General features: G+C 39.9%; 7 protein-coding genes and 1 non-coding gene across 11 annotated transcripts; 4 read left to right on the top strand and 4 right to left on the bottom strand.

Annotated features, from left to right (window-relative positions):
- The first annotated feature begins 12,381 nt into the window (after window positions 1–12,381).
- Window positions 12,382–31,110, top strand: MILR1 (mast cell immunoglobulin like receptor 1). Its single transcript, XM_063292941.1, has 6 exons — window positions 12,382–12,418; window positions 15,769–16,080; window positions 24,414–24,527; window positions 25,620–25,664; window positions 30,015–30,086; window positions 31,051–31,110. Exons 1-6 carry the CDS (start codon window positions 12,382–12,384, stop codon window positions 31,101–31,103), a joined length of 633 nt encoding a protein of 210 aa, XP_063149011.1. The 3' UTR covers window positions 31,104–31,110.
- A 2,300-nt stretch (window positions 31,111–33,410) lies between these two features.
- Window positions 33,411–39,429, bottom strand: POLG2 (DNA polymerase gamma 2, accessory subunit). The gene is made up of 8 exons (XM_063293499.1): window positions 38,646–39,429; window positions 37,532–37,640; window positions 37,323–37,428; window positions 36,596–36,766; window positions 36,309–36,449; window positions 35,697–35,777; window positions 34,132–34,232; window positions 33,411–33,607 (listed from the first exon to the last, which is right to left on the bottom strand). Exons 1-8 carry the CDS (start codon window positions 39,418–39,420, stop codon window positions 33,442–33,444), a joined length of 1,650 nt encoding a protein of 549 aa, XP_063149569.1. The 5' UTR covers window positions 39,421–39,429; the 3' UTR covers window positions 33,411–33,441.
- Window positions 39,430–44,569: 5,140 nt separating this feature from the next.
- DDX5 (DEAD-box helicase 5) lies at window positions 44,570–51,022 on the bottom strand. 2 transcript variants are annotated; one of them, XM_063293498.1, is made up of 13 exons: window positions 50,885–51,022; window positions 49,537–49,702; window positions 49,310–49,406; window positions 49,090–49,223; window positions 48,931–48,996; window positions 48,399–48,540; window positions 48,127–48,287; window positions 47,820–47,992; window positions 47,464–47,574; window positions 47,026–47,087; window positions 46,873–46,932; window positions 45,500–45,724; window positions 44,570–45,236 (listed from the first exon to the last, which is right to left on the bottom strand). In XM_063293498.1, exons 1-13 carry the CDS (start codon window positions 50,890–50,892, stop codon window positions 44,863–44,865), a joined length of 1,779 nt encoding a protein of 592 aa, XP_063149568.1. In that variant the 5' UTR covers window positions 50,893–51,022; the 3' UTR covers window positions 44,570–44,862. The 2 variants fall into 2 exon arrangements, with proteins under 2 accessions (XP_063149568.1, XP_063149567.1); XM_063293497.1 differs by having other exon boundaries at window positions 50,861–51,002.
- CEP95 (centrosomal protein 95) lies at window positions 50,906–88,343 on the top strand. Its single transcript, XM_063292940.1, has 22 exons — window positions 50,906–51,031; window positions 57,427–57,631; window positions 58,339–58,446; window positions 59,523–59,636; window positions 62,922–63,030; window positions 64,164–64,276; window positions 65,750–65,869; window positions 67,044–67,258; window positions 68,130–68,202; window positions 69,937–70,019; window positions 71,233–71,351; window positions 72,357–72,480; window positions 75,802–75,916; window positions 76,493–76,674; window positions 78,656–78,748; window positions 80,030–80,180; window positions 82,362–82,522; window positions 83,129–83,203; window positions 83,818–83,970; window positions 85,013–85,159; window positions 85,235–85,306; window positions 85,580–88,343. The coding sequence occupies exons 1-22, from the start codon at window positions 50,906–50,908 to the stop codon at window positions 85,757–85,759; spliced, it is 2,838 nt and encodes a 945-aa protein (XP_063149010.1). The 3' UTR covers window positions 85,760–88,343.
- Window positions 88,344–91,338: 2,995 nt separating this feature from the next.
- Window positions 91,339–161,861, bottom strand: SMURF2 (SMAD specific E3 ubiquitin protein ligase 2). Its single transcript, XM_063293496.1, has 19 exons — window positions 161,364–161,861; window positions 128,676–128,714; window positions 126,865–126,973; window positions 122,327–122,460; window positions 119,554–119,619; window positions 116,829–116,913; window positions 116,521–116,604; window positions 114,411–114,613; window positions 111,855–111,939; window positions 110,161–110,319; window positions 104,596–104,803; window positions 103,890–103,993; window positions 100,861–100,975; window positions 98,168–98,346; window positions 97,331–97,468; window positions 96,946–97,066; window positions 95,673–95,874; window positions 94,806–94,881; window positions 91,339–92,461 (listed from the first exon to the last, which is right to left on the bottom strand). Exons 1-19 carry the CDS (start codon window positions 161,413–161,415, stop codon window positions 92,362–92,364), a joined length of 2,259 nt encoding a protein of 752 aa, XP_063149566.1. The 5' UTR covers window positions 161,416–161,861; the 3' UTR covers window positions 91,339–92,361.
- A 28,888-nt stretch (window positions 161,862–190,749) lies between these two features.
- Window positions 190,750–198,033, bottom strand: KPNA2 (karyopherin subunit alpha 2). The gene is made up of 11 exons (XM_063293495.1): window positions 197,960–198,033; window positions 196,911–197,015; window positions 196,694–196,834; window positions 196,212–196,300; window positions 195,210–195,478; window positions 194,408–194,502; window positions 194,065–194,328; window positions 192,930–193,163; window positions 191,789–191,971; window positions 191,476–191,625; window positions 190,750–191,231 (listed from the first exon to the last, which is right to left on the bottom strand). The coding sequence occupies exons 2-11, from the start codon at window positions 196,983–196,985 to the stop codon at window positions 191,145–191,147; spliced, it is 1,587 nt and encodes a 528-aa protein (XP_063149565.1). The 5' UTR covers window positions 196,986–197,015; window positions 197,960–198,033; the 3' UTR covers window positions 190,750–191,144.
- A 620-nt stretch (window positions 198,034–198,653) lies between these two features.
- Window positions 198,654–198,726, top strand: TRNAR-CCG (transfer RNA arginine (anticodon CCG)). Its single transcript has one exon. It is a non-coding gene; the product is annotated as a tRNA-Arg (tRNA).
- Window positions 198,727–214,389: 15,663 nt separating this feature from the next.
- On the top strand, window positions 214,390–232,003 carry C2H17orf58 (chromosome 2 C17orf58 homolog). Of its 3 annotated transcripts, none has more exons than XM_063296546.1 (6): window positions 214,390–214,615; window positions 222,188–222,328; window positions 224,071–224,688; window positions 228,506–228,586; window positions 229,139–229,330; window positions 231,428–232,003. In XM_063296546.1, the coding sequence occupies exons 1-6, from the start codon at window positions 214,579–214,581 to the stop codon at window positions 231,616–231,618; spliced, it is 1,260 nt and encodes a 419-aa protein (XP_063152616.1). In that variant the 5' UTR covers window positions 214,390–214,578; the 3' UTR covers window positions 231,619–232,003. The 3 variants fall into 3 exon arrangements, with proteins under 3 accessions (XP_063152616.1, XP_063152615.1, XP_063152617.1); XM_063296545.1 differs by lacking the exon at window positions 214,390–214,615 and adding an exon at window positions 220,202–220,317; XM_063296547.1 differs by lacking the exon at window positions 214,390–214,615 and having other exon boundaries at window positions 222,239–222,333.
- The last annotated feature ends 30 nt before the right edge of the window (window positions 232,004–232,033 follow it).

Raw genomic sequence — 232,033 nt, 5'->3', positions numbered from 1 at the left:
CCATGGCTGCTAAACAGTGGAGCAATGGCTTCTTCTCCGCTTTCAGTGGGAACTGAGATGCAGGAAGGATGATGCCTTGAAGGTGGGCAGCCGTCCTCCCATAACAACAGCTCAGGTTTTGTTTTATATTTTGCAAAACAGCAAGACAAATGCAAAGGTGTATTTGTTACTCCAGGAGCTGCTACAATTCAGGAACAGGCACTGATTGAATTATGATTTGTGCAACTTACTGGTTGGTGGGAGGAAGCATCAAGTGGTTTACTATTCTGAGGTTATCAGGAATGAAGACAATCATACCCACTTCCAAAGGTTTTGGAGAGGTTTGGGGAGTAGTCATGGTGCTGATTTACAGTATGTGCCAGTTGTAGGAACACCAAAGACCCCCACTGCTTTCAGGCTTGCATGCAATCCTCATGTGGAAGTGCTCCATGACAACCTTATTTCTGTCTGTTGCCTTGGCTGCCTGACTAAGGTTGGCTGTGTAGAACAGGAGTTCTTGGTGTTAATGCCTGTTTCATTCTGTCACTGCCCTCTAAAATAATTCCCCTTTGCAGAACAAAACCAGGCTTTGCCTTGTGCTGGCACAGATTTCGATCTCTCTAGGAGGAAATGAAAACCGGTATCTCCAATTTCCCACTGAGTTTCTAGCCAAGGTCACAGGGTTGTCCCTTGTGAGCCTGCTACAGCAGTGCACTTATCAAACTGGCTTTCAGCCAGAATGCTTGTTCCCCTCACACCAGTCCCAACACAAACATGTTGACTGCAGATTTCCCAGCATTGTGTGGCTGAAAATCTTGGTCTCACAGCAAAACTAAATTCCTTCTCCTTGGAAGCCTATGTACCACTACGGAGATCTCCCTGCAGGCTTTCTTCCAGACTGAAGTAGCAGAACTTCTTTCTTTTCCACCCCTGGCTTTGACTTCCCCCCAAAAAACGAAGCTGCAAAAACGCAGATCCTAGCTACATGTTGAGCTGCTCCAGGCTAACTGTTGTCTGAGTACAGCCTTAAATCTTTTTACTGTATTATACAGTAGACATCAATTGTTGGCCTCCCTGACTGCTGGGCCATACATATATAATTTATGGAATTAGCTATTACAAGCTGGCTCTTAGGTTAGATGGCTTTCAAAAATGATTCTATGCACCACTGTTATGGATAGCCTAGCATTTTCTTCTAAGTGTTAAGTGTCAACAGGAACTGAATCAAAACTGGGCTACAACAAGAGAGACACCAGCATTTCCAAGAAAATTATGAGATTGCAGAAGCACACACACCCTTAAGAAGGCACCCCATCTGAGAAACTGTCAGGTGAGCCTGAACCTCCTCAGCAGCCACAAAGTGCGTGTAGCAGTCTGTTCTCACTTCCTCAAATCTCCAATGTCAGGATATGGTATGGTAGTTAGGATAGCCGTGGCTCATGTACTTTGCATGTAGAAGGTTCCTGCATTGATATCTCACATCTTGAGAAGGACTAGGAAAGTTTCCTATCCGGAATCCTGGAGAGCTGCAGTCAGTCAGTGTGGATGCTACTGAGTTAGCTGGGCTGATGAGCCTCCTTATACCACCGGTCAGCATAAGAGGGCCTTTTATGTTCATGTACCATGATAGCCATAGCTAGAGCACCAGTACGGTTAAGGCTGTCTTATTCATATGGGCTGGACAGTGTCACAGGGATATCACAGAAATAAGATGTTTATGCCATGGTTACATGCAAGTTGGGAAAGGCAGACCAAAGTCTTCTTGCAAATAACCTGGTGTATTTCCTCCCTCAGCACTTTTCCAAGTAGTGAAAAGCCACTTTTTCCTTTGAAATGCACAATGTTGCTGGCATTGTTATAAAATCTGGAATCTCCACCCATAGTTCTACATTCCCCTTCCCTCCTCTGCTCTTGTGCTGAACTTCGAGATACCATTTCCATTTGGAAACAGGGCAATACAGCATCTGCAGAGAAGTTTTATGCTCTGTGAGACAGTTAAATGGGTAGATGTGTGGTTTGTGGGTATCTGCAAGTAGAGACGCGACAGCAAGTTATTGTTATTTTTGTGAAGGTGGGGACAAAGGAACGTTTGTTAATTTACAAAAGAAGAGCCTTCAAACAGGCACACTAAGCTACTGGTTAGCATAGAAGTAACTAGGGCAATCACCATAGACACGATTTTATTGTAAACTGCCCAGAGTCCCCCATGAGGCGGAGAGGGGCAGTGAATAAATTTATAAATAAATGAAATAAATGAAAATGAAATGATTATAGCACAAGGAATATAACACAGATTTTTAAAAAGCTGAAGATAACCTGGAAGTATTCCAGATCCATTTAAGTCAGTGTGGTATAGCATCAGAGTAGGAGAGGGGAAACCTCTGGATGACACTGAGACAGGCCCTCTCTCTCAGCCCAATCTACCTCATAGGGTTGTTGTGAGGAAGATAGGAAGGAGTGTTATGAAAGCCGCTTTGAGCTCCTGAATGAAATCTAACAATCTAAGCAACAACAACAACAACAACAACGTGCATTGCAATTTCTTGGGAAACAGATGGTTGTACAATCTAGAGTGCTCTAATCCAGGACATCTGACAAGCATCAGATTGGGGAAGGCTGGAATAGTACATAGGCGTAGCAGTGGGGCATCCATCCATCTGCCAGTGAACCAACCAACAGGTCTGTTCCAGCAGGAAAGACCCAGGACAATTCAGTCCACAGTGTTTATTGGCTGGATCAGTAGTCACTGGCGTGCATTCCCCCTCATCCCTTACACCTCATTTTAATGTGGAATTCTTCAAAGAAAGAATCATGGGGTTTAGAGTCACAAGCCAACTTTAAATTCATTACATTCAGATAATTAGTTTTAAATACCAGAGAGGAATGGTTTACATTTGTTTGGCAGGACAGATCATGCACACGTGACAGTTTTTTCTAAACAGGCTGACTAAAAACAGGTTGCAATTTTAGGCTTTAAATCTAAAAAAAGTCTTGAGATTTAGCACAAAATTTTGATATTTCTGTGTTCATCTTTGTTTTAGCTTTTGAAGAAAGCCATTTTTGTGGATGGCTCTCTCGCCTTTCGTTTTGGGTAGGTTCATGGACAGGTAACATAACTTTGCGTTTGGTCAGCCTGCCCAAAGCAATGCCTTACCGTTGCCAATCCCATGACGTATGAAGTGTGTGTGTGTGTGTGCATGCGTGCATGCACATGCATCTTAGTGAGGGAAAAAACATCAGATAATTCTTGCATTTCAGGCTCATCAAATGGGCCTGAGTCAGAGCCAATTTCATGATGTGAGGAAACACTCAAAAGCTTGCCAGCTGTTCCTTAAGAAAAACAATTAACAGGAAAGGAACAAAAGTAGTGAGTAACAATGGATGCCCCTAATTTCAGAATCCTGGAAGTCTAGACTTCAGTGCTGTGACTGTGTAGTTATCATCATTCTCTTTAACAGTGAGTTTGCAAGGTAGAGGGCTTAGTATGGACGTAAAAGAGACCCACCAAAAACGAAGGCCATTTCCCCACTACTGAGCAAATGCTAACCATCCATCTTTGAGCTGGTACAAAATAATACCAGTGGAAAACTGCCCATCCCAGTTCAGCCCCTGCTGTACCTTTCTGAGTCACAGCTGATGTGCGAGTGTGCCAGTCATTATGGGCATGCAAGGTGGATGGATTTTAGGAGACCAGCCAGCAGCAAAACATCCACCATTAGGGCACCATGGCAGGAACTTGAAGGGTCTCGCTTCAGGACTCTGCCAGAATGCTCTAGGTTACTTGGGTCTGGTCCCCTTCCTCCCCCGCTTTTCCAAGATAAAACGAAGTGTGAAATCAAGAAATATATGGGAAGACAACAGAGCAAAAGAGCCAGTTCAGGAGAAATGAAACCAGACAGCTGTAAGCCAGCTACCCTCTTCCTTCAGAGAAAGGCTAGAACAGTGTTTCTCAACCTTGGCTACTTTAAGATGTGTGGATTTCAACTCCCAGAATCCCCCCAGCCAGTTGGCTGGGGAATTCTGGGTATGGAAGTCCACACATCTTAAAGTAGTCGAGGCTGAGAAATTCTGGGCTAGAAGAACTATTGAAACTGATAGATAAGGGGCAGTAAGGGGCAGTAAGTGATAAAAGGCCACATCCCTCCTTATTATTAGGATATTAAAGTGAAGAAAAACTGCTGCGGCTTAAGGTGGCCCCAACTCTGCTCACCTTTCAGAAAGCCTTGAAGACCTAGCTATTTTCACAGGCACAGAGGCCAGGAAAATAATCAAGCCCACACTATTGGGAATAATGTGTTTGGGAGCCACTCTGTGTTGGTCAGCTTCGAATGGTGTTCTATTATTATTATTATTTGTTTGTTTGTTTTTTAATAGACATTGTGCTTCCTGTTAGCCACCAGGAGTTGCATTGGTGAGATGGGCAGCCATATGAATTGAAATAAATAAATACAGGTAGTCTTCACTTACCAACCACAATGGGAGCTGGCAACTCTGTCGCTAAGCGCCATGGTTGCTAAGCGAAAAATCACGTGACTGCCAGACTCACAACATCACTTCCGCTTCCGTTCTTTAGCAAACCACCACGGTCATTAAGTAAGACATCAAATGACCACAACTTGCAGTTTTACTGCCTGCTTCTCCATTGACTCTACTTGTTGGAAGCCAGCTGTGAAGCACACAAATGGCAATCATGTGACTGCAGGATGCAGCAACCATCATAAATGCAAGGATTCATCGCAAAGCTGGATTTTTTAAACCATCATAACTTTGAGCAGTCTCTAAACAAGGCAGTTGGTAAGTGAGGACTACCTGTAAGGTAAAAGTACATTTCAGAACACTGTGAAAACGAAATAGTGAAAAACATGGCTCTTCTTCCCCAAAACAAAGGTGCTTTGCACTTTTCTTCTCAAAATCTTGGGAAGAACTGGATCCAAAATTAGGGAGAGGGTAAGGTGCCTGGAATGGAAGGAACTCAGGAAGCTTTGGCTGGAGGTGATGGGGACTGAGAATGAGTCCCTTCCCTGTAACACCGTAGGAAAGGCCTCAACCATAGATTAGTTTAACCTAATCTTTCCTCTCCAGCTGCACTTGGACTACAATTCTCAGAATTGGAGAGGTTACAGTTAGGGAAGTGAAAGTGGCTAAGAAAATAAATCCCTTTCCCCCTTTCTTTACTCTGAACCAGTGTTATTCAACTTGGGAACTTTAAGATGTGTGGACTTCAACTCCCAGAATTCCCCAGCCATGCTGGCTGGGGAATTCTGGGAGTTGAAGTCCACACATCTTAAAGTTCCCAGGGTTGAAAAACAGTGCTCTGAACTCTCCCAGAAATCCTGAACAGGACACCAAGGCTTCTCTTCCAAACTGAACAGTCCTCTGAGCAAGAGCACATTGCTTAAGCATTGCCAAATATGCATGCCCTCTAACTTCCCTGAGAATTATGAAAAGTAGCTTTCAGGGAAAGTATCTCAAATATGCAACCAGGTTATAATAGCATGTTTCTTAGCATTTTCTTATGGATCTGTATTTTATTTTCTAATTAAACCAGTGAGCTTCAATAGTTATAGTGATGTTTCTGTATTTTTACTGTATATTACTGTTCATGACAAGAAATCCTAAGGAACCAATCTTTGCTCTCATTTATCATTCTTCTCCTCCTGCCTTGCTGGAGCAGAGTATCTATAACATCTGCGTGATGAACTTTGTGAGCAGGTGGCCATGCTCAAAAACAGAAGCAAGGACCATCCTTCTGGATGGCCAAGATACAGTACAATTGTGCACTGCATAATGGCGCCATCTAGTGGAATCACCACAACATGAAAAATTGATCTTGTTTGAGTCAGGCCTTCTACTGCTTTTATGTATGAAAACTTCAGAAAAGTTTTGCTTTTGATCTTATAGGGAAGATTGTACCTCTGATGAAAATGAAATGAGTGCAGCTCCACTGGGACTGAACTGCTTGGATAATGACTTTAAAAGTATCTTTTGTGTGAAAGATAAAAATCCATTTGCTCTCCCGCTAATTTAATTTATAATCAACCACCAATATGTAACAGTAGTAGTAGTAGTAGTTTATTAATTGATTGGTCTTACAACCACATCAAATAAAATAAAATAAAGGTAAAATACAGGATCTAATTTCAGGGTAAAAAGGTAAAATAAAATACAATATATATATATATGTGGTAAATACAAAGAATCAGCATTCCGATAAATGCATCACCTTTTACGTGATACCCCGATCTGTTTGGTATAACGAGTTCTTAGCTGAACTGCCTTGTCTATATAAACCTCCTCCCGCGTAAGCTGACTTACTAATGTTATTTCACAGCATGGGTTTTCCACCCCAAATTTACTCTCAACTACCTCCCAGACAAAGGAAATTTTTAAACAGAGTCCTAGATATCAGTGCCCAAACAGACATGGAGTTATTGGCAAAAAATATATCTTTAAACCGGCTGGCTATTGGGACCAGACCAAGAATGACGCCGAGTCAATATATTCTGCACTCTGGTTCTTTATCGTTCTCACCGTATGAACAGAATCTTGCCAGACTAAAGCTATCCTAACTAACCTATGGGGAAATAACCCAGGAGAGTCTAGGGCAGGGCTGCCCTGACTCTCTTTGACCCCTTGCCAAGGCTGTCTAGACTGCGAGGCCTCTTATCAGCTTGGAATACGTTCCCTCCTTCCTGGGAATCAGCGGCAGAGCCAAACTCCACCACACTGGCTAAGAACAAAACCATTTTCCAATTCGAAAAATACCTGTCAATGAGTTTGACACAATTGTTAAGAAGGGCCTATTCTAAGGCAAAATTTAAGCTGTTGGATTCCGTGGCCAAATCCATGGGAGCTTCCATCACCTGCCATATCATGAGAGGATGTGTATATGCGGTGCCCCAGCATCGAAGATATTGCTCATGTTTTGTTTGACTGTCAACTTTACGGCCCTTTTAGGCTTACTGTAGATACTTAACATCTGTACTTGAAAGAACAGCCCACTGGGGCCTGAATCGCAGATTGTCCTATTTCCTCCTGGGCTCTAATGTATACATATGTAATGATAGAAAATACCTTTTTCACAGACTCACATCCTCATGATGTGGCTCAACTATTAAATCCAATACCAGTTTTTTGTTATTCTAAATTTTTCAGTGAAATATGTAACTTCATGGTAAAATAGTAACTTCAGAAGACTTTATTTATTTATTTATTTATTCATTCATTCATTCATTCAATTTCTATAGCCGCCCATCTCATCAAGTGACTCTGGGCAGCTTACAACAATAAAAAACTATAAAACAATTAAACAATTACAATTAAAACAGTTACAGTACAAAATAAATATACATGGCTGCCAAGTAAGCAATATAAGGTAATTAATATAACCAAGAAACGGGACCATTACCACACTCAAGGCCCCAGGCCCGGGCATATAACCAGGTCTTCACGGCCTTACGAAAGGCCAACAGCTGACAGTAGGAAATGCTGCAGAAAAAGGACATTGGCATGTTATGTGTCAGCAATGTCAAAGGGAAAGGTTCGTGTGAATAGATGTACATTATATTACATAACTGAACTGAAAAAAAATTGTCATTCATTGTGATGGGTTTTATGCTTGACATCTTTAAAACATTTATCTGGTCAAATTTTCTTGAGTTATTTCATTTATGATACAAATTTCCAGCCCTTTCCCATAATTTCCCCTCTCATTTTAATCTTCTTTTATAAATGGACTGTTTATAAAATTGTTAATTTAAGTCCCACAGTGCTGCAATGTTTGTTCTATTTGCATGTTTGTTTGCATCAGTATTGCATTGCTATGATTTGCTTGCTTAATAAACACACAAAACGACATCTACCCATTCATTCCATTTCTTCTTATTCTGTATACACAGATCTGATCTTGCCATATTTTTGCTGAATTGCTTTTAGGTTTACAAGCTGCTAGTTTTAGAATTAATTCTGATCTGGTTTACAGTAACCACTTCTGCAAAAGTTTGAAAGACTGCAGTTAGTTATGGAGCGAAGCACTGTCCTCCTGAGCTCCTGACCAAAAATCTAGCCAAAACATGACAGTCATCATAACTGGGAGGTTAGCAGAAATATTAATGGCAGAAAAAAAGATGCTGGCAGGGCGTGTTTGTGCCGTGGCTAGGTGCAAGTGGGGACTTGGCCTCAGAATGAGGCATATGGGAGGAAGAGAGTACTGCTCACCTGTGGAAGCTGCTTCTCCGGGGGGGTTTCTGAAGCACACCTGGCCTTGCTTCTTGGCCAGGGCCCTAGCCTGGCATCCACTGAGTGCTTGTGAGGCTTCAGGCCTACCTGGTTCTTTTAATCTAACAAGATAGCTAGCATGCTATGAAGCTAAGTGTCAGCCTAAAGTATTATCTTCATTTTAAAAAACATCTCTGGGTCTCATAGAGATCCCAGACATATCCTTAGGAAATAAAAATGATAGGTAGTGGCACCCAATAGTTTTTTGTTGAGAAGTGTGCCTCCTTGCCCCACGAAAGGATAAGCTGAGATGATAGAGGGCATCATAGGCCACAGGAGTTGTTAGGAAGCAGCCTTACCAGTTCAGAGAGTCATTCTCTGAGCATGCCCATGCACATTCTCAAAATTTCATACTTGTCCCCCATCCCAATATTTGAAATTTCTCACCCTAAATTGAACTGTGGCTTGTTTGTTTTTATCGTAGTGTATTGTGTGAATTCTGCCACTATGACTTATCTGAAAAATGGTGTATGGAGGGGATGGGTAGAAACCTGAGTTATTGTCTTCTGTTGCTGAAAATTTGGCAGCACATTTATTTGTCCCATTAGAATAAATTATTGATTGATTGCATTTTTCCACCACCCATCTCAATAATTTACAAGTGAATTTAAAACAGTAAAAAATAAATATCAATTAAAAATACATTATAAAATATACATATACAAATATATTAAAAACTCTAAAATATAAATATGAAATCTAAAACCCAAGATGGCTTTTAAATAACTGTACTTTCACCCCTTCCAGTTGCATGAAAATTCACTATTGTCTCAAATCTTCTGCATTTCAAGACTTTGTCTCTAACTGTGGATTAATGAATTCTTAAGAGCTTTAGCTTTTTTTAATTTTGTAACCTTTTCCAGACTGATAAGCTTAAATGACTTTTTGTGGAGGGTTTCCAAAATTTATTTTCAGCAAGGCATGAAGTGCCTTTAGAATTTGTGTGATAAGAACTTCACTGTGATGAGGGGAGTCAAAGATGGTGAGATTTCTAAGGGGAAGGCTGGCCCAAATCAGCCTTGATTATTTAATGAAGTACCCTTCTATTTGGGTCTTTTGGCTGAAATAAACATTGCATACGTACATATTGCTGGAGAAAATTCCTCGGAAACTCCCAGCACCTTTCTTAGTCACCTGAATGACGGTTTGGGACCATTCCCTTACTCAGTCAGGACATGGTTGAGCATCTCCAAAATATCTTTATTCAGAGTCTGCAGAGTCTGGGTCAAGCATACAAGAATATGTTAGGTGATGTTCTTTGGGCAAGACCCTGAGCACACACACTCAAGCAAGCGTTTATAGTCAGTTTAAACCTAAAGAAATACAAATGTTACATTTCCATTGGCTACTACCTGAACTATTCCATGTTTGGTCATCTTCTAACTAATCTTGAAGTTCCCTGCTTATAGTTTATCTTGCACATGTGTAAAAAAATATCTGTAATGCCATGGCAATATACATGTTGGAAGTTTTGGCAAATCCAGCATGCCTCATTAACAAGTAAATTAAGTTGCCCAAAAATGCAACTCTGAGGAAGCTGTTTGTTGCCACTCCCACTTTCTCTTTCTCTCCTTTCCCCCTTCTCCAACCAGGGAGAGGCAGCATGGATGCTGCTCTCTTCATCAGGGCCATGTGCTTGGGCCTTGATCAGGGATTCTGCCCCTTTCTTTTACACACCTCTTGGCAGCTGTAGGGCTGAGAATTTAGGGCAAACTATGTAATTAGAAAGAAAAGAAGAACAAAGGAACTTCATCTTTTCCACCAAGATGGATGTTACAGAACAACAAAGAATAAAGTCAGCAAGCTTCTTTTTACTTCTTAATCTAATATGTCTAAGCGTGTGATTCTTTATGCTTGGGAGGGCTGAGTGTGTAAGAGCCATAACTTGCATGTTCTCCGGCATGCTCACTGAAGCTATCTAAGATAATTTTCTTTTTCTGTGCCAGCTTCTAAGCTGTGTTAAGCTCTGCTCCATTTCAGTGGTTCTAGCAGGCCACTGAATTGGCTTCAATACAGTGGGTAACTGTAGAAATTTCCAGGTATCTACAGCTTTCACACTGATATAACCTATGGTTTTTTAAGACTGAGGACTTATTCTGAAAGACGGGGACTTCTACTTCTTGGTGGTTGTTCGTCTTTTATACTTTGGAAAAGTTGTTTTAACCACATCCTTGTACATTCTATCAGGGTTAAACACAGTAACACCATTGCAGCTAGCTTGCTCTTTTATTCCATACATCCCTTACAATACATAAGGAAGAACTCACACAACTGGCCCTTGTTCTCCCTTTAATTATCTTGACTAAACTAGGTAGGATGATTACTTTTTCATCCTGGGACATTATATATTGGATGACTTTCTTTGTAAAATAAATGAAACAAACTCCAATCCTTGGTGTTATTTGTTCATTCAGACTCCCTTTATGGATATTAGAACATAATATGTCTCAGTGTGCCCAGGTAGCACCTCTGCTTCGTGAGCCGCACTGGTTGCTGGTTAGCTTCTGGGTGCAAGTCAAGGTGCTCATCGTCATCTATAAAGCCCTACATGGCATAGGCCTGGTTACTTGAGGGACTGCCTGTCTCCCATGACATCTGCCTGGCCAGTTTGATCTTGCAGGATTGGTGCACTCCGGGTTCCTTTGATTAAACAATGTCATCTGTCGGGACCCCGGAAGTGTGCTTCTTAGGAAGCTGTGCCTGTCCTCTGGAATGAGGTTCCCCCCAAGATCTGGATGGCCCCCACTCTGCTGTTATTTAGAAGAGCCGTGAAGACCTGGCTCTTCACTCAGGCCATTGGCGAGGGAGAGTGAGCCCCTTGCTTCATTTCATCTGGTCTGTTGTATTTGCCACCTTTTATCTTTGTTGATTTTATTGTAATTTATTTGTTTGTTGTGAGCCACCCAGAGTCGTTGGGAGTCTGACAGCATACAAGTTCAATTAATAACAATGACGATGACAACAACAATAATAATACAGGTAGACTTTGTTTACCAACTGCCTCATTCGGCGACTGTTCAAAGATATGATGGTGCTGAAAAAATAACTTTGTGACCAAGGCATGTATTTACGACCTGACCTTCACAGCATCTCTCTCTCTCTCAGTCACATGTTAGCATTACAGTCAGGTATTATGCATTATCCTGTGCTTGACCTGTTCCCCCCTCCTTGCAGAGTGGAGAAATTGCCTAAACAAGCAATCTCTTTAGGCAATTTCTCCTGTGCCTGACCTGTTTTTTTCCTTCCCTGTTAAATAATAATAGGATTAATTTATTTTGTTAGTTTTATATCTGTGATTATGATTATAGAGCCAGTTTGTTGCAGTGGTTAAGGTGCTGGCTTAGAATCCAGGAGACTGAGAGTTCTAGTCCCGCCTTAGGCATGAAAGCCGGCTGGGTGACTTTGGGCCGGTCCCTCTCTCTCAGCCCAACTCCCCTTACAGAGTTGTTGTCATGGGGAAAATAGGAGGCAGGAGCATTGGGTGTGGACGCTGCCTTAAAGGTGGGATTAAAATTAAATAAACATGATTACTACAGTTGGACCTTTGGTTTGGGTGCCCATCTTCCCTGTTATACTTACGGAATCTGTTTCTTCCACTTTCCTTCTCTGTTCTTTTTCTTGCAGACAGATGTGTCACTTTCACTTTTCAGCTTGCCTTTTTTTTTCTCCAGGCATCCAAACAATTTTAGGAGATATAATGAAGTTTCCTGGGGACTTTCTCAATGTTGTATTTGCAATGATGACACGAATCCAGCCTGAGCTTCCTTTTCTGAGAACAGCTTAGATCAAGCAGAAACAGGAACCAGTATGGAGAAGAATCATTACACTTTTTTTTAAGCAAATGTTTGTAACTTTTCATTCTACTGAATTTCCATCCAGTTATTGCACAAGCTTCCTCTTCAGACGATGCTTCACTGGCATAATCACAGCTTTGCACAAAACAGGAAACAACTTCTCCATTCTTATTTGAAGATGACCAAAAGCCTAAGATATCTGTATCTCCTGTTAACATTCTGTAAGAATTCCTTTGTTTTTAACAATACTTCTCTTCGAAAGGTTTCAATTTGTTTAATGTCATTCAATATTAATTATTTTTTAATTTCAGTTCATTCAGGGGTGCGAAATATGAAGGGTGATGGTGATGATAATAGAACTAAAAGTGGTAAGTTACTCCTTGAAATTATAGAATTACATTTAATATGGGTTATATTAATATTTTCTACTATTAATCTAATATTATTTTTTCATTAAGGCCATCACTTCATAATCTTGGTTGTGATGTACGCTAAGCATTTGTGCTGAGGATGCAGAACCATCTGTTCAAACATAATTTAAAATATATATCAAATCTTAAAGAAAATTTTAACTTATAAAAAAGTTTTAATTGCATGTTACTTACTTTGGAAATTCAGTTGTCTGTTATGATGGCAGAATGGTGGAGGATTTTCTGTGTCTCCCTTGCTCAGACTGCAGAAAAGAATATACATTTATTACTACATTTTAATTCCTCGTATCTGGAATTTATACTCTGAATCACTCCTACAAACTAATTTCACTTCTCTTACTTGGAGTGAAGACTGATATCTCTCCTTCCTTGCTCCAAATCCACCCAATCTTGCTTTATTGAAATTAATAACATTCACTGCCTATGGATGGTCATGCTGTTAGATGTCATTCAAAGTTGAGAAAATTCACAAAGGGCAAGAATATAAATGACTATATGGAGATTCAACCTGCTACTGAATACTAGTTGCCAAGAGAGGAGAACAACGAAAGTCAGCAATTGCCATTCCAACCAATTTTTCACCCTGGGTTATGACCTTGCATTATTTATTTCCAGTATTACATTTGTTAGTTACCTAACAGCAATAACTCTCAACAAGCCATGGTTAACAAACTATGGCTTAGCAAAAGATGTGTGAACCCACCTAGTGTGTCAAGATTATAATATCTGTATTTATGTATTATGATAATAGCAAAACTTTATTACGGTCATTGATCAGAATACATATGATGTTCAGTTACTCCCTTTTGGTATCCAGTATACAATAAATAGTATGATGACATGTAGTGAAAATTGATACAAGGCTCTCTTGAGACGGCTCCCTGTAAGTGACAACTGAAGTCTAAACAGAACTCAAGACACCTACAGGGTAGAAACATTGCTCACTACAGAATAAATGCTCAGTACAGAATAAATGATGGGGTGATGATGGATTTTAAGAAGAATGTCAAAAATATACAACTCAATGTCTTTCCAGAAGGCAGAACTTATGACTCTAATGGCAGGTGCTTGAATGGAAATTATGCCAACACAGATCAGCATGCAGGCTGCTTGAAAAATGAGACTGGGGGCAGTGATGGGGAAGAGAGCTTTGGGTCACTGTTCAGACTTCAGAAATCTCAGATTTCCACCTCAGACCTCCAACAGTTTTAAGAGGCTGTTCACCTTTGGCAGGCTTTATTGCCTACCTGCTCTGTAGAAAATTCCTTTTGTCTTCCTTCACTTTTTACTCCTCTGTGGTATTAACATATGCATCCAGTGTCAAAGAAAGAAAGAAAGAAAGAAAGAAAGAAAGAAAGAAAGAAAGAAAGAAAGAAAGAAAGAAAGAAAGAAAGAAGGAATCACACAAACCTTCTATTGCCTCTGATGGAGAAAGCTTCTCAAAGCTAAACTGGTGTTAAAGAACAGCCAAAAGCTGAATGTTTTTCTGACCAAAAAAAGGAACTACCCACAGAAAGAAGTGGAATTTATTATTCTAGTTGCTGTTGCTCATGATTTACCGTCTTTGAGTGCAATGGAATTTATGCAGATAAAAACAGCACTGGATTAAGAGAAAGCAAGCTCCTAGAGCAGGGTTTCTCAACCAGGGTTCCGTGGAGCCCTCGAGTTCTATGAGAGGTCACTAGGGGTTCCCTGGGAGATCATGATTTATTTTAAAAAATATTTCAAATTTGGGCAACTTCACATTAAAGAGGTTTCATTCTTTATTTTTAGTTTAAGAACACTGTTAATGCATATATACAGGCCTACATATGAAACAAATATAATTTTGTAACACCCAGCCTATATTTGAGCCTGAATGTGCAGGGGTTCCCCGAGGCCAGAAAAATATTTCAAGGGTTCCTCCAGGGTCAGAAGGTTGAGAAAGGCTGTCCTAGAGACAAAGTAGTTTGATTCTCTAGATCAGAAAATGTCAGAGTTAAGTGTTAAGTGATTTTTTCACAGAAAGAATGAATTACCTATCTTGAAAATTCTAATCATAAGCATCAATAGATGTTGAAACATTGTTGAAAGCAAATAAAGATGCCCAAAATGAAATTATCTGTTTACAGGGTCTGTTTCAGAGAAACAATATAAAAATTCCTTACAACAATGAGCAACATCCATCTTCAGTAGTCTTTATGGAAAAAATGTTATGTGAGACTTTTTTTATAGCAGTTGGAATACAGCTGGAAACTGAAGCTGCTTATCATATGGATTTTCCTTTCCATTCAGTACAGAAATCCAGCTGTACTTTTAAGATTTCCAATACAGATCCATATTCTGCATTTATTCGGGGAAGTAGAATATTTGGAATGGAACACAGAAAGATCTGCCTCCAGAAATAGTTCAGAAATAAAAGCTATTCAACAAAGTTGATTTGGCAGTAAAACAAAAAGTACTTAAACATTTTTCCCAATGACTTTTATTATTGTTGTTTATCCCTGGACTATGGATTTGTTTCTATATGGATTGTGTATGTGTTTGTTTCCTTATCCAGAAGCTGCAGAAAAGTTCATTGGCCTAAGTTCAGCTAATGTATAGTAGTAGCAGTAAGACGAATGAAGCAATTTTTTGTACTGTTAACCAAAAGGCTTATTAGAGGATTTCTATGGGAGGAGAATAGCAAAGCCGAGCTTCTAGCTCACTACATCCTATCAGATGGAGACTCAGGCAGCAGGTGGGTTCGGAAGACAAAGGTAGAAATGAAGCAGTCTGAGATTAGCAATCTTGGACAAACAGCAGACACACTAAGATATAAACATGGCAGAGAGGAAATTTGTATCTCTCAATTTATATCCTGCATCTCTTTGTGGCCAGGACCTTATCAGAAGGTGCTGAAAAGTCAGTGCTACTGAAGTCACACTTTCTAATGCATACTGAAAGGAATTGTTTGATAATTAGTGTTCAATTTTTATTACAGAATTGTTCCAGAATAGAACAGGACAGAATAGAATCTTTATTGATTCAGTCATCTAACTATATCAAAAGTATAAAACCAATACAAGTATACAAGTAAATACAAAGAAAACAGTAGAACAAATTCACAACAAATCGTCACCCCTACAGTTAACTTCAGTCTGATCTAGACAGTCTGTCCTCTTCGAAATGGCCTTTGATATAAAGAGTTCGGTCTTATTAGTGATATGCAGGTTTGTTCCCTGCAAAAAGTAAGAGAGTTTCTCCTCACACTTCTAACACATATTGAAAGGAACTGCCTGACAATCAATGTTCAATTTTTATTACAGAATTGCCCCAAAATGTTACTTCTTGCTCAACGTTTGTGAAGAAACTCAAAATCTACAGTCCCACACCAGAAACCACCATTGGAGGAAACGTGTCATTGGAGTGCTCCTGGGAGACAAACTGCCTGCAAATCAAATACACCTTATTTTTAAACAAAATGAGAGCATTATATCCTGCAACACAGAACAGGAGGGAAGAAAAAATTATATTTAACTTCACAATCGATTCTAGCAGTGAACTGGGTGAATATAAGTGCAAAGCTGAGAGGGGAACTGAGGCAAGATATAGCTCAGGTTTCAACTTTACATTAAGAGGTATGCATATTTTCCAATAAAAAGACCTTATTAAGATCACAGGAGGATTTTTAGGGATTGCTTTTTTTGGTGTTTGTTTTAGACCAGTGGACAGCCTTTCGTGCTCTTGATATTTATTCCCAAAGAAAGGGGGCAATTTGTAACCCTTCATAATTCTGTATCATTACTATCTCTGTAAGTATAGCTATATCAGGGCTCTAGACTGTATTTGCTCCATGACCATTCAAAGATAAAGAGCAGGAAAATGTCCTGGGAATGAGATACAACATTACAGGGGAGTATCTCCTAGCAAAGTGAAGAGAATCTCGAGCAGATGAAAGGATGTCCAGTGAAGAAGGATGTTGAAGCTGTAATTCAGCAACGTCTGGATCATTTCAGATTCTCCATTCCTAGCCTCGCAAGAAATCAGATTTTACATATCTTTGAAAGGAGAATAGTGTTTTTTATTTTTAATACATATTTTTATTATTAAAATAGTAGAATATGAAAGCAAGAAAAAGAATAAGGGACAAAAGAATATATAAGTATATCATATAAGAATATAAGGAACTATTGAACATAGATTTAAAAAAAAGTGAGAAAACTTTCTAGTAACAAATCCTCCCTGTCCCATTCATTCGTGCCCTCAACTGCTAACCAGTTTAAAAGTTTATGCTTTACATTGAACATTAATGATTGTTGTTGGTTTCTGTGTTAGTCCTAGAAACCATACTGCAAATGGGGAGGACAGTGTTTTGTCTGTTGCTCAGAGCAGACTAGACAAAGGAAATATCCATTTTTACTTTTTTTTCTGACTTTACTGAGTGAAAATAACAACACACAATAAAGAACTGAGTGGAGAATAGTAACCAAACCAATCAGATTTCCCAGTCCTTAGCTCATCAAAAATCAATACTGGAGTCAGTCTCTGCCTGTATTTGTCTTTTCTTTCAATGACTCTTACAAACAGCAGTAAGGAACATATTAGTGGGGTCTTCACATTTCTATATTAGAAAAAATAATTCTACACTGCACAGTGTTTTGTTTTCTGGCCGTAAATCCCAAGCTCCTCCTTCCCGTTAAGCATGCTTTAAATTTGATTTTTAAAAAAATCCAATGAAAGATTCATTTTATAATGTTCTACCATTTATTTTATTTTCTAGATTCACACTGCATCATTACAAGTCATTGGTATATTTATTTTTTATCTGACTCTAATCCCAATAAAATAATTTGATTTATTTATGGGGTTAAACAAATTCTTTATAATTTTAGCGGGTCATAGTATCACAATGTTTGAAAACTTCTGTACTAAGCCATCGTGTGTTTTGTTTACCTTCACCTTAATTGTCATGCGCTGCCTACCTCTGAATAACGTTCAGACACTGGGTTGCAAAGCAGGCTCTGGTTTATTTCAGGATAGGTACAACGTTGTTAGAAAAAGCTGAGAGTGACAGGAGCGCGCCGGTGCGGGGTTTAAATACCCCGCGCCGGTCAGCGCCCCCTCGCTCTCGGTCACGTCACCCCCCTTTGTCCCATGCGTTGCCCTGCCATTGGTTGAGGGTTTCTAGGATCGCCCATCCTCAGGTTTTCATTCTTCTGCTGATTGCTTTCAGCTGGGCGATCCCCGTGGTATTGCTGCTGATGGCTTGGGTGGCTCCGTGATCCGTTTATCTATTGTTTGTTAGCCGTTAGTCGTTGTGGGTTGATGGCTACTTAACTTGTACCCCTTCACCTATTTCCTTGTCATTGTCATGAGTGCCATTGCGCTGATTACTTTAGCTCAACGGCACTCATGACATACTGCCCCCTTTCCGAATAGTGTTCTCCCCCGGGTTTCTGGGTTTCCCCCATGGAGCTGTCAAAACGCCATTTTTTTTTTTTTTTTTTTTTTTTTTTTTTTTTTTTCAAAGTTCCCGCCGGAGTAGTTGTCGCCCCTCCCTTTGCTCCTCCCTCTACCACGTGCCTTCCCAGGGTGTGTCCATGGTGCGCATGCTCGGGTTCTGACCTGGCGTGCGCATGCTCCAACCACACCCTGTTTGTTTGGCTCAGTTCGGCGAGGCGAGAGGCGTGGCTGGTCGGGTGCTGCTCAGCTCCAGGTAGGGCCCTTTTTTGCTTATTTGGAGTGCGTCGCCTTTGTTGTGTCTCCTGGGCGTTGCCCCCAGGTTGCCCTGTTGACTTGCTTGCCACTCCCCCGCGGCCAGGGGGCGGGGGAAGGGTGCTGGCGATCGTTTGTCACCACCCCGTGGGCCCGGGGCGGGGGGAGTGAGTCCCGGGGGGGGGAAGGTCCACCCAAGTCGCGGGCTTGGGGGGGGCCCCTTCCCTTGGGGCACGGGAGGCGGGGGGAGGCCTGCGGGGGGGGGGGTTGGTTTTGCTGACCTTGATTGCGGTTTGTCGGGGTATGCCCGGTGGAATGCTCTGGTCAGGTCAGGCGCTTTAACGTTGTGCGCCGCCACCCATTCCGGGTGGGGGAAGTGTTTCCACCTGACCAGATAGTGTAGGGTTCCTCGTTGCTTGCGTGAGTCGAGGATGTCCCTTATCTCGAAGTGGTGTTGCCCGTCGATCATAAGCGGTGCGGGCTGAGGCGTGCTTGGGTGCCATCGGGAGGTGGTTGCCGGTTTTAGGAGGCTGGTGTGGAACACCGGGTGGAGCCTCCGGAGGTTGTGTGGCAGGTCCAGGCGTATTGCTACCGGGTTCACTATTTGCGTGACTCGGAACGGCCCGATGTACTTAGGCCCCAGTTTTTTCGAGGGTTGGGTTGACTTTAGGAACTTGGTGGAGAGATAGGCCATGTCCCCCGCCTGGAACGTCGGTTGTTGGCGCCGGTGCTTGTCGGCCTGCTCTTTGTAAGCAGCCTGTGCCTCCTTCAGCGCCGCCGTGATTACTGGCCATGCTTCCGCGATCTTCCGTCCCCAGTCGCTGGCGTCCACCTGGGGTTCCGGGGGTTGAGGTAGCTCCGGTATGGGGACGAAGTCGCGCCCCGAGACTACTTCGAACGGGGTTTTTCCCGTGCTCGTGTGGACGGCGTTGTTGTATGCGACTTCGGCGAACGGGAGCAGTTCAGCCCAGTCGTCCTGGTGGTAGTTCGTATAGGATCGTATAAATTGCTCTAAGGTGGCATTAAGAACCTCAGTGGCTCCGTCCGTCTGCGGATGCCAAGCCGTAGACAGGGCCTGTTGGGTCCCCGTCAGCTTCAAGAAGGCCCGCCAGAATTTGGAGGTGAACTGTGTGCCCCTGTCGGTCACCACACGTGCGGGACATCCGTGTAGCCTGTACACGTGGATGAGGAAGAGTTTGGCTAGTTGTTGTGAGGATGGGACTGACGTGCAGGGGATGAAGTGGGCCTGCTTTGAGAAGTAGTCCTTCACCACCCAAATGGCCGTTTTCTTCTGGCTGGGTGGGAGGTCCACTATAAAATCCATAGAGATTTCCTCCCATGGGCGGGAGGGTTCTGCCACCCGTTGCAATAGCCCCGCGGGTTTGCCTGGTGCCCGTTTGGCCCGAGCGCACGTTGGGCAGGACGCCACGTAGGTTTTTACGTCTCGCCTGAGCGCGGGCCACCAGAATTGCCGCCGTGTTAGGTGTAGGGTCTTGAGGAACCCAAAGTGTCCCGCTTGCTTGGCGTCGTGTGACCTATGCAAGATCGCCTGGCGTTGCGAGTCCGGGACGTAGATTCTGCCTTCCCCCCATGCTAGGTCTTGCGCCATCGTTACCTTGTCGGGGTTTGCCAGGAACCAGGGGTCGGTTTTGAGGGCGGCGGCGAGGTCCGTGCGCATTCCCCCTGGTAGTTGCGGTTGCCTTCTTTCCGTCGCCGGTTGTCCCGCCGTCGGCTGCGCCGTAGCGTCGAGCTGCCTCCGTGCGCCGCTTCGGGTGGTCACGGCCATCCCCAGTTGCGAGGCGGATAGGACCGTCCCAATGGTGTCTGGGGCGGGCTCTTCGTCTTGGGGCAGCCGGGAGAGGGCGTCGGCCAGGAAGTTCTTCTTGCCCGGCATGAACTTCAACTGGAAATCAAAGCGGCTGAAGAATTGTGCCCATCGGACCTGTTTTGGGCTAAGGCGTCTAGGCGTTCGTAGGGCCTCGAGGTTCCGGTGGTCCGTCCAGACCTCGAATGGTTGGGTGGCTCCCTCGAGTAGGTGACGCCATGTTTCTAGTGCCGATTTCACCGCAAAGGCTTCTTTCTCCCAGACGTGCCATCGCCTCTCTGTCTCGGAGAACTTCCTTGACAGGTAGGCGCATGGTTTCAGGAGCCCCGTGGAGTCTTTTTGTAGGAGGATGGCTCCCAGGGAGAAGTCTGAGGCGTCGGCTTGGACCACGAACGGCCGTTCTGGGTCCGGGTGCGCGAGGATTGGCTCCGTCGTGAACAGCGCTTTCAGCTTGTCGAATGCGGTCTGGCACGCGGGAGTCCAATTCAGCACTGTGCCTGGGTTCTTGGCGCGTCTGGTGTCCCCCACCCCTTTGGTTTTGAGGAGGTCCGTTAAGGGTAGGGCTATCTCAGCGAACCCCCGGGCGAAGGACCTGTAGAAATTCGCGAATCCCAGGAAGCTCTGTAGTTGCCGTCTGTTGCGGGGCCGCTCCCAGTTTAGTACCGCTTCGACTTTTGCGGGGTCCATCTCGATGCCGTCCCCGGAGATTCGATACCCCAAATAGTCTAGGCGGTCTTTGTGAAACTCGCACTTTGTGGGCTTTGCATAGAGCTGCGCCCTTCTGAGCTTGTCGAGGACTTGCCTGACTAAGGTTACGTGTTCCTCGTATGTTTTTGTGTAAATAAGGACGTCGTCGATGTAGACCAGGACCCCTTTAAACAGATGTTCATGCAGTACCTCATTGATGAGCTGCATGAACACCCCAGGGGCCCCCGCGAGTCCGAAGGGCAGTACCTTGTACTGGAAAGCGCCTAGGGGGCAGTTGAACGCCGTCTTCCATTCGTCCCCCTCCCTGATTCGGATGCGATAGTACGCCTCGCGCAGGTCCAATTTGGAAAAGACTTTGCCCGTGGACAGGTGGGCGAGCATGTCCTTCACCAGGGGTAAGGGGTATTTGTTGGACAGGGAAGCCGCGTTTAGGCCCCGGTAGTCGGTACAGAGCCGTAGGGTCCCGTCTTTCTTCTCCCGGAATAGGACGGGGGCTCCGACCGGTGAGCATGCTGGCTCTATAAATCCCCTGTCTAGGTTTTTATCGATGAACTCCCGGAGGGTTGCCATCTCCTTCGGGGTCATCGAATAGATCTTTGGTCTAGGTAGGGGGACGTCGGGCAGTAGGTCGATTCGGCAATCCGTCTTGCGGTGGGGGGGTAGTTGGTCTGCCTCTGCTTCTCCGAAGACCTCGGAGAAGTCGGCGTATTGTTCCGGTAGGTCTGCAGTGGTAGCGGCGTTGTCTTGTGTGGTCGCCTCCGCTCGTCCTACCGTGGGGTTGCTTTTGCCAGCTGGTACTGGTGCTCGATACTCGCCGTCGCCGAATGTGAAGGTGCGGGTCGCCCAGTTGATCCGCGGGTTGTTTTTCGCGAGCCATGGCATCCCCAGGACTGCAATGGGCCGTCCGATGGGCGTGACTACGAACGATGTGCGCTCGGTGTGAGTGCCCATTTGCAGGGTGACCGGCTCGGTTTGTAGCGTGGCTGGTTTCCCCCCCGCTGTGGAGCCGTCCAGCTGGTGGAATGCCAGCGGCGTGGGGAGGGGGAAGCAGCGGAGTTCGAGTTTGGCGACTAGGTCGGGGTGGATAAGGTTTTTTGAGCACCCCGAGTCCACTAGTGCCGCGGCCGTGGTGGCTCCGTTGCCGGCAGAGAGTTGAATTGCTGCCAATATTACGGAGCTTTTGTCGTTTCGTTGAGGTGGTTCGCGTTGCTGTCCCGCCGCCTGCCTCGCCACGCGTTTCAGGGCAAGCGGGGAGCATTTCCCGCCGGCTGGTCGGGGTCGGTATTGTCCTCTTCTCCCCAGTAAGCGTCCCAGCCCTCTTCCGGTGTCGCTGTGGCCACGGTCATTCGGCGGTGAGGGGGCGGCCCCGGGTTGGGTGGTTTGGGGCTAATTTTCGGGGCGGGCTTGGGCGCGCTGGTCGGCGGTCGGTTGGCGAAGCAGTCCGCCGTCTTGTGCCCTAATTTGCCACACCTCCCGCAGGGCTCCCGGTCGAACTTCTTTTTAGGGTATATGGGGCCGGCCATCCCCCCGTGTGGTGCGGGTACCTTTTTCCCGACGTAGTTTGTGTCTTCCGTGGTTGTCATAAGGAAGGTGCGGTGCGCGTGTTCGGCTTTCCCCGCGAGGTGGATCCACCCGTGTAACGTTTCTGGGTCGTCGCGGTAGAGGGCCCATTGGAGAACGTCGCGGTTGAGCCCCTTTTTGAAGATTTCCAGCAGGGTGGTCTCAGACCAGTCGCAGACCTTTCCCGCGAGGGCTTTGAACTCCAGGGCGTAGTCAGGGACCGTGCGTGCGCCCTGTTTAAGTCTCTGGAGTGCGCTTTTCGCCCGTACTTTGGCTAGGGGGTCTTCGAAATAGTTTTTCATCTCGTTGATGAACGCAGGGAAGGTGGCGAGGGCGGGGGAGCTGGACTCGTACAGTTGGACGTACCAGTCCGCCGCCCTGTCTTGGAGTTTGATTGCCACGGCGCCGATCTTGTCGGCCTCGGAGTCATAGGAGTGTCCGTGCCTCCCCATGAACTCCCTAGCGTTGGTGACGAAAAACGAGAGTTTTGAGGGGGTCCCATCGAAGAAGATGGGGAAGTCCTTTGGGGCCCGGGCGTTTTGCGCGGCCCCGCCTCTCGCTTCCCGGGATGCGGTGTCGGCCGCCTGTGCCGTCTGCTGGCTTTCCGCTGGCTCGTGTGGGTTCGGTGCTTCGCTCGGGGTGTGGGCTTGTGCGGGGACGTCATTGGGTGGCGCGGGGGGCATAAGCGCCTGGAGCATGGTCCGGAGTTCCGTCAGCTGAGCCCGCATGGCCGCGAGTTCAGCTCGTGCCTCCTCGTCCACAGCCCGCACCGCCGCTGGGGCCGGTTCCGTTGGCGCGTCCTCGGGGGGGGGGGGTTCATCGTCCCTCCGCCGCGGGTCCGCTTCCTCCTCCGTCTGATGGGTGTCTCCGTCGTCCTCCTCCGTGTCGAGCACCGTGGGGCTGTCGCTCCACGCCCGTTGCTGGGGTGCGATGTGGGGCGCGGGGTCCTCCGCTGGTTTCGGAAGTCGTGCTGCTCCCTCCCGCGGTCGGGTTGCCTCCGTCGCCATCTCCCCTTGGGGTTGGAGCTGAGGCTCGGGTCGGGTGGGGCGGGCGTCCATGGCTCCGGGAGTCCGCGGTGCCTCTGGCCTCGGTCGGTCCTCCTCTGTCTCTTGCCGCGCGGCTCGCCCTCCTTGCCCGCGCCGTTCCGGCCTCATCTTGCTGGTCTTCTCGCCGTCTACTCCTCCCGCGGCTCGTTGTCGTCCGGTGGGGCTCGGCGAGGCTGAGTTTATGACTCTCAGCTTTATGTCATGCGCTGCCTACCTCTGAATAACGTTCAGACACTGGGTTGCAAAGCAGGCTCTGGTTTATTTCAGGATAGGTACAACGTTGTTAGAAAAAGCTGAGAGTGACAGGAGCGCGCCGGTGCGGGGTTTAAATACCCCGCGCCGGTCAGCGCCCCCTCGCTCTCGGTCACGTCACCCCCCTTTGTCCCATGCGTTGCCCTGCCATTGGTTGAGGGTTTCTAGGATCGCCCATCCTCAGGTTTTCATTCTTCTGCTGATTGCTTTCAGCTGGGCGATCCCCGTGGTATTGCTGCTGATGGCTTGGGTGGCTCCGTGATCCGTTTATCTATTGTTTGTTAGCCGTTAGTCGTTGTGGGTTGATGGCTACTTAACTTGTACCCCTTCACCTATTTCCTTGTCATTGTCATGAGTGCCATTGCGCTGATTACTTTAGCTCAACGGCACTCATGACATTAATGGAGTCCAAACTGAGATGGTATGGTTCTAAATCTTGATTTATGGTGTACTATTAAAACAGGTCAAGACTTTGTATGATATGTCTGCCCAGCCACTGATTTTGATCCTTTTATGAATACAGCAGAGTTTTGCTTAGGTTCAGGAATTTGCTGTCTCTTAGTTGACTAGATGGCTGGAATTTTGCTGGATATTCTGTCCCTCTTTCTCTGCATCCTGTATCTTTCCAAATCTTGCTCCTGAGAGTTGAGGATCCACTTGGGAGTAACAAGGAGGGGAAAGTCTTCAGACAGAGGAGAAAATTGATGGAAATTCCTGCTATCCATGGACTAAAAAGTAGTAATTAGTGGAATGTCAATTTTAGAATCCAAGGCATTGCTGTTTAATTTATTTAAAATACCATCATACTGGATGAAAGATATCCAGGCTTACCTATCATTAATATGAATATTTCTTCTCCTTCCAGCAGGAGAAAGGAATAATCCAGTTGCTTTCATTGTGCTTCCTTTGGTTCTCCTACTGCTACTGATTGCAGTAGCTGTGGCAATTCCACTGTTGATCCTTCCTTGGTGTAAGGCAAGTGAGTATTGGCTGGGCTTGGTTTATGACTACAGTCCTTTTGTCAGAACTGTATGGTATCCTACAAATTCTAGAGAATAGAACATAATATTTGCAATTTGCTCCTCACAAGGTAACAGCTTTGATTTCCTTTACTTTTCAGTTAAATTAAAATTAAATGTAGTGCACATAATTATAATATGCTCATGCAACATTGAAGTTTTGTGAGCTGCACTGGCTTCCAGTGGGTTTCCAGATGCAATTCAGGATGTTGATTATCATCTATAAGCCCTATGTAGCACACGGTCAGGTTATTTGCAGGACCTTCTGAATCTGATCATTTCTGCTCACTCCCACCAGATCTAACAGGGTGGGTGTGCCCTGGGTCCCTTTCGTGAAGGAGTATCATTTAATGGGACCCAGGAGACGTCTTCTTGCTCTATAGAGCAGCACCCCCTACGATCCCCAACCCTGGCCACCCTCTGTAAGGCTTTAAAAATCTGGCTTTTCCCACAAGCATTGGGGCTAGGATGTTAGATGAACATGGTTAGATGGTTGGTCTATTTGTTGTTTGTCAGCTAATTGGTTTGCAAGACGAAATGGATTCTTTGGGCCTCAGGTACACTGGTTTTCATTGTTGTAGAATAACAGAATCTTGAAAGCCTGCTCAAACCTTTCTTCCCCTCTGTTTACTGTGGGTGGATGACTGTTCCATAGGGCAGGTACTGCTACAGAAAAGGCACACTCCCTAGGTCCAACCAGATTACCTTGATTTAAAGAAGGGACTTGGAGCATGCCAGCCTAGAATAGCATTTGGGATGGGACAATATAGCTGGAGATAGGTGGTCCCACAAATAATCCAATTTTGTGCCACATAGGGCTTTATGGGTGATAACCAGCATCTTAAATGGTATTGTACATGGTATGCCCATCATTACCTGCGCTTCTGCATTCTGGATCAATTGCAACTTCTGGATGATCTTCAAGGGCAGTCCCAAGCAGGCCACATTGCAGTAATCCAACATGGAGGAGGTAGTTTTTCCACAAAGGAGAAACCATTGTTTACTTGAACCCATTGTTTCTACCACTGGAATTCTTTTCTTTTTTTTTTCAGGGAAACTGAAGTCAGCCAATATTTCCACTGTATATGATGATATTGGTAACTGTCAACATTTTACCATTGCTATAAAATATAATACTGACATTGTTACAAGCTAACAATAGTAGGAAATATTTTTGAGCTTTTGAAATAGCAGGTAAATTAGTGATCTTTTCAGCTTTGAAACGAATGGAATAGGAGGCTTATCTGGTGCTTTCTGGCAGCTTTCTGCTAAACTACAGTATAGCACTGCAAATATTTTTGAAAAAGTCACCGGCCTATTATTGAAACCTTCTGAGGAAAGTCATGAAACCCACCATGATGGGCCTTTTCTTGATTCTTGCCACCATTACATTTTTCTATATTATTTTGTGGATTAAATTTTGCTTCGTGTAAACAAAGCCAAACAAAAACCAAAAACCAACTGTAGTGTCAAGCAAGAAAGCTAGAGTCTCAAAAAATCTCATAGTCATGTCTTTTATAGGGAAAAACAAACAATCTTAGAAGCTGGATATGTGTGTCCTTTAGCCCCCCTTTTACCTTTGATCTTTCTAGTTCTCTCCTGACTTAAGGGGGAGCTGACTGCCTGTTGAGGAGATATGAGCATCCATTCTTCCACAGTGTTTTGCAAACGCCCCTCCTTGTTCCTGAGCTCAGAGAATTCCTTTGTACCTAGCTTAATTTGCTTGGCAAAATTGTGAGAATGGCAGAGAATTAGGTGTCCAGGAATGGGGTAAGTGACTAAATGTGTGTCATGACACAAGTATGAAAGGGAGAGGCTTGTGCCATGATGTCACAATGTATGTTTTATCATTTTGGCATCACTGTGGGTAGGTATGGATGCCTATGATAAGCATATTAAAATTTTGCATAGAACAGCAGCACACCAGTTGGTAACCTGGGCAACTTCTCAATACTCCCAGCAATGGCCATGCTGGCTGAGATGTTATATGAGGAGAGGTTGGGATCCACACATGCAGAAGTTGCCCAGCTGGTGAAACTCTGCTAGCTGATTTGAGTTGGCTGAGGGCAGAAGGCAAGAGGGGAAGAGCTGCAAGGAGAGAATTGATCCATAGTTCGGCTCTAAAATTACATGACATAAAGATGGGAAAGGACAGACGTGCACTCACACGCCGAGAGCGCTGTTATCTACCCATGCTGAAGACTCAGGCTGAGTAAATGAGGAAAGAATGCTATACCATTATAAAAAAGGTTCTTGTCTTTATTTATTTACAGTCAAAACCTAAAATCATTATCAAGCAGAAATAAACATAAAGGAATGCTAACTATTGTTAAGATAGATTAATAAAACCTCTAAGAATTCCTACCAGTTTGAGTGTAACAGTTCTGGCCTTAAAGCCGTCTTCCTTACAGCAACTGCCACTGAGCAGCCTTCCTGGTTATTTTAGGAGGGTGGTCTGCTAGCAGAAAGCCTTCTTTTTCCTCACCAGCTGACCTAATTAGCGGGGTCATTTTTAGACCAGTGTGCCACAGTTGATACAGAGGACAGTGCAGCGACCATGAGGAACTGACTCAGTTGAGCCCTTCCACACATCCTTGTAGAGGGATGTTGGCACCTGCCCCACAGAGCCATCAGTGACCTTAAGCTTAGCTACCAAAAACACTCTTCTATGCAGGTCAGACTGAGTATCAGAGAACTAGCTGGCTAGGATAAATCCCCTTCTGCATATACCACCCTGATAGCAGGGGAGACTAGTCTTCAGTCTTTCTGGATGTTCAACTGAAGTATCGGTTTAACCCCAGAGACACTTTCTCGTATGTTTGTTGAAGCAAGAACTGAGCTGGGAGGCTACAGTAACTTAACTTTGGGCCTATGCTTTTCTTCCAGGAGAAAACCAACTTGACAATGAAAATTATGTGGGTAAGAGAACCTTCCTCGTAGTTTATTCAACAAATTCTCCAGCATGCCCCTACAGAGAAAAGACCAGCTTCCAAGTACAAAAGTGCACACTTGTCACAGAGCAGGGGATGCAGAGCATAGATCTTACAAATGTGGTCTAAGCCCTTCTAGGGCCACAGAGCAGGGAGCCACAAGGTATAAGGCTCAACCAATCCTTCTGATCAGGGCAGGCAATCTTGCAGGGGGATCTTGTTAAACCTGCCCTCCAAAACTGTCAGTGGCTTTAAGTCTAGCCAGCAGGTCTGCAAACCCAGACAGAATATCAGAGAAATAGTGGCTCTTATAAATTTAGTCAAAATGTCCTCTTCCGCATGCAGAGCAGCGTGCCGTAAAGCAAAAGGCATAATACCTTGGCCGTGAAAAGCTTTCCTGGTTCAGGGACAAAAATATTGCCTCTGCAGTTAGCAAATCAAACGATCACACTGGGCATTTTTGGTCTTGAACAATGACACCTTTTGTTTGATTCTTCCATACTAAGGAAGATGACTCCCAAATATTTAAACTCCCTCACTTGTTCCATAGTGCTATTATTTCTCTTACAATTATACTTACAATTATTATGTATCTTGGTAAGCACCATTACCTTAGTTTTGGCGTTAATTAACAGCCAGTTTTTCTGCAACAGCTTGCAAACTCTGCCTTAGGGTTGGGGTACCTATACTTAGTAAGCGGAATAGAAGGGTAAGGATACCACTAGTTTTGAAACAATAGAAGCAGGAAAAACCAAGGATCACCGGCCAGGCTGTTCTGTTTTAGATTTCCAACTGCCCTCTAACCCTAACCAGCTGAGAACTAAAAAAACTGGAGAAAATTAAAGAAATACCACCACATGGGGCTCTGAGTTGGTGAGAGAGAGACAAGAGGCAGGAATATCTCTTCTCTGGTTTTTCTTTCTTGGCCTGAAGAAGGTTATGGATTCATAGATCTTGCAAAACTAGAAGGTGGTTTGTTTCTGGCTCAGTGTGATATACAAACCCAGCCATTGTCATTGTAAAAACATTTTTATAGTTTAGCATTATCTGTGCACCAAGCTACTATGGCTTGTTCAACAAATCTTGACTAAAACAAACTATAACTTAGCATGTTATCTGAACCCGGACAGTAATAATCTTGTTCTAGATTAGAAGTGTCAAAAACAAAGTCTGCGTTCACACAACTTGTAAAGTAACCTTTTGCTTAACCTTGTTTATAAATAAAATATAATCGGTTGAGTTCATACAATGCACTCTCCTGAAAGCATTGTAACCTTGCAAATTGTATGAACCAGCCATACTAACTAAACTGTAGCAAAACATAATACAAAAGCATTATAAACAATATAAAGCATGCCTTTCCAGCAAAATCCATCACTGACTGAATCAACAATATAGAAGAGCATGATCAGAGCGCTTATACAAGCCTACATTTAGCAGGCCAATCAACATAGTTATTTGCATTTTTAAATGCACTCCAATGCCTACACAAAGGGCATATGAAAATGGACAAAGTGCAATGATAAACACCAAAAACACAATAAGCCAACCAACCAATGTTAATCTTTTTCCTTTTTCAAAAACTCCAAAAGAGCCAGAATTCAAGCAACCAACCAAAGCAAAGCAAGCCATCTACTATATAGAGAAAATGTTTGGGAGGAAAAGCATCCTTATGTTGACGGCTTGCTAAAGTTACCTGTAAGTCTCATTGATGCGGAGACTCAGGATGCCTTTATAAATGCAGTGAGTCTTTCTCTTTAAAAGTACTCAGAAAGCTCCACAATCAAGCTGACTGAAGAACCTGCATAGGGTACAGACACACATCCTTTATTGGACAGCCAATCAAATCAACCCTGTATTAATACTTCTTGAATTTACATTACAACTGGTTTTTATTTTGCACACACATGAAGAAAAAAACAGACAGTAGTTTACCTCCTAGGCCAGGGTTTTTAAACATTATGATGTGTGGTCTTCAACTCCCAGAAGTCCCTAGCCAATATGGATACACTGCACCGTTCTACACAGTTGGGCAGTGGCATGATGAGTGGGGAAACTGTCAGCTCTAGAACAGCTCCATCACAGCACCACAGTGCCTTAAATGCCTTTTACTTTGCTCCAAATTTCCATCTCCAGGTCACTCCCACCTGGTCTAAGCCCGAAACAGCAAGGGCATAACAGGTCCTTCCTGCTGTACAGCCCAGAGAGGAACATTCAAGATAACACTCCAATTGCAAGAGGCAAAACCACTTCCAGTCCTATCATCAAAACAAGAGAGAAAACGATTCCATTTAAAACAGCTATTTTACTTCATGTGGGAACGTCAGATCAGCCTGCATTGTTTCATACTCAGACCAAAACTCATGTTGCAAGTACGAATGATTCTGAACTTGAATCATTTCAAGTTTGAACCATGTTGTATATCCTAATTCATTTGTTTGAAACCCTTTTGAAGAAATGTCACTTGATTCAACGTCCTCATTATTATACCTGACTTCTTCCTTGCATATTATTCAGTTTATGGAGTAACTGAAGAAAACGAATATTGCAACGTGAAAATTAAAAGCAAGACAGAAGATTACAGAAACGGTAATTTTATATTGTGTGGATCAAAAGCATTCCAGTTATGTGTGAGCATCCACGTGCATGCCTATATCCGCCTATGGATGACCAAGCAGGTACATTTGGGCTGGTGAAACTGGCCAGTAATTGCAGTAGCATTAGCTAGTGCTACATACCTAAAGAGGAGCCCCTCTGGTGGGAGGAGATGGGCGGTGACAAGCTTGATGAATAAAATACACATACATACACACATACACACATACAATTGTTCCCTTAAAAAGACAATGAAAAAATCCACATCTGAACAAGAACTCTTTGCTGTTAGTTAGTAGATGATCTACTGCTAGCTTTCATGTAGTAAGGGTATCTATGAGATAAGTCACTTGGCTGTGAAGCAATGTAATTAAAATGCAGAGCATATAGTAAAATAAGAATTAACTGCAGTTCCCTAGAAGGGGGTGGAAAACGTGCCGTTTTCTGACGGCAACTCTTGGCAGCCCTAGCTAGAATAGCCAATAGTGAAAAATGCAGTGAGTTGTGAGTCAGCATTTTCTGAAAAACTGCAGATTCCTCACTGTTGCCCTACAACTATTGTTAGCTGAAAGTGAAGTCTATTTCTGAAATTTTGTGGGGCCATTCTATTTATTCAGAAGTGAGTTCCAATGATTTCAACAAGAATTCCAAATATGGTGCCAGATCCAGTTCAGAACAGCTGCATGTACCCTGCTAGAACAGGAGAGATAGGCCTGAATCACCAGCATGCCCAAGTGCACGTTGCACAATTTTCACAGTGGGATGAGCATTCAGATGCATCTCACAATCAGCTTTCTGACTGGAGACTAAGATATATAGCAGCAATTTGTCACAATCTTCTACTAGCAGGCATAGATTTAGGTTCTATTATTGTCTAGTCTTAAGGGTTATTCTTAGAATGTCTGCTCAGTGTGGTAGCATTTTAAAAATTTACCTATGACGTTTGTTTCTATTCTAGTGATCATCAGTGAGGATAATACAGTGAACTATGCAGAAGTCATCTGTAGATAAGAGTGATTTTTTATGACAAGGATGAATTTTTAAATTATTCTTTAGTTCTGCATTATTCTTGTCACTCTTCATTTGTACAACAGAGCAGGCAATCTAACTTCTGAATGTGTGTCTGAACATCACTGCGCTCCCTGGAATTTCATCTATTTCCACCATGCCAAAAAAATTTGGCGGTAAAGAGTTTTGAACCATTTTAGTTCACTCACTATAACCCTTGTGAGTTATAGTGTTAAGAGAAAGAAACTGACAAATGACAAATATGTGTAAGATATATATAATTCAGAACTACTTTTGAATGGTCAAGGCACTAAGACTGCCATGATGGAAATGGAGGCAAGGAATACCCCTCCTTGCCTCTAAGTATCTACAGGTCAGACACCTCTCTCACTTAGACTGGTGCAGGCTTCCTCCCTAGGCTCTGGCTGGTAGACTGCCTTATCCTCTGTCATCTCCTGCAACAGAGAAATCATCTGTGAAGGCCAGACACAAGCCAACAGTGCCTCCTCCTCTTCACCTTTCACGAGTTTTCTTCTGGAACTCACCCAGCAGCTCTCTTCAGCAATTTTCTTCTGAAATGCCCTGTAACAAGCCCTCAGCATGATAACTCTGTCCTGACCAATTCATTTACTGCCCAGCACTACACTTTACTAAAACAAATCTTCAACAGCCACCGCTGTCTAGATCCATCTCACATGTTGGCCATCATACCTTCTCCATCCAAGTTCTTCCCAGAACTTTCAAGACTCCATCTTCCTTTGCCAGCTCATCAGCTCCCTTTGCTCTCCTCTTTCAGAACATTTTCCTTTGAGGAAACTAAGCTATCTGTCCTACTCGCAACTTTTACTGATCTGCTCACTAAATAAAGTGTTGGTTGGTTGTCTGCATGGACATGCAAACCTTCTGTAGGAAACCAGGGCTGAACACACTCTCAAGAGTTGAACTCTACAATAACTGGAGGATACAGGTTGCTCATACCTGGTAAAGTGTAAGCAAAGGTAACTGGATTCTGAGGAATTCTTTCAGATGTTATCTCTTATAAATTAGGAATTTTCTTGCAATCATGTTCTGAGTGCCTCTATAATTCATTATGTAAACATATACTTCATACTTATGAAGCAGGGTTCCCGCTCCTTTCTCCAAGCTAGATGGACTCTTCTAATTGCTCACTTAAACTGAATTCCTAGAAAGTACTTCACTGCTGACAATATTTAATTTTTTAAAGAAGCCAATGCCCCTTATTTTATGATTTTATAGAAGTTTGATTTGATGGCAGTTCTGCTGAGATAAAACAACCAAGAACTGATGGAGTCTTTTCTGTTCAGTTCTTCAGGAGTTTAGCATTATTTATTGTCCCTTGCTAATCTGGCTCCAAGCTGATGTTCTGTTTTAGTAAAGTCATAGAAGACCCACATAACAGACACCAAGGCATGTAACATCAACTTCTTACATTAGCATGCCTTCAAACTTTCAGAAATGCTATTTATGTATATTGTTGTTGAAAATGGGCAAAAAGAACAATTTGATTTAAGTATAGGTTTAGGATGGTCCTTCTTCAGCTGATAGTTGTCTTATTAACATATTCATGACAATTTCTATTTTAATCTGAGTTACAGAAAAAAACAAGTAATACTAAGCTATCTGTCCTACTCACAGCTTTTGCTTATCTGCTCACTAAATAAAGTGGTTGGTTGGTTGGTTGTCTGCATGGGCATGCAAACCTTCAATAGGAAGCCAGGGCTCTAAAATATCAGTGTTTTTTTAAAAAAACAAGATTTTAAGCTTGGAAACGGAACATTAACATATTATTTTTGTTTACATTAGACACGATTCTGTAATATTGTAAACTAATAGTTGTAGCTAGCTCTATACATGCAAGGTTTTGTCTGCATTACCTTCCCATCTCATACGGATGTACAGTCGTGGGAAAAAGAAAGTACACCCTCTTTGAGTTCTATGGTTTTACCTATCAGGACGTCATAAAAATCATCTGGTCCTCAGCAGGTCTTAAAATTAGGTAAAGACAACCTCAGATGAACAACAACACATGACAAATTACACTGTGTCATTATTTTACAAAAATAAAGCCAAAATGGAGAAGCCGTAAAGCCATTTACCTAATTTTAAGACCTGCTGAGGACCAGATTTTTTTTATTATGTCCTGATAGGTAAAACCATAGAACTCAAAGAGGGTGTACTTTCTTTTTCCCACGACTGTACATGTAATCTCCAGCAAACACAACAGCGTATCAGAGAAGACACATTCTGACTTACATCGTATGACCTAAGGAAGAATCATCATTCAGAAAGGAAGATACCAAAATGCCTTTATTTTAAAAATTCAACTATTTTTAGCTGCAGACATATACTTGATTAAGAAGTCCGTTAATCTAGATATATGCATCATTTCTTTCAAAGTCGTATCTCTGCTTCGCAGCTGCACCAGCCCATTCTCTAGTGTGGCATCGCTGATCAGGGCCGTGAAGAGCACACCCATTTCATCGTACCTGCCAACAGGAATAAGAGCACAGAGTTTCTGCTCTAGTGTATACAGCAGCAGCAGCAGCATGAGGCATGTATACTAGGAAAGCAAATTTTAGGAATCAATTAGAGCACAGATATGATCCATTTAAATCTTCTAAATTACTTTAACAAACATTGCTTACTTTTCAAATGGAGTCCTGAACTTTCAGAAGACAAATAAAACAGTAGATGGAGTTACATTTCACTCCAAGCCATAAAGCACTTTGTTTAACTCTGGCTTAGGTGAGAACTTGTCCAAGTGTGATTTATTCAAAAAACCACAATTAAATTGCTTATTTATTCTATGAACTCAGTAAACTCTATGTTAAGGAATATGATTAAACTCAATTTATAGATAAATGTAGTCATTTTTTTTTTTGTATCTTAAGGTTAATTGGTTCAAAAAGACTTTGAGCAAATGTAACAACTTGTCAATATTGTTAAATTTTTCAACAGCGTTTAGCTCTCAACATTAAATTCTTCATTATAATCTTTTTCCCCTCCTTACTTTGTATAAAGCTGCTCCAAAGAGGATTGCATGGTTTCAAGATAGCCAGGCCAAACGGAAATCCCGTTTTCTAACAACTCCTTGAACAATCCTTGGCACACCTTTGAAAAAAAATTATCCATCACTTTCTTGAATCATTAAATACACTATAGTACAAAAGTTTATATTTGGTACTAAGGAGATTTAAATATCTAAGATACTTTCTGGGCGAAAGAGAAAAGGAAAAATACTCTTATACTAACATTGGTGCATTTCTTCCAATACACTTTATTTTTAATTTTCTACATTTTTTGCAAAACTCAGGATCTAAACTATTTTTGTATAACTACTTTGATTAATTAGCAATCCACATTCACTCCTAGGAATAAGTTTGGTGCTCTCAGCTCCCATCCAATCTAATAGGGTCATACAGGGTAGTCTTTCATTAGCCTTTGTCCGGCGATTCAGGAGTTCTCATACAGCATCTGTATAATATGATGCATTTCTAATGTTGAATATAGGTCTACCTACACTAATAGATAAACAGAATTATAGGGAGCAGTCCTATATTTGAGTCCTGCTAGCCAAGAGGCCAAAAAATATGAAAAAAGGCCCCCAAAATATAAGAGGGGCAAAAAGGCTTTATAGCAGCAGTCTGCTTCTGGGAGATTAAAAAATGGATCAAAGCTATAGGCTGTCTGTTAAATCAGAATCAAAATTGGAAGGGACCTCAGAGATTATGTAGTCCATTGCCCTGCTCAATGCTCATCACGTAGATCCTCAGAATTATTCAGTTGTTGCAAATGGGTGTTAGATAAAGGTAGCTAATTGCAAATAACAACTGATGAGAGACAAATTGACAGTGCTTACTCACTTAGATTTAGTTCTTAATATAAAATACATTCAATTTATTTTAGATACTTATCTTCCATTTTAGATGCCCCAAGTTTAAGTTCTATGTGGTCAAATGCAGCATTGCCAATCTGTATGAGGTACAGACGCTTGACAGAACAATCTTTATAATCCCAGTGAATCTTGGGTGACATAAAAACAGAATGGAGGCTCTCTGTCCAGTTTTCCTACAGCTGTCATCTTTGGATGGGAGAAAGGGATTGAAAACCCTCTTCTTTTACCAGCATAATAATCTGTAACAACCCCTTGTCCTGCTAGAGTGAAAGCTTTTCCAGTGCAGATCTGACTGCACAAGAGACTTGCATAGGTATCAACTTCAGTGCCAGGCGTGTTACAGGTTGGTGGATCAGAGATTTTTCTCCTCTGCACAGCAGCACCCTCGATCCAACGATAGGTACAGGGAAGCCATAGATATATGAAGTTGTTTTCTCTAATTTATGTAGAATTAAATCTGCCCTATTGTCACACCATAGTTACTGGAAACACTCCAGCACTGAATGTAAATTCTGGCTAATTTTTTTTCCCTAGGAGAAGGGCTTCTATCTTTTATAGAAGCTTGGCCAAAAAATTAGATTAAAAAAAAAAAAAAAAAAAGACAAATTTCAAGAAAATCAGCTACTTTTGTTCAAACAGAGGCCTAAAAATATTTTTTAAATCTTGCTGTGATAGCTCACCTGCCTCAAATCTATTGCTGGGCCCCTTCCAACATCCAAAGCTACTTTGATGGGTGCCAAACATGGGTGAAGCTTAAGGACCTGAAATAAAACATTTTTTAAAAATAATGTAAAAATAACAATTGCAAATATTCACAGAGCAAGATAGTTCTTAAAGCCAGCTTTTTTTTCCTCAGTGGAGCTCTACACAAAATGCTCCTGCTGGAAAAATGAAGGTGACATTTGCCGATTTCTTGCTTCCTCTGAAGTCCCCAATGCTGTTTCTTCCATGCCTTCAACCTTCAGGGTTATGTTGTGGGAGTCGGGGGGGGGGGGGCACATAGACGGAGAAAGTAGAGAATGGTCAAAAATCATACTTCTTCCCCATCAGCACATCAGAACCTTCCTATGGAAAGTTTCTAAATCTAATCCACAGAGAACAAGCAAACTACATTTATATTTTCAAATCTACAGCCATGGAATCTTTAATTCTCCAAATAAAAAGTCTCAAACAGTAGATAGTACACCATCAAAAATTAAACACATTTTCTAAACACAATGCAATGGAAAAATCTTACACTCAACTTCCATCTGCTTTAATTTAATTTAATTTAATTTAAGGATATGAATCACCTTTCTCTGCAGAGCTTTCTTTTTTGTCAAACCATTTTCAGTCACTTGCATGCTATCACAGAGATATGCTAATACTCCACTGTCCAAATTGCCACTCACAGAGAGGATGTGAGGAACAACATGCTTTCGCCCATCTCGACCCTAAAGAAGAAACATCAAAATGTGCATTCAGTAAATGTACCTACATTCAGCATTATCACCTATATCGCTTTGACTATGTCAAAGGGATGGTAAAAAAAAGTGATAGTACTAACATAACAGCAGCACCAGAGTTTAATAAAACTTACATGCAATCTTGATACTCTTCCTGGATACATTTGTAATAGTTCATTGTCTCCCAGAAGTCGCAGAGTTTCTATTGTTTCCTTCCCCCAGGGAAAATTATAGTACAGATTGTTTCCTCTTCGTCCTTCTTCATTGTGGCTGCCACTGCTGAAGTTGGAGGGGCTTATTGCAAACTATTAATATAAAGATACATAGATTTACAGAGTAAGTGTATGCCAAGTACTCCCAAATCCTATCAATACTTATCTTAATTCTCAGCACAGCTAAAAACTGTTCTTTTCACTTTGGAAAGCAAGTACATATTCATTAAGAAAAATCTAGTTAGAAAACAACATATCCCTGCACCTCAGAGCCATACTAGATGGACACTAACTGGATTTATTTGCTGATACCAGAAAAAAATTATCCTAATAGCAACAGATTGTAAAAACTTACCCTAACATCCCCAGTGTTTTTAAAAATCATTTGAAGTTTCTGTCTAAATTCCAAATTAGCTTGGGACTATTACATATAGAGATTGAATCTTACGGTTTGCAGTTGCTGGTTTTCTGTACTACTCAAATGAAAAGTAATTTTGTCACCATTAGATTAACATTTAAGGCAATGAGCTGCATGTATTGAATATAAGAATATCCATTTTATTTTCACCCTCACAGCAGGTTTTTCAGAGGAACCATTCAATATTTTGATAACTTTAAGGTGGAATATAGGTAAGACCTCACTAAATACCTTTCTCCACCACTGGAGCCGATGACGTAACCAATAGTCAAGCCATTGTCCAGCCGTTCTGGCAGAGCTGTACCAAACAAGTGAGGCCATTGTCCTTTCACCTGTTCTTTAAAGAATACCAAGAAGAGGCCAACAAATAAGCAAATTGTTTTTCTTCCAGAAAAGGGGATAGACCTACAAAAAGAATTTAGGAAGCTGGATTACTGTACCTCAGGGGATTTTTGTCATTTGGATGAAAACATACTCCTATTTGAGCAAGTCCAAAAGGCAGTCTCTTGTTTACCAATTCCAGACATTCAACATAATGCTCCAAAGCACCTATTGACATAAATCAATAAACATCAACAGTTATTGCATTACAATGTTGCAGGTTAATTTCATTTATCCAGGACAGAAGCAGCCTGTGGATGAACATAAAGGTAGTCCTTGCTTAACAGCCATTCATTTAGTGATGGTTCAGACTTAAGACGGTGCTGAAAAAACTAACTTGAGACTGGTCCTCACGCTTGCGACCAGACCTCACATCCCCACAGACATGTGATCACGATTTGGGCATTTGGCAACAGGTTCGCATTTATGACCATCACAGTGTCACATGGTCACATGACTGCCATTTTTTACCTTCCCAACAAGCAAAATCAGTGGGGAACCATATGATTTACTTAACAACCACGTGGTTCACTTAACACCTGTGGAGATTCACTTAATGGCTGCCACAAAAAAGGTCTTAAAATCAGGTCAGATTCGCTTAGCAACCAAAATTCTGGTCTCAATTATGGTTGTTAAGTGAGGACTATCTGTATGCAATTATGCTATTAACTACATAGTTTACCTTCTCATAAAATTTTATGATTCTAATGCTTGTTTTTACCATATATAAATGACCTAATCTTGGACATAACTACAACACCTAATATATCTGCATTTTCAGTTAATAACTACTGTACCCATCTTTACATCTTCAAATATAAGTTTAAACCAAATACAGCAATGCAACAGCCATACAGTCATAAAAATGTAAGGGGAGTCCTGGATTAGGCAATGGCTATAAATGTCTGCTCCTAACCACAAAATGACAAAATGTGCATAGTGACATTATAATGCAAGCTTGACCTTTTCACGTGGACAAGTGGCAGAATTTGCACTGTGAAGCATTTTTGTCACTTATTATCATCACCCCTTTGAGGTAGTCCAGACAAGAAGCACCAACCGCAAGCACTACCACTACCTTTATTGTACAGTTACAGTAACAGAACGTTACAAGTCTGAAAGCACCTCTCCCCTTTCACACCTTTTCCCACGACCAGAAGTTTAACATCCTACCGTGAAGAAGGCTTTCCCGAAGCATCCCAGACTGCGCTAACGTTTTCTGCAAGACAGCTGCCGGCTGCTCTCCGTCCGACTCGGCCTCCTCGAGGGCACGGGGATGCACCACGCGCAGGGCCTCCCCCAGCGGCCCTTCGCCAGCACCAGACACGAGGCAAGCCGGGGCCTCCACGCCCAGCACTTGCTCCCTAAACACCACCACGGACTCCCACCACTGCGCAGCCAGGTTCTTCTTCAGCGCCACCCCCAGAGGCCCAAAGGCCGGGTGGTCCCCTCGCAGGTAAGAGGCCCAGCTCTGCTTCCCGGGTTCTCCCCCTCCTCGGAGGAAATGCCTCCTCTGACAAGCGTCCAAGGCGGCCTCACCGCACATCTCGCCCACATGGTCGGGGCTGCTGCTGCTGCTGCCGCCGCCGCCGCGAGAACTTAGGCAGGAGCGCGACTGGGCCACCAAGGGAACGGCGGAGACCCGGAAAAGCTGTGACGGCGCTCCGAGGCTCCCCCCGAGCAGCTTCAGGTTGTCGGGCTGTCCCCACGGGGCTCCTGGCCGCCTCTCTCTCCACCTCTTTCGAGAGGGCTTGTGGAGAAAACTGAGGCGCCTACTACATACGGAGCAACCGGAGCCGCGCCCTCCACTGCAAGCTGCGGAAACACCAGAGTTTGCAAGACACAGGCAGCGCCACCAGGAACACCGCCCGAGCCACATGTATGAAACGTCCCGGGAAACTGATTGAAACGCGCATGTGCCGCTTCGCCAGACACTCGCGGAGGACATAGGAGAGCGCCGGCGCGTCCGCTGTTCGTCACACGTTTAGCAACATGGACGAGTAACGCAGGGTCTTTCGGGTGCTGCTGAACTACAACTGCCGGCATCCTTCACTGTTAGCCATGTCTCCTGGGGCTGCTGGAGGTTGAGATTGTTTTAGAGACTGAGCCAAATTGTATTCCGCTTTCGGCAGGGTTTTATCTTCGCTCTCGAGCCGGGAGTAAGACCCGCCTGTACAAATTAGTGAGAGATTTGAGTGATATTGGTCACGGCGTCATCCGGTTAATTCAAGAAACTTAAAGGAAGCTAACAGATCCTGATCTGTTTTGCATGAGAAGAAGCCTTGTGGCAGAGGGCCAAAACGAGGGGTATTTTATATGGGCGATTTCATGTTAGATTGTCCTACAGACTTTTATCTACAATCAGAACGGCATTAATTTCAGCAGCGTATGCAGCAGGGCTGTCCTTAACACAGGCTCTTTCCCATTAGCGACGACCAGATGTATTGCAATAGAATTCTCTGAATTCTCAGCCGGCCTGCCTTTGGGGAGTTAAGAGTCCAAGACATACGGAAGATACCGGGTTAGGGAAGGCTGACCTAAACGGTTCTCATTCTCCCTTTGTTTCACAACCACCGGTAATTAAACCTGCAGGAGAGAGCACTGCAGGGACTTTGTAGGGCTCTTTCTCTCCTTAGCCTAACGCGCAGTATACGTGAAACAGGAAACTGCATTGCAGCATTGTTAAACTACTCTCATCCCTCAAGCTGAACCCCGACCCCCAATTTTAACCTTGGATTGTACTGTAGGGCTAAGTACGTCCCTCTCTCCTAGCAGCCTCTTCCAATTTGCAGCAGGGAACAAAGTAACAGCCAGTTAGAACAGAATGGACGGGAAATGCAACACCCAAGGAAATTTATTGACCGTAAGTTTGGCAATACGTTCCCGACTCCATCATAATGACACTGAAATAAAAACCATAATGGGGACTGGTCGCAAGTGCTGCTACTTCTTTTCATGGGTCCCTATATAAAAACATGTATGTCACATCTGCAACTGATCCATTAATCCTTAAGATACCTTAGAACCTGATTATCTTTACTACAATTTGCAGCACTTGAAATCCATCACGAATCAAAGGCTATCATTTTCAGAGAAATCATGGACCACAGCCTAGATACACTAAAACGGAGCACTTTCTACCACTGCAGATTTAAAGTCGAAGCCAGAAATTGGAATTTGCATACAGCTCTGATTTTCTGTGATAAGCCCTGAAAGAATAGGTCGAGTAACACATTCCCTCTCTGTCCGTTTGCAGGCGTCTCTGTCATGCGCTGCTTTCTTTCGTTTAATTAAATGTTGGGTTTCATCAAAAGTATCTTCTTGGGTAAACCGGTGAAATCTGATTTAAGCTTGTTTAGGATCTTGCTTGGCTATATTCTCTGTACTCATGATTATAATGGTAAGGTGATTTACAGTGCAAAACCTATTGTATGTGCCCGGCATATATACAATATATGTAGTGTAGCTTTAGGCTGTAGTTCTATCCCTTCACCTTAGCAAGCTTGTTGAATTTAACACGCCTGATTTCTCAATAACCCTAATATTTCATTAGTAGCCAAACTGCAGTGATGGTCAAATTGCATCAGTTGCAATTATTTTAGGAACAGAGATAAACAATTTGAGTAAGATTTAAAACACAGAATTTAAAGCCTTATTAAGAAAGGTTGGGAGCCACTTTGGTGTAGAGGGTAAGGTTTTTGGGGGGAGTTTCCATTCAATTGTGTCCAGTTCTTGGAGACTGCCTGGACAAGTCCCTGCAGTTTCCTTGCTAAGTTTTTTTCAGAAGTGGTTTGCCATAGCCTCCTTCCTTGGGCTGAGAGTGACTAGCCCAAGGTCATCCAGCTGGCTTTGTGCCTAAGGCAGAACTAGAACTCATGGTCTCCCGGTCTCTAGGCTAGTGCCTTAACTGCTACACCAAACTGGCGCTCTCAGTGATTCAGGTACCAGGCTAGAAACTGGAAGACATTTCAAAGGATGGACATGGTAAGTTTTTTGCAGTCTTGAAAAGAAAGGCAGTTGCAGCCTGCAATTAAATGAGTAAGATAAAATCCAGGTTATATAGCCAAATATTATATAGCCAACCAAATGGCAATACTGTCTGTTTCTGAAGAGCAAAGATTTGGGAAATGTTATCTAGTATTCTATCTTAAGCTTCAAGATAGCAATAAAATACCTTCAGTTAAATCCAAGAGAAAAGACAGCCTACTTCAGCAGAGGGGAAAATCTACATTAGCAAGATCAGATTTCCATACCCTTGTATCCTGTGTCAAAATGCAATTACAATTCTTATATCCAAGTAGGACCAGCAGGTCTATGACGACACAGCTACAGGCTGCATAAGGAAGTTGCAAGAAGGCAATGGCAATTCCTGAACTGCCACCAAAAAAACACAGGTCCATGTAATCACCAAGAATCAAGTTTGACTTCAAAAACAGACCTTTGAAAGATTCCAAGAGCAGTGGGAAAAGAACAAATTTTCCCCTTGATTTCAGAGGCAGAAGGGAGATGAGGACATGGTAATGTCAAATTTGGATTTGACAATGTGAATGCTAATTATAAAGGCAGCTTTAGTGAGATGGCAGAGGCAGAATCCGTATTTAGGTGGATCAAGACTAGTTGGAGGGCAGTGAAAACAGCTGCAGTTAATAGCCTGACTCACTTTAGAGGCAAATGAAAATAATTCAAATATCCAGTTTTTAAGTACAGGTAGTCCTCACTGACTGACTACAACTGGGTCTGGCAACTGTCGCTAAGCAGCACAGTTATTAAGCATCATGTCACACAGACATCACACCAACTTGTGACATCAGTTATGGCTGCAGCTGTTAAGCGAATCACGGTGGGTCATTAAGCAATGTCACATGACTGCGACTTCTTGCTGGCTTTTCCATTGACTTTGTCAAAAGCCGGCTGAGGGTCGCAAATGGCGATCACATGACCATGGGATGCTGTGATGGTAACAACTTTGAGGATTGGTCATCTCATTTTTCAGTGCCATCATAAATTCAGGTGCTGAATGAGCGGTCAGTAAGCTACGACTACCTGTATGCAGTAATCATGGTGTAGCGAACAGCAGTCAGCCAGCTGAAAAAGCTGCATGGGTAGTACTGTACAGCAGTTAATAGTAATCGGGCTGGGTGTTCATTAACCTTTGTATAACTTTTGATTTATGCATAATTGCCTTTTGGGTTACTGTATTGCAAATACAAAATTTAGCAAAAATCAGTGTACAACATGTCAGAATGTTCTTTTGCTACTTACATTTGAAATGAGGGCTAGTTTGGTCTAGTGGTTAAGGCGCCAGGCTACAAACCGGGAGACTGAGTTCTAGTCCCGCCTTAGGCATGAAAACCAGCTGGGTGACCTTGGGCCAGTCACTCTCAGACCAACCCACCTCACAGGGTTGTTGTGGGGAAAATAGGAGGAAGGAGTATTAGGTATGTTCACCGCCTTGAGTTAAAGGTGGGATTAAAAATAAAAGCCCTCCAAAATCAGATGTGTACATTTGATATTTTTCATTAAGCCTCAAGTACTGCATGCATGTTTGAAGGTTATGGGTTTTAACAATGAAGATACATTATGAGCATTGAAGGCCGATTTTAAATAACTAGATTCTTGTCCCCATGCCAGTATTAAGAATGCATCTCCTTGGTAAAGATCTGCAAACTTACTGTGCGAGTTATTATTTTGGTTTGACAGTCACTGACTCAACAAGCCAGTGGAAATTTCCATCATGCAACATGTTAAATCATGTAACAAGCTAGTTCCATTAGATGGAACTTAAAAAGCAGTATTCAACCCACTGAGCTTTTAAGAGAGAGAGCAGGGAATCAGCCACATTTAAGTCCAGGAAATCAAAATAATCCTATTATGGGCAAGCTGAAGCATATCACCAGCAAAACTCAAAGGAGTATTTACCTTTACCTGAAGCACAAGATTATTTCCCAGAAATCTAATGGTCAGCACTTTCTGAAATGAGGCTAAGAAGCCATTTTAAGCAAACAAAACCCACTATAAATTACTCAGATTCATAATTCTGTTGTATAAAAATATTTGCACTTCTAGATACTCAACCAATAGGGCAAGGTAATGTATTCATACACATATTTTCACATATGGAAAATTTTAGATCAGATCAACTTGGTGAGCCCATAGTCTAACTCCACAGTATATACAATAAATATGTTGTATACAGGTAGCATGAATGTAACATCCTTAAATAATTTGAATTGATTTAGGAATGCTGCTTGACATATTTGGTATTTAAGCCTAGTTAAGAGTCACTTTGGTTTAGCAGTCAAGGCTAGAGACTAGCAGTTCTAGTCCCACCGTAGGTACAAAGCCAGCTGGGTGACCTTGGGCCAGTCACTCTCTCAGCCCTAGGAAGCAGGCAAGGGCAAACCACTTCCAAAATTTTGCCAAAACTGCAGGGCCTTGCATAGGCAGCCGCCAGGAGTCAAGGCTGACTTGAAGGCACAAAATATATAGAGCATGTGTATTAAGAGTGTTTGGAGCATTTGCCAGCATCATTATGGTTGTATTCAGAACTTATCCAATTCCCCAAACTTTAGTTTTAGGCACTGAAATATCTGAAGCATAATCTGCTCATATCAGGAACCTAGAATGTTTACATTTTAAGAAGAGAGCTGCGTTAAGTCTATGGTGGTAAAAATCAGAAGTCTGGTAGCACCTTTTCTATTAACAACTTTTATTAAAAGGCATAAGCTTTCATGAGAACATTTAGTATCCCTTTGCATTCTTCCCCAAAGCTCAGGAACCCAGTTAAAACTCTTCAAAGGCATCTTCTTTGAAGGGTCTACCAGCCTATTTCCCCCTGCAGGGGAAGTTTTCGTGTGTAGTGGTGCCGGGAGAAAGAAGCGACACATATTTTCCAATGACATAATGAACCAGCTCCTCTAACCCCCATCTGAGGATTGCCAAGTCAGTCTCAGAAGGCTTGAAAGAGATACAGGTAGTCATGTTCTTTCCTTGGTTTCCAAAGGTTTCACAACTACTGGATCAAACATGTGCCTTTCTTTAGCACTGACATGACTAGCTTTTGGTTAGATTAATACATCACTCAAATACCAAGGATATTCTGTTTTGAAATACCTTTATTGGAAGGCCATGCAATGCCTCCAGTGGCTGTTATTTCAAATCACTGTACATTTACTTTGTGAAAACACAGTCTGCATTTTCTAGTACAAAAAACTAAAAATCGTTCAAGGAATGTAGAGAATATTCAACTTAAATAGCGGAAAAAGTGCACCATTGTTACTGCTGCACCGCAGACCTTTCTGCATGTTCCGTAAGATATTAAATAACTATCCTTTCTCAACACACAATATAAAGAGCAATTATGAAAAACAAGACATTTAAATAGACTAAGTTATTGAGTATAATTTGCTGGCATTGGATAACCTATCATTGGCGTACCACCAGTGGCAGGGTATGCATACTGTTGTTGGTTCATTGCACCGTGCATGTTTGCCATGTTATTTCCATACTGCTGATCATAGCCATTCTGATAAGCTGGAGTGCCAGCCCTAAATCCACCTTGCATGCCAGCCGCTGCAAAGTTGTTGCCGAATGTAGTTCCGTTACCAAAACTTTGAGCACCAAAGCCACCATTCTGAGCTTTTGCTCCAAAGTCTCTCTTGCCCACTGCACCATAGGTTCTTTCAAAGTTTTCCCTCTCTCTAAAACCAAATCCACCTCTTTTACCCGCAGAGTATCTGTCACGTCGGTCCCCTCTGGAACGACCTGTAAGATGAAAAAAGCAGATTAACAGGCTCTTCCGATACTCCTTCCCCCAAATGTGCTCTTCTTGGAGGCTTCCAACATTCCCCATGCAACATGGATACAAATGTGTTCAGATTCAACACATCTTTACCTCATTCACATTAAAAGCACTAAACGTGTACCTTTGCCAAGCATCATTACCAAAAAGTTCTATTTGAGGCACTGAAATATTTAAGCCCAAAAGCTATTAAGAATCAGTGGGTTAGATAACAGCCATGATTTACCTGAGCCTCTGTCTTCAACCAACTGGAGCAATTTGGGGTTGATTGCTTGATTAGCTTCACGAAGTACAGAGATGAGGTCGCTTACTTGTTTTATATTATTAGGTGTAAAAAATGTGTAGGCTGTGCCTGTTTTGGTGCTGCGGGCAGTTCGTCCAATTCGGTGGATATAGTCCTCAGAGGAGTTTGGGTAGTCATAATTGATGACAAATTTCACATCTTCCACATCTGTAAAGTGTTGCAGTGCAGCAAAAGCAATGTACAAAATTTTGCACACCACAACAGCCAGATGAAAAAGCAAGTTAGACAGTAACAGATCTTAAGATGGTAACTGCTGAAAATAATGTTAATTATTCCAAAAAAGAAAAATTGAGCATCGATGCACTTTCCCCTCTGAACTTCTTTGTAATTTATCCCATGATCTAAATCCTTACCAGAGTGCCCCTACAAGTCAAGTGACATCTGAATGCTTCTTGCAGTAGGACCAATAAGTTCACAGTAGCCTCTTCATGTGCTCCCAAGGGCCTCACTTTAAACATGAGGTCTTGCCACGCACCAGAAGCTCAAAAAGAGGGCCACACTGCTCATCTTGCCAAGACCTTTTAACCGCAGCTGCAAGAAAAACATACCTGTCCCCGAAAGGTCATCAAGTTGTTTTCATGCACTGTGTCTCGTCTAGGCAAGAGCTTCCAAGAAGCCAGCGTTCACTTGAGTGTCTCTCTCTGGCAGGTCTCGACATGACGGTTAGGGTATAGGTGACGGAGGAACTCCAGGTTTGAAAAGCCACTGCTTTCCCACCCCAACTTGTAAATGAGAGGTGGACTTTCAAATTTCATGTGCCAGTACTCACCAATTTGTTCAAGGCTCAGTACATTTTAAAGCTGCTCTCTCCATTTCAAAGGTTGGGGAAAAAATACCAGACCACTGAAGTTTGATTATTCTTCGACATTTCAGCAAACTCACTGAAATCCAAAGACTCACGGACCACAGCAAACAATATGCACACAGACTAAACAGCAGTGCACCATGGCAAGTCATGCAAAGCATGGAACAGGAGAAATAACCGGGCAAAAGTGAACCGTGAATGAAGCTACCGTTTGAGAGAACAGTTTATGGGATCGTAGTTTTAGTCTTTGCCTTTTGAAGATTACTGGCACACAATGCTCAACTTTCACCTCTCTACTGGACTGGAAGCGTCCAGACGATCACTTCCACTAGTCCTCCATCCCCCTCGAGTCCTCCGATAGTCATGCCTAGGCCTTGCCACAAAGACTGCACCTTTATGTGAAAAAACTTAGAAAAATGCAGAGGTTAAAGAAAGCAATTAACTTTCTTTAAAAAAATTGTGTATCACCCAAGATTAGAGTTGTACTAACCTAGACCTCTGGAGGCAACATCTGTAGCAATCAGAATAGGAGCCTTCCCATGTTTGAATTCTGCAAGAAATAGCCAATTAGTTTGTTTCACTCTTGGTATTTCACAGAATTATCAGTAACATCATTAAATAATTTAATACCCATTTTACTCACCATTTAAAACCCAGTCTCTCTCCTGCTGACTTTTGTCACCATGGATACCCATTGCTGGCCACCTGCAATTATATTTAACATCATATACCAAATACTTTCTCAAACCAGTAGCTCATTGATACTGATGGGCAGAAATCAACCCTGCACCAAAAATTATTTCATTTTCCACAAGAGCCAACTACCATAGTTGTCTTAGTAGAATCATTTTTGAAAGAGAGTATGGCAATATTGTTTTGTGCAAGAGACAGTATCCAATTAGGTCTCCTTTGCCAGTACCCAATTTCCAGCAATAAGGCTAGAGAAGAGCTACAGGCCTGTACCATAATGCATCTGAACTAAGAGGGTACTGCAGAAGCTAACTATCAGAGACGCAAAGGTGGAAGAGGTTACTTCAGGCATAACACCTACACCTTCAAATTATCTTACAGATATGCTTACCCATCTCTCCTCATTTTCCTTGTAAGATCATCACATCTTCTTTTGGTCTCCACAAACACAATTGTCTTGTTTTCTTTTTCACTCATAATTTCTTCCATCAACCGAATAAGCCTACCACAATAAAAGTGGATTTTATTGGCAAACTTGATTTCAAGTACACCATGTTTTAGAAAAAGTTTATTATAGGTATGTCTGTGCCACCGCTATGAAGAACGGGGAACCCAGGGCCCTCCAGCTACCTCTGGACCAGCCCCAGCAAGCAAGTCCAGCCCAAGCTGTAGTGCAGCAAAATCTGGAGTCGCAGTTCCCAATTTCTGATCTGTGTCTTCAATGAAAAGTCGGCCAAGTTTACTTACTTGTCATCCTTCTCTACATCATGACATACATCCACTATCTGCAGAATATTGTGGTTTGCACTCAGTTCCAATGCCCCAATATTGATGTGTACATATTCTTTCAAGAAGTCTTCTGCAAGCTGCCTAACTTCCTTAGGCCATGTCGCACTCCACATCAGCGTCTGCCTATCAGGCTAGAAATAAATTAACACTTCTTAACAATGTATTAACTACCTGGATCACCACCTACAGAACCTGGAACAAGCACAGTCCAAGGCTGAACATCCTATGATTCAACACATTACTAAGCATGAGTATTTGTACTTACTCTAATCTGTTCTACAATTTTTCGGATCTGAGGTTCAAACCCCATGTCAAGCATTCTGTCAGCTTCATCAAGAACAAGGTAAGTGCATCTCCGTAGGTTGGTTTTCCCAGCTTCTAAAAAATCTATGAGTCTACCAGGTGTTGCAATGCAGATTTCCACACCTGAAAATAGTAATAAATGTGGTAGGTACAATTTAATTTCATAATCTGTACAGTGTAAAATCAGCATGCTGAGACATAGTTAGGAGAAATCTGCTAAACAATTTTTAATACCTCTTTCTAGATCACGTATTTGTGGTCCCTTTGGAGCACCTCCATAAATACAAGTAGACTTCAAACGGCAAGCTCTACCATATTCTGCAGCCACCTGCTGCACTTGCTGAGCCAATTCTCGAGTTGGTGCCAGCACCAGACACTATGAACAGAAATGCAAATACAAAATTACTGAACTTCAGGGTTGTCACTTAAGTTACATTAAATACTACAAGCCCTGGATCTAGACTTAGTTGTACTGAAAATAAACCCATTGCAATCAATAGGATTTTAGTTACAATCAACCTAATTTGCATTGATTTCACCAACTCCAGACTGGAGAAATGCCTTGAAATTGGAAACACTGATATAACGCGAGTTGACTATTTTCTTAAAATTTAATGCTAAAGTTTATACTCATCCTACTTTCCCACTAGTAAGTGTCAGTCAAATTTCAACTTAATTCTATCAAGAATACTATTGTATTGCAGGGAGAATCAAGACTAGCTTCATCCTCCTTCCCAAAGTAAGGTTCACAGAGCTAAATACTTACAATAGGCCCATCTCCTCGCTCTAGGAATGGTTGATGATTTATATGTACTATGGCAGGCAACAAATACTATTAAGAAAAGATAAACAAGTGTTACTTATCCAAGTACATGTTATTTATTAATTTAAGAGATGTCAAGGGCTCTCTGCAGTAGTTACTTACAGACAATGTTTTCCCTGATCCAGTTTGTGCTACACCGACCATATCCAGTCCACTCAAAGCAACAGGCCAGCCTTGTGCCTGAATAGCAGTTGGTTCTGTAAAATTCTGTCTCTGGATTACTTCCATAACATTTGCTAGAAGACAAAGCAGCTGTCTAGTTAACAGCCCAAAACCCATTTTAAAACTATGTTAGGATACATTACCAGTAATATTTTCTTACCAGGAAAGTTAGCTTCATAAAAATTCATAACTGGTTTGGGACAGTTATGGCCTTTAACAGTGATTTCTTTGCTTGCTCTATATTGTTCAATCTCTTGCTGCAAAGATAGCAAAAGGTCATCATTTTAGTTCATAACATTCACAAGAATCAATACTGCTTCTAGACTACAATCTTACTATCAGAGCTTAAAATACAAGATAAGCAAGCAAGCAAAATAGTTTCCATACCATAGCACGCCGGGCAACATCAGGATGCTCCTGATAGAAATTTTTTTCAAATTTGGGAAGCTCATCTAGATTCCATTTCTTCTTGGTAAGCTTTTCTCCAGGATTTCCAAATTTCTTCCCCCCTAAAGATCCCCCTCTACTTCCTCCAAAACGAGGGCCACCAAATCTGCAAAGGCAAATTAAAGAAGTAACTAAAAGCTTGAACCAAACTGTTTTACAAAATGAAACTTACTGTTATGGCACTGATGTGTTATTGTAAACCTCAAAATTAATCCACAGTAGGCCCTAAAGAACAACGGGAGAAGCTAGGAAAATAAATTCAAACTGTATGTCCAAACAAACGTCTTAATTGTTTGGCGCTCCCTCTGTGTCAGACTCTGAAGTAGGCGGGAATAATTATGAAACGTACTCGATTTCAGCAAGAAGCCTGCTTTTCAAGCAACAGGATTGTTACTTTAACAGATTCATAAAGGCTTCTTGTACGCGTGGGAGATTTGTGCGCAAGCGCCTGCGAATACCGAAAGGTTTCTAAAGCCCATCCAGTACGTAGGAAAGCCTCGCTTCCCCTCCGCGCAGTACATCAGTCGCTGTTCCTAGCTAAGCTTTTGTCTGCGGCTCAAAACAGACGCGATGGCGAGGGACTAAGGGGGCGGCCGGTGATGTGTCTTCCCACACAAAGGGAATTCGGTCGAGTGGCTCCAGGGGGTTCCCCTTTGTCTTTTTCGTCTACGCCACATTTTCCCGTCGGCGCGTCCATTTTAACGCCGGGGCGGGGATAGAGGGAAGCAGGCAGAGAGGAAGAACAAAGACGACGACAGCAGCCGCCGTCATTTTGATTTTCCTCTCAGCCACCGCATGGCGGGGCCAACCATTAACCACCAATTAAATTTTAAGACAAAAGGAAGCCGCTTTCGGCGAAAAAGCAGCGGAGACGGTGCTTTTATTCACACCTTTCCACCCCCGCTATTCCGGCCCCTTCTCATCCCTTTTTCCCGCCAACGCAGCCCAACCGCCCCCTAACCCTACCGCCTCTCCCTCGCCCCCTCCCCATTTCCCAGCCCTCCGACCGTTCGTAGCCTTCGCATCCGACGGCAGCTACCAAGAATTTCACGAAGCGCTCGGTCGTTATCCGAGAGAAGCCTCAGGCGCCGCTGCCCCCTCCCGCCGCGCGCGCTCGCCGGCGGCGCCGGGGAAAACGGCGCGTTAAACCTCCGCCGCCATTTTAACGCCCCAGCTTCCCGCCCGGCACAAGAAATGGCTGAGCCTCGGGGGCGGCCGAGCCCCGATGACGGCAAGCCAACTAAACCGAGCCCCCACGGCTCACCCGCGGTCCCTCTCACTGGAATACCCAGGCATGTTGACAACGGCGATGAAAACGGCCTCAACAGCAGGGATCGAGAAGACCGAAAACGAAGACAAGCCGATGACGAGGGCGACTGAATGGGGAGTGGCCGAACAGCCGGATGCCGGTTATATACCCGGCACCGCCACGAATGTCGGGAAGCCGGCTCCTGACGTCACTGAAGGTCCCGCCCACCTCTCCTGTGGTCTGCGTTCTTGTTCGAACAGCTTAAGGCTCTCTCCGCTTTTCCTTGTAGGCGGGGCTCAGACGCGAATGGCGCGTGCGCTGTAGCCTATGAGATCAGCAGGCGCCCTTCTCTGTGTAAACGGAAGGGACTAGCCTATGGTGTCGTCACTCCAACTGTGTAATTTCGGACCCGATTATTATAAGGCTTTGCCCTTCCCCCACTTGCTTGGTTCTCCTCTTCACGCAATTCAGAACTTGAGTTGCCCACGCTTGCGCAAACCGTAGTGTGTTTCGTTTAACTCGAGGGATTTGGCTGTTTTCTCTGGAGCCGAAAATAGTACAAGCAAAAGCTCTGTCTGCCATCCTCTTGTACGAAGCAAGTCTCCGGCATCCCGGGTTTTTTACCTTGATGTTCAGTTCTGCTTTCATTGCTTATCTAATGGACCTAGCGTTCTTATGCAACTGGATGACCTTGTTCTCCCTTCCATTTTAAATGGACTCACATGGCTGCTTCAGTCATCAGTTTTGCACCAATCTATGACCTTGTTGAAGTCTCCATATGCCCACCCTGCTTTATTGTGCAATCATTTCCGTGCCAGTAACATAGTATTACAGCATTTATAATGCATGCTTATGTATGAAACAGACTTCAGGAAGCACAGCCATATCGTTACAAACAAGAAAAACATTCATGTCTAACCTCCGCTATTTTGGTTGGAAAAAAGTGTGCCTGGTTTTCATTCCACCACAAACATATCCATTTGCAAAACATAAAACTACAACAAAGCCATCAATTGACATGTGCAGACAGAGCCCCATGTGTTTTAGAGAGCTTTGTAAAGAGAGGTATCTGGTTGTATAATAAATGTAGCTGCTACCTTTAATGTTGTGGAATATTCAGATTGGCTGGGGAGTTGCTTACTTCCAGATGGGCTGCTGTGCCTTTATCAAGAGAGCCAGTATGGTGGACTAGTTCGGGGGTGAATTAGGAATCAAAAGACACAAATTCCATTCTATTCCCAACTATGGAAGCTCACTGGACTTTCAGTCACTGTCCCAGCCCAGCCTGCTATACAAGGTTGCTGTTATGGAGAAAAATAGGTGGAGGGAGCAATATTTATGTGCCTGAATGAAAAGCAGAATATAGAAATATCATAAATAATAAAAGATGACAGGTAGAATGTCAAGAGATTGCTTTTCCTTTTGTTGGATTTCAGCTTGGAAAGCTAGGGTATACTGAATATGTGACTGCCATGACAATTTATTAAAGACATAAGAGCTTTCTGCCTCATACTAAAATTAGCACAGCAGCCCTTCAGAATGCCCAGTCAAACAGGCTAAAATGTATATTTAATACAAAGGAATTTAACTACATTTCTGTAATGCTGCATGGTTACAGAGTCAGAACATTAATAATGTGCTGCATATTCTGCTTAATCTATTCTAGGGCATTAACATCAGCAATAAAGTAATAGTACAAGAATAGTAATACATGGACATAAGAAAAAAAGCTTACACTTTCTCACATGTATTGTTTAGCAAAACTTAACACAGCTAAGAAAGAAAAATATTTACAACGCTAGCAATTAATATTTTTATTGATCATTGGGCCTAACATAAAACAAGCAGAAATAGCATTCCTAAATCTGGAATAGCACAGTAACCCCAAGTAAACCTAATCTAAAGAATGAGAAAATAGCATATAGCTCCCCTTAAGCAATGGAGTACAGCCCCATCACAGTGACAGAACATCAATTTGCAGAAGACATTACTGCAGAGTTTCAGAGAGCTCTAGTGCTAAACACCACCACACCAATGTAATTGAAACAATCATAGTGTAAGACCATACAACTACTGTTCTGCTCCCATGCTACAATACACAAGGAAAAAGACAATCAGAAATAAGGTAATGGCAACATAAGACTGCCAACTTTATGCAGGAAAAACAGGGATTGAAAACAACAGTCGATCTGAACAAACTGAACAATAGCAAATATTAATAAGCCACAAAATTTAAAAAAAAACCACAGCAATTAGCAGTGCCCACAGGACTTTCATGCTTTTGTCAAAGATTCCAATGGGACATTCAGCAACTACAAGAAGCAAAATATATATGCATGACTTGCTTTTGAGGAAGGAGAAATAAACAGCCTACCATTTATTTAAGGTGCTATTTTTGACCTTTAAAGATCCTAGACTTATGGCCTGATAATCTATAGGACTGCCTCTGTGGACCAGCCCAGATATTTAGATCAGGAAAGGCTCTTCTGAAGAGCCAGTAGCTTAACTATCAGGTGCCTGGGAAAGGATCTTCTCCTGTATGGCTCCCAGGTTATAGACAGTGCACCCTAAGCAGGTGGACTGGTACTCATTATCCAAATATATAGGAAGTGGGTAAAACACATTGCTTTTGCCAAATGTTATTTTAATCACTGATTTCACTTGGTTTTGATTTTAGTTTTAATTGTATTAATTTTTTTATTTTACTGTATACTTCCTATTTTTTGTTGTTGTAAGCCATCTGGAATGTTGGAATAAATGAAAAGTTGGGGTATAAATTCAATAATAAATAAAAATAAAATATGTGTTGGTGTTTGAAGCCTGTTATTTTCTTCTTATATTCAGTAAAATAGTCTTATTTTGCCATCTATAGTGATGCTCTATGGAAAACTTTGCCAGATGAAATGCCATCCCATCATATCCAGGATGGCTGTCAAGACATGTGGATGATTTGGGGATGGCCCAAAGGTGTTTTGTGGGTGTAACGCCCAGCTACTTATTCGTATCTACTTTCCATTAGGGTAATTTTCTTGTGCTGTAGTTACTGCTGCTGTACCTATTAAAAGAGTCTTGGGTGGACAAGATACAATCTTACCACATCAAAGTCACCTTTCTCAATTTATGAGTGTATGGTTTGGTGTATCTCACAGTAGTTTTGGAATGTTCAGACACTATTATTCATTTCTACTGACTCTATTTTCATTAATATGAACATGTACCATAGTGGAACATACAGTAAGCTTTGAGCCAAACAAATTTCAGTAATGCTACATCCTGGACAGTTTCAGGCACTTGAAAGTTGATGATTCAGGATGACCCAAATATGGGATGCAACACTTCAGATTTTTGTTTAATTTTTTGCATGGTGCTAGTATGCACTACATCTTCTTGTACAAAGTCAACTATTTTTATTATAATGAACTATTGTTTATCTAAGATTTTGCAAAATATTCCACATACAAACCATTTCACACATGGAACGGCAGGTTTTGGATGGTCCATGCCTGAAAGGAAATATGTTTTTAGTGTGTTGCCTGCAGATGGAACAAAACAGGTTCCGGGTTTGAACACAGCTGTTCCATCCAGAAGCTGATGGGTGTTGTAAGAATGAGGAATAAAACAAGGAAATCGGTAACAGGAGTAGGGCACGAAACAGGGAAAGGAGGACGCTAGGAAGACCAGGAGAGGGCAGACTGATGGGATATGCTGCGCGGAAACCCTGCTCTTTTTTGCTCCTGAGACGGGCACGCAGGCCATTGCCTGGCTAGCAAAGGCTTAAGAGAGGGAGGAAAAGCATCAAGAAGATGGGAGCGCGGGTGGGACGTTAGCAGCAACCAAGCGAAGGGAGTACAAGGCAAGCGCTGGGAAGATGAGGGCAGGTGCCTGCAGCAGCTAGGGAGGGAGGAGGGCTGCGCCTACACCGTCTTTTTCCAATTCATTCCATAAAATCACTCCGCGATTCCTCCAGAATTTGTTTCATTCCAAGCAGGAATTTTTTGCAGCCGACCCGAAAGAGTTCGGCATTATTTCCGGAATTCAAAACAAAACCTATTTGCATTTCACGCACACGCGAACACACCGATTTTCTTTGGTGGGCAGAGTGATTGCAGCGATAAATGGTATATAGGTTGGATCTATTTTTATGTGTAGGTCAAATATTACATACGCTTTACAACTCTCCTGCTCGAGCTATCATTTGCAGATTTCGCGCGAATAAGAAACTGGGAATAAATTACCCCCTTCAGCCTCCTGCTCCAAATGAATGTCATGGCGCTGCGACTTCTCCACAGGAAAGACCGTTTCTCCCTCTCCAGGAATACATTGAAAGCTCAAAGCCCACCTCCGACATTCTCCACCTCAGATCCAGGCTCGCGGATTTCTGACCACCTATTTATTGGATTGGTGCCTTTTCCATGCCTCCCTTCCTTGTTTCAACGTCCAACAGGGGAGGGGCATGGAGGTTAATCGGCGGAAAGGGGCACTTTCGCGACGGAATTGATCTGAAGACCTTAAGCTCAGAAAGGCCGGGAGGAGTGTCTGCCTTCGTCAGGGGCTTTGCATTTTGCCCCTGGCTGCCAATCTGTCTGAAATTCCTGCAGGAGAAGCTAGACACAACTCAGCAATATCGAGGTTCCCACAACTCTCTGCCTGACCCTGGGCAAGCATCTCAGTCTATTGCAACTCACAAGATTGTTATGAAGGGAGGGGAAAAAGCCAGGTGTGCCAACGCTCACAACAAATAACCTAACACAACCGGAGCAGCAGCAGCACCTTCCCGCTCAGGGCTTTATGTTGCGCGCGCGGCGCTCTGTTTCCCTTCTGGGAACTTGGTTTTAAAAAAAGGCCTCCGCTAATAATTCCCCCTCCGTTGCCATAGAAACCGAGCTTGGAGGAAAATAAACAATAGCATAACTGAACAGCTGCACCACAGCCGGAACTAGGCGAAGGGCGGTCATTAAGGCTAAGAGGAAGTTCCGCCTTTTCCGCTTCTGGCTGACCAATCGCCACGCAGAAGCCCGGGGAGCGGTCCAGAGTTTAAATCACCGGAGGCTTTGTCGTTCTACGTTTCGGCTGGCGGACGCGGTCTTTGTTGGGGGAGTGCGGAATGGCTACCGCTGCGGAAAAAGGTGGATGGGATTGGGGAAGGCTCCCCAACTGGGAGTGGGGTGCAGTCTCCCCAGTATGAGAGATCTTACTTCTCATGCGTTACTGTTGTCACCCTCCTTGCACAATGGACGGTGCTTTTCAGCGAAAACAGCCTTTCTAACTCAGTTCCTGAAGAGGTTGTACGAGAGTCGCGTTAGTCTGTTATAGCCCCAGATCAGAAGAACTTACACGTGTCATAAGATCCGCATACGTGTGGATGAGCATCAAGATTTGAGCAAGTTATTTTCTTAATAGTATGGTTTAAGAACACACTTATGCTATAAACACAACTGTTTTAGTAGCCAATCTCTTTTCTCAGGGAATAATGGGGAAAGGATAGTAGGGCTCTTTAGCATACTATAAGTTAGCTTAAAAGGTAGCAACTTTAAAAACAGGAAGAGAGGAAGCAAAGCCCAAGTAGGTTGTGACGACACTGATTGTGTTGTTGGCTGGAGTGAAGAGTAGTAATTACATAAATAAGTCTCATGTTGCATAAAGCAGGAGGAATTCTTAATATTGTAAAATGGATTTCCCTATTTAAAAAAATAAACTTTGGTGAGTTGTATGTGTAATCTACTGCTTATCCAGAATTGATATTGATTGTGCTTGCCTGGCCTGCTTACCCATTAACCCAATTAATATTCTAGCTATACAATGGTTATATTTGCATGATATGCTGAATAATCATCTGAGCTGGGTTAACACTGACATGCTACAATGTAGTTGGCTAGAGGTAGTTCAGTGAATTTTAGACCATTGTGAGAAAAAGCAGCTGGAGGGCCACATGTTCCCTATTCCTGCTCTATGACATAGTTGCTGGGATTACTGCTGTACTTGAAGCCTTTTGAATATTGTGAAGTGCTATAGAATGCTAATTATGTCACATAGTAGTCCTATACCCAGATCTGAGTTCCACTAAGTAAAGTTGAGAAAATATGAGAAAAACAGTGGGTTTTTAAAAAATTTCCTGATGTGTTTTAGGTAAAGCAGAGGCTGCAGTCCCTACTGTTCCAGGGTGAACAACTATTAGCTGGTGGCATGTGTACATTTTTTTTTAGAAAGAGGGAGTTATAATGGATTGGGCAGAGTTTGGTCATATGTGGGTAGGATTTTATGTTTTTGAGGGTGAAGAAAAGCACTGGCTGTTCATTCAGTTTTAAAACGCTATTAAACTCTTTGCCTAGTTCTCAGGTTACTTGGGTTTAGCTAATAATCTCCAGGTTGTAAACAAAAAAGTCTGTAATTTGAGGAGGAAGGAATTCAGTTTTACTAAACTAAATACTATGATTGCCATTTCATATTTTGGGAATTATAGTGTGATTTACTAGATTTTGGTAGCCACATTTGGATTCAAGGTTGCTTATGAACTGTAGCAGAGCTCTATTTTTAATCCTAATAAAAATGTTAATTTTTTTTTATTGGGATGCTTGGTAAAGAGTTCTGAATACAAATGCATCCCCTGCTTTTTTCTAAAACCATATTATTTCATATTCTCTTGTAATTTTAAAACAGATTGGGTCAGTGTTGCCAATGATCTTCTGACAAAATGTAACATACATCTGCATGTTAATAACCTCTCTGACTGTGGAGCTGAAGTTTTTGTTCATCTTTACGAGTCGATATTAGGAGAAAAAGTCCCAGGTAAGAATACATGTATCTTACACTATCCTTACAGTAGGATAATGGTTTCATATTTCACATATGAAACAGTTTGGGCATAACTCTATAGCTAAGAGTATTTAATTTTTAAGCTTAACTTTCCTCACTGCTACTGCATTTAAAGGAAAAGTGTTTTGAGCTTGGGAACCAGAAGTGCAAAAACCATTAAATAGAGAATGAATCTCAGTTTAGGCTTTAATATTTATCTTGTCTGCCTGTTCTGGTTGCTTCCTCAAATGCTTTCTCCCTTTCCCTCCACCTCTTATATCTGGAATTTTCAGAGTCACTCTCAGGGCATCAGTGTATCTGAGCTGATTAATTATAAATCTCAGTAATCTATACTATGGAAGTAGAGCCTCACTGAAGGTAGTGAAGCTTAATTCTGAGTCTATGTGTATAGCGTGGATAAGCTATCTTGTGTCATATATATATATATATATATATATGTATGTATGCATGTCTTGTTAAAAATTTTCTAATAGTGGCTTGAAAATACCATGTTGGGGTATTTTTTTACATTCCATGCAATAATTTATTGTTCAACTCAAAATTATATACATTTCTACAACCCCACTTATATGAAAAGATTCTAACTTGCTCTCAAATTATTTAAGATACAGTTCAGTTATTTGGCTTTAAAATATATTGTCATGTGCAGCAGTAGTGTGAAAAAAGTTAATTATTTACAGATTTCATAGCTGTTCCTACTTGCCAAGAAGACAATGTTCATAATGTGCAAGCAGTGATAGATTCTTTGGCATTGGACTACTTGCAGATCAGCTTATCACATATAACTGGTGAGTATCTAAAACTAAAAAAAAATGTTTGAAAAATGTACCATACTTTTGTGATACAAGATGGTTAAAAGTAGTATATTTACTTTTATATATACTGTAGTCAAAATGAATGAAAATACAATTATACTGGAGACTAGGTTTATAATTGGCAAAGAATCAGTTCCTCATCTAACCTGTCACTTGTCCTGGTGGGATTTAAACTCTGTAAGATACACTTCCATAGTGCTAGGATCTTAGTCACTGAATATATATTGCAGGCAGCTGGAAAGGGTCACCAGCTGTGCCTTTTCCTGGTTGACTTGCATCTGTGCAAGCAATCCTCCTAACAGGGAAGTCTCAGGTTTAACAAACTGGCTTTTCTTGAGACTATTTTTAGCTAAATAGCAAAAATCAGGCCCCCATCAAAACTGTGAAATGCAAATCAGAAGCAATTATTCCTTTCTTGGCAAAGCACATGGATGTAGAAGGAAGAATAAAGGAAGGATATGTTATAAGCCTTTAGAACTCATAATAGTGCTAAAGGTATCATGGGCTAGATGGTGTCTCAGATGTTATAACATTTTTCATCTAGCTGATTCAACAAACCACAGAAGTAATTTTCTCTGCTTCTAGTTGTTTTTAACACTCAACATAGCCTTTCCTAACTTGGTGCCTCAGCTGTGTTGGTACTACAATTTTCTACATTGGGTGGCTGGGTTTTTTGGATGTTTTTGTCCCAATGAATTTGGACAGCAGATTTGAGGCAGCTATTTTAAAAACTATAATCCAGAGGTGTAATTATGGGAATTATATGGTGAGTTTTCCTTTCAGCATTGCCTTCCTTGGGGAATGTCCAGGTTCAGAAAGCTGTCTGGAGTGAAAGGAAGAAACTGATTTTGCCTGATTTCCTGTTGCTGAAATAAGTTTTTCTTCATTAGAATGAACATCCCAACAGAATAAAATCTATTACATAGTGCAGTTACTATTTTTAAGTGGACAGGTTCATATATCAGGAGTGCTCTTTTAAGCAGAACTTTTTTGCTCTTATCCCAACCTTTTACTTCTTTTCTAAGACAATGCTGTGTGTTTTTGTTAAGGTGAGAATATTGTAAAAGGAGATAAGGAGTCTATTAGAAATCTCTTGGAAATATTTGATGGCTTACTTGAATATCTTACAGAAGAAATCAGCGAAACTGCTTCTCAAAATTATGGTGAGAGAAATGGCTAACTAAATCACATATCTTTTGAGAGATAATGTCCTATTTTATTTGTTAGTATTTGTGCTTCTACTTCAAGGGATGGGGATGCAATTAAAAATATTTTTAAAAATTAAACAAAACAATCACTATTGAATGATAAATACTTCCTGTATTATTGGTTGATTGCTAGCCTTATATCAAAAATAATTACCTTTTATTGTCTGGATGTTGCACTGTGCTATAGTAATACTGGCAAGCACTGAAATTATGGTTTTTACACTGTAACTATAGATCCCAGGTATGAAACATGCAAATTTAAAAATGTGTCATGAAAATATCCAGAATTGTCTTTGCTGAAAAGGCAACGTATTACATTAGATAAATTAGGAGTGTGGTGGGTTTCCTTTTCAGCAAAAGCAATTTGGGATATTTGCATAACACATACATTCTAATGTGAAGTTATGTCTGTTCTATGGGCTACATAAACATATGGAGTGCCCTCATTAGGTGGGTTCATATGTTATGCAAAGCCCTCATGTGGCTTGTTTGTTTTGAGTAAAATACAAGATGTGAATCCAGCTGATTTTGATTTATGACCAGGCCAAGCAACCTTTTAAAGCTTTAGAAGACACTTAAAAATGGAATATTTATTTATTTATCAAATTTGTTACCGCCCATCCTCCGACCGGAGGGACTCTGGACGGTTTACAACACAGAATAAATATACAATAAAAAAACTCAAATAAATACACAGTAAAATTCCAATAAAATCCCATTAAAAACCAAAACAATTTCTTAACTACCCCTTTCAGAATATTGGCTTCTGAAAGCTGCAGAGGGTACAGAAGTAACCCAGTAACTTCTTGGAAGATGACGAGGCTGATATATTGGGCTCTTATTTCTTTAGGATTTTTTTTTTTTTAGAGTGGAGACAGTTTTCACAGGAAAAAATATCAGTTTTCTGTGCTTTGCTACCAAATTTCAGCAAGGCAATCTAGGATGGCTGTGGTTTAAGATTTTGCTCAACACATGAATGCAGCAAGTGTGACATACCAACAAACTGGTTGAAATAAACCTTTTATTGTGCAATATATTAATCCAGTTATAGACTGAAGAGCCATTCTTATGGATAGATTGTGAATTATAATATCCTCTTCTTGGACATTTTGTGGTTAAATATCTTTCCATGGAAGTAAAAAAAAAAAAAATCTAATTAGAATCCAAAGGGAGAAAGGTGGTGTACCTTGGTTAAGGACTGAACAGAGTCCCTCTCTATGAGTATTTCCTGGAAAGCAGGCACCTGTCTGTGTCCTTGCAGCTTCCTTTTTGGGTTTGCTAAACATACCTTCACAATTCTGATAAGCGCAAGACAAGCCTGAGCACAATTCGCAGCCAAGGTAGGGTTGGTAGGTGATGTTGCTCGGTGAGGATTATTCATATTCTTTCGACCGCTTGCCCTTTGGTTTGAATTATTGGAAAGGGACTGCTGATGAAAGAACTCTCTCCTATTTGTAACAAAACTAGAATGTGATGCAATATTTCCTACTCTGCTGTAGCTGTGTGTGGATTTGTCTACTAGTAAGATAATAGAAACAAATATTTAAAGAAATACAGGTAGTCATCACTTAACGATCACAATTGGGACCAGAATTTTGGTTGCTAAGTGGAGTGGTCATTAAGTGAATCTGACCTGATTTTACTATCTTTTTGTGGCAGTTGTTAAGTGAATCACTGCAGGTGTTAAGCGAACTATGTGGTCATTAAGCAAATCGCGTTCCCCATTGATTTTGCTTGCCAGGAGCCAGCCAGGAAGGTCAAAAATGGTGATCATGTAACCACAGGATGCTGTGACAGCCATAAATGCAAACTGGTTGCCAAGCACCCAGATCGTGATCACATGACCGTGGGGACACTGCGACAGTCGTAAGCCAGTTTTTTTCAGCACTGTCATAAGTCTGAACCATCGCTAAACAAATAGTTAAGTGAGGACTATCTATATACTATTTGGATGTAATCATTTTTAAATGGCAAATGGTTCACATTTTCAAAACTGTTAAAGCCACACTGCAGTAGTTCAGAACCAAACCATAATAAAGGAAGTGAAAAAGGTTTGACCAGAGCTACTGGATACATGCCAAAGTTAATGTTTCTTATAGTGTTTCTTAATTATCTGCAGGGTGGGGCTGTGGTAAACCTTTCTGAGGTGATACTATCGCACCAAGCTACAAAACAAGCCTCATTCTGCAGAAAAGGGAAAATCAGTAGGTCTCTTTGGAAGAAGTGCTCTGTAAGATCTGTAGGATTTGGAGTACTGAAGGCAGGAGTGGGCAACTTTTTTGTTGGGGGCTAATTTTTCCCATTTTTTTTTTCAATATCCAAGGACTAGAGGAAACATAGCTGTGATGTCACTAATGGGGGCAAATCTGAATTTTGCTCCCCCTTTTTTTGAGGAATAGAGAGGTTTTAAGGCAAAATACGTGCATTATAGCCTTGGTTTTAAAAAAAGCCACAAATCCTGTCACTGATGGTTATTTTGTTGAAGCTGAACCTTGGGAAGGCATTTCTAGGGACTGCAGAAATGGGCTGAAAGGCACATGTGATTTGCATCATCCATTTTTTAAAGCTCTGTGTGCAGTAACTAGTAATTGTGTTACATATAGAGGTTAGCAAATAGCCAATCTGCTGTTTAAAATGACATTTTCAATGATGTGTTCCATCTCAGCATTTCAGAAGCCAACTGTGATGTAATCTGAATATTTAGAGAAGCGTTCCATGTATGTGGAATTTCAGACCACTGGTCATCCTATCTCAGTATTACCTATGCTAATTCACAGTGGTAGTCTAGACAATCTTCCATTTTCATTACTACTGGAAGCTTAAAATAGCAACCTGATTCTCTCCCTTGCTGAGTTTTTGAGGTGGCAGAAGTAGTCTTCACTGGAGGGAAATAGCTATGCTCAAGATTGCAACAGGTAGTTGACCTTTGGTGAAAAAAAAGTCATTCCAGGAAAGTTGAGCCTATTAGATGCAGAGCTTATTTGATTTGCAGCAAGGATCCTGAATTAAATTTCATAGCAGTGTCTTCTTATGTAAAAAGAAGAGACAGATTATAGATGCCATTCTTCCTGCGCAATCTGAATTACTAATACTTTGTTCTTTTATTTCATTGGCCAACAGATTCTAAAATGTGCCAGGACAGATGTATGCCTAGGAGGAAAGAGTGCTAATATAATTTTCATCTTTTTGGTAGACAGTTTTTTCATGTTCATCACTATTAATAGTGTTGCTTATGAACAGGTGATCTTAAGCAGATGGCAGAAGAGGAATTCGTGTGCACTTATTCCAAGAAGCAAGATGATGGCTGTGACATCCCAGTTCCCTCCCTGGAGCAACCATCAGCTGTGGGGTAAGGCAGGTCCATAGTTGCCGGCTACTTTAGTAGGTTACAAGGGGCTTAGTAGGAGTAGGATGTCATCTTGTTAAACAGAATCCATAAGGAATAATACAACTGCTGCGGCTGCTTTCAGACATTTCACCTTTGGCACGTACAGCTGGCTGCACCTTTGAAATACTTGCCTGATCTATTTTGTGTGTGGATACAGGGTGCCGTAACTGTGCCTTGCACATTCTGTGTATGAATTAGCATTAATTAAATATGTATCCTTTCTCTTCCAAGTCATTAGAAACTACTACTGAAGCAATATATGCTACCTTCTTATCATTGCAACTGCAATCAAATTTACTACACATATTTGGCTGACAAATTAGAAGATTCACGGTGGCTTATCTAATATAGGTAGTCCTCAGTTAGCAACAGTAATTGGGACCAGAATTTCTGTCGGTAAGTGATGCGGTTGTAAAGCATGATGTCATGTGACCACATCGCTTAGTGACAGTACTTCCTGTAGTCCCTGTTGCAATCGCTAACTGAATCCCACCAGTCTTCAGGCGAGGACCCACCCTGATCCAAGGCATTCCCGGCTTGGTCCCACCAGACCCAAGCCTTGGTAAGGTAAGGGACTGCCTCCTCTACCTCTTCTTGCACTCCCCCTACCCATCTATCTCCCCCAATCTCTGCCCTTTTGGCCACCTGTTTACCCACTGCCCCTGCTGCCCAGCCCTGCCTGCCACCGCACTGCATGCCAGTACTGTACCAGCTGGGGCCTTCTCTCATGCCCTGCCTGGGGCCACCACTCATTCTCTGCCCAGGGCCTTCTTTCACAAAACAAGCCTGGCATGTGAAAGAAGGCTCCAGCTGTGCTGGCATGAAAGAAGGACCCGGCTAGAAGGTTGAAGTTACACTTTATCTCAGTTTGTGTCTTTCTGTCTTGGTTCTACTTTTAATTTTTGCTATGTTCTAAGTCTTATTGATGTGCTTTGTTCTATCCAGCTTTGGGATTAAATATATTAAATTGGGAGCATAATGTTAACAACCCCCCAAATTTTGAGCCACTGAAGATGCTGATGCTTTTTATGTATTGCCCCACCTTGTGGCCAAATCAAAAGACACATCACTGTGCTTTATTATGTTCTGTTTAGATCTCAGTCATCAGAGATACTTGATCCATCTTGGGAGGCTGATGGTTCAGAATCTACAAGTGAGCTAATTAAGCTTGGGGACACAGCTTATTTGTTTTCTCTAAGAAATGAAGGTGAGCAGACTCGGCCCAAAAAAAAAAAGGAACAGCCAAATGTGACTGATGAAATGGTTATTGCACGGGGAACACTTTGAAAGTCGCAAGTGTGGGCTCTTTTCACCCCACCCCCAAACCAGATGCTTCATTAAACAATTGCTTTCACACAGAGTATAGATCAGTTCATGTGTGCAATCTATGCAGTTTTCACCCCAGACTGGGGGAATTCATCATCCTCCATGCACTGCAGAATAAGAGTTCTTTTGAGAATATAATAGTGGGACTGGTTTTCTTTTAATAGTGTAGGGATATTATACTGATATGTTATGTTATGTTATGTTACGTTATGTTACGTTACGTTACGTTACGTTACGTTATAATATAATATACAGTTCCAGGTTTTGCATAGATTTTCCCCTCTACTGGGGCTATTTCTGGGAAAGAAGGTGCAGATTTAAATTATTTCCCAATGTGCCCTTTACTTCCTGTCCAAAATACATTCATTTCCTTCCAGTGGGATACGACAGTTGTGGAAAGCCTTTGTTAATGCCTAGAAAGAAGGCACTTCATTGTATCCTCTGCCTCTAGATCTACTTCATGAGGTTCATAAAGTTCAATTGAAGTGAATATTTGTAGCTCGGGATTGAACTGTGGAGTCCTTGGTGCATTCTGAGCCTTGTTGTTTTCTTGCAGAAATTTCATTGCCAGACTAGACAATTGTATGTTGTAAATAACTCCAACTAAAATGCTTCAACACATATTAAGTAACCCAAAAGACACAACAGCCCAAGAAGAAAAGTCAGGAGTTATTTACAACATACAGTGCAAAGAGTGTAACAGCTACTGTGTGGGACAGACAGGCAGAAGACTAGCAGAATGCATCCACAAACACCAACTAGCAGTCAGAAGACACGATGAGAACTCCTTAATCTCACAACACATGGACAGACTCAACCATAGTTTCAACTGGGAAACTGTGAGCATCCTAAACGAAGCCAAATCCAAAAATGCCAGAGAACTCCTGGAGGCCTGGCACTCAGACAAAACAGCCATCAACAGACACATAGAGGTAAACAATATTTACATACCATGCAGAAGAGACAATAGAAAAGCCAAAAGACCAGAACACTCCCTTGCCAGCAATCAACACCCAGATATGCAAAAATCAACACTAGGATTAACACCAGATGAACCATCAAACAGCGCAATACACCCTAATCAAGGAACTATTAACTCAGGCAATCAACCAAGCAGCAAACAACAACCCAGTCAAAGAACTCCCAATGAGAGAACAACACCCCCACCAACACAAGCAGGGCAAGCCACAGTATATAAACTGAGAGCAAGGCCCACTCCCTGTTCGCACTGAAGATGTTGCCTGGTCTGGCAATGAAACATCTGCAAGAAAACAACAAGGCTCAACACCAAGGACTCCACAGTTCATAAAATTATACTGTTCAATATTCATCCTCTGCTAATGAATTTTTTCAGTATTACCAGCAAAAAAAGAAGTACCAAAAAAGGCTGCGGGATCTGAAGAACATGCAGCTTTTAGAGAATCATCTCGTATATTCTTCAGTGGAAAAAATACTGTTGTTACAGAAATGCAAGGTGAGCATCTTTCTAAGATAATGATGTTGATGTTCAAAGGTCTCATTCTGGGGATGATTGTATTTTGGTGGGGAATATAGCAGTTACCTGAGAAGGGCTTCCATAGTCTTAATCAGGTGGATTTGAACTGTGGAGATCTAGTAGATAAGAATACAAAATTTGACAGCCCTAACCATCTCCCACCATTGTCTCTGTCACCCGGACTTTTCCCAAGCTGCTTCTTCCAAACCTAGTTTGATCCTTCCTGGGCTGCTCATGAAACTACACACGAAAACTTCCCCTGCAGAGGGAAGAAGTTGGTTGATTTTGTCCCAAAAAAACAAAACCGGCTGTGTTTTTTCATCACCAGACAGTATTGAAAGAATCTTAGTGCTGAAGTTCTGTGCATTGATGAAAAATGTTGTAGTTTTTTTTTTTTTATGACCAAAACCACCAATAAAATAACACTTTAAAGCAGCCTTTCTCAACCTTTTGGCCCTGGAGAAAGCCTTGAAATATTTTTCAGGCTTTGGGGAACCCCTGCACATTCTGGCTCAAATCCAGGCCAGAAGTTACAAAATCATTATACTCATTTAATGGGAAGGCCTGTACATGTGCACTAGCAGTGTTCTTAAAATAAAGAATGAAACTTGCCTCTTTAATGTGAAGTTGCCCAAATTTGAAATAATTTTTTAAAATAAATTGTGATCTCCCAGGGAACCCCTAGTGACCTCTCATGGAACCCGAGGGCTCCACGGAACCCTGGTTGAGAAACCCTGCTTTAAAGTAATAGATTTAAAACCAAGTTGAAAATGAAACTAAACATTTAAAAGATGTCTCTGTCCACTTTTGAAGAGCGTGACATACCATATGATGCCCTGTGCAACTTCAACCATCCAAAACAGTGTACCCTTGCAGAAGGGGGAAGCGTGGCTTAATGCTCGTGCGACATATCTCTATATTTCGTTAGCTACAATGAAAATCTCTACAATGAAAATCTGTTATCATTCTCTAAATGATATGAGAAGAAAATAACCCAGCCAGCATACCTTGATTATTTATATGAAAATTCCGTCAGTAACAGTGGTTTTTAACATTTTCACAGGAAACTCCCCCAGTAATGTACTTTAGGTATATTAATTCTAGACTTTTGAATCACTGTATAAAATGAGTGTCTGCATTGTTCGCCTTTAAGCTACAGAGAAATCTGCTCAATTACCTCAAGAGCAATTGAGTTCCAGTGCTAAGAAGCTCGGGGAACCAATCCGGCCAGCAATTGCTTTGCAGCCACCCTACCAGTCTTCCATCACTAGAGCCTCGTATGTAGCTGAAAAAAACAATGAAAGTGGAGGCAGGGATTCCCCGCCACCTTTATCACCACTTAAACCTCAGGAACCTCCACCTACTGTTGTAAGTGTGATATTTTCCTTGTTTTTGTTTAATTGTCATCATTTTTATGGGACTGTAGAATTTCATGAGCCAGAAAATCTGGACTGGGAATCTGATATTCATGGCTTGGACACACAAAATAGTATGAGGAGAAAGTCAAGTACTTCAGCCTTCCCCAATTCAGTGCCCTCCAGAGTTACTGGAATTCAGTTCCAATAAACACTAGCTAGCAATGAGCGTGCTAGGGATTCTACTAACTAGGAGTGATGAGACCTGAACTTCAACATGTTTGGAGATCATAAGATTGAGAAAGTCTTCCATACCTTATTGGACAAAAGGAGTGGGAGTATACTCTATATTGCTGAAACATATAAACTTGACATGATACAAGGAGGGAAAAGAAGCGATAGGGAAGGGGAATAAGTGAACATCATATGAGAAATTAGTGCAGTTTCTCCATTAATGGAATGCATGTTTCCGTCGATTGCCATTGATTTTAGCTTTTGAGATGAGAAATGGCAAAATCAATAATTATATGTGTTCTTTTATTTATAGGTTATTTTGTGATTTAAATTTTAAAGTAAGTATAGGTTAATGCCTCCTGCCAACCTAGCAGTTCGAAAACATGCAAATGTGAGTAGATTAATAGGCACCGCTTCGGCAGGCAGGTAACGGCGTTCTGTTTAGTCATGCCACGGAAGTGTCTACGGACAAACGCTGGCTCTTTGGCTTTGAAACTGAGATGAGCACCGCCCCCTAGAGTCGGACACGACTGGACTTCATGTCAAGGGAAACCTTTACCTTTACCTTTATAGGTTAATGCATCTTTCAGGTTACTTGTTTTGATTATTTTAATATGAGTCTTTTCACTTGTTTTGCATTTCTTTTATAGCCTGCAGAACCTCCAGAGCATGAATCTCCTATTTTTTCAGATGGCATCAATTCTTTTCCAGAAGCTACTTCTTGTAAGAATCACGCCATAAGATGTTGTGCTCTAACCTCTTACCAAAATCAGGATTCTCTGCTGCTCTGAACTGCTGTTGATTTGGAGCATGGGAATAGGCTTGTAAGAAGCCAGTGCCTGTGGACTTGAATTTTTAAGCAAGTTCTATTTTGTATGTCAAATGGACAGTTCTAAATGAGGAATGGAGAGGTTCTGGCCTTCCAATTGTTGCTGGATTCTTCCTTCTTTTACCCTTGCCGACTGGCCATACTGATTGTGGCAAGAGCCATTAGCATGCAACAGGTCTCCACTCTGGGGTCAAGGGGACATCTGTGCTTATGTTTTCACGCCTTCTCCAAGGTTAACTGAATTACCGATTTTATAGAGGTGTGGCATGTATAGATCTTAACTTCCTTCACAAAACATTACCATCTCAAAATCTTGAGAAAAAAGGCATGACCATAATGTCCCTGTGGCTAAATCTTTTTGAATGTGTTACTTGAATAAGTCATAATGGCTGAATTCACAGATAATGACAGGCTGTAATTAGTGAGTGCTTACTCAATTAGTGATGCTTACTCAAAAAACCCCAGATACATAATATGATATGTCAGCCGGGACATAGACTAAGGACAAACTATGCCACAATGGCTTGTGCAACAATAAACTAGAAAGACTTCTTGTTGGCAGAAACATGCAGTTTCTTTTAGCTCCACTCATTTTTCTGCTAACGTAACATCTTTTTTTGAAAACATCTTACATTAGCAATATTTATAGTTGGAGAAACTACTTTAGAAATGTGGTTAGCTATTGTGTGATAAACAGAGAAAACAAAGATCTTCTCTTGGACATCTCAGATTTATAAGTAAAACTTTTATTATCAATCATCTTGATCAGTGAAAGCCTATAAAAGGTTTCAAGTCTTTAGTCATAATATAAACCTTGGAATTTCTTCTGTTTTAAAAGAGAACACATAAATCCTTAATAGAATAAATAAATTGAGATAACTTTATAATGGTGAAGTCCTTACCTTCAACTTTATCTTATTGTCCCTTGCCATGGGAAAGGTATTTACCATAGTTCTCTGAAAGGAAGACAACTCCTAACTAAGACGGTCCCAAAAAAGAAAAAGGAGAAAGCAATAAATAAATAAACAGACAAAAATCCTGTGCAATGCGTAGCTTCCCTACCTAAGCACCCCAGGGTTACCAACTCCAGTTGAAAACAATACAGGAGACGTCCTCTTTATCCAATACATTTATAAATGTGTCACATTTGTGTATGTGTTTATATATGGGGTATATGCATGTATATAGATCTGTATATATAGATAGCTATACCTGCCAGAACCCACATTCTACACAAGAGCAGGGAACATGATAAAAAAATGAAGTAATAACTGAATTAAGGGAAGGGGTAGCTGCACTGGGAAGGAAAGAGAAAGGGGAGGGACAAATAGAGGTAATTGGGCGGTGAAGGAAAGAAAAGGAGTATGTACACCCAGAAACAGTCTCTGCCAAGCTGCAGGCTAATCTTCAGGTTACTGTTCAAAGGTATCCAGGCTTTTCGGCACTGGTGTCTTCAGCCATTTGCACTTTTATCAAATCTAGCTCTTTGTCTTCTCAGTGGAAGCCTTGGGTTTTCTGGGGCATCACTTTTTTATGTAATCTAATAAGTGAATGTTTAGTATTTACTGAACTAAAGATATATTTCTGTACATAATTTATATAATTAATTTCTTCGGGCTTCTGCTCAGATTTTCCAACTGGACAGTCAGCAACGGGAGGTGGTATAACTGATGAAACAGTGCCTCAAGATGGCTCACATGATGCAGGAAAGGTAATTGATAATGCATTGTTTCCTTGGCTATAGATGTATGTATCTGTTTATGTGTTCAAGATAATCATCAATGTATACAAGCTTTCCACTCTAACCAAAACAGACTTCATGTCTTAAGAACCTCAGTCCAAACTTCTAATGGGAAGCTTGAGAAAGAATGCAGGATGAGACAGAAGAATGCAAAGATATGTTCAGTGCATGGGTTTAAAGCTCAGGAGGGGATGAAGACCAAGGTTTGGTACAGAATTTCTCAGTAAAGGTTCATCTGTAAGGAGGCATCTGGAAATAAAGGATACAGCATTGTGTAAGCATTCTAGGAGTATACACCAGGCTTACAGGAAAGAAAGCATGAATATCCAAGCCATTTAATGAAGCAGGGACCTTTAAAGGGCTAAGTACCAAAGGTGAAGTGAAAAATCATAGAGAAAGATGTAATGGGATGCAGTGTGAATTTGGTGACAGTCTACAGGGAATTGCAGTGGTTAGGATGAGGAGTTTGAAGTGGATATAGGGGTGGGCAGAAAACTGGTCTCAGGAGTTTATGTTTCTCTTGTATCTATTGGGGTTTTTTGTTTGCAAAAACAAGGCATAGATCATTTTTCTGTGCAAGGTTAACTATGATTTAATGCTAATATGTCTTACCCTAGCTACCAATTACATTTCAAATAGAAATTAATACTGACGTTACTGCAGCTGATGATCAGTTTAATCATATTTTTATTTGTTTGGCATATCTTTATTATGATGGTCCTCTGATATGACCAACTGGAATGTTATAACCATCCTAGTTTAAACATAGTTGTTGGTTCACAGATCATGTAGTATCTCTTTTTCTGAAAACTTTTTTTTAGAGAAGCATACATAAAAACAATTCCCATCATAAAAATGTGATTCTAAAAAACTTGTGGCTGGTTTTACTTTGATCAGAACTGGGAATGCTGAGATTTTGAAAGACTGCATTTCCCATTTTTTTGTTAAAGAGCATTTAATTTATAAACGATTGATATTGATGGCTTGGAACTCTAAATGCCTTTCTGGCCTGGTAACACTGCTGTAAATATTGTTGTTTGAAAGACTGCTGTCTTGTCATAGCAATTCCATTTGGCAATTCTTTTTTATGCAGTCTGATACTCATTACTTTAACACCCGTTAATCTCTTGAATTTATCCTGGGCAGTTTGAATGAAAGGTTTTCCCCTCTTCCCCTCTAAAAGGAAATGGATGAATGTTCACAGCATACATCAATTCAGGGTTGCAAGGAGAATACATTACCTCAGTTCACCTCTATACCGACCACAAGACCCAAACAAAGGAATCTGTTTATTGGGAAAAGGTATGTCTTTCCTTCAAACAAAATGGGATTTGGCGTTCATCTTCAGAATAATCTCTTCCTCCCAGTCCAGTCGTACTGCCATCAACCTAGGGCTGTTAATCTCACGCTGCTCTACAGCTCTTTCATTCTATTGGCTAAAGGTGATAGTTGCAGTACAATGTCAGCCAGGGCAGTGTTCCTTTAACTATGGTCTGTGGAGCACAGGTGTTCCCTGAGCACTTTCAAAGTCACGCTACCTTTCCTTCAGCATACCTTTGTGAAAAGTAATTTTTCAGTACCCGCTTACAACCAGTTACAACTATTGAACTGGGCTGAATGTTACACTGGCTCTAAGACTTTCTTCAACAAATTATCCCATTAAGATTTTCAATCCATGCACTAATGTAAAGGACAATAAAATATTATTAAAAGAGGTTTTATTTATTCATGCATTCAGTTTAGAGGCTGTCCAACCACAGATAGCTCTGGGCAGCTTACTTTAAGAAAGTAGGAACAGTTAAAAGAAGAAACAGATCTTAAGCACCCAGAAGACAGACTCTGAATTACAATAATTTTATTGTTGTTTTATTGCATGTTCATTTTATTTTTTCTTCTTTCAATTCCTGTCTTTCTCTTTTTCTCCTTCTCCACCTACCTGTCTTCCTCTTTTCCTCTTGGAAAATAGGGATAGGTAACCCATACACTGACTTACATGCTTGAGACGATCCCATGTGTATTACACTTTCAATGTTTATCTTTAAAGCTCATAGATGAGCATTGAATACTGTTTCTTTAACCACCAGGCCTACTATCTAAGGAAATAGCATATAATTACAGTTGTGTAATTACTGGAACCTATCTCTGAATGCTTCTCATATTGCTAAAATGCAGCTCAGGATCTACTGTCCTTAATACTATGCGCCTGGGCTTGGCTTGCAGCTGACATCTGTAAGCCACTCTGGCCTCCTTTTCAGCCTGTCTATGCATGTGTGGTATTTTACAATGTTTCACTCTGTGATTTCCCAGCCAGAATGAACGTCCTGCTCTGGCAGACTCTCCTATAGAAGACTCTCTTCCCCATAGAAGGGCAAAGGAAAAACTGTGTGAAATGTCAGATAAACTCTCCCGCAGGCTGAATGAACTGGATGCAGTAAGTTAATGCCAACTATTCATGGTATTATGTTAACCCAATATAATGCCTGTACCTTTCTGCCATAGGAAACCCATGTGAGATGACCCAAAGGAGTAACATAGCTGAAACTAAGCAGATAGGGACCTGACCAATTTAGGATCCTACAATCATACTCTTAAGCTTTGTTAAATGCTAAAGTACAATCAAGTAAATGTATGGCTTGGCATTGTTACAGATAGTCCTCGCTTAACAACCATTCATTTAGTGATGGTTCAGACTTATGACAGTGCTGAAAAACAACTTCTGACTGGTCCTCACAGTTATGGCTGTAGCAGTATCCCCACAGTCATGTGATCATGATTTGGGCGCTTGGCAGCTGGTTCATATTTATGACCGTTGCAGCATCCTTTGGTCACATGATCACTATTTTCAACCTTCCTGGCCAGCTTCTGGCAAGCAAAATCAATGGGGAACTGCATGATTCACTTAACAACCATGTGGTTCGCTTAACGACTGCAGTGATTCACTTAATAACCACCACAAAAAAGGTGGTAAAATCAGGTTGGATTCACTTAATGACTGCTTCACTTAGCAATTGAAATTCTGGTCCTGATTATGGTTGTTAAGCAAGGACTACCTGAACTCTATACAAGATTAACTTTTCTCCAAAACAATTGAATATTAACATTAATAATAAATAAATAGAAGACATCATCCTGTATTTTATTGTACTAAAATCATAGGATTGTGGTGACAATTGTAGATTTGATATGGTATCTAATGAGAATGGACACAATAGCAAGTTTGGCATTTGCCTTGGTCATCTGTTACTCCACCTCAAACTGACTCTCGGTCTGTCATTTAATTGACTTCCAGGGTTTCCTGGGATTCCTGGGTTTGCTATTGTCATGTGTAGAATCATGGTCTTTGACCCAAGGCTGGCTAGCCCAGTGGCTCCTGTATTGTTTGAAGGGGGAAAAAATGCCTACCAGAATATATTGACTAAAAACACACCTCAAAATATGTCATCATATGGTTTGGTTTGTTTTGCTTAGTGTGATAATATGGATTGCAAACTGGTTTGTGGCTTAGCATGTTGTGGGATTCTTGGTCAACAGAGGGATGGAGCCAACAGGAAAGGGTTAGGTCCTTTCTTGTGTGAAAAGCCAGGGCTTCCTTCCAGGGAGGAACAAGGATTTTTTTTCCCCCTCTTGGCCCCAAACCCTAGAGCAGAGTCTGTATTCTCGACTCCCCATCTTTCCTCCTCAGATTAAGTACAGTAGGTGTAACCTAAGAAGCTGCCCACCATGAACTTTGGCCCCAAACAACTGATTGCACTACAATAGTTCTTTAATACAGCAGGATATTGAGGGATTACCAGGTGAGGAGCTGTCTCCATTGAAGCTGGACTTTTCCAGTTTCCATAATTCCTACCATTTACCACCAGCTGACTACCAATGGACCACTGCAATGGCACATACGTTTTCCTTACTTTGCTGCATCAAGCATTTTATTCTCTGCTCAACCATCTGTTTTGTTATTTCTTAACCTGATTTGAAAATGGCTGGTTCCAGAGCCAGGAATAACACCTAGCCAGATGGTTGTATTTAGTAAAGAAAAATAGCCCTGGAAGCTTCTTTGTAAAATTATGGAACCCGTTTGGGCCTTGATACTATAACTTGGTACTAAGAATCCTTAAGTTCTCCCTCCATAGTGCAAATTATCTAAGCTTATAGTGCTTTTCATTTTGAAGTCAGGAAGGTGAATTGCATATTATAGGGATTACATGTTGTGGGGAAAATAGGAGGAGGAAGGAGTATTAGGTATGTTCGCTGCCTTCAGTTATCTATAAAAATAATAAAGGGATAGAAAATAAACAAATAAAATAATGCAGAAAACATTTATTTCCCATTGTTTGGTGGTGTAGCAGAAGGCCTTGGTTCCTTAATGTCTGAAGACAGTTCAAATGAAGAAATACTTCTTTGTTATTTCTCTCTCTCTCCCTCTCTCTCTAACGGTAAAATGACCCTTTTGCTCATTTTTATCTATCTGCTGAATTGACCTGTGAGCACAATGCAGACTGAATTTGCCATTGCTCCTTGCCTAATTGTAATGTGCAGAAAGGAATTAGTTTTGAAAGGAAGTTGAAGGTTATAATATGTTTATAGGAATTATATTATTTGCCATTACTGAAAAAGTTCTGGATTGAGGCCTGGTTTATACATGCAATCAGTGATGTCTGATTCTCGGTGACTGCCCGGACTAGTCCCTGCAGTTTTCTTGGCAAGATTTCAGAAGTGACTTGGAGAGCTAGTTTGGGGTAGTGGTTAAGGCACCGGGCTAGAAACCAGGACTGGAAATTCTAGTCCTACCGTAGATACAAAACCAGCTGGGTGACCTTGGGCCAGCCACTCTCTCTCAGCCCTAGGAAGGAGGCAATGGCAAACCACTTCTGAAAAACCTTGTCAAAAAAACTGCAGGGACCTGTCCAGGCAGTTGCCAAGAATTGGACATGATTAAATGGATTTTAAAAAATGCAATAGAAGGAGATACTAAAGTCCTGCTTAATTAAATGCAATGTATGGTTTCATACTTTTATGTGTGAGCTCACATTTCTGAACATCAATCTTCAGCAAAAGAAGAGAAAAAATATCTGCCTGTGGAAATTGGAACAACAAGGAATGGACTGAATAAACCTTGCATACTAGTTTCTTCCTTGAAGGGAGTTTTCATCCTAGGAAGCATAAATAAAATACAGTAGAACCTTTCACTCTGGTCTCTAATAATACAGTCAGTGGTGAAAGGTCCCCTGTGCAAGCACCGAGTCATGTCTGACCCTTTGGGGGGACACCACTTTCGCGACGTTTTCTTGGCAGACTATAGAGCAGGGTGGTTTGCCATTGCCTTCCCCAGTCGTCACCTTCCCCAGCAAGCAAGCTGGGTCCTCATTTTACCCACCTGGGAAGGATGGAAGGCTGAGTTGACCTGAGCCGGCTACCCGAGGGAGAATCCAGCTTCCGCTGGGATCGCACTCAGGTCGTGGGGAGAGTTTTGGTTGCAATACTGCCGCCTACCACTCTGCGCCACACGAGGCTCATAATAATACAGTCACCTCTTGTCAATTTAGGATTCTATCAGCCATTCCATTGTTTGTGCAGAACCAGCCTACAGTTGATGGCACAAAGAGGTGACCTGGCGTGTTTGGAATAAATATTAGACTTTGTGTATTTAAACGTTTTTTTAACTTGATAAGAAACAAATGTTCAATATGTAAAACCATGGAAGATTACTTCGTAGGGAACTTTGAACAGATAGAGCAATTATCTTTTTGAATCATAGATGTTAAAGCATGCCTTGGGTGAACAGAGCAGGGATGAGTTGTCAGCTGATGAGGATACCCTTTCTCAGCACAGTGATAGCATCATGGACTATCGCCAAATAAAACTAGGATCAGGTAACATTCTGAATATGATGTTTATTAATGAGTGAATTGCATTGTTCTATGTGGGGGAATGTTATTTCCATCAGGAATGGAAAGTAGTTATGTACTTGCCTGTCATCTAGCAGTTTTCCTTGACCCGATCCCCGCTTTATCTGTTAGGCCATCCTGGCTAGGACTTCTGAGAATTGTCATAGCAACACCTTCTAGAAAGCACTAAGTTAGAGAGATTTCTTTGTAAAATGGGCATCACAATGGCTAAACTGAGGGGTTTGAGCATCATCACTGTTGGGAACTGCGTCAACTCAAAAGTTTAAAAACAATGAATAGCTTTACAGACAGCACGAATTTGGTTGCTAAATGTAAAGGAAAACAAATGTGAATCTGATTGAAGTAATACAGGGCAGCCCACTATCTGATCCCAAGGATATGACAGGGCAAGCTTTAGAAACAGAGCTTCTGAAATTTGTCCCGCACCATTTGATTACTAAAAGGGCCTTCACGATCTTTTGTCCATGAACCTATAACCATGTTTTTTTTAAAAAAACACCTAATCATGGTAGACATGTCCAAAGTTTGTTTCTTTTATAGATGCTCGCCTTCCAAGGAAAGCACCCAGCAGGCGACGGTCATTTTCTGCTTCCCCACCTCCATCTAATTATCAACCATCACATGTATCAGATAGTCCACCCCAAAAGGATGCAAAAGGACCAGTGGGAAGGATACGAGTGTGTTTGCAAAATGAACAGGATCAGAGGAAGTTAAGAGCAAAGGTAATGGCAGCAGGAATGGAAATGGAGGCAACTAAATAAATGCCTTAATGAGTGAATGTATTAATAGATGCTCTCAGCATCGATGGAACCTTAGTGGCCACTAGAACTCAAGTGAAAAGAACTTCTGGTTGTCCAGTTCAGAGGTTTTATACCTTCTTCAAAGGAAAAACACATTCTCAGTGTGACAGTACACTGCATGTACTTCTTAGTGGGTGGGATGCTAGCATTGTATGTTGGCTTGCTAGATGATTTTTAGATATCCGAGGTTGTATAGAATAGCATCCACATGCTTGGGGTAAAACCGGCCCTTGATCATGCTTGCAACATACAGGCCAAAATGCTCTGAAGCTGACCAGTACTGTCCTTGCTGTTTGGAGGGAATGCTGCATGGGGCGTGGGTATGGTTAAGAGTAATAACCTGGTCTGTCCTTATCATACTAAAAAGTATGTGATTCACCAAAGCCTTAGTGGGTGGCAGAGGTCAACCTTTATGGGCCATCTATTGATGACTATGGCAAATGGGAGATTGCAACTTGAAATGTTAGAAGAATAAATTGTAAAGAGCCTGGATTAATGAATGAAGTTTAAAAAAAATAGTTACGCTGTGTGTTTGTGGGACTAAGAGTGGGAAAAGATTTAAAGGATCTGAATGAAAGTGGCCCAATCTTGTGGTATGGCATTGACAAATTATGCAGGGAAGTGAAAGTGTAGATTTAATTAGGCTAAATGTATACTAGAAAGTATGAACTGGTGTCATTGACACAACAACAGACACTGTTGTGGGTGGGCATGAAGAAAGGAATTTATAAGCTGGTAGTACATGCATGTTATGGTCCAGTGAATGATGATAGTAGAACTAGGAATAAGTTTGGGAAAAATTGTGGAAGATTCTGAATGGGTGTGACCCAAGGGCGGGGGGGAAGAAATATTCTGTTAGGTGACATGAATGGATAGGTTGGAATGAGACAAGAGAGTACATAAAAAGGGATCACACCATTTGGAGGCACAGCAATGAATGAAACTGATTATTAGTGAGTATTTGCATAGAAAAATGGCTTTTTGTTTCAAATACGTGGTTTCAGTGCATGCATATACATGGAAAGGGAATGAATCAAAAAGCATGATTAATTTGATTATTTAAGGTTGAGAGAATTACTGAAAGATACAAAGGTAATCAGAGATTCTAAATATAGGCTAGACCATTTTTCAGAAATGCTAGTAGAGGAACTTGGGTAAAAAATGAACATGGAAGAAAAGAAGTGAAAAAATTAGAGTGAAAGTAGAATGACTGTAGGAAGAGAAAGTGCAAGTCCTCTTACTGGTTTTATTGAATGAGTCTGTCTGTAGGAGTCCCACAAGAATAATCTACCTGTGAGTCAGGAGTCTGCCTAATGTGAGCTAATCTCCTGATTGAGACCGACCACTGATCACATCCACTTGAAAAGACTATTCTGAGTGATAGCATATTTCTGTCAGTATTTAGGGTCTTGGTTCTTACTTTATAACTCCATGTTTGGTTTGGAACTTTATCTGAAGAGCATCTTTTATTGTACATCCATGTGCATGCATTTCAAATGTATGTCATGCCCTGCCTTCTAAATTTAGATAGGTAGAAACAGTGAAGGGGCAGCCTTAATATTGGTCCACTTTTGTCTGTCTTGGGTCCCTTTTGATTTCCCCAGGTTTTTTAAAAAAATAAATACTGAGTTCATCTTATTCTCTTGTCCTGAAACTTTCAGATATGAATTGCTCTTTCAGTATGTTTTTTTTTGTTCCAGAATGGCAGCTGAATCTGTTGCAGCAAAAATAAGGGCATATTATGATTTAAACTTTAATAGCCTAGGACACACTTCATTAAATGGAACTCCTGAATTTCTTAAAAAATTTAGTTCTATTCTCATGGCAGTTAACAATCAAAAGACATGATTCATAAATGAATAAATTGTTACAGATAATAATCAGGCTTTATTGTGTTTTCTAGCTTTTGAGTAAAGCTTATGATGAAGAACTAAAAGCATATGAAACTAGTGAAAGATTGGAACTTGCAAAGCTAAAAGCAAAAGCTCAGGAAATGGTAAGATGCAGAACAAATATGCTAATAGTTCTGTGCATTTCTTTTTAACTCTCAGTATGGTTCAGGACATTAGTATTTGAAGGGCAGCTTTTGCATTAGGTCCACTCTCACATATTTAAATTTTGAGGAGGGTTTTCTCCCCACCAAATTTACCTGAGCAGAACTTTAAATAGTGGCCCCCTTTTGTCTGTCTCAGATGCTTCAGATCAATTTTCCTGAGAATCTTGGGAAGGATTTCCTGTTTTTCAAAAAGCTTTCTTCTCATTGATTGTGTTTTCACCCTGTGTTAAAATCTGGAGAGATTCAGTCATATCAGGATCACTGATGTGACTTGATCATAAATTTTGTTTACTGGTATCAGGATCCATAGAACCTAGTATAGGTAACTGCTTATCAGTATTTTTTAAAAGGAGAAGGATGAAATTCCAGATTTGGTTCTTTTCAGCATACATAGCATTTTCTTTTATCTGACTTTCAGTTTTTTAGCTATACAAATAATTAATTTTTATAGCTGAAAATTTTCAGGCCCTTAACACTTATGGGAAAGACATTTCCCTACCTGTGGTGACTCTGAACAGATGCGGTTAGTAATAGGTTTTCTCCATGAACAGAGTCAGATAAACAGTAGCATTTACTGAGTACTATTTTCTGTAGTAAAATGCCACTTAGACAGTCACTGGTTACTTGATTTAATATGGAAACATTCACTGTTCATTTAATAGATAGGAAGGTACCACGGATATGATGACAATATATAAACTTATTCTGAGAGGTATATTTGGATTGAAGTATCATTTCCAAAGGTTGAGGAAGAGGAGATGGTGAACTCTCCCCCTTCAGTGTGTGTCCAGGGGAAGCCATTCTGGAAAACTCCAAGAGGGAACCAATAACCTTTTTCCTGCATGAAGTAGAGGGTGTTGACATATTTAGCTCCAGACCAGATATTTGAAGATGGGGGAGTAAGAAATACAACGTTCTGTACTTAGGAAGGCCAAGGTGTGCTCTACTATTGGTTAGGGTGATATGAAAGAGAGGCCTTTTCGCCCTTTAGGATTGTATTTTAAGTCCTTCATCCTAAAGCCACCTAGCCAGATTAACCAGGCATTGGACAGCACAAAAGCCGGCGGTGCAGAAAATCACCAGCCTCTTCTTGCACTCTGGGTTCGCCTCCATCTGCATGAACCTCGTGAGCTGTCATTAGGACCTGCCTGCATTGGAGTAACTGGTAATCCTGTAACTAGTGATCCTGTAACTGATACTGTTCTGTGTGTTTGCATTGAGGAACAAAAATACAAAGAGGACATATTTAAAGAAACTCCAAGAATCTCACATGCAGCGAAGATTTATTCTCGAAAAAATATACCTCGGCATTCCAAACTCAACCAGAGGATTTCAAGAGGAGGGCTTGCAAAGCCAAAAAAAGCAGCTCCAAGTAAGAACTGAACACTTCTTGGTAGAGAGCCTGGCAGCCTCTGAAAGCGTGTGCTTTCAGAGCATGGGCCAAGGACACTGATACGTTGGCAGTGCATAGCTGTGAAAAACACTTTCCTGATTACCTCCATATGTCTAGACCTGTGCAAGGGAAGCAGAGTATTTAGGGAGCCTTCCTTAAGGGATGTGCGGTTTATCCAGCAATTTCTTCAAGATCACGAGGAAGGCTGGGCTTCTGTGGCTGCACCTCTCTATTGGTCCCCCTTCGTTTAGTCTGTCACAGAGTTGGTATATTGCTTTCAGATCAGTGCTTCTCCAGGCAGAGCATTCCAACAATCTTTCCATTCTGTTCCTTTTATTACGATTAATGATCCAGATAAAAAACACAGGAATTGGGGATGCTATATTTGCTGTCAAGCCATATAGAATTTTGTGTGGGTAACTCAAGAAGAGGAGCGGCCAAAGCATTTTGAGCTTAAAGTAACCTATTCCACTTCTTTTGAACTCAAAATGGGTTGATCCTATGAAAGAACATAAAGGTGTCATAATGGTTCTTCCCTGCGTGCTTTATTCTCACCCAGTATGTGAAGTGCAAAACTCCAGGCCGAGCAACTTCAGATTTGTTAGTCCGTATGCAACATTGTTTAGAAGTACGTTATGACACATGTAAAGAAATGCCCAACTTGGTAGTTTGGATCATTGCATTAAGCTGTTATACGGAACTGCTGTGCTTGTTTTGAGATAGGCAAAGAGCAGGGAATATTATACAGTGATTGCTAGATAAATATTTCTATGTGTTTATGATGCTTAACTGACAGAGCAAACCTACAGATGACAGAGTCTAAGATAAAGCAGCTGCCTTATCCGTCACTCTGCTTAGCTTGAATGGGAAGGGAAAAGTCACACTGCTTTTTCCTTGATTTGGTTTTTATGCCTTTTATGTTTTTTAATGAACATTCTGCCATTGGCATCAGGGCTTTTGTACTAGCTTCCATTTGAACATAACAAAAATGTTACAATAAGTATTTAGTTCAAGCACAGCCAAGTATCTCAATTTGCAATTTTATTTTAAAAGAAAAAAATCCATCTGTAAGAATTATATAAATGTAATAAAAATCAATGGATAACAAATTATGAATTTTCAAAAGTCAGTTCACAGAATAAAACAGGTTCATGCACTGAGCTTGAACACCAATATGACTTGTTTGGCTGTTGGGTTTACAAACTGAATCATGTGTAAACCATGGTTTATACTGAGCAAACTGCTTTTTATTTTGTAAAACATAGGTAAAACAACTTGTTGTGTGTGATGTGTGAATGAGTAAAAGAGTTGCAGTGAGTTCCAGATGGCCTTCAGTGCTGAGCAGCTTGTCCTTTGTCAGTTTTATTGGGCTCAATAACATTGCCTTAGCTTGCGGAGGCTCCTAAAGCTCTGTTTTTCTTGGTGCAGGATTAGAAGGTCGGCCTGAGTCCAAGTATATACCTTTATTGCTGTTTGGGAAAATATGGGCATAACTTCACCAGTGGCAGCTATTTCTCAGTACAAGTAAGACCGGTGAAGCAAGGGATAATTCTCAGCTGCTATATTCCTCTAGATGTAGGGTACAACTGTAATTGTAGAGCTGGCCAATACCATACATGTAAATAGCTAGAACAGAATATAAAGACCTTTTTAAAAAGAAAAGTAGTTTTGGAGATGCTCATTTCTCTTAGATGGACTCTCTCACAATGGTGATGGGTGCCTCATTGGAAGACCTGAAAAACCAGGTAAGGGGTAGAGCATCATGGAGAAAATCTACCTGTGTGGTCGCTAAGAGTAAACACTGACTTGATGGCACATGATCATTTCTTTACTCTCAAAACATTTGTGTGTGGTAAAAGTTTTTTCCGCACCCATGCCTTTTTTGATCTGGTTACAGCTTCTAGACCAAAGCAAGCAGTCCTCTTTAGGTGTGTTCAGACACAATTTACAGTTTATAAGTAAGAATGTTAAGGCAAGTAATGTAATTTGCAGTACCATGACCATTAATCTGTATAGCGTTAAGCTTAGTCCAGCCTTCCCCAATCAGGGCAGCCTCCAGATGAGGGTGTCCAGGTGAGGGAAAGCTATTTTAAATGGCAGTCCAAAGCATAAGGCCCAGTTTTCAGCTGTTCATTGCTTAAGTCCGTCTCTTTATTTCAGTGAAAGTCAAAGAGAACGATCTCTTGCCTCTACTACTTGAAGACCTTCCTCACCTGCACATTTCCCATCCAACAATGAACAAGATGTGGCAGCAGCAGCTTACGCAAATACAGAAATTGAATTCTCCCTGTGATAGAAACCAGCTGAAACGGCAAAATGAAGTGAGTTATCTGCAGGCTACAGAGAGTCACAGCCTTTCAAAAGTGCGGTGCAACAATGTGCCAGCACTGGCTAGAAGATACAAACGTGGGCTGAAAATGCCATGTGCTAACTGGGACTACTAATGGTACTTCTGATTTTTCTTTGGCACACTCTGAAAGGCAATGAACTGGTCACTATTTTTTTCAGTTACTGTAGGAGGGTCTGAGATTTTTCATTCAACCAGAGGTTTTATTCTTATATATTCATATCATTCAATCACTTTATGACATTGAAGAAGGAAGGAAATGGGAAAGCACTAGTGGAGGACGTAGACTACAGGGCCTGATAGAAGGACAGAGAGCAGTTGAAAGGGAAAAGTAGGGGGAATGGAGTGGAATGCTTCCACTGTCAAATGTGAGTCAGGCTTGCTGTGAGTAAGCCATGATGACTGGCAATGTTGGAAGTTGTTGTCCAAGCTGGCATAGAAACTATTCAGCAGGGAGAGTAGATCCAGGCCTGATGGGGAAGTCTTCCTTGAGAGGTGTTAAATTGGCTAATATGCAGAGGCTTGATAAGTGAATAAAAATAATGGTTTAAATGAAATCTGTGTACCTCTTTCCTTTCAGGTACTGGAAACACTGAAGAAGCATGCTCTACTTGTGGATCTTCTCAAGAGAGAGCAGGCTCACAACAGGAGATTGGTATATGTGGAAACAAGCTAATGTACTGATGATAATTTAATTTTTAAAAATATTTGTAGGCAGCCTTTCTGATCTACATCCATGTGAGGCAGTGGAGGTAAAAATATAAGCCCTAGAATAGAATAGTATAATCATATAACATCAATATTTAATCAATCAAAAAATAATTCCTTCTAACAGTATATTAGAACACTATTCAATCTCTATAAATTATATAGAGCTATTAGAATAAAATAAGAATAAGATAAATTAAAACACTATTCATTTGGGTTATAAGCTGCTGCAGTCTACTGACTCTTGAGTGGCATGCAACACAATTGGGATTAAAACTGTACAATCAATTGAAAAAATTTCAACTATCTGAAAGTGATAAGGCCCACCTGTGATACAGGGTGGAACTTTTAAGACTCCAGGCTAAAAGCAGGACACCTTCCAAATGTGTATTGGCCTAGTAGGGTCAGTTCTGGACATTGTCACTTTTCCAGCCAGAGCTGCACCATAGAAGGTGAAAGAGCATCATGAGCATTGCTTAAATATTTTCAGAAAACAAGGGCATCTGCCCATTGTTGTTCAGGGAATCTTAATAACTTTTCCTCTTTTGGTTTGCTTTTCAGCAAGAGTTTAGACAGCGCATTGACAGACAGAAAAGTACACAGAATAAAATGAGGGAGAGACGCCAGCAGATTGCCCGAGCCAAAAAGTACTATCAAGATTACAGAGTTCAGCTGCGTGCCAAGATGATGAGGGCCAGGACCCGTGAGGAAAGGGTAAGTTAGGGACCTCGCTCTGCAAGTGTAGGGATCCTTGCGATGCTAGTAAAGAGCCAAACCAAATTCCCTTTTCCAGGTTGAGAGAGTTTGGGTCAATTTACACATTTTCAGCATGGTGTGATTGCAATTGTGGATTCCCGCACCCCACTCCCATTTCAACAGCAAATTAGGAATGTCTCCATTAGGTGGGTCAGATGCCATCAGCTAGTACAATGAAGTTGGGAGGTACTTAGGTGATGTATATGCCTCATACCATTTCTTAAACAAGCAAAAAGTCTAGAGAGAGATTATGTCCTGGAAAAGCAACTTTGTGGTGAGAGCACCGTGCCACATACGTCAGATGGTAGTTTTAATAAACGAACATAAGAGTTGGAGCGAACTTACCTACTTTCTAAAATCAAAATTGCATTTCCTATGCTGCTGTTGTCTCAAAATGTTATTACTGGGAGTTCAATAAAATGCAGATATGTGTAAACACAGTGAATTAATTAAGTAGTTGAAAAGTACATGATCAGTTAATTGACAGATCTGGTTAACTGATTCAGGCTGATTAAGAGTAGATTATGTATGGAGGATACCTAAGAAAGTTAATACCTTGGGTTATTGCTTTTCCCTCTTGCTAACTTTTTAAACAAATAAGTGGTCCCAATTACTACGCATCACAAAGGTAATATGAGAATTTTGATCTTGCAACATGTTTTACATTCTGAAAATCTTAATCCTCAAGATCTTCTAGTAAATGTTACAGCTGCCAATGAGGTGCCCATTTCTGCTCAGGGATAGTTTGATAACAACAGAAAAATGTCCTATGGGAATAAGGAATTATCTATAAAATGACTGGATAGTGCTTGTTGAGGCAAAACTGACCACCATCAGTTAGAACTGCCAAATGGGAAAATAAGATTCAGCTATATATGTCTCTGTGACAAAGTTGAACTTGGAATCTGTGTCTAAAGATAGTCTGTTACCCTGAAATTATTAAGTTCCTTTTTTAAGCAGAGCTGTTCTTATGCTTGTTAGTGAAATGTCATTTTGGCAGATATTTAAACACCTGTTTGAAGAAGCCTTGGAAATTCAGAAGCAAAGATTTCTTGAGCTGAGGACATATGCCAAGGAAAAACGTGCTGAACAAAGGAGGCAGTATCAAGATGAACTGCAATCCATGGAGAACTATTATAAAGATCAGGTAGGCTTGCTTCTGATAAGGATGCTGCTTGACCTTTTGCAGTACATTATTAATTTTTCTTCTATTGTCCTTTAGTTTTCAATGCTGGCAGAAGCTGTTTCAGAAGAACGTCAAGAAATCCAAACCAGAGAGCGAGCACATGCCCAGGTAAGTCTTCTCCTCGTAGAGAGGGAATGCACAACTTTTCCTCAGTGCTTTGGAGATGACTCCCAAATGTTGCAGTTGAATTGTACGCTTTTAATGTGACAAAGGGGGAAATTATTACATACATTTAATTTTAATTAAAATTATAATAAATAAATGGCCCAACCTCTTTTTGAACTATGTTCCTCAGCCTGCAAAATGCCCACTGCTATAAAGTTTTAGAACTACAAATGAATTGACAGATGGCTCAACATAATCCTAATGGTTTCTTTTCAGACATTAAATAAAGTGAAACGTGAACTGAGATCCAAGTTGGAGAAAGAGATTAAAGAGCTACAGGAGATGATCACACGTGATGATGATGATTCGTTTTTCCGAGAGCTAGAAGCTGATCGTCTGAAAACCAGACTCCTGGTGGCTTCTTTTCAGTATAGCAAGAACTATCTGTTTCTTTAAAGGCCTGGCATGCTTATAAAACATCTACATGACCTTTTTTCAAGGAGACCAGAATCAAAAATGTAAAGTTAGTAGTTTAGTTTGTTGCCCCAAACCAAATTAAGTTGATGTTATGAAAATATTGCATAGGTATTTTCAAACAAATAGTTTTTAAAGACTTTGTCAATAAAGATTAGCTTCCTTTCAATCAAAATTCAGCTATCTCCTAGGATAACCTGTGTGGCCAAATGTTATTTTTGCTGATGTATATTGCTATCCCAGACTGGGCGAGCATAAAAAACAAATCGTTGGTTATGGCTGTAGAATCTTCCCAGGTATCACTGTCAAACTGACTGGTTGGTCATAGTTTGCTGTATCTTTCTTCTCCCTTTTGAAGATGGGGATATTTGCTCTTCTCCAATCATCTGGCACTTTTCCAATTTGCCAAGATTTCTTAAAAATACGTAAAGGATTGGCTAGACCAACAGTGCTCTAAGATGCAGTTAATTTGTTGATGGATTTTTGAATTCATTCAGAGTGAAGAGGTATTCCCTAACCATGCCTCAAATGTCAATACTGTTGTTTCATCCTGCCCTTCAGAGTTTTCTATTGAAACATAGTTCCTTGTTGGAGAATTGCTTAACTGTAGAACATTTTTATGAGTGCTTTATCTCACAAGCTATTTTAGAGGAAGTGATACTATGTATCTCCAGGGACTCTATCTATATTCCTCCATGTACTAATGGATAATGGATATTTGTTATAAATTACATTGCTTACCTAATGGAATTGCTGAAAAAAAAACCCAGCTCTCCTCTGCAGAGCTATGCTGTTATGTGGCTGCATCTTTCTTTTTTTAGTTCAGAGGCAGAAAATACGAGAAAAAAAAACTTTGTAAATTGTAAATCCCTCCATTAGAGCTAGAACTCTTTATATATTGAAACTAACTAGGCCAGCTGTAAGAGCTGGATTTAGGCAAGTTCTATATTGGAAAGCGCTGTATTAAAACCAGCTTGCTTGTCCAACTGAGATGTAGTTTGGGAGTGGGAAATGGTGCTGCCGTGGTTGTTCTTTCTCCATGGAAATTCCGGTCAGTCAATATTGAGTGGAGAGGTCCAGCCCAAATCCATTGGTTTGTGGAGTGCCTCTCTGTCTTTAAGTATATACTTCCCTAAACAGAACTGGTGCCCAGTTGGGGATCTTCCCGGACTCATGGTTCCTGCTTGAAAAGGAAGTGGCAACTGTGGCCAGGAAGGCAGAGGCTTATCTGGTGCACTGATTGCACCATTTCCTGGACTGTTTTCTTCCATGAGCTCTACATAGGGCTAGATTTGAAGTCCACTTGGAAGCTACAGTTGGCCCAGAATGCAGCAGCATGAGCAGTTATGGGCTCATCTTTGTATCCTCGTTCCCACCTCTTCTACGAGAAGTGTATTTCTTACCAGTGTATTTCTGAGCTTCTGGTTGCAATTCAAGGTGCCAGTTAACACCTGCAAAGCCCTTTATAGCATAGGGACTAGCTGAGGGACTGCCTCTCTTCCATCATACCTGACGGAGCTGGCATGCTTTGTATGCTATCCATTAAGCGATGTCATCTGATGGGACCCAGGAAGTGTGCCTTCTCTGTCAAAGCACCTGTCCTTTTGTATTTCATCTCCCTGGAGGTTCACTTCTCACTTCTACAAGCCTTTAGACAATCTCTGAAAACCTAGGGTTGGTGGTGTGCCCATCTAGTGTATAGTGTTTGGTTTCGCACATATATGTTGTTTCTTCCTCATATAATTAGGTGTATTGTTAGTTTTTATTTTAAGGTATTGCATTTGTTTTTAATTTGTACACCATCCAGAATCGTTGCTGGGTTGGATAGCCTTATAAATTAAATAAATACATTTTGCTGTGCCAAAGCCAAATGTATGATCAAATTCCTTGTATTTGTAAAGGAGGCACATCAGAAACTTTTGATGCTGAAATTCTAAAGCTCATTTACTTCTGAAATTTGAAATTAGTATTTTTTTGAAAACATGCAGTCTTATGGCATAATTTACATACAAAACATTGCTATTATAAAGAACTGATCATTTTCTGTAGGGCAAAGTGATTATAATTGTTCTTTCACACTTATTGTTGTGCTGGACCACAGCAATTTGAATACTGTACTACAAATTATTCTTCAGATACCTTAAAATGAAAAACATAGTAGTCTTTGAAGAATTTGTAATGCCTTAAATGCTACTTGCTGGGGAAAAAATATCTTTTTACAGGCCTTGAGTAATGTGTTGCTGTAATATTCCTGAGTTACACAATGCAAGACTTGCAACAAGAAAAATCTTGAAAGGGAAATCAGTGTTGCCAGATTTTTGAACACATATTATTTCTAAGAATATTGTGAAAAATCTCCCCATTCTCCTTTCTCCAACTATCTCAGTTTCTGCAAATAGCAGGATTTGACTCTTAGTAGGGAAGAAAAAAATAGAGGTGAGGGCAACAACAGAGGAACACAGCTGAAAAGTTTAGAGACTGCATCTTCCCTAAAACAAATTACAAATATAAAGATCTGGCATACAAACTCAAAGTTAACATCAGCCAATGAATAGTAGAAAGATGCCTCCAAGGTTAGCCTTACTCCTATCCAGGATGTCTGTGATTTCTTAAAACTAATAAGAACATTCTTATAATAAAATAACTTATTAAAAATTAAACACAAACCAATTTTTAAAACCTTTGATGCTGTGACAGTGCAAACAGCATTCAATTTTATTGCTCAATTTCTGCATGGGTACATACTGAAAACATTTTATACAGATGTATTGTTAAAGCTCATGTAACAGCTTGGTGAAAATTCAGTAATATCAATGCTAAACACATTCTGCAATAAATACAATAGAAATGGGACTAAAAAATGTGTCAGTTTGTGGAAGAAGGAAATATACCAAGTATACATTTGTTTTAGACAAAACTTTTAGGATTTGGCAGAGTCAGAAATCTTCTAATAAACAGTATGTCTTAAGTACAAATTGAACCTGTTAATTATATATTGCAGTTCAAAGTCTGTAGCAATGATGTCGTGCTACATTACAATATGTGATATAGAAACACAACTTCCTTCCATTAATGCAGCGTTTAACTGCACCACAGTTTTAACAGATATAGTGTTGCAGAATAAAAACAAAAAATCCTGTGTGCTCTGGACTCTAGTACAAACACAAATGTTTGGTAAAAATAAAATCAGTTTAGAGAAACTGAACCTATGTGCAAAAAATAGAATACATACTGTACAAAGCACCATTACAAAACTTTACACCTAGAAATTAAACTTGAAATGCGTCTGAGTACTTATCACTGAATCCTAGCAAATTGTCATTATTCATATTAACACATTCAATTCATGAAAAAGCATGGAAATGTGAGGTGGCATCTCTCTCAACCATTCAATCTATGTTAAGAATTGATGAAGAAATCCTATAGGAAAAGGGGTACACTGGAAATAAATATTCACATTTAAACCTAGAGTAAAAATCCAAAGGTCTGGCATAAAATTAGCACTGGGAAAAGAGGCATGGCTATTCATCTGCAACGGATGGGTTGAGAAAAGCTTCTGGTAAGTTGTGTGCTTAAAGCTTTTAATGGTTATGCAGATAAAAAGGCACTCAGAAGACCTGAGAATTCTATTTGCATTCATCCGCTCAGTGTTGGTCAAAGCAAGATGCAGGTATAGTTTCATTTTGCCTAATACGTAGAGAATTAGACTAGCGCTGTTAATAGGAGGTTCTCTGAACACACAGCATTTAAAGTAGAGTAACAGCGAAGTTACTGTTTTGGAATGAGACCAGGTTGGATTTGCCTTCCCCAAATTTAACTCCTCATTGTCTTCACCGTCAACAAATTCTTTTGGTGCTCAATTTCCATTCTAAGATTGCTAGGTTTCATCCTATTCAAAATGGATGCATCCTTAAACAAGATAGGACAACACTATTACCTCCAATCTAATGTTAAGTCTGCAGAAAAGGAAGAACAGACTGATTTTCCTTATAGAGCAAGAAACAAGGTGGGTTTTAGATACAATCTGGTTATCCAAGAAGCTCTCAAGGAGCGTGTGTACATAAAAAATAAAGGACCTGAATGATAAACTATAAAAGGCAGGAATCCACCTTCAGAGGTGTCCAACGCTCAGTGCTCAATGGTGTATGAAAACCAATGCTCCATCAGTTCTTCATTCAACATCTAGAAAACAAATCAAATCAATGCTATTCCTGAAACTTGAAAGATCAGCTGAAAAAGAGATTATCCCAGAGATGATCTGAAAGAAGAGACAGCTTCAGACAGGCACAAAAGATGATACCCTAACTGGGAATATGGGCTTGTTCCTTATCAGCCTCAAATTTATTTTATCAGTTATCATGGATAATACGGTGCTCGACAGATATTTTGGAGCCAATTTCCACAATCTACCACTGACTGTGCTGACTGGGATCGCTAGAAGGTGAAATCCAATACATGTGAAGGGCAACAAATCCTCTACCCTGGAACTAAGTTGTCACACATGCCTCAGTAGCAGGCTTTGAATAACTGTAATGCTGTAGGGCCCATGAACAGCAACCTAATCTACCAGAAACTTTAATTGTTCTGTTCAACTATGAATCATAAATAGACCATCTATCATCACCAACTAGTTTACTACAACTGTCTAATTTGTGCAATTGCTTCTTATGCCAATATTTCTGCCTTCTACATTGAACAAGGGTACTATGAAATTCCTTTAAGAATAAATAGTCAAATGAAAACTACATTTTATCCTTATTTCTCTGTATCTCAAAATGCAATATGTGCCTGATGGAACGGGCAATTGCCATACAACCTGCTGGACTCCAGGATCAGCATTTGGACCAAGTCAGAACAGAAACACTACACCGTGAACATGCTTTGCCTCATTTGCATTTTCTTCACGTTCTTTTTAAACAGTTACTTAAAGAAGAAACACCAAAGACCAGCAAAGCTACACAGTTTCCAAAGTACTATACTTGGCACTCTTGATTATCTTTCATTACAATAAAAAAAAGTGGTGGCTTACAATGAGCTACTAGAGCAGGCACTGCCTTGCTTACTGTCCCTTGCTTCTCGGTGTGGAAAGGTGAGCAGCTGAATGGTAAGTTCTCAACACTGCTGAATGAGGGCTAGTTCACACAAGCAAGCTCTACTTTCATCTGCCACACAGGTAAGCAGAACATATAATTATGGAAAATACTAGCATTAACCAATGCTGATACTGGTTTTGATATTCGGCAATTTTTACACCAGGTGTTGCTCTTTTCGTATCAGCCACACAGAATTACAAGGAAAGCTTAAATATGCGAGCTATCTTTGACAAATGCACATTTTAACCATTAAGAACCGTATTCAAATGTACACGGCCACCATTAACAGAATATGCCTTTTGTTTTTTAAGCATTCTGCATATGCTTGCATTAAAACAAAGACAAATTCCTATGTATCTGAGCCAGCTAACGGAGCACATTATACCACATCTGCACTTCACTTCTGAATGTACTGTGTGTTTTTTTCCCCTTATTTGTCACTACCACAAGCTCATAGACTACAAGCAGTTAAAAGTAAAGGCAATTTTATCTGGGTAAGATTATAGAGCAACAACTAATATACAGTGCAGGTTGGTTGTATCTGAACATAAAAGCTTTGGTTGGTTTGATATGCACAGAGTGTTTTGAACAATCAATTGATGATCTATGAAGGCTAATGATATCCATATATATTTAGGAGTCTAAAAAATGCAGCAGTTCCATTTAAAATGGAAAGCAATTTTTTTAAAAAACCGCCTCAAGTATTGACTTTTTACAAAAATGCTCATTTAAAAAATGCTGAACACCTACATTTTCAAAAAGGGCTTTCCACATTTACCACAAAGTACTGTACCAAATGCAGTGCAATTTAACTCAGACTAAGATTCTGCTAGAGAAATCTGACAGGAGAAAGACTCAAACCCTGTCATTCATGCTTGAGAAATATAAAAATCCTGACACAAAGGACCACTGAATTTGAACTAACAACACAGAATAAAATCATTCACTATAAGAAAATACAGTTTATACTGCGAAGTGGCCTTACTTTAAAAGGTTTATGATTTGTTTAGCCAATTTTATGCAAAATTAGAATAATCAAAATATTTTATTTAAAAAAATAGCAGGTACAGGTGCTGTTCAGAATCACATATTTATATAAGCAAGCTGGAACGTGGCTTGTACCAACAGCTGTCCCTTGGACCTGTGATAGTAGAAATCAGGTAAGCAAATAGATCAGATCACCTTTTACAAAAATAGTAGTCGTCTTTTAAGGAGAATACTGCTTAACTGTTGAAATTAAGGAAAAGTCAGCATTCTGTATGTTCAAGATACTGGTTTTTAATAGCAGCTGAATTATTCCTTGGCAGGAGCCACAGAACATTTTCTTGAATGAAGAATTCCAAAAATTGTCCTTTCCCTCGTATCGTCCTATAGTAGAAAAAGGGGGAAGAAAGTTTCCTGTATTTCAAGCATTTATGATATCATGGCTGAGGAAAGGAAAGGCTTTTCTGCTTGGAGTATAAATACAGTTCCATGGAGGTCCACAAACGATCATTCCACAGCAAACCCACATGTTTCTTCAATGGCGGTTAGCAGCTTTTCATAGAGCTTCTCATAGTTTTCGTAAGGAGGAATGTCTACACGGTTGAAGCTGAAAGCAAATAACGAAGAATGAGTACTTCAACTTATGATTTTCATGGATCAAATCAGCAATGCAACTAATACCAATTAACGATACACACACAAACACCTACATATACTGTACATATATTTAAACGGTATATACGGTGTGTTATTGTTATAAGAATACAATCCCCCAAGGACTGTTCTCCCACAGAACAGGAACTGGGCCCAACTAGCAAAAGACAGATGTTTGAACACTTCTGCATTTTCCATTAATTCTGCTTGCTGGAAGCTGGTTGTGAAGCTCACAAATGGTGATCATGTGATTGTCGGATGCTATGATGGTATTAAATGTGTGCCAGCTGCAAAGTGCCCAAATGGTGATCACACGACTGCAGGACACTGCGACAGCCGTAAATGCAAGGATTGATAGCAAAGCTGTTTTTTTCCCCCAACCCTTGTAACTTTGAATGGTTGCTAAACAAGGCAGTCAGTAAGCACGGACTACCTGAACCAGGTTCTCTAAAAGCTAGTTTTGTAAATGTATTATGTGAATCTATCATGTGACTGTCTCCAGTGCAAAAAAAAAATAAAATAAAATCCACTGTGTGATCTCCAGGGCAAACAAATCAAAATTAATGCCCATCTAAGAGAGGGGAGTTTGTTCCTGTGCTGCCTTTTGAAATGTGGCCTGAAGGGTAAGGGTTGTGAAAGGAGGACAACGGTGTCTTGATAAATAACTTTTCAGGATTGCTTTATTATTTGGAAGAACAGCTGGGGCAAGTTGAAAGAAAGAAAATTAAGGAATTTAAATACAATAATATTCAAGGATGGAGATGAAGGATGAATGTGCTGACTCTACGGCCACCAAAAACAACGTGAAGACCAGAGGCATGGGTGCTGAACCTAACTATGTGGTATGCATAGTGGGCAGGGTTCCCACCAGACAGTTGAGAAGGTTCCAAACAGGGTTGTGTAGAGATGCATAATCTTTATGTACGTATAAATCACACAGCCCATGATGAAGAAGCAACATTATGCAGTCCCAGTGTCAAAATAAAGTACAGAAAATAGAGCAATCATCTGGATCTCTATTATTCTGAGATAAGTCGTCAAATAAATGATAGCAGAGTTTATTTCCAATATGTACAACTGGACAGAGTGTCAGAGTTCCACATACGCATACCCTTTGACCATCTGATTTCACTCACTTCGTATCAGCAGTCCTGAATGTGAACAGGGACAGATGTAGGTTATTAACAAAACGTTTTATCTATTTTGTTCTTAAGATGGAATATTGGAATGACATTAAAGCAATTCTGGTCAAATAAGTAATCCATTTACATCACTACACAAAAAGTTTGTAAAATGTGATCTGGTAATTCACTGATACAAATTCAATGATCTCTACAGTTTTATCCTCAGCTCACAAATTAACGTTCTCACAAAGGAACTGCTTATTGTGAATTAAGTGGCTCAAAATGAGTAAACTGTGTAAGTTACCTAAATGAGTAGTAGAATATTTGGATTCATGTAGACAGGGTTTATTAATTCAGATACTTCTCAAGGTTTGAATCCTGACAGAGCCATAAGCACTTGAGATTTCTAAACCTAGAGCATCTGACAATCATACTTTACAAACTGAAGGAGAGATTTTACCTTAACCTACCTAAATGCTAATCAATTTTCAAAAGTATTTTAAAAATGCAGTTAAATGAGGTATTGCTTTATGAAGATTACAAATATGGCGGAAAAATTGCTTACCACAATGTTGTGACACACAGATTATATTACTGTTCAGGAAACTCTCGACACAAAGGAAAACCAGTAGTAATTGGAAAATATTAACATTATCTGAGGTTGGATAATATTAAAGCTTTAATTTCAAGTGAAAACCCATTTTTGACTGAATCAGCAAAAACACTGGGTCTGGCAGGGTTGGCCCTCCTGGTGTTGAACTACAATTCCATGAAGTCCAAGTGACCATGGCCACTGATGAGAGATGCTAGAACTGAAGTTCAGCATCATTTGGAGAGTTGATGCACGGCCACACAATTGACCTATCTCAGTTGTCTGTGGAGTCTATCCGTGTCTACAAGATAACTAAGTTTGAAATGTTTATCATAGATTGTTAGTTGAGTGACAGTAAGTCAGTATACATACAACTTACGAACATGGATAGTCTTTCATTTTATATCACATTTCCTGCAAAATCAATGCTGAATTCTTTTTATTAATGATTTCAGTAATATGCACATATATCGAAGTAGAATAATCATGTTTTTAAATCTGAAGCATTAACAACCATATCTCTAATTAGTTGCATGTACTCAATATAGAAAAAGGTTAACAGAGCATTGCTCCTGACTTACCAAGTATGAGCTTTTGGCAGGTTATTTGTGCTGGCATCAATCTGGTGAATGGTAAACAGTCTTGGGCCAGCAGCACCTAGAATTGCATCGAAGATGATACTGTTCAATATTATACAGCATTAATCTAAGAACATACTACAGCTCAGAGAAGCAAACACTGCTGAGTAAGAAAGGATGTGCATGTGAGCAAGCACATGTCAATATATACATATACATGCATGTGCACAGTATATCCCATTTAGGAATTGATCTAAGACTTTATAGGGCATATTGGACTAGAACCAATTATGCAGATCAAAGTTATACTTCAATTAGTGTTGTAAAACAGTTGCTTCAACCCCAGAAATATGCACTGTTTCTAAAGGTACATCATTCATGAACTACTAACTAGCATTGAATGCTTATAAAACTCAAGTTATATGCTATGTGCCACAGCAGGCAGGGTGTGTGTCCCACTGTGCCCATGAAAATAAAGTAAAAGAAAGAAAATCAGAGATTTGAGTCTGATTTTCTGCAAAATTGTACCTGGTCCAATGGGAATTGTTACTGAGACAACTATGATCAAACTAGGTGGACAAAGCAATGGAAATATTTGGTGGATGAAGCAAATTTATAAATTAAATGGAATCAGATGCAGGTTTACCCACTGAAAAGAATAGGGCTTAAGTAGCCATGACCATTCCAAATGTGATTCAACATGTACCCAGCCTACAGGCTGCAGCATGTTTCAGTTAGGTTTTTAACAAAAAATCTGTTTTGCAATACATGCTGATTGCATTTGAAATATTATAAAACCCTACTTGGAAAGAGCAATGTTTGTGGCAGTAAAATTGGACTCAGGAGAGCAATGGAGATTATTGTTTTTACCTTGTAATGCTTTGAAACCCTGGAGAGGCACTCTGGATGACCCAGTCACGAACTGTAGTAATCGAGCCCTCCTCTCCTCCTCAAAGAGCTCCACAGCTTTCCAGAACCACTTCACAATGTTGCTATCTGGGGTGCAGTGTTTTAATCTTGTATTGGCCTTCCAGTCACTAACATCTATCTTCCCAAGGCCACAAATGATAAGCTGTTGAGAATTGCACACATAAAGGTCAATGGCATTAACCACATGAAGCTGCAACTTAAAATCAGAAGCTACAAGATCTCAGGGACAGGGGACTTGAGATATTGTCTAACTTTTAATAATAAGTTCCTTATGCTCAGTATGAAATGATAATCAGTTTAAGATTTTAAAAATAAAGGGATTTTTTTCCCCAAAATGAATTGCCCCAATTTTAACAGTCAAACAGAGTTGCTTGGCAAGTGGGCACCATACAAACTGAATGGATGAATATACAAATAAATAAAGAGTACCTATTTTCCATATTTGAGAAGTCTCACAAGTAAGACCGACTGTACAAGAAATAAGTAGACTATATAGAACATGATGTAGGAACTGGTAAGCAAAATTCGTTCTATGAAATGTATTACTTGATTCTGAAGCTGCCATCCTTACTGTGTAGCTCAGTAATCTACAATGTTTTCCAGACCAAAGGCCTCACATACCTTTTGAGGGACCTTCTGGGGACCGTACTCCAAAACAAGTTGGGCAAAAACGAACATTTAATCTGCTTTTATTCCATTTAAATTTAGATAATATTCACTGCATTTTATTCCAGTCAGTGAAGTTTAGGGCTGGCAGGAGTGCTGGCATCCTTTTCCCAACTGCCTTGCTTCTAACGAGAGGCGGTTCTAACAGGCTTTCTGGCTATCTGGAACTTCTGCTTGTGCTTGGAGTGATGAGAACAGGCAGTCTGGCACAGAATGGCGATCAAGCACATCAAGGGGAGAACAGGCGCACAGTAACAATGTCACAGACTTCTCCATCTTTTCTTGCTCCGTAAATCTGGTTTACAATGGGAAAGACGGGACTTCTACAAACATCTCACATGACCATATGAGCTCATCTCCGGCTCTGATTACTGGCCACACACAAAGCATGACTTTGTGCCTCTCTTGTCTCTCTCTGTGAGTCTACATATTCTAGATGTCTGCATGATTTTGGCTGCAAATGCATTGGAAAGGAGGGAAGTTCCCACAGGTGCGCGCTCACACACATTCCATATAGAAGAAATATATTGATAATTAACATACTAACCTCAAGTTCCTTCTCATCAAATGTTTTCAGCAGATGCTGTGGAATTACTTCATTAAAACCCTTCTGCAGAGCCAGAAACTGAGCTTCAATTCCTCTTAAAAATCGCCAGTTTACATATAGCCTGCAACAAAGTGCATGTTCTATTGGCAAAGGGGTGTCTTCACAATTATCACTTTAGATTTTTTTGTCCACAAACTGCAGATTCTGCTACCAGAAACACAGAGACAAACCAACTGTGCTAAGTTGCAGGGGGCGAGGGGGGGAAATAAAAATATTATAAAATAAATGAATATATAAGCATCTACATGCTAAACGCACCTCATTAATTTATGCACGTGACAATTCTGTCTAGACAGAACACCATAATGGGTAACTTTTAAAATACCTGACATATTCTTTTTTATTCTCCTCTGTGACAGGAATGCTTTTGCCATTGGGCTTAAGTTCATGCTGTATGATTTCACCATATGCATTATGCTCCACACAAAATGTATGGTCTAAGACTCCTGTAATATCATTCTCCCTGAAAAATTAGAGAAAAATAATTAAAATGTAAATGTCTAAGCATACTGTGTATTTTTCATCTCAAATAAAACAACAACGAAAATTTACTTCTACAGATCTCTCCCTACAATGTCAACCTAAATAGATGGTGTATTTCCCCCCTCTTCCTTACCAAACTTTTCTCATAAATGAATTAATGAAATTCTAAAACATTCTGAAAAATGAAGAACCTTCCCACTCCAGGCTTAGACTTTCCAAAGCTATCAGTCTCCCCAATGTGGCTATCAAACGTTTAGAAAACTGTAAACTGACAACTACAGAATAGTTGTTTCTCCTATTCTTAGATTAAGAGGCTAAGTAATGGTGAATTTCTAGCTTGTGGTAGGTTCCTGTCTAGTGTCTGTGCAGTGTGTGCAAACCAATGGATTAACGTAGAGGTACAGTATGTGAGTAAATACACATCTACTAGAGAAATTTTGGGGTAATAGTGAATTTAAGAAAACAAGTTAAAAAGAAAAGGGTTTCTGAACACATCCTTTATATCTTTCCCATAGAATACCTCTAAGAAAATAATGATCTTCAAGAGGCAAGGAGTAGACATTTTAAAGAGTTTAAATAATTCTAGTTTGAAATCAGTTTAACAAAACAGCCACTAACTATAAATAAGCAGTATATACCCATTCCAGAAACAGTATAATTTTAAACGGAATGTACATACAGTATCCATACTAAGCTGTTGTGAAGATCTGGGTCAACTAATTCCATGTCATCCAATGTAATTGGCTTTCCTAGCAGCTGTTTGTAAAAAGGCAACGTAAAGCCCCCATCAATATAATGTCCGTGAAACACAGCCATCCCCATGATTCGCCCAACAAAGTGGAAGTAGGATAAATGTTCCTGGAATTGAAAGAATATGTAATCAGGATCAAGTCCAGATTCTTTTTATCGGTTCAATCAAATATCACAATATAAGTAAGAGCAGTAAAAGTGCCTGTGTTACTTCCACCACTGAAGAAACATCTTACTGTGTATAAACTACTGTCATTCAGAAACTCATTTTCTAGCCATCTAATCTTATAACTAGAATAATGTCCTTATATTTAGCCCAAGGCTTTCTTACCATGTAAAGCCTTTATTTCTTAAAATTTAGCCGATTTGTGTTCATCCATTTTCATAATCTAATGGCTCACATTTATTTAAAATCTTTTTTTCCTCCCAAGTATTGCCTCGGGGTGCCATGAATTTTTATAGTTTTCTAGAGTTTTTATTGATAGTTTGGGGGAGGGGGCTGTGGTTTTTACTGTTTTGGGAGTCTTAAGGTTGTTACCATATGGGTGGCTATACAGGTAGACCTTGGTTAATGACCACTCGTTCAGTGACTGTTCAAAGTTATGATGGCACTGAACAAGTGGTACTTACGATTGGTCCTCTGAAGTTGCAGCGTCGCATGGTCACGTGATTGTCTTTTGCGACCTTCCCTGACAGCTTCCCACAAGCAAAGTCAATGGGGAAGCTGGCAGGGAAGGTCACAAGTTGTTCTAGTAAATCTCCCGCCCCCGGCAACAATCCACCCCACCCTGCCATGCTTGCGGGGTATACCCTCACTCGATCTCCCACACCCCGCAGCAGCCACCCAACAGCCCCACCACTTCTTGGGCTACTGGGTCTTTTTGTTTACTTAAGATGTTTTGGAGGGTTTTAGTTGGTTTGTGTGTTATAGTAATGCCATGTGTTTGTAACAGTCTGTTGGTTGTTTCTGAGATGTTCTGAAGTATGGTAGTGGATGATAGTGTCATCCTTTTCATAGCTTGGGCTGAGTGGTCAGGAACTTTTTGATAAAGTTGCACGAGTATCCATTTTGTTGGAAGATGTTGCACAGGTGATGTTTCCTTGTTTTAGTGTTCTGGGTTGCTGCAATGCATTTGTACTTGTCTGAATAATGTTCTTATACAGCTCATAGGTAATGACGTTACCTAGTTGGGTAATAAAATATCTGCAAGCAAACAACCAAGCTCAGAGAGCACCAAGGACTCCATACTACCATTCCCTCTTGCAGTCAGTCAGCTTGGCTATGAACATGGAACATACTGATCCTTCCTTGCAAGCAAAATCCCAAAGAGACATGAGTTCCGCAGTGCATTAGTTGGATTCAGCTTTGAGATGTGGTGCTGGCCACCAGCTTGGCTGACTTCAAAAAAGAGTTGGACCAATTCATGGAAGTCATGGGGATCAATGGCTATTAGGTCTGATGGCACTGCCTCTGAAGGCCATCTGCTGGGAGACTAGTAGACTTCTTTGTGTAGTTGGTTTGCCACTGTGAGAACAGATTGCTGGACTAGATGGGCCAGTGGGTTGACCCATCAGGATACTTCTTATGTTCTTATTCCTCCAGCAAGTGCAGCCCTTCCTCTGATGGAAGGGGAGAGACAACGTATCTTGAATGAGATGCTCTGTCAAACCATATACTCTTTTGCACTGCAAATAATAGGGAGAAAATTGGCTAACCTTGAGATTTGTTTTTCTCCTGTTATTAGTATTCCAAATAATGTCATGACAGGATTTCAGACACTTCTAGAATAAACTGTACATGGGTACTCTGGACCTCTACATAAGATGATGACTGGGTATTGCTAAAAATAACTGCAATGACTGACAACTATTGTTTAATTTCTTTTCCTTCCTATAGAATGTGAATTGGGTGTGGTCATTGGTAATGCACAACCGTATGTCAAGATGCTGGATTGCTTAACAAAATTGAGCCCTATCTATCTTCTGTCTTGCTCTTTGTTGGCAATTCTCTCAACTCATACATGTTGGTGGTTATGTTATGCTTATAATGTGTCCATTCTTCTGCAATCTTGATTTTGTATTTATGTTTAATTATTTTTAATAGTTGTTTATCTTTGTTTTTAACTGTTTTGTTGTATGCCATCCAGAGTCACGTTTGTGAAAATGGGCAGCTATATAAATGTGCTAAATAAATAAATAAATATGTATTACATATAATAGAATGGTTGCCATAAGCCCCGCTTATTACTGAGAAAGCAACTAAAATTGCCTTAAGACTTACCCATTACTTGGATGTAATGGAAAGAAAACTGCCTACAAGAGTTTCTCAGATTTGGGCACAACTGTGTGTAACACAGGAATTAAAGAAGAAAATTGTATCTCCAAATCACAAATTATAAATAAACAACTTGCAATCAGCTTTATTTTAAAGATTTCAAGATCTCATGGAAAAATATTTAGCACATATTAAGGTACCTTTCCTTTCAGGCAAAAAAACCCTTCTCCATTTTCGTGAGCTGAGGATCATTACATTATAAAACCTAAATTTCCTTAAAAGCAAAAACTGAAAAGGAACTTGCTGGTCAAATAAGGCATAAGCCTTAGAAAAGTGTTTCATCATACCGGGTTAACAGCAGAATCTGGATTTATCTGTAATGTATAGATGTCATCACGGGAATACTGGAAGAGGCCATAATACGGATTCAGCATTTCATGGGATAGCAAATAGAGCCATTCCCTGAAGAAAACACAAACATTGCACAAGACGACAATTTTCAATGAAGTCTTAGGCAAAAGGTGACAATATGACCCAAATATAAAACAGCAATTATTCATTATTGTGTCCTAAGGCTAACTCTTTAAGATGTTCTCATCTCAATTTGTCTGAATTAAGCATCTTACTGCTTTGTCTGGGCTTCCATCATTTCATGCTCCATTTGTAGCAAGGAACAATTTACCAACTATACATGGAGTATTGCTTCCAAAATTCAGCATCCTGAGAATGGAGCTGCCAGGAAGTGTCTGAAATCTATAGAAGACACTTGGTGAAATGTTGGAAGATGGAGGTGGGGCAAAGACTAGGCAGGATTATGGTGGCAAGAAAAGACAAGCAGCTTCAGTTCCCTGCCTAGCATTTTGTATTTCCACAGAGTAGCATTCTGTAAAGTAAGGAAGTACACTAGGAAGAAAACACTGGTAGAAATAACATAGTTATATTCTAGGATCCCAGCTATATTTTATTATTTTATATTTAAGAAAAAGAGGCAAACAAGTAAAGGGTTAACATTATTTACTCAGAACAAGCAAAAGAAAAAAGAAAAAACTTTTTAGCTAAATTGAACAGTTTTCTTCTATTTAAAATAGTCTGTCCATACAAGAAGGAAAGTAAAAGGGAATAAATAATTAATCCAATAAGAAATGCTGGTATTTACATTTTTTAGATTTATAATAATAGGATATGAATTAAAGGCACAAAACATACAGTTATGTCTGAGGAATTTAAATTACCTTGAAACAATTTTTTATACTGCTTCTGCTCACTGTACACCTAATTCTGGTTATGGCAGTCCCATGGCATATGGTTCAACTCAGCCTCAGCATGCTGAAATATGCCATCACTTGCTATTACTTTAAAAGCTTACATTTTAAAGTGCTAAATGTTAGCTTAAGTAACAGAAACCCCCTCTCGCCACCAATTAACAGAATTTCCCAGCGCTTCAGAGATTTACTTTTCTGGCTTTGATTCATTTAGTCTCATTGCCAATAGGTCTGCTCATGCCAAAATGAACTGAACTGGAAGACAACTGCCAATCTACATCATTACTTAGAATTGTACCTATTCTACTTTTAAAAGACAGATAAAATGTTACTAAAGAAAGCTGGGGATAAAACTTGGGAGGGAAGGAAAGAGGTTATGCTCCTCACTAAGGGGCTCATGAAGCATCTGCTGATGTCTATGCACAGTGCAAATATAGAAGACTAAGAACTACCCCTGGGTAGCCACCCTTCACTTATTTAGTTGTGAGAGAGAGAACTATTCAAGAAACAAGGTAAGGATATAGTTGGAACTGTAGCCGTCAGCCTCCAAAACTATCCTACCTGCAAATCACTTTTTCCCACTACCCTTTGCCTTCCTGTTGTTTCATTGTTTTCCATTCTCCCACTCCAGACTTCGCTTACAATGGACAAGATCATACCTAGCATTTAAAACTCCTGGGACAATAGAGATATTGACATAGCAAAAAAAAAAAAAAAGAACAAATAATAAAATACGAAAATGCAGCAGCACTGTTGACTGTTGCAATTTACCCCAGCTTAGTATTACAATGTATTCTTGTGTAATAACAGAAAAAGCTGACACTGGCCTGAATTCAGCATTCCTTTATTCTAAGAAAACACTTTCTGAAAGAAGATTCCTTCTTCCCTCTGCAGCTCCCTGACAATCTGCTCCAGAGCATCAGAGATAAAACTCTTTGGAGAGGAGTCAAGAAACTACAGGGGAAAATCCTGAAAGTGCCTCCCCCTTCCCTACATGCCATTTCCACTTCCGTGAACAAAAGCCCAAAGTCCCCTTTCCTTGCTTTACAAAATAAAAATATCAGTTGAAACATTCAGAACTAAAAACAGCGCCATCCCCTACCACTCTCATCCTACTTTTTTGGAATCCACTTCATTTTTAAGCTGAATATATAGCCAGAAAACAAAAGAATTGGAATAGAGGGAAATGCCATTTCAAGCAAAACAAGGCAAGGTAAGGTAGGGCTTCTTTGCTTTATGAAGTATTACCACAAGGTGGAGCCTTATTAGTAAACCTTCATTTTTCTAAGCCCGGGTGAGGAAAAACCCCCAATATATTTGATCCAAAGATTTTGTTTGTCCTGTGACTGCAAGATGCTCTTCCATTCAAAGAATAATTACTCTGAAATTGTTATAATCACTGTGGATGCCAGCAGATTAGAAAAACATACCAGCTCCTAACCAATCTTGACCAATTTTGAAAGTCAAACTTACTTAACACTTGGCTGAGACTACCAGGAAATGCCAGGTTTGTAAACTAGACTGGGAAGTCAAAAACACCCCCAAAAGAATACAATGGCAAATTTACTTTTGTATTGTGACTAAGAGAACTATGTGGACACATCCATGAAGTTGCCAGGAGTTGAGCTTAACTCAAAGGTAGACTTTATCTGTTCTTAGCCCCTGCTGGCTCTTTATTGGTCATATTTCCCAATTTGGGATGGCAAAAAGCAAGCTCTGAGCATATGAGTTTCCAAGATCAGTCCTTTGCATGGGCTATCAGAGGAGGTGAAAGCGTTATGAGCATAAAATGCTTTATTCTGGGAGAATACAACCAAGGGCTGCTGACTACCTTGTTAAGTTATACATATTTCGCTCTAAAAAGATGTCAGATTAAGGGACAGTCTTGGCATATGAAATGCTGCTAGTGCACTAACCAACTTGAAAGAAAAAAAACCCCCTAACCCCATTTATTCTCCCCTGCATTTAAATTTACCAGAAACTGCAGAAAGTTGCTTCCAATTCTGCTCTCAAAGGAACTAGGACCTAAGGTTATCCTCAATTATCACCTTATTTTTTTAAAACAAAAAACAAGGTAAAGTATTATATATTTTAGGCTGTATGTTGTTATTCACCTGGCAACACCTCCATAATCAAGGCCTTCTTCCCCACGAAATTTTATCATTAATCTCTTCCATAGATCTTTCGGTCTCATCTTCATGACTTGTCTGTAAGACTCCTGGAATTACATTAGATATGTATTAGCCTAACACTTCCTATGTTTTCAACTTGAACTAGACTATATAATCTTAATTAGCAAATGTGTTAAGTTTTATTCTTGATTTTCAGGCCAGTAAAAATGCCATTAGTGTTCAGAGGTACTGCTTGCATAGGTTTTATACATTCAAGTATGTTCTGTTCAGTACCTGGTTTACTTGAGGAAAAAAAAATCTGTATTTTATGAGTTTTGGCAAACGTATACTCTTCTAATATAAGCTCCACAATTCCCGCAAAATTCCTGGAAACCACCCTGCAAAGTTATGTTATTTGGCCTTGTCCATATTTATTCTAATCTAAGCCCTATCAATTTAAAAAAATGACTTAATTCTGAAAAAGACTGTAGCTCGATTAAAGGAGAACATATAAAAATTAATTTCAGACTTTACCAGGAAGATGCTGTCTCCATAAAATCATAGGTTCCCACTGAATCTCAAAATATGCATTGTAACTCAATGAAGTCTAAGACTTTTCCTCCATTTGTAGTGCAAATCACAGATCACCATAATAGTAGGCACTACCCTTTATTTTAATATCTGCAATAATCTATGATCCTCACGTTACCTCAAAAATTTCTTCCCTGGAGACTTCTATACGACAGTGTCCAGCTTGGGGCTGCTGCTGGGATAGCTCTTGCCTCAAAATCTTGAGCTTTTGTACTAGATCTCGTTTGTACCTTGGCACAGTAAGACATTCAGCCTCATCTGAAAGCTGGCACAGCGAAACGACTTGTTGCTGCTGTTGTGGCTGATCTTTAAGCTGATTTTGACGGCTGAAAAGAAACAGAGCAACGCTGACTAATTCCAAGACTTCCAGTTGTTCTCATTTCCATGACAAAATAAGATGCATGTTGGAAAAAAAATATTCAGTGTGCTGTTCCATTAAAATTCTCTGAAGGAGCCTGGAGGAGTACATATCTCTGCTTCTTTTAATACTGGACATTTCAACTAGTTTATTTATAAAAAATAAACTGATCAAAGCACAATGTGGACATTACTCAAAATGTCTCATACTGCCTTATCTTCCAAGATTTTCAGTTATGTCAAAACCCAGATAATCTAAAAGGGGGAAACCACCATAAATTTTAAATGCTTTACCTGAAAAATTAACTTACAAAAATGCTTGTAGACACAGTTTGGCTAAGATGGTGTCTGCTGTACCTGAATTAGTCTTAACCACAGGAATGTAGGCAATTTTACAATTGGCACAGATAAATGAACATTTTCACTAGCTATTAAAGAAAAAATGTTTTACAGCTATGTTCAGACAGTGAGGGGGGAAAACATATTCAAGGTAGGACCTTCTGACATTTTTTATAGTTACAAACTCATGCCAAAATCTGCAGCATTTTAAGTAGAATGAACATTATTTCAGAATACAGGTTTTGCTAAGAGAAAATGTCTAAACCTTATTGCTTAAAAGACTATAGGAAATGTCAGATGAAAACTGTGAAAGCAGTGTAATTCTTAGTAGTTACAATGTGGAAAAACTGAATTCATTGCCTCTTCCAGTTATTAGCAGATGCCAATGATAAACAAAGCCAACCTTGTCAATCAAATTCATTATTTTACCAGAAATGAGAGGCAAATATATTTAGAGGAAACATAATAATTCTGATGGGTAATACAGCACAACGCAGTTTTACCGTTCTTTTCAAAACATTAATGAAAAATTCAGTAAAGACTTAAACACAGCTACCATATATTCTCATGGATAAGCTCATCCATGGATAAGCTGGCCCTCAATTTTCTTAACCAAAATACCAAGAAAAGTGTTCCACCCCAGGTAAACCAACCTTCAAAATTTTAGTATGTTTTAATTTTCACAATTGGCTTATCCACAGGTGGCACATTTTTCATGATATTTTGGTTACAAATTTGAGGGTCAGCTTATCCGCAATGAGCTTATCTGTGAGTATATACAGGTAATTTTAAGAAGTATTACCAGATATACTTGCAGATAAACCCATCCATGGTTAAGCCAAACCCAATTTTGGGGATGTATTTTTGAACCTAAAATTCTTGGCTTATCCACAAGTATATATAGTAAGCATTTTACTCCAGCACTAATGAAAATACTAAGTATGTCTAATTCTGCACAAACAACACTGCCTAAAGCATTAGAGCCAAAAGATTTTCTTTCTACTCTGAAAGCAAGCAAGCAAGCAAGCAAGCAAGCAAGCAAGCAAGCAAGCAAGCAAGCAAGCAAGCAAGCAAGCTAGAGTTACCAAACTAGAAATAAGCTAGCAAGCACAAAATCTCCAAGATTTGGGACACAAAGTGAGAAACGTGGTCAAGGTATTAAAATGCCCAATTTCCATGCTTTCAATCCCTTCTTACAGTTAGGTTGTTTAAGAATCAGGAGAGCAAATAACACCAGACTTAAATTTTCAATCACCAACTTATTGCTCATTTGAAAGTATTTATATAACCTTATAAATGCTTCTGTCTTCATTAGCATCTAAGGGTATGTAAATAAAATTTAAAGAATATAATGAACTCAATCTGTTGCTCAATAATTCACCTCTACAGTTCATAATAGGGATGTTCATGCCTTTTGGTCAAGACTGCAGAATCCTATTCGGGATTAGATTTCATCAGATAGCACCATACGACTAGTAATAGCTTGTGTTGTGAACTCAAGACTATCTTTTGTTTCTTCTTTTTACCCCTTGTCATCTGGTTATTATGGCAAAGTTGCAAAAGACATATTAGAGCTCACTTGCTCTAATTCTCAGAATTTTCAGAATTTTCTATATTATGCTCTGAGAACTCTGCTGTAAGTTCCAGCTGATCGCTGAGTAGTGGAATAACTATGTTTTAGACAGCATGGTAGGTGATGATGCTTTGCCTTCATCAGAGAAAGCATGTTCGTTACAAAGAGATGGCTGTTTCAGTATGGACCATGGCTCCCAGGATGCCTTGCTTGCTGTTAACAGATGGATGGATTGTCAACCATGCTTACTCTTATCGTGAACCACAGTTTCCAACCTGGGTACCAAGCATTCAGCCAGCATAATCCAGAAGCAGTCAGGACAGGACATCATCAACAAATGCTTTCTTCCTCCATTCTTTATGCCAAGTAATAAAAGAATGGCTATTGTTTTTAAACACAGTTCTGGCTGTCAGAACTTTCTGTTCTTCCAGTCACAAGTTTTCTGCTATCAGCAGTTACAACCAGCAATTCTATTTTTCCCCAGTTAAAAAAATGTCATGTTTAAACTTACCTGCTTAAAGTGGAATGGCAAAAGAACTCATGAAGCATTTCACAGGAACAGGAAGAGCTTCATTTGGATTTTAAAAATTAGGTTTTTTTATGCTCTCAGAAGTCAACCGTATTTAGGTTGTTATACATAGTAATTAAATAAATTAAAGGTAGCAAATATGGTGTATCAAATGCTTCTGCCTTTTGGGGGAGCACCCCCCACCCCAAGAGTCAGTCAGCCTGCCTGCCTACCTTTAAATATCGGGGGCGGGGGGGTTTCCTCCAGGTACTGAGTGTGGGAGCGGGTGACCTGCTGGGTGTGATTTTTCTCCAGCACTTAAGTGTATCTATGTTATTTTGCATTATGGCTCTTTGTGTTTTGCTTTAATACATGGTTTTTATTTATTTTTATTGTTACTGATGATGTATACTGCCCTGAAGAGAGTGTGTGTGTGTGTATGTGTGTATTGGGTTTTCAAAATACAGAAACAACCGTGTTTTTCTTTAGTGCCAATATGAGAAAAATCATCTTCACATATCTTATCTGGTATAATAAAAGAACAAACACTACATACAATTTATCAGACTATATACTTTGCTGATGACACTGCTAGTTGAATTTCTGAAATCCTTTCATAATGAAAGACAGACGCATGACAGAAAAAAAATTAGGTATGTAGTAATAGCTCGGGAAGTACAAAAAAATGTTCTGTGATTTTAGAACCTAACAAAGAGAATGTTTTCCAACTGCAAGAAGCCTAATTTGTTAAGCCTTTTTGCTAGTCTACATGGAACACAAATTTTATTCTAAACTGATTGCTAGTAAGAAAATGATGGTTTTTAAGTCTTCGGAAAGTATTAATGCAGTCTGCTATAATATCACATCGGTCAGTAAACAGATAAGCCAGACATGAACAGCTATGGTTATCTAAAAAATTGTAATTATATTTTAAAAAGAGGAGCATAAACTGTATCAGGTAGTTTTAGATAATTTATTTTTAACCTGCTTTAGCTTCATCTCAAAAAGAAATTCATTTTCCAGAGTCCCATTCCCAAATATTGTTCTATGATTTCCTATCCTGAACTGCATAGTTTTTAATACTTCTCTAAAAAGAGAATTAATTACTAATATGCAAGTTATTTCCCAAATGTGAAGAATGAAGCTGGCAAAGCAGAAGCCAGCAGTTCCTAGACTAGAGAAAACTATTACTTCAGTATAGATTTTGTGCCTTCCAAGGCCATCAAGAGAACAGTTAGGTATCTATTGACTTGGAAAGGCAGGAGGAAAAATCCTAGAATTTAAACCTTGGACCTATATAACGGCTTTAATTTCTATGTATTGAAGTGGATAAATCTTCTATGCATATATGGCTTTATTCTCATCTGCAATAAAGAGATTAATCAAGCTGAGTAATGTCTGTGAGGCTTTTGCTAAGTAAGTAAGTAAAGACAGTCAGATCCTGAATCGGGTGTTAAATATCTGATGAGCCAAAATTTACAGTTGGGCAATAAAGGTATTAGAGTTTAGAAACAATATTCTAGGATCGTCTGAAATAATGATTAATTCTGTCTAGACAACAGCAAAGTTTGCTCGAGTTTTACTCTTGGGAAGAATGGAAATACTAAATGCAGGAGCAAAATTTGAAAATCTCATGTGGGCCATTTTTTTCAATTCTATCAAGAGAAAATCAATACTATCTTGTATTTTGATTCAAAACAATCTAAGACGTTAGTTTCCTTAGGAAGAATGTAATCAGTTATTCTTGAAAAAGTTTTATCATCCAAAACACTTTGGGCACTAACTGCTCGTTATATAGGTCTTCCTTTTCATTCTTGGAAACATCAGATTAGAGAATTTTGTTTCTTCCCCAAGGAGTTTTTAAATTATTTGCTGGGAGATAGAGATAGAGATGCCTTGGGCTGCTTGCAAGAAATGCAACTGAAATAAAATACATAGCCTAGTAGCATATAGTTTCAAACCTTGGACCTAATTATCCTCTATAGACACTGCATGAGAAAGCAATCAGAAATCTGTTGTTCTGTTTCTGTATATTCTGTGAGGTTCCCAATAGAGATACATGCTACTATTACCAATCTGAATGAAAATAAACATGATCCTAGAAATCTCACTCAGAATAAACGATGGCAATGCCTCAGTGGAATCCATTCCAGATAAATGAGTTTTATAAGATGACCATGGTACTTTTTTTAGCACAGCCATACTGATGGATAATATTTTATAATTTATAAATTGGTTTATATTTTAAAACTACAAAGCAAATAAAGAGCCATATGTGCATTCGAATCCCCATCTGGATTAGTTTCCCCTGAAAATATGAATCACACTCTTCTACAAGAAGAAAGCCAATTTCAATTAGCATAGGGAAATTTCCTCATACTATATATAAATTAGTATTATGTACTTTAAGGCAAATACCAATCTTCCAAAATTGAAAATGACTCTGAGGTCCAATTTTTTCCTTTTTTCCTTTCTTTCTGCGCTCCAAATATATTCATCCTTAGGTTTATTTTATTTTAAATTTGGACTGATGCAAAAGAAATTAAGGGAAAACCTGGGTGTTAGGAACAGGAGAAGGAAGCACACAACTGAAGAAATATTTGTTATCATAACAGTAGAAATAAAATATAACCAGTGATTAAAAAAAATGATAATATTCCTAACATCCCTTCACAAATCAGTGACTTCTTATCATACAGAACATAAACTTAATGTGCTCTACTCTAAAGCATTCATTTCTATGACACAAGCAAATCCATGCCCATAGCAATTCAAACATTCTGCTGTAGATTATCTAAAATTTACATAAAGAAATTAAAAAGCATAAAGACACTTTCCTGGAAAACTACCTTAATGCTCTAAATGTTATTAGCCATATATTGGTGATATCAGTGACGTTAACTCACTTTAGAACCAGGTGCAAATTAGCTGATAGCCGTGGATCTGTAAACTGTGTCGTTCTGTTGTTATGGTCAACAAAATAAACTCTGCCTGTGGCTGTATTTCGGATTTCCCATCCAGGAGGCAAAGGACCAAGCTCTTCACAATTGATGTTGCTAAGATCCCTGCAAAAACAAATATAAATGAAAAATATCTCAGCATAGGGCTTCTGAGCCAAGCAAGCATAAATGTAACATAACAATTCCATGAAGTCTATGTCTATGTATTGTTTCAGAAACCTGATCTATTCAGTTGGAATCTCTACTCCCTAGGAACAAGTCCACTAAAGAAAAAGAAAAACATGCTCTTAGAAAGACACTGCACTGCACATGCCATGGAAAAACCGTTATCGCAAAACATGTATTTTTAAAAAAATAAATATTCCAGTAATCAGCATGATTCCTACTTGGAATGTAAGTATTTAAAGGCCACTCTTACTACAGGGGTTTGACACTGATTTTATCTTTACTTATGATTTTAACAAGCCGCCTTAATTTTTTAAAGGTACCTGAAATGCTTTTTTTAAAGCTAAAAACAGACCCTTCTTATTCTCCATAAAGTTTATATAAGCTTGCAATGTACCACAGGTGCCTTTAGCCAACTGTGCAGACTAACCATGAGATGCAGTGACAAGCCCTAGTTGAATACAGGTTTGCTCAATATTTTATGACTAAAATCCTGTACTGTTTGTAAAAGAAGCCTTCAATTTACTTATTCATTATTTCCATTTCCTGCCCTGTACATGTTTCTCTTCCCGCCCTCAGAACAATTAAGCGAGGTAGAACAGATTAAACACAGCAAGTAACCCAAGATCACCCAGTGCCTTTCATAACTCCATAGGGTCTTGACCCTGGGTCTCCACAGTCCTAGTGCTCTGCTTTAACTATTACATCATTTACCAGATTAACACCTCAAAGGAACTAGGAAAGTTACTTCTAAATTTGCAAACAGATAAAAGTACTGAAATCATATCAATATCCATTAATGTTAAAGAAAAATAAACTATGTAAGTCAGCATTTTAGCTCACTGACTTAGTAGTACATGTTTTATACTTTAACAGTTAATATTCTTGTTAAGTGGAAGTCTGCTTGAGTGATGAGACCATCCTCAGTTCTCAAGACCTTGCAGTTCTCCATGTACCACTATAGCTGCTTCAGAGGTTTCTCTGAATTTTAAGGGTAGACAGAGGACTGTAAAGAGTTGGGGAAATTACCATTCTCTTAAAACTGCTGACAGAAGCCATTCTATCAGCAGAAAATCTTCACTGATTTAACTTTCTGTGGTAAGAAAATTAGAGGCAAGTAAATAAAATATATAAATTTAGGTTTAATTATGCACTGAAATGTCATCTCTGGCCAAAGAGAAGTCTTATTCAAACCCCTTCAGAAGTTTGTGTGGTAGGCATGGAAACCTCCTTTTTCAGACCCAGGGATTCTGCCCATGGTGTTCTCTTCTTTTTAAATGAAAACAGAGGTTCTCAAAATGCATTGTTTTCTGAACCAAGTTCTGAATTTGAGTGTCTGTAGGATCACATGATCCACACCATCTTGTCAACAGGCAAGTGTGCAATTATTTGAGATTTGTGAGCTTTTTTGCATTTTATTTGTAAAGTGGCTCTACTTAATTTATAGCTTCAATGAAGATACATTGTTTTCTTACCGAGGTACGCGGGGATCATGCCACGTGCTTACACCAGTTTGAGTATGTAGGAAATATACCTGCCCTTGCTGAGTTGTCCTTTGCTCTGTTTGGGAAATAATCAATGCAAAAACAAATCAAAATGTTCAAAATATTGTTTCCTTCAAGGAAATTCCCTGGAACACCAGTTATCACTGACACACTAGAGATAAACAAACCGCAGAAGTGACAATCTACATACCTCCCCCTCATGAATGTTCCATTTTGGTGTTTTCCAGAACAGCTGTTAAGAGTTCCAAACCTGGACTAGCTTGCACAGTTTGGCTAAGCCAGAGTGGGGTAATCTGGGCTTTTTATACAATGTATTTTCCCAACTGGCCATTTTATTCTGTTTCTGTGTTGTATTTTTAACTATTGTTAACCATCTCAGGGCCAGAACATTGGAAGAATTTAAAAAATACTAGGGTTGTTCGAATTAACCTTTTTACAGCGTAATATTACAGGGTTAGCTTCACAGAACTTCCATGCATACAACTGCAGTTTTCAACTTGGAATAAGTCTAAAGAATAGTGGCTATTCATAAACACACAGAGATACACAGAGGTGTGTTTATGTGAAAAAAGACCAAAGATGCTTTCAGAAAAAAAAAATGGAACTTCATTGGAATACAAACAACAGCTTCCACTGTAACTTTCCTCTGTTTTCCTATTGCATCTTTGGTCTTCTTTAACCGCAGAAATCCCTTGGATGATAGCTGAAAAGCTGCTAGAGATAGCGCAGTGAGCTTTACTGGACTCCCAACCACCTCCCTCTCACCCCGTTCACATCTGGATCCAGCTTCTTCTCCAATAACTCTTGAGACCTGCCTGTCTGTCATAGGATAAAGACATTTTCAAGGGTGGGTTATAAGAGGAAAAATATATAAGGGGAAAGAAAGCAATCTTTTAAAGCTGTTATTTTATGCAGTCACAGTGAATTTAATTCCACTGAAGAGAGTGGAAAGAAAGCTGAGTGAAGGTTGGAGAGTCAGCACACAATATAAAATGGGGAAATGAAGAATCTCCAGTATCTCTAGTAACTTAAGTATCTGAATGCAGAATATTCCTCCATATGTTGAGAAGTCAGTCTGAGTTTAACAGGAGTTACTCGTATGGAGGTTTCATTAGTACATTTGTAAAGCAAATATATTTTCCAGATAGATTAGTCAGCACTACCATCATTTTGAGACATGAGTGGCAATTGTAAGCATCTTAAACTTGTTAAGTTAAATCAAAGATTGTTTATTACTGTTTATTCATGCCTTTGCTCTTGCTACCATGATCATGAAATACTCCTTTTTCTTCATCCCTGTTCAAACCAAAAATGAATTTCTGTACAAGGTAAAAGAACAAATCCTTCAACTACCAATATTCCCAGCTCAGACTTGCAAGGGCATTCTATATATGTCAACAGATTCTGCAGACGGAGCCACTAAATACAGAAATGGTACATACTGAGTCTGCATGTATATTGACAGCTCACTGCCAACTAGATCAATACACATTTTGAAATAAGCAGTAAGGGTTCTGGTGGGAGTGGGGGGACAACTTTTCATTCTCTTCCTCTAAAAAGCATCAGTGAGATGGGCATCATATATGCACAAACAGAAACACACACGCATACATGTATACATACACACATAATTTAAATTTGATCAGAGAATCCCAACATTCTGATGGTCAGTTAATAACTTCCTGGTACGCATTTTAAGGTTTCAGAACTTGCTGTTTTAAATACAATAGCATATATTTTAAAATCCTAAAATGTAAGCAAAACTCAAAGTATAGATTTGCGTAAGGAAAAAAAATCTATGTTAGAATAATAAAAGCTAAGTTCCAGAAGAATTGTGATATCTGAGCTAGAGGAAGTAAATGTTTTAAGTGTGTTTGTGCGTGCACACATGCATGCATGCTCACACACACACATTTATTTATTGAACTTATACCCTGCCACAGTAGCTTACATAATATATAACAAAATTAATATATCCGCAGGACAATTAAAAACAATTAACATCACCCCCCTGACAGGAACCACATACAGAACAAATGAAAACAGAAAAAGAGTAAAAGAGTTAGAACACATGTGTGTATTTTGAAAGTGAGAATATATAATATTAGTGACATGTCTAAAGCAGTTTAGATTTCTAATTTTTTAAAAACAATATACCAATGTGCTCATATTCACAACAGACAAGGCTATCCTCATCTTTCTTTGCAATGCCACAATGTATCTCATTTTAAAAACCTAAAGTTTTCTCTTTGTCTAAAGATACTGATTCAAAATTAGCCAATTTTATACCTACACTGGGTTGTAGTGTAAGTCTTTTATGGTAAGGAAAATATCTCTGATTATACTAATTAACCACAAGGTCCCAGCATCTCCGTAGTCATGCACAGTTGCCAAATCATCATGGTTAGCACCAGCATTATTGTATAATCCAATGGAAAAAAAAAGTCCCTTAAGTGGGAAACCATGACCTCTATACGTTCTTTATAAAAGACAAGCAGATAGTTACACAATTTTAGGAATACATACCATATCCTTCAGGTAGATCTGGAGGTGTATGCAGGTGAGTCCTGCTCATGTAATTCCTATGCCTCTGAGATCTTACTCTTCTTTCTGCTAGCCTGGGGTCAAATGACTGTCCACATGTTGCACCATTTATTCCTGTAAGAGGTGTGTTCTCATCCACAAAGCAACTCAGAGGTCTACCTGGACTGGAATATTCTGATGCTGGCCTATTGAAAAACAACAATCTATGCTTCTTCTATCATAAGGATATTACAGTTTAAAATTATAGTTAGTTTTAAGTAATGTGTTATGAAATACTAATTAAAATCCAAATTCAAATAAACAAACAAACAAATAAAAGTTTATTATTCCATTTTAATTATCTGTAATAATTCCAAACAGAATTAAAAAGTAGCAGTTAAAATACACCTCACAGAATTGCAGCTACTGTAAAACTACACTGCCTAAAAAAACCCCCAGGTCATTAGAAACAAATTAAACAGCACAAGAAGACTGGATGCAACAGAGTGAAACAGCAGACAAGTGTGGAGGACAGTCTCTTGGCTTCTGGCATAGCAAATTCTTGGTAAATATAGCACTGTCATCAGATCTTAATAAATGAGTTGTCATGACAGAGAGTCTACTTTTTGGGTATCTACCTCCAAAGCCCAAACAGTTATTTTATATGAATATGAATAGATTGGTAGAGAGGTATTACACATTCATAGTAGTTGTCCCTTCAACGACCTGGCTGCAAGTTTTATACCAGAAGCAGTTTCCAGCTCAATCGTAAGGGTAACTCTGCATAAAGCACATTTCCAATAATCCAGTCCTAAAATTATCAGCACAAGGATTGCTATGGCCATATTAGTCCTGAGAAGGAATGGCTACCGGTGGTAAAGAACCAGCTTAGAAAAAAGTTCTCGCCACAGAGACCACTAATGCCTCCATTGATAATAGCAGCTCTAGGGCCATCCCCACACTGTACTTCACTCAGAAATGTTCACACTGTTTGCATTGTACTAGAGATGGGACAAAGACTTGGGGAAAGGGAAAATGAGAGATCTGATTTCTCACGTATTAGCAATAACACAGTGGCCATCTTTATAACCAATCAAAGCAGAATCAGAAAAGTCCTTGTGCATTTGTACTGGTGCACAAGTGTCATTGTCACCCACTCTCAATGGAAAGCAAACTAGGAATAGTTTTTTAATGCATTGTCCAAACTGTTTCCTTGTTTTTCCCTTTCCTAGAAAGGATATATAAACCAATAACAAACCCTGATTTAGTTTAATCAAAACCAGAATTCTGTGAAACACTGGCTTATCTTTCTATATAAATACAACCCTTCATTCCTGTTGATTTATCACCTATTATTGAATATTTTTTTAAAAAATGGACTTAAGGACAACTAATAAAACGGAGATAAGCAACTTTTTTGATCCAGTAGGCATATGTGGAAGTTTGAAATAATGTAAGTGTTCTAGCAAAATGACTGTTGTAGAAGGGAATAAAAATGAAAAGTTAGTTTTCATCTGAAAACTAATTAGGATGCTCTGCCTCTCAATATTCCTTTTGTCATTTTTTTTTCTGGGCAAGTGGCACAATTCCAAACAAAGGAATGAGCTGTACCCTTCATTTCTGTTCTCTGTGAAGGCCCATAGGATTTATGTGCCATAACTGACTACGACAGTCCTTCTTCTCAACTTTCTTCTCCCATATTACTGCATGCTGCATTATTTGGATCTGAGCCACAGGAAAGTGCAATTTATCCAGTACGAAAGAGAAATGCCGTATTTCCTTCTTATGTTTTTTTTTAAATGCTAAAGGAACTATTTCTTGAGAAGTAGTCATTTTAAATTTTTGTAGTAAAAACAGAAAAGAACCTTGCAGCCTGTTAATGATGAACAAATGGATTATGCTTAGGTTTTCATAGAACTTCCATGACAAGATTCTCATAAGCAAGTATGTTCTATGTAAAAATGTTTATGTATTAAATATGTGAAAAAGAGCTTTAATTTGGGAGGGCAGGTCATAATGTAGAACAACAACTTAGAATTGGAGAATTCCTAGTACTGACAACCATTAGAGTTGTAGCCACTCAGTACTTTTAACTCTTTTTAAGAATTCTTACCGTGTTGGTCTCTCCCACTGTGTTGTTCGCGTGATATGATTTAAATACTGAATTCTTCCAGAAGCTGTCCTCCTTTCTTCCCAGCTAAATTTTTTTATATTGAAAGAAAAGTGTATCTTATAAGAAGTTTGACTTTAAAAGGCTTGAGCTCACAGAGAGTATTATTTATTAAATAGGTTTATGTGTAATACATTTTAAACTAGTATTCTTTCATTCTTTGTTGTCACTGCAAATATTAAGCACAAATTAATGTGCATTTGTGGCATCCAATATACTGTTTTATTTAGGCCTTCAAAAAATTAACTTACCCATCAGGCAAATCATTGTCAAATAGTCTACTGCAATCAACAACTTGCCCTCCTGTGCCTATCCGGTCCCTGGACTGAAGACTTACTATCAAAAAACAAAAGACAAAATTAGAACTGTATTATGGCACATCTTATGGAAGAATGGTTGGTGAAGATGATCGCTAAATTGACTTCTTTGATCAGAGAAAAGACAATATCTACGTTTATTGCCAACTGGAAACCCCTTACAGACTTTTTGCATGAAACAGAAAAAAATGAACTTATTATTTATGGTTTTGATGATTAGACAGAATAGATTATAGAAAAAAGAGAGTTATATTATAACCATAGAGCAAAGGATAAATTTATAACTGTCTTATAACTGCTGTAGAGAAGATCAGAAGCTACTTCTTTGTACCTTGTTTCTTTCTTTTCTTTTCTTTTCTATTTTCTTTTTACTTTCTTTTCCCCTTTCTTGCACTTTTAGCTCTTTTCTTTTTCTCACTCTATATTAGATTCTATTAGTTTTTATCTTCTTTCTTAAAATCTTTAGTAAAATTATACATAAAAAATTATTATGGCATATCTTGCATGAATCTTTTTGGGCCAGTGATAGATACATTTGGATTTTTGAAAACATGTTGGATGCTCCTATCTTTTCACTGAAATCTCTAAGGATTTCTCGAAGATAGCAGAAAGCAGGTTGCTGAGATCCTAAAATACAACTGATCTGACCCTTGAAATTTTAGCTCAGTAAATAGGTATTCCTATAACCATGTCTCTATCACCTCAAGCTACAATCTTACATCTTCAATCTTCTCCACAGTGGCCTAGCAGAACACACATACTTTTGTTAAAAAAGATTATTTTACTACAAAGATTGCTAACATCACATTAATGGATGATTTATTGTAGAATACAGGTATTGTTAACTCCAGAGCTTCTAGTAAGTATTATGTAAATGTAATATCCTATTACTTTTAACAGTGGCATATACAACACAATTATATTACAAAAATAGTTTAAATGCTGTACAAACAATTCCCATATTCACACATGCATTAAAAAGACAATCTTTATTGCTAACATTTCTTCCATTCGAAGATTTTTCACAATAAAATAAAATGACAATTCTGTGCCTAAAGTGTTGCAAATAATACAACAAAGGCTATCTGTGTAAACCTAAGTAGTTCTGTTTACTTTCTAAAGAGGCCAGTCAAGAATGAAACTGAACACATGACTTATTTGTGGTTTCTGTGGCATTAAGATTAATGGGCTTTTCCTAATCCTGTTTAGATTGGAAGTGAAAGCTCAAGTCTAGACCAAAATGAGCATCAACCCAGTGAAAGATAACAAGTAGGCTGGGCCCCACTGCAACCAAAAGAAATGGTGGCATTCCGAAGGTAGGGCACCATCGGCAAACAGACCCCTATAATTCCACCTGCTGGGATCAGCATTTTCAAAAAGAACTGGGAAGCAAGAATACAATCTGTAAATCAAATGTCTAGAAATTATGATTAGATGCAATCTAGTCTTGCTCCAGCATTTAAATCAGTTAAATCATAGTCAACTACTCAGTGGAATGGATTCTTAAATGTTAATATTTTAAACAGTGTCAGATAGTAAAGTTCAACTTCATTGACAGAGCCTCCTAACATTGGGATATAAAACATTTGGAATGGATGTACTATTTAAACACATGATTTGCAGCATATGTGTGAAATCAGTCAAACTCTATTTCAAAACACCATCACAACAAACAAACGTGCTTGTCTGTTTCCCTTCTTAAAATCACTCCTCTTGAAAAACAAATTCATATGGTTAACAAGTATATTTACAAGATACAAAACATAACAGGCTTGATAAAAGCATAGCTAAAGCAATTTTAAACATTATTTTCAATGAGAAGAGAAAAAAGTAGTACGTAACATGTAAGCTTAGTTGGCTTACACATTTCAGTTACACAATATCTGACTATCTCTATTACAAATCTATATATATACACATATACACACACACACACACACACATACATACATATATATATATATATATATATATATATATACACACATACATACATACATACTTGCCAAAGCTTAAATAGAAACGGTAAGCTGAGTGCAATTATTACCAAGGGAGAAAAAATGAATTCCAAATAATGCTGATAAACAGAAGTACAGGAATTGTATACAATGGTTTCTCTTTCCAATCACCCAGCAGAGCTCTAGACTACAGGGGTAAACCCTCTCATTATGCTTTACACCCCCAGATCCACTTCAGACAATAGGGGAACCCTCATGAACAACATGGGAGGAGGCAAAGAGGGGTGCATACAAAAGGAAGAAACGGAAATGAAATGCATCCTTTTTTATTCATAGAAACATTTGCTGGATCAAAGGAGCTTTCATGGACAATGTTCCATCTGTACTATTCCTCTTCCATGTTTTCAGAGGGGCCTCTTCCAAAAGACCGTACTGTTTTACCTGTCATATGTTATTTTGAGGAAGGAAACTACCACAGAAGCCTTTCAAAACTTCTCTGCCAATAGCGTGCAGAATTGTGGCAGCTTTAGGTGGAGTTTTCTGTCAAAACTACCTAGGACTACGTTAAAATCATGCCATTCTGACTTGAAACTGACTCAAATAATGGGAGAATCATATTTTGCATTCATTCTTTCCCATTTTCCCCCCAAGTTAATAATCCTGGTGTTTGAAATACATATTTAAATTAAATCATTACTTACCTACTATCTGTCCTCTAACTGTATCGTTGTCATTTGGCCCAAGTTTGCACAGATCTAATCTCTGATCTATAAAAAACAGAGAATAGTGCACCTTATTTCTATGTAGTGACCATATAAAGTAATTCCTATGGCAAAATACATTTCTAGAATTTCAAAAGAAGATGAAAAGCATACTTGTCTTCACCCCCCAAAGGCACATTCAGTTATAATTTCTATAGAATACTAACTTTAAAGTCTCTCTAAAAAGTTTATTCCAAAGCATGGAAGTATTTTCAAATATATGAAAATATATTTATATATTTTAATATGATTATATTATATTATAATCATACTATATGATTCTCCTATGCCGCCCCCCCTCTGCAGGGAGGCAGGACCCATTCAACTGGTCTACCCCTGGCCACTGATGGAACCACTAGGGTTTCAGAGGGAACTGGGGGTTATCCCTGAGGAGCAGCTGCACAGTCCAGCGGAGGCCCTGGCTGCAGCCTGGAATAGGGAGGCGGCCAGGGCCTTGGACAGGATCGCGCCTGTGCAGCCTCTCTTGCCCCATTCTACCCGGCACTCCCTGTGGTTTACGGAGGAGTTGCGGGTTTTGAAGAGGGTTAAGAGACGCCTAGAGCACCGCTGGAGGAAGACAAAGACCGAATCTGATTGAACACAAGCTAGAGCCCCTATTAAGGCCTACCTTGTGGTGGTAAGAGCAGTGAAACGTCAGTATTTCTCCGCTCTTATTGCATCCACAGAATGCCACCTGGTGGCCCTGTTTAAGATCACCCGATCCCTTCTGGGGAAAGGGGAGTCAGCACTCCATCTACAGGGCCGTGTTGACGAGTTTTCTGGGCATCTGCAGGATAAAATCACTTGGATCCGTTCCACGTTGGACTCCAAGTGTGAGACAGGGTCTGGGGGAGATGCCCAGGGAATGGACACCCAGTTATCTGGGAACAGTTTGATCCTGTTGGGCCCGAGGAAGTCGACAGGATCCTCCAGACTGTAAATTCCACCACTTGCCAATTAGGTCCATGTCCCTCCTGGCTAGTGAAGGCAGTTCGGGAAGTGACATGTGGTTGAGTCCAGATGATAGTAAATACATCTTTGAGACAGGGAGTGTTTCCAGTGGCCTTTAAGGAGGCACTGGTGCACCCCCTCCTCAAGAAACCATCGCCAGACCCTACTATCCTGTACAATTTTCGTCCAGTCTCCCACCTCCCCTTTTTGGGGAAGGTGGTTGAGAAAGTGGTGGCGTTACAGCTCCAGAGGATCCTGGAGGAAGCAGATTATCTAGACCCCTTTCAGTCAGGTTTCAGGCCTAGTTATGGGATGGAAATGGCATTGGACACACCTATGGATGATCTCTGGCAGGAGCGGGATGGGGCAGTGCCTCCATCCTGGCCCTTCTTGACCTTTCAGCAGATTTCAATACTGTCGACCACGGTATCCTTTTGGGTCGGCTCAGGGAATTGGGGGTGGGCGGCATAGTTCTGCGCTGGTTCACCTCCTTCCTCCAGGGCCGGTCCCAATTGGTGTTGATAGGGAGTGAGAGAATCAACCCACGGACCCTTCTCTGTGGGGTGCCACAGGGCTCGGTAAGCTCTCCATTCCTTTTTAACATCTACATGAAACCACTGGGCAAGATCATCCATCACCATGGGATAAGGTATCATAAGTATGCTGATGATACTCAATTAAACATCACCATCCTGACTGACTAAAGTGATGCTGTGACCACCCTCTCTCAGTGCCTGGGGGCTGTGGGGGCCTGGATGGGGAACAACAGGCTTTGGCTGAATCCTGGTAAGACAGGGTGGCTGTGGATTAATGGCTCCTAGGTATCTGGGAAATTGTCATCTTTGGTTCTCAATGGGGTCGCACTGCCCCAGACAGACCTGGTGCATAACTTGGAGGTCCTACTGGACTCACGACTCTTACTTGAAGAACAGTGGCAGTCATGGCCAGGAGGGCCTTTGCTCAACTTCATGTTATGCACCAGTTATGCCCTTTCCTGGATCAAGAGGCCCTTCAAACGGTTACTCATGCCCTGGTCATCTCCCATATAGACTACTGTAATACACTCTACATGGGGCTACCCTTGAAGAATATCCGGAAGCTACAACTGGTCCAGAATGCAGCCACGCGGGCAATTTTAAGTGCCCCAAGGTCTGCACATATAACACCTTTGCTATGCGAGCTGCACTGGCTCCCAGTTTGCTTCCGGGTCCAATTCAAGGTGTTGGTTATTACCTTTAAAGGCCTACATGGCATGGGGCCAGGTTATCTGAGGGACCATCTTGTCCCCATCATGTCAACCCGTCCCACCTGCTCATGCAGAGAGGGCATGTTATGGACCCCATCCGTAAAGGAATTCCATATGACGGGGTCCAGGAAGCGGGACTTCTCTGCAGTAGCTCCTGCCCACTGGAACATTCTTCCCACAGAGGTGAGACAAGCCCCCTCACTCCTGGACTTCCGCAAAAAGCTAAAAACCTGGTTTTGCCATCATGCCTGGAACAGGAAGGAGAACAGCCATTTGTGGGGATGGCTAGCACCCTAGGACAATCTTTTAAACTCACAGACTGAAACACAACTTTTAGCCACCTGGATTTTATTATATTTTATATTTTTTATTGTCTATTTATTATTGTATTTATATTGACATTGAATTTTAAATTTTGTTTCTGTAAACTGCCCAGAGTCCTTCCTTTGTGGGGGAGATGGGTGGTAATAAAATTCGACAAATAAATAAATAAATATTTGTGTTCTGCCTACTTACAACCAGTGTCTTTGAGGCGGTTGATAGCATTAGAAAGAAGTCTCACACAACCCAGAAAACCAGCTCCCTGTTTTTTATGGATTTTCTTGTGGTTCCATACACTGATTGTTATAGAGTCAGACTTTCCAATGTATCTGGAAAAAAAAGACAGGAATCAGCAATCAAACATATGTTGACTGCATACCTCTGTTATAACAGTCTATGAAATACAATTTTTGATTGCAAAATATTTTTGAAGCTACAGAGAATAAAAATAGTTATCAGAGGTCAAATGCACTATACACAGATGTGCAAAAGTCTCCATCATAATTATTCGTAAAAAGATTCAACATGAAGAAATGGCAAAGGAGTTTTTAAAAATACCTTATGTAAATCATATATTGCTGACATCCTTTGGCTAAACAGTAACAGCTTGTCAAACAGAAAAAGACTGGTATGTTGTTGAGTGTTTAATTTGGGGGAGGAGCTATAACATTTAAGAATTAAGATTCTCTCTGGGAGATGTTTAGTAAGCTTCTCCCATTACATACATTCTCTTAGTACAAACATCTAAGTATTCAGTTTATTAAAACATACCTTCCTACACACACACTAGAGCTGCAATGCATCTCTCATTATTTAATAAAAATGAAGCTCTCATAGTTTATAGATCAATAATTGACTATTTTCCAAGACTTACAATGGTATGTTTTTGGAAAAGTCTATTCATATAATGATCCCTCCAACTTGTTTCTACATGCAATTTCTACTATCAAACACGAAGACTTCAGTTGAATGTAAGAAGGGAAGAGATGTTTTGCCCCTGTATCCCTCCAATTACAAAAAGAAGGGAGAAGCATCCTCTATGGGCCATTCCCCCTAGAGGCACCCACGACACTACGGTTCCAGCAAATGGTGTCAGCAATTCAAGAGAGACAATTTCTTAATATTCCATATAATATGCATTTTTGCCCATGTTCCAAGGAAATTACTGAAAATTTTATACATTATTTATTGAACTGCCTTATTTCTGCTTCAGCATGCAGAAAGTTTTTGGAGCCCCTCTTGATAGGAAAATCATTTTGGACTGATTCAAATAAAATTGAATATTTAATTAATTTAGACAAGGACACCACCACTATGGAGGTTAGGAAACTTTGCATGGGCTGCTGCTAAACAGAGAGATTATTTTTATCGAAAGTTTCTAATGTTTCTCCATTATTTTATCTTTAAAATTTAATATTCTTACTGATTTTTGCACATTAAATATATTTTATTAATGTTTGACCACTTTTATATAGGTTTTGGAAGTTTAATGTAAAGGCAAGAGTCACTGAAGAAGATCCTGATGTGTGGAAAAACTGAAGGCAATTAAAAAAGATGCTGACAGAAGACAAAGTGACTACATACTATCACTGATGACACAAGCATAAGCTTATAGGAATGTAAAGAAGCTGTTATTAGACAATCTTGGTAAAGATTGGATCATGAAGAGTCAGAAGTGACGGAACAATAATACAGTATTTTGCTAATATTACATGCAAAACACACATAGTCCATACATTCTAGAAGAGGTCCCAAGCTTTCAAATAGAACGCAGAGCGTTTTCTTGAACCCCTTGTCAAAATTAAAATCAGAGATTGTATTAATTTTTTAATAACACAATGTTGAAAAAACTAGGAGACTATATAGGAGTCTAAAAATTGGCCATTATTGTTTTACAGATACAGATAAACAAATCTAGTTCATATTTAGTTGCTAAACTCGAACCTTTCACAAATGTATAATTATTAGTGCCAAGAATTTCATATATTTGCTCCATTCCTCTCATGAGTCATCAAAGCTCTGTAGCTACAGCATTTTGCCACTGAGATACTATTATCTTTGCATAGAAACTACTTTTTTTTAACAAGGAATACATCATTAATTCAGTGTCCCCATGTAATAGTGTGCTGTTAGGATAAACATTATCACTGTGTCTTATAAACCTAGAGTATTATATTATTTCCAGAAGAGGACATTGATGTAAATAGTTTGAGAGAAACAGACTAACCATTATGTTAGGCAAAATATATGTTATCCTTCTGTATTTTCTTGCCTTCTACAAAAGGAAATAAGTATCCAAAATCTGCAATGCATCATTCATATAGGGTAAGATTTGATAGATAGATAGATAGATAGATAGATAGATAGATAGATAGATAGATAGATAGATAGGATTACTTAGATTGCTTATGGTAAGATCTAGTATAGTAAAATGGAGACTGCAGAGTTTGATCACTTAGATCTACATCAATTAGTACTATTGATGCAGAAGGGAGTTGATCTTGGGAAACCCACAGTTTCAATGGAAAAAAGGGTAAATACTTTCAGAGTTGAGAAGGGAATTTGAATAGGTATGTTTCTTGAAAACTAAACCAGAATGACACTAGGATGATTCTGTAGCCTTAACCCATCTTATATTTCTTTTTCTTTTTTTTGGTTTTGTTGCAGTTGATAGGGCAAATCAGTTCAACCTGGACTTTTCAAATTTTGGACAAGTTCAAGGATCAACCAAATGTACATGGTATCACAGAATTTGCCAAAGCCAAAGTAGTTGATAGCATAGCAAACTGCACTGCATCCAAACAAATACTCCTTTTGCTGTCAAAATTGAAATCACACTTGCAAAAAAACAACAACACAAGACTAAACATTGTTCTGGGGAAATGAAAGGGTTGAAGAACTCCTAAGCAAAACTACTAGGACAGTGATCAACAAAGAATTAAGCAGAAACAGCAGATGCATATTCTTTGTGTAAGTGCAGTGAGGAAGAGAGATTGGGGATGCTCTGACCAAATTATCTATGGAATGTTTTAAACAAGATTCTGCAAAGATTCAGAACCAATGCTCATAAAGCAATGAGACCATGAAGGGAAAAAAATGTTTCTTCAAACACATTTATTGCTTTTAAAAGGGGCAAAGCAGAAATATTATTAATTCAATTTGTATGGCTGCCCATCTCATCTAAGTGACTCTGGGTGGCTCACAGTAGGTAAAAGCAATAAAAAACAAGTGAAAAACCAAATAGAATTAAGATACAGCAAGCACCTTTGCATATGTTTTTTAAGGTAGATGCATATAATAATGACAATGACCACTCAGAAATTGTAAAAGTTATCATTTATTATGCTAAAGTACCATGGACATTTGCCTAAACCCAAGAAGTCTGGTAGCACCTTTTCCAACTAACACATTTTATTAGAAGGCGTAAGCCTACTTGCCTCATCTCCTTTTTAAATCCTACATCAGTCTAGCCACTCCATGCATCTGCTAAAACTAGCCACAGCTCATAAAAAGCATATGCCTTTCAATTAAATCTGCAGGTAGGAAAAGGTGCTACTAGACTCCTTCTGATTTTTGACTACCATAGACTAATACAGTTCTCCTTCTACAGTGCCTAAACCTAAAAATACATGTACCTTCTGATCTTTTTATGGCTCTTAAAAGGTAGCTAAATGCATTAATTTCAATGAAGGGACCAAGTTCAACACACATCACAGGAAGCCTACTAAAATTTCCCACAAATTGCTAAGCTAACAGTAGATTGCAATATTTGTCCAACTGTTGTAATTGTAAGGAACTCCTAAAACTCACTGATCTGACTTCTATTCACATTCAGAAAGCTTAATACAAGTTATTTGCATGAAACATTTTAAAGGAGCATTTTTTAAAAAAGCAACCAATTTATATTTCATACTAGCTTCCCTTCTACTTTTGTGAAGGTGGAAATACTCCTTTAAGGGGTGGGGAAACTTTTTTCAGTTCAGGGTCACTTGAAATAATTTATCAGTGACTGGGCTATTTTTTTTTCTCTTCTACAACTTTCTTCTCTCTCCTCCCCAACATTTTCCCAACCCAGTAGGATGCCAGGGCAGGAGCAGATTGCTCTTGAAAGCTGCCTGATAGGACTACTTAAGAGAGTATTCTTTTTTATGATCTAGCAATTATTACTTAGGCAGTGATATACTGGGATCATTAGAAGTGAACATGCTGGGGTAATAACTGGTTTCTAAAATAACTTACTATCCTTAGTTAAAGGAAGAATGATACATTTTTGCACTAAACTGTTTTACTACAAGTCTCATCACCACTGACCACCAGGCATGCTTTGTGAAGCTGGTGGGAATTTGGAATCCAATCCTATCTGGTAAGTCTATAGATCTCCATTCCTCATCCAAAATCTGCAATTTTGTCTGTATTTTCCAACTTTCACAAGAATACAAATCCTCATCTCGTCAGTTAAGCACTTTTTATACAGAAAAGCACAATTTAAGAATCAGTATCTATGTGGTTGCTAAGAGTTGACACTAATGTAATGGCACATAATCAATCAATCCTGTGCTTTAGCAATGAAAGACAAGCTACTTCAAAAATTAACTAGGTAGTTAACACATGCCTGCATTGTTTTTCAAAGTAATTCTTACCAAAGACTCCCTGATTTCATATATTTCAATTCTGTTAGCAATTACCCAGCTTAAAAGTCTGGCCATATTTAAATAATCTCTATTGACACATACAGGTCATAATGCTGATTCCACTTTGGGTCAAGGGTATTCTTCACAGTATCAGTAGAATGGCACTGGCCAGATCCGTCAACCACCACTTTAGCAAATGGATCAGGAAGCCCTGTCAGAAAGGAGGAAAATACATCATAGAATGAGCATGCTGTTAATTGATACCATTTTATTTGTGACAGCCTGTGAGAAAGTAACTGCATTTTCCAAGCTACCTCTTTTTTTATCCAATGAACAAAAATTCTCCTTATGCTAGCAATTTGGTTTTGAGAAATTTTTGTACTCAACTACCTTGAAAATATCAATCCTTTATATAAAAGTAGAATTTCATACAAAAAAAAAGAAGAAATTCACTAAAAAAAAATTTCTATAACAGAATCTACAAGAAACTCCATAATTTATTTGTTCATTGCAACACACTTCCTATACTGAATTTGTTTATTTGGATATATAACATTGTCTCAAGCCATTGCAGGCTTTCATTACAAATACTAAAAAAATGTTCTTTACAACAATTCTCACAAGCTTTCAAAAACAGAAAGGTTTCTTTGTAGTTCAAAGTCAACACATTTTGCATACTTCTTGAAGCATTTAACTGTAAAGGTAGAGATGAAAGGATAATCATGGAACATACACAGCTATTTATAAATATTCCGTAACACACATGAAATATCAGCAGATGGCAGCATCTGGTTGATCTTGTCTGGACTTAGAAGGTAAACCAGGTCATCCTTATTAGTAGTTGGATGGGAGACCAACAGGGAATTCCAATAGTGTAGGCTAGGTTTGGAAGCTGAAAAACATCCCATAAGAATACCATGGCAAACCACAACCACCCTGATGCCAAGAAAACCGCATCAATGTGTTCATGAAGTCACCAATAGTTGTACTTGACTGAAACGAGACTTGACTTTAGCACTACCCATGAGGTGATAGCCAAAGCAAGCCATTAATGAACAACAAATTTAGCAAAAAGAAAGCAGTGTGAAATGTTTCTTGCACCAGATGGCAGCAACTCTTTCCAACTGCTCTCATGCTAAATTTCTATGCTATTTTTCAAACCCAAGGGACCTTTTGGGTGCTTTCTGGTAACTACATCTAAAAAGTTAATGCTCTGAAATGTTTGTATAAATCCTTTGGATTATGACCTTGAATTTTAGTTCTGATTAAAGTATATTACAGTATTGATCCATTTTTAGATTTTAAATTCACAATCAATTGGCATTTTATGGCACTCCAGAATTACAATTCCCAGCATCTCTAGCAAACAAGAGCAATGGTGAGAGGTGCTGGGATTTGAAGCCCAACAATAGATAGTGTGCCATCGATTGCCTACTCATATTGAAAAATGTACGCAAATTAAAATATTATTCTTACAACATGCCTCTATTATAGGTAAATAAGGGGTAATAATAATAATTATTTTTAGACATAAATCCCACCTTTCCTTTAGGGGCTCAAAGCAGCATACCTAACACTCCCTTCTCCAATTGGCAGGTTGGGCTGAGAGACAGTAACTGATCCAAAGTCACCCAATAAGCTTCCATGGTTGAGAGTGGACTTGAATTTCAGTCTCCCTGCACTTAGTCCAGGGCCTTAATGATTATACCACACAGGCTTGTATTCCAAATGCAAGTGTATCAATGAACACTATTAGCACAAGCCATAAACAATACTTGAATGTGAGTAGATATCTGACTATATCAGAGCACTTTGTTTATTGGTTTGATTATGAAATGCTAGCTAGCAAGTCAATACATTTGAACCCTATGTAATACAGAATAAAAAGTATAAAAACAGAAAGATGTACTTACGGAAAAAATCCTTTTTCACCAAATTTTTTGCACAGAGAACTGAAAATAAAGAAGTTATAGAATAACATTTTGAGTTTTAATACATCTATCTACATTTGCAAATGTTCAACAACACAATCTCAAACACATGTACACACATTGAAGTACATTATAAATGTACTTAGAAATGCAAATCACATCATGCAGATGGCAGATTACAGATCAGGATCACAGCTATATGGTATGCCAAAGTTGGTATTCTATTACCCAATGCCTTCATCCACTGGTATCAGCAGTCGAGAAAATGGGCTTGGTGCAGCCCACTCAAAAGCACCAATTATGAAGATTATATCCATGCCTCTAAACAAATATATATATTTAATTGTTACAGTAGTTACTATGCATGTTCATTCAATATATTATAGTGAGAAAAAAGACAACTAATAGTCTAGATAAGCTCTAGAAATGCTGTCACAACAACTCCTTTGTACCAATTAGAAAAAGGAAGTTATATATGATATGCATAATGGAGAAACAAAATCAGGCTCAAAACCTCATTTTATTAAACATTTTGGAGACTAAACAGCATAGGATTTTAAGGCTTAAGTGGTAATACCAAGGAAGGAATTGAATTGGATCAAAGTAAAAGTAAGAAAATCCTAATAAGGGTACATATATATTTAAAAGGATCTGCAGTTTTCTGTACCAACCCAGTGACATGTTTCCTTGAATTTTAGTTTGTTCAGAAGGCAGTAAATGGGAGCATTGGAAAGTATTTTAAAGTTCCTTCCTGATTAATATTTGCCAATGAAGAAATTTTCTGTTAATATATTTGAATATTACAATTAAAATACACATTTTTGTAAAAAAAATAAAAAAGCAAGCACATGTACTGTGAATCCAATAAAAGTAATTCTTGATTATTTTCTACCACTTGCCTCTCTAATTAATATATTGCATTATATTTATGCAATATAATTTTTTTAAAACGCAGCTTTCTAGAATATAGTAAGAACAGCATTCAGATCTGAAAATCAGTAACGAATCCATGATGCTCAGTATAAAGAGAAGAAAAAAACAACCACTCAATGAATTGTACTATATATTTTCTTTTCCAGCAAATTAAAGTTCCCTGGCAAGGGAAACCCTATTTTGCAAGGGATCTTTTGACTGACAGGAGAAAAAGAAAATATTCAGTGAAATTATTAGATCTGAGGTTACAAATACTTTGTCTAAAGAACAGGAAGCTTTTCATTTCCTATTGTTTTGGATATTATCCTACACATCAAAATGGAGAGGTGGGGAGAATGCACCAGTTGAAAATCAATTCTGTGTTTTAACACCGTACTTATGAGATTACATAGAGAGCTTTATAGTCAAACAAGTACTTTGGCGCCTTAAGTAATTGCTATTTTTCATATATTACTAAACAATTATGCAAATCGTATCCGTATTAATTTATAATTTGCCATTTTACAATGTCTAGCAGAATATACTTTGAGTCATTATTTAAATTTTTATTATTTTAGGAAATAATAGTACATAATACTAATTTAATATTATTTAGTATTATTACTTAGTATTACTCTAAGTACATATACTAATACTAGTATTTATTATTTAATATATAATACTAATTTTATGTGTGATGCAGCAGGCACAGTGGCATATCACTTGATATTGCCATAGCCAGAGACAGCATATATTTATTTATTCATGTCATGCATTAGATACGTTTTAACTTGGGGTGGCTGACACCCTATAGTCGCTCCCCGGAATTTAAATCAAGAACTTTTTACTAGCCATCTTTTTGGAACACATTATTTATTAAGACTGTTTTTACTGTTTTACTGTTTTATTGTATTTTAATTAATGTTTTATTCCTGTTTTATGTAACCCACCCAGAGTCATGCTCTAAGTGAGATGGGCAGGGAATTTGATATATAAACAAACAAACTGTATTCTGAAGAAATTAATGCATGAGACTTCCTTAAAGATTTAGGACTTAGTTTTAAAGCAATTCATTCAAGTTTCAGGATTATAATATGCTGTTATTCTATTGTCTGACATTTGTTCAGTTCAAACCAGATGGATCAAGAAGCAAGATTTTCTTAGCACAGTAGCATCCCTATCTCTTAGAATCATCTGTATGAAAACCTGAAATAAATGCTCATGCTTAATTGATGGATAACACGTTATTCAATTTTATAAAGTTGAAAGTATTCTAAATGTACACTTACAATAAACTTTAATTTTAATAATGATATTCTTTAAATGAGAAGCAGCCCTACTTTCTGTTCATGATTAAATAATGGATTTGAGTTAAAGAGCAAATGATTTTAATTATTCTTATTATTCATATTCACCTGCTCTCTATATCCATCAACAGCAGCTATTCAGACCAAATATGAAATCTTGGTTCTAACTTAAGATTCCTCATTTTCCTTTCCATTCAATGTTCAACTATCAAAGACTTCTGTGATTTCTCCCAATATATTTCAAAGCAACATTCCTTTCTCTTTATCATCCTGACATCAAGTTTGCTTTGCTTGGGCACTTTCCCAATTTTCAATTCTTATTTATCTCTTTACTTTCACACTCCAGTCCAAAAATCTAGCTTTCCACACATCCTGTCTTTTCTCAGATACTGGTAATAGGTTTCGATCCCCTTTCAACCTCAGCAAACTATGTAGATTTTTACGTTTTGTTTAGTAAGGAACATTTTGTGAAGGCTGTTTTTACAGCATCCTACTCACATCAGATAAATTTCATTCTTGTTAATCTATTTACTGTGTACTAAATAAACTTCTAACAAAGACTGTAATCCTGAAATCCTGATCAGGTATGTTAAATGCAAGGTAAGAGACAACAACAGACAACATTCTTTCTTACACATCACTCTCAGGAGAGGTTTAACAACAAGCACGCTATATAATCATCACCACTACATCCTTTGGCATCCATTTCTCTTCATATGCTGTATGTAGGACAACAAATGTGCATGAAGTTCTGATCTGTGATAGAGAAGATACTAAAGATTCTGCTCTTTCAAAAATTTGATTGATTTTGAGTTAATTTCCTAAACAGACAACTTGGAAGAATGCAAGGTCATACAAATCTAACCTGCTGCAATCTATTTTTCCATACAGACATATCTTCAAATGATATAAGCAAGCAAGGAAAGACCTACAGTAAAAGTGAAGGCAATACCATTCCCATTCTTTTATTATCCACTATGGCCTCCTCAGAGTTTTGAGAAATTCCTCTCAGATTCTAAATTTGGCATTTCACTACTGCTCATTATCTGTAGTCTAGCTAGAAAGTCTACTCAATGCTAATTTTAAAGAGCACATCACCCAGCAGCATTCCCACAGTTTCAACAATTTCCATGACCTCAAAATTAGCCAGGTGCCCAAGTTCATAATAATGGAAGTTTTTCTAACTGGGACAGAGTCAACAGAAACATCAAAAGCTGACTTAGAGATGTTAAAGGAAGGAGTCTGGTTTTATGTCTTATATTCACCATTTCAATCCACCATGACAATTATATTTAAATGTGTCTCACTCTGTCTTGCACTATTGCAGGAATGCTAGTGTATAATTTTAAAAACTTCAAACACTAAAAGCCTTCCACTAAAGAGGGGTGAAATATTCTAAAAACATGAGGAAAGGATCTTCCCTCAGTTGTAAACAAGATACCAATCTCCACAGATGCCCAAAAGAAATACAACTATGGCTTTCAAGCTATTGATAAATGTGTATATTTCCAAAATTCAAATTTTATTTGATTTTTTAGAAATCTTTAATTTTAAAAAAAGAAACTAAAAAAAATTAAAATACGAACTAAGAAAAAAATCTATCTTAAATTATAAATATATTTACTACTATAATATAAACAATACAAGATATTATCGTAAGATATCACAGAATTTCTGCCATAACCACACATATTACTGCATCCTTTGATTGGTAGAAAACATTGCCTTTTCCAAAACAGACAGAACACACATTTCTGACAACCATTCTTTGACATCTGGAATATCACTTTTCCAATTTCTTAATACAATCCTTTTTGCCACCTACCCCCCATATTCATACAACCACAGTTCCTGATAAACAGTCAAATTCCAAAGCTTTCGTATATAATTCAACATTACATTAACATTTTTAACGTTTAAAGATTTTTCCATAAATCGAGTAATATACATTAATTTATATCCTACTATTCCTCCAGGAATGCAAGGTGACATACATAGCAGTCCCTCTTTCAACTTTATCCCTGAAACAACAACACTAGGTGAGAGATAATGACTGGCCCAAAGTCACTCAGGGAGCTGCCTTAGCTGAGGATGGACTTGAATCCGATTTTCCTTGATCCTAGTCCAACCCATTACCCAATATGTTACACCGATATAGATGATAAAACAACTTTATTTTTCCTAATTCATTCCGTATTACAGCAGGGCACCTAGAATCCAAATCAAGTAACTAAAATATTGTTTGATTAATTTAATTATTAGCAAAATATTCAAAAATTGGACCTGAAAGAATATCTGAGAGAAGTTAGGATAGGGTGGAGAAGAGTTCTGAAGTAGAGGAAAAGATTTCTGGTAACTGGTGAAAATGAAGCCAGCTAAATTCTCCTATCTTGCCTGGCAAACAATAAAGTAAGGACCTAATTGTGGTTAACACTAAGCCGTACCTAGTTCACTGTATGAGCAGAATTCGTTTGCCTTTCTTTTAACATAACACAGGCAAAGAAAATGCACATTGCCGCTGCTGAATACAAGATAGAGGGATATTTTGGCGTGTCTGCCAAGTTCGCCATCTTGTTCTTTTTTCTTTCTCTTCCAGTTTGATTTTGTTGTTTGCTGTTTCTTATTTATACTGTTTGGTTTTATATTGTCTGGTATATTATGAGCTGCCCAGAGTTGGGTGGCATCAAGTTAATTTAAAAAAAAAAAAGTTTCCTCCACTGATATTTTTCTCCTTGCTGAATTAGTAGTTTTACCAATATTCTTCTTAGAATATTCCATAAGTATACCACAGACAAACGGAATGACGTAGATGGTAGAGACCAAAAAAAACCCCCCAAATTGCTGTGCCCGTGGAATACATGTACGTAACAGGCACGATCAGGTAAATACTGGAAGCAAAAAGAACTATGGAAGAGCTTTTTAAGAAAAAGACAAGGGGAGACAGTGGTATAAAAAATACTAAACAACAAAAGCATCTCAATTTTTTAAATAAATCCCACGTGCCAACTTACAATTTGAAATAAAATACCAGATTCCACTCTATATTCACATAATTAATTAAATCCATGTAAAATAATCATCAGAAGGTGACTGCCAACATCCTACTATATCCTTTTGCATCCTCTTTTCTTCCCCACACTGCTTACATACTATAAGCATTGGCATCACCTGATATCTTTATACTAAGATATTTCACCACATTTATGATCACCTTGTCTTCTGTTCAGATAAACTGCTTCTTTTCACAGGCAAACTCCCCACCTATTTCAAATTAAAAAATTACAAAAAGAGAAAAAAAACTACCGTATGTGTAGGTAACAGAAACAACTCAATACATAGCATTCCTGAATCTAATTCATGGCTTTAGAAAGGTAGTGTCTCCTTCAAATCAAGCTCTACTCCTGGCAACTATATGGGCACATCCATGTAGTTTTCTTGGCAGCAATACTATACAGAAGTTGGTTGACATTCCTTTCTTTTGTGGTTTTTGTTTTTTGTTTTTGACTTGCACTCTCATCCAGAGCTGTCAGAAGCCCAATACTAATCCTGCTTAATTTTTAAGCCCAAACAAGGTCATTCAAGTGCTGCCACCTGTTGAGACATAGCCTTTATTATTTTTAAGCAAAATAATCTCTCCAACTTTCTTTTCCTCTTAAAATGGAATGAGACTATTTACATATTTCTGGGCTTTTAAAGAGTAGTATTCAGTAACAAAAAAAATGACAGAATCTGAAGCAGAATTTGCAAATTCAGCATTTTAATTTATTTATTTTATATTTCAAATTTCCATCACCGCCCATCTCCCCTGAAAATTTTTGTTCCTGATGCAATGGCAATATCATTTTCCCCCAAATAATGGGCATACTGTAGCCACTTATCAATGAATAGAGCACAAACCCTGCTACTTTTAACACGATAATGGGTCAAACTCCAATCCATTGAACTGTAATTGTGAGAGAAACAAGGTTTAAAGATCCCTTATTTAGCATGCATACTTACAGCAAATTTCGTAAGTGCAGCAGTGCAATTGTGGAAGAATTAAGAGTTAATGAGTTTTTAAGTGGGGTAAAATGCATTTACAACTGCAAAACTTCAGATTTTAAAATAAACATATTTTAAAATAAAAAGAGTATAAGCATTTTTAAAGTTACTGCATGACCTTTTAAGCTGTAGCTGTGTGCACAATGCTTTTCTGTTTTTTTAATATGACTGAGGTTGAATTTGTTTTATTATCACCAGCTTTTCATATTTGTTTCTACTGTTTTAACCTTGAGATCTACCCTACATAGCAACCTAAAGCATTTTAATGAGGTAAAAAGAAAACTGAAAATTAAGCTTCAAAATGAATTTTAAAAAAACCCTCACTCCCTTTGTCAACAAAGAAAAAATAGAAGACAACGTGTATTTCCTCTTTATTACTGTCTTGCCTTTATCGCAATTCGAAGAAGAAAACAGAAGAAAGTATCTCAGTAAAATAATACTGCAGGACTGGAACATACCAAAAAACATATGGAAAACCTAATCAACAAAAACAAAAACTGTGAGAAGATAGATCTAAAAAACACTGGAAACCACAAGCAAAACATTTTCAAGAAAACAAGTTTGGAATTTGTCTTGATGCTCTACTAATGAAACAGACTGTAACACTGACAACAGACTTTTTTATCAATTTACTACAATATTGCAGAATGTTTAGGTTTAGCAAGACCTTATCATTTGTTTAGCATGCATAATACCTTAAATGTAACACAGTAAGACTTTTAAAGAAAATGTCTACGATATAAAAACTACTATAAAACTATTTTTATAGCAAAATATTTTTTAAAAATCTAACAGCAAGACTTTTCCATTCTTCCATTTCCAATGCATTTTTCTATATCAGCAATATGGTTTGATAATAATAATCTTATAATATTCAAAAGCAGTAACTTCTGGGCTAACAAAAAACAATGTTGTAGTAGAAAGAAGTTGATTTAAAATGTTAATAGTGTTTTCTAATTTTCTGGCTTTCAGATGTCATCACACCAAAGAAAAAAAGGATCACTACATCCATACCTATTTATAAAAGGTCCAAATAATGCAACATCTTCTTTCTCAGAGTAGTGCATAAGGTAGAGGAAATGGGCAAACTGAAAAGGAAAGTTCACATCCCACCTCCTATAGCAATTCAGCTTCTACTCAAAATAATATTTTACTGGAATTCATTATCATAGTGTTCCTTGATTGGTTCCCTTAGTAAAGGTAAAGGTTTCCCTTGACGTAAAGTCCAGTCGTGTCCGACTCTAGGGGACGGTGCTCATCTCCGTTTTAAAGCCTTGGAGCCGGCGTTGTCATAGACACTTCCGGGTCATGTGGCCAGCATGACTCACGGAACGCCGTTACCTTCCCGCCGAAGCGGTACCAATTAATCTACTCACATTTGCATGTTTTCGAACTGCTTGGTGTGCAGGAGCTGGGACGAGCAACGGGAGCTCACCCCGCCGCGCGGTTTCGAACCGCCGACCTTCCGATCGACAGCTCAGCGGTTTAACCCGCAGCGCCACCGCGTCCCTTGGTTGGTTCCCTTATGTTTGCATTTATAATTAAAAATACATCCCAGCTGCAGAAACACAATGCTACACTGTTGTTAATATGTGTGTACAAGCTATACTTTAATCTCAATAAATCTCCCAACTGCTCTACTGCCTCTTGCCAAAAATTCCCTTTCCCCCTCCAGACAGTGGTTGTATTGCAGTTAGGCTGCTGATTGGAATGAAACTACTGGAGGGGAGGGAATTAAAAAAATAGGAAACCTTGCATTTCAAAATACAACTTCTGAAATCAGAGAGCAGCACTGATAATTTAAATGCAGTGATAATACTTGGTGAGATTTTACCAAACTTTCCAGAAGAGAACATTCAAAACCCTCGAATTTCTTTAAGTTTCTCCATCCAAATGCCTATATTCTGACAATGCAACACAGCCATACTTAGGGTCTTTTTTTTTCTGTAATATGCCTTCCAAAATATATAACTGTTCCAGAGAAGTTATAAACTAAGATTTTTGAAGGAAGCTATAGTTAACAAAAAAGACTAGGCAATTCACTTAATATCATTCAAATGTCCAGATAACATGTGATAAAAACTGAAATACTTTTACATCAAAAATGCTCCATCCTTCAACTACAAAAATATCCCAAACCCACCTTTCCCCCTAGGCATTACTTTTCATCCAAGAAAATGATAAAAACTGCTGGTTGCACAAAGGAGGGGTCACTTGCTTTTTATTACCACATTCTCTTATATAAGAGAACATCACTCAACATTCTTCCTCCATCCCCAGGAGATTTTCAGGGACTACTGGGGCTGTGACAGGAAGACAGATGAGAACGATCTGTTTAGTCAGCTTACTAAATTAAAGTCAGTGTTTTTTTCACTTTATAAGCTCTTGTTTCATCATAAACACATTTTGCAGTTTTACTATATGGACATAATTAATGTCATTTAAACAAGGGATACTCTTCAGAAGAAAGTATTTTTGAAAGTACATTTTACCATGACAGAGTAAAAATCCTAACACCTTTCCCCCCAAAGATGCATCCTCTAAACTCATGGTCATGATACAAAAACAACAAAAAAATCCACAAAGCGTATCAAACTTGTGTCACTTTTCTCAAACCCCTATGCATGGCATACCAGTTTTGAGTCTGAGGGAAGTTTGAAGAGAGTCAGTGATATGGTCCAGCCTTTTGCACTATCAAGAGAAAATGTGTGTTGCCTGGTTACATATATTCAGATTCTACAGGTTTCTTATAACTTAATTACTGAGCGTTTAATCTGTTGCAACAGTCCAGTCATCTAAACCCAACAGAGTAATTCAATATGAAACTGCTATATACCCATCATTTGTTAGCTTTTTCTAGAAAGAGGACTTCTAATGCTACCAATCAAAAGTTATTGTGCAGCTCTTTGATATTTTCCTTAATGAAATGTAATGCAATGTATAGAGAAACAAAACCATTATGAAGACTGTTGTCATCTGGATCCTTCATACAACTCCAAGAATAAAGCCCATAAAAGTCCTGTCTTAAAGCACCCTGTGCTTAACTAAGCAGACAATACATTACAAGGAATTTTCTTATGGAGACTATAGTAGATACTTAGGACAAAAGACAGTCACAATTAACACTAATTCTATATGCTGGTTAAGTATATCTTTTAATTTTTGCTATGACTGGATGATGCCCTGCAAGGCTGTTAGTGGAAGCAATCTCCATGTGGGGAATTTCTACCTGTGGTCACTGCTAAACACCATCAAAAATACTGTCCAGCTGCTACCTCCACCAGCCTTTAGGTTCATCAGTCCTCTCCTGCTCCTCTGATATAACTGTACTCCTCACCTTGCCAGCTGTGTGTGTCAGTCTGCTAGAGGACACACAAACAGTGTCACCCAGATTAGGTAAGTTCCCCCCACTCTTGCTCCCTCAGTGACTAGCCAAGAGGTTAGTGGGGAGATGGCAAATACTTCATAAGTCTGCTGTGCAGTTGTCCAAAGTTCACCATTCTTATGACAGTTCACTTCCCTACATTTCTTTCTTCTATTTTTACTCTATCTCCTACCCCAACATCTACCGAATAAAGCTGACTGCAAAATTATTTTTGCTTTATTTATTTATTTACTCGATTTCTATAACCTCCCCTCTTGCAATTGCAACTCTGGAGTTAAAACACAGGATTAAAACCAACAGCAAGACATAAAATAAACAATTTTAATAAAAGCACAATAATAGTACAATGATGTCAGAGGACAATCTAATACAATCCATATCACCATAGTCATAAGTCACATTGATAGTCTCAACCACTCTCCAGACCTAAAATCGGAATGAAGTAATTTTGAGGTGCAGGTATCCATTTTAGATAGAGTATCCAGACTTAAACAGAGTTCACAAAAATGCATTTCAGTCCACATTTCTTTGTTTCAGCAGTATAATTTACAATGAGGACAAGACTGTCATTTGTGACTGCTACTGTAAAATAACTGCCATCTGCTGATCTGTGCTTATGATTTCTGAGTTACTTATAGACATGGCCAGATGGAACCTGCCTATATCTGTCATGTTTAGACTCCTGTTTTAAGTATCGTATCTACTTCACAGTATTGTTTTACAGTAAACAAAAGGCTTCCTTTTCCACGATTCCTCCTATTTTCTCCATCCTATGCCTAAATTGTAGCAGAAAAAAAACCACATATAGAATTCTTCACTTACAGCTAATTATGTTTCTGGATTCATTCTATTATTCTCATGTCATCTTTCTTAAAATTCTGCATATTTACTTAATGTGTCTGTCAAAAAAAAAAGGGACACTGGAACACTAAGAAAACTTGCATGTAATATTTATGAGAACCTGCAAAATTAGTTTTTTAATTTCTACAGGTTCTTTCAGATATACACCTCTGCTTCCCAGAGATGACAGACATTTTGCAAACTCTGAAACGAAAGTAAAAATAATTAAATTAACTGGATTTGATGCTTCTGTTACTAGTTTTACACTTTAGAATTTATTTAGTCTGACATCTGTTAATACATCATGATGCTGAAGAAGATAAGACCCAATGAATCCAACTAGAAGCATTCAGTATTAGGTAATATAATGTGATCAGACAATGAAGACAGCAGAGTCCTTGGTGTAATGGTTGCCTATTCTAAAACACTCTCAGACTCATGAGCAGGAATTCAAAGATATCTGATTTATTAAAGAATAGTATGCAGGATCACAGAGAAAGCTGAGAATGATAAAAGCGCGCCGAATGAAAACTAAAAACCCTCGGTGTAAATGAGATCCCTCCCCCCGTAGAATCTTCCCAAGTTCACAATCCCAGGTGCTCCTAATGGTTTCTGATGGTCTGCGGGAAAAGTCCTTGAACAGAGAACATAACCCAAACACATTCCATTGTAATGAACACAGATACAGAGCTTGGTACAAGGTTTCACAGCAGCTCCCTCCCAAACAGAAATGCGCATCAGCGCCATGGCATGTGAAACGTTACGATGTATACTATACATTGAAACAGTGAACATGACAGCTTGGCTGGCTGTTTGCAGGTGTTTCTTTACCCAAGTACATAACATCATCAGGGCAAAAGTGTGGTGTGGCTGAGTGAAGACAGCACTGCATGATTGGAATTAGATCCACTGTCTGATCACATAGCACTTAACAATACTTACTTTGATGAAAGAATCATCCATAATTCTGCACTACTGTGATCTACAATGTGATCTGAACTTTATCTAAGTGATATTAACATATAAGAAAGATTCTGGTTAAAGAATACCCCAAAACAGTATACTGTGTTATGTTTTTATGGAATACATTCGGCCAATGCTCCGTCTTTGTTGGAAAAAGTATGTGAACCTTACGATAATCAGCTTTAAGGAGGTAAGTTGAGTTAGTTCTTCCAATCAATGAGATGACAATCCAGACCTTTCACTTCATCATTCTACCAAGCACATTTTTTCATACTTTCCATTAGCATAACTCCAGATTAATCTATTTTTGGTAAACAGTATTTTAATGCTTCTTCATACAATATTTATGCTAGCTCTTTTTGCAGTTATTCTACTTTCACTTCCGCTTCTTTGCTTTTCTTTCTCTAAGATCCACTCCTGACATTACCAAATAATGGTCTGTCATCATTCAGGACCTCTCACCATCCCTGTATCCTTCACTATTTCTCTCAAGATTTAATCACAAACAACCAAATCAATTATGCTTTTAAATTTTTTTCTATGCTGTATATTTGCATGAACAGACTTACACTTCAACCACACGTTCAAAACAAAGTTTTTTTCTATGCAAATCCTTACCAATCACATTCTTATTCATGTTGGGATCTCTGAAAGATCAAATCACTCTCTTTCCTTTTTCCTACCCATCAATTCGTATCACCTAATAGAATATTTTTCCCCAGGATAATATTCCTCAGAATATTTATACATATATTTATATGCTGTCTCCTCCAAGCATTACAGTGACGGATTCTCAGTTTGTCCTCTTGGCCAGTACAGAGTGGACAGGCAAACACCCTGAAGATAAAAAGAACCCCAGAAAGGGCTTTACAGGTAACAACCAGCACCTAGAATTATCAAGGAAGCCTATTACAGCCAACATAGCTCCTTTCAGGCTTGGTCTTTTGGGAGTGGTGTCTGAGGGCTTTTGAAAAAAACAGTACTTCCATCTTGCTGGGACTCATCTTAAGCCTGTTCAATCCCATCCAACCCTTTATTGGGTCAGGACTTCCAGTGCATCTCCTGCTCAAGCCTTGGTGGATCTATAAAGTTCAGTTTCATCAGTATATATCGCTCCGAACTGACAGATAACTTTTCCCAGTGTTTCATGCAGACCCTGAAAATGACAAGGCAGGTCGCACAAGCAAGGAGGGACACGGATCAAGCACACAGGTAGCAGAATTCATCTTACAAAGAACCCTGTCCACTTCAAGTTTTCTTAGAGCCATGATGTGAATTAATTCTTTGTATGATTCTTAGAAGTATTATAATTACATTATTTTTTTAAAAAAATGCAAACTTATGTAGAATTAGCTTACTTCAAACAGTTGCTATGGGGATAAAATGAGGAAGACAACCATGTATACTGCCTGGAGTTCCCAGAGAAATAGGAGGATATAAATGCAGTAAATAAATAATAAAATTTAATAACTTGCTTTAGTTCTAGTAAATCATGACATTCTTGACTTTCATGCATCACCAATGGCAATCTTAAAACAAATCTTCCAATTGTAGAACACAGATTTTGTATACAGTATATGGTTACAATTTAAACCTGTCAAAGTCCAATATCTAAAAATACAAATATTCAGCTGATGAAAAACCGTTTCAGGCACAGTATTTTGGTTCTGATAAATTTTGGAGAACAGGATAATGAGACACAGGAGAGAGATATAGTTAAAATCATTTATTGGTGGTTTGTGGGCCAAATAAATCTCAAATTTAAACTATTTCTGCTTAGTGCTCATCCCATTCAGAGACGATGAATCACTTCCCATTTGGCAACCTTTCTGCCTACAAGGCAGACTTTTATAAAGCTTTTCCTGTATCCTTGTTATAGGTTAACTAATTCTGTATACCTAGCAATAAGCAAAACTCTTAATGTTATTTGTCAGACTAGACTTTGACCTGTTTATCAAACACATCTCATTGTGCTAAATAGTGAGGATTTTTAACCATAATTCACTAGCATTATTTTAAAATACTCTATGATAAAAATACTAATACATCAAGTTTTGAACAACAGAAGAAAAGTAGCAACAGGCAGCATTTTAATCAGACAGATTTATCCACTAGCAACTATACAGTTTTAGAAAGAAATAACTAGAAAAGCTAAAGTAAAATAATTACTATTTTACAATACTGTAGTAACTATTCAATTTATTACAATATTAACACTCAAAAGGCAAGGTTCTATAACTTTAAAATATGTGCACTGTTCTGAGTTATCATTACTACAAACTGAGGTTCTGCAATAAGTCTCCTTAAATCTTTGTACAGTATATGCATGCAGACAGAAGCATAAACAAATGGGAGAAGAAATAAAGACATTTTTAAAATTCTGTACAGAATAAAGTTATTTGGTAGACCATCTGTTTAAAAATCATAATAAATTAACTTAAATCTACAAAGCCATCCTTTAAAAGAAACACTTCAGCTTCTGGGTTGTTAAGAGTCACTTTTACACAAATAACATTATTTCTGTATTAGTGACCTAACTCAACTATGTACTTCAAAAGTCTTGGGCAGACTTTTTATTTTAAAACAATCTATTGCTTTTTTTCATAGTTGTGTTCACATGGCATATATGGAAAAATGAACCTAAATGTATACCATGCAACTGAAAAATAGAACTAAATTATAGTATAGATAATCTTGAAAAGTGGAGACAACAAATGAGAATTTCTTAGCAGGATGAGACATGATCTATCCAAAGGCCATCTATTCAAAGGCCATCTAAGTACCAGTTCACCAACAAGCGTATCTATCAATGGGCCAACACAATAAATAAATAAAATCCTGAAGCATTTCCTTCTACAGCTGATAACTGAATGCCTTTTCAAGCATTACTGATACACATAAGATGGCATATAGATTTGAACAGCACAATGCAGTAATCCCAGGAACATAAATTAGTCTCCAAAAATTATCAAGTGTGTGTCTTTTGATAACTAGAAGAACTCCACCCAGTTTCAAAGTGAAACATGACCACAGACTGCACCTTAAAAATGTATTAATTAACTACCATCATGCTCTATTATGCAACTAGATGGAGCCATATTCCAAGTTCAAAAAACAACATGAGAAATGGACCTGAAGCAAAGGATAATGATAGATATCAGTGTCCATGATGAGAATTATCAATGGTTGCTGATTATACCAACAGAGAATGATAATAAGCTTACTATAAAAGTAGTGTTAGGACTCATGGATTTGGTTTCCTGTCTGGGCTACCTCAAAGGGCTGACAAGATCTTCATTAACATCATAAATGCCTCTCTGTAGGACAGCAGAGTATCTTTTTATTAAGGGAGGTAATTATTAGATTTTTTAAAAAGAAGTCTACATTGGACCCCTTGAAGCTGGCAATTATAGTCTGCCTTCTAACTTCCTATTATTGAGTAATCCCAAAAGCCCTGTTTTCAACTTTTTCTGGAAGGCAAATTAACACTGCAGCCAATCAAACCTCAACAGGAAGACATTCCACAGAACCAGCCCCATCATGGAAAAACAATGTTGCCAGGCTTTGGTCCTCTAAGCTCTTGAAAAATCAGGAACAACCAGCTGCTTTTTTCTGGCCCAATTGAAATGGCTGGATCAATTCTACTGAGGAGAAATAGCCCAGCAAATAACCCAGCACCAAGCCATATAAGTAGTCCTCGCTTAACAACCATTTGTTTAGTGACAGTTCAGACTTATGACGGTGCTAAAAAACAACTTGTGACCGGTCCTCACACTTATGACTGTTGCAGCATCCCCACAGTCATGTGATTGTGATTTGGGCCCTTGGTAACAGGTTCACATTTATGACTGACACAGTATCACGTGACCACTATTTTGACCTTCCCAGCTGACTTCTGGCAAGCAAAATCAATGGGGAACCACGTGATTCGCTTAACCACATGGTTTGCTTGATGCCTGTGGTGATATGCTTAACAACCACCACAAAAAAGGTCATAAAATCAGGTCAGATTCACTTAATAATCACTTTGCTTAGCAACCGAAATTCCAGTCTCAATTATGGTTGTTAAGCAAGGACTACCTGTAATGAGGTCTATAGGTTAAAACCAGCACTTTATATTCACTCAGAAACTAATAGGAAGCCAGCAAAGGACCTATGAAACAGGTGTAATATGTGCCTATCAGCAGGCACCAATGAACACCTGGGACATTGCATTTTGCACCAACTGAAGCTTCCAGGTATTATCTTTAAAGGCAACTCCATACAGAACATGTTGCAGCAATCTAATCATCCCAAGTAAAGCCACAGCTGGCACAGCAATCAAAGCTGGCCAGTGGTCCTCCTGGTCATAGCTTCCACCTGCTGATCAAGCAGGATCTGTGAGTCCAGGAGGACCTCCAAGTTGAAGACCTGCTACTTCTGGAGCAGTGTAACCGATACAGAGATAAAACAGGGGTGTAGAGGATCCCCAATGTACAAACAATAGCTCTGTCTTATTAGGGTTCAATTTGAGCCTGTTCTCTTCTATCCATATCCCCACAGCCTACAATGCAGCATAGAGTCACGATATATTGTTGGGTATCATCAGCATATATTTTTAATTTTTTAATTTTTTAATTTATTTATATTTCGAGTTTAGTCACTGCCCATCTCAATAAAACAGCAACTCTGAAAAGACGGTTTACAATATTGATGATATCAGACCCTCAGCTGCCAGATTACCTCTCCCAGTGGCTTCAAGTAGATGTTAAATAACACTGGGGAGAGAACCGACTCCTACAGCACTCCATGTAGGATCAACCCTCAGGCCAATCCCTCCTCCCCTACTACCACCACTTGGAACAGGCCACTGAGGAAGGAGCTGACCACTGTTAGACAGTGCCTCCAATCCACACAGCTGGTCCAGAAATTTACTATGGTTGATAGTACTGAAAGCTGATGAGAGGTCCAAAAGGACCAGGACAAGTCATCCATCAGAGCAACCAAAGCTATCTCTGCCCCATACCCAGGTCCAAACCCTGTTATGGGTCCAGATTATTTCTTCTAGGAAGCTCTGTAGTTGGTCCCAAACCACCATCTTGGGAAAGTTGGAGACTGGGCAATAATAATGTAGCACCCCAGGATCCAAGGAGGAACTCTTAAGGAAAGGACAAACCAACACTTCTTTAAGGGCTGCCAGCATCAACATCTCCTGCAGTGAGGTGTTTATAACCTCCCAAATCCAGGGAACTATTCCCCCCACCTCCCAGTTATCTGAAGAAGCCAGGAGGGACAAGAACCCAGACTTGTAGAGAATAAGGAAGATGACCATGATGGAGGTATGCATGTTCCATTACAAAAGCAATGAGGGGAAACATATCTTAAGTCCACAACAGACCAAAAATATTTTGAAGAGGCTCAGACACCTACCTAATTCACAGGAGTATTAAGAAGGGAGAGAAGGTATAGCACAAGCAGACTATTTTTATAGTCCCTCTCAATAAAAGTAATTTTAGCCTTCCTATGGAGTTGATTTCCTAGTCTGTCTACCTGGTAGGCCTGGCAAGCCCACAGGTAGTTGAGGACATCTTAGACAGCACCTAATCCAGTTCTTTGGTGGTTACATGTCAGAAGGAAACCCAGATAACATGGCAGGACAGTGCCCCAGTCACCACACAAGACTCCACCACAAAGAGCCATCTGGGATCAGTCAGCAGAGAGAGGCTGCTTGGGGGCTATTTCATCAAGAGCTCAAGATAGCACCTCATGCCAGCAACAAATCAGGCCCTCAACCAACTTGCCCACATAATCAGCAGGAACATCCTCAAGCACTTGCTGGAAAACATATAAATCCAAATGCATCTGGAGCAGACCACCCAAAAGGGTCCATCCCTGTGGAGGAAGTGGGGAACAATCAATCACAACTAAATCAAGAAGGGCATGACAAAGGAAGATGGTAATACCCTCTACCTCCAGATCACATAGCAACTGTTTGGAGATGAAAACAAGGTTTAAGATCTCATTGCCCACATGCACCAGAGCTGAGATAACCTGGGACAAGCCCATCATTGTCATGGAGGCCATGAACTCCTGGGGTCTACTGGGCATGGTCCTGTCCACCTAGAGATTGAATTCCCCCAATACCAACAGATAGGAACCTCAATTACCAGGTTGTTGACCAGGTCCAGGAGTTCAGCAAGGGATCATATCAAGCAGTTCAGCAGCCAGCACATCAAAAGGCCTAACTGAACACATAAGCACTCATACCCAGCTACCTCTGGAACAGCAACCTTGGCCACAGATAAGATCAACACATCCCATCTCTTCAGCCCTGGCATCAAGGTTAGTGTAGGACCTGAAACTGAGCAAACAAATTTCTTTAAGGGCAACATTACTGCCCCAGATCAGCCAAGTCTCAATAATACACATCAGATCTGCCTATTTTTCCACCAAATCATGGAATGATGTGGTTTTATAACAGACAAACCTGGCATTAACCAGCACCAACTTGAGGCCCAGCGGCCCAGATAGAGGCAACTGATTCAGAAGAAGAGATTGCCGCCAAATTGGCAGCTTCTCTTCCCTGGAACAGCCTACTCAGCCCCTCCCGCTATCTTTCTCCTAGCTCAATAAAACTGGGATATTGCAGCCACATTCCCCACAAAACCCATTTCTGATTGCAACCACAGTCTGTTTCCAACCCTCTCCTTCCCTACCACCTCTTCAATCTTTTAGCCAGTATTTGAGGAGGCTTGCCTATAGCCGTTGTAGGCTGGACTGCCCCACATCGTTGGTATATACTCCATGTTGAATTAAGGGGACTGACCTCTTCATTATCTTTTTTAAACGTTATAAAACACACTTTTTGGAACACATTTTTCATAGCTGATTATCTTTTAATATTTTTAGTTCCAACTCTGGCTTTATGCTTTTGTTTTAAATTACCAAGAGACCTAATATCAGATTGGTATAAATTAATTATTATAATTATTGACTGTTGCAGATGCTTATCCAGTATATTAACATGCATTTTATGAGTAAACTTCACACAAAATGATACATAATCCACACCACAATAATCAGTGCATTCAGAGACCTGGATTATACGGCTTTAGACATTTTGCTTAAGAATCAAAAGAGGACTTGTATTTCCTGCATCTGAGTTCCACACTATACATCTGTGGGAAAATTCTCAAGCTACAAAAAAAAAAAAAAAAGCAAAAAGAAAAGGAATATATTCAACCTAACCATTCAGCTTTTATCACTGTATCCAATATGTGATTAACTCCTACTCCCACTAAGGTATAAGAGTAAAGTGTGGGATTTTGAAAACTGGAATCAAAGATTAAACTGAATTGTTAATATATAATTTTGCCACAGGACAAAAGTTATGAAAAATATAGATAGGTTAGAAAAAATAGTAAAATGTATTCATTAAGTGCATCACTATTTCTTCCTTCAATTATTATCAATCAATTCACTGCACAGGTGTCACATGGTCACCACTATAATTTGTACTTCCCAACTATTTCTGCTGTTTAAAGGGCCAAAAAAGCACAGAGATTGGTTTTAGGTCATAAAATAAATTGTGCTAGACATTATGAATTCTCCCAGAGGCTTGTGGCAGACCTCTATACTTATTTATTACGCTCATAAGCCCATAGAGAGCCAGTTTGGTATAGTGGTTAAGCTACCAGGCTAGAAACTGGGAGACCATGAGTTCTACTCCCACCTTTGGCATGAGGCTACCTGGCTGACCTTGGGCCAATCATTCTCTCTCAGCCCCAGGAAGAAGGCAATAACAAACCACTTCTGAAATCTTGCCAAGAAAACTGCAGAGACTAGTCCAGGCAGTCACCCGGAGTCAACACTAAGGCGTGTGTGCGCGTACGTGCATGCGTACATATGCACATAGCCATTCTTCTTGTTCTTCAGGAAGCAAACAGCTGCTATAAACACTTAACATCTTAAAAACAATCTGATGAAGTTTCCCATACACATACTTTTTATTACAGAAAGCATGATTCTATCTGCCATATTTTTCACCTGTCAGTTTCTGAAAGCTTAGGATAAGAAAAATAATAGTAATGCATGCATACATAAAACAAACCTGAGACAAAATGTTAAAATCTCAACTACCAAGAGTCATTCCCAAAGCAAGTCAGTTTTGGCGTAGGCTGTCACGATTGGCATCTAAATCTGGCCTAGACGACAGATCATGTGAAGTTTCACTGGCAACTGTGGCGGGCATCTTCAGAGGCAAGCTGGTCTGCTATGCAGACCACAGGCAACTAAGCAGGGACTGACTGGGCTCCTGTCTCTATAGCCAGGTGTCCTGGCTGCTGAGTGGTCTGGTCTATAGCTAGTCCAGTACTGAAAAGACAGTTTACAGTAAGTCTTGTAAATTCCTGTTCAGTTCCTTTAGTCTGCTCTATAAAAGAAGAGATGCAGAATCCTCAGATTAGCATTTTCCTTATAAGCTTTTAAGTTTAAATATCAGAAAGAGAGGTGTGGCAGGTCAAGAGTTTCCTCCAATAGGGAAGTGAGCAATAACATCTCAACCAAACAACAATAGCTACACAGCGATGTCAATGACACCTCAGCTGAGACAGAATGAAATTAATTTAGCTCTTCAACTCTACTGGCACTGTGGGAACATGGAGAACTGGAAATGCTTTCAAGCTGATGCAGAATCCTTATGTCAAAGTGTCTATACAATACTTTAAAAAACACACAAAACAGTTAGAAAGCCCCCTGAAGTCCTACTGTGCTGCTCACTGTGGTGTTCCAAGGAAGGATAAGTGAAGAATGCTGGCAGTGTATGTCAAGAATATATACTCCCAACAGGGTCACCCAAGGCATGAAGGTCATCCCAGCTCTCCAGCTAAAGCAAGCAGGCGCCTACACTGGGCAACAGAAATACAGGAAAATAGTTGCACAGATGACCACTGTAATGATATCAGCAAAGGAATAATTTTATATTGTGTGGGAGAAGGCAATAGTAAATCTTTATTTACCAAGAAAACCGTATGAATAGACACTGTAAAACAATTGTCAATACAGTGCTGGATGAGTGACTCTCAGGTCAGATGGCAAAACATGCTACTGAGGAAGAGCTGAGGATTTTTCAGAATAGTAATGATGCTTATAACGTAGCTAGATGAAAATCTTTGAGATGTCTAGTTGCTGATATTGCCATGCAGGAAACGAAAATTCAAAGCTACAAAAGGAGTGAGAGCACAGAATGTAAGAAGCATGAAGAAGGGAAAGGTCAACACAAAGAAAGATGAAATGAACTGACTATACCCAGACATCTTAGGCATCAGCAAATTGAAATGGATTGGAATTGGACATTTTCATCAACAGATCATACTGTTTACTTCTCAGGACATGAAAAACAAAGAAGAAATGGTGTTGGCTTCATAGTGAGAAAGGACATACCCAGGACAGTACTTGGGTACAACGCAGTCAGTGACTGAATAGCATCAATTAGATTTTGCAACATCCCTTTAATATGATGAGACAACTTTTTGATATCATGATTATCCAACTTTATGCTCCAATCACTGTTGTGAAGAACAGTAGTTTTATGGTGAAGTTCTACCAGAAATCGACAAAACATTGCAAGTTAAGATGTGCTGCTTGTGGTTGGAGACTGGAATGCCAAACTTGGAAATATTAAGGAAGAAAATGTAATTGGATTGTATGGCATAGGAAATTGAATGAAGCAGGAGAATGTCTACCAATCCAGTTTTTTTTTTCATTGCTAACCGTTCTCCAACAACTAAAAACAATGCCTATATACATGGACATCACCAGATGGTGTACACAGAAATCAAACTGACTATATTATTTGTTCAAGGAGGTGGAAAACCACTGTTTTAACAGCTCAGATGTGGCCAGAGTGTGCAAACTATCACACAATATTTTTAAGTTCACATGCTAGCATATAACTGTCCTGATGCAAAACCTATACAAAGGTCAGGAAGCTGCAAATTGGACAGAACATGGTGAAACAGATAGGTTCCAGGTCATCAAAAACAAGGCTGTGTACTCTCTCATTATTTATTCAACTTATATGCTGAATATATATAGTGGGGGGAGCCAGATTGGGAGAAGATGAGCATGGTTTTAAAACTGGAAGAAGAAACATCAAGGATCTGCACTAAGGTGATGTGACATTACTCTGATAGCTGGAAACATAAGTGATCTGCAAGCTCTAGTAATGAAAGTCAAAAAGTACAGTGAAAGAATGAGTCTAGGATTAAATATAAAGAAGACCAAACTAATGACAACAGGTACAGCAACTAGCTTAAGAATTGACAATGAAGATATTGAAGCAGTGGATAGCTTCTGCCTTTTTGGATTGAGTACCACCAATAAACAAACCAGCAGTCAAAAAATTTGCCACAGACTAGCACTTAGTGGAATAGCAATGAACGCCTTGGAAAAGATATTCTGATCCTATGATTTGTCTATACTGTACCTACAAAGATAAGAATCATAGAGGCAATAGTTTTCCCTGTAGCACTCTATGGAAGCAAAAGTTGGATTTAGAAGAAGTAGAATTAACACTGACATAATCAAAAAAAGCAAGCACTGCTCTCTCACGCCTTTGCATTTTACACAGGATACTTAATAAAAGGAATTTTGCTACTATTGTATTCTATAGTTTAAAAAATAAATCATTTTATTAGGTTTTTTTCTCTCTCAACAGTCCTAGATGTAACTTGAAATCTTCATGACACAGAGCCTAATCCATTTAAATCTGCATCTTTTCCTTCACTCCATCTTAAGACCCTGGGCCTTTCCTCACTTGTACCTAACCACAGCATAAACATGCCCTGGCAACATTTTTTTTCTGCCACGTTCCACTGGCACTCCTTTTATCTCATCACCACCCCATAAATAAGACAGGCTTAAGTCATATTTAACTGTATTAACGTTCAAGCAGAATTTTCTTCTTTAAGCTCGCATAATCCCAACGGCGACATGTGCATAATCTGTTACACTTCTCCCGTTATATCAGAGGCAAAGCCAGGTGACCACTAGAGGACAACAACCAAACATGCTGAGTGTTTCCAAATGATGCAAACTTACTACCTCCCCTCCAGTCCCTGGTAAGTCTCATCTGCCATTGTTCTACTAGTAACTTCCTAAAATGCTAGGTACAGCAGCACTATGCCTATCAGAATTGTACAATGGCGCTAATTATTCAGGTGGCAGTACTTTATTTCTATCACCCTTACTGGTTCAGCACAAGGCTAAAAAGGGTAACAAGCCAATATGCTGGAACTAGGCCCATCCCACTGACTCCTGAACAAAACACAAGAAATCCGGAAGTTAGCATTTTTTTTTGTCTATATAAAGTAGTGAAAGGAAGGGGGGGAAATCCTAAATGAAACAGCAGCTCGTGATTCAGCTCCCTTCAGGACAATTATTTGATTCGTTTCTTGCTTTAATTTTACTCAACTTGGGTTACACGTTAATGGGGTGCAGGAAGAGGGGCACAGGAAGGAGCTTAAAAATGACAGAATCCTACAGCCAGACTCATCCCATTCCTGCTGTAGCATGATCACTGGCAAATACTGTATTCTTCCTGCTGGCCAGTGACATGCACAAAAGGAATGAAGCAAAGCTGAACTGCTTATATGTGCTGCACATACAAAATCAGGACACCTCCATTCAGCAATGATTAAGAAAGCTGTAACAGAGGCAATGTAATGATTGGCAATGGGAACAGCAAATTTCATTCCAGTAGTTTTCTGCTCTCTGGAGGATGGATGGATACCACTTTAATTTAGCAAGGAGGAAAGGCCTTCTGACCATGAAAATGTCATGGCTTCAGCCCTGGTGTTTTTGTTTTGGTCCTTATGCCTCCTATTTCTTATAAACATATTAACATATTCAAAGCATGCTGTGGACAATCAAAGGAAATGGTTGCCACAGAAAGCTTACCCATTCAAAAAATGCCAGTTTATACATCCACACAAACAGCACAAATTTTTGAGAAGGCAGGCTAATAAGATTAATCCCTGCCCCACTCTCTAGACCAGGCCCGCACAACTTATAGTAGGGAAAGGAACATATTGATAAATTAAAAATAATTCTGGTTGCAAAGGAATACTTGACACGCCAATCAGCTGTCTGGTGGTAGCAGAGCTTCAGCAAAGCTGGAGTCAGCAGCATTGGTGAGGCCTGGAGGCCTTGGAGTTGCTTGGCAGCATGTCTCTCAGAGTGGCGGCGGCAGCAGATCCTTCTTGGGGGCAACATTTGGCGGTGGTGAATTTGAGTTTTTTAAAAAGCTGGTGGGCTGCACAAGGCTGCTTGGTGGGCTGCCTGTGAGCCAGCTGCAGCTTATAATTTCTGTTTTGGAATCTCTGCTAGAATGCAGATTATGGTTTGTACCAAACATGAAATAATCAATACACTTAATGCATATGGAGAATACAAGTGAAACTGTAAGACAAAGCACTTTATTTTTCAAACCAGGATTTGGAAGTTCAAGAATGTATGCTGATTAACTCTACATTAAAACTTATATCAGTGCTTACAGTTTGCAAGTTGTACTGTCTTTAATTATTTGTACAATGTACCGACTGACATACCAGTAGCAGTGAAAGCAGTGAATGCCAGCTAGAAAAAAACATTTAGAAGTTTTATATCTTATAGCTTGTGAGTACTAGCAAACTACTGTGGAACTTCTAGGGAATCTTCTAAGCCATACTTTGCTACATTTACCATAAGAGCTGCCTGAGGCCATGTGGCTCTACGTCCTGACCAAAATAATAAATCTTAAAATATTTTTCAGATTGCTGTATTGAAATATTCAGGATTTCAGGAACAAGCTTTTCATTTATCTTTGCTTTTTTAATTGCCTAATGGTATTGTCCACAACTATTAGTCTTTTTGATCATTTACGAAATCTAATAGTTGACCATATTATGTTGATGAATGGATCATCTTCTACAAGAACTCAGTTTGTATTAGTTATCTTGAGCATGAACTTTCTAGGAATTATTTAACAAAATGGGGAAATTTTCTTTATATTGAACATTAATTAAGAATATTTCTATTCCACTTTTCTACTTTAAAATACTTGAACAATTTACATAAAATTGCTTTCATTTACCTTTCAAAAGACAGCAAATACGTATAAACCATCCTGTCAATGACTCCTCCTCACATTCTCAAATGGCTATGATAATCAGATTTTAATGAATTAATGAATAGTCCACTTATAGGCTTAACATTTAATAACCGTTAGGTACATTTTTAAAGTAATGGTATAAATAGAAGGTTAAGTAACATATAACAGAAATGCAGAACAAAAAAAAATGAAAATGTGAATACAATTATTTCATTTGTCATTGACCTCGGTTTTTAAACTAGTATACTATGAAAGATAGCAGAATTGACCATCTAATAGAGGTCAAAAAACAGCATGGTTAATTCTAAACGAATACCTTTAAAAGTCAGTTTGATTATTGTACCTGTTCTTCCCATGTATATTTTTGACTCAGCTTCCCAATTAATTTCAATGTCTGAGGAAAGTAACATGAGAAAGTAACATAACAAAGGCTGAAATCAGTTTAAATACTTTTCTGGGAGCAAGCTCCACAAATTCAGATTGCAATTTGAATCATACACACACACACACACACACGTGTGTGATTAATATAAAACAAATAGTGGAGTTATTTATCCCGGCCAGGAATAGAAACTATAGAAATTAGCAGAATCCAGCTTCCCTCAGGATCAATTTCAATACAATCTTTTTCAGGTTGATCAGTGTTCTTAAGAATAGCTATCAACTCATACATTTCATAATTGATGCTAAGAGGTTCTATTTTTTTCTAACCTCTGTAAGCCTGTGTGATCTTTATGTTGTGAACCTGTTACTTAGCAAAGAAAGAAAATCACCTGTGAAATCTATCTGATACAAAATAACACAAGAAAAACTAGTTGTTTCACTGAAGGGAAAAACACAAAGAAGATTAAGTTGTTTGAAAGTACATTGCAGCAGCCAACCAGACAAATATAAGTCTGTAAGAAGGTCATAAGTAAATAGCCCTTTGCTACCCCCGGCTGCTCTTCCTCCAGCAACCAGCATTGAGAGTCATACTGCTTCTGTTACTGGAGATAATATATAACTGTGATTACTAAAAGCCATAAACACCTTTAGTATAACTTTATTACAACAACGTCTGTAAAGACATCAAAGAGGGAAACAGACATGGAAAAACAAAGAAAGTCTTTCAAAAAAATCTCTGAACTCAAAAGAAGTTCCAACCTCAAATCAGTATGCTAAAGGACACCAATGGACATATAGTAAATGATTCAAAGGAGATCAGACTAAGATGGAAGTATACTGAAACACTATACAGTAGAGATGTCAACAGCCAAGATACCTCAGAAGATATTCCCTACTTACAAGAATCTTAGTGCTAGAAGATGAAGTTAGATCAGCACTCTGGTCATTACCAAGTCAGAAGGCTACAGGAACTGATGGAATGCCCACAGAAATACGGCAAGCAACAGAAGAAGAATCAATAAAGGCTCTAACCAAGCTATGCCAGCAAATCTGGAAAGTGACACACTGGCCAACAGATTGGAAGAGGTCAATCTATGTTCGAATACCACAAAAAAGGAGACTTACCAGAGCGTGAAAACTATCATACAATATCCTTAATTTCACATGCTAGCAAAATAATGCTTAGGATCATCCAACACAGATTAGAGTCCTACACAGAAAAAGGGATGTCAGATGTTCAAACTAGCTTTAGAAAAGGCCGAGGAACACAAAACATTATTGCTGATGTATAGTGGATAACTGAGAAAGCCAAAGAATACCAAAAATAAGTCAATGTATACTTCATTGATTACAGAAAGGCCCTTGATTGTGTTGATCACATCATGCTGTAGAAAAATGGGAATCCCAGAACATCTCATTGCCCTCATGAGAAACTTAGTCACAGGTCAGGAAGCCACAGTACAGACAGAACATGGTGAAACAGACTAGCTCCTGGTTGACAGAGGAATGTGACAAGGCTGTATCCTTATCATCATCTTTTTATCCCGCCTTTTCAACCTATATGCTGAATATATATTAAGGGAAGCTGGATTGGAAGAAGATAAGCATGGTTTTAAAATCAGAGGAACATCAATAACTTGCACTATGCTGATGACACTACCCTGATAGCTGAAAATACAAAGGATCTGCAAGCCCTAGTAATAAAAATCAAGGAGCAGAGTAAAAAAATGGCACTAAAATTAAATATAAAGAAGACCAAACTAATGACAACAGGGAAAACAGCCAGTCTTAGAATTGGCAATGAAGATATGGAAGCGGTGGAGAGCTTCTGCCTTTTAGGATCAACCATCAACAGTAAAGGAACAAGCAGCCAAGAAATACGCTGCAGACTAGCACTTGGAAGAGCAGCCATGAAGGCCTTGGAAAAGATATTCAAATGCCATGATGTCTGTCCACCTACAAAGATCAGAATCGTGCAAGCCAAGGTATTCCCTGTGACATTCTATGGAACCAAAAGTTAGGCTTTGAAGAAGAATAGGAAGCGTATTGATACTTTTGAACTTTGGTGTTGGAGAAGACCCCTGAGAATACCATAGATAGCCAAGAAAACAACACATGGATCATCAAACAAATCAACCCAGAGTTCTCAGTCGAGGCATAAATGACCAGGCTCAAATTATCCTACTTTGGACACATTATGCAAAGACCTAGCTCCAGTTTTAGGACTTGTGTGGAGAACAGATCACATTTAAGTCATATTTATATAGAAACACTGAAAATTCAAGAGAGTTCACAAACTTTTAAGCACCACTGTACATTCTTACCATGCCTTTTGCCTTAATTGATTATAGGCTTTCAACTTGATCATGGACAGATCTTATCATTTTTATTTGTTTATTGTGCTATTTTTTATTCACGCTTTTTTATTCACTGCCTAGTCTTAATGGTTCAGGGTGTTTTAAAACTATTGCAAATAAATAAAAGCATTCTACAATTGCTGTTACTTATCACTGTATGATGACAGCACAGACACAGATGACGCAATGTTTTATCTGAAGTACTTTCTTCCATCTATCCTGAATTTCTCCCCATCTCTGTTTCTACTGTAATTTTTCTTATCACTTTCTCCATGCTATATATTATTTAATACACCTCTATCATTCCCAACCTTACTCATTTTGTTTTCCTCATAAGGGTTATTTCCAGCTCCTTGATCATTTTTATTGCCTTTTGCAGTTTTTCCAACTCTTGCTTCAGTCCATACTTAAGAATCTTCTATTTCTTAAAATAAGATAATTTAAACAATCACAGACAGAAAACATTAGTTGTTTTCAAGAAGTATAACCAAGAAGAATTTGAGAATAGTTTCCAAGAGACACTGTGATGTACACCTTAGCAATTTTGAGTGCTTTGGAGTCTATGTCCAACACATTTTTCCAGTCTAGATAATTCTAGAATTTTCTCTGTCATTTGGTTCATATGTTAGCTCATATGTATCAATAAATAATAAAAACCAGAACTGCTCACACAAGAATACAAGTGTTTATAATGTGGCCACTAACTTTTGATAATTTTTCTTCTCAAAAAACATGTCCTTAAACAAGAGAGAAGAGACTAATATGATAATACCGATGCTTCAACACCACCTGTAGAGTCTTTAAATGACTAAAGGACTGGCAAATAGTTATGCTATTCTTGATTGTGATTTGTATCTATTAAATTTTAAGGTATTACAAGTACTTCCTTATTATAATTAGGATTCAGCATCTTTGTGAATCCATAAATTCAATAGCAATATACATACTCTGATCCAAAACACTTAAACTACAGCATTAGCATGATAGAAGCACAATCTTTCATTCAAATTATTATACAAATATAGTGTGAAGTATCTTCCTTAAAGTTTATATGGTGTGTCATTCTGTGGAATTTTCATGACTGATACACAAAGAACAATCTGAAGTTCATTTAAGATAAAGTCTCCGTTGAGTCAGTCTCAAACCCTTCATATTGGCTTCTTGGCAATTATACAAAAGTGGCCTGCCACTGCTTTCTTCCTGGATGTTTTTTATTTTGTCACTTAGTATACTGCCTTGGAATTTTTGATTCTGCTTAGCTTTTCAAGATCAACCAAGATACGGCCACCTACTGTGGCCAAATAAATCAGACTGAGTGCAATGGAACTGCTTTCTACATGTGCAGAGGGTTGCAGGCTTACTTGTAGGGTGCTTAAAATGCAGATGAGCCTTTTACCAAGCAGTTATTCTGCCTCATTCATGGAATTCTGCAGTGATTCAGATGTTAATATTTTCCATAGCTATCCCTTTTCTTATTTAAAATGATTGCTTCTACCTTTTTTCTTTCCAGTGATAATCTGTTAAGGGGTGAAAATCTGAACAGTGCATATGCATTTTGATTAACAGCTCTAGAAGTCAATCACCTGCAGTCTCTAAAGAATTATTTCTGAATGCTATGAATCAATACCGAAAGCAGAAGAAACCTATATTTGAAAACTAAAAAAGCACTTGGACCTTTTCCCCTTATTTAGAAATGAAGGAAATCCAAAATTAACACTTCAAAAAAAAAAATCAATTCTTTTCCAACTTTAACTTATACAAGACAAATGACGTTAGTAATCCATGACAGCCCACCCACATCAGTACTACTGCCATTGGTAGAAAAGTTGAAGAAACTAACCTTTATTCTAATATATATCAGCATTTGTTTGTTTATACAATTTATATGGTTGCCCATTTCACTACTGTGACTCTGGGAAATGAACAAGAAATTAAAATAAAAAAACTCAATGAAAAAGAAATTAGAACTATAATCAATCAATATATCATATGCCAGAGATCCAAAAAGATCATTCTGTCTTACAATCAGTTTTTTTTTTTTTTTTAAAAGCCATAACCAACCAAGAGGGTCACCTAACATCCTGGCTGAAATGCTGAGAGAACGACCAGGTCTTTAGTGCCTCAGGAAAGGCCAAGAGGGTCAAGGCCATCTGGGTCTCTGGGAGGATGCTGCTCTACAGGGCAGGTGCTGCAGCAGAGAAGGCTTGACTCCTAGGTCCCACAAGATTTCACTGCTTAAAAGAAGGGACCCAGAGCATGACCACCCTGTTGCTTCTGGTGGGGCAAGCAGAAACAATTTAAGATAGGATGTCCGACAAATATTATATCCATATATTGTTCATAACTGAAGAAAAATTACTGCAAATGGTACAATTTACATCTGTACAAAATTAACATGAAAAAGAACTATGAAAAGATATTCTGTAAAATTAGGTCTCTGTAGTGGTTATAGAACAAAGACCTATATAAATTGCTAAACTCTTAGACCAAAAGTATGCCAAACATTTCTCAAGCATTCTTAAAGTCTCACAAAGAATCAACCTTTTCTTCTAAATCAGGCTGAAGCTAAATATTTTATTTGGCTGCTCAGAATGAACAGAGTAGTTGGGCATTAGCTCCAAATCAATTCCTGGCCTCACATCAAACATTATCCTGTGATTTATCAAGTCAGTCACAACAATGTTTCCAGCTAGAACTTTTAATGTTTATGTCCTGAAAATAGCTAATTGAATCCAGTTATTCCAAACTACTTTTCACAGACTGCACCATCATATTCTGAGATAATGAATTTGAAATACATATTACATGTTGGTTACATAAGTAATCCAGACAAGAGATTCCAAAGTTTATGAAATGTAAATATATATGGTATAAAAAAATCAGATTCTTAGAGCAAACAGTGTCTAAACACATTGACAGCACATTTATACAGTTCCAGTTAAATCTGTAGTTTCAAATATTTAAAATCTGCATAATTTTAGATCATAAATTCTTGAAAGTAAATTCTCCATCAGTGTGAGAAATCAAAACTACAGGGGGCATCGAATTAAGCCACTCCACAAAAAGCCTTAAAAACTCACAGTCCACAGCCATATTTTATTCAGAAGACCCACCAAGTTCTATACTGCTTACTTCTAAATAAATATTATTAAATGGTAGCCTTAATTTTTTATTTAAATATTGTTACAAAAAACTTTAAGTACTAAAGATTCCCTAGACTATGGAAAAAAGAGACGTTATGTGAAGAGTTGATAGTTAGCGAAACGATGTTCCCTCTCCAGTATCAAATGTTTTGTTGTCTATTCTCAGTACAGTACATCAGTTATAACTATTATTTTAGTTTTCAAAGAATATCACAAAATTGCTTTCTATCAACCAAATTACAAAAACTGATACTATTATTTACTCAAGGTTCTCACTATCTACTGGAGTATATTGACTTTAAAAAGTGTTCCTCTTTAAAAAGTGTACCTCTTAAATTAACCACTTGCTCTCTGAATAAGTTTTTAAAATCAATGAAAAAATGATTTCCTTTTAATCTCTTAACTAGGGCATTATCAGGAATAACGTTACATATTAACATGTAACAAAAAAATAGAAACTGAAATAGAAATACAGGGGCAAAAACAATTGCATAAAAATATTTTCACCTCTAGGCATCAGCAGGTTTTCAAAGCTTAGAAGACAGCTTTGTTCTGCAGTATGACAGCTTAGTAACATCAAAAACAGAATTTCAAAATATTCCAATAAGTTATTCCAAAAATTTACTACATAGGGATTACAGAATTCCTATATGCAAACCCACATTTGTTAGACATAGTAATCTCAACAGCACAATAACACTCTAATATAAAATTATATTATACTAGGGGCTGTACTCCAATATACAGTTGTAGTAAGCTCTACTGAAGAGTGGAATTTACTTCTGAGTAAAACATGAGAAACAAAAATGTAAGAAAGATTTTTATCAGAAATCCTATGCAATATTGTAAATGAAAACAAGTCTGAATTTGTAAACTTTCAAAATATGAAAAATATATACTAGAGTTTTTTAAACTTGCTATTATATTGAAATGTAAATATGACCATTCCTTGTTTTTATGTTTTTTTAATATGCTTCTGTCCCTCTTAAGTAACAATCCTACATATGTTTGATTGAGACCAAGTCCCACCAAAAGCATGCATAATATGTTTTGTTTAAAGCACAAGTAAACTGCAATATTTTGCAAATCCAGCTAGAGAAACATTTTAAAGAAAAGGATAAGGTTTGTTTGTTTAATCTACAGGATTCATCTACTTCAGGTACACAATGATGTACACTGTAAATGTTGTGAAAAATCTTATTACACTTGTATTCCATACAACATCCTATGGAGCTATATCAAGGTAACCTTACTCAACCTTCTCTAGGGTAGCTGATTCAAGAGAGCAGCAGAGCACATCAAAACAAAGAGTACAAAGAGGCGGAAAACTGATTCAAGTTTATGCTCAAAAAGGAGAGGATAAACTTTGGAACTTATACTGAACCTTCAGTGGGCTTAATCCTCTAAGCATTGCAATATTTAATTTCATACAGCATAAACCGTTTAGTAGTCTTAATCCCCCTAAATCCTGCAAATAGTAGAATTAGAGGAAGAATTAAAACCGTGGAAGGAGAATCTGTCCCGCACACTCATTCCAGAGATTCAAACTGGATTGTTTTCAACCTCTGAAATAACCAGCACTGCAAGTCCTTGCGGTGTCTCTAGGATTTCACTTTTCTTTCAGGGGCACACGAACCTTTCCACCGCCCTTTCCCTTCCAGCCCCTCACCCACGTCCTTTCTTGCCCAGAAATGTGAGGTGAAGCGTTTACTTTTCTCCTGAGGCCTGGAAGCTTTCGGGGCAGTCTTTGAGCCCACAGGTTCAATCTCAAAGGCACCGCAGCAGCTCGTTCGCTGCAGCCCGGCAAACTGAAGCGACCCGGGCTGAGGGCTCTTCCCGTCTTTTTTCTCCAGCCACCGGGGTGGAAGAGTTCCCTCTTCTTCCTCTTCTCTGCCCTGCACCGGGCCCTCTCCTCCCACACCCCCACCGTCCAGTGCCGGCCACCGCCCCGCCGGGCTCTCGACCCCTGAGAACCTTTTCCTCCGTGCGACCCTCTTCCTCCCCACTGAAACAAAGCCAGGCCGCGTTTTCCTCGCCACGCCGCCCACGGCAGGACCCACGCATTTCCTTCCCCGCAACCCGCTCCCAGGTCGAGGGCTTCCTTCAGCAGCGGCACCCTTCCCAACCTCCGGCTCCCCCACCCCAGGCCTCGCGCCCTCCGAGGGCCCAGCAACGTGGGCGCCGGGGAGCCCCGCTAAGCCCTCCTCACCTGTCAGGCGTAGCTTGACGGGCCCGTTCCTCCGGGCGCCCTGGTTGGACATGACACCGTGGATCCTCCGGGAGCGCGGCACCGCCGTTCTCGGGCCCTCCCCGCCAGGGACGGGTTGGGGGCAGGCCGGCAGGGAGGAGGGACGGGACCCGCTAATGGAGTCGGGCCGGCCGCGGCTCAGAGCAGCAGAAGCAGCAACGACGTTGGCGGCGGCGGCGGCGGCCGCCGAAGGAAGAAAGCCCGGATGTGCCCAGTGTCGCCATGAGCGGGGGCAGCGCCAGGAGGAGGAGGAGGAAGAGACAGAGACGCAGCCGCCTTGCCTTCCGCCCCCTGCCCGAGGCTCAGGCGGCCAGGCCAACAAAGCGGGAGCAGCTTTGACCCGGCGGGGGAGCGGGTGGATGTGTGGCTGGTGCAAAAGGAAGGGCGGCTGCGGCTGCTGCTGGCCTTTAGAGCGCTCTCCTGGCTGCAAAAGCAAGATCCCGTCAGTCGGTTTCGTCACGCGCAGAGGGAGTCCCTCAGGGTAACCCTACAGGCTTCCCCTGGCCGTAGAAATGGGGGCGAGACTCTTCAGTCAAACCCAGGAGCCCCGAGGACTGACCCCACAACACCCAGGGAGGGTATCCGCCACCCCCAGGGCGAAGCTGGTCGCCCTGCCCGACACGAGTTCAGGGAATGCCCCTTCACCTTTGAAACACCTGGGTTCCAGGGCTCAGTATGCCAGTATTTTTGCCCAGCAACGAGTAGAGCTTGTCCTAAGAATGGTTTCTGCACGGATTTCAGACTTACTTTTAAGGTTTATCTCTCAAATGCTGAGAGTTCACTTTTGTTTATGGTACCCGGGAGGTGTTGAGTACAGATTTGTTGCTTTGGCCTGAAGAAATTTCCGTCTTCAATGTGATGTCATTCATGAGGCCTTCCAATATTTAGAGTTCGTGGCTATAGTTACTGAAGTTGATCAGCAAAATTAGGCTTACTTCCACCCGATGTCCAGGAGAGTCAGAACAGTACGCTAGTTCTTGTAAATGAAGCAAGATGAGGAAGCAATTTAGCTGGAGCTGTGTGAGGGTCAGCCTATTAGCATAAACAAGTGGCCCTCTAGTGTTCTTTGGGTCCACAGCTTCCCAAATAGATGATCTAGCTCTCATTGTTTAGTCTGATGGGTTTGGGGGTCTAGGCCCGTGGTAAGCATTTGGGCTGGCAGAGGATGAGTAAAACAAGATAGTAGTTCAGCCAATGTAGGGTAAAAGAGCCAAACATGAAGTATGTGCCATGAATAACCATATTTAATGCTTGGTATATTTAATTACTTATTTAATGCCTGGATTGGCAATATTTGTTATATGAGATATTATCCACAGCTAGTGGTGAAAGATGAAGGGATTTGTAGTTTGGTATCTGGAGAAGTCTCAGTAGATACTAGTACCTGGCTGACCCAATCTAGCTCAAGACTAAGTAGGGTCATGATTGGTAATACTTGGACGGGGCCCCACTAGGGTTATAGGTTAGACAGGAAAGTTTACAAGGTGTATGAGATAATGACTGGCCAATCCTTATGTGCTGTTGCCAAGAAAACGGCATGGATGTGCCTGTATAGTAAGCAGGAACTGAGTTCAAAGGCAGTTTTACTGTTTTAACTTCAGGAAGGTTGCAGTGTGGCTTGCTGAAAACCTTGGGAAATCAGTGGCACACAAGCAGTACTAGGCTAGATGGAAAAATTGTCCATATCTGTTGTTTTCAGTTCAGATTTTATCTTGTTTATCTAGCATCACTTCTTAACCAAATACCTGTTTATATAAAGGAGTTACATATCCTTCAGTCCTAGATAATTAACTTAGTTTTAAATGATTGCTCAAAAATCAAATACAATTACAACTTTGCTGTTTATCTGTGAGAACACCACAGATGTCTGCGTTTTCATTTTAATGCTATCATTTTAGAAAAAAGATCATTGTACTTGCTTCATTTCCAAGTTTATGAGGAGTTATTTTGTTCTCTGATTTCCCCATGTACCTTCTTGCTAAATACTTCGGAATTATTCTAGATGCTTAGGATGATATTTAATCACTGTAGGAGATTCTAATATATATGTGATGGCATTCCTAGAATTTGCACCTATAAGCTATATACAAGAGACTTGCTTACTTATTTAATCAGTTTATTAGCTGCCTTAATTACCAAAGTGACTCTACATGAAGCAGTAAGCATATTAAGTCATCCTGAATTTTAATCAAATAATCTTGTAGATAAATACCTGAACTTGTAATAACAAGCAAACCCATCCACCCCAACTTAGGACAGCTACATTGGAAGGTCTGGCAAGTTAGTTATTTGGAAGGAATTATTATTACACTGTATGAGATGGCATGTGACTAACTTCAGGATTGCTCTTACAATTTCTCAATCTGTGCTCTCAAGTATTTTAATATATCATTGATGCTGGTGACTTTAAATCACCTATTCAGGTGTCATTCTGTTGCAAGTCATTCCAGAGCAAGTGGCTTAAGAATGTTACTGGTATAAAACAACATTTACATTTACATTAAAATCCATGCAACGTTATGAATTAGAAAAAAGTTGACAAATTGTTTCAAATGATAGTTAAAAGAAGACTAAATCAACGGAAAGCAGCAAGGGCATTTATTAACAACTACTAGGCTTAACTTAAATTTTGAAAGCCATTGGCCTCAATAGATCGTTGTTATAAGTACAAGGATTAACATTTACAGTGTCAAGAGGATATGTAGATGAGGAAAGCTAGAGATTTTCTGTGGCAGAATGAAACATGGAAATCCCATTGGGCTATACTTGAAAATGTGTATCCCTGAACTATCTGTATCAAATAAATCTAGAGTCTCAGTTTCACAACCTCTTCCAAGACTATGAGTCCCAAATTGGTAATTGTTAGAATTACTACAAATCAAATAGTTGTATCACTTGTCCAACATGAGGGGTCACTTCACACAATACAGAAATAACAATCACAAAGCTATCCACTGCCTGTGTTCCTTGTAACATAAATTATACACTATTCTTATATTGTTAAAATGATATAATTGTTATGTTCACAATAGGCCCTAAGCTTTTGACACACTAGCAGTTTTAAAAAAAGCCTGGCTCTCACATCACAGGTGTTACTCAGATCTGGCCCCTTAACCTTTGTAATTGGTGAAATGCCCTCCATGTAGCTTCAAAGCAGTGAGGCAGCGAGGCAGATCTCTAGAAAGTTCAAACCCATCACATGTGTTGTATTTCCACAATCAGTGTTATGGTTCCTTGAAATAAAATGTGTAAAAGAGATATATGGGCAGCTGATTTGCAGATAGGTTTGCAGAATTAAGGAAAACATTACAGTGGACAGTGTATTTAATTAGATATATTGAAACAGTTGAAATAACATTGCAAAATATGAAATTAGCTTTTGTACTTGAGAACCAGAACTGAAAAAATGCTTATTGAAGTCCAGATTTTTTTAAAAGTTTAACTTTCTATATTTTAATAAATACCAAACAAATAAAATAGAGCATCCTAGAAATCTTCTTTTAAAATTATGTTAAATAAATTCAATACTTTAATTTAAAAATGACTTTTAAATGATGTTGATGGGAAACAGTTCAATAAATCCTTCAGGTTTTTGGAAAGCAATTTAATGAAATCTAAGTTATTTCTAAATTATTGACCATCTCTTGTATATTATAAAAACAATTGTTCTTTATTTGCAACATTTAAACATGATTTCAAATAATTGCATGTCATCTCTTTTATATAAGCTAGTTTCATCATTTGTGTAATATTCCTAGTAAGTATTTTAAAACAAATATGTTTTGTCAGAAGTGTTGAGGTTTTGACAAGCGATTACAGTTTCAATAATGCTTTCTGAAATGATTAATGATTCAGATACACTAAGACTGGCTGTAATTTTATACACAATTATCTGGGATTAAGTCCAATTGAATTAAGTAAGACTTCCTTCTGAGCCTTGAGTAGACATGTATAAGATTACATTATTTGAAAACATTAAATAGTCTAGTTGAAGCAGACCAAAGAACTGTTTATCCAGCATTCCTTTCCAACACTAGTATCAAGATCCAGCCTGTCCTTAATATCAGAGGCTTTCATAGAACATCCTCATCTATGGTTAACTTAACTGTTGTTTACTCAATCCAGTTCTGTATTTACACAACATGCTTAACTGGATCATTGGAGGGGAGGGAACAAAAAAATTAGTTGTGCAAATAGGGAAAAACAGGGATCTAGACAGTTTACCCAGAGAGGGTTAATTTTAGCCCCAAACAGACCCAGGTTTGTCTTCCCAGTCATTACATTTGAAACTAAGCCTTATATAGGCTTTGTGTAAATAGTGCCCTGCTAGACCCTGTCACCATGTTCATTTTCTCACATTCATGCATGCACATGTGTCCCATGATCACATGGAAGTGAAAAATGGGCAAATATGGGTGAGCAGAATAAGCTGCTTGTAACTGTCCATGTTGATGCCAGTCCTGGTCACACTACTCTAGGTTTCAGTTCCCCTTTCTGACCTCCCAGCAAAAGGGAATATGTTCCCTCTGCCAAGGAAGGAAGGAGGGAAGGAAGGAAGGAAGAAAACATCTTCCCAGCATCTTGTGTGGCAGCTGTGAATATTCAGAAGGTGAATGCCAAGAAAGCTGACAGAGATATCATGCCTTGTGCATTGTTGGTACACAGAGATTGAATCCCCGGAAGCAGGATGTCTTAGTCATGTCACCTCTATATTGTCACTGTGTCATAAACTAATCACCAGCTAAGTTGATTACGATGCAAGGTGAAAATGGGATGGGATGGTTTGTGTTCAGTATTTCATTTGAACCCAGCCTAAGAATTCTCAGGAAGAAGATGGATTTCTGTGGAATATTCAGTCCCATGTTTGGGAAATGTTGAGAAACCTCCACTAGACCAAGAAACATTGATTTTATTCCAGGGAGGCCTTTCCTGACTCCCTAAGAATCCTTCCCTAACTCCCCACCCTAGTTGTACAGCTACTCAGAACATCAGTGGATGTGAATTCAGTGCTGTCATAGAAAAATAAGAGCCAGTTTGGCGTAGTAGTTAAGGCACCAGGCTAGAAAGCAGGAAACCGTGAGTTCTAGTCCTGCCTTAGGCACAAAGCCAGCTGGGTGATCTTGGGCCACTCACTCTCTCTCAGCCTGAGGAAGGAGGCACTGGCAAACCACTTCTGAAAAACCTTGCCAAGAAAACTGCAGGGACTTGTCCAAGCAGTCACCAGGAGCCAACACTAACTTGAAGGTAGACACACACATAGAAAAATAGTTCTATAGGAAATGACTTAGCTTTGACTAATAAACCAACCTAGGACCAGCAATAAACTAGCAAAAGATGAAACACAATGAAAGGTACATATATCAAACCTCAGCTTTCTCTGGGTTAACAGCTCCTTTAATTAGATGTAGCTTTTATTATCACAAGTCAACAATTGACTGTCCCTAGTGAGAAGGAGTTTGCACAACACAGCTGAAGTATGGCTTCCTTATTTTTGACTTGGTTGAGTCCAGTTGTTTTTGCATGTTTCTGTTTTTTGCATGTTTCTGTTTTGAGGTGGTTGAACGTGCAAAATGATTGTTTTATGACTTGCAGAAACTTTAGGCACAATTACACCTTTTTAAACTTCAAAAAATAAACCCAACTCTTGCCTAGTGAGGTCATGATGTCTCACACCACACCTTCTGCAATTCCTAAGTGGCCAAAGACATTAAGTGCATCCCCTAGCTTAGTTTATGATGTTAATAGAACCAGAATGCTATATTAGCTGTTATCATTGACAAAAAATGAAGAGAGCAAGCCTAATGCTAATCCAGCCCATTTTAACAGGCCTTTTGCTGCCAACAGCAGAGCAACGGGTGTTTGTCACCACTGGTTTAAGTGAGATAAAACATCTGGCAGTTCCACAAGATTACGATTTCTCTCTCCACAAAGGAATGCAGTGAGAATTCTGTGACTGGTAATGTTGGGTGTTTTCTGTCTGTGCTGCTAATCATTCCCCCTACTCCACCCTGCTATTGTTTGACCCTTTGATTGAAATGTCAATTCTTAATATATCACATGGATGAAAAATATTTTGCTATCCAAGTGGCAGAGAATGAATGAGGGTTTTTTTTTTACATTACGATATATTTTATGGAGTGCCCTTTATGAAGAGAGTATTCAAGTATTCAAGTTAACTTCTGTCAAGTGATCTCTGTTTCACTCAAGGCTGATACTGTATCACCAAGTCATGAATCTTTTCAAGATGAGGTAAAAAGCACAATCCCAGAGGGAAGAGAGTGCCTTGCATCACCCAATAGTTCACTTTTTGGATATCAACTCTGACAAAAAGGAGTTCCTTCACTACATTCACTAGCTGTCAGAAGGTTCATGATGGAACATCTGTGTCTCAGTGATGGAACAGAATGTATAAAGGAAGGGGGATGGAGAAATCCTGTAGGGTCTGACCAGGATACAGATGTTCCTCAGAGACATACAATCAAAACATAACTCTAAGTTGGAAATTAAAAGGTGCCCTACTGAGAAGTTCTAAATTTCACTCTGAGTTTACTATTTTGTTCATAAATATTGAAAGGAACAATAAACAAAAGTAACAATCAAAAATACCCATCAAAGTAATAATAATGAATTCTGCAGGTCTTTGGCTCTTGAAGTTCCCAAAAGGGAAGTGCTTTATCTGTGGAATTGAATTTATCACACAGCCATCTATCATAGACAAAATTGTATGCTTAAAATATTTTTCAAAATGAGATGTCTTTTCTATGTAACATAATATAGGATTTGGAAGTAAATATAAGAGGCTGTTAGAGCTTTCTCAGTAAGTTTACTTTCACTTCTATCAAAAAGTAGAAGTTCTTAAGGCTGTTGCTGAACTATTTTCAAGAACCTTGACAAGGATTAAGTAGATTTTAAATATTCTATCCTGGCCTATCCAGACATTTTTTATTTCCTCCAGTAAGAGAGGCTGATATTACACACTCTACCTGCCCTCTGGGTCTAAACAGCATTTTGAAATGTACTTGAGACTAAACCATGAGACTAAAAGGTTAATGAATCTGTAGCTATAACTTTCACTTTTAATTCCTAGAACCCCAAACACATGTTTGGTGAATTGATGATTGTAGAGATTTCTGTCAAAACACACTTTCAGAATTCAGTGTAAAAAAAATGAAGGTTGTATTACTGTCTTTTATAAATTAAGCTAGGCTCTCAATGCAACATTATATGATACATCTGGAGGGTATCTGGATTGGGGAACTGTGCTCCAGATGTTGGATTGCGATTCCCACTATACCTAACCCATGCTTGCTGAAGCTGGTGGAAGCTGGTCCAGTGACATTCTGAGGGCCATGCTTGAGCTAGAAAATAAAGTTAGGTGCAAGAGAAATCCTCATCTATCAAAAGAGAGGACAGAACATGAGATAACAGATAGAGCCTTTGAAACAGGATACATTTAGGGGAAATGATGCATCAGTGAATAGAAATGACTGTGCGGCGGTGGCCACCTTTTTAAAAGATGTAGTTGTATAAAACAATTTTCCAAGAGTTAGTCATCCTCTGAGTCCATCCTTGGTATAAGTGTTAGGTGGTGTGTAAATATGTTGCTCCCTAGTTCTGTATGTTTGCTTCCATATATTTCAGTTCTTCTATCTGTTTAAGATATTGATAAGCAGCAATGAGGGTGCAGATGACCGAGGCAAGTAGTTATGTCTTAATGCTCCAAAAGCTAAAATTCTTTACCTCAACAAGAAGCAAAAGTAAAATTCACGAGAAATTAATAAGCATTCCATGTTGATCTCAAGAAAAAATGAATATAATTATATTGGATGTGGTAGAATTTATCACTACAGCAGCCCAGTCACATGTGAATGCATGTGAATCTTCCAGTGACTAAACCCATGTTACAAACTACCTGGTTGTTATGAGGATGCGGTAACAGCAATACTGGTCTGGAGGATGACATGTCCATTAGTAACCTTTTTCTTTTTCAGCCAAGTGACTGTAAATGGTTATTTAGAAGGGTAGAAAATGTGAGATTAATATTTACTGATAGTGTTATTTTCTCCAGAAATTTGCATATTGGAAAAATGTGAATGCAACCTTTATCCATGTAATGGATTGAAACTTTATATTCTTGTGTGTATGTATGATATATTTATCTATCGCTATCGCTATCGCTATCTCAGAATGGAATAACTTGCTAGCATTGTCAGGTTACTGGCTAGTGACTGACATACAACAGGAGCAGGAAAAGAAGAATGCTTATAAATTTGTGATATTGGGGGGAGGCGTTAGTGTGTATTTTGGGATTATATCATCACATCACATCTGTGAATTTATAGACACCAGGTTTTTGAAATTTCATAAATATGAATGCTGAAGAAATCTCAGTGTATGGTCTATGAAAACTTTTTATTGCAATATATGTTTTGTATAAATAGTTTAAATGTAATGACATAATGCTACAGGAAAGCCAATTCTAACAAGAAATCAAAACATTCTTCTCCCTACCAGTTCCTGTACCTGGTTTAGCAATCTCTTGAGATAATAATGATTGTGAATATTGTGAACAGTGAATTTGACCCAGAAAGGATTTTTTCATATTCCTGATCTTAATTCTACATTTAAAACTGTCAGCTAGCTTTCTGAGCATTAAAACCATGTTTTTCAAAGAAGCAATGCCAAAAAACCCTGAGTCATCCAGTATCCTGAAATGTTCAGCATTTGCATTTGTAATTCCAACTGTTATCAGAGGTCAGTTAGCAAATGAAAAGTAATAAATGGTTTGGTTTTCTCTGTTACATTAATGGAGAAATTTGAGGCTGCTTTTGCCCAATTACTGGTTATTGCTCAGACTGAAAATGGCTTCTGTACTCCCCTTCTAGTTGCAATCTTGTGGTAAATCAATTCAGCCAAAAGGTCTCCTGTGTTTAATTCTTGGCAGGGTTAGTCACTTTATGTGAATAAATGTAAACTTTCTCTTTAATAATAGATTGGTACTTTACTGCCCCATGTTTAGCCATGGTTTATTTAGCAATCACTGGCTGGAATCACACCATACAATGAGCCAAGTATCATAACTTACAAATTCACACAGCACACTAAATAAAACCAAACCATGTCATGATTTAAAGTGATATGTGAAACAATTGACAGACAACCACATTACAAGAACAATCTAGGCATAATGTATTTATAAGCGGAAAGGGGAATAACATGCATCTGTGATATTATGGCATCCTTGGGTTCATTCTAGACTTCTGAGTGGACATAGTTACCTTTAGTATCCTATAGTACCCCTGGTATAGCATAATGTCAAGCATTTGGGGCAATTAAAGTCCACCAGGATCCATGGGTTATAAAAATCCAAATGATCCTTAGATAGCAGCAGGTCTTTTCTACTATCTAGTGGTTATCTAGATTTTTGCAGATATTTTAGCCCTACTACTGATAGAGGAGGGGACCCTCAGGGATATTTTATCCATATCCCCCTTAAATGTGGAGCAGGCTCAAGAACACTTCATCCCATTCACTTTGCACTTGGAAATGGATTCCAAAATATAGGAAATTGCCCACATTAACCTGTAAATTTTCTTCCCCATTTCAAAATGTATGAGAGCAATGATAGGGAACAGATTACAACTGCAGCCCTATATCTCCTTCCCTGGGAGGTAGCCCTATTTAATTCATTGGAGCTTTCTTGTAAGTAGGGTGAATTCAGTCACTGTGCTGTGATCTAAAAAAAACAATAGGTATTTGTTTCCTGATGTTTATTCTAAACACTTTTTTTTTCACAGACCAGTCTCTGGATTAGATCAGCAAGACAAGAGCAGTGCAGGATTACTGGGGCTGGTCTGCTACTTTTTTTCCTAGTCACTGTTGAACTGAAAAAAGGTAATGAAATTCTCCATTGAATATAATGCATTTACATGTAGAAGTAGGTGGTGCTAATGCCTAAAAGACCACTTTCTCTCTCTCTCTCTCTCTCTTTCTCTCTATATATATAATTTGTATTGAAAATTTTAACAATAATAAAAACTAACACAAATTAAAATAGAATGAAAATAAAGATATAGAAAGGGAGAAAAAAGCAAAAAATGCAGAAAAATAGAAGGAAAAAAAGATATAAAGAAAGATATAAAGAAGTGGCTTCTGATCTTCTTCATAGCACTTATAACTACAATTATGTTTTAGCCTCTCTCTCTAAAGTTACATCATGACTTTCTTCTTTCTATAATCTATCCTGTCTAATCATTAAAATCATAAGTCATAAGTTCATTTTTTTCTTTTTTATGCAAAAAGTCCATAAGGGTTTCCAGTCACCGATAAATGTAGATATTGTCTTTTCTTTAATCATACAAGTCAATTTAGCCATTTCAGCAAGTTCTGTCATCTTCACCAACCATTCCTCCATTGTAGATATTGCCAAGTCTTTCCACTGTGTGCATACAATAATTTTGCTGCAGTTATCGTATATAAAAACAGTGTTCCTTGGCTCTTTTCTGATAGCTGTTTAACCATCTGTCCAAAGAGGAAAACTTCTGGTTTCAGTTGAATGTTTATCTTTAAAATCCTCTGAATCCCTGTATATATTTGAGCCCAAAATTTTCTAGCTTTTTACACGTCCACCAAGCATGATAAAATGACCCTTCATTGTTCACATTTCCAACATAAATTTGAAGTACCTTTATACATTCTTGATAATTTTTCTGATGTCATATACCAACGATATATCATTTTATAAAAGTTTTCCTTAAGATTATAATATAATGTAAATTTAAATCCTTTCAACCACATATTTTCCCATTGTTCCATTTGTATATTATAACCAAATTTTTTAGCCTACTTTATCATATATTCTTTGACCTGTTCTTCTGTTTCAAATGTCTATAACAGTTTATACATTTTATCAATTACATGTTCATCATTTGTACACAATTCTGTTTCAAATTCTGTCTTATATTGTTCAATTCCATGAATTATTTTGTCTACTTTAAATCTTTGTGATAACTGTAAATAAGAAAACCATTGACAACTATGTCCCTCTGTCATCAGTTCCCTTGATTTTGTTTTATATTCCCCTTGATAAAATTCTAGTATCTCATGAAACATTAACCATTTATCATTGCCTATCATTTCTCATGTATAAAATGCTTCTTGGGCTGAGAGCCATAAATGTGTTTTAGGGCACAACCTAGGTTTGTATCTAGTCCATGTTCTCAATATCGTACTGTACATCTAACATGATGATTTTTAAAATCTACATTAACCTCAACTTTATCATACCCCAAATATCCATGCCACCCAAATCTCAGGCCATGTCCTTCTAAATCTAAAAGTCTTTTACTTCTCAGCAACACCCATTCTTTCAACCAAACAAAACAAGCTGCAAAACACAATTTCAGATCAGGTAAACCCAATCTTCCTCTTTCCTTTGCATCTTGTAACACCTCATATTTAACTCCTGGTTTTTTTCCTTGCCATACAAACTTAGATATATCTTTTTGCCATTGTTTAAATGGTATATCAGTTGTCAAAACAGGTATTGCTTTGACATCATTCGAAGGAGAACATTCATCTTTATCACAGAGATTCTCCCCAACAATGACAATTGTAGTTTCTCCCATCTTAATATGTCCTTTTTAATTTCATTCCATATCTTAATATAATTATTTTGAAATAACATACAATTCATATTTGTCATAGAGATACCCAAATATTTTACTTTTTTCTCAATCTGAAAACCAGTTTTCTTCATCAGTTCTGTTTGATCCTCTATTTTTGTTTTGTTTTTTGGTCTTCTGGTTATTAATCTTAAAACCTGCTAGCTTACCAAATTCGTTTAATTTTCCCATTAATATTTCTATTCCCTCTAACAGATCCTCCAGAAACCAACACCAAATCATCAGCAAATGCGCTTAACTTATAATTTTCTCTCTTGATCTTTACTCCTGCAATTCTCAATTTATCTTATATCTCTATTCAGTATCTCAAAAACTAAAATAAGCAAGAGCAGAGACGTCCTTCTCTTGTTCCTTTTTGTACTTCATAGGGTTTTGTTAGTTCTCCATTAACAATTATTTGTGCTTTCTGTGAGGCATAGGTTGATTTTACTCATTCCTAAAGGCCCACTTTATTTCATAGATCTGCCCTTGCAGCCTACCAGTAGTCAGTTGTCTGGCCATAGCAGACAGAGAGCATATCCAGACTAGTCTGGACAAAATAGAGAGAGGAAAAGATTAGAAGAACTATGTGCCTGAGCTGTGGAAGGAACAGAGTAGGTGATGCCACTTCTCTTCCTTCCTATGGTCTCACTGAGTATAATTTGTTTGGCTAGAAAAGATCTAGAGTGCAAAAATCTGCATGACCCCTAGATAGCAGCAGAGAGATACAGTACTGTGTAACTTAGTGGTTGGCCAGAATTTTGAAACCCAGAGCTGGAAGTCTTACGCAAGGTAAGCATTATGTATCTCTCTGTTGCTATCAATCCCTTATAGTTCTCCCCTTTTAATTAGATCAGGCTTTCTCAACCTTTTGACCCCGGAGGAACCCTTGAAATATTTTTCAGGCCTCGGGGAACCCCTGCACATTCAGGCTCAAATATAGGCCAGAAGTTACAAAATGATTATATTCGTTTCACGTGTAGGCCTGTATATATGCACAAACAGTGTTGTTAAACTGAAAATAAAGAATGAAACTTACCTCTTTAATGGGAAGTTGCCCAAATTTGAAATAATTTCTTAAATAAATCATGATTTCCCAGGAAACCCCTAGTGACCTCTCATGGAACCCTATGATTCCACAGAACCCTGGTTGAGGAACCCTGAATTAGAGTCAGCTCTTTTCAATACACTGGTGGGCTCTATGGGTGACCTGAGCTGTAAGGCTGGGCTCACACAAGTTCTTTGGTTTGGGCTTAGCATGTTGTGTGAATCTGTCATTACAGTCATAAGTCATATTTTATGGTTCTGCATGTCGTACAAACTCAGCTAATGGAAGCTCATTCTCTAATTCTCTGTTTCTTAACCTTGGCAACTTTAAGACGTGCGGACTTCAACTCCCATCGTGGCTGGGGAATTCTATGAGTTGAAGTCCGCACATCTTAAAAGTTCCCAAGGTTGAGAAACACTGCTCTAAGCTATACTTGAACCAAACCTGGGGCAAGGTCTGAACCCAATCAAATGCTGTTTTTAAAAGGTGCTTAGAATGAGGCAGACAAATGGCTCCTATAGCTGGAGACTGCTCTTCCTGGCAAACACCCTGCAGAGTGCTTCTACTGCCTGAAAGCCTTTTAAGATGGTCATGCCAGGGATGGAGAATGCAGCCCTTGACATGGAAAAGACATATTCTGCTAAATCATCTTGGAGGAACACCCTTAAAAGAGGCTTGTGATTTCTGCTGGGCGTTTCTCAAGGCAGGCTGTCTTCTTCATAATGTTCCCCCAGTGCTAAGTCAGACTGGTGAAACAATGTTCTTTTTCCAGCCGTCAGAGGAAATGAAATGGTATGCGGAGGTGATTCAAGTCCCTCCCCATTCCTAGAGAATGGATTCAGAAAAGAAAAATGTCCGAGTATTGTTTCTGTCGGGGGGGGAGTGGGGGAACAAGCGAGAGAAACTTCTTACTGCAGCACTAAGAGGAAGGTTCCTCTGGATCTGAATGTCTGCCACCAAAAGCTATATATCCTGTCCTGATGAAAAAGCTATTTTTACATCTGTTTCACATAGTGGGTCAAGGGGAAAATTTCTGGAGGATGGATACGCACCTTGGAGATTTTTCAAGGATTTCCAATAGCCTCAGTGTATCCAAGGTTCTCTCTATGCCTGGCTGTGTTCCCCAGGGTCCAGAAAGATTGCAGCACTGAGAAACCCTACACAGGATTTCATATTCCAGACTACTAAGGTCCTCCAAAGCTTCATAGTAGAAAACAAAATAAAGCAACTAGTTACTAATTTCTTTATTTGATGCTCCGCTTTTTCCTCCCAACTGGATGATTTAGGAAGCTAAAAATAAAATAAAAATAAAATAAAAAGGGGAATTAAGGCATAACTGAAAAACCATATATTATGAAGCTCTTCATAAAAGTACAGGTAGTCCTCACTTAGTGACTGCCTAGGGCAGTGACTGTTCGCAGTTATGATGGTGATGAAAAAGTAACTTTGCGACCAATGCCCACATTTACAGTCTTTGCAGCATCTCTCTCTCAGTCCCATGTTTGCCATTACAGTCAGTCAGTACACGTCCTGTGTAAAATCGTAAGCACAGTCATGGTCAATTAAGCAATTGCTTTGCTTAACAACTGAGTTGCTGATCCCAATCGTCGCTAAACGAGGACTACCTGTAATTGAAAAGGCCTGGTTGAAGAATCAGCTACTTTTGGAATGACAAGGGAGTATGTTCTATAACCTGGGAACAATACAGGAGAAGGTTCTCTTCTGCATGCCTTTGCAAACGAGCTTCTGAAAACAGGGTTTTCTGTAGAAGGCTTCTCTCATCCTGCTTTTTTAATCACTGATAAAAAACAGCCATTAAATGTTAATGTTGCAGCATATGCAAGGATGCCAAATAATAGGATGCCTGCTGTTTTTAGCCATACAGGTAGACCTTGCTTAATGACTGCCCTGTTTAGCGACCGTTCAAAGTTACGATGGTGCTGAAAAAGTAACTTTACGATCAGTCCTCGCATTTACAATTGTTGCAGTGTCCCCACAGTCACATGATCAGCATTCAGGCACTTTGCAGCCAGCTTCCAATGAGCAGAGTCAATGGAGAAGCCGACAGTAAAATTGCAGGTCACGGTCATGTGATGTCTCGCTTAGCAACCATATTGCTTAGCAACATTTTATTTTTTTTACATGTGCTAGTAAAGGTAAAGGTTTCCCTTGACGTAAAGTCCAGTTGTGTCCGACTCTAGGGGGCGGTGCTCATCTCCGTTTCTAAGCCTTGGAGCCGGCGTTGTCCCTAAGGACCCGTCCGTGGTCATGTGGCCGGCATGACTCACGGAACGCCGTTACCTTCCCGCCGAAGCGGTACCAATTAATCTACTCACATTTGCATGTTTTCGAACTGCTTGGTGTGCAGGAGCTGGGACGAGCAACGGGAGCTCACCCCGCCGCGCGGTTTCGAACCGCCGACCTTCCGATCGGCAGCTCAGCGGTTTAACCCGCAGCAACCTTTTTTTTTGGTGGGGGGGTTAAATATTAAAGACATAGAAATTCCACAATAAACTGCTTTGCATTGGAGCTAGGGAAATAGGTTCTGTGGACCAGAAAGTGGACATATCTGCTCTTAAAAACTATTTTCAGTTACACTGACCACCAGGAGACACACCTGACCAGTTTTGTCTTATTTGGTACTTGTCAGACATGGGTAGTCTTAAATTGGTTGAAGCCAGTCACCTGGTGCCTCCTGGTGGTCAATGTAATTGAAAACATCACACAGGATACTCACTATGTAAAAATAAAGAATTTTAAAATAATTTTCCACTACCACCACCCATCCAAGGAGGGTGATAGAAGTTGTGTAAAACCCTGCACACTGGGGCATGATATAATGTAACATCTGTATCCCTCTGCTCTGAGAGTTTCAGGGAAGATGGACTACATATGCCATACTGGCAAATTAGAAACTTCAGCCATGAAACTAGCGTGCTCTATTATCTTTAATCCCCACAAGGCATTTATTTTGCACGAATGGCCTATCAGTTTGCAAGGGTTCTACATGTTTACCAGCTGCAAGAAATTCAGACCTGGCAGGCTTGCCCTCCATTGAAATGCATGCAATGGAGAAAGTATTATCGATAGAATTTCTGCTTCCCACTTAGCTGTCAGCTCTGCCAAGAACGATAGTAATCTTAGTTTGCTTCATGTTCTTTCTGTAACATCACTTTGAGGAATAGAAAGGTCCTTTTGGATGTATATGTAATCTAAAAAGAAGCCTATTTTCTATCATCTGAAATGTTGGTATAAATATGTAGTATGTACTTGGACAGAACAATGTTAAGGTAGCCTACTGCAAGTTTGACCTCTGTCAAGTATCATTTTGTAGCACCCATCAGGATATTTGGTTATTGTGCTTTAACAATTATCTTTATCAAATGGGCTCATGAATATTGACCACTGCAACCACCCACCATGACTTTGATCAACGTTTTCCATTCATTCTTATCCTGCTTTTATTATTTTCATAAATAACTCAAGGCAGGGAACATACAAAATGCTTTTTAGTAAAACAGAGTATGCTAGATTACAGTTTCAGTCTTATGTATGTCACATGTTGCATTCTCTGTTAATGGTAATGATACAACACTGCTGAGTTGTCAGGCTCTGCCTGCGATCCAGTAAAGACACAGACGCTAGCGTAAGCGTAGGTTCTGGCTTTATTGAGGAATAGAGTGCATGCCCTTTAAAAAGCTGAGAGTGAAGGGAGCGCGCCGGAACGGGATTTAAATAGCCCGCGCCGGTCAGCACTCCACCCCACCTTATTCCAGGTGCGTCCCACAAGTCCCACCAGTTCCGTCCCTGTCAGGTGAGAGGTTGTTAAGCCCCCCTGCGCCCCGGGCGTTGCCTCGATCGCCTTCCTGAACGGTAATGAGTCATTGCCGGGCGATCAGGCTCTTAATCCTTTGACAGCTCGGGTGCGCCTCTCTTGTTGTTTAGTCAATTGCTTGTTGGCAACTTTGTATCACTGTCTTCCGCGCCGCCGGTCTCGGTTGCTACTTAGTTTCCTGCACCTGTTGCTTTCCTTTGTGTTTCATAGTTGCCTTTGCCTTAATCTGCCAGGGACCCATTTCCCTGTATTGTCATGTGAGCCGTTGTGATGTCACAAGCATCGCAACGGTGACTGCCCCCCTTTAGGAAATCGCCGAGGGTTTGGAGGGATAGGCGGTATGGAAGTTGCGGATCAGGTCGGGAGCCTGGATGTCACGGGCGGCGACCCACTCAGGGTGTGGGAAGTGTTTCCATTTGACTAGGTACTGAAGGGAGCCCCGCAGCTTGTGGGAGTCTAGTACCTCCTTGACCTCGAAGTGTTGTTGTCCGTCTATCATCACTGGCAGGTGGGGGCGTGCGTGGGTGCCACCGGGAGGGGTCACTTGCCGGCTTAAGTAAGCTGCAGGGGAACACCGGGTGCAGCCGCTTTAAATTATGGGGCAGGTCCAAGCGCACCGTGACTGGGTTCACGATTTGTGTCACCTGGAATGGCCCAATAAATTTGGGGGCCAGTTTCTTAGACGGTTGCGGTGATTTGATAAATCTGGTGGATAGGTAGACCAGGTCCCCAACCCAAAACGTTGGTTGTTGGCGCCGGTGTTTGTCCGCTTGCAGTTTATATGCGGTTTGCGCCTCTTTAAGCGCATCCTTGATGACCGGCCAGGACTCTGCGAGTTTCGCACCCCAATCACAGGCGGCCACTGCTGGGGACGGGGGCTGGGGTAGCTCAGGGATGGGGACGAACTCCCGACCCGACACCACTCCAAAGGGGGTTTGTCCCGTGCTTTGATGTATCGCGTTGTTGTATGCGACCTCTGCAAATGGGAGTAGGTCCACCCAGTCGTCCTGGTGGTAGTTTATATAGGAGCGGAGAAATTGCTCCAGTGTGGCATTAAGGATCTCTGTAGATTCGTCCGTCTGGGGATGCCAGAAGGGTGACAGGGCTTGCTGAGTGCCTATCAGTTTCAAAAAAGCCCGCCCAAAACCTCGAGGTAAATTGTGTGCCCCTATCGGTCACCAAGCGGGAGGGGTACCCGTGGAGGTGGTACACGTGTACCAGGAAAAGTTTCGCCAGCTGTTGTGCTGACGGGATCGAGGCGCAGGGGATGAAATGGGCTTGTTTTGAGAAGTAGACTTTGACTACCCAAATGACCGTTTTCTTTTGGCTAGGCGGTAAGTCCACAATGAAATCCATTGAGATTTCATCCCAAGGGCGGGAGGGTTCAGCCACGGGTTGCAGCAGCCCCTGGGGTTTACCAGCCGGTCGCTTGGCCATCGCACACACCGGGCAGGACGCCACATACATTTTGACATCATTCCTCATCGAGGGCCACCAAAACTGTCGCCGAGTTAGGTGTAGGGTTTTCATGAACCTGAAGTGACCAGCCTGTTTGCTGTCATGCGATCTGCTAAGGATCGTCGGTCTTTGTGAGTCAGGAACATATAACCTTCCCTCCGCCCATGCAAGGTCCTGTTCCATAGTGACTTTGTTAGGGTTGGCGAGGAGCCAGGGGTCAGATTTTATTGCTGTTATAAAATCTGCCAATAGCCCATCTGGCATCTGTGGTTGCCTGCGCCTTGGGGCAGGTTGCGCCGGAGTCGTTTGCGGGGGGGGGCAGGCTGTCCCCGCACGTGTCCCCAGGTGACAGCTGCCAGACCCAGCTGAGAGTCAGAGAGCACAGTCCCGACGATGTCGGAGATAGGCTCCGCATCCTGGGGTAGTCGGGAGAGTGCGTCTGCCAGGAAATTCTTTTTTCCTGGGATGAACTTCAGCTGGAATTTGAACCGGCTGAAGAACTGCGCCCAGCGTATCTGTTTGGGACTGAAGCGCCGGGGCGTACGGAGCGCCTCGAGATTGCGGTGGTCTGTCGAGACCTCAAACGGGCAAGTCGCCCCTTCCAAAAGGTGACGCCAAGCCTCCAGTGCTGCTTTAACTGCAAAGGCTTCCTTTTCCCACATGTGCCAGCGCCTCTCTGTCTCTGAAAATTTCCTAGAGAGATAGGCGCATGGCTTCAGGATTCCAGCGGAATCCTTTTGCAGTAGGATGGCCCCAATTGAGAAGTCAGAGGCGTCCACCTGCACCACAAAAGGCCGTTCGGGGTCCGGGTGGGACAGGATTGGCTCCGCTGTGAACAGCGCTTTTAGCCTGTCAAAAGCGGTTTGACAGTCGGGAGTCCAATTAAGCACAGCCCCTGGGTTTTTGACCTTGCGCGTCTCCCCGACGCCTTTGGTCTTTAGTAAATCGGTTAAGGGCAGGGCAATTTCCACGAACCCCCTTGCGAAGGACCTATAGAAGTTCGCGAACCCAAGGAAGCTTTGAAGCTGGCGCCTGGTGCGTGGGCGTTCCCAGCTCAAAACTGCCTGAACCTTCGCGGGGTCCATCTCTATGCCCTTGTCAGAGATTCTGTACCCTAAGTAGTCCAAGCGCGACTTGTGGAATTTGCACTTGGACAGCTTAGCGTAGAGTTTGGCTTTCCGGAGCTTAGTGAGAACTTGTCTCACTAATCTCTCGTGTTCCCTCTGAGTCCTTGTGTAGATTAGGACATCATCCAGGTAGACTAGTATGCCCTTGAACAGATGTTCATGCAGCACCTCGTTGATGAGTTGCATGAAGACCCCCAGGGCCCCCGCAAGACCGAAAGGCAGTACCTTGTACTGGAAGGAGCCCAAGGGACAGTTGAACGCCATTTTCCACTCGTCCCCCTCCCTGATGCGAATTCTGTAGTACGCCTCGCAGAGATCGAGTTTGGAAAACACCCTTCCCTTTGACAAGTGTGCCAGCATGTCTTTTACGAGGGGAAGGGAGTATTTGTTGGATAGGAAGGCGGAATTTAATCTGCGGTAATCTGTGCATAGCCTCAGGGTGCCGTCCTTCTTTTCTCAGAATAGGACGGGCATTCCAACCGGCGAGTTTGCCGGTTCAGTGAAGCCCCTGGAGAGGTTTTTGTCCAAAAATTCTCGCAGCGCCACCAATTCCCTCTGGGTCATGGGGTAGATTTTGGGCTTGGGTAATGGGACGTCCGGGAGCAGTTCGATTGCACAGTCCATCTTGCGATGGGGGGGTAATTGGTCCGCCTCCTCCTCCCCGAAGACATCCGCGAAGTCCAAGTATTGCTCCGGCAGTCCTTCTGGGGGGGGGGCGTGGGTTTGGTCGACGATCTCTGCCCTCCACACAGTCAGGGCGGAGGATTTCTCCTTTGTTGGTGCTTGGTAGAACCCATCCTCGAAGGTTATGGAGCGGGTCCTCCAATTTATGCAGGGGTTGTGGCGTGCTAGCCAGGGGATCCCCAGCACCATTATGGGCTTCCCCACCAGGGTTACCACAAAGTCTATGGACTCCCTGTGAGTGCCCATTTTCAGGGTGACCTTTCTTGTACCCTGGGTGGCCGGTCCCCCCCCCCCCCACTGTAGAGCCGTCGAGTTGTTGGAACACCAGCGGTTTAGGGAGGGGGGAGCAGGGCAGTTTTAGTGCAGTGACAATGTCTGGGTGGATTAGGTTTCTGGAGCACCCAGAGTCCACCAGAGCTTCGACCGCGATGGCTCTAGAGTCGTAAGTCAGTTCGATTTTCCCTGCCAGGATGGAGCAATCTTCACTCACTCTGGGGTTGTCGCACCCCTCCTTTACCACCTGCCCGGCGGCGCTGCTTAGGGCAGGTGGGAGGCGTTTCCCGCCGGCTGCTCCTGGATGTCAACCATGTCCCCTGCGAGGTAGGCGTCCACTTCCTCGTCCGGGGTCGCTAGCGCTTTTGTCAGCCGTCTGGGAGGGTTGGGCAGCTTGTGCGGCGCCTTTGGTGTTGGTCTGGGCAGGCGATCCGTCCTGTCCTTGAAGCATTCCGCTGCCCGGAGGCCCGTCTTCTCACACCTGGCACATTCCCCGCGGGCAAACCGCTGCTGTCGCTCTGCATCCCAGGTCGGGCCTGACTGTGGGACTGGTCCTCTCCCGCTGGGAGGGGTTCTGTCGTTCGTGGTTGCTAGCATGAAGGTGCGCTGGGTGTGCTCAGCCTTTCCGGCCAGACAAATCCACCCGTGTAGGGAGTCTGGGTCGTCCCTATAGAGTGCCCATTGTAGCACCTCATGGTTGAGGCCATCCTTGAACATGTCGATCAAGTTGGCCTCAGACCATTCCGGGATTTTACCCGCTAGGACCTTGAACTCGAGAGCGTAGTCTGCCACCGCTTTTTTCCCTTGGCGAAGACCTTTAAGGGTACTCTTGGCCCTTTCCTTTGCCAGGGGGTCTTCGAAGTATTGTTTGAGCGCGGCTAGGAAGTTGTGAAAAGTGGCCAGGGCTGGGCTCCGGACTCTGACATCTGGACGTACCAGTTCGCAGCCCTGCTTTTGAGTTTCGTGGCCACTGCCAAGATTTTGGACGCTTCTGTCTTGAAGCAATGTCCATACTGGGCCATGTAGTTCCTGGCGTTCGTCAGGAAGAATGACAGGTTCATGGGGTCTCTGTCAAACTTCACGGGGAAGTCCTTGGCGCATCCCCCGACTTGCGAGACCCCCATCTGTGGGTGGGTAGGGATGACTCCCACTGTGCTGGGACCAGGAAGCCCTGCGAAAGAGTCCCGTGCTTGGCCCCTTCCTCTCGTGGTTGTCGATGGGGTGGGTAGGGTGCCCCGATCCCCTCTGTGCAGCAGTCTTTGTGAGCTCGCTCACCACCGCTGCCATGGACTGGAGCATGTGTTCCAGGGCTCGTACCTTGTCTTCCAGGGCACTGACCCTGTCCGGTATGACAGGGTCGTCCTCCCTCGGTGCTGCCGGTTGCTGCCCGATCGGCAGTCCTGCGACTACTTGCTCGGGCGTTTGGGGGTAGTGGAGTCTCCAGGTGGTGTAGGATGTCCCCGTCCGGGGTCCTGCTCCGCTGTCCCACGTGAAGAGCTGTTGGCCCCTGACTTGGTCTTCCATCGGGGCTCTCCAGTCCAGGCTGGAGCTCCAGGTCTGGAACTGGGGTGCGGTGTGGGCAGGGAGGGAGCCCGTGTCCCATCTTGGGTGCGCCGACTCTAGTAGCTGTCGGGTCATCTCCCCCTCTTGTGTTGCATCCTTCGCGCCTCCGGTGTGAAGCACCGACTCCATGGCCGTCCCCGGTTCCGTCATCGCCAGTGTTTTCTCCCGCAGAAAATTTTTTTCCTAGTGGAGACTGGCGAGGTTCGTTTTTGTGACTCTCAGCTTTATGTCAGGCTCTGCCTGCGATCCAGTAAAGACACAGACGCTAGCGTAGGAGTAGGTTCTGGCTTTATTGAGGAATAGAGTGCATGCCCTTTAAAAAGCTGAGAGTGAGGGGAGCACGCTGGAACGGGATTTAAATAGCCCATGCCAGTCAGCGCTCCACCCCACTTTACCCCAGGTGCGCCCCACGAGTCCCACCGGTTCCGTCCCTGTCAGGTGAGAGGTCGTTAAGCCCCCCTGCACCCCGGGCGTCGCCTTGATCGCCTTCCTGAACGGTAATGAGTCATTGCCGGGCGATCAGGCTCTTAATCCTTTGACAGCTTGGGCGCACCTCTCTTGTTGTTTAGTCAATTGCTTGTTGGCAACTTTGTATCGCTGTCTTCCGCGCCACCGGTCTCGGTTGCTACTTAGTTTCCTGCACCTGTTGCTTTCCTTTGTGTTTCATAGTTGCCTTTGCCTTAATCCGCCAGGGACCCATTTCCCTGTATTGTCATGTGAGCCGTTGCGATGTCACAAGCATCGCAACGGTGATCATGACATGAGTTTTGGTATCTTTTGGTGCAGTCAAAGCCCAGTTTATTCCAGATATGCTCACAGTATTCTGTGCAAGCTAGGATCATTAGGGACTGTAAGCCAACATATTATGGTATGCATCCTGCCATCTAAGAAGTACATGCAGTGCATTGACATATACAGGATTTTGATGGCAGTAAACCATGTATCAGAACAAATGGAATTTTAATTTTTTTAAATTTAATATCTTTATTTTTTCTAACAAAACAATCTTTATTCTTACAAAATAAGAAACTTTAAAAAATTAAAAATACAAACTAAAGATACAACTAAGAAGGAAAAAATATATCTTATATTTTATACTTATCAATAGTTCAATGAATTCATTATTATAATATAAACAGTATAAGATATTATTGTAAGATGTCACAAAATCTCTGCAATAAAAACACATATTGCTGCATCCTTTGGTAGAAAACACTGCCTTTCCCAAAACAGATCACACATTTCTGTCAACCAGTCCTTGACATCTAGAATAACATCACTTTTCTAATTTCTTAATATTCTTTTTGCATCCCCCCCACTTGATATAACCACAATTCCTGATAAACTGTTAAATTCCAATGCTTTGATATATAATTCAACATTACGTTTAACATCTTTAACATTTAAAAATTTTCCCATAAATCTACTAATATACATTAATACTGTACACAATCCCAAAAAGATACTAAATGATCACATGACTATATCATGTATGTCAATGAGCTGCCAAATTTCTTACACTTCTAGCATAAAAAGTCTTATGTCCATCCTTTCAAATACATTCTTTGGGGAGTCCAGTACAACCTAAATACTGTACAGGTTTTTTTTTAATTACTCAACCTTAATTTCAAATTTGTAGATACTATTTTAACATTTTTAAGGGACCTGAAGCCATTGCTGTGGCTTTATCGGAAATTCCAGTTCATTAGTCCACGTCTGAAATATCCAGGAAATGTCCACTTTAAAAATATTCTTGAGCTTTTGATAGAGATATATTATAGGTTTTATTTCTGTAATGGATTCCATCAGGCAAGAAAGCAACTCTGGTGTCTTTGAGGCAGCCAAAACATCTGGTCCATAATGATCCGTTAGAACACGTTTAAGCTGAAGATACCTCAAATGTTGCGAATTGGGAAGACCAAATTCAATTTGAAGTCAAGAAAAATCCTTAAATTGTCATGAGATTGTAGTTGATTTAAAGTCATAATCCAAGCTTCCGCCCAAGCTTTGCAATAAAATTATTTGGGAATAGGATGCTTAGCATGTGATTCAGCATTGAATAGCGAATAAGACAAGGAAGTGTGATGTTCCCTTGGATGTTTAATGTATTAATATATTTAATGTATTAGGAATGCATTAGAGGTGTGTTAGTTGGGGAATATAAAGCTGTGTGTATTTTTGTATGCAGATGATGCCATACTGTTGGCTGAGAACCCAAAGGATTTGCAGCAAGGATCAAGAATGAATGTAAAATGAGTTACCAGTATAAATACATTGAGGTGGCTTGGCCAGGAATGTCTGAAAATCTAATTACAGAAGAGTAGAAGAGTGAATGAACTAAGAGGAAGGGAAAGACCAGGTCAGAGTTGGATAGAATTGATGAGTTCTTCAAAAAGAAATGGTAGAAGTTAAAAACAACAACAGGGTATGAATCAGTGTATGGATGTGGTAGAAGCTAGGATAGGTTGCAAGGGAAAAAGATGAGACATATTGTGAGTGCTGTTTGCGTAAACTAGGTCTAGTTAGCTTTCCTTTTCCTTTTTCTTAGTTTGTCTTTAATTTCTTTTGCTACTTCTTGTTCCCTTTCTGTGCTTTGTATAACATTGTGTACCCCAAAAGGTACCAACGTGATGGCTAAGTATGTGCTTTTAAAACTAATTAAAATTTATTCCTACAAATGAATCTAGCTGTGTTTTGTATGTTTGCTTATATATTTTCAGAGAGCATCAGTATTTTGATCAGAGAAATTGAGTCAATTATGAGGAAACATGAATGTTCTCCTACATTGTATGAATCAGGCCGAATCAAATCAAAGTATTTTTATCTTCTCAAAACCAAATAGCTTTGAGTTTCTGTTCAAACTTGTAAAATGTAAGCAGGCTGCTTCAGTCATATCCATAAACTGAGTAACTGACAAATTATTCTTCAAATATATCCAATGAATCCAAGACTCAGTCAGCTAGATTCATATATCCAGCTAAAAAACAATGGTTTGTTTCATTTTGGCTTAATATGCTGTGTGAACTCACTATTGTGGTTGTACATGTTTAGTACCATGTAAACCTAGCTTTTGGGGCTTATTTATACCATGGCTTAGCATTTGTAAATTAAGTGCTATTTCTTATGCAATATTGAATTATACATTAGCAAAAAGTCAGAACTAGGCCATGAAAACCATATCTGCATGCCTTCATCATCTACCATAACAACAATAGCAGCAGCAGCAGCAGCAGCAGGAGGAAACAACTTGTATGCCACCTGACTCTCAGTGTCTCGGGGCAGCTCACAACAATCAAACAAATAAATTACTAAATCCATAAAAGATAAAAAATAACAGATGACATGCACGATGAAGTGAGGGGTGTCACTGTCCCTCTCCAAAGGCCTGGGTGAAGAGCCAGGTCTTCACAGACCTTTTAAACAACAGCAGAGTGGGGGCCATCCGGATCTTAGGAGGAACATTGTTCCAGAGGGCAGATGCTGATATTGAGAAGGCATGCCTCCTGGGTCCTGACAGATGGCATTGTTTAATGGGAGCACACCAAACCTGCAGGATTGAATGGGACGGGCAGATGTTATGGGAGACAGGTGGTTCCTCAAGTAACCAGGCCCTATGCCAAGTAGGTTGTTATAGGTAACAGCCAGCACCTTGAATTGCACCTGGAAGCAAACAGTCAACCAGTGCAATTTGCGAAGCAGAGTTGTTACATGCACATACCAAGGCATGCCCATTATTGCTCATACTACCACATTCTGGACCAGTTTAAGCTTCTGAGTGGTCTTAGGGGTGCCGCATGTAGAGAGCATTGCAGTAAACAAACCATGAGGTGACTAGGACATGTGTCAGTACTCCCAGGTAAACCAGACAGGAAACTCAACCAGGTGAGCCAATTCTACTTTATTGTAAGGCTATATTAAAAGGGACACAGTGGCGCTGTGGGTTAAACCGCTGAGCTGCTGAGCTTGCTGATCGGAAGGTCGGCGGTTCGAATCCGTGTGACGGGGTGAGTTCCCGTTGCTAGTCCCAGCTCCTGCCAACCTAGCAGTTTGAAAACATGCAAATGTGAGTAGATTAATAGGTATTGCTTCAGCGGGCAGGTAACAGCGTTCTGTTTAGTCATGCTGGCCACATGACCACGGAAGTGTCTACAGACAAACGCCGGCTCTTTGGCTTTGAAACGGAGATGAGCAACGCCCCCTAGAGTCGGACACGACTGGACTTAATGTCAAGGGAAACCTTTACCTTTACCTATATTAACAGAATCTTGCAAGTCTGAAAGTACAAATCTCCCACCTCTCTTTTTACTGCCTGATAAATTAGGGTGGATCCTTCCTAAGTTTCTTTCTCTGACAGTTAAGCAGCTGTGGGCAACTCCCTCTTTTATCTGATTGTTCCCTAGGCAGCATCTCTTCCCTTCATCCCTCATGGTCATTCCCACATACCATTACAACATGTGACTGTCTAAAGCCCCCCCCCCCAATCTAGGATAGGGTACAACTGGTGTACCAGATGGAGTTGTGCAAAGGCCTTCCTAGCCACAGCTGACATCTGTTCTTCAAGCAGGAGCTGCAAGTCCAGGAAGAACCCCCAATTGTGTACCAACCTTGAAGGGGGAAGTGCTACCCCATCCAAGGTCAAAGATAGAATATCCCCAGATCTGGGCAGTTCAAGCACCCACAGCCACTCAGTCTTGGTAGGATTGAGTCAGAGACAGTTCCTTCCTATCCAAACCCACAGGGCCTCCAGGCACCTTGATAGCCCCATTTGGCTGGCCTGCGGTCAAAAGATACAATTTTGAATAAGAACATCAGCACACTGATGATATTGACCCCCAAACTGGCAAATAACATCACCCAGTGTTTTCATATAGATGTTGAAAGGAGGAGAGAACCCTGTGGCACCCCACACAGCAAGGGTCTAGGGAGTGATCTCTCCCTCCTCCCTGCCAACCAACAAACCGCAGAGCAGGGTCAGGAGAAGAGAACCACCATAAAAGTGCCCCCAACCCATGGAGCTGCTCAGGATACCATGGCTGATGGTATCAAAGCCACTGAGAGATCAGGGAGCACAAGAATGGATGCCCCACCGTTCCAGCTCTACCATAAGTGATTGAAAAGCATGACTAAAGCTGTCTCAGTACTAAATCCCAGCCTGAAGCCCAACCGACATGGGCCTAGATAACCCATTTCCTCCAGGGTTCTCATCAGCTGCAGTCCAATCACCTTCTCAACAACCTTTCCCTTTTACTAGTCAATATTGTCAAAAACAATTGGGTCCAAGGACCTCCTCTTGTCTTGGTGGAGGAATGGAGCAAGATACATCTAATTACCAGAAATTGTTTCCTTCGAACTCCTCAAAAAAAGTATTTTTACATTTTTCGGTTGAAAAAATCAGTGTCAAGTTTAGATAACTGCGTATGTGGTGTTGATTATCAAAACGCTCTCAATGATATCCCACACTCTGGTTTGACATTGGAGCAAGGTTTTGTATTTTTTTCTAGTGTTGCTTTTTTACTATATGAGCATGCATGAAATGAGGGTTGAACAAAGTATTTTCTTCAGGTTTCCAAAATTTGATTTAAATAGGCTTATTAGCAGAAATGCTTACGATGTGTCAAATATAAATAGCATTAAAAGCAAGGAAAACTTCTTTAGCAAGGCTTTTCTTAGGAAGGTAAGTAAAAGTGTACAAAGCTAAAATAATACTAAACGGTAGTATGTTCCAATCAACTGGCCTTTTATTCTCTAGTGTAAGCAGCTATTCAGAGCATTTCCTGACCAGCTGATGTCTATTAGAAATTTACAAACATTTCACAGTACTGTTCAGTGGTTTCAGGATAAGTGTAAGGCAATAGGCTTGGTCATTCCCAAGTGACAAAGTTCACTATGAATTTGTAAAGAACACCTGAAAACTTTAAGCATAAATGGACATTTATGACAACTGTAAACATGGATAGAAGTCTCTCCAGTTTTACTACCACCAACCTCACCAACTGACTGCTGCTAGCATTGCCTCTAAGCTTCCATGGAGGCTCTTGATCAAGCTACCACTCTGCTGTTGCTCCTTTGAACACAGGATGTAGCAATGCTAAATAAAAGGAATAATGGAAAACTGACAGTCTGCTTGGCCTGCAGTGGGGGGACTACTGTAGCAGTCCTTAACACACTTAACTTTTCCCTTTTTAAGACAGTATGCTGGCATACTGAAAATTCAGATTCCTGCTAAGTTTTACACTAAAGAACTATCAAAAGCAAAGGTAGAACCAATTGAGTAACTATCCATCTATTGGCCATCTATATACTACTAAAACTCTCATGTCTCTTTGTAACCCTTTAACTGGGCAAAATGGTGCATCAACTTTAAGCCAACAATTTTTCAACCAAGTTACCTCAAATGGGCTAACTTACCAAATGCGTCCAAAATCCAGGACCTGTGACTCACATCGAATTGAAATTTGACAAATTTTATAAAATATTGTATGACACAAAAATTACCATAAAACATTTCCTATGGTCAACTCCTGATGTTTGACCGTGCTATACAGTTCAATATGAATGACTTGGGCTCTTTTCAAGGAGATACATCTCTGAACATCTCCCTGAATTTTTAAGAACTTTTCCAGTGAAGGCAGTATGTTAGAAGCTCTGCCATTGTTGAAGGCATTGAGGAACCTGGTAAGGAACTATCTCTGAAACAATGACCCAATGGGTCATGGGTTGTCTAGTTACATTAAATAAGGCAAAGGGATAATGTAACTTTCTAATCTTTCTCTAATTCCTTCCCATCTAATTTAAACAAAATATTTCCTGCTCATATTATAAGTTATTACCTAATATTAGGCTAGAAGTTCCATAATTTTTTTTTATCCCTTTTTTTTTTTTTATAAATAACTCAAGGGGGTGAGCATACCTAATACTCCTTCCTCCTCCTATTTTCCCCACAACCACCACCCTGTGAGGTGAGTTGGGCTGAGAGTGACTGACTGGCCCAAGGTCACCCAGCCGGCTTTCATGCCTAAGGCGGGACTAGAACTCTCAGTCTCCTGGTTTCTAGCCTGTTGCCTTAACCACTAGACCAAACTTCAAACTATTTAGGTACAATGAAAGCAACACACAGCCTTCATGCAGCCTGCCATTCTTATTACCTCTAGAGCAACACTGGATTGGTCACTAATGTTAAACCAATTTTGATCAGTGCAATTTAACATTTTAAAGCAAAAATAACACAAAATACTGCATTCACTCTAGTGATAACCAAATGTGGCCCTGTATTTTTAGAAAAATAGTTTAGCTATAAAAAATTGCACTCGTCCCAGCACAAAGGGACACCCTAAAGCCAAGCAGAGGTTCATTGAATTCTACAATATCTTAGAGAAGCATCAGATTAGACAGTTATATGAAAATGCAATCAGGGTTTTGAAAGTGGTAATACAGTACTTCTACTTTAGAAGTATTCCTTCCGAAGACAATAAGTTATCAACAATGTTTGTTTGCTTTGCCATCTTTTCCTGCCCCAAATAATTTTCATCCTGTTGGCATGGCCCTGTGGGTAACTGCAGGAAGTTCAGTAATGTTAGCATGCAGTGAAGCTGCAGAAAGATTAAGTGTTCTCTTCTGCATAGGTTTTGTTTAAAATAGCAAGCACAATAGTAAGCACCATTTTGCATCTCCAAAAAAGAGACATTACAATTTTGACGATATTCAAATACCAGTTTATTACATCTGAACAAGTATTCTTTAAAATCAGTTTGAGAGGTTTGCTTTTGCTAGCTAGTGTTGAGTGTTCTGCAAACCATACTGAGAGTGAAGACTCACAAGCCATTTCCATCTGGCCAGCTGCAGTATGGATATAATCTAAGTCTAGGTACATCCATTACTGAAAGAATCGATTCAGAGCTGGAGATTTTACAGAATTTTTTAAAAAAAGACATAAGTAGAAGAAGACACAAGTTCACTTGGCATATGTAACTGCCATGATCTGTTCAAGTAGTTTTAGCTGTAACAAAGTGCTATTTCACATTTCACATAGAAAGAAGGCAGTGTGAGAGACAGAACAGAAAAAAACAGGCTGAAGACTGTCAGACAAGAGACTTAAAACTTGAAGGCATCAGTACTGTCTTGAATTTGGAATGTATATACATCAGAACCAGACTCTGGAACAACATTCTCATCTTCTTCCTGCAATAAAATAGCAAAGCTTAAAATATAGCAGAAACTTTATAGTCTGATACATGCTGTCATATTTTAAAGCACAAATTGGTCCTTGTGTGCATATGAAAAGTACAAATCCTTTCCTGTTTCAGTATAGCGGTGTCCTCAGTGCTGTTACAGAAGATGTTAAGCCCATACGTGGACAAACTTTTATCTACTAAAGTAGCTTTTATTATGCAGCAACTCTGTATGCTGCCTTGAATTTACTTACCTCTGCTGAAAAATATTTTTCAATCAGAGTTGCAGAAGATTTGTAAACTTGCTCATTTTCATGGGATTGTAGAGCTTCAATTTTGTCTAAGCCACCACATTCTTCAATCATGATGCAAAGCTTTTCAGTCTCACCTATTTTTTCAGCTGCCTATAGAGATAATTTTATTTTTAATGACCCATACCTCATTTCATACAAATGAGATATCCTGAACTTCACGTTTTAGGTTTAAACGGTTGTTGGTAATGAAATATGCTATTCCTATTTGAAAATGCTCCCCCCAAACCTGAGGGTGGTTGTTTTGTTAACTTACCATAAAAATGTTACTAATAGCATCCAGAATCACCAGGACTGTTTTGCTGTCTTTAACCACAAGCAGATTCAGTAATGGCTCTAATACACCTGTCTGAACAAGGTAGATGATCTGGCCAATTGTTCCACCACTTGTATAGTTGGTCACTGCCCATACAGCTTCTTTTTGGGATTTAAAGTCTCCCTGTTTTAAGACACAGGAAAGGAGACAGCAATAGAACAGCCTTGAAGTGGTCCAAGAAAGTTTAACATTGGAAAGTTAGAAGTTCTGTGACACGCTCACAAACGTAAATACATGTATAACATTTACAGCAAAGTTATAGCTTTCTGCTATCCCTCTGAAGTGTTTAGTCAATTTATATAGCCACCCACTCAGCACATGACTCAGGGTTGGATACATCATGAAATAATAATCAGTGTGCTTTATTCTGAAAAAGCTGCAGTGTTAAGCAGAGCTATTTCACTGCCTTTTGACCATAGAATAAATGTAAAACCATCAGTTTATTTGCATATCTACAAAAAGATGAGTTAAGCAACCAATACAGGCAGCTTGCATCTTCAAACCTAGCACTTCTCTAATTGGCTTACTAAAAAACTTTGATGCAGCTACATTATACATAGTGAGTTGGATTCAGCATAGCACCTCTTCAATCTATGAAAAGTTTATGATCCAATTTTCCATCTCTTGGAATAAAGACTTACACTTCTAGTTGATTCTCCCTCTGAAATCTCCTACATACCCTCAAAAAACCACCCCAAGGCTAAAAGAACCTTCTGGAACACTATAAGATCCAACACACGAAATTCTACACGGCCAGTGTATTTTAAGAGCACTGGTTAGGTATATCTTTTAAATGAGAAATATGACAGATCAATACATTCCATGTTCTTAAATAACAAAGGTATTACATAGACACTGTATATTCTATTGTTCTTCCCAAAAGTTGAAAGAAATGTGTCACTGAAATATCTAGATATATAATATATTCTTCATAGTCTGCCTAGAATGGTTTAAGACATACATTTTCTCTTAAAAATATACACACCACAGCAGCAAACCATAGGTTTTTAAAGCCAAAGTTCATCCTAAGGCAAAGATGGCACAGAGAAACCTATATATATGTATGATTACTTAGCTTTACCTTTTTTAAAATGCCAACAAGATATGGAACAAGCCCATGGTCCACAACCTTCTGGATCTGATCCTGCCGGCCAGCAGTTATGTTAGACATGGTCCATGCTGCTTCTTTCTGGATGTTGTTTTTGTGGTGGATAAGCAGACTTGGGAAGACAGCTAGTGCTCCAGAATCTATTACAGTCTGAGTTTGTTCATCAGTCCCTGTTACAATGTTTCCTATAGCTCTTAATGATGGAGTCTGGAAAAGAAGTTTATGCTACTGAACAAGGATAATTTGCTACCAGACTAATTTCAGAGACAGTCCCTTTTAGTATATACAGTACTACATTAAATGGAATAAATCCTCCCTGCAGTATGTACTCAGTGTTCACACATGAGACGACCCACCCACGAAAGTCCTAAATACTTTTAATGGTACAGTAGTACTGAGAAACGTACAGTATATACTATAAACTATCATACCACACTATTAAAAGCTGACTAGACCTTCTGCTTCATCACAACCATAAAATACACCATGCTAACAGCAACATTAGAGGAAGACAGTGTACCACTGTCGTAACAGTCTATCGTTCTTAAGTCTACAGCAGGGACCACCTGTGTGGACTTCACATACTTAGTTGATCCAACTGCTATTCTGTTAAGCCAATTCCCCCCCACTCCCCCTTTGGTGCCTTTGAGTCAGTGCTGACTCCTGGCAACTTCCTGGACAAGTCCCTGCATTTTTCTTGGCAAGATTTTCAGAAGTGGTTTTCCACTGCCTACTTGCCAGGGCTGAGAGAGAATAACTGGCCCAAGGTCAGCCAGTTAGCTTTGTGCCTAAGGTGGGACTAGAACTCACAGTCTTATGAAAAATCATGTATGTCCAGATAGAAAATTACAAGGATGCTCCAATTATGTCCATCAGGAGGGAGGTATACCCAGTTCCTCAAGACAACACTATATACTCAAAAGAGCCTGCAATTTGAGCAACATAAACACACTGAAAAGATTTCTAACCCAGAGATTAAAGCTACATTTCTCAAGAAGCTGCTGAGATTACTACACCTGCGGTTAGGAACTGTGCTCTTCTGGAATAGCTCATATGAAGAATTCAAATACGTCACAACCTTCACTAATTTTTTTTAAGGCTATCTTACCATTATTGGAATTTCACCACATCCTAGGAGTTTCACCAGTTGTGGCACTAGGCCAGTTTTGACCACTATTTCAATTCTATCATTTGATCCATCTGTCAAATAAGAAATAGCCCAGCATGTGTCTGCCAGAACTTCATGGTCATGGTGATGCAGTAGGCGAACTAAAGTAGGAAGGATCTGTTCAATAGCTTCAATAGGTGGTGCAGGGTTCTTATTACGGCAAAGGTTTGACAGAGTCCAAGTTACGTTACGCAAATAACCAAGCTGGAAGAAACCATAGAAAAGATTTAGTAAAGCTGAAATTGTTTCACATTTCAGATTTTAGCTCAGAACTCACACTTACAGATATAGAAGAGAGATCAGGAACAGCAAGTAGAGCCAAAAGGGGGTCAAGTGCACCATATTTAATAACTAAGTCTCTGTAAGCAGAGCCATCACCTGAAGGCAGAAATAAAGATAAGAGTGTTAAGTCACATGAAATTACTGCTAATCCAGGACAGGAACACCACCATAACAAGTTGACTTAAGCACAATCCAAGCATTACAAAGCTAGCACAGCTGCCATAGAAAACTACTCAAGAAGGGGAACAAGAAAGCAGGCTTGCTGATAACCCAGCATTAAAACCCTTGGCAAACTAACCACTAGCAACCAGGAGCCAAAGAACTCTGCAGTTACAGATGTTAGTCAGTGGATGCCACCATGTGGAAATGATTTCAACAGCAGCACTGCACAGTTGGATAAAGTCCTGAAATGCATAGCATTGAAATGTACAAAAATCTTCAGGATGCTATAGCTTGGAATTTATATAATTTCTACCTAAAGAACACTCTATTCAAGGTGCTAAGGACAAGGGCACACTTAACAACATATGGCTCCCATATATTATGTGACTTCCCCTCCCCCCTACCCTTTAATGTTATGAATTCCAGAAGAGGCTCTGAAATAGTAATATGTATAATACTTCACTCAGCTCTTAATGTTGAAAATACTGGCACAGGTTTGTTTTTGTCAAAACAGTTATGCACCTATGTGCTACACAAATTTGAAAGAATGTCTTCAATTTCAAATGAAACACATTGCTTCTTTGCATAACGTTACTTACAAGGAACATCAGTGCAATATGCTATTCAGTTTTCTAGCTTACCTGCAATATTCCCCAAAGCCCATACAGCTTGTTCACTAATGTGAGTATGGGGAGAAGCCAGCAGAGAAATAAAGGCAGGAATTGCTCCACCGTCTACTACAGCTTTTGTCTGTTCTGACGTGCCAGAAGCAATATTGGTCAGTGCCCAAGCAGCTTCAAATTGAATAGGGCTGCAGTTTGCTTTTCCCAAAAAGGACACAAATTTTGATATCAAGCCAGCTCTAATAATCTGGTCTATAGGGGGCTGCTTTTCTCGGGATAGCAGTTTCCTATGCATAAGGGGAAAAAAGCAAATTAAGTTTGTCTATTTTACAGAGAGAAAATTTTAATTCCCACGACAGCAGTTGTTAGTCCTGTTTTATCTAAAAAAGTTGACCACTACTGTTTCAGTTAGATGCAGAACAGGGAAATATTCCTTTTTCTGCAAAGTACTGTATACAAGATGTGAAATCCCTCAATCTAGTGGCAATAGGCGTGGATGAGGTTTAAAGACCAGTTTTTGGTACTCAAACAGCAAGTCTAAAGTGTCCTAGAGATTACTTAGACTGAATAAAATATCCTATTACACAGCACCTTAGGTACTCCCAACTAATGCTTTGGGAAGCATATACATTATCATCTTGTACCAGCAAGTAGTGAGAGACATTTCCAGAACCAAATTAGGTTGCTGATTTGTACTTTAAAATTTTAGATATTCACATTACTCTCATTTAACCATTATACATCACACATCAACAGACAACTGGGGTCATATCCTGCATTAAGACACAATTCCATGGATTGCACACTGTGTTGCTAAAACTAAACAAATTATTTTGGTTAACCCATTCAATGAGAAGAGAAAATGTCCATTCTCACTGGTGCTAAAAGAAGTGTATCAAGTTTTCAGCCCTCTTGCTCTAAATACTAGTCTGTATGAAACCTCAGATTTTTCAGTTCTCATCCCCAGTCCACAGCTTGTGTCACACAAAGCGAAATGAATGGTATTATTGACAGAGTTACCTGGCAGCCTGAGTAGCCTGCAGCTGGAATTCTAAATTAGTATTGTTAATGCCTTTAACAATTTCTTCAACAGACCAGTGGACAGCAACCTACAAGGCAGCATTTCAAACAAGTACATGAAGTTTAACAATTACAGTATTTTTGGAAAACCTCACTAGAACAACACCATTGCATACACAGGCCTTGGTTTTACAGTTGCCTTCACTAAGACAGAACAAAATAAGATAATTACTTTTGACATTCCAGTGTTCAAACTTTTGTCCACAATAGTCATACAAATCTAGATCAAGGATTTGTTACTCTAAATGGGTAAGGCCTATAGCTCAATGGTAGAGAACAGAAGGTCTCAGGCTGAATCTCTACCATCTTTATTTGGGCTGGGAAAAACATCTGTCTATATCCAGAACTACCACTACAGCATAAAGTAAACAACACAGAACTAAATGGCAAATCTTCAGAAGGCTTGTAAAATAGGAATTTACCTGATTGCTTCGATTGTTTTCTTGCAGAGGTGAAGTGGCATCATCTGGAAAAGTGCCAACATTTCGCCTTTTAAGCATTTGGTCATCTTTTTTAGCTTTTCTCAGCTCTACATTGACTTCCATCCGCCGTCGCCTCATTTCCTAGTGAACAGACATTGAAAAACTGAGCCACAGTTTTAAAAATACAAGTAGTTGTAGGCAGGTGGCAGTTACTCACATTGGAATCTTTTCCCTTGTTCTTGAATCTGTTCAGACGGGCAGCCATTCCCCCAGCATTCTCATTGGTAGACATTGTGATTGTGACAGAGATATGTCTTTAAACCTGCAAAGATATTAACTTTAACAATATTGATTCCACAACTGCAGTTTGTAAATTACCTACAGCCACCAAACAGTGTATAAGATGTAGAGCCTAACAGTTCTAAGCATAATTTATCCAAACATTAAATGGTGTTTAGTTGTAATTAAATTTTCCTAGGACTACAGGTTTGAGAACATTTAATATACCCAGCTCACTTGGTTTCAAGCTTTATACCTTTGAGTAAGGGGATCAGGGGCCTGCACTGACCAGTAGGAATGAACAGTGGGGCTTTCAATGGATTGAACCATTTTACTTTTCTTTGGAAGGAAATGAGCATACCAGCCTTCAGGGGGCTGAATTTATCTCCTTTACTCTGGATTACATTTACTCTGGTCTCTTTCACAATTTGAGGAAATTCCATTTAATTTGAGAAAGAGAATTTTAGGGAAATACGCATTACACATAGCCCCGTTGTTATCCTCATATCCCCTCCCCAAACACACATCTACTTAACGCCCAGTATTCACACAAGGCCCCAACCCACAAACCAGCCAACCACAATTGTACCCTCGCGTGTTTGGCGAACTCAGCCCTCGTAAATTTATAGTCCAACACGTGAGAACCCAGGAAAGTGAGCTGAGTAAATTTTGCTTAAATGAGCGAGTAAACTAGTCGCGCGACAGTAGCCACTCACACGAACGAAAAGTGTCGTGGACATTTTCCTGGCTAGGAAATGAAGCTTTCGTGAAATAATGTAACACATACAAATGAGCGGCGGCAGAGAAGAAATGTGACCGGAACCGTTCCTGTCTGGAAAGCTCTTTAACATTTCCCAGCCTTTTGATCCTTCTCCACAGAGCCCGTCCACGTTTCCCCCGCTTTCAGACCCGCTAGGAAGCCTCCCCCCGTCCTGCATCTCAGCACACCCTTCGCTCCTCCAGACCCGGCGCGGCTCCGCCACTCACCCGACCAGCGCCCCAACACGTTGTGCCAAGCTGCGAAGCTACCACCCTCGTCCCCCTCCGTGAGGTGTGATTTAAACTTCTTGAGCCTTCACGCTCTCATTGGCGAATTCGAGTCAAAGCACACCTCTCATTGGCCAGTTTGAAAAAATATAATACGCTCAGATCTCGTGCTCCTGAGGGAGGGAGGAATGTGTCTCTCTCGCGAGCCTGAGATCTCGCGATCGTTATATTCAACGCCGACGCTTGAGGTCCGCGGACTACACTTCCCAGCGTACAAGGCGGCTGATACGGGAGAAAACGTTACGATACAAACTACACGTGGGGCAGGATTGACCGTTGTGTTGTCAGTTTGGTTACCGGAGGTTCTTGACTTTTTATGCTCAGATACAGCATTTTTGCAAGTGATGATACTACGGATAGTCTGTTACCGCTAAACGCTTCCAGGCAGGCAGCAGATCAGTCTCAGGCCGGCAGCCCAGGAGGAGGAGTTAGAACGCAGCCAGCCTTCGAATCTGCTCGAGAGGTAGCAAGATAAGGGGGCGGGAGCTGGTACAAAGCGAGGCGAACAGAGGCGTGGTCAAATTCTTAGGGACGGAAAACGAAACTCGGAGAGAAAGGATGGACGTGAGTGGGCGGAGTCATGCGTGGTCGGGAGGGGCGCTTAGAACGCGGCTCTCACACTTTTCTGCCGAGTGACCCAGTGGCCTAATGGATAAGGCATCAGCCTCCGGAGCTGGGGATTGTGGGTTCGAGTCCCATCTGGGTCGTTCGCTGCTCTTGTTTTGCATCGAGATTAGAATTTATGAAGGCGTCTCCCGAGCTTGACGACGCGCTTCTTAGTCTTTGTTCTTTCTTCTCACCATCGTTCTGGAGCGGAATAAAACAAGCCCTTCCCATGTAGTCTGGGCAGTTCATGCATTGGCACAATGAACGTGGGAGAAGGCGGGAGCAAGACACCACAGGAATCTTTCTGGGTTCCCTCTGCTCAAAAACGATTGTTACGCCCCAAATGCTCCCGGGAATCTCTTCCACGCTGTGCGTGGCTGGCTGCAGGCAAACTTGGGCTCGCTTAGAAAAACATTTATTTATTTAATTGATTGATTAATTAGTACCTGCGGTTAACGTGATGTAAAGTTTTAAAAAAACCATTTAAATCAGTGTTTTTCAAACTTGGGAACTTTAAGAGGTGTGGACTTCAACTCCCAGAATTCCCTAGCCATAGATGGCTGGGGAATTTTTGGAGTTGAAGTCGGCACCTCTTAAAGTCCCCAAGTTTGAAAAACACCGATTTAAAGCATCCAGGGTAGGCCTAAAAACTAAACAAAGTAACAACTCAAAAGTCAAAGCAGAGATGGCCTTCTGGAAGGCTTCTGTTTTCAGTATCTTTCTGAATGCAGTTGGGGAAATAAGGGATTCCACAGACCGCAACGTTATGCGAACTATTTGCTGGGACAAAACATAAGAGGAAACAAGGAAATCTCACTCCTGGGGGCTTCTGCACCAAAGTTCCTTCTTTACCAACTTCGTCGGCCTCACCTCAGCAGCAGAGTGTGCTGCCAGTTTGTGGTCAACGAGTGCTCCTTCACTTGCAGTTAAGAACTCAGTCATGAAATGCAAAATACATTCTTGTGAATTAGAAATATGTGAAATAATTCGTTTAAAAAAATGCAATTTGAAACAGACAAACTGCAAGGCATATTCTCTGATGGTTCTTCAAACCTTATGGGATGAATTCCTGCATCAGTTGCTGGTGCCAAGTCTTCACAAAAAGTTCTGGGTCTCATTTTACTAAAGGTTTGCCTCTTACAGTATTTTTAGGGATATACGGCCAGCTGTTAACTTCTTGCACATGTATGTGTGTGCCTTCGAGTCAGTGTTGACTCCTGATGACTGCCTCAACAAGTCCCTGCAGTTTTCTTGGCAAGGTTTTTCAGAAGTGGTTTGCCCTTGCCTGTTTCCCAGGGCTGAAAGAGAGGGACTGGCCCAAGGTCACCCAGCTGGCTTTGTGCCTAAGACAGGACTAGAACTCGCAGTCTTCCAGTTTCTAGCCTGGTGCCTTTATCCACTACATCCACTACACCAAACTTAACCACTATGCAGTTACATCTTTAATCCCACTAAAGCTTTGTTCTGTTTCAGCACTAACAGCTACTGTATTTGAAAAACAGCTTAAGTGATTGTGGATGGAACAGGATTTTTAGCTATTTAACAGTATTTGTAAATGCTGTTACAAAAAAGACTCTTGCAGTATACAACAAAGAGAATGTAATACAAGGTATTAATATAAATATTAAACTAATGAACAATACAACTACAATCAAATGGCTGTCCACAAACTCCCTTTGAGCCACAGGCTCATTTTGAGTCCACAAGCCCTATAATTATTAAAGCTGCTCCAAATTTTAACAGCTGCTTCAGGTATGTTACTTTCTTTTCTCCCTCAAATATTTTGTCATAATTGTTGGAATTATCAGGGGTCAACTCAGCATTGTCTCATAAGCATAAGGGGGTGTCTCTAGCAAACGCATCTCTATTGTGCTTGTGGGATGTCACATGGGTCACCTGATTTTCACTTCCTCCTCTGGCTTGGGGATTAACGATCTCCATTACCTTGTGGGCAGACATGCAAGCAGGAAGAGCTGCAGAATGCAGGTCTCCCCTTTTTTCATCATCCAGTCATGATGAAGTGCTTTCTGCTATGAACCTACCTGTATCCAGATCTACTGAATAAAAGTAAGCTATCTCTATTTTTCTTCATCTAACTACTGTGTGAAGACTGAATTCATTTCTGAACATAATTAAGCTTAATGTGCAAGTTCCTTTTTTGGTTCACGCTTCTACTCTGCAAGATTGCTGTTTGCTGCTTGGAGTTCTTTTATTAACCTTTAAAAACTCCATCAATAATTTCTAGGTAGTTGGCTCCAAACAACTGAACAGGACTAAAAGCTTTTCATATTGTTGATCAGTAACATAGTCTTCAGGTTCAGCTTCCCAGTTTAAAAATAAAATGATATGTTGATAAAAAGTTGGGTCTCAAAATAGTCTGAGTAAGTTTATTCTCAGAGGCATTGGTGTTTTCTCTGAACTGATATTTTTGAATGCTGTGTGGAAAGTTTTACATCTGACCAACTGGGAAAAGACTGCATCACTCTAGTTGCACATCTTATAAATTGGATAGCTTTTTGTAAACCTGTAGGAATTGATTGTAAAGCAACTGATGGCACAGAAATGTCTTCAAAATACCAGTCATTAAAAGTAACTCACAAAAGAGATTCACATTTGTGGCTGTTTTAGCCATTCCAGAAAAAAAAAATCTTGTTTTTCAAAATTTGCATGTAGAACTGGATATGCTCTCCAGAGAAGCAACATGCTACCAGACAATGGTGGCCTAGAACAAGTCCAGATCTAATAGTTTTGACCTTTACATCTTCTGTGATTCCCTCAATTCTGCTTAATTTTTATTAAAATAATGGTAAATAGAGTCTAGTTTCTCCAAAAGTATTTTAAAGTAATTATTCATTTATATCACTGATAATCCTCTAATTCCTAATTTTATAGTCCCATCAACCATGGAATTGGTTTGGATGAATCCCAATTGTTTTTCTCAGTTTTATGGACTAATAGCATATTATCTATGAATCTAATTATTTGTGTAAGGAATCTCCCAGCTACTTTGTTCTGGATCTTCCTTCCCCAACCTGGTGTTCTCCAAAACTGCTGGATTAACTCCCATCATTATTATGTAGCATGGCCATTGGACACATTCTAGTAGCATCTCAAGAGCACCAGATTTGAGAAGATGGTTTGGGATTGGTGAATGGATTCTCCTGTTTCAGCAAGAGCTGAACACAGCCAGCTTGTTCTGAAGTAATATTTCCTCAACCTGTTTTCTCTAGATTTATCAGAGCACAGCTTTTTTCAAAGCTGCTTATGGCATTCGTAATTGTTTAAAAGATGCTTTTGATTCATCTGTGGTTATACTTGTGTATTGAGTTTCATTGATGGGTAAAAATATATGAATCCAATAAATAAATTCCCCTTTACTCATAAAATGGAGGCATTCCGGCTTGTTAAATGCTCACTCCTTTTCTCTGTATTGCCTGTATCATGATCAGCTGCAAGTGGTTGCATCCTTTTAAAATAGGCTTGGAAACTACAAATGTTTTACTAAGATAATTGGTTATCACAATGTATGATATGTTTGAAGCCAATTTAGTAACCTGCTAGAACCGCCGAAATGGAGCAGAGCTTATAACACAGCAGAGAAGCTGGCACAGAAAAAGAATATTATCATAAAACAGCTTCAATGAGCATGTCAGAGAAATACAGGTTATTGATCTTACACACTCAGCCCTCCCAAGAATAAAGAATCGCATGCTTAGACAGATTAGGTTAAGATAAGTAAAAAAGAGTTTTACTGACTATTGTTGCTTCTGTTACATCCATCTTGGTGGAAAAGATGAAGTTCCTTTGTTCTTCTTTTCTTTCTAAATACTTAGTTTTTCCCTAAACTCTCAGCCCTATTTGCTGCCAAGGGCTGTGTGGAAGAAAAGGGCAGAATCCTTCATCAAGGCCCGAGCACATGGGCCTGATGAATGGAGAGCAGAGCAGCAAGCTTGCTTCTCCCTGGGTGGAGGAAGAGAGTTAGAGGGAGTGGGAGTGGGAGTGGCAACAAACAGCTTCCTCAGAGTTGCATTGTGGGACAACTCAATTCACATGCTAATGAGGCATGCTGGATTTGCCAGGACTTCCAACAATGTTGTTATATTATACAATATGTTCAAAGCCTTCAACCAAAATTATTTTAAAAATAGAGATCCTATTACAAGTGATCTTACAAGACTAAAAAAAGTCTGTAGTGTCTTTATTTCAGTCACTGACCAGCATTTTATAATTTTTCTAAGTTACAAGGCTCAAATTAAAATACTGTAAACATTTTCTAGAAGATCAATAGAAGTAAATAAAATGGTTCAGACTGCTAAATACTAGAAATACAAATAGAAGACTATTAAAAATCTAAATACTTAAAAATAATTAACTATACAGTAAAACGTATGAATAAAATCCTAACATACTGACACACTAAATTACTAAGGGAGTATACGTGTATTATATACTGTACTCCCTTAGTGTGTGTGTATATACACACACCACAATTAATCTTTCTGTTGTTCATAAAATAATTTGATATGCAGGTATTAAAGGCTGAATGGAATAAAGGGGACCAACGTAAGAAACAAATGCATTAATAACTAAATAAAATTAATTGCTTGTGAAATAATTTATAAAATTGACCCTCCATCCCCTTATACCAGCCATTTTCTCTGTCACATACACAGAGATGCAGCATAGAAGCACATCCCCCCCTCTCTTTCCAGTAGAAACAGCATGATGGTGATGGGTTGAGGGGTAGGAATTGCTACAATAGGAAGGGAAGAGAAAGGGAAAATAAGTCTGAATGGAGATGAGGGAAAGAAGTATTTGGAAAAGGAAGAAAGAGAAGACTTGTTTAGATGTTACAGCTAATCTTCAATCTAATGTGCCTGTTACTTTTTTAGAACTGACCCCTGCCACCTATTAACACAAACTCTTCTGTTCTTAGGAATGTTTAAAGATTCCATCTTCCGATTTATAGGTAATAACTGGGGGGAAGGTAGATAACTCTGCTAGCACTTGACTTTTTGTGTTACATCTGAGGTCTTCCAAATGACGTTGGACATACTCTTGCCAATCTCAGCAAGCAGGACCAAAAGTGAGGGGTGGTTGCAGTCAGAGTCAAAATGAATATTGAAGCCACATGTAGCTCACTGTTGCCTTAAATGAGGTAGGCAAAGAACTATCTACTTTCACTCACAATATAAAACTGGGAGGTGCAATTTAAGGCATTAGATCCACCCTATACTTTTTGCAAGAATACAGATTAAAGCATTCCCAGTGGCTGTATAGCCTCTACTTGAACACATCCAACAAATAGGAGCCTACCACCTCTTTGGATAATTGGTTTCATTAATAAACTGCTCTTACTGTTACAGTGTTTTTTTCTGTCAGCTCCTGTTATAGTGCCTTTTTTTGTTTGGTCGGGAAAATCTTCCTTTTCCTGCAAGCTGTAATGTGGCCACTCAGTGTACCAATCCTTGTCCTTTTTCTTCAAGCACTATTACAAGGTTGTGTTTGATGCAAATATATTTTGTGGGCAATCGGCTTTTTCCCCTGGTGAGGGAACCTAAAGGAGAAATTATTTGTTTTATTCTTTTGTACTATTTATTTTTGTAAGCCTGTAAAATAAATGTGTGGCAGCTGTATGATTTTCATATTGCTGAATTCTTTTTATTCATTCATCAGAGTACAAGAGCTACTTTGTGGGTCATCCTTTGGTGGGAAAGCAGCATTATGGTGCTCCAAGGACATTAAAAGCTGCTACTTGGCTTCTTAGTCTTGCAGCCTGAAACTGAGACTCACCAAACTGTTAGGATCACATTGGCACCTTCAAGTAATCTTTCTAGGGTTACATAAAATACCTGTCCAAAAAACTACATCTTGGTACATTTCATGAGCATTGGGTATTGGGTGCCAGCCCTGCTGCCTTGGCACTATGGAAGTTGTAGTCCCAGATCCCTAGAAGGGACCAAGTTGAAGAAAACTGGTCTACAGATTTGAGTAATTTCCAGTGTTTTCAATTATTTCCAACTTGACATCTTTGTATGTGCCTACTTTTGACATCACATTTCTAGATTTCTAGCTTCATATGGACTTGTCGCATTAGGATTAATTTATGGTCATTGCTGAGCGTTCTGGGAGAAGTCTGCAAGTATGAGGACACCCAGGTTTAAAATGACTGATTTACTCTTTTTTCCTACCAAATTTTTGGGTGTGCATTTCCATTTCGTCACGTATTCCCTTTATATTTGGTTACTGTCATTTGTTTCTCATTTCCAGCCAATCCCTTACTTGCACTTCTTTTCTTTGAAATCTAATTTCTGGACTTTCCTTCTCCTGGGGCAGTTAAACTGTCACTGAGCTGTTCATAAATCCTTTCCACCCTTACTAAGCTCCCACCGAAAATTGGATAACATCATCAGTTCCTATGACCCTGTTCTTTTTCATATGCTTCCCAACATTCTATGAGGTGGGAGTGATCTTTATTCTTCCATTATTTTCCATTATTTCTTTTTTTTGGCTTCCTTTCCCCCCCCCCACCCCTTTTTAAACATTATTTTCTCTCTCCTTTTGCAACCATTTTTCATTCTCTAGCTGGTGCTATTTTTAATTTTCTTTCCAGGTCTAAATCTTGGCTCTAATTTTCTTTTATCATTACTGACATTTAATACTGTAGAATTTGTGTAAACGTTCATTTTGATTTGACTTTTTTTTTTTTGCTATTTTGCAGCCTTTTCTGATTTCTCCTATCTTTCTCTTACTATACTGATAATTCTTTAATTTTCTTCCTGCTGCTTTCTATTTAGTTCTGAAACCACATTTTTGTTTTTCTTCTCATCATCTTTCTTTCATTTTATTGTGATTTTTATTTATCTGGAACTCATTCTGTTTACATCATTTTCTTTTCCCATTCGGTCTTGTTCTAGTAACTCAGCTATTTTCTTCTTTTATCTTTTTAAAATCATTTGTCCCTTATTCATGTTATATTTGCTATTACTCCTCAACTCTGACTCCTCCCTTTCTGAGATTCAAATTAAAAAGATTGCTGAGGTGCAGAGCCGAACCAATGCCACATTTAACCTTTTTGGTGTTGCACTTGCTTTTATTATTATGTCTCAAGTGTCATGAGTTAGACATAAAATGTGCCATTTTTAATTATGTGTACATATGAACCTGCACTGTACTGAATCTGTCAGTGGTCCAAACAGTGTAGGATTCAATAATGTGACTTCCAGCAAAGTGGTGATTTGCTAAGACACAGTTTGTTTCTCTCTCTTCTGCAAATCATGAAAATGTTTTGGACTGTTAACAACAAGAACTGATAAGCAAAACTGTTTTATGAGGTCCTTGGAATGATGATTTGCTGCATAAACACAAGAAACAGCCTTTTCCTTTTCCACATTCTTTTTCCCCCTATGGAACAGCTGCCTTCTCTCACATAGCCGTCCACCCTAGCTCTGACTTTTGGGGAGTGTGACTTCACCTAAGAAATTACTTAGCCCACCCCCATCAGGGAGTACTTTGGCTTGAATTCCAGTTTGAGTGGAAGATATACTGAGTGATTGTAACTCCATAGAGTCCTTCATCACTACTTTAAGGGATATTGCAAACTCTGAGTTCTTGGTGATATTACAGGCAATTGATCAACATCTCTTGGAATATGCTGCTAAAGTAGATCTTTTGGAAAGGAAATATACTATAGCAAGAAAAGTTTAAAAAGCAAGAAGCTAAGAGTGAGTTATATACAAAGCAGATTAAAACCTAGAAAAAACCAGAGAAAGCAAATAAATAAATAAATAATACGTTGGTGGCCAGCCAAGAAGAATTAGACCAGATCTTAGGTCCTGGGGAAAAATTGGTGTGATTTTAATTAAGAAATCTTCTATTTTTGAAATTGAACAAAGAATTCTGAACTCTGAAGGTTATCATACATTTTTAGTTGTTAAATCAGAAATTGTTAGATAAAAGTTTATGGTCTCATGAAAATTAAGCCTGATATTCTATATAATTGTTTTGCCAATATTTGGGTTACAGGTGGTCTAGATTATTGTATCTGAGAATTTTAATTTAATTTTAGACCCATTCTAGAAGCAAAATAAGATTTCAAGGAATAAAACAAGTCCATGTAGTTGGAATGTTCTTCATGCATACATTTGGGAATTTGATTTGGTGGATATATGGAGACAATTAAATCTAAACAATCAAGACTATAGTTTTCATCTACCCTTCATGGCATGTGTTCTAAGATGGATTACTCTTTAATATCTCAATCAATGGTTAACTTATTTGACAAATGTAACATTAGTCCAAATACAATTTGTGATCATGTAACGCCTTCGGGGCAGAGGGGAAATTCCAGTTAGTGGTATTTTGATACCTCATTGTTAGACCTTCAGGTTGTGAATCAACAACAGTAAAAAAGACATAGACATTTTTTTTTCCAAATAGAGAATTGACTAACATGGGATGCATTTAAAGCATGTATACATGTTTTAAACATAGTAAGACAATAGGGTATGCTTCTTGGAAAAAAAGAGAAAGAATCATGTTGTAGACAGTGAATGAAGTAAGTAGAAGATATTCAAACAAAATGCCAGAATTCACAATCTGTAAATGTATCACAGAAAGCCAGTTTGGTGTAGTGGTTAAGGCATCAGGCTAGAATACAGAGACTGTGAGTTCTGGTCCCGCCTTGGGCTCAAAGCCAGCTTGGTGACCTTGGGCCTTGACCTTGGTGACCCTCTCTCTCAGTCTTAGGAGGCAGACAATGGCAAACCACTTCTGAAAAGCCTTGCCAAGAAAATTGCAGGGACTTGTCCAGGTAGCCTCCGAGAATCAGACCCAATTGAATGGATTAAAAAAAATGTATCACAGTTCTAGATCAATTAAAATAGAGCCTGATCAATTATATGTCTTGAGTGCTGAATATTTAAGATATAGATATAGATAATATTATATATTTGGCTTTTCATTTGAAACAAATGAAATATAATAACAATTATAATAAGAGATCACTTTGATTCATAGTGATTGTACTGAAATTAACACCCATTTTATGGAGTTTTGTAAAGGTTTAGATTCTGTAAACATAGCAATGTCTACTGAGCACTTGCATGCCTTTTAAATGGAACAAATCTTCTCGAAATCTTGGTTGTCTAATACAGTAGTGTAAAGAGACTTAGCTACACCATTAGCCTTACAGTAAATATTTTATATTATTGACACAGTGAAATCTGGAAAGACCCTGCTAGATAGGGTACCTATACTTCAGCAAAGGATCGTTACCTTGTCGTAGTGCTGGAGCTTGAGCACCTCAATGATGCCATGAGCTAAACCGTGAAGGGCCATGCAAGACGGGAAGGTCATGACAGAGAGGTCAGACTAAAGGCGATCCCTGGGGAAGGTAATGGCAACCCACCCCAGTATTCTTGCCGTGAAAACTAAATGGATCAGTACAACCAGAGATATGTCGGTATACCATCGGAAGATGAGACTCCCAGGTCGGAAGATGGTCAAAATGCTACTGGGGAGGAACAGAGGATGAGTTCAACTAGCCCCAGACGTGATGACGCAGCTAGCTCAAAGCCGAAAGGACGGCTAGCAGCCGACGGTGCTGGTGGTGAACGGCGAATCCGATGTTCTAAGGATCAACACACCATTGGAACCTGGAATGTAAGATCTATGAGCCAGGGCAAATTGGATGTGGTTATTGGTGAGATGTCAAGATTAAAGATCGACATTTTGGGCGTCAGTGAACTGAAATGGACTGGAATGGGCCACTTCACATCAGATGACCACCAGATCTACTACTGTGGACAAGAGGACCACAGAAGAAATGGAGTAGCCTTCATAATTAATAGTAAAGTGGCTAAAGCAGTGCTTGGATACAATCCAAAAAATGATAGAATGATCTCAATTCGAATTCAAGGCAAGCCATCTAACATCACAGTGATCCAAATATACGCCCCAACCACAGATGCTGAAGAAACTGAAGTAGAGCAGTTCTATGAGGATCTGCAGCACCTACTGGACAACACGCCTAAAAGAGACATTATTTTCATCACAGGAGACTGGAATGCTAAGGTGGGCAGTCAGATGACACCTGGAATTACAGGTAAGCATGGCCTGGGAGAACAAAATGAAGCAGGGCATAGGCTGATAGAATTTTGCCAAGACAACTCACTCTGCATAACAAACACTCTCTTCCAACACCTAAGAGACGACTTTATACATGGACTTCACCAGATGGACAACACCGAAATCAGATTGACTACATCCTTTGCAGCCAAAGGTGGCAGACATCTGTACAGTCAGTAAAAACAAGACCTGGAGCTGACTGTAGTTGAGATCATGAACTTCTTATTGCACAATTTAGGATCAGACTAAAGAGATTAGGGAAGACCCACAGATCAGCTAGATATGACCTCACTAATATTCCTAAGGAATATGCAGTGGAGGTGGAGAATAGATTTAAGGGACTGGACTTAGTAGATGGGGTCCCAGAAGAACTCTGGACAGAACTTCACAACATTGTTCAGGAGGCGGCAACAAAATACATCCCAAAGAAAGAGAAAACCAAGAAGGCAAAATGGCTGTCTGCTGAGACACTAGAAGTAGCCCAAGAAAGAAGGAAAGCAAAAGGCAACAGTGATAGGGGGAGATATGCCCAATTAAATGCAAAATTCCAGAGGTTAGCCAGAAGAGATAAGGAATTATTTTTAAACAAGCAATGCGCAGAAGTGGAAGAAGACAATAGAATAGGAAGGACAAGAGACCTCTTCCAGAAAATTAGAAACACTGGAGGTAAATTCCAGGCAAAAATGGGTATGATCAAAAACAAAGATGGCAAGGACGTAACAGAAGAAGAAGAGATCAAGAAAAGGTGGCAAGAATATACGGAAGACCTGTATAGGAAGGATAACAATATCGGGGATAGCTTTGACGGTGTGGTCAGTGAGCTAGACATCCTGAAGAGTGAGGTTGAATGGGCCTTAAGAAGCATTGCTAATAACAAGGCAGCAGGAGACGATGGCATCCCAGCTGAACTGTTCAAAATCTTGCGAGATGATGTTGTCAAGGTAATGCATACTATATGCCAGCAAATTTGTAAAGCACAAGAATGGCCATCAGATTGGAAAAAATCAAGTTATATCCCCATACCAAAAAAGGGAAACACTAAAGAATGTTCAAACTATCGAACAGTGGCACTCATTTCACATGCCAGTAAGGTAATGCTCAAGATCCTGCAAGGTAGACTTCAGCAATTCATGGAGCGAGAATTGCCAGATGTACAAGCTGGGTTTAGAAAAGGCAGAGGAACTAGGGACCAAATTGCCAATATCCGCTGGATAATGGAAAAAGCCAGGGAGTTTCAGAAAAACATCTATTTCTGTTTTATTGACTATTCTAAAGCCTTTGACTGTGTGGACCATAACAAATTCTGGCAAGTTCTTAGTGGTATGGGGATACCAAGTCATCTTGTCTGCCTCCTGAAGAATCTGTATAACGACCCAGTAGCAACAGTAAGAACAGACCACGGAACAACGGACTGGTTTAAGATTGGGAAAGGAGTATGGCAGGGCTGTATACTCTCACCCTACCTATTCAACTTGTATGCAGAACACATCATGCGACATGCTGGGCTTGAGGAATCCAAGGCTGGAGTTAAAATTGCTGGAAGAAACATTAACAATCTCAGATATGCAGATGATACCACTTTGATGGCTGAAAGCGAAGAGGAACTGAGGAGCTTTATGATGAAGGTGAACGAAGAAAGTGCAAAAGCTGGCTTGCAGCTAAACCTAAAAAAAACACCAAGATTATGGCAACCAGCCTGATTGATAGAGGGAGAAAATGTAGAAGCAGTGAAAGACTTTGTATTTCTGGGTGCGAAGATTACTGCAGATGCTGACTGCAGTCAGGAAATCAGAAGATGCTTAATCCTTGGGTGAAGAGCAATGACAAATCTCGATAAAATAGTTAAGAGCAGAGACATCACACTGACAACAAAGGTCCGCATTGTTAAAGCAATGGTGTTCCCCGTAGTAACATATGGCTGCGAGAGCTGGATCATAAGGAAGGCTGAGCGAAGGAAGATAGATGCTTTTGAACTGTGGTGTTGGAGGAAAATTCTGAGAGTGCCTTGGACTGCAAGAAGATCAAACCAGTCCATCCTCCAGGAAATAAAGCCAGACTGCTCACTGGAGGGAATGATATTCAAGGCAAAACTGAAATACTTTGGCCACATAATGAGAAGACAAGACACCCTGGAGAAGATGCTGATGCTAGGGAGAGTGGAAGGCAAAAAGAAGAGGGGCCCACCAAGGGCAAGGTGGATGGATGATATTCTAGAGGTGACGGACTCGTCCCTGGGGGAGCTGGGGGTGGTGATGACCGACAGGAAGCTCTGGCGTGGACTGGTCCATGAAGTCACAAAGAGCTGGAAGTGACTGAACGAATAAAGAACAAACTGTAGTATAAAAAATTTAAGAAGAGCTTGGCTCCTAGTTTGCTGGAGATACATCAGGAATCTTGAAAAAAGCCCCCTAAGCAGCTTCATACTACAGTATGAAGTTTATATAATGGTTACTTTGAAAGCTGGTAAGGACCTTATGAATTGTGTGAGTTATTACCCAATTTCTTTGTTAAACACTAATAATAAGATGCTAATGATTACTTTGGCAAAGAATATTAAAGAAGTTATTATCTCCAATCATTCATTCAGCACAATCAGGCATTTTGGCAGCATTAGTTGCAGAAAAAGTATTTGACACAGTGCCAGTAAAGTTTCTGGTGCAAGTGATGAAGATATTTGGATTTCCTATAGAATTTATTTCTTAGATAAAATATATTACTTTTATTCCTCTGCTCCAGTAATTAGGAATGGTATTATTTCCTCTGAATGGGATAATTTTCTCTGTATACAACATGCAATGTAAGAAGGATGTTTCTTATCTTTTTTAATATTAATTTATTGATAGAACCTTTGGCATGCTTAATAAGACAATCTGGTGATATTCAGGGATTATGTAGAGTAGAATTTTGACATGTTCTGGGAGGAATGTTGAATTGTATGTATTCTTTCTCTGGTGCTCTCTCATCTGAACAAGAGTGTGTGAGATGCTTTAGAAGAGTCATAGAGGAATCATTAGGGACATTAGACCTTCTGGATTTTTCCTTCTAACAAATCCTCTTTCTCCCAGCCATAAAGAATCAATTCCTAATTGTTTTCCATTCCACCATTCACACCTGACTTCTTCCTTTAGAATAGGAATAGAAAATTCATAGCTCATGGACAGCAAGTACCCCTGGGTTCAGAAAGTGAGGCCAACAGAGTGAGAAATCAGTGACCCACGCTGGATCAATGGCTGAAAGAAGGAAACTTGCTGGTTCCTCCTGCCTCCTAGTGGCCTGTTCAAAATTTCTGGTTTTCCACTATAATTGAGCAGAAGAAGAATGTAGGATTCTCTTTTATTTTGGTGATCCCATGTATGATTACTGGTTTCCACAGCAGGGACCCAGCAATGAAAAGCAAGTTGCTGGGGGTAGGAACAAACACACCACCTTTGCTAAAGATTACTGGGTAACTGGAGATATGTGGTGTGTATATGTACAGCATGTGCATGTGCATGCATGTGTGGGGCCCCTGATGGTTGTTGATGGCTCTCAGGGATAAAAGTGTTGCCTATTCCAATTTTTTAAAATTAAATTTCATGTATTTTTTCTGTTGTTTGCTTTGTGTCTTCTTAGAATTTAATTGTGCAGCACAGCCACTTCCTTTCCTTCCATCCCATTCAATCCCAATGGTTAGGTTTTCAATAAAAAAGTAATTTATCAGCTCTTTAATTAATGTGAATTATATGTGTCACTGTTTTTTCTACTCTGTTTTCTTTACAATATGTGAGTCTTAATTTACTGTAAATGGATTTTATAGCAGGTAATCTAGTATATACATGATTGACGATTAAATGCCATCAGGTCAGTGTCACCTCTTAGCATTCACATGGGTAGATCTTCTCCAGGATCATAAGTCCTCAACCTGGCCCTTCAGGTTTTCCAGCAGTGTACTCATCACCACTGTAATTGAGTCCATCCACCTTGCTGAGCCCATCCACCTCTACGTCTTCTCTTTCCTTCCATCTTTCCCAGCATTGTGGACTTCTCAAAGCAGCTGGGTATTTGGATAATGTGTTCAAAACATATTCAAAATTTGAGACAGAAGTGACAACTCTGGGTTGATTTGTTCTATGATCTATTTGTTTGTCTTGTTAGCTATCCATGGTATTCTCAGGAGTCTTCTCCAACACCAAAGTTCAAAAGCATCAAAACCCTTTCTATCCTGCCTCTTCAAAATCCAATTGTCACTTCCACAGAATATCACAGGGAAAAACATTGCCTGCACAATCCTGACCTTCATGGGTATAGACATTTCTTGGTATCTGAGTATCTTTTTCAAGGCCTTCATTGCTACCCTACCAATCTGTAATCTGTAGTCTGTAATGTATTTCTTGACTTCTGGTTCCATTACTGGTGATAGTCAATCCTAAAAAGCAGAAGCTACCCATGTCTTCAGTACCTTCATTGTTAATTCTAAGGCTGGTTGCTGTACCTGTTGTCATTAGTTTGGTCTTCATTATATTTAATTATACTCTAGTGCCATTTCTTTTATTGTTGCTCCTTGCCTGTCATGATTACAGCTTGCAGATCATTTGTATTTTCAGCTATCAGAGTAGTGCCATCTGTGTAGCACAGATTATTGATCTTTCTCCAATTTTGAAACAACACTTGTCTTTTTCCATCACAAACATCCTCAATATATATTCAGCATATAGGCTGAACAAATAAGGAGAATATGCAACCTTGTTTCACTCCTTTGCTGACCTGGAGCTGGTCTGTTCTGCCATGTTTTATCTGGCCTGTGGCTTCCTGTTCTGTGTATAGTTTTTTCATGAGGATGAGGACAATAAGATGTTCTGGAACTCCCATTTTCCTAAGCACATTCTCCAGCTTGACATGTTCAAAACAATTGAAGGCCTTTCTATAGCCAATAGAGTATATTGTTTACAATTTCCTGACTGCATTATCATCACACCTGCTTCTCTCTTTGACTATTCACTTGGTGCCCGAATGGCTAGACTGATGTAGGATTTAAACTGGGGGGGGGGGGGTTAAGAGTGGATGACAGGTTGGTTGTGCAGATGCAAGTTATATGTGAGGCAGAGTACCAGCCCCTTATCAATTAACAATTATAATGTGTTAAAAATCCACTGTGTTCATTGAGACCCTTTGAGATTGCCCAAAATCTCTTAATATATGTTAGTTCAGCAATCTCTCACTGAATAGTGGAGTTAAAGTCCCCTTTTTTTCTAAAACAGTCACTTTGAGGCTTGCCATGGAGTGTCCTAGGAGGATGAAATGCTCTGATACTACTTTGTCCTTGTTATGAGTCCTGTTGTCAAATTGTGTCCATTAATTCTTTTGTGCAGCATTTGTCCCATTTGTCCTATGTAGATTCCAGAGGGGCTTTGCTGGAAGATGATGGCACATAACACATTAGAAGAAGAGCATATTAAGGCAACTCTAATCTTATGTGTGTAGTGTTTAGGTTGTACCTCAAAGCCACAGTGTACCTTTTAGCCTCAGTGATTGATTATGGGAAATCCAAGCACCATCATGGGAAAGCAGAATACTGAGATAATGGTAGGCACTAATTTGTTCTATTGTGGCAGATTCCAAACACAATTTATATTGAGAGTTAAGTTGCCCATAAAACAATTGCCTTTGATTTATGGTAACTGATCATTTTTTTCAGCAGTTATCCCCTAGGGATGATGTCTCTCTAACCCAACCATGGTTTGTGAGATGAGGACCATGTCATCAGCATATAACAATAGTGACAGGGAAAATCATATTTCAGGGAAAAAACTATTTGCAATATCATATATGAAAAAGATAAATGAAAAATGAGCAAGGGTAGACCCTTCCTTCACTCTACACATGGTGAGAATGTAGGTTAAAATGAGCTTGCTACTAAGAACCTGATGCAAATCCTAGTATTGGAACCTAACAGCCTTATCAATGTCAGTACATAAAAATCTATTGAAAAGTTTATGATTTTGCCCAGAGAAAGCTCCTATTTATAGAGTTGAGGCAGCTCAAAGATTAATAATGATGGTTTAAAGTTTAAGTTTATACTGTTTAACACACTTTTCAAATATGTGATTTAACACAAAGGCTTGATCTATTGTAGAATAATGATGCTTAAAGCCCACTTGTAATTCCACTATGATGTTATTTCCTGAAGCCCAATCCTCTACTTTGAGCAAAAGAAGTTCATTATATAATTTTGCTACAACATCTATTGCGCTAATTGATCTGTAATTAGAGATTTTATGCTGGTCCCCTTTTTTGAAAATGGGAATAATAGTATTGATGTACTAACCTTATAATAAACTGTTAATTGAACTCAACAGGCAGTAAATAGAGGGGCCGATCATCCTTTATAACATGGTTGATCAGAATTGAAGTTATCTATCAAGTGATCTATGTCAAGAAGTTTGGAAGACAATGACCTGGCCAACTGACTGGAAGAGATCCATATTCATACCCATTCCAAAGAAAGATGATCAGACAGAATGTGGAACAATTTCATTAATTTCACATGCTAGCCAAATTTTGCTGAAAACAATTCAACATTTGCAGCCTTACATCGATAGAGAACTACCAGAAGTCCAGGCTGGATTTAGAAGAGGACGTGGTACGAGATATATCTGAATGTAAAGAATACTGGAAAGATGTTTACCTCTGTTTCATTGATTACACAAAGGCATTTGACTGTGTGGACCATAACAAGTTATGGCTAATATTATGAAGAATGGGAATTCCAGAGCACTTAATTGTACTCCTGCTGAACCTGTACATGGATCAAGAGGCAGTCGTTAGAACAGAAAACGGTGACACCGAGTGGTTCAAAATTGGAAAAGGTGTGTGGCAAGGTTGTATACTTTCACCCTACTTATTCATTGTGTACGCTGAACAAATAATTCAAGAAGCAGGAATGTATGAAGAAGAACGGGGTATCAGAATTGGTGGAAGACTCGTTAACAACCTGTGATATGCAGATGATACAACTTTGCTTGCTGGAAGTGAAGAAGACTTGAAGTACTTGCTGATGAAGATCAAAGATTGTAGTCAGCAATACGGACTACGCCTGAATGTGAAGAAGACGAAGATTCTCACAAATGGACGAATGAACAATGTCACAATAAATGGAGAAGAAATTGAAGTCGTCAACTATTTCAGTCTACTTAGATCAACAATCAGTGCCAAGGGAAGTAGTAATCAAGAAATCAAATGACATATCACGCTGGGAAAATCTGCCATCAAAGGCCTATCTAAAGTTTTCAGAAGTAAAGACATCAGTTTAAAAACAAAGGTGTGTCTGACTCATGCCATGGTCTTCTCAGTTGCCACGTATGCCTGTGAAAGTGGGACATTAAAAAAGGAAGATAGAAGAAGAATTGATGCATTGAATTGTGGTGTTGGCAAAGATTATTGAAAATACCATGGACTGCCAGAAGAACAAACAAATCAGTTTTAGAAGAAACACAACCAGGATGTTCCCGAGAGGCGAAGATGATTAGGCTTAGACTGTCATACTTTGTACATACATTGTCAGGAAAGACCAATCACTTGAAAAGTACATCATGTTTGGTAAAGTCATTCCATGCGATGGATTGATACAGTTACAGCAACAATGGATGCAAACATTGGAACAGTCAGGCATGTGGTGCAAGACGGAACAGCATTTCGTTCTGTTATACATAGGGTCGCCATGAGTTGCTAATGACTCGACAGCAATTAACAACAACATCAAGTGATCTACTTCCAGGTGTGTAACTGGAGGACATGGGTTGGTAGTTGTAAGCACACTAAGGTATAAATACAGGAGAAATCAATTCCTCTTTCCTGGACATAGAACATAATGCCCCCCCTCCCAATCAGAAAGTTTTACTTCTCACCAAATTACTTCTAGTATGTTAGCAGAAAAAAGAAACACAAAAGCCCAGGTATACATTAGTATAAAAGATCATCAAAAAGTAAGACAGAATAAAACCAGAAAACTACCTTTAGCTGGATAAAATTTAGGATAATATGCATGATGATAAAAGAGAGCCAGTTTGGTGTCATGGTTAAGGCAGAAAACTGGGAGATGGTGAGTTCTAGTCCTGCCTTGGGCCAGTCACTTTCTCTCAACCCAAGGAAGAGGGCAATGGCAAACCACTTCTGAAATCTTGCCAAAAAAACTGCAGGGACTTGTCCAGGCAGTCACCTGGGAGTCAAGAGTGACTTGAAGGTATACATGTCCGCGTGCATGCACACACACACAACACACACACAATGCATTATGATAACATCTATATAAAACTAGAAGCCTAATCTCATCATAACCCAAGTGGAGCATAGAAGGCAAATGCAGTTGGTTCCAATATGACCCTTTGCCACAGATCACAAGGGCCTGTGAGTTGCCAACTATGAGGACAATGCAAAACAGAACTCTTACAGATCCTTAAACCTAAATTAAAATAGCCCCAAAGGAATAGAAAACAGACATAGGCAAAACCTCAAAGCTAAAAGATTATGATCTTATATAGGAGCAAGGAACTAAAAACAGCAAAACAAGAAGCAGAGGCCCTTGGCAAAGGTGGATAGCAGGCATCAAACTAAACCAAGATACCAAATACAGAGCTGGTTACAGAGTTGTATCCACAAAATCTATATCAAGGTTACTTGGAGTTTGAACAAGTTTTATTTCATAAGGAGAGATTAAGTGTGAGGCAAGCAGACAATATTTTCTTGTTCATCAGTAAGTGGATGCTAAGTGTCTTAAGATCAAGAATTTCTAACCTCAGGATGAAGTAGCAGAGTTTAATGGTGGTTATCCTAGTTGATCTGGCTTCTCAGATTGATTCAAGAACTCATTCTACTTACAGGGCTTTTTGAAAATATTGTTGAATGGTGGTGGTGGGGGTGCTGCACTGGGCATTAAGAGCTATTCAGTGCTACCACTGCTTTATGGCACTGCCGCTTATAGATGTAAACAGTAAACTTCTTATCTATAGCTGTTTTACAGCACCCCAGCTGAAGATCTGCCACCAGTCTTGCCCTCCAAGACATCCTTCTTAAGAAGTTCCAAGTGTACATTCACAACAGGTCCTTTAGTAAATAAACTGTTATTTTTCATCATTACCTAGATACCGTGGTAACTGAGATCTGTTATGCAACTTTCCATCACTGTCAGCTCAGTAGTTTTTTGTTTTGTTCCTGCCAAATATCTGGTTCCCAGTGACAGACTATCTCTAGACATGGAGGCTGCTTTTATTGTCACATCATCCTGTAGCTTATATTATAGCTAACTTCCTCTGTTAATTTGCTCATTTTTTAAAGCCTGGAATTCCTGGGGCTTAGGGCCAACAAGGATTTTTTCCTCTTTCCTTTTCATCTCTCTCCTTCCCACACAAATTAAAACAAACTTTGTCCACTCATCTTTGTACATTTCCTTCTTCGGAGCAGTTTGGGATTCTTCTTCTTTCAGCTTCCTTGATCACCCCCGTCCCGCCAAGGGTTCACAATATTAAATTATTAATTATTAATTTAATTAATTAATTAATTAATGCTTTATTAAGCAGAACTGAGAGTTTTCCTTCTTCTTAGCCTTTTATCAAATAAAGCCAAGGTCTAAAATTCATCACCATGTCTTTCTAGACTCAAATTGTTCTAGAGCTCTTTCTCCTAGGTCTTGTCTTTCCTCTTCAAAGTTGAATATCCCAGTCTTTACTAAATTATTTCTTGCTTTTCCATTCTACAAGTCATTGAGTATCTGATTCACTGCATTTTATTAACTGCCCATCAGGAAGCAAACTGATACTCACTTCTTATTCCAAAATAATGCTTTACGTAGTTTGAATAAAAGCCTCTGTTTGGAGCCATCCTTAACAAAGCAGATTTCTTACCAAGCAGCAATATCCAAAGTTTGATGGTTTCATATGAATTTTCCTTCAAGTAATTGCAGGGATTAAGAAAATGTTTTTTAAACAACCTAAAACTGTGAAATTGGAATTTTTTTTCCTTGCAGGAAAACCATCTGCACCAGCCTCTCTTCTCCCACAAAAGCAGAAAATTATACCTGTATGTATTGTATAACTGCTAAAATATATGTGTGTTATAAATATATTTCTTTTTTAAAAAATCAAAATTTTAAAGAACCTAGCTCTCAAAACCTTGCCATCTGTTTTTGTGAAATGGCAGATTTAATCTGCTCATGAAGCCATGCTGTAATTACTTTGTCACTTCTATTAAAAGGTAAACAAGTTATCACAGTTCACAGATATCAGTGATGCTTAATGGGGAAATGAAGCTCTGGAGTTTTGAGGGGGAAACAGGAAATCAGTGGATGAAAAGGAGTCTCAGTTTCAACCCCAAGTTAAATCAAGCCACCTCTGAATCACTTAGAGTCAAAACGATTTCCAAATTTCTGAATCAGGGTCCAAACTGAATCTAATAATCACATACATCCCTAGTTGTTTAGGTAAAGTATAAGGACATTTAACAGTTCAGTTTTTATGTGTTTCCACAGAACATTAATAAACATTCACTTTATTTCCTCTGCATATTCCTTCAGAATACCAAAAAAAAAAGGTGGGCGGGTGGGGAGGATAGGAATATATCATCCAAAACAGGAAACTTAAAAAGGAGATAGGGAAGCAGTTCAAGTTTTTCTAGTACTCAATCCATTTCTAAATTCTGTTTGGTGCTGAGATGTTTATTTTGATCAGTTCATGCTTTAGCAAGAATGAGCAAACTGTTGGAAAGACACCTTGTGGAGATGGTTGAATAATATGAATAGTTGCTGAACTATAAACTGGGCATGAAATAATATGCAGTTGCTGGTCTTCCTCTAAAAACACTTGTTTTGGAAATATTTCCTGTTATTAGAACATACAGGGGTTAGAGATAGTTATACTGGAAGTGTTATTTTCATATGTAAGCAGTATATTGTATATGTATTGACACAGTGGCACAGAGTTGAAGCAAAATCATCATCCTCAGTTGTGGAGGACTTTGAGTACGTTTGGAGTACCCATTTTTCCAAGGTATACTATCATGGAATAGGAAGCTTTCATTTAGCTAACATTGCTAACAGTTACCAGTAATGTAACAACTATTCATTTGTACAATCAAGCTTGGAAAGAAAGGTAGCGGTGAGTTTGAGTGACTTTGCCACTGAGCGCGCCGGTGTTCACCCTGTAAGAACAACCTGCTCGATTTCTAAGCGGTGCGACTGCGGGAGAAAAAGACATGCACGTCCAGAGCCACCGAAATCCTGGCAACGTCCCTCTCCGGCCTGCCGAAAGCTAAGAAGTAACTTCCGTTCTTTGGGGCTGAGAGGTGCCAGCAAGGGTGGCCGGGATTTGCGACACAGCTTGGTCTGGCTCCAGGACTCTTGCCAGGGGCTGATTCCCGTTTTCCCCAAGGATGCCTCTCATTAGCATGGGGGGGGGGGGGAGCGTGGGGAAGGCCAAAACCGAGAGAGGGAGAGGGCGAGAGAGCGGCTGACTGACTCTCCTTTGCAATGACGCCAGGAGCTGCCTGGGTTCTGTGCTTCGCCTTGGCCTCCTCGCTCACCTCCTCCGGGGCAGCAGGTAAGTCTGCCCGCAGGCTCAGGTAGGACGAGGAAGCGCTCCTTGGCAGAGGAGCCGAAGGCGTCCCTCCCCTCCGCTCCCGTCCCGCTGCCAAACTTCTCCTCAGCAGGCGCTGCAGCCTCTCCTCCGGGCTGGGGCAGTAACTCTCCTCAGAGCCCCGAGAAAGGGCTGCCCGGGTCCTCAGCCCTCCCGACGCGCCCGGCGGGTTGTGTGCGGAAGAGGGCGAGTTTGCCGAGGCGGAGAAAGTAGCCGGCGGGCGAGCGCGGGGTCTCTCCGCCAAGCTGCCTCCTTGCTTCAGCCCTCCACCCCACACGCCGCCTCCCCTTCACCCGCCCCTGCCCCCTGCAGCTTCGAAACACCTTGGCTTCCTTCCTCTGGGGCGGGGGCGGCGGCGGAGGGGGCTTCCTCGCCTCTTCCGGAGTTGATCCCACCGACCGAGCGTGTTTTCGGGTGTGCGCGCCTCGCGGAGCGCTGACACTACGGAAACCCACGTGGAAGGGTTGGCACAGCTCGGGAGGCGGCAGGTGGGACGAGAAGGAGACGAGGAGACGGTCAGGCTTTCCTTCCTCCATTCGTTCGAAAGGAAGCCCCGTTGGCTGAGAAGAAGGATCTGGAATGGGAAGGAGGGACGGTGATGCTGGGGGGAGACAAATAAGGCAGAAATTGATTTTCTGTGCGGGGGAGAGGGAGAGAGAGGGAGAAGTTCAAAAAATTAAGCAAGTAACTGGCTGTCAAGACCAACCATTTTCCTCTCAGTTGTCGCAGTTGTGGAAGGAGGGAGAGAGAGAGAGAGATGCCTTAAATTCTGCATTATCGCTAGTAATGACTTTTGAAAAAAATACATTCTGCGGTTCTGTTGCAAAAGAGGGTGGAGGGTACCTTGTGGGTAGGAGTGGTACATCTCTCCTGCATTTGATGAAAGTTGCAATCCTGGGCAATGCCAGTTGACAACTGAGCTCTGTTGAATTTGACTGGACTTATTTCTGAGTAAACATGCCCTGAACTCTGCTGCAAGTCACTTAAATTCATTTTGTGACAATATTCTTCACCACCCAGATTCCCTGCCCCCTCCATTTAATAATAAATTAAGCAACGATTTAAGCAATCCTGATTAATCTAAAACAGCATAAAGAAGGCTATATTTTTCCTCTTGCCCAGAAGTAATTCACTAAAACAAATTAGGCAGTGACCCTTTGTAGAAGAGGGTAATTAGTTATCCTTGGAAATACCTTGGGCTTGGGGATGCTGTCCTTTATTCCAGCTTTTTCCCAACAATTTCAGGGCATGCCTCATTTTTTTGCTTTGTCAACCATCCAGCAGTCTAAGTTAGGTTGAAGGTCTGTGTCTGGTGGCTGAACTGTACCCTAAATCCAGGTCTCTCCCAGTTCCTGTGTTCTAAACTTCACAGAATGTTGCTTGTTGGCTTTCTTTTTCAGCCCAGCGGGGTATTTCATTAAAGTCAGCCAACACTGTGAGAGACACTCATGCACTCCTGACTGTTTCTGATTCATACACACACAACACACTTTGCACATATAAAATATGAGCCCATAACTCCTATACTATAAATGGGGTGACTGGTAGTGCATACGTAAGAGCCTTCTCTTCTTACGCAACATTAACATGAATAAAAATGGTATTTGATGAAAACCTAATCTTTCATCTCTCCCTTCAGATTTTTTGATGACAATGATAATCTCAGGCACAACAAAAATGAAGGGCTTGGTTGATCAGAGAAGAATGATGTTGATGGGGTGGAGAGATGAACAGAAAGGAACATGTTGAGGTGGAAAAGCTGCTTCCAGCACTGTACTTTCTGCTTCTTCACATTAATCTTTCTTCACTTCATGGCAATGTTCTGCTTTCACAGGCGGGACCAGGCAATCTTTGTTCTCACCAGCTGTTGTCATGGGAAAGAGACAAATAAATGATGAAGTCAACAGACAGGAGACTTTGGAAGTGGAGTTGAACCAGCCGTCAGAATCAGCCATGGGAACTGTGAGCCAACCATGTAAGGTTTGTTTGTGTATATGTTTATATACTTTTTAAAATAAAAAATTCCATTTGCTGACAAACTGCATCCAAGGTGGGAAAGAAAAGTTGGAACGACTACAGTGACCCACCCACAATTTGTTCTGCCTGGGAAAATCTCAGCTTCATTGTACTGAAAATGTAATGTCCACTGGAATAACTAAATGTATGGATGGAAAATGAAGCTGGTAATCATAGTAATCATTCTTTGCTTTGTAAATCATATTTCATGATTCCCTTCTTTCCCACTCTTGTTGCAAATAAATGAGGCAGTTTGCTATAATAATGACTTTTTAAATCCACCATATATCTACAGGAGATGTTTATAATTTATCTGCTCAGGATAGTTATGTCAAAGTGGACAGGCTTCAAGGCATTACTTTAGATTTTATTTACAAATTAAATAGGAAAAAACAAACCTATGGATGGCAGTTTTAAAAACCAGGAACCCTGCTGCCTGTTCTATAAATCCAAGTTCATTAGCAGCGCAGTCTTAAACATTCTTGCTTTAGATGTCAGACCAATAAACACGACATCTGAATAAACATGATCCAAAGTAGAGGAACTCTTCTGGAGAGTTCTCAAACTGCTTTGTCCACCTGGGCCTTTAGGTCTGAATGATTATCCATCATCATGCAAAGCTGGTGACAGCCCTTAAATAAGGCAAAGGACATTGTCAACAAGGCTTCCCACGGATGGGAAAACTAAACAGTCATGTTTGTCAGACACGTTTAAACAATCAGACCAGGATATGATGTGAACCCTACTCCCCAGATGCTCCCTGGACATCTAGTTTTCTTTTTTTAGAGACAGTTTTGTTTATAAATTGTGTTTTCAATTTGTAACACAAACAGGAAAAAATGTTAGATCGTCATGTCATACAGACTACTGCAGGGCAGCTCCCCCCCTCCCTTTTAAATAGACTTTGTGCAAATGAAATCTTGGCTGAAAGATGCCAGAGCATTCCCTATAGCACACCTTGGCATACTAGAGCAACTCACAGATTTGTGCTTGCTCTAGATCTGCAATCTTCCTGAACCTGGTGCCTTCCAGATTTGTTGCACAATTCCCAGCCCTCCCAAACATGCAAAGAATGATCAAGGTAGCTGGTGAGACTATATGTTGTCTACTAGAATATTGCCTCTTATAGTTACATGATTCTGAGTTTCCACACTGACATTAATTGCTAGGACTGGGTTTTGGAAATCAAGCACTGTCACAAAATCAAGCCTGACCCAGCCCCTGTTCAGATATTGCAACAGTGCCTGATCACTCAGGACTGCTATTTCAATGATCTCAATGTGCTATGCAAGGAAGACAAAAGGAGAGGCAGGATAGGAAGGGATCAGTTCTGATTTGTTTGTATGGCAATTACTGGACCTTCCAGATTCTTCAGAAGCACAAAAACCACACAATACTTACTTTGTGTAAATATATTGCCTGTCCCAATCCAAAGGCTTTGCAATTAGCAAATAAAAGGACAGGCGAGTTTCACATTTAAAGCCAAGCACTCATTGCTCCCCTTTCCAACCCACTTCCCACTAACATAGCTTTTACTTCCAAGAGTCTAAGCAGTTTCTTACTAAGATGGTCTTTTCAAGGAAGAGTTCAGTGAGGAAGGCCCCATAATTTTGGCATGCTTTCAGAACTCACATCATAGATCATTGTTCTCATTCTTTAAACCTTCTCTGTTACTCTTTTGTTTGTTTTTTTTGAACACAGGGACACTGCCTCATGCTGGAAAATCCGTGCAGACATTCAGCAGGAATGTTTATGGGTCTCTTTCCCATAACAAGCCCCTCCAAGGTAGCAGTATTATCAAGGCTGAGCGGATGAAGGACCAACTCCTACCTCGAGATGAGTGGAATCCTTTGGAAGTGAAAACATTAAACACACTCCAGCTACTCTTGGATAAAACGAAAAATGTGAAAAAATCAGTAGAGAATCAGACAGGTTTAAGGAAGCAGTCCATTCAGCATGTCAAAGGCCTCCCTTCTATTGGTCATGAGGAGGCATCTGTGGCTGCCACTTACTTGAGTCAAAGGAACCAAATCAGCAGAAACAGGCTCCACTTGGAATCTGCCAACAGCATCTCTACCTACTTCCATCCACCTGGATATTCCCATTGCCAAGGCAGACTCCTGGCAGAAGCATCTGTGTTTAAAAACACAGGGTCAAATGTTGGTCAACGTTATGGTGCCTTGGATCACCTCAACCGGCCTGGGAAGAAATACCCTTACGACAAACTCAATGGTTTCCTCCAAAATATCACTAAACCCTATTGGCTCACAAACCGACAAACTCCAAGCTTACTGAATGACTTCAACATCTTTAAGATTGGTAAGGAAATTTGAGAGTATAATTCTGTTTCTGGGTTCACAGTGTGGTGAGTGGCAGGACTGATCTTAATCCAATATCCATTTTGAAGTTTCACTGAAGTCACTGGGGCTGGCTTCCAAATAAGTATATGTAGGATCAGGTCATCAAGCTCAGAAGAAATAAATTATTAATTGATAAACCCTATTTATTATTTGTCAAAGTGGACAAGCGTCAAGGGTTGACTTTTATTTAGCTTTCAAATAATGTTTATTAGATTTTCACTAGATTTTCAATTATCATGCTTGATAATAGCAACTACATTCCTCCTTGTTTTGATCTGATGTTTTTACTGCAGTGAAGTGATTCAGTTAATACTGCAAGTTAAGTATGGTAGCTGCTGAGTTGTTTCTATCTGGAGAGTATCTGCTGGGGAAGGCTGCTGTATTCAGCAAAACTAATCAGCAACAACTTCTGTTTACTCAGCACAAACCATTATCATGCTAAGCAAGGCCGAAGAATTAAATATAATACTAAATTCAGTGGGATAGCAATATTAAAGTAGGCAATATCTGAAAACATAGATGATTATGTTTTCACATATGTGTTGAGAACAGAAATACTGTATATATTGAGAGAGAACCATGAACCATGAGGGCTTTTCATCACATGGTTTTAAAGTTCTTTGATTATAACTTGAACTGTGATCTCTGAACTTACCTCTGCTAGACTCTGTAAAGTCCTTACAGGGGAGAAAGTTTTGTCTTGGGAACATGGTACTTCATTCCCTCCCTGTTCACTGGTGCACTGCTTGAACTGGTGAAGGAAAAATGAAGGTGCCAGTTCCTTGGTTGTATCTGGCTATTGCTGTGCTGGGGGAGGGAGGTTAGTCTGACAGTCTCTTGAGTCTTGTGTCATGTGTATGTTAGCCTCTGGCCACGGTGTTTCCACAATTTGCACTGCAGGCCTGACCACTTTGGCTGGCCCTTTACCTTCATTGCCAGAGTCTTAGTTATTTCATGTTGTAAGAATATAGAGAAGACTTCCAGGGCAAGCCAACCTTCTATGATCAACTCCTGGGGCAAAACAAAGAAGTAGGAAGCACTTGTAATATCAAAAGGTATGTGTGTATTCTGCTGCTTCAGGTTCTAAAATAGAGACTTTCACTGCTACATCTGAGTATTAGTGAATCTAAATGTTCTTAGAGGTTTACAGTGAAAGTAGGGAAAGACCCATCTGGGGCCAAAATTGAGAAATAAATATTTGAAATGGGTAAATCAAGTCCCAAAAGGTGAGGTCCAATTGGAAAAGAATATGTATTCAGTATGGATAGATCAGGTGAAGCTTTGTGAAAAACAGCACAAATGTCTTGGATGTTGTTGCTGTTTCACAGTCTGAAACTAACAGCAGGCATACTTGATGAAAATTCCCATCCTTCAGCTACTTGCTACTTCTACTTCTTAGAAGGATGGGTAGGAACAAATCTCTTGAAAGCAAGTCTTCCAACAGTATTGGAGTGGGCAGAAGATAAATCGCAGAGCTGATGTGAATCCACTAAGTTTTGCAGGAGAAAGTAAAGTCTTTGTTTTTGCACTTTGGCACTTTGGCAGCCTGCAAATTCAGGAACCAAGGTGAAGAAAGCTGACTGTGCTTTCTCTGGTGGAGCAGAGTTGCCTGTTGCTTGTTTGGTGAACTTCATTGAGGAGTATACATTATGCTCCTCCACAGTGCATTTTGTTATTAGGTTTATATCCCACCTTTCCTTGAGGAGCTCATAGTGGCGTATATGAGGATCTCCCTTCTTTTTATTCCTGTTACACAACCCAGTGGATAGATTGAGCTGCGAAAGAGTGACTGGCCCAAAAGCACCCAGGGAATTTTTAAGGCAGAGGTTGGCACGTGAACCTGAGTCCCCAACATCCTAGTCATACACCAAACAATTAAAAACAGTTACAGATATTGGAAGGTTACATGTGAAGGGGAGATACCCTCTCAGAAAAAAAGAAACGACATCCAATTAAGTTGAAGCTATCACAAATAGCTGGGTTCGAGACTTTGGATATCTGTCTGGGGTCAGTTTCTAGGAGCTTCAGTGCCTTTATAAAATTCAATAGGCAGTAAAGCAGCAAAGAAATTGATTCAGCGTTAGGTACTTGTGAATAGCCAACCAGCGTTCATAATCCTGCAGCCTCTCTGCCAGTCTAAATATCAGGCAGTGTCTGAGTCTGAATACACACCTTCTCTCAGGCTTCAGCTTTAGCACATATGCTGAAGCTGATTCCTACAACCCCTCCCCTCCTAGGTAAAGAAAAAGTTTTGTTCTTTTAAAAGAGAAGGCAGAACTCCATGGAAATGGAGAAAGGAAATATTGTGCCTGAGCTGGAGTCTACCATCTCCCCAACAGCTCTGATAAATAGCTGGAATTAACTCCCTGAGACTGGGGAGGTCTAAGGAAAAGAAGCAGATGACTTTGCTTCAGGATTCATGTTTTGGGTAGACGCTGCATCACCTTTTAATTTCTTTTATCTTTGTTTGTTTAAGACCAATATTCTTCAGGTATATGCTTAGTGACTTCACTTATACTTCCTTACATTCAATCACTTGAGACTAATTTTTTCCTGAGGAATTAATTTTGCTTGGTGAAACTCAGAACCTGTGGGAACTGCAACAGCTCGATGCCATCTTCTGGTCTGAGATTTTTTAGTTTAACCTGTTTGTTAGCTACTCTGTATTGTCAATTGGGTAGCTTTATACACCAGATGTCTGCAGAAAACTCTAATGTTGGGAAAGGTGGAAGGAAAAAGAAGAAGAGGACAACCAGCAGCAATATGAATAGACCCAGTTACAGTGGCAATGAGGATGCTGTTCAAATTGCTGAAAGACCAGGTTAGGGACAGATCGTCATGGAGAAAATCTACCTATGTGGTCGCTAAGAGTCAGCAATGACTTGATGGCATGTAATCAGTCAAAAACATATTCCAGGTCCTGCAATACTGCATATTTACAATTTTAAACTTTACAGTTAACAAGTTACTTTTATATTTTTCTCTTTTCTTTAAAAATAAAGTTTTTTTCTTCCTCTTTATCTCTTGTGAGATTGGGCTATCTCCCAGAGGACGGGAGATGAGGGGAAAGCTGTAACGCACTCAGATGCTATACAGCCAGGAGGCAGTGCTATAGCAAAATTATTTCATTTTTACCTTTTTAAATCATGAGAAAATCAGCAGGTTTGAGCACCCTGTCTTTCTACACACTGGATGTTAGGATGGAACCTGCTGGAGAAGCTGCCAGTTTAAGCATTCCTATGGAAGATAGGGGTAGTGGCAGGAATTACCAAGCTGCTATCCCAGGACAGAAAGCAGGGCCAAGTTGTGAAGATTCAGAGGGTTTCTGGGAAAGGACACTTGAGACCTTCACCCTACCACCTAAGGACTCACCTTCACTCACTACAGTAATTGGACAAGAGGAATACTTCTAGTCATTAAAACTGAGGCAATACCAATCACAGTGGTTTTAGATCATGCTTTCTAAGCAGAAAGCCAATTGCAAATCTTAATCTTCTTTCACCCGCCCATCAGAGTTTCCCTAATATACTGGATTTTGGGGTTCCACTTTTGGCTCAAAAATGAGAGGCATATTAAGTTACAGCTTTCTGATAAGCATAGGTATAGCTGCTGCATACTGGAAGCTTGATGGTCTCTGGAATATATTAGAAGTGACTGAGGGTCTTCACAGAACAGTTTATCCATTTGTTTCATTGCTTGATTATAGTTATTAAGGTGGATCCCTCTGTCTCCTCAACCCCCATTCTCATTTGTGTTCATTTTGGTTCTCGTTCTAGATGTTGACAATCTAGAAGTATGCTTGACTGGTTGCAAGAGGGAACGTGAGGAAGTAGAGGCTTATTGTAGCAGTGAATTTGGTAAGATCATCCAGTTCAGTTAACTGGTTGGCATAGTTTATGCAGTCTGTGTGCTCATATTACTTGTAAATATAATTCCTTTTCCAAGCATTCTCAGCAATTGTTTCTACCAAATAAATTATCTCAGTGGGCCATGGAGAAGAATTTCTTCTCTTCAAAGTCGGGAACAGAGACAGCATCCAATTTAGCTGTACTGTATACTGTTTTAGGCTGCTGTTATATTCAGTTGGATTATATACTTCAGACTTGCTATTGCTACCATTGCTTTATTGTGAACCAGAACCAAAATCTACAGGAGAAAACTAGCAATAAGCAGAAATACATTTTACAGTGCTCAGAAGAACTTGCCTGTTGGAGCATGCTCCTACCAAATGCTGAGCACATTTCCTTTCCACAGTCTCACGGCACTTATAGTATTTTAACATCATTGTATGTACACTGAATTTTAAAAAGTGGTTTATATACTGTAATGCTTTTAAGGAATAGCCTTTTGTCATTGTAAAATTAGGAGCAGCATCCCACTTAATTTTCCACTCTCTTCTTTTTAAAAAGTGGTGAATGGGATTGTTCATGATATTGCCACAATATACAAAGGAACGTATTTGGTGACCCTGCTGGTGAACAACAAAGGACTCTACAAGACAAATCGGCTGTTCCTGAACCCTGATGGCTATTTCTTTCGAGTTCAGATACTTGTTGTGGATGCCTTGAACTGTAGCAAACTCTGTCCAGACTTCAAACTTGGTAAAGAAACAAAGCTTTTTCTCCTTCTATCATCTATCTATCTATCTATCTATCTATCTATCTATCTATCTATCTATCTATCTATCTATCTATCATCTATCTAATCTATCATCTATCATCTCTCTCTCTCATCTCTATCTTCTCTATCATCTATCTACCATCTATCATGTCTCTCTAATCTCTATCTCCATCCATCCATCCATCCATCCATCCATCCATCCATCCATCTCTCTCTCTCTCTCTATCTCCATCATCTCTATCTCTTGATCATCTCTAGCTCTATCTGTATATCATCTCTGGCTCTATCTCTTTCCTGTATCTGATCTGACCTGATGGGAGGAATCATTATAGAGAAAGAGATCTGTAACTTAATCCAGGGACATGTTGTATATGGCTTTATAGGTAATAACCTGCACTTTGAATTGAGCCCAGAAACCTACAGGCAGCCAGTACAGCAACTACAGATCAGGTGGTACCTGTAATGGCAGGACCTGTCCTCCAGCAGTCTATACTGTTCCATTATCAGCTGCAACTTCTGATTCATTTTTGAAGGCAATCCAGTGTAGAGCACACTGCAGTAATTCAACCACATGGTGATAAGGGTGGGACAGTCACTGTTTCCATGCCTCCTGGTCCAAGTACAGCTGTAACTGGTGCACCAGCTGAGGCTTGGCAATGGGCACAGCCATAATCTGCTGCTCAGGCAGGAGCTGCAGGAAGAACCCCAGGCAGTATTTTGCAATGGTAGGACCTATTCCTTCAAGGGCAGAGCAACCCTGTCCAGAGTCAGATATGGAACCAAAGTATCAGGAAGGCTAAGATTTATGTGAACAAATAGCAACTGAATGTTGCTAGGGTTTGGCCTGTGCTTATTTCTCCACATACAAATCCTGACAGCCTTCAGGCATCAATTTAGGCCCTCCACAGCATCTCTACTCTGGCCCAAAGTAAAGATATACAACTGATATTGTCATCATACTGATGATACTTCACTCTGAACTGACAGATACAGTAACTTCTCCCTGCCATTTCGTGCAGATGTTAAATAATATGGAAGAGAGGACTGAGCTCACACTGGAACAACCATTGGATAACTCACTCTTCTCCCTTGACTACCACTCAGATGTGAGCAAGAACATTGTAAAACTGTTCCTCCAACCCGCATCCTTGATAGATGAACTAATAATATACCAAGATTGATGGAATCAAGTGTCAGTTAATTCCCTCTAGGAGCCTCTATAGGTGATTCCCCACTACTCTCTCAATCTATCCCAGAAAGGGGAGACTGGAGATTGGGTGAAAATTGTCCTGATTGAGGGTGCACCACCATCACCTTCAAGACTGGCAGGATGTCCCCTGCCTCAGAGGGGCATTAATTACCTTCCAAATCTTTGTCTGCTTCAGTGTAAAAACCAATTCGTGTGTGCAAAAGGAAAAGAGGATTGAGATTGAGGGGAAAAAGGTTCCTAGATGTTTCTGGATCTGGGTGGAAGCACAACAGATAGACTGCTGTTTTCTCTTCCACTGAAAGCCTTAATGTGTTTAATTGGTAGCAGGCAAGGGGAGGGGGCTCTCAGAGATCTATCCAAGCCAAACTGCTGCTACCAATTCCTCTGACTGACTCAGTGGCAGGGAGGTTCAACAGATCTTTCCAGGAAATGTCCAAAAAAGAGCTATGATCAAGATAGCCAACTCTCCTTCATCCAATGGAATTTGCTGTATTCAGAGTACAGTGGCAAGGAGTCCTGTGTAATGAATGAGAAATGACAGGACTAGTATGGAGATGAAGTCCCTTAAAGAAATGTTCTATTGTCCTCAGTGATTAGCCAGGTTATGCAGCCCAGTTTGATAATATGGTCCTGAGAAGTTCAGAATAAAGACTTGTGTTGTTTACTTTAGCTCCTATGGCTAGAATTGAAGGTGGAAAATGCTGCAGAGAGAGAGGGATTAGAGGATATTGCTTTCTATAGGCAAGAGCCTTAAGTCAGTATCAATCATAAAATGTTAGCATAGAACCTCAGAACTGGGTGAACTTATTCCACTACAGATACCACGTTCCAGAGACGCTCCCGAGGTTTAGCTTTCCTTATTTTGCAGGTGGCAGGTACATTGTGATGGGTCGCCTTTATCATCGGAGAAGGCAGTTGCCTACAATTCTGCAAGAGCGTGTAAGAGGGCGCCTGAGGCCAGGAGACGGGCTACTTTGCAGAGGCAACAGCTACATGAAGAGGTTCAATAGAAGGCGGGATCAAAAAATTCAAGGGGCAGCTCGCTCCCAGTGTAGATGAGAATGCAACACAGCCGCAACATTCCCTGGGTTTAAAAGCAGTTTTAAGGTTACAGGTGGATGAAAAGCCATCTCTGGTTTTGCTACAGGCTCATAATACTTTCTGTGTGAAAAATCTCTTGCTTTTGCTTTTAAAACAAGGAGCTGGAGCCTGCTGCAGCCTCTAATTTCTTAACACAGTTATCTAGGCATGAATTTCCATCGGCTTCAACAACCTCCTAGCCACAAAATAAAAGAGGTTCGTGGTACAGAATGCCTGTTCTGGAATACTTCACAGATGAATCAAGTATGAATTTTAATACAGTAGGCAGTTTTACTACAGTACTTTCCATTTCTTGGGTACTCCTTTAGTAGCATTTGTACCTGTAACTACATTGCTTTGTCAGATTAGGATTTAATTGAAAGTTGATTTATTC

The sequence above is a fragment of the Candoia aspera genome, chromosome 2, assembly GCF_035149785.1.
Source record: "Candoia aspera isolate rCanAsp1 chromosome 2, rCanAsp1.hap2, whole genome shotgun sequence".
In the NCBI taxonomy this organism is placed as follows: Eukaryota; Metazoa; Chordata; class Lepidosauria; order Squamata; family Boidae; genus Candoia; species Candoia aspera.
This window is presented reverse-complemented; position numbering and strand designations above follow the sequence as displayed.

Coding starts and splice junctions, on each gene's coding strand:
- POLG2 (XM_063293499.1), bottom strand. CDS start 39,420: ATGTCCTCCGCGAGTGTCTGGCGAAGCGGCACATGCGCGTTTCAATCA. Junction 36,767..37,322: donor GGCTCCAGTGGTGGAGAAAG/GTATTTAGTGAG, acceptor TTATATTAATAG/TTTGCAATAAGCCCCTCCAA. Junction 36,450..36,595: donor GAAGAGTATCAAGATTGCAT/GTAAGTTTTATT, acceptor TTTCTTCTTTAG/GGTCGAGATGGGCGAAAGCA.
- SMURF2 (XM_063293496.1), bottom strand. CDS start 161,415: ATGTCCAACCAGGGCGCCCGGAGGAACGGGCCCGTCAAGCTACGCCTG. Junction 114,614..116,520: donor CAGTGGGAGAGACCAACACG/GTAAGAATTCTT, acceptor GTTTTTCAATAG/GCCAGCATCAGAATATTCCA. Junction 98,347..100,860: donor CAGATTCTGCTGTTAACCCG/GTATGATGAAAC, acceptor TTTCAATTCCAG/GAACATTTATCCTACTTCCA.
- KPNA2 (XM_063293495.1), bottom strand. CDS start 196,985: ATGTCTACCAATGAGAATGCTGGGGGAATGGCTGCCCGTCTGAACAGA. Junction 194,503..195,209: donor GGCTTTGGGGAATATTGCAG/GTAAGCTAGAAA, acceptor TTCTGCCTTCAG/GTGATGGCTCTGCTTACAGA. Junction 191,972..192,929: donor TTGTTGGCATTTTAAAAAAG/GTAAAGCTAAGT, acceptor GTCTTAAAACAG/GGAGACTTTAAATCCCAAAA.
- DDX5 (XM_063293497.1), bottom strand. CDS start 50,892: ATGCCTGGGTATTCCAGTGAGAGGGACCGCGG. Junction 47,575..47,819: donor GATGTAGAGAAGGATGACAA/GTAAGTAAACTT, acceptor TTATTGTGGTAG/GCTTATTCGGTTGATGGAAG. Junction 47,088..47,463: donor AGGAAAATGAGGAGAGATGG/GTAAGCATATCT, acceptor ATATAATTGCAG/GTGGCCAGCAATGGGTATCC.
- CEP95 (XM_063292940.1), top strand. CDS start 50,906: ATGAAAACGGCCTCAACAGCAGGGATCGAGAAGACCGAAAACGAAGAC. Junction 65,870..67,043: donor TGTTGTTACAGAAATGCAAG/GTGAGCATCTTT, acceptor TTCGCCTTTAAG/CTACAGAGAAATCTGCTCAA. Junction 83,204..83,817: donor AGGCTCACAACAGGAGATTG/GTATATGTGGAA, acceptor TTTGCTTTTCAG/CAAGAGTTTAGACAGCGCAT.
- C2H17orf58 (XM_063296545.1), top strand. CDS start 220,248: ATGACGCCAGGAGCTGCCTGGGTTCTGTGCTTCGCCTTGGCCTCCTCG. Junction 228,587..229,138: donor TTATTGTAGCAGTGAATTTG/GTAAGATCATCC, acceptor CTTTTTAAAAAG/TGGTGAATGGGATTGTTCAT. Junction 229,331..231,427: donor CTGTCCAGACTTCAAACTTG/GTAAAGAAACAA, acceptor CTTATTTTGCAG/GTGGCAGGTACATTGTGATG.
- MILR1 (XM_063292941.1), top strand. CDS start 12,382: ATGAAGGGTGATGGTGATGATAATAGAACTAAAAGTG. Junction 24,528..25,619: donor CCTTCCTTGGTGTAAGGCAA/GTGAGTATTGGC, acceptor TTTTTTTTTCAG/GGAAACTGAAGTCAGCCAAT. Junction 25,665..30,014: donor CACTGTATATGATGATATTG/GTAACTGTCAAC, acceptor CATATTATTCAG/TTTATGGAGTAACTGAAGAA.